Source organism: Leucopleurus acutus (genome assembly GCF_964270905.1).
Source record: "Leucopleurus acutus genome assembly, chromosome: 10".
Classification (NCBI taxonomy): domain Eukaryota; kingdom Metazoa; phylum Chordata; class Mammalia; order Artiodactyla; family Delphinidae; genus Leucopleurus; species Leucopleurus acutus.
Genome location: NC_139153.1, coordinates 38,663,553 through 38,935,091, shown reverse-complemented (window position 1 = coordinate 38,935,091; position 271,539 = coordinate 38,663,553). Strand labels below are relative to the sequence as shown.

The 271,539-nt window shown below is 48.6% G+C and overlaps 7 protein-coding genes across 11 annotated transcripts; 3 read left to right on the top strand and 4 right to left on the bottom strand.

Moving 5' to 3' along the window:
* Nucleotides 1–2,593: 2,593 nt before the first annotated feature.
* Nucleotides 2,594–10,076, bottom strand: CAMKV (CaM kinase like vesicle associated; the record flags this gene model as incomplete). The annotated part of the gene is made up of 11 exons (XM_082848070.1): nt 10,031–10,076; nt 5,612–5,720; nt 5,370–5,501; nt 5,113–5,187; nt 4,761–4,899; nt 4,497–4,617; nt 4,261–4,336; nt 4,026–4,162; nt 3,787–3,865; nt 3,463–3,550; nt 2,594–3,166 (listed from the first exon to the last, which is right to left on the bottom strand). Exons 1-11 carry the CDS (start codon nt 10,044–10,046, stop codon nt 2,594–2,596), a joined length of 1,545 nt encoding a protein of 514 aa, XP_082704196.1. The 5' UTR covers nt 10,047–10,076.
* Nucleotides 10,077–16,798: 6,722 nt separating this feature from the next.
* LOC309967595 (uncharacterized protein) lies at nt 16,799–20,493 on the bottom strand (the record flags this gene model as incomplete). The annotated part of the gene is made up of 3 exons (XM_082848376.1): nt 16,799–18,063; nt 18,853–19,797; nt 19,893–20,493. 3 exons carry the CDS (start codon nt 20,491–20,493, stop codon nt 16,799–16,801), a joined length of 2,811 nt encoding a protein of 936 aa, XP_082704502.1.
* A 9,592-nt stretch (nt 20,494–30,085) lies between these two features.
* MST1R (macrophage stimulating 1 receptor) lies at nt 30,086–42,358 on the bottom strand (the record flags this gene model as incomplete). Its single annotated transcript, XM_082847588.1, is given in 23 exon segments — nt 30,086–30,116; nt 30,118–30,155; nt 30,159–30,339; nt 32,097–32,233; nt 32,630–32,795; nt 33,058–33,167; nt 33,263–33,444; nt 33,596–33,676; nt 33,955–34,158; nt 34,237–34,393; nt 34,397–34,425; nt 34,508–34,670; nt 34,751–34,897; nt 34,999–35,208; nt 35,366–35,459; nt 35,555–35,716; nt 36,135–36,271; nt 36,385–36,550; nt 36,907–37,067; nt 37,750–37,920; nt 38,094–38,222; nt 38,297–38,485; nt 41,111–42,358. Coding segments are annotated over 23 exon segments (4,293 nt in total).
* Nucleotides 42,359–46,564: 4,206 nt separating this feature from the next.
* Nucleotides 46,565–60,802, bottom strand: MON1A (MON1 homolog A, secretory trafficking associated). 3 transcript variants are annotated; one of them, XM_082848540.1, is made up of 7 exons: nt 60,589–60,802; nt 55,169–55,255; nt 50,851–50,990; nt 49,136–49,621; nt 47,797–48,562; nt 46,936–47,083; nt 46,565–46,835 (listed from the first exon to the last, which is right to left on the bottom strand). In XM_082848540.1, the coding sequence occupies exons 2-7, from the start codon at nt 55,234–55,236 to the stop codon at nt 46,695–46,697; spliced, it is 1,749 nt and encodes a 582-aa protein (XP_082704666.1). In that variant the 5' UTR covers nt 55,237–55,255; nt 60,589–60,802; the 3' UTR covers nt 46,565–46,694. The 3 variants fall into 3 exon arrangements, with proteins under 3 accessions (XP_082704666.1, XP_082704667.1, XP_082704668.1); XM_082848541.1 differs by lacking the exon at nt 60,589–60,802 and adding an exon at nt 59,433–59,466; XM_082848542.1 differs by lacking the exon at nt 55,169–55,255.
* A 6,046-nt stretch (nt 60,803–66,848) lies between these two features.
* On the top strand, nt 66,849–172,412 carry RBM6 (RNA binding motif protein 6). Its single transcript, XM_082847684.1, is given in 23 exon segments — nt 66,849–66,996; nt 86,200–86,308; nt 90,386–91,664; nt 93,533–93,622; nt 94,909–94,978; nt 112,693–112,766; nt 149,513–149,587; nt 155,686–155,750; nt 157,684–157,745; nt 157,748–157,796; nt 157,798–157,865; nt 158,331–158,491; nt 159,515–159,612; nt 160,294–160,336; nt 160,477–160,558; nt 160,803–160,888; nt 161,424–161,570; nt 163,534–163,629; nt 164,847–165,107; nt 166,914–166,988; nt 167,682–167,779; nt 170,331–170,460; nt 172,166–172,412. Coding segments are annotated over 22 exon segments (3,279 nt in total). The 5' UTR covers nt 66,849–66,996; nt 86,200–86,264; the 3' UTR covers nt 172,292–172,412.
* A 5,897-nt stretch (nt 172,413–178,309) lies between these two features.
* RBM5 (RNA binding motif protein 5) lies at nt 178,310–202,943 on the top strand. Of its 2 annotated transcripts, XM_082847958.1 has the most exons (25): nt 178,310–178,410; nt 179,751–179,820; nt 181,969–182,134; nt 182,916–183,071; nt 186,825–186,894; nt 187,384–187,457; nt 189,912–189,995; nt 190,881–190,941; nt 191,412–191,477; nt 192,337–192,497; nt 192,945–193,042; nt 193,647–193,734; nt 193,886–193,963; nt 194,047–194,119; nt 194,792–194,877; nt 195,266–195,344; nt 195,557–195,648; nt 197,302–197,463; nt 198,303–198,452; nt 198,535–198,606; nt 199,184–199,363; nt 199,905–199,979; nt 200,999–201,096; nt 201,174–201,303; nt 202,166–202,943. In XM_082847958.1, exons 2-25 carry the CDS (start codon nt 179,804–179,806, stop codon nt 202,289–202,291), a joined length of 2,442 nt encoding a protein of 813 aa, XP_082704084.1. In that variant the 5' UTR covers nt 178,310–178,410; nt 179,751–179,803; the 3' UTR covers nt 202,292–202,943. The 2 variants fall into 2 exon arrangements, with proteins under 2 accessions (XP_082704084.1, XP_082704083.1); XM_082847957.1 differs by lacking the exon at nt 202,166–202,943 and having other exon boundaries at nt 201,174–201,684.
* Nucleotides 202,944–237,795: 34,852 nt separating this feature from the next.
* Nucleotides 237,796–262,092, top strand: SEMA3F (semaphorin 3F; the record flags this gene model as incomplete). 2 transcript variants are annotated; one of them, XM_082847673.1, is made up of 18 exons in its annotated part: nt 237,796–237,907; nt 252,159–252,319; nt 252,415–252,477; nt 252,600–252,719; nt 253,405–253,497; nt 255,064–255,157; nt 256,557–256,676; nt 256,892–257,031; nt 257,151–257,265; nt 257,425–257,494; nt 257,659–257,803; nt 258,665–258,887; nt 259,528–259,616; nt 259,749–259,790; nt 259,974–260,131; nt 260,322–260,389; nt 260,672–260,805; nt 261,682–262,092. In XM_082847673.1, the coding sequence occupies 18 exons, from the start codon at nt 237,796–237,798 to the stop codon at nt 262,090–262,092; spliced, it is 2,358 nt and encodes a 785-aa protein (XP_082703799.1). The 2 variants fall into 2 exon arrangements, with proteins under 2 accessions (XP_082703799.1, XP_082703800.1); XM_082847674.1 differs by lacking the exon at nt 253,405–253,497.
* Nucleotides 262,093–271,539: the final 9,447 nt, after the last annotated feature.

The window sequence follows — 271,539 nt, the reverse complement described above, 5'->3', positions numbered from 1 at the left end:
CGGTACCGCAGGAGCGCAGCGTTGGATTGGCACGAAGAGCAGCTGCGCCGCCGGCCGGGCCCCTTTCTGGGGCAAGACTGGGAGTTATGGTCCCAAGCCAGAGCTGGTGCCAGCTGCGCTGGGCACGGGCTTCTCAGCCTTGTTCTCTCGGCGTAGCCTCCTCTGCACTTCGGGGGAGTCGAGAAGACCACGGCCGTAGGGGAATGGGACGACGGTCCCGATGGAGAGCGGGTCCCCTGGCCTCTGGACAGTGCTCGACCATATGGTGGAAGCCCATAGTTCCCAGACCAAAAGAACGCTCCACCCTCTCAGCCTTCCGCTCTGAGTGGTCCTAGAAAGATGGACACAGGTCCAGACACCTCAAGCTCACTCTGGCTCTAAACAAGCAAAGCTTGATGATCCCTAAGTTTAGAGGTGGCAGGGTCAGTATCCTGACTTTAGTTCCTAGCTCTCAGGAGGATCAAGTTTTTCCTCGGGACTGCAGTAGGGTTGGAATTTTGGAGGCCCAGATGCTTCATAGATGCGTGGCTAACAAACCTTTTTCTTATTCCCACATCAGAGAAGTTATCTTTGGGGTCCTCTCTGAGAAAGAGCAGCATACCTGGTGAGTTCACCTGGGCTGATCTGGGCTGGAACAAGTATTCCTAGGAGTTTTCATGATTAATTATTTTTAGCAGTGTTACTCCCGTCTCCCCAGAAAAAAACCTTGTACAGAGCCCCATAATATAAAGCTGATCTGTTCCACCTGAAGTAGACCCACAGTAAAGTCCTTGGGGCCTATGTGGAAAGCAAAGGTGTTGTTTACAGGAAAGAGGAATCAACACAAAGGGCAGGCTAGAATCTTTGTGTAATGCCCACCCTGCATCCACTCCCCAACCCAGGGAAGCCCAAAGGTCTCTCCCTATGGTGGATGGCACTTGGTGGGTTCCAGGTCTACGCCTAAGTTAAGATAAGGGCTCCTTGTTCAACAGGACTTGTGAGAACATAGACCAGAGGTTATTCCTCGGCACACGCCCAGCACAGTACCCACCACCCACATGGATTTCTGGAGTCCAGAGGACCTTGCCACACCATCAAGGAACACCCTGTGGCAGGGATGAACTGTACTCTCAGCCCAAGCAATCCGCATGGCACTGAGCACAGACCACTCACTACCTGTGAACCTAACTCCCGGCCTCTCCCCTCCCCATTGCCTTCCAGGGGCCCTTCCCCAGTAATATAGAGGAAGCAAAGGCGAGAGGGTGGCCAGAGGCTTTGGCAGAGTGACATTTATTTGCCAGGTTCAGCAGGTACACAGCCCACCGACCTTCATACACCAGAGCAGACCCACAGGCATGCAGGGAGAAGGGCAGGACTACCCCCAAGTGCCAAGCGAGGGCCAGGACCAGTGCAGCTGCCTGCCCAGGCTGTAGTGGGGTCTGACAAAGGGCACCTGCCAGGAGCCTCCGTTAGGAAACTGGGGAGCTTTGTTCCACTCCCTCATTCCAGCAAAAGCAACTCAGCATGGCTCAGAGGCACCTGGGCCTCTCTCCAAGCCTTGATAGAAGGGAAAGTGGGTCATAGACATAGAGGGGGTTCCTCTCTATTTTGTTGTTGAATTGAGAGAGCAGAAAATCTGCCCCTGTGAAGGGCAAACCCCGAATCAGACTATGGGACACTGCCATACAGCAGGCCCCCAGGTATGGAGAGGACTGTGGACTGAGCCTGAGGGAGCCCATGTGGGAAGAGCCAGGGGCAGCACTCCTTGTTTGGCCCAGGGTAAGGACCCAGCTAGGCTGATACACTAGGTGCTGGGCCTGCACTCTGCCCTCCGAGATCTCATTGCCACATCCTCATTGCTCCTCCTTCCCCTTACAGGCTCAGGCAGTTCAGGGCACAGGGCAACCCACTACAGGACCCAGGAGGGCAGGAAATAGAACAAGAATCTTGGGAGAGACTTCCCAGGGACAAAGATGGAGGCTTCTAGCCTCCAACTCTTTCTCTTTCACTTCTGAGGACCCCCATGGCTACCAAGCAGTGCCCCCAGCCATGTGACCAGTCTTGTCTTAAAGCATACTGCCTGAGATTATAGCATTCTCTATACCAACCTGTTTCCACTCCTAGAGCAGCCCACACACCACAGGCACATACCTTCATGTGCAGGAGCCTAAGACCGCTGACAGGGCCTCGCTGGAGGACCAGCTCTCAGGGCAAGGCCACCCAATTTAGGGCCTGGGAGAGGATGGGACCTGCAGGGCCTGCCTGGGGGAATTGTGAGGCAAAAAGGGAAGGGGGAGGGGTGCAGGGACCTCCTGAGTATCCCTAGAGCAGCATCCCACAAGAAACAGAAACTGATGAAGCTAGCAAGACAGAAAAGCCACAAGGAATCCATGCAGGGGCTGGGGCTGGTCCTGCCTCTGGCCTGCCCACCACTCACACACATACACACAGGAGACGAAACTGCTCTCCTGTGGCCCCCAGACATGCCCCATGCTGGGAGGCAGGGGCAGGGGAGAGCGAGGGCATCATGCCAGTGACTCTCTGTACAGTGAGAAGCCCCTCATCCACTCTCCCACCCTCCTGCCCATCCCCCGCCCCCCCACAGCCTGCCCACTCAGCTGGTCTCCTCCCTCCGAGACTCCTGGGCAGAGCCAGCAGCCTCTTCCCCTTTACTAGAGGGTGGAGCCTGGCCTGTTGCGCCCCCTGGGGCTGTGCTGTCCGGCTGGGCCAAAGCCGGCTCAGGGGTGGCAGCAGCCTTGGTGGCCAGTGTGGCACTGCTTTGGGTAGTGGGCATGGTGCTCTCTTCCACGGCTGGTGTGGCTCTCCCATCAGTGGCTGGAGTAACACTTCTGTCAGTGGCTGGGGTGACACTCCCATCAGTGGCTGGGGTGATGCTCCCATCAGTGGCTGGGGTGATGCTCCCATCAGTGGCTGGAGTGGCACTGCCATCTGTGGCTGGGGTGGCACTACGGTCTGCAGGGGCTACATTATCACTCTTCGTAACACCACCCGCTGTGGCTGGGGTGGCACTGCCCCCAAGGGCTGGGGCAGCTCCACTTGCAGCTGTGGCCCCGCCTGCAGCCCCAGAGGTGGCAGTGTCTGTGGCTGGGGCAGACTGGGCTGCAGCCGTGCTGGACTGCTCCGGTGCCCTGAGCCGTTTCATGAGGGTGGTCACTCGGACAGCCTTCTGAAAGAAGGACAGTGGAGAGAGGCTCAGAGCGAGGCTTACAGAAGCTGGATCCATTCCTTTGCGAAGGCCAAACCCAGACCATTCCATCGTGCCCTGGCTGCCTCTGACCAACCCAGGGCCAGGGACCCAGCTGCTTAGCACACCTGCCTAAGGTAGTAGCAGTGGCTACAGCTACACCTGACGGTTGAAGAAAAGCCTGTGTGTGGCTGCAGGGGTGTGATGCAGGCAAGAAACTGTGGTGCCAGAAGGAGCACTTGGGATCAAGCCAGGAAAGGGAGCCATCCAAGCCTTACCTTCCACTTAGCCCTGGCAAAGTTCTTTTCAATCTGGGCACAGACACCATCCTTGATGTTCTTATCAGAAGCAGCATTGCCAGAAATCCTGGAAAGGGTGCAAGTGCGTCTGGATCTGAGGGGGTATGGCCTCCATGGAGACTGTGCCCAGCCCTTTCTTGTAAGACCCAAGGATTACCAGGCAGACCCTCTGGGTTGGCCTGAGCTCTGGGTGCCCCCTGAACCCCAATTTGAGGCCTCAAGGATAGAGGCTGCTAGGTGTGAGGAGGACAGAGGCCAAGGGACCCCTGGCCTCTCCTCCCATCCTCCCTGGGCCCTGCTCACCACTCATGGGAAATGGCCTCTTCCGCAGTGATCCGCTGGTCTTGCTCCACCTCCATCAGCCTTGTGACCAGGTCTTTGGCTGGGGACAAAGCCAGGGAGAGGCTAGGCTTGGGCACCCCATTTCACTGTCTAGAGGTGATGAATGGGCTCGGGGATAGGATCAGAGTCCAACAGAGAAGGCTGAGAGCAGTCCCCCACGCCAACCCTTCACTCTGCCCTCATGCTGGGCACCTCCTCACCCGCCTGCGAAATGTCATCCCAGTATGGAGAGTCAAACTCATAGTCGCCAGCCAGGATCTTGCGGAAGAGGTTCTTGTCGTGATTCTCATAGTCATCTTCCTCCACCTCCTCATAGAAAGGTGGATTCCCTGAAAGCCTACACAGGGTCCCAAGGACAGGGTTACTCAGGAAGGCCATGGACACAGACCCCCACCCCACCTGGCTGCCAGGCTGTTTGCCGGCTTATCCACTCACAGGATGTACATGATGACTCCAATGGCCCAGCAGTCCACAGGGCGTCCATACCGCTGCCGGCCTACCACCTCTGGGGCTGCAAACAGTGTCCACCTGCTGGTCAATATCAGGCCTGGCCAGGCCTTGTACCACTCACACCCATTTGCTGGGATAGGGACTTCCTTCCCCCACCCACCCACCCAGAGCCACTCCTTGAAGGCTGTGTCCCACCCTGCCCCACCCCACTCCCTGCTTGCCCAGGTACTCGGGGGTCCCACAGGGCTCCTTGATGAGGCCATTCTCTAGCTTAGCCAGGTGAAAGTCGCTGATGACAATCTTTGAGTTCTTCAACCGGTTGTAGTAAACCAGGTTCTCCAGCTGCTCCAGCCAGGAATGGCATGTGGGCGGGCAGAGGAAGAGACCATGGAACCCTCAGAGGCTGGACCACGACACTGAGGTGCTGCCCACCCCAGCCCCAGGCCGGCTGCCAGCTGACCCTTTGACCTGATTGCTGGCCTCACCTTGAGGTTCCTGTGCACGATCTTGAGTGAGTGCAGGTAGGCCACCGCCTCCAGGACCTGCCGCACCACGTTGCTCGTGTCTCGCTCCGAGTAGTAGCCCTGGTCCAGGATCCAGTCAAACACCTCCCTCCCCGTGGCCCTGAGGGACACCAGCCCCTGAGCCCGGCGTGGGCAGGATCGGGGGTGGGGCAGGAGCACGTGGGCAGGCTGCCTACACCAGGCAGCTGGCTGGGCAAGGCACAGGGACCTGGGACCCCAAGGGTCCAGAAGGGGGGCCTTCCCTGGCTGCAGAGAGCAGAGCAGGTAAAGACCTGGGGGACTGAGGAATCCTGGAACCCAGACCCACACTCACAGCTCCAGGAAGATAAAGTACTCCTTGCGGGTCACAAACACATCCACCAGTTGCAGGATGTTGGGATGCTTCACCCTGGCAACAGAGAGAAGAGCCAATAGATAGGGCTGGGTGAACCCCTAAGAGAGGCTCTGGTCGCCACTGTGAGCCACAGCAGACTAACTGGCCAGAGGCTGGTACTGCTTGAGGCCTCCGGACCTCGAAGCCCTTCCCGGCTACCTCCCCTACCCCACCCCACCCCTGGGCCTCATACTCACATCTTGAGGATGCCTATCTCGTTCTTGGCTGCCTTCCGCACCTTGCGGCCATCCCGCTTCTGGAATTTCTTGCAGGTGTGCAGCTTGCCTGTTGTCTTGTCCTTGGCCCGGAAGATCTCACAGAACTCCTCACTGCAGCCAGCAGGCACTCCACTCAGCCCTGGCTTCAGCGTGGGCTGTACTCCGCTCCCCTTTCCCCAGCCCTTGCCCACCCACCCTTGCCCAACAGACCCGGCACTCACGTCTTGATGACCTGTCCCAAATCATATCTGTCAGTCACCTCCGATGGCTGGTTATAGTTCTTCTTGTCACCCAGAGTCACACACCCAAACGGCATTGCCGGGCTCTGAGCTGTGGGCAGGATGCGGTCTGGTTCAGCTGTACCACAGCCCACTTCTCCCCACAATGTAAAGGTTGCGTTTGGGAAACCCCAACCTGTCTCAGACCAAGTCAGAGGCAGAGTCTACACCAGGAAGGGCTAGAGGGTGATCAGGCTCAGATCCAGTGCCTGCTTTTCTGGCTGTACCTCCAACCACTCAGCTTGGCTGCCCGAACTACAACAAGCCCCTGCGCTTATGAAAAATATAGTAAACTGACATATCCGTGAATCACTTCGCATTATATACAATCTAAAGAAGATTTATCAAATGATTTATTTAAATTTCAGTAATTCCACAGATGAAAGGGGCTGTATCTACCCACCCATCAGAGAATCATCTCCACGAGTCTGAAGATGCCAAGAGTTGGCAAAGATGTGGAGAACACGAGCACTGCTGGTGGAGGGCAAGTCTCCCCTTTGCTAAACAGTTTGGTAAAACTACTGAAGTCGAACATATCCTGTGCACCAACAATTGCACTACTGACTATGTACATTTGTGCAGCAGGACACTGGTACAAGAGTGCTCATGGCTGCAATATTCAGAATTGCCCCAAACTGGAAACAGCCCACATATCCATCAAGAGCAAGATGTATTGTGGTAGAGTCAGTCACACAATGGAATATTGTTACAAAACAATGGAAATGAGGAGCTACAGCTCTACGCAAGCACATGGTCAATCTCACCAATACAGTGTTGAGTGAAAAAAATACCAAATACATATAGTGGGATTCTACTGATACAGAGTTCAAAACAGGCAGAACTAACCTATACTGTTTAAGGATACAGACATACTGGTAAAATTATAAAGAAACACTAAGAAATAAACACCATGAGTCTTTCTAAGAGAAACAAAGAGGTTGTGATTGGGGGCGGGGGGATTCTGGAGGACCTATTTCTGAACCTGAGAACCACCTGAGTCGTGGTTTAACAGGTGTTCAACTTTATAATAATTTGTAAAAATGTACATACACATATTGGGCACATTCCTAGATCTTATATTTCACAATAAAAAATGTTAATAAAAATTATGGCTATCCATACTGAAGAATACTTGATAGCTATTAAAAAGCATAAAATAGATCAAAATGTGCTACTGTAGGACAGTCTCTGAAAAAAAGCAGGGGACAGAATGGTGGGTAAAGCGTGCTACACTGAGAAAAATTTTTTAAAGTTTATATACCTGTGTACACTCACAGACTCTTTTCTGGGAGAAAATAAGAGTTCTCTTTGGGGGAAAGAATTGGGTGTCAGAGGGGCAGATTTATACCTATTGTTTATTCATTTTCTGTTAGGATTTGTACTGTGATTACTTTTACTGATTTAATAAATACTGCAGGACTTCCCTGGTGGCGCAGTGTATAAGACTCCACGCCCCCAGTGCAGGCGGCCCGGGTTTGATCCCTGGTCAGGGAACTAGATCCCACATGCATGCCGCAACTAAGAGTTTGCATGCCACAACTAAGGAGCCCGCCTGCCGCAACAAAGACCCGATGCAAATAAATAAATAAATAAATAAATAAATAAATGTTGCTTGGGGATTCTTCAGAGGGAGAACTCCCATCTGGGTGGAGAAATGAGGAAAGGCTTTGAGGAAGAAGCAGCATTAGGGCTGGGCCTTAGAGGGAAAGGATTTGCCAGGAGGCAGGAAGGGGTAATGGTCCAGAAAAGCAAGACAAGCCTGCCTAGTGCCTCACTGCCAGGGCCCGCAGGAGACCTGGACCATCAGGTCCAGGGGAGAGGCCCCTGGCCAGGGGTGGCTATTCCAGGCACAAGGATGACCACATGCAGCTGACTCCAGTAGGTTCCAGGCACTCTGGCACCCGGAGCATGGCACCCCCCGGGTCTGCAACCCTGCCAGCCCAATCCTCACCTGAGGTGCTGAGTGAACTGGCTCCAGCACCCACAGGAAAAGGCACTCACGGCCCTTGCTCAGAGGTAAACTTCAGGAGGTGAATTGGTGACAGTGTCTGGACCTTTCCAGACCTGACCCAGAGTCAGCCTCCTTAATGCCTGGTTGGTGTGACACTGGGATGATAACACACTTCATGCTGAGGCTGCATTGAAACTGCTCTGCTGACTGTGCATAGTCTCCCTCCACCCCGATTAGCACTTGCTATGCTAAGGGGCTGGGCTGGGGCCTTGGCTACCTAGATGCCCCCCTACCTGAAGTGACTCATAGCCACAGGGTAGTGAAGGAGAGAGGAAGCCACCACCAGAGGAAGCAGCTTGGTCAGAGGGACTCTGCCAGCCAGGGTCAAAGGCCAGGACCCACACAAGCCCCCTGGTCAGCGCTGGCTGCTGCTTGTTTCCTCCCGGGCGGAGGCTACCCACTTCCTAGGGCACCCAGTCCTGAAAGTTCTCCCTCAAATTTGCCCTCCGCTTTAGGGAACAAATTCCATCCAGGTTCTTTGGACTCAGGGAACACAAACGCATTTCGTCAGTGTGATTCAAGCTAGGGCTTAAGCCATCTTGTGAGGCACTGCAGAGACAAACAAGAGAAGCTTTGAAGATCGTCCCTGACTGCGTATCTTTGCCGCCATGGTCACAGCCCTGCTCCTGCATCTGCCGGGAAGGAGCCTGTGGCTAGAATCCCACTCTCACAGCTGAGAGCAGAGGCATGGCCACCCACCACTGCCGGCCACCCATCTCTATGCCCAAACAATCCGGGGGAGGGGGCTTGCATCAGTCCCCTCATTGGTCTTATGTGCAGCGATTCCCTTCCCAGGCTGCAATCCAAGGGCCCTGTACTGGGTGGGAGGGTTGTACCTCAGCCTACAGGTCCCCCAGGAGGGCTGGGAGGGACCTGTGTCCCAGCTCTGCCGCTCTGCTTACACCATTCCCTCTGGCAGGAATGCCCTTCCCCCAAAGCCTCCCATCAGTATCCTATTTGTCACGGCAGAGTTATTTTTAACATTAAAAAAATCAGCAACTACCTAAACAACCAACAACAGGTGACTCGCCAGCTCAACTGTGTCCATCCAATGGCAGGAATTGTGGGCACTGGCAAGGGCACTGCCCATCCTGGCCTCTCTGTGGAGCAGCCTCCACATGAGCTAGGTGCTGAGACCAGGGCTAAATCTCTTCTTTCATTGTGATTTCTGACATTATAAGGCTATTTGTGCCACAGATTGGCTGCAACGATCCTGAAGCTCCAGGCTCAAAACCACCCTTCGCTGAGGTAACTTCCACAAACTCCACCTCCACCCACCCCACACCAAGAGCTCCCTGCTCAGCCGCATGGCGTGGGAGGTTTTGTACGTGCCTGTCCCTGATCTTGGCCCAGCTTTTGGCCGTGCACAGGCACTCGTACCCGCAGGGACCCAGGGCTGGTCATGGGGGTCTGTCTCCACCACGGAAATCCGGACCTCTGCTCAGTCACATCAGCCTGGAGCCATGTCCTGAAGCCTCATGGCAGGGGCAGGGACAGATCTGTCTCCTCCCTCCCACAGCGGCCCTGATCTCAGCCAGTCACTGCCTCTCCTCACTAACCTAACTGCACTCACTTGCCTCCAACCGCAACCTGGCCCCAGGGCAAAGAGAGGAGAAAAGGGGGCCCTGCTTCAGATTAGCATCTTGGTCCCCTCCACCCCCACCCACTCTACCATCTGCTATCCACTGCTGCTGCCTAGGAGGCTGCCGGTGTGCGTACCAAGCCCCTGGCACCTGCTTGCAACAAGGGGGCCCTGGCCCCAAAGCAGGGAGGAGAAACTGAGGGACGGCTTCAAGAACAGTAGAAGGCCAGGCAGAAAGAGGGCGTGCATTTCTAACCCCCATGGCCTGGACAGCCCAGACTCAACATCCAACAATAGAGGGCTTCCCCCGCAACGACAAGGGACCTGGGCTCGGCCTTAAGTCCACACTGGGACATGGGAGGGCACAGAGGTCCCATAGCTGCCGTTTCCCTAAAGACGTGGTTCCTTCCATTCTCTGCAGAGAAACTGACTGGTGTGCACAGGGGGCGGTCCAAAGGGAGCTTGGGGGAAGTGCAGAGCCTGGGGGAGCCTCTAAGGGAGCCTGAGGGCCAAGCATTCCCTAGCTACTGCCTGCTCCTCAGGTCTGGCCCCTCGGGCAATGCTGATGGAGCCTCTGCCTTGGTAATAAAGGGTCCCCTAGGGACCCTACTGTAGCCTAAGACAAGTCTGGCCCAGGGGAGGCCCGAATAGGACAAAGGCCAGCTCCAGAGGCCCAGGGGTCCCACAGAGAGTCCTGGCCCCTCCTCTACTGGGGTCAGCCTGATTCAAGCCCCACATTTCGTAGCCATAAACAGGAGTTACCTGGCACCCTGGTCCTCTGCCATGTGGGGCTTCAGACCTTGCAGTAAAACTAGGGAGGCCAGGGGGGGCCCAGGAGGCCTCCAGCTGCCTCCCAACAACTGTGGGCAACACCTCCCAATTTAGTGGCAGCTGTGAACACCAGCCTGCAGGCAACCCCTCCCCTTCCCTGCTCTCCTCTCTCAGGGACTGGAGCTGGGTTTCCTGCTGTAATAGACATGCCTAGGCCCAAGCTCTGCCCAGCCTGCCGCAGAGACCTCACCCACAGGATGCAGGACCAGCAGAAATAGAGACCTCACTCTCAGGTCTGTGTCAGGAGGCAGAGTCAAGTTTCTCGCCCACTATCCAACTGCTCTAGGTAACTGGGCAGGGGGCTGCCCTGGCTGGGCCTCAGGCTCTAGCTAAATCATGGTCCGTAGTTCCTGCTGCTGACTCTCTCCCATCTAATGAGGGCGCAGGCAGAGGGCGGGGGTGCTCTCCAGTCTCAGGGGTGGGCATAGGATCAGGTGCTGCCTCCAGAAAGTTCAGCCTTCAATAAGCAGGCAGAGCCGAGAGCCAGCTGGCCCCTTCCAGGCAGCTGGGGTCCCAGTCTTTGAGCCCCTGAAGGAAAATTCACTGGGGGCCCTGCTTCCCTGTGAGCGGAGGAGGGGAAATTCAGGGAAGGCCCCAGAGTAAAGGGTTGCTATGGTGATGGAAGTTTTTTAAAAAGGAGAGGGGAGGGGAGGGGAGAAGAGAGGTGTTATTCAAATTCTCCAAGAATTCCCTGAGACTTTGGCCTGATTCCTTCCCCATGGGTTCTGTGACCCTGGTCCCCATCAAGGAAGGGGAGGTGGGGAACTGAGAGACTTTAGAAAAGAGAGGGGCAGGGACACAGAGAGACAAAGGCAGAACCTGTGATGGAAGGGGAGTAAAGAATTGACACAGTAAAAAGGATGCAGGCACAAGGACACAGGAGGGAAGGTGGGCAGGGGGTTTCAAAGGGGCCTGTGGATGCCCAGCAGAGCCCTAAGGCCTCCATGACCATGTGCTCTGCACACCTGGACCAGGAGCTGCCCCTGATGCCTGGACCTCTGAGACTGACCCCTCCTGTATTCCCCTAGACATGCACTGAACTTGGTGTGGGACAGCCGTAGCTCTGGGAAAGAGGCCAGCTGTTGCGGTCCCCTCAGAACAGTTCCTCAGCCTCTCTCCCTGTCATCACAGCAGCTTAGGTGAGGAAGGTCCAACATGTTGAAGGCACAGGCTTGGGGGATGGAAATGAAGCTTGGAGACCTGGCTGCTTCCCTTTACAGCCCCTCCTCTCAGCTGACCCAGCTCTGCCTAGACTCCCCAGCCACCCCCACCCCCATCTGCTGTCCTCTAGAGGCCTTGGGTCCCCAGGGCCTCTCTTGCAGCTCAGCCTAATTCCCTGCCACCACCGTCCCCCTCCCTGATAGTGGATCCTGTCTGAGGGCCAGAAACAGCACCCCAAGCAACCTAGAAACAGGATAACAACTGCACAGCATCCCTCCACTATGCCTCAGTTTCCCTGGATGGATATCACTGACTCTGTAGTCTTCTCCCAGGGCAAGGACTGCCCACCTGCCAGGACAAGGGCTGGAGAGGAGGGCCAAAAGCTGATATGGGAAAGGCAGCCTATGGCACCTGGGGGCCCACACCAAATGCTGTAAAAGAAAGGGAGAGAGACCTCTTCTCCACCACAGGGCCCAGCGCCTGACACCGAGGGGAGTAGAGTCACCAATTGCCCAGCTGAGGAAACTGGGGCCCAGCAGGTGCCTAAAGCTGGCAGGAATCAACTGGGAGTTGGGGGGGCAGGAAGGGCACCAGGTCTCCACGCGCGGTCCTGGGCGGGGGTCGGGGGGTGTTGCTCAAAGCCTGGGCCTTGGAGGAGGGTGGCAGGACAGGGGCTGGACTGCTGCAGACTGAGCTTTTGGTGAGGGACAGAGAGCCCTGCTCCCTGGGAGGGAACCTGGTGAAGCAGGCTCTGCCTAGCGGTGCGGACAAAAGCAGTTTGGCAGAGCTATGGGGGGCTGGGAGAGCCTAGGGTCTCTGCCAGACACTACAGGATGGGGAAAGCAGAAACTCACTCGCTCATTGTTCACCCTGCCAGCCGGGGGCCCTGCTCCCCACCGTGCTGCCACCCTGACCCCCTTCCCCAGTGCTGCTGACTCGCCCCCGCTGGCACAGCAACACACATGCGGGAGGCACACGTGTGAGCACCCAGCCCCGCACCTCCCAGCAGAAACATGTGCGTCCCCCAGCCCCACCGCGCAGCGCTGGGTCGGTGTCCTGGACCCCCGGCGGGCCCTCGAGTTCAGGCTTGGAAGATGGATCTTGGCTAGGGGGCTGCTGGTCCCCAAGGGCTTGAGCCTCCTCCCCCACCCCGCGGCAGCCCCGCCCAGCCCCCTTCAGGTTGTCGCCCATAAAGAACTCTCGTTGTCATGGAAATTAGTGACTGCTTAGCGGGAGGGAGGGGGCCCGGGGGCAGTTGGGAGGGGCCAGAGGCAGCTCTGGGAGTCCAGAGGTACAGCTGAGCCCTCGGCCCCTACCCCCACGGGGCGCCACGAATGTTGGAGGGTTAATGTTCCCACAATTAGGAGCCCAGCGAGACGGAGGTGGGATGGGGGACAAGGAGGGGAGATTGGCCTGGACTTGAGTCTCAGAGGCTTCCCTTGGGACCCCCGACCCGTCTGAGGCGATGGGGAACTTTAGCCCAACCCCGCACGCCGAGCCCTGGATCTGCAGAGCCCGCGTGCTCTGCCCCCGCCGGGACCCCAAGCCCTTGCAGCGCCCCGGCGCACTCGGCTACCCGAACCTCGAGCCAGAGACTCAATCCCCTAAGACCCCACAACGTACGTTCCGGGGGCGCCACCCCCTCCCGGGTCACCCCGCACCTGCAGCGCTGGTCGGTCACAGGGAGGAAGCAATCGCGGGTTCAGTGGGGCGCCGAGGGCTCCGGGGGCGGCGGGCAGAATCCGCTCCGGGCACGCGGGGCAGACGCGGCGCCAGCTGCAGCCACTTCGGCTCGCGAACCTCCAGCATCTCCCGCCGCTCGCCGCCCCGGATTCGCACCCCGGGCCGGGGGCGGGCTGGGGGCGGGGCCTCCCTCAGCCGGCTCCGCCCCGACCCTGGAGAAGCCTGAGCCCGGAATCTCACTCGAAGGAGGGCTGAGGATGGGGTGGCAGCAGAGAAGGTGAGCACTGGCCTTCCCGGCCCCGGCCAGGCTTTCAAAGGCTCCCTTAGGCCCTTGGACTGACCGGGCAACAAGGACCGGAGGGGCCTTCCTATGCCCATTGTAGAGGGTGCGGAGTAGAAGGTGTGGGGAAAGCCTGAGTCCTGGAGCTGCACAGGAGTGTCTTGGCAGGTAGTAGTCCCCAGGGGACTGGCGTTCTGCCCAGCTCCCAAAACCTGACCCAAAGAGCGGAACCCACTTAGAACCAAGTGGGCAGTTGCTAGGGCAAGCTGTGCTACAGACAGGCCTCCCCTAGCTAGTAAACACACCGGGGTGTGTGTGTGCAAGTGAGGGCTCCAGACCTTGGTGGCAGAGTCTTCTACCCATCCTCCCCTCCCCTCCTGCAAGGTCCCATCCCGGGTGGCTGGCTCAGCCTGCCCCCTCCCGTGTGGCACTGAATTTCTCAAGCTCTAAAAGTTACCTATGACATGGCATAGACTCTGCTTTCTTGACAGTTTAATCACCCTCGAACCCTTCCTGAACAGCATCACTACTGGTGGCCTGGGCTGGGATATGGGGATACAAGAGAACTACAGCACCATGGTGCCCCACCAGACATGGCCCCTGACTGGAGGAGGCTGAGAACTGCCGGGAAGAGCCTCTGAAGGAAGTCCTTGGCCATTTCTCTGTCCCTTGTCACAGAGGCACATGGACCAAATGCTTGCCCCGCCCCACCACAAGCCTTGAGGCCAGTATCTGAAGGCCAGACTTAGGCTTCTCTGTGCCTGAAACTGGGCTCCACCCAACCAGAACCCTCTCAGTGAGCCTTCTGACCCCATCCTGGGTGGGGTCATCTCCAAACCCCTGGCCATGTTGAGTGAGTCTCTCCTGGATGGTTCCCCACAGCTGCTGACAGGAGTGACTGCCCAAGTGAGTAAGTTGGAGCTCATGCTGGGGCTGGAAGTCTAGCCTGGGAAATGACTGCTCGAACAGGACCCCTCGATATCTTTCTCCAGAGGGGGTGTCGAGGAGCCCTTCACATCCTTCCCTGGTTTGGTCATTGCTTCCAGGCCAGGTGGGTGTCACCTCTGGGCTCCCTGGGCTCTGGGTGGTCTCATTCATGGCACCAACTCTACCACTGGGTAGGAATCTCCTGGTAAGCTGGGCATCTGCAGGGCAGAGCTCTGAGTCTCATCTCAGTATGCTAAGTTCATGTCTGCAGAATTAATGAATGGCCTGGCACTCAGTCTTTCCTGCTGTCTGCCCACTGTCATTGAAACAATGGTTCCCTGTGTTGTATGGTGCATCTGATCCTTGGCTTGCTGACCCCACACGTGGTACACACATTTTCTGCCTTTCCTGAAGATCATGGCTATCCAGGCACAGAAAAGCTGGGCCAAGGAGAAGCTGGAATGTGGGGGATTTAGAGGCAGGGGAAGAGGTGGCTCGCTAGAGCCCTGCCTGCTGCTGGCAGTGCTCCACGTCTTCTTGGTCCCGTGCACACTCCATGTGCCTGTGGGTGAGCACGTGGCAGGGTGTATGTGCACACGTGTGATTATGTCTGTGTGTGTGTGCTCTTATGCCAAAGGAGATGGCAACAGCACAGTGTGTGCAGCGGTGCCCAGGGGCACATGTGTTTGCATTCTGTGTCCACCCAGGCATGCTTGCTTGCATGTGCACATGGACGCTGTAGCTAGCTAGTCCCTAGAGCCACTGGTCCTCTTCCTACCTGGCACAGGCCTCAGGATCGTGGGGGCTGACTTACAGTGTGAAAGCTGGACATGGGAAGAGGGTGGACCATGGACCATGCCCAGGGGTGGGTGGGGGCTGTGATGACCTTATATCATTGGCCATTTATAGTCTCTCCACGAAGGGCAGCCCCTCACTCTCAGGTGTGTGTGGGGATAGCCAGGTCTTTGCCCTTTGTGGAGAGGACAACCTAAGATGAGAACCCAGGGTTGGGACAGGGGCATGGCTTGTCCCTCAGCTCCCAGCCAGAGGGGCACCAGCAGGGTAGGGCTTCAGTGTCTTTTTTTTTAAAGAATTTATTTATTTATTTTGGCTGCGTTGGGTCTTCATTGCTGCAGGTGGGCTTTCTCTAGTTGCGGCAAGCAGGGGCTACTCTTTGTTGCGGTGCATGTGCTTCTTGTTGCGGTGGCTTCTCTTGTTGCAGAGCACGGGCTCTAGAGTGCAGGCTCAGTAGTTGTGGCACATGGGCTTATTGGCTCCGCGGCATGTGGGATCTTCCCAGACCAGGTATCGAATCCGTGTCCCCTGCATTGGCAGGCGGATTTTAACCACTGCACCACCAGGGAAGTCCTGGCTTCAGTGTCTTGGCTTCAACCTCCAGCTGCCCTCCAGGCAGGAAGTAGCAACACCAGGTGAATTCTTCTTCTCAGCTCTTCCAGGCCATGGAAGACATGGACCTTTATTCCTACCCCCACTATTCAGAGCCAGACAAGGTCAGGGGCCGTGGCTTCTAGCCACTCCCCTGGCCAGAGGGACAGCGGGAGGCCCTTTAAAACAGAGTGGAGTTTGGGACAAGAGCAGGGCAGTTGGCACTGGCATTGCCCCATAGCCTCTATGAAGATCTCCTGACGAGACCTTTACCCTGGCCACCCTGTGGGCAGAGGCTGCCCATTTTGGGAGGCACAGGAGGCGAAGGGAGCCCAAAGTTGACAGTTCTGGCTCCCACCAAAACTAGATAGTCAGAGAGGCAGGATAAGGTGTGAGTCTCCATGTCCTCAGAGACTACAAAGCAGGCCAGAGCCTCATCCCCCAGCTCAGGTTGTATCTCCCAACCAGGATTCAGGATTTATCAGCCCCCCACCCTGATTTCCTGCCCCAGGGAACCAAAGGCCAGCACTCCTATACCTTCATATTCTGACTGGCTGACAGAAGCAACTGCCAAACCAGCATAGAGCTCCAGCCAAGGTTCTGACTTTAGGAGGTATCTGCATTATCAGGCCAGCTCCCCCAAGAAGCCCAGACTCTGACAGGGACCCTCCTTGGGGGTAACAAGTGCTCCAGGGCCCCAGCCATCTGTAGAATTGTTTGGCTGTTGTCAATGTTGCTGGCCTCAGCGCCGCGTAGAGGGCCCAACATGGGGGAAGGCAAGCAGTCTTTTCCTCTGGAGCTAGGGGAGGGGGCTGCCCGCCCCCATGACTCACTCCAAGCTGTGTGGGTTATTACATTATGTTTGAAATTGCCATGGCAACGAGCTGGCAATCAAGGGTAATTGAGCTTGTCGCCAGGGCAACAGGGCAAAACCCACAGCCGCCACTCTCTGTGGTTGCCCTTGGGGTGCAATAAAGGTCAGGCTAGACCAGGGCCAATGTCAGCTGTGGGGCTGTGGGGCTCTCTGGAAAGGATAGGATTGCCAAGGCCCATGGAATTCCAGTGTGTAGAGGCAGGGTATGCCTTGGCAGTGCCAAGGGCCCCATCCCTGACCACATGTCTGGATCCCTGCCCTTCCCTCCACCACCCTGTGCCTAAAATATGCCACAGTGGTCAAAAGAAGCAGAACCAGAAAGAACTTTTATGTGCTCACAGATGGTACTTATAGATGGCCCATGGGCCCTCCTCCTCGTACTCACGGTGGCTGAGCTACAGGCTCTGGAAGGAGTCCCGGGACGCCATGATGGAGCCTCCAAGCCAAGCAGCAGCAGCACGGTGCAGAGAGCCCAGCACAGTGGCACCGGGGCCCAGCTCCTGTCTCAGGCACTCAGGAAAGCCACTCAACAGGGTGCCGCCACCGTCCAGCACCACACTGGCCAGCAGCTGCTCCTGCTGCTTGGCCTCCAGCCGGCTGATACTTAGGAGGGCTAGTTGTGGAAGGCCTGGCTGATTGAGGCCTAGCATATTGGGCTGGAAGAGGGCCTCGGGGCAGCAGAAACACTCAGAGCCCAGTGTGATAACCTGCTTGTCTGCAAGCAAAAAGTCCACCTGGGCCAGGGCCTGGGCACGGGCCATCTCAGCTGTCATGTCCATGGGCACATAGCAGCAGCCCTCTTCAATCTGGTTGACCAGCCATGCCTTGAACAGTGACTGGCCACCTGCCGGCAACAGCTGAGCCAGGTATTCAGTGAGGTCAGCACCCGCCACATCCAGCCGGTAGGTGTCAAGTGGGGCCAGATCCCCGGTGATGATGGGTGCCACAGAGGAGGTGCCATGGCCACTGCCCAGCACCAGCCCAGTGGTCCGCCCATAAGCATAGAGTGCCAGCAGGGCCTGATGCACTGTCTGCATGGCTGGCACATGGAAATGCTCAAAGAGTATTTCAGCCACCTTTTCTCGGTTGGTGCATGGTGAGGTGGGTGAGTCCGCCACAAGCACAGCCAGCTCCTCGGGCTGCACACCCAGGCTGCAATAGAACAGGTGCTGCCACAGCACCTCCAGTGCATCCCAGTCAGAGACCACTCCTCGATTCAGCACCGAGTAGGAACCCTCTCGGTTCTCAGGCACTGCATACCTGGGCTGGCCGTGGACTGGATGCTGGAGCAGCTGGATGCGTGAGCGCAGCACACTGAGGACGTGGTCCTCTCCAGCCAGTCCACATTTGGTGAAGCCTGTGCCTGTGTCGATCACCACAGCTGCCATGTCCTGGTAGGGGTCCCATGAATGGCGGCAGAGCACTGGGGACCGTACTGGCAGAACATCCATGGTGGGCACCAGCTCATAGCAGGCCCCTCGGAGAAGGCCAAACTGCGCCACCACTGGCGAGTGTGTAATGTCCTCAGCTGTCAGCTTGAACCGGGGACCGTGGGCCTCAGTGCCCACCGTGGCCGTGGACAAGACCTTGCAGCCAGGACCAGGTGTGGTGAATGTGAGCAGGGAAGGCTGCTCCTCCCGCTCCCTGGGGCAGCTGCCAGCTTGCCAGGATGAGAGCCGATGTGAGCTGAAGCTTTGACCAGCACTGACACCAACATTTTCTCTGTTTACATAGACACAGGTCTCCTCAGGGGCCGGGGTCACCCGAAGTACCCCCACATGGGTAGGCGGGCCCAATGGCTCACCTTCCTGGCACAGGGTGGAGGCCTGACCAGGGTCCCTAGTGGTGGGGGGACCTCTTGAGAGAGTGGGCTTATTGGAGATGGGGGTTCTTGGGAAAAGGGAGGCTGCCTAGTGAGAGAAAGCTGCCTGGCAATAGGGGCTCCAGTGAGAGGGGCCCGACCAGGAAGTGGGAGCTGCTTGGTGGAGGGGGCCTGCTCAGCTAGGGGAGGCTATCCAGAAAGGTGGGTCTGCCTGGGAAGGGGACGCTGCTCTGCAGAGGGAGGCTGACCGGCCGAAGGGGGCTGCCAGGAAAGGGGATGCTGCTCAGCTAGTGGGGGCTGACCACAGAGTGGGGCGTGCCCAGCACCTTTGACCTGAGGGCTGTCAGGGTGAGCAATAATGACCTCTTTCTGATTGTGGTTGCCTACATCCTCCTGGAGCAGGGGTCTGGGCACCTGCTGGTTTTGGGCTGGTGGTACAGGCTCTGGGGTCTGCTCTGAGTTCATCCACTGCAGTTTCTTGGCCTGGACCATAGAGGTGTCCTGCATCCCGGAGGCATCCTGCATCCAGATGGTGTGACTAGTTTCGGTTTTTTTCAGCGTCAGGTTTGGACCAGCCAGGATCATAGGCATGGCTCAGTATCCTCTCTCCAAATTGGAGGGGCATACCCAGTGGAACATGCCCAGTGAGCATCCCCATCCTGATGGGTGTCTCAGTATCAGGGGAGCCTTGTGACTCCAGGTTGAGCCTGGCCTCTTTGGGAACCAGGGCCACCTCTCGGTATCTTCCAGATGAAAGGCTGGAGGGCACAGGGCTGGACACCATGGGTGTGGTGGACCAGAAGCTGGAGCCATCACTGTCAGGGGAGAAGATGGGCATGGTCAATGGCCGGGTGGACAACGTATTTTCAGAGGCACAGATGGATGGGTGGCTGGGCATGAGGCCCACCAGCACTGCCCTTGAGCCCATGGGGTCATGGCACAGCAGCCCCATTCTGGTGTTGCCCGTGGCCATATCAAACACCAGCACACGGTCTTCCACAGCATCCCGGAGCTGGCAGGTAGGGGCACTGGAGGGGGGTATCTGCATGGCTTCCTTGGGAGGCTGTACTGTGGGGGAGTTGCGGCAGGTTACTTGGTAGGCAGACGGCGGCACACCTGAGCAGGTGTTGCTGCAAGCATTGAGGGGCTGCTGACCTGGCTGAGAGCTGCAGATCTCCTGGTTACCCCGCTTGGACTTGGGGGTTTCTGGGGGCCCTGAGCCCGGTTTGGGGCTGCCTGGCCTGGAGGTACAGACCATGGGTTTCTCCACTTGGTTCTCAGGCTGCCTTGGTAACACCGGCCTTTGGGCAACCTCGAGCTCCTGGGCCTGGTCTGGGGACTCTTTTGGAGTGTGTGCTGGGGTGGCAGGCTCATCCTGAGAATGGAAATTCACTTTGTCCTGGCAGGATGTGACCCCTTTGGGAGACTCCAACTGGATAGACCATTGGTTGCCACATTTCCTGGGCAAGAGGTCTTGGGACAGGCCCTTGGTGATGGCATTGGTATCCATCAGGTGGTCAAGGTTGCAGGTGTAAGATTCAACTGCTGCTGACATTGAGATTGTATCCAGAGCTGGAGTATTTGCCTGAGTTGGAGTTGGAGTTGGAGGAGCCTGAGCACTGAGCACTGGCCCTGGCCCTGAGCTTGGGCCGGAGCCAGAAGAGGACCTTGGGCTGCAGCTGAGCCATCCTCCCCTGAAAGAAAATACGGTAGCCACCGGCTCTTCCTAATGCCCAATGGGGCTATCTGTTTGGGGCTGCAGGGGCCTTTGCCCCAGCCTACTAGGACTTTAGCTGGAGCCTTGCCCTCCCCCGCCATCTGCACCTGAAGCCGGGAACAGCAGAGTCCGAGCTGGGCCACATCACTGGTGCGGTCACCGTGCCTGCACACCGGTAGGGCCAGGGTCCTGTTCTCTGTGACGAGATGTGTTTGGGCTCCCACGATAGAGCCTGGAAACGAGCTAGTGGAGGAGAGTCTCAGGGAATCCTCAGAGGCCCGCTCACAGCCACATTGGGAGCTAACCTCAGCAGGGTCCCAGAGTTGCTGGTGACTGGGCTCGTGGGTATGGGCCTGGGAGGCTGAGCCATAGGACCTATCAAGGATGGCCTCGGTGGACAGTGACAACCCCTGCCTCAAGTATACAGATCCTGAGCTTATCCATGGTCCCTGGGACCCTCTAGGGCCACCGCCCAGCTGCTGGCTGCCAGCTGAGGGGTGGCCCTGGGAGCCCGATGGATCAGGGCCCCCCACTTTCTTGGTGACTTCCATAGTCCTGCTCCATGCCCTAGGTGCCCTGCCCCCACTTCGTTGCCATGTGTGGCAACCCCACACATCACAGCCCCCAGTGACCTGGGGGAGGGTGAGAGAGTGTGGGAAACCAGGGGCCCCACCCTCCTGAGGAATGGGGGCCTGCCCAGGGAATCTTGAGAGGTAGAAAGGCCAAGGGACCCCAGTGAATTCTGCCAACCCTAGACTGGCCTCCTATCTCCTTGCCAGCCAGGTGGCCACTCTGCCCAGGCCAGCCCTAGAGGGAGGGCAGTGCTCCTAGAGGCGAGAGCGTGTATAAGGCCAAGGGAAAAAGGTAGGCAGGGGAGATACTGAGGAAGCCCCTGGGTTCCCAGTTTACCTCAGATGCCAGACTTGCCTCTTTCTCCCCATTTCCCACGTGGCAACTTGAGACGTAAACCCTGACCCAGGGATGCAGTTCCAAGTGTGTGACCCGAGGCCCCTGTGGGGGGCAAAGCCCCTTCACCACTCAGTCCTGAGAGGCAGAAGTGGGTGAGGGGCCCAGGCTCAGGCTCTAACTCCCCTCCCCCATGTTCCCCAGCTCCCGCTCCAGGGACAGCAGCTCCTTGGCAGTCTCTCTGCTCCAGATGGCTTTCCCCTGCCTGTGCCTCACAGAGCCCCCTCCCCAGAGTCACATGTCCTTGAGGCCCAGGACCAGTATTCCACAGAGGTGGGGATGGGGATGACACGGGTGGGAGTGGGGCCTCTGCTCAGAACCCTCAAGTCAGAATGTTCTAGCCCTTGTCATATTGTGTCAACTTCACCTTGGCCAGAAGGGGGGCAGAACACTGGGCATAGGGCTAGGCCACCAGTGGAAATTACAGGATGGGGCACAGTGGGGACACAGTGGTTAGGGGGCTGTCCACACAGTGGGCACAGGGCTGGCTACACAGTGCGGGTGTGGTGGGTGCAGAACTGGGTACACATTGGGTACAACTGCGTACGCAGTGAGGACAAGTTGGACAAAGGACTGGACTTGGGTAGCACACAGAAAAGAAAGCTATTAGACGAGGTGGGCAGTCCTACCCTCCATTTTGTAGATGGGCAGAGGGTCAGGGAGGAGTGGGACCTGCCTGGACAACCAGCCGAGGCCCAGATGTGCCCTGCAGCCACAGAGGACAGGCCTAGTTTGGGGAACTGACCAGTGCTACAGGCCTGAGTCTGGAGGTTCTGACTGGGGCGGTGTCAGACCTTCCTCCTTCCCCCAGCTATGAGCTCTGGGCCTCCTCCCTCTGTCCTCCAGGGCTATCCCTTCAGGCCTCAGTCTTTCTACCCAGGAAACAGGTTTGTGGAGAACGAAGCTGTAGTCTCGTCCTCTGAAGCGGTGTGTTTTCACAGAAGTTAAAAATAGTGCTTACGGTTGGCCATGGGGTGTGAAGCGATGTGACCAAGGACCAAGGCTAGCTCTGTGCTTCATCTGCACCTTCCTGACTCGGCACTGGGCAAAGCCTGACTCAGCCATGTCTCAGGCCCCCGGACCCCCTCCCCCTTCCCCAGATGCTGCCTTCAGTTAAGAATGGGGATAGATGTGGCTGGACACTGCTGCTCACCACACACTATGGCCCAGGAAGGTGACAGAGCCCAAGGGTCTGTGGTCTGCACATGTGTGCATTCACACACACATACTTGCTGAACACTATTAACTTCATTAATCTCTGGCCCCAAGCAAACTGTTTTTTAATTTTGTTTTGTTTTTCCCCATGACAGAGGTGCTAGTAGCAGCCTCCTGTGGTTGTGGGAGGGCTGGAGAAGCATGGAGGGAGGCCCTGAGTCCCTGCCTGTCTGACCACTGAGCCATCCCCCCACTCCTGAGAAAGTGAGGCATAATTCTCCCTTTCAGGGCTGGAGTCCTCATGAACAACTGATCTGAGAAGGGTGTGCCCCACTAAGGAAAGACCAAAGAAGGCAGCCCGGAGAGAGGAGAAAGCTTTTCCCACCTGGGAAGCAAACACCCCTTATAGCAATAAGAACAGTGACTGCTATTGACTGGGCCCTTCCTCTGTGCCAGGCAGTGCTGAGCACTGTAACCCAGCCTCACAGCAATTCAACAAGAGCCGGGTGCTGTCACCCTTATTTTATAAATGATGAAATCAAGGCACAGGGAAGAAAGAGAATTCACAGAGGTTGCAGCTAGTGAGTTGTAGAGCCAGAATCCGAAGCCAGGCCACCAGGCTCTGGACCCACACTTCAGGAAACTACAATGCCATCACAGGTGTCATGCGCAGGGCCACGTTGGCATGGACCCTGCTGGAGGGGAGCCAACATGCCTCCCTTCCGAGTGCTGCAGCCCCAAGCCCCCACCCAAGCTGTAACCCACATGGCCCTGTTCCTCCTCCCAATAGCTTAGCAGGTGGCTCAGGCATGGGAGGGGGCATTTTCCTGGGGGGCACTAAGCCAGTGCCTCCCAGGAAGCTGTCAGTACTGAGTAGGGGCTAGTTACATACCCTGTGGGACCTGGCTGAGTCTCTTGTACTCAGAATTCTTGGCTGGCTGAAGCCCCTCTGCTTTATCCAGCTGAGGGGAGGGGCAGCAGGCAGTTAGAGAGGATCCCAGGCTGGGCCCCTTCTACCTAGCCCCCTTCTGCACCCACCTCTCATCCCCCCCATCCCCTCCCCCCTCATCAGGCAGGGACATTGCCCCTGTACCCCTCCCCCAAACATGTTTTTAAATAGTCTCTCACCAGGAAGAAGGGCATCCAATTCTATTTCTGATTCTGGAAAGTGAGGAGGGCCAACATGTTACCATGGCAACCTAGAGAGCCCCTCCCCCAGGCTGAGCCCATTCCCCAGGCTGAGGGCTGTCTGGGATGGAGGGGCCAGGAAGCAACAGGAAGGAGCTCAGTCTGAGGGCGAGGCCATACAGAGGCTCCTCTATGAGGGCGGGTTCCAGCACTGCCTCCCTTCACACTTCACCTGACCCGCTCCCAGCAGGCTTGGGGGAAGGCCCCAAACCCTGTGGAGAGGGTCAGACTTCAGAAGATGGGGACAGTCACCTCACTCTGAGAAACCCTCCTTCCCAGTGGATCAGGCTGGCATCCTCCTACCTAGGAGAACTTGAGGGTGGTGGGCAGGAAGGGCATCAAGAGGAGAGGCACAGAAGGCCCCATTCTACCTCATGACCAGCCAAGTCTCCCAGACTTGCTTCTCCAACACAGACATATTTTGGGCTCTGTTGTGCTCTCAGGTGTCAGCTCTGTCAAGTCCCTGGCCCTGCACTCTTCCAGTCTACCTGCCTTCCCCTCCCTGTACTCTGGGAAGACTCGACATCCCCAAAAATCTAGGATCAAAAGGAGCCTTAGGGACTTCCCTGGTGGCGCAGTGGTTAAGGAATCCGCCTGCCAACGCAGGGGATATGGGTTCGAGCTCTGGTCCAGGAAGGTCCCACATGCTGCAGAGCAACTAAGCCCGTGCGCCACAACTACTGAGCCTGCACTCTAGAGCCCGCGAGCCACAGCTACTGAAGCCTGCGCGCCTAGAGCCTGTGCTCCGCAACAAAGAGAAGCCACCGCAATGAGAGGCCTGTGCACCGCAACAAAGAGTAGCCCCCGCCCGTCGCAACTAGAGAAAGCCCACGTGCAGCAACGAAGACCCAACGCAGCCAAAAATAAATAAAATAAATAAATAATTAATTAAAAAGGAGCCTTAAAGGGCTCCCAGTGCAGCTAACCACTTGATAATGGAGTGAAAAGCAATGCCTGTTTCCCCAGAGGTTCATCTCTGCCTACTGTCCAAGGGCTCAGACACCAGCCCTCTGTCCCAGAGGCTGCACGTGGGTAGCACTTAGGTCTGTGGAGGGAGGGCACTGCAGGTAGGAGCACAGCCCAAGCAGAGGCAGGCTTCTGAAGAGACCCACAAGGACCTTGTGATCAACACTCTCTGGGTCCTGATGGGAAACCAAAGCCCCCCAGGAGGAAGGCTGTACCCTCTGTCTGTCTCAGCTCTACACCCAGCACTCTGTCTGTGTTTTCCTCTCCACCCTGTGAACTCTAACTTCCTGCTTCCCTGGAAGTCTCTCCTGTTCAGGGTGCACCCATTCCACGGAGGCAGCACCATGTTTGAAGGAGCTGGCACCTTCTCCCTGCCCCGCTGCTGCACCCCAAAGAAAGGCAGTCACGGTGCAGAAAACCCCAGTCCTAGAGGAAACTATGGCAGGGTGAGGGGTGATAATCCACTCCTCATCTGGGATGTGAAATGCAGAACCTGAGAGTGCAGGAGGACATGGCTTTTGAGCTTTAAGGCACAGGGAAATTTAAATAACAGATGTTTAAACAACCTTCCCTGCAAGCCATGGTGCAGTGACCCCTCTGCTGTGATGTGTTACAGCTTAAAAATAGCCCACAATGAACTGCTCTGAGCTCCAATTGACTCAAGCTTACGTAACTCTGCGTGAAAGATGGCCAGCCGCACCAGCCAGGAGGGAGGACAAGAGCACTGGCACCCCCATGACTGCTGTCCACAGCTGGCTTAGGGGCTGCGGCCAGCTCCTCACCCTCCCTGGGAGCAGCCTCCCATCCAGAAGCCAGCAGCGGGGAGTGGGGGGAGGAGGCAGGACTTCATGCCCGGCAAGAAAAGACCTCCAACCACACCTGTGAAGGGGATGCAAGGAAAGCTGCCCTCCCTCAGGGTCTCTGAGGAACCCGGGCCCAGTGGAGGGTGGGGGCGACTTTACGAACAGATGGCTGGGGCTTCCCTGGTGGCACAGTGGTTGAGAGTCCGCCTGCAGATGCAGGGGACACGGGTTTGTGCCCCAGTCCGGGAGGATTCCCACATGCCGTGGAGTGGCTGGGTCCGTGAGCCATGGCCGCTGAGCCGGCGCGTCCAGAGCCTGTGCTCCGCAACGGGAGAGGCCACAACAGTGAGAAGCCCGCGTACCGCAAAAAAAAAAAGAACAGATGGCTGGACTTCCCTCTTCCCTGGTGGTGCAGTGGTTAAGAATCCGCCTGCCAATGCATGGGACACGGGTTCGATCCCTGGTCCGGGAAGATCCCACATGCTACGGAGCAAGTAAGTCCGTGCGCCACAACTACTAAGCCTGCATTCTAGGGCCCACATGCCGCAACTACTGAGCCTGTGTGCTGCAACTACTGAAGCCCGTGCACCTAGAGCCCGTGCTCCGCAACAATAGAAGCCACTGTGACGAGAAGCACGCGCACACGCACCACAATGAAGAGTAGCCCTCCCTCGCCACAACTAGAGAAAGCCCACACGCAGCAACAAAGACCCAATGCAGCCAAAAATAAATAAATTAAATAAATTAATTTAAAAAAAAAAAAGGAACAGACGGTTGGGTCAGAGAGACCAGGGCAGGAGCCCACGTGGGCAAAGTGACTGGGGCAGCCCAAACAATTCCTTTCACCCTTTGAAGAGGGGCCTCCCCAGCTTGGAGAGACATGTCAGCAGGACCGATGCCTGGCTGAAGCTGTCACTACGGTGGAGCCCAGGGGTGGAGCTGACTCTTTGGGGGTCTCTAAGTCTCCATGGTCCAGGCCGCATGGAGCCGGTCAGGGGGGTGGACTTGTAGCATGAGAGAGGGAGCTCTGGCTTCAAAGCTGATCAAATCCTGTGATCTTGGCCACCAGCTGCTGCTTTTGAGTCCCCTGCCTTCCCTGATGCATTCCCAGATCCCAACTGCCCAGTCCAAGACTGACCACAAGTGTGCAAGTGGCTAAACCAACAAGAAAAGCAACAGATTGGAGAGAAGGCAAGGATGCCTCTGGCTCTCGCGCTCCCTCTGCCTCTGCCCATGCTGAGCCCCAGGGATTCAGCAACTTCCCTCAGCTCCTACCACCTGAGCTCAGAATAAGAACCATCATGGGCCTGGCCCTCAAGCTCCCACAGAGCAACAGTGAGACAGGCGAGGGCCAAATACAAGGGCCCTCCTGCCACCTGTCCAGCAAAGGCTGGCTCTCAGGACCACTAGTGCGTCTGCTTCCCTTCCAAGGTTTGGGCTGCAGGATGGGTGGAGCAGAAATTGTGGGGGAATGGGTAGCTGTGGAGGGACAGGAGCTGGTCCTGGGCTCTCTTGGCATCTAGGCTCATTGGGTTAAAAAACCCAACTGGAACAAACCCCAAAAGAATGGAGGGAGAGACTGAGGCTCAACTGGCCCCCCTGTGCCAGTTGATGGGGAATGCTGGGGGTGGTTCATCAAGTCATCCCCCCTCCTCCAGGCCAGAGTAGCTCCACCTCCAAGCTGGTTGGACCCTCACACGGGCAGAACAGAGGCTCTGAGTGAAGAGATGCTTGGTTCCTGGGGTCTTCATGGAGGAGAGTTCTCCAGCCCAGCATGGAGTAAACGGTGTTTTTCATCAGGGCCTGGCAGATACTGGATCAGTGCTCAGCTACCGATTCCTGGGGCTGCTTCTCTCTGGGCAGAGGCAATAAGTGTGAGAGGTGCATCCCAGGCCTTCCTGAGCCTCAGACACTCCCAGCCCACGTCCCCCAACCCCACCCAGCACTGGAGGGTCCTGCTCTCTCCTACAGGTGCAGGGAGTTAGTTCATGAAATGGCACCAGAGGTGGACCCGGGATCTCATGGGCTGCACCAAGGGAGTGGCGGATGAAGCCACTGTCCCAGAAAGTTCTCAAGATTTGAAATGGGCTGTGTCTAGAGCCCTCAGGTGTGACCCCCTAGAGAACCTTTGGATCCCTGAGGAAATTCTCTGATAGGCTGGGGCTTTGGCATAAGGGGAATCTCAGACCAGACTCATGGTCCCCTATCAAAGCAGGTCGGTCTACCCCATGCTTGCCCTCCAGGTGCCAGACAACAGCGACACCAGTGGGCAATCAGGAGGATGTGAGTCATCTGCTGCTTCCTCAGCCCCAGCTTCCATCCTGGCCTTCCTCCAGCCTTTATTGGCACCTGCTGGGCCCCAGCCCCACTGGAGATGAGGAGAGGAACTGACACCAGCTCTCCACAGCTCATGATGGCAATGCTGGACTCCCAAAGCCCTGGGAGAAACCCGTGCTCACGCCATCCCACCCTAGTGGCAGGCCCAGGCCCACCAGGGCCACCAGCAACCTTCTCCTTGGACCAACCATTATTCTGGCCTCCCCCAAGGCAAAGGCAGTCCAGCCTTCATTAGCCCTGGAAACCACTCAGAAAACTCCTGGTCCCCCAGCCCATCACGGGGCCTAGAACCTATCCTCCCTTTCTCTCCTTCCTGGCGGCCCAGTCAGGAATTGGAACCCTGAAGTAGTTCCAGCTCCCGACACTGCAGATGGACTTAGGACTATCAAGTGGCTCTGAGAAAAGAGTTCAGAGCTTGGGGGCTGCAGCATCAGGGACAGCGGGTGCAGCTGTGGCAAGCACCTGCTTAACTGTGTCCCCTCCCTGGAGAATCCTGGCCCTGGAGGCCCTTGGCCCAGAAACAGGCCCAAAGCCCCACATTCTGGCTACACAGGAAACCTGACATCCCCTGAGCTTCTTCCGTCTCCATTCTCCGGGACTCCTCTCCTCGCTAAGCTTCCCTCCCATCCAGAGACCCCCTTCTCTCTGAGTCCCTCTCTTATGAACAGAGAAGCCCATGGTCCATACGCTGCAGAGGCCCAGTGGGGAAGGAGCCTCAGTCCAGCTTCAGTGAAGCCTCTGAGCCTTCTTCTCACTCCCCACCCAGCTCCAAGCCCCGGGCGACCCTTAGATCCCCAAGATGAGGTTAGGGCACAAGGACTACTAGTTGGAGGGATGGAGACAGTCCTTTCCAACTGGTACGGGGACCACAGCTGTGGGAGTGCTCCAGGACATTCCACTCACCTCTCTCCCAGCCTCAGGGGTGACACAATGGGGGAGAGAGAGCCCAAGGGTCCCTGGCAGAGCATGCAAGGCTACAACCTCCTCTGTGCCTGCACTCATGGGCATCAGAGGTGTTGGGGTAAACAGGCAGACGGAGTCCATCTCTTCCCCTCTCCAGCTCATAGGCCCCTGATCTTCAGACCCTTGCACTTGAGCGTGAGAGTCTCCTTTTAAGCTTTACCCCTGTCCTCAGAGTCCTTTGGGTCCCCATATTTGGGCCTCCCTCTGGCCTGAGATGACAGAGTAGGCAACAGATGGGTAGAAAACAGCTAGGCAGCTCCAGTCCCAAGGAGACCCCCACTCTGCTTACCAGGGAGCTCTTGCCTAAACCCAGGGTTCCATGCGTGGCAGGGCAAAGAGCTGGGGACTCAAAGGGAAGGGAGCCTACGCCCTTCAGCGTGAGCCAGGGTTCCCCAACTAATGAGATAGAGGCCATGGGGGACCCGAGCAAGAGAGAGGAACCAGGACTTCCCTGGTAGCACAGTGGTTAAGACTCCATGCTCCCAATGCAGCAGGCCCAGGTTCGATCCCTGGTCAGGGAACTAGATCCCACGTGCATGCCACAACTAAGAGTTTGCATGCCACAACTAAAGAGCCTGCATGCCGCAACTAAGGAGCCTGCCTGCTGCAACTAAGACCCGGCACAACCAAACAAATAAATAAATAAATATTTTTTTAAAAAAGGGAGAGAGAGAGGAACCGCCATAGTGCATGTCCTGGGCTCAGTCACCCTGATACTCCAGTCATCCACACCAGCAGAGGCCAGCGACCCCCTCAGCACTGAGGGCACGGGGGAGGGATAGTACAAGGAGGAAGCTGTTCTCCTTCTCTGGTGGAGCCTGCCCCTCTAGTGGGTATTGTACAGTGGCCTTGACGAGTATAAATAGCCTAAGCAGTCTGCACCTTGAAGCTGGTGCCTTGAAAGTGTGGAGCTGAGGCCTTGCTGCTGGCTCATCTCTTTCAAGGCTGCAAGAGCAATGCTGGCAGGATTGGGGGGAAGGGGAGCAAGTCTCCATGACTTATCAGTGGCGGGGGGGTGGCGGGGGGAGTTGGGGGAAGGCCGCAGGTAGAGCAGGGAGCCCTGGAGTGGGGTTAGGGCCTGGGGAATGGGACAGGCAGACTGGGCAATAGGAGAAGCCAACCTGGCTGCTGCATATCTGGGTATTCAACCCACCCCTCTCGGTTCCATCCAAAAGCCCCCAGGACCCTGTAACCTGGATTTGGGCCTGGCCTCCCCTTCCTGTTCTCTGGAGCCTTCTTGCTGACTCAACCCCTTTCCAGCCTCAGGGTATTTGCATGTGCTGTTCACTCTGCCAAAAACTCTCTTCCCCCCCCCCGACCGCTTCTGGCACAGTTCCCACCTGACAAAGTCTCAGCAAAAATGTCACCTCCTGGGGTGGTTTCCCTTACCTCTCTATTCATCTATCTAAGGCTGTCCTCCATTCCCTCAAAGCAGCCTGTCTTTTTCTTCCATAGCACTTACCACAATTTGTAATTAAATATTTATTTGTTCATTTAATGATCTAAGGGCCAGTGGTCACCACTGAGTCCCCTGTGCCCAGCAGCCAGTTACACAGCAGACACTCCATAAATACTCACTGCATCAAGGATCCCATCACTGGCCCCCACTGGGGAGTGAGAGACCAATGTGCCTTGTAGCCCTCCTGTGCCCCTGAAGGTTAAGAGGCAGGGACAGGGACAGGGCAGAGGCCAGCCCAGAGGCAGCTTGGGGTTAACTCCCACCGCTATGCAGGTCCAACCCCCCAATGCCTTCCTGGGGCTGAGGTCACGTGGACTTTGGTGGCTCTGAGAGGGGCCGGGCCACCTATACTCCTGTGCACTGGTGGGGATGGTGACTATTCTGAGGGCATTTCTGCCTTGTCCGGGGCACCAGGGCCCACGTTCACGTAGGCCACAGGCAGCTGCACGTAGTGGTCCCCTTGCAACGCGGCCACCAAGCGTTCCACGTCCCCTGCCAGTGCTCCAAAGGTGGGTCGTGCTGCAGGGTCTGCAGCCCAGCAGTGCTGCATTACTGCGTACCTAGCGGGTAGAGGAAAACATGAGGGGCACGGTGCACCCCTACCCAGAGATTCTGCGTTATCCACCTGCTGTTAGCCCCCTGGCAGGCCACATGGGATGGAGAGCGGGTGACAGGGCCTGGTGCCTTGCATCAGCCAATTAGGGGCAGCTCTTCTCGACTGCCTTCCACCCTGGCAGAGGTCAAATTGCCTCAGGGCTGAGAGGCTGGACTCCTGTGTCCTGTGACCTGGGTTATGTGATCTTGAGCAAGTTCCTTAACCTGTGTGTGCCTCTGGAGTCTTCTCTGATCACAGAGCTATTGGGGCATAAAGTGAGAGGATTCCTGTGAAATTCTTAGCTTAGGCCCCGGCTCACAAGCTATCATGGTTATCATCACGTCTTCCAGGAAGGAAGCCCAGGTCCAGTGAAATGGGGATTAAAAGCCCTGAGATGTGTGGGGCAGCTCATTGCACCATGGATTCCAAGCAGAGTTTCTCTAGGTTTGTCTGTTGGATCCTAATACGTGACCCTTTATCTTGGAAATGTCATCCGTGCCTTAAATGATACTAAAAGTGACCTACACACAATAATCTCATATAATTCTCAGACCTCTGAGGGTGGTACTGTTATCATTCCAACTTCGCAGATGAGGAAACTGAAGCCCAGAGAGAAGGGACTTCCCCTGGTATGGAGGATGCCATGGTATGCCACCCAGTTTCCCCCCTTCATTCCCCCTGTGACTTCTGATGGCTCTTGGCTGAGGCCCCCTCTAGGAACTGGCCTAGGCAGAAAAGAAATGCCTCCTCCAAGCTCACACTCCTTCCTCAGGGACATCTGTAAGCAGTGACTAATGGATGTCTGGAGCAAAGACCTGGGCCCCTTGGTCTCAATTTCAGAAAACTCTGAAGGGCCATCCCAATTACAGAGGTCCCCAGGGGATGGACTGCAGCCTCTGCTGCATCTGCATCATAGCCCAACTTCTCCCCCTACCTAGTCCTGCTTCCCTCGCCCCTAACCTACCAATAAACCCCCTGCATGTAAACCTCCATCTCAGAATCTGTTTCAGGGAGCCTGACCTGGAGGCTGATAGGCAGTGAAGTTAATTTCCCTTACTTTGAACCAGGTTCATTAGTGAAATAAATAATAAAAAGCAAAATCAAGGCAGGCAGGGCTGTGAGGAAGGGTGACTCATACCCTTCTGGAGCACGAGCTGAGTGAGACAGTAATCATCAACCACCTTTACCTATGACCTGGCTTTTCCTGTTCTAACCTCAAAGACCTCAGCACAGCTAAGGCATGCATGCTGCTTATGAAGCTGAACCACGCGACAGGCACTGATGAAACACAGCTGCTGCCATGCCTCTGGGAACAGGGAATCTGAAACTATATCCAATGAAGAAAACATTCTGATCTGGAGACGTGGAGGGGGCTAGTGTGAGAGCTAATGGAACCTTTCCTTGAGGTTAAGTAAGTGGAATAAATGGAAAACAGCCCCTCTTGGCGTGGTGAGGGGAGAAGAGTGCTGGGAAATCAAATCACTGGCCTCAACCCAGACTCTGAGTTGGGAATGGTGTTACCATGGCAACCATGATATCCCTCCAGCACCAAGCCTCGAACGTGGTGGAACCACAGATGAGGAAACTGAGGTCCAGAGAGGGTCCCTTTCTAGGTCAACCAGAGAATCAGAGAGCCAGGCAAGAACTCCGTCTCTGGCCCCCTCCTCCCCTCCTTGTCTCTGGGGCCCAGCTCCCTCCCCATCACCATTTCCACATACTCACAGAGAATCAGGGCAATACTCAGGCTGGGGCAGGCGCCGACCCTGGGCCAGGAAGTGCATGAGGTCAAAAGGGTCGATGTGGGGGTACGGTGGGGCACCCCGTGTCAGCAGTTCCCATAAGAGGACACCAAACGACCACTGTGGGAGGGGACAGGTGAAGGGACTCAGCTCTCGCCCTGGGGGGGACAGGTGGGCCCCCCCCAGGTCCTCTACCTCCTAGAGCCCTCTAGCTGGAAATGAGGGGCTCAACACCCCCAGTCAGAGCCCATTCCTCAATACCTCACAAGCATTTCCCTCTGTCCCCGCCCACCACCAGAGCCATCCAGAGCTGGGGCTGGGCAGGGCCTGGATTGTCTGTGAGAAGCCAATGAGTTCACAGCCTCCTCTTGCCCTGACACCTGCCCAGAGGTGGACGAATGGGCTGTGGGGCTGCCCAGCGTGGGGATTCCCTGGGCTCATCACCATCCGGAGATCAATGGGCAAGGCCAAGTGTTCTCTGAGGCCGTGTGGACTCTGGGGCAGGTGGGGCCTAACCACGTCGGACTTGGTGGTGAATCTGTAGGTCTGCAGGCTCTCTAGCGCCATCCATTTGACAGGTAGGCGAGCATGGTGGCGCTGTTGGACACTGTAGTACTCCTTGTCCAGGACATCGCGGGCCAGACCAAAGTCAGCCACCTTGACTGTGAATGACTCATCCAGCCTGGGAGGGGAGAATCACACTCAGGACGGGCCCCCACCAGGCCCTGAACCCACCTGTTTCAGGCCCTTACAAGGTTTCTGAGCCACAGTGTCCGACTCAAGCCTGCATTGGGCAGACAGGAAAACTGAAGCCCAGAGAGGGAAGGACATGCCCAGGGCTGCACAGCAAGGACTGGAGCATGGGCCTTCCCTGAGGCACCTTTAGCTGCACGCCCTGGTGCTCTGCCCCTTGGCTTCACCCCAACCTCACTCTGGCTGCTCACATGCAGTTCCGAGCAGCCAGGTCCCGGTGCACAAACTTCTGCTCTGCCAGGTACGCCATGCCACGGGCCACCTGCAGGCCGAAGCTGATGAGGTCCTTCACTGTGGGGCTCTGGGGGGCACAGGTCGGTCAGTAGGCGAGGACGGAGCAGCTCCATCCCCAGCTGTTGCCCAAGCCCCCCAATCCAGGGCCAGCTGAGCACTGACCCGCTGGGGTGAGCGGATGAATTGGAGCAGGTCTCCGTGGCGCATATAGGGCAGCAGCACGCGGGGCAGCCCTTCAGGCGGCAGCACGATACCAATAAGAGCCATCACATTTGGGTGGTGCAGACTGCGCATGAGCAGCCCCTCACGCAGGAAGGCCTCCACCTCCTGCACCTCCGTGATGCCTGCAGAGAGGCTGGAGTCAGGCCCAGGGCAGGGAGGCCCTTTCCAAGGGTCAGATGGGGAAACAGAGAAGAAAGGTCTCCTGCTCAAGGTCACTCAGAGCAGTGGTAGCACAGCAGGGACGAGTATCCTCCCAGCCTCTGCTCCACTTACGACTCAGCGACTTGATGGCACAGTGGATTTGATTCTGGGCCTCGTCTGTGTATTCTCCATGGTAAACAACTCCAAAGTGACCTGATGAGGGAGAGACAGTGAGAGGGGGCCCAGTGCCCAGGGCTCGCACCACACCCTCCCACTGGCAACCAGACCTCAGAGCCCCAACTGGCCAACCTGACATTAAAGACAAGCAGCAGCTTCATGATGGCAGAGCCTGCAGCCCTCCCACACCCACGTAATCTGCACCAGAACCCACGGAAGACAGAATTCCTATTTCACAGATGAGCAAATGGAGGCTCAGTGTCCTGCCCAACTATCCCTTGAGCCCCAAACCCCACCTGGCCTGGCCCCCATACCTTTACCAATGACTCGGTCAGTGTGGGTGACTACCCACTCGTGGGGAATCAGTACATCCTTGACCTCGGCCAGGAGTGCAGAGTTCAGGTCCCCAAGCTGGATGGACTCTTTCCGCAGCAGTGGGACATGGGACCCATCCCCGTTGCCTGAGAAGGATGTTCTGTGGACCTGAGTGGTGGAATCCTGGCCATCAATGGCAGGGGCTGCTGAGAAAGAGAGGGAATGAGGGGCTGGTGGACCAGAGAGTATGGTCCCAGCTTCTAGCACCTCCACCCTCTCACCAAGGCCATTTCTATAGTCAGAGCTTGAGCGGAGCAGAGGCAGAGACATGGCTCCAGTGGTCCGGTCCAGGGATGCCAAGTCATCCAGGTTCGGAGAAAGGACTGTGGAAAAATGGCTCCTGGTAGCCAGCCACTCCAAGCTCCTAGAGGCTGACCCCTACCCAGGAGGTGTGGGCAGACCCCTAAGGCCTGGGCAGAGAGAGGATATAGGGACTTGGAGATGTCAGAGGTTGGGGGTGGGGTTGGGTCAGGATGGGAGTGGAGAGCTCACCTAGCTGTTTTCTCTGGTGGTAACTGAAGACCAGTATGGTGGCCAGTACAGCCACAAGCAGGAGCAGGGCCAGTAGGACACCGAGGAGTGTGCTCTGTGGGACCCCTTCCAGACCTGGCCGCACTACCTTGCCCAGGATGTGACACCCACCATCCACGCAGACCTGGAGGCAGGTGGCAGCTCAGGCCCAGCCTGTAGGTCCTCAACCCATGTTTCCCATAGAGGGCCAGCTGAGCTGCCTACCTGCAGTGGAGCACCATCCTTGCCAAGTTGCAGGGAGGGGGGAAGGGGGCAGACAATCACATCCCCCCGCAGCTCATGCTGGCAGCTCTCACCACCCACGGTCACGTTCACATCCACACAATCAGCCACAGCGCCCAGCCCAATGTACTGCAGAGACAGTCATGAGGGCTGGCCATTGCCCCCATCTCTTCCGGGCAGGCTGCAGCCTTAACGCTCCACTGTCTCCACCCCCTATCCTCCCCACTTACCTCAAACTTAACGGCATGCTCCTCAGGCTTCAGTGCGACCAGGTCCATGCTGGGTGGGTGGGGTGGGGCCAGGAAGCGAAAGCCAGGCAGCGTGAAGCCAGCAGCTCCATCCCCCTGGGCACTCAGGTTCCCCGTCACCCACCCCTGTGGTCCTCGGACCACGTATTCGGGCAGGCGGCACCAGTGCTGCTCCGGGAGCTGCCCCTCACACTGCTGGGTCCATGCGAGAGTGGTTAGCCCGGTATCCCACCTACAGCCACCCCAGACCCCTCAGCCCAGCATGGGCTGGGGCTGGAACTCAGGGGACTGGTGTGGCCTTCCTCCCTCCTGGCCAGTGCCCACTCGGCAGCTACCAGTGCCCACTCACCCTGTTCTCCACTGCCCTGCGCCCATCATGGAATGACAGCACGAGGTGCCACACTGAAGTCAGATGCTGGCCATGGATGGTGACGTGGGAACCACTGTGGAGGAGAGCAGGGTGGTGGACTTGGGGTGCTCTCCGAGGCTGGATCCCTCATTCTTAGGAGACCAGAGCGGGCAAGGAGGTGGCACTTACGTGTAGCCACAGTTGGGGCTGATACCCAGCATGATGGGGTCTTCCTGATAGTGGAAGTTCCAGGAGCCAGGCACTTCGGCGCCCCCCACCTGCAGGCGAATGGGAACGCGGGCGGTAGCAGCCCCGGGGGGTGTGGTACATAAAAGTTGCCCCTCGCTGACCCTGCAGAACAGGGGGATTAGGCTCAGGGGCACCCTCCATGTGATGGCTAGGCCCGACTCCTCCAGGAGCCTGCTGACCCCTCCCAATTCCTCTGTTGGTCATCTCCTCAACTTGCCCATACTCCATGGGTCTGTCTGAAGATAGGGTGGTCCCAGAAAGGCCTCCAAGAAGTCAGGGAGGGAACAGGTTCCCCCCACAGCCTTGGCTGCAGCCAGTGGACTCTGTAATGGGCTCTCTTGCCATCCCAAACCACCTCTGGGCTGGAGGGAGCAGAAGACACTTCTTCCTAGACCTGTTCCCTACACTGAGTGACTGAACCCTCCTCCCCCTGCCCTGTCGGGGATTCAAGCCCCACCTGGTGAGGGCTCCCCTACGTGGGACCCTGTGGCCTCCCATCCCCTTTCCCACTGGCACTTACCGTTTCAGCAGGCACTCAGTCCCATTGACCAGCACAGCCCGGCTGGTGCCAACAGACAGGCCTTGGCCTTCAAGGGTGAGGCAGGTACCCCCTGCCCGTGGACCAAAGAGGGGTTGTACTGCTGTCAGCACGGGTTCCTAAGAGGGCATGGAGGTGGCTTAGCTTGGAGCAGGAGGCACTCCACTCTAAACTCTTCCCCGCCCGAACTGCCCAGTTGGCCAAGGGCACAAACAAGGAAAAGTGGCCTCACCATGAAAGAGAAGCCTTGCAGCATGGAGGTGCCATCTACCCGGAAGTGCTTGCCCAGTGGCATGTTGGTCACAGTGAGGCTGACGTTGGCAGGCCCGGCTTCCTGCGTGCCCAAGGGCTCCAGTTCACACTCAAGCTCCTCTACAAAGTCCTTCCGGGGTACTTGGCTGGGACATCAGGGGAACTCAAGGTCAGCCAGGGGTCACACAGGCCTGGTTGCATGCCCACCACAAATCACAGGTCTCATCTGAGCTTGAAGATAGCATCTCTCTAGCCATGGCTTCATCCAGGGTCGGCAGGATCTGACGGGGAAGGGACTAGCTTTGCCATGACTCAACAGACAGGTAGGGCATATGTAGGCTCAAGAAGGGAGAGAGATGTCCCCCCAGACAGAAAGCAACCAGAGCTACTACAGCTTGCCTCATACCTCCTTGCCCCATACAAGCAGAGGACAGGGTCTCACAGGGAAGGGGCTGCTTGGTTATCCCCATCAGGGATAGAAAGGGCAGGGACCAAGTCGTACCTGAAGTTTGAGTTGCCTTTGAGCAGCAGTCGGCAGGGACTTTGACCCACAGTGACCTGATGGGTGCCCTCAGGCACCAGACCAGGAGGATGCAGGTAGAAGTTGGAGCCACACAGGGTCAGTCTTGTGCTGCCCCTTAGGGGTCCACTGTGGGGGCTGAACTGAGAGGGGAAGAGAAGATAGCCTGAGTCCCTTTATGGGTCAGGACTCTCAGCCCTGTCTGCTTTCCCCTAAGTTTTCTGCCACACTCCTTGCCTGCCCCACACTCCAGTCACTCTAGGTCACTTGCTTGTCCTCACTCAATACTTTTCTGCCTCTAAGTCTTTGCATGTGCCATCCCCTCTGCCAAGAATACCCTCCTTGGGACTTCCCTGGTGGCACAGTGGTTAAGAATCCGTCTGCCAATTCAGGAGACACGGGTTCAATCTCTGGTCCGGGAAGATCCCACACGCCGCGGAGCAACTAAGCCCATGCGCCACAACTCCTGAGCCTGCACTCTAGAGCCCGTGAGCCACAACTACTGAAGCCTGCGCGCCTAGAGCCCATGCTCCGTGACAAGAGAAACTACCGCAATGAGAAGCACATGCACCGAAATGAAGAGTAGCCCCCGCTCACCGCAACAAGAGAAAGCCCGTGCGCAGCAACGAAGACCCAAGCCAACGCAGCCAAAATAAATAAATTAATTAATTAATTAATTTATTAAAAATTAAAAAAAAAGAATGTTCTCCTTGTAAACACTGAAGACATCCCAGGCCTGAGGAAGATCATGGTTAAGACCTGCTGACCTCCACCCCAGGCCCGGTTTGTCCCACACTTACCTGTGCCCTGCCAGGTAAGCCATACCTTAGTAAGCTCGGGTGGGCAATGGTCCTGTTGCCAGGAGCCAGGACAATCCTTCTGCCGGCCACACATGCCCCCACACCATCCACAGCCCATGAAACGCTGTGCCCGCAGGCAACGCCCACAGGTGAGGAAGTGGCGGCAGCCAGGGCCCTGGATAGGTACCTGGAAGACCTTGGACAAACAGGTGGCTCAGGGGTGGCTGAAGGGGGAGACTAAGCCCCTTAGACCCCCTGGTCCTACTGTAGATCAGGGTGGGGGGACCTGTGTGTCAATGCCTCCTTGGATCTGATGGAGAAGCTGTGCTCCCAACAGCCCGGCCCCGGGCCCTACCCTGCCCACCTTACCTGGTCCCCAGAGGCAAAGAGCAGGTGGTCCCCAAGGCGACTGACATCCCGATGCACAGGCTGCCCATTGCTGCCCAGTGAGAAGTTGGACACGTACAGCAAGTAGTTGAGAGACCTGGCCAGCTCCACCTGGGACAGGTCGGCTGTGAGCAAAATGGGGACAGGGATCCCGGGACAAGGGGCCGTGGAGATGAGGGACCTACCTGCAGGATGCGCCCATCGGCTGTGCCCATGTGGGCCACTGTGACATTGTCGAGACGTGTCACGTGCAATGCAGTGACCTGCGCTGGTCCTAACAGCCCGTTGAATAGGTCCACCCGTAAGAGGCTGCTGCTGACCAGCAGAGGGAAGTGGCGGCAGCTGGTTTTGGGGCTGGGAGCCACCAGGCCAGGCTGGGGAGGGTCAGGGAAGGATTCAGGGCTCATCTCCATGAACTGACCCCTTGGGGCTTCTGTCAGTGACCACAGCAGCCTAAACTCCCACCCCTCACCTGGCCTGGCTGGAGAAGGCCCCAGTCCTGCCAGTTACTCCACTGCTTCCATGGGGCTCTCAGATGTAGCAAGGCCAGGGAAGGCCAAGGCTGGAACGCTGGCTCCCCCTACGCCTTGCCCTACCCTGCCATGGCCATTCTCATAATGAGTTACTGAGTTTTACAGAGCCAACCCCATTCTGTCCTCACAGCCACGCTGTAGAGTGGGTTCTCTCATCACCCCCGTTTTATAGATAAGGAAACTGGCTCAGAGAGGTTTGCTCACATGTCAAAGGCCTTATCGCCTCTCAGAAGACGAACCAGGTCGGAAGTCTGAGCTCCTGACCAGAGTCCTCTCCTGCCCCCTGCTGGTCCTGCCCTGCACTTCAACAAACCCTGTCCCCTCTTCAGCCTTCAGTCTCTCCACCTGCTTAAGGGGCTGAACTCTGAGGTTAACTGGCCAGCGCAGGGTTAGTAACGTCGTCCTTCTCCCTGAGATGCCAAAGGTCTTTCTGTACCTCCAGCTTCTACCTGTACTTCCTTCAGGGTACAGGAGGGATAAACCAAGGCCTGAAGGCCCGGGTAAGAGGAGACACTAATTTCTCCCCTGCTCTTAGCAGGTGGGTGTTTGGGGGACACTCAGTGCCCCAGTGCAGAGCTGTGGAAACTTCTAGGAAACCAGGCAGTGAGGGCATGGATGCAGGGTATTGGAGCTGGGTGCAAGGTGGAGGCAGGGCTCTGTAGCCCAGTAGCTTGGGACCCTCCCTTGCCAACCCTAAGGGTACTCCTCAAGGCTGATGGAAGGCCCCTATCAGACTAAGTATGCTTAACTCAGTCCTGAGACCTCAGTGCTGATTATAAGTCTTGGGAACAAGACCTCAGCATAGAGCTGGGCTCTGAAACTCCACACACTGGGTCTATAGGGTGGGTGGGTGGGGACTGGGACTCTGTCCTCACTGGAGGTGAGTAAAAGTCCTGGCCCTAGCAGGAAGCCAGCCAGGTGTTTTCAGTATGACTCAGGGACAGGTGGGGCTGTGGGGTGGAATAGAGGCCCTACCCTGGTCAGAGCTGCACCGCTGCCTGTTTGCCCCTGGGCTCCAGGGCTTGAGATTAGTCCTTTTGGAGCCTTGCACTGCCAAGTCGTGCTGGGTGTCTTCTGATCCCCTGACCACTAGCCAAGTCAGGGAGAGGTTCTGACTCCCCAGAGAGAAGGAGAGGAGGGCAGTCAGGGCTGCCCAGACCCAGACTAGGGATCTCAACCCCTAGGGCCTCCTCAACCCAGAGGGAGTCAGTTGAAGGAGGGAGGCAGAAGATCCCCCCACCCCTCATTGTGTGTAAATTCTCTCCCACCTCTGGGGCATCAATCAGAGCAAAGGAGTCAGTGAAGAATATCACAGAAGGGCCAGAGCCCCAGGGCAGCCAAAGACTCAGAGAGCAGTGACTGTGGGTTAGCTCCGTGAAAGGCCACTTGTCCAATGCCATTTGTTTGTTCGTTCACCCCATTTCCTTGGCGTAATCTCTTGTACTGTAGGGTGGAACTGTTTCAATGGCTTCAAGGGATAAGTTTTGGGTTTGTCATCAGGGAAGCATTTTAAGGAATGTCCTCTTACTCTCTGCTCTAGCTCCCTGACACCATGGCTGAAGAGAACCTGGGTAGGGTCTGCAGGAAGGAGCACCTAGTTCAACATAGGCTGGGAGACCTCCTGCCTGGGGTGAGAAGGGCCCCATCTATGGTGAAAGTCTGGGACTCCTACATGGTGAACCAAATCCAACCAGCCCCTCCTAGGCCTTTACTCATCCCCAGATGTTTAGTTGCCTGCACAAGACCGGGGTGAACCTCCTGGAATTTACTAGAGCCAAGCCACCCTCTCACTATGTCCTGAATGCTCCCCCAGTCACCCCATGGAGAACAATCAGGGGTGAGTGGGTCCAGAAAGCCCAAGGCATGCAGGCTCTCTGACAAGCCCCCATCTTCCAAGGCCCGGAAGGCTCTCTGGAACAGGGGTGGAGGGGAGCATTCTCTGACAACTCCTGCCCCACCCTCTTGAGAAAGCAGAGCAAAACAAGTATTCCCGCAGGGAAAGCGAAAACGTGTTGGTGAGTAGATGTGAGTCTGGGTGAATTTGTGAGTATCTGCCTGTGGGGGGGAGGGTGCTGTTTTTTCGTGTGTCCCTAACGGTATATGTGGTGGGCAGGTAGGAAGGGACAAGCATCGTTGTACCCAGAGTTTGGAAGTGTGCCTGGTAGAGAGACAGTTATGACGTAATCCAATTTTCACATAACAAGAGAAATTACCTAAAAAAAGCAAGGGGCCACGGTAAGTGAGAGGGTGAAAGAGCAAAATGGTGTAGCAACAGGGTCTAGCCTGGCTGGGAGATGAGCTTCCGGTGTGGCCTTTGTTTGGCTGATTCCCTCACACCACCCCCTAAGAAACTGGGTGGAAGAGAAAACTCCTCCCTGCCTGCCCTCCCCGTCCCAGATCCTCTCAGTGCTGGAAGAGAAGCATGTGCACACTGCTCACAAGTGAGGGCCCTTTCTTTCTGCTCACCGGGTCCGGGCAAAAACTGGGCAACTGGAAGAAGTCGAGGCCTCGCCGGAGGCCAGGGCGGACAGGAGGCTCACAACAGCGCTCCACACCCTGCTCGATGAGAGTGTCCAGCAAGTCTACAGGGAACGCACAGACGACAGAGTTGGGATCCACACCTGGGCCGCTGTCTCTGCTAGCCGAGAAGACCCCGAATAGCACTTCCTGGCCCTCAGCGATGCTCAGCTCAGTGGCCAGTCGCCCGCCCGCTGGAGCAGCGTGGGCCGCCTGCAACACCGGGTAGGGCTGTGCGCCCTCATGGGCCGCGCGTCGCCGGCGTTTAGGTGCAAAACGGCAGTCGAGGACCAGCTCGCGGTAGTCGCCCAGGTCAGTCTCGACAGCGCTGAGCCGTACCAGGCGCGTGTGTAAGGCGCCAGGAGCATCTACCACGTTGGCTGGCTGCACAGTCAGGAAATAGACGAAGGCTCCTGCACGGAAACTGTACACGTATTCGATGCGGTAGGAAGCCAGGTGCTCAGGCATCACTGACAGTGCTGCAAAGCCTGGTGCAAATCCTGAGGCGTCGGCCTTGAGGCGCCGGATGGACACTGATCGTGGGCTGAAGCTGGCGGCCGCCGCCGAGTCCAGTGAGGATGCCACGTAGAAGTAGGAGGCATGACCCTGCTCAACCACGGTCACGAGGGTGCCCAGCGGGCTGGCTACACAGTCGGGACAGTCCTCCGGATGATTGTGGTGCGCCGAGAAAAGGCAGACTGGTGGCGCCAGGTGCAGGGCTGTCCCGCGGGGCTCTAGCTCATGCAGGAAGCAGCGTCCCCGAAGGCTGGAGCCACAACTGATCAGTGCAGGCAGCACCGGCTCCAGCACCAGAACCTGCGCATCTGTGTCTCCCGGTGGGCCGTGGGGGCCTGGGCCACAGGCCGCACACGTCTGGCAGCCAGGGGCCCCAGCAGGGCCGGTGGCCAGGCTCTCAACTGGCTGCAGATCAGGCCCAAGCACATGCAGGCGATTACGTGTGGCCACGAACACGGCACTCCCTTCCCTGCCGCCCTCGTAGGTTGCCACAGCCTGTACCGGCCGGCCAGCCGAGAAGCTGGGCACCAAGTACTCCACGTCAAAGTCGCAGGAGGCAGCATAGGGGATGCGCGGGCACTGCCAGGACCCTCCCGTCTCGGGCACCGCCGGCAGAAGCAGCAGCAGCAGTAGCAGCAGTAGTAACAGGAAGGGCTGCAATGGCGGCGGGTGGAGCTCCATCGAGGCCCAGATGGCGGCCCGCGGAGGTTCCTGCAGGCCCGGGCCTGGCTGGGAGCCAACGAGAAGTCTGGGTTTGGACAAGCGTCGAGCGCCGGTCCTGGGAGCCCTGGGGCACCGACCCCACCGGGACTTCTGAGATGCCCGCCGCCTTCTCCTGCCCTCGGGTCTGAGCACCTGGCGCGGGCGTACACACACGCAGAGAGGCCGCCGCACCTGTTGCCCCAGCTGCCGGTCCCAGCCGGTGCTTGGAGCAAAGTCTGAGTGCCAGGGGCGGGGCGGACGGGGCCAGGGTGTGGGGGCGGGGATGTGGGCGGGGCCTGCTCTATGCCTGGCCTAGCCCAGCCCTTCTGCCTGTTCGACTTTCCTGGCCCTCGGAAGCCTGGGTCCTACACCTACACTTGGTCCCCTTTTTCTCAGTGGCCTGTGGGTGGGTGTGCGTAGAGTGGCCTGGAGAGAGGTTAAGTAGATCTGAGCTGTCCCGTCCCGCCCCCCACGACCGACTGGGCGAAGTGAGGGGGCGTGTTGCCCCAGCGCATTTGAGGACCACCTGGCCTAGTTCTTCTCTTAGCGCCAGGATACAGCAACATCCTCAGACACTCGTTCCAGGCAGGACCTGGGGGACCCACCGTGTGGGAAACAGAGGCCAGGAATGTGTGGAGAACCAGAGGGGAGGTGTAGAGAGACCTCAGGAGTGGCACTAGCCTCTGTGGGCAGAGACTATCCCTCTGTGGGCCTGCCCTGGGTTGACAGCGACAGGATGGTGTCAGCATGGTGCATTGCATCCCGCCTGCCCAGGGCAGGTGGGATTTATAAGATGGGGCCAGCCCTGTTGGCTGGACATTAGAGTCAGAGGAGAAGCAACTTATGTGGAGGCCCAACCCTAGCTCTGGTCTGTCCACTGCTGCCTCAGTAGGTGGAAGCTGTAGGATGGGGACAATAAAACACAAAATGTTGGCCTTCATTCCTGGCTCTGCTCCAGGGCCTCCCTGATATGAGGGAAACATGGGCTTTGGCTCTCAGGGCACCTCTAACCTGCTCTGTAAGCCATGCTGGGCCTCAGCCTCTCAGTCTCTGAAATGAGGGTGCAGTTCTCGCTAGGTGGTTACCCAGAGTTCTCTCTCCAGGCTGTGATATATGCGGGGCAGGGATAGGGGAGTCAACTCAGTTCTGCTCTTGCCATCTCTCAGCATCTGCTCCTTGGTAACTTGGCTCCCCGCAACACTGGAGGGGGGCCCTGGGGTACATCCTTAGCCTGACATCCCCTTCAGCCAGGTGGGCCTGGACCCTGGAGGGAGGGAAAGCATCACAGGGTGGCCCATGGCTGAGGTCTGAGGGACCTGTGAACTGTGAGTCCCAGAGCTTTGGAGGGTAACGGGTGGGGGTGGGGAGAGGAGCCCTCAGCCCAACAGGATTCAGCCTGACCCTACAAGTATCTCCTCTACTCACCATCCAGCCCATACTCCTTGTTCTTCCTTCCAGGAGCACCCTTTTCCCTTCCTTCTCTTGTAACTTAGGTGGCATCTCCTCCGGGAAGCCTACCTGATCCAGGCGGTGACAAGTCCATCTTGTGGGTCCCACAGACCCTGTGCTACACCTACCCCAGCACAGTTTACTCTGGATACCTGACTCCCCCCAACTCCCATTCCTAATGCTGGACTCCCCTACCCATCCAGGCTGGAGCTTAATGAGCATCTGGTGACAGGGTGGAAACAGCACGGGGGCGGCCACACCCAGTGCTGGGAGGATACCGTGCCTGAGGCAACATAAAAGGCACTCCCTTCGCTAACCAGAATTGGCCCGGAAATGAATAAACACACATCAGAAATTATGGCACCATTCCTGTGTTCCACAGTCAACTGTCTAAAGATAGTCATGCAGGGCAAAACTGATATGAAACATTCCCTGCCCGGCACTGAGACATGGGTTCTTGTGACCCCTATTCTGCCTCAGGACATTGGGAGAGACTTATAGAGGTTGGGAGGAAACCTGAGGGGTCCTCCCCGTTCACCTGTTTTGGGGGTGGATGTGCAGCAGTCAACAGTTGGTTCTCTGCTGCCATCATGTGGCCAAGTTGTTGGCTGCCCCCAGGCTGGCATCTCCTCTGAGGTAGCCTTGGTCTTTGACAGCAGGCATCCACAGAGTGCCCCTTCCTCCCTCCTCATCCACTTGGTCTGTGGGAGGGGGGCAGGCAAGCCATGTGGGGGAAGTCAGCTAATGGAGCCTTGCAGTGCTGAATACAAGCACTTTCTCAAGGTGAGTTCACAAGGCCTGGCCCACGTTCAGCTAAGGACTGCCCTTGCATTTGTCACTTTGAAGGAGTGCTAGCCACTTTGCCCTCTTTGGGCTCTCACTCCCCTCTGAACACTACTCCAGAGAACTAGTGCCAGCCTCTTTCTCCAACGCAAAGAGATCATCCTAATGACAGCAGGGGGACCTCTGTAACCACAATATGACCATGTCACTCTGCAGCTTTAAAACATTCTGTGGCTCCCCACTGCCAGACTTTTACCTGGAGTTTGAGAACCCTAGGCTTTAAAGACTCCTCCAGCTTCACTGTTACCCAGTCGGACAAGGTTCTTTACCATACCCGGTTTCATACCAGGTTCATCCCTTTGCACATGCTCGTTGCTCCACTAGGAACACCTTTCCTGTTTGTCTGTTGTCCCTTCCTTGCTCCCCAAACAGGTAAACCCTGCACTCTTAGGTGCCTACTGTCCTAGGTATACACACTTATCTAATTGTGACTATCTCTTCCCACCCCCACCCAGAATAGGTGCTGAACAGCAAGAAGCTGGAAGCCCTGCAAGGATCAGGGTAGCCAGCAGGGACACCTGGAGGCTGACCGCTGACCAGAAGAACACCGGTAGCAGTCAGAGACAGCTAGCCTGGCATCACCCTGGCCCCAGAGGCAGTGGTTTGGTGCCCTTTCCAGGATTCAGGGAAGGAACAGACACAGCAAGCAGACAGAAAAGAGACCCAGGGCATGTGGGCAGTGTGAGCAGCACCCACCAAGCCTGTGGCTGCTCCAGAGGGGCTTTGGGGTCTGGGCAGGTGGCCTGCTGCCATACCCATTCTAATGTGATCTGGGGTGGGGCCAAGGGCAGGGGCTGTGCTGCCATTTCCTGGGACAGTAAGTGACTCATTCCAGTGCACCCTTGGCCTATGCCACCTACAAAGACATATTTTCCAGCATGGGTTGGTTTTAGTGGCACAGTATCTTGCTCCAGCACTCAGAGACTGCATGAAGGTGATTCACTCTATAGTCTGAAGAGCATATTCCATGGACACTATTCTCCCAAACACTTCCTAGTCTTCTGTTTCCCTGGCCAGTGAGATGGGTCAGTTGTGGCATAACTGGGAGAGTCCCCAGCAGGAAGGTAGAAGCTTTCTGCACTGTGCCTTGGGCTCTGTCCTAAGAAGGTCTCATGGTAGAGTGAATGGGGCTGGGCCTTCACTGCTGAGCCTCCTGGGATGTTCCTGGTGACCCACGTAGGCTGGGCCATGCCAGGGAACAGGGTGACTGAAAAGGGCATCAGCCCTTCTTAGGGCAGGGTCCACTCCAGCCCCAGAGGTCAGCTGGGTCTTCTTTCAGGTCCTCTGGCTCACTCCTGGGGGCCATCCTGAGGAATGTGCTGGCTAGAGGTAGGGGAGCTGAGGTGGACAGCCTTCATGAGGAACCCTAAGCTGGAATAGTTTCCCCAGAGGCCTACAGCTATAGTGAGGCTGGACTCTGAATTTGTGCTGAACACTGGGCCACCTCACCAAGGGCTCCCACCCATGCCCGGGCTCAGACTCTCTCCACTTGACTGTCCCTGTCTTACTCAGCTCAGCCCCTGCTGAAATACAGCAGTCCATTAAGCAGAGCCACAGTCAGGGCTCCCAGGTGGTTGGGTGGTCCTTCAGGCCATGCAGCTGGGAATCCCACCTAGGAGTGACAGGGGAGGCACCAGGGGCTCAGACTGAGTGTGGGGTGGGGCATCGCGGGAGGTTGGTCGTGGTGGGGAAGGCCAGTGGGGTCCTAGAGAACACTTTACATGTGGCAGGACTTCAGCTGAATGAAAACAGCCCCAGCCCAGGGGCCAACTCTGAGCACATGTGATGCTGTGCATGGGGAAGCATGGGCAGGGCCTAGGGAGGAGGATCCAGCGTCTGTGTGTGAGTGAGAGTGAAGGAACCAGTGACAAGGCCCACAAGTGTCTTCCCCAAAGCACTTTAATGCACACACCAACCCACAGTCCCTGCCTGCTGCCTGGGCCAGAGGCCAGCCCCACCTGGAAGCTCCCACGGCTTCCACAGCCTGGTGTGCCTAGGAGGGCCGAGCCCACACACATTCTCATCAGTATGTGAGGGGCGTGAGGATGAAGAGGCGGTCTTCTTCTTTGCGGATCCAGCGCATCAGTTTATGGATGGCACTGACGGCCGACGCCTTGGTCCCCAGGGGGCTGTAGCACATGTAGAGCTCAAAGGCGCCTGTCACCTGGAGGAAGGGGGCACAGGGTGGTCATCCAGATTAGACAACCCTTGTGGCCCTTGCCCCGGACCCCGATGAAGCCCAGCCCATCCCAGGGCTGCCTTACCCAAGCCAGGAGGTTCTCGTTGGGGCCCGTGTAGTAGATAGTCTTGAGTGGGCGGGAGGCATTGTGGGCGCGGCTGTGCAGGTACTGGTAGAGGCCCAGCAGCCGCTCCTGCTCCTCTTCACTGGTGTACGGGGCCTCGATCTCAGGGCTGGAGATGGGGGAGTAGGTTCGCAAAGGAATGACTTCCACTGGCTTCTCTGGAGATCCAGAAACACCTATTCCTGGCCAGGGAGACTCCACCATGGGTCCTACCCTCCAAATGCCCCCCCCAACCCCAGGACAAGGCATTGTCTCCTCACCACTGAAGACTCCCCAGGACAAAGCTGGGCCCACCCAGACTGGAGCCCTGTTCTCCCCTCTCCCCCAAGTTCATGGCATCTTTGGTGACCCTCCCTTGGAGAAACCAATCTGGGTTTAGGTGTCCTAGACAGAGTGACAGGTCTGAGATGAAGGAAAAGTGAGCCAGGAACCTTCTGGACCAAAAAGGGGTAAGAGGAGGATAGAAGATGCCTCATCTGGCCCCAGCCCCTCTGCTGGAGGAGGAAGTGGAGGAGTTGTGCATCCTGGGCTGGACCAAACTGACCAAACAGAGGAGACCTCTGTTCCAGCTTCCTTCCCTGGGTGTATTGGGTATTTCAAGGCCTTATGGGAAATGACTGAAGTAGAGAGGTGTATGCTGATGGGGAGTAGGGTGATAGGGGGTTTGGGCCCCTGGTATCAGAGTCAAACAGACACAGCAGGTCGGTCCATTCCCAGAGGGGTCATCAGCTTCAGGACTGCATCAGAGCTCAGGCCCAACAAGCCGCCCCCCCCCCCACGCCCTTGTCTCCCTCAAGCAGTCTCCCCAAGGCCCTCCCTCACCTGGTGAAGAGTCCCGAGCTCTTTGACTTATAGAGGAAGTGGCGCAGGTCAGGGATGCCCACTTGGGAAACACTGTAGTAAGGTGTGCGCAGTGCCTCCCGCAGCGCCAGGTGCGCTCCGCGCTTCCGCAGGCGCTCCTGAAAGCGGCGGCGGCAGTCAGACACTGCAAAGAAGTCCTCACGGTCGGTGGAGACGAGCAGCAGGCAGAGATCCGTGTCAGGCTCCAGGTAAGAGATGTGTGCGTGGAAGAAGCCGGCTGCGTTGAATTTGGGCAGGCACACGGGCGTCCAGGCCTCGCCCTCGCGGAAGGACGAGGAGGAACTTATGAGGTTGAAGAGCAGGTGCAGGTCGATGGGGTGCAGGAATTGGTCCTTGCGGCGCACAAGCGCCACGAGCTGGTTGCGCGCCAGCAGGATGGAGAAGACGAGGCTGCGGGCGCGCGCCTGCTGCAGGCTGGCACTCACGACGTCGCGCACGGCCGCCGCCAAGGGCAGGCAGCGCGCCGCCCCCATCAGGAAACTGGGGTCTCGCGCCATGAGCTGCAGCAGGTTGTCCGTGATGCGCTCAGAGCCCGAGAGCAGGCGCCGCAGGTCATAGTTCTGCTTCTGCTGGAAGATGTGGCTCAGCTGCGCGCCGGTAAGAAGGCTCAGGATCTGGTAGTAGATGTAGAGCAACTCTTGCGCCAGTTCCTGTGCCGACTGCCGCGTGCGGGCCACCGCCACCAGCACCAGTGGGCTCCGGCGCACGAATACTACCTTGTAGCCATCTGATGGGACCGATGGATAGGGGTGGTGTCAGCTTCAGCCCTTCTCCGGAAAGCCCTCCCTGAATGGCCTGCCCTAGCACCCTCAGAGCCCCGCTTTCCACAATCTCTCCACCTCCCCTCAGAACTGTGCACACAGAGGGGGCTTCAGGATGAAAGAAAAACAGATGCCCATGGGCCCCCCTGTCCCCCCCTTTCCCCTTTCCTGCCACTTGTTTCACAGACTGGGACCAGCTAAAATGCAGGAAGCACTTCAGAAAGACACACATTCTTGGGCTAAGTGGCAAGAGCTGGGTGGGGCTCAAGACCTGGGATTATTTTGGTCACCTCCCCCGGCTTCTCACCTTCTCCAAGGGCAAAGCCCATGTGCGAGCCACCTTTGGCCCCCACAACAGCCCTATGAGGCAGTCAGTGTTGTTTTCCCGTGTTCAGATGAGGACCTGGGGCTCGGTGAGGTGGAGGGACTACCCTTGGCCACACAGCACATCCCAGCCCTCTAGTCCCTGGGAGTCCGAAACCTGGTATGGTCTGTCCTGGCCAGGGAGACCTCCTGGCACGCCCCTCCTGGTGGCTCACCTGCATGGATGGAACGGATGGCATTCTTGTCAGCCTCCAGGAAGGACACCAGGGCCACCATGACACCCATGGTGCTGGAAAGTGCCTCCTCTGACCCATAGCGGGAGTACACAGGCTTCCCCGCCTCGCTCAGCACGAAGACATGCTTCTGGTGCAGGCGCCATGCCTCAGCAGTCTCCTCCTCATCCCCTTCACCAGTGCCCTCTCTTGGGGGCTCTGTGGCTGGTCGCCCAGCTGCCCCTGGGGACTCCGGCCAGTCCTCAGAGCTTCCTGGAAGCATCTCCTCCTGCAGGTCTCGGGCGACACCTGTCAGCTGGGTGCTCAGCTCACTGAAGTCCTGGCTGATCTGGCGCATGTCTGTAGGCAGAGGTGGAGGACCACCAGCACCCTCCTTGGGGCTCTCCCCAGAAGCCACCCCATTCTCTGATTCTGTCAGGTCCTCATAGGAACGGGCATGGACGAACATGGCACCCTCCTGTCCGGCACCTGCCAGCCAAAAGCACTGGTGTTTAGAGCAGTAGCTTCTGGCAGACCACCTCACCAGCAAGGTGCCCAATACAGTACTCTGCCTGTCCTGATGAGGTAAGCCACTGTTCCTTCTGGCTACAAGTCATGCTTTGCTGTGACTTACAGCCCACCAGCCTCCTCCCCTCACCCTGGGAATAAGACCCCAACCCCTCAAGGCTGCGGTGGTAGCCAGTATCTGCCTGCCCCTCTCACTCTCATCTCACAGCCCTTCGTGCATCTGCTCTTTGGATATCCCCACCTACCTCAGGGCCTCTGCATCTCCTGTTCCCTCTGCATGGAAGGCACTCCCACCTCCTTGCATGCCAGCTCCCTGTCACACTTCAGCTCACAGCAAATATGTTAGTTGTCCCTGTCACCTGACCCCCAAACCCAGGCACTCTATCATATCCCCCTCCTTGACTTCTCTTGGGGCACTTATCAGTTATTGCCCTTCTCCCCAACTGCAGTGGGGTTCCCCCTCACGGGCAGGAACCTGGTTTTTCGCTGCTGTGTTCCCAGCACCTCGCCCTGTGCCTGGAATACCTCCTGTGCTCAGCAAATCTCTCTCCCTGGGAGAAGGCTCCCTGACCCTGCACAGGGACCCATGGTTCCTAACCCCCTCCACTGGAATGCTCTCACTAGCCTGTGGCTCCCCCAAGGCAGGGACCATGTCAGTTTTCCTTTACTGATTTTTTTTTGGACAGAAGAGTTCAAGAGATATGTTTTGAGTCTCTATTATGAGTTCAACACTGTACCAGGCATTGGGGATACAACAGCTCTGTGCTCAAAGAGCTCACAATCTTGTGGACAAGAAAGATGGGCAATACATACACACACAAATAAGACTACAAAATAACTAGTGTTCTGTGCAGAGCATGGTCAGAGCAGGCCTCTCTTGTGAGGAGGTGACATTTAAGTTGAGAGCTGAGGGAGAGAGAAGGAGCCAGGGAGGTACCTGTAGACACAGGAAATAGGAGAAGAGCCCACACTGGTGGCAAGACAGCACAGGGCAAGTGGCACAACATGAAGTGGAGAGGAAGGCCAGATGCACACTGAGCCTGGATCCTTGCAGTATCCCCAGCACATGACAAATAGCTAACAAGTGAGCATGCATGAATGAGTGACAGTGAAAGAGTGGTTGGGAATCCCGATTGCCCTGGAGGCTGCTCTAGCTGTAAGCTGGCTGGGGCTGCACACCCTGCCCATACCTGGCTCCATTCCCTGGGCCAGTCCTGGTGTGGGGCTCTCAGCTCTCTCCACACTCTGCCCATGAGAAGGAGCCAAAGTGCCATCAGGGCCTTCGCTGCTTCTCTTCCTCTGCATGTCAGCAGCCATCCCTTGGGCTCTCCTGTGGGGCAAACAAAGGCATCATTGAGGGTAAGCGGGAAGGTGCTAGTGGCAGGAGTCACTGGCATAATTAAGAGTGGTTAAGTACAGGAAAGTATCCCTCACCAGGACCCAGCTAACTCAAACCTCTGGGGAATGGGTTCTGAATATTCCCTTCTAAAGAAGCGTGCTGTTCTCTTTCTGATTATAAAAGAATGCATGGGGGACTTGCCTGGTGGTCCAGTGGTTAAGACTCTGTGCTCCCAATACAGGGGGCCCGGCTCAATCCCTGGTCAGGGAACTAGTTCCCGCATGCTGAAACTAAGAGCAGCATGCTGCAACTAAAAGATCCCTCATGCCACAACTAAAGATCCTGCATGCTGCAATGAAGATCCTGCCTGATGCAACTAAGACCCGGTGCAGCCAAAATAAATAAATAAATATACTTTTTTTTTTTTTGGCCGTGTTGGGTCTTCGTCGCTGCTTGTGGGCTTTCTCTAGTTGCGGTGAGCAGGGGTTAAGCTTCGTTGTGGTGTGCGGGCTTCTCATTGCGGTGGCTTCTCGTTGCGGAGCACGGGCTCTAGAGCGCAGGCTCAGTAGTTGTGGCGCATGGGCTTAGTTGCTCTGTGATCTTCAGGATCTTCCTGGACCAGGGATCAAACCCATGCCCCTGCATTGGCAGGCGGATTCTTAACCACCGCGCCACCAGGGAAGTCCCTGTGTCGGGTCTTAGTTGCAGCACTCAAGCTTCTCTCTAGTTGTGGTGTGCAGTGTTTCTTTCTCTCTCTAGTTATGGCACGTGGGCTTAGTTGCCCCGTGGCATGTGGGATCTTAGTTCCCTGACCAGGGATCGAACCTGCATCCCCTGCATTGGAAGGCGGATTCTTTACCCCTAGAAGTTCCAGGGAAGTTCCAGTCCCTATGTGGATTTTTATGTAATCCTGATCACTCTTCTCTGAGGCAGGCACTCTTGTCAGACAAGCTTTATATATGAAGAAACTGAAGCTGAGAGAGTGTAAGTACATTGTCCAATGTCACGACAGGAAAGAAGCGCTGGAGCTGGTAATTGAAACCATTCTGTATCCTGATATCTTCCACCGTACATCCTACCATGAACATTTCTCCATTCAAAACTGAGTTGACAAATCAGTTCTTTTTGATATTTAGACATTTACTATGAACAAAGTGAGTCAGAGTAAACAGGCCTAAGCCTTGCTTTTCTCCTTGCATTCTGTACCTTTTGAATTTGGCACCAGGGCTCACCTCTCCAGTTAAAAACAACTATGGACATGTTAGTTCTCAGTGCCCATTTGATGGACACTAAGGACAAACTCAGCCTGATCTCCCAGTCCTTCTGCAGCCTCAGGGCCAGGTGGAGGTGGCCAAGAGTGGATGTCAGGGATAACGAAGTTGGGTGGCTCTCTTGGGATCAGCCTCTAAGGTCCCTTAATGTCAGGCTGAAGGGTCTTCATTTGGCAGGCAACAAACAATCCATAGGAGAGGGGTTCCATCTGAGGCACTAACCCTTTAGGGAATAGAAATTTGGCTGGATGGGCTAGAAGGGCAGCGAAGACTAGTCAGAGACTCATGAGGAAGGCACTGCAGGCAGGCCAGGGGCCTGGGGGGGACTGGTGTTAGTGTGAGCAAAGCAGACTCCGTCCCTGCCCTCCTGGAGCAGAGTCCATAGGGAATAATTGAGGCTTGTCCCTTACTAGCTCTGTAACCTTGGGCAAATGACTCCACCCTGAGCCTGGCATGAAGTAGGTGCTCAAAAACGTTCATGAGAAGAGTGATTTCAAAACAGTGTCACCAGCACTAGCATTTGTGTGGCCCCTGCTTACCTGTGTCTAAGAACTCTCTCCGACCACAAGTTCCTAGCGGGCAGCTCCTGCAAGTGTACCCAAAGAGTTGATTTTCAAGCTCTTCTGTCATCTTTGTTGTAAGCTATGGAATCCTTTCTTCAAATTAATCTTGTAAAGCAGTTCAATGTGCAAAACAGACAGAGAGGGAGGCAGGGCCAGAGACTGGCCTGATGGCCACGCCCCCACTGGTCCCCGAGCACCACAGAGTTAAGTGGGGGTTGGGTACCACTGGTCAACAGCATCACCCCACACAGAGTGCCCTTTGAATAATCTTCAAAGGAAGATTATTTGGGAGAACATCTACCTTTTGGGATTTTCTAGGCCACCAGTCCTGTCCATCAAGACAATCAAGAGTGATGGTTCCCAGCGAGGGTCAGAGCCCAGAAGACCAAGGTATGGTCCACCTTTTCTGATGAAGAGTAATTAAGAAGCTGCATGCCCTCAACAGGAACCTGGGGAGGCATCCAGAAAGGTCTCCTCTGAGACTGAGACCAAGAGGAGCAATCCAAAACAGGCCAAAACAGCCACCGCAACACCACGGAGCCCAGGGCAGTGGGTGCTAAGGAAACTAGGGCATGTCCAGATCTTGAGCAAGAAGACACAGGCCACACGAGAACCTTGGAGACCATTATTTTACAAGCTAACCTAAAAGCCCGGTTGGGGTCTGCATTGCTGTGTAAAGAGAGAGCGACCCCAGAGAGATGAGTCTGTCCATATATAGGCAGAGGGCAAGCTGCTACTGCCAGTCCTGGGGTTGTGGCCAGGGCTTCTGGACCTGGCTCCTTGGATGGAGGCCTGGATTGGTATGTGCTTTTTTCTGAGGAGAGGGTCCAGAACAACTACTTTAAATGGGAATGCCCTACATTTCTATGTGTACTCACTTTCCCACTCCCCTAGTGGAGAGCTTCACATCTTCTCTCTTCTCAAGCTTCCATCATCTTCTCCAATGCTCACCCTCAGCACATCAGTGATAACCTTACCTTCTATTTCACTGAGGACATGGAAGTCAGCAAAAGAGAACTTCCAAGATTCCCACTACCACCTCACCTCACCTGCCAGACTCTGCCTTCCTCCTTCTTACTAAAGATGAGCTGTCTGGGCTCCACTAACACCTCCACTCCAGCCCCTCTCACCCATCCAAGCATATGGCTTCAGCAGCTGTCCCTCCCTCTCTCAGATCATCAGTGTCCCCTTCTCCCCTATTCATCACCAATATATTGATGTTTCTTCCATTTTCCAAACACCTTCCCTTAGATGTGTTTACTCTGTTATAATTCATTGAGCTGTACTTATGATTTGTGAACTTTATGTTTGTTTTATTTCAATTAAAACCTTAAAACAAACCTCCCCTTAACTCTACATTCCCCTCTAGGTACCACCCTATTTTTTTTTTTTTTTTGCTGTCCTTTATAAAACAAACAAACAAACCTCAAAACAGTAAACAGTACTTGGAGTTTAATTAGTCACGTAAGCTAGGCTATGCTGTGTAACAAATGAGTGCCAAAATGGTAGAGGCTTTACACATAAAGGCTTTTTTTGTTTGTTTTGGCCATATCACATGGCTTGTGGGATTGAACTTGGGCTGCAGGCAATGGAAGTGCAGAGTCCTAACCACTGGACTGCCAGGGAATTCCCTAAAGGCTTTTTCTTTTTTTTTTTATTGCAAGCATTTTTTATTGAGAAATAATCTATGTATAACATTATATTAGTTCCAGGTCTACAACATAATGATTCAATATTTGTATATATTGCAAAATGGTCACCACCATGTCTCGTTAACATCCATCACCACACATAGTTACAAAATTTTTTTCTTGTGATGAGAACTTTTAATACCTACTCCCTTAGCAACTTTCAAATATACAAGCATTATTAATTATAGTCACTATGCTGTACATTACATCCTCAGGATTTATTTATTTTATAACTGGAAGTTTGTACCTTTTGACCACCTTCACAGATTTTGCAACCATTTTTTAATAATCTCTAAAGGATAATAGGTATTAAAATATTTACAAGTTCCTAATTTGACAGGCTAACTCCATTATATACAGCAGGGGTCCCCAACTCCCAGGCTGCGGACCTCTATCTGGGACGTGGGCTGTTAGGAAGTGGGCCGCACAGCAGGAGGTGAGCAGCGGGAGAGCCGAAGCTTCATCTGCCACCCCGCACCGCTCCCCATCACTCGCATTACCGCCTGAACCAAAAAATATGGAACACTTCAGGAATTTGCATGTCATCCTTGCACAGGGGCCACGCTAATCTTCTCTGTATCGTTCCAATTTTAGTATATGTGCTGCCGAAGCGAGCGCTAAAGGCTTATTTTTTGCTCACGTACTGTGGGTTTGGTAGCAACTCAGAGCAGCTCCCTCCGGGCAGTGATTCAGGAATCCAGGCTACTAGCATCTTATAGCTCTGCTGTCACCTGGCAATGGAAGACAGGGCTGGAGGGTCATGTCAGAACTCTTAAATACTTCAAAGTCCAGATTGGCCAGAACTAGTCATGTGGCCAGAGGGACGGGGAAATGTGGAGCGCTCAGGTGTCTCTCCACTTTTCCCATTCACACTTGAATCCATTCCAACTATTACTCCAGTAACACTGCTCCCTCAAGGTCTCCAGTGACCTCCAGGATCATCTCACTTCACTCAGCAGCCACAATGATTATTTCCTCTCTCTCAAAACACTTTCTTCTCTTGGTTTCTGGCACATCACTCTCCTTTCATGGTTCTCCTACCTCATGGACCACTCCTTCTAAGTTCTCTTTACAGTTCTTCTTACTGTTGAGGGACCAAGATTTCAGGTCTTGGATCTCTTTTCTGTCTTCATTCGATCCCTTGGTGACCTTATTCAGTCTCATGGTTTTAAATTTCACTGATAAATTAATGATTCCAAATTTTATTCACAGCCCTAATCTCTCTTCTGACTTCCAGAGGCACACACATTTAACTGTTTACTTGATGTCTGCCCTTGGATATCTTATAGTATCTCAAAGTTATATGTCCAAAACTGAGTTCCTGATCATCCCCTTAAAAAGTTGTTCCTCTCAGAGTTTTCTCCATCTCAGTGAAAGACAATTTGATACTTCCAGTTATTTAGCAAAAAATCTTGGAGGCATCCTTTATGCCTCTCTTTTTCCCATACCTCATATACCAAACCACCAGCAAATCTTGTCAGCTTTACTTCAGAATACAGGTACACCCAGCAAAATGTCTCTCATTAACCTTTGCCACATAGAATGCCTCTTGGTTTTTAATACACAGCTGTGGTAGCCAGCCTTCCAAATGGTCCCCAGTGATTCTCAACTCCCAGCATTCAAGTCTATATACTCCCATCCCACACTGAGCAGAACTAATCTATGTCACCAACAGGATAATGTGAAAATGACAATGTGTGACTTCTGAGGCTAGGTCATAAAAGACATTGTGGCTTCTGCTTTGTTCTCTTGGATCACTCTCTCTAGGTGCAGCCATCAGTTGTGAGGACACTCAAGCAGCCGTAAAGAGAGGAGCTCGTGGTAAGAAACTGAAACCTAAGAACAGCCAGTACCAATGTGCTAGTCATGTGAGCAAGCAGTCTTGGAAGCAAATCATCTAACCCCAGTCATGCCTTTGAATGACTGCAACCTCATGAGAGACCCTGGGCCTGAATCATCCAGCTAAGATGCTCCCAAATTCCTGAACCTCAGCAACTGTATGAGATAATAAATATTTATTATTGGTTTGAGCTGCTAAGTTTTGGGATAACTTGTTACACAGCAATAGATAACTAATACAACAAACTTGTACTGATTGAGCTTATGTTTACATAGAAAAAAACTATTATCAACACTTGATCAATATTTTTTAATAAAGGAATGTGCATTTAAAGCCTCAAATTACATTTCAAATAGAACTGATAGATCATTGAGTGCCAACAAAAGGGGTTTTTACATCATGGCTATTTGCAGGTACTGAAAGAGGCCATGATGCTGTATCAAAGCAACACTGTTTGATCAGGAAGAAGTGTTTTAAGCATTTTGTATCCTAACATTATAATTTGTTTGGCATATATTAGGTATGTATTTTCCTTGTGTTTTAGTGCCATTTTAGAAAATTGGGGATTTGGGGTTGATGAAGGAAGAATTATACTTTTTCCCATTTGAAATAATGGGGAAACACATAAATCAACTATACTTCAATAAAATGTTAAAAAAAAAAGTGGGAAACAGATACTAAGTTAGTGATTCCAGACAGAATGTCCAACTTTCATGGAACAGATTATTGATGTTCCATGGGAAAATGCCCATATTCAGAATCTGACCACTTCTCATCACCTCCACCACTATCACATTGGTCCCAGTCAACATTATCTCTCTAGCAGATTGCTGCAAGTCTTTTTTTTTTTTTTTAACATCTTTATTGGAGTATAATTGCTTTTCAATGTCGTGTTAGTTTCTGCTGCGTAACAAAGTGAATCAGCTATACATATACAAATATCCCCATATCCCCTCCTTCTTGCGTCTCCCTCCCACCCTCCCTATCCCACCCCTCTAGGTGGTCACAAAGCAGCAAGCTGATCTCCCTGTGCCATGCGGCTGCTTCCCACTAGCTATCTATTTTACATTTGGTAGTGTATCTATGTCAATGCCACTCTCTCACTTCATCCTAGCTTACCCTTCCCCATACCCGTGTCCTCAAGTCCATTCTCTACGTCTGTGTCTTTATTCCTGTCCTGCCCCTAGGTTCATCAGAACCATTTTTTTTTTAGATTCCATATGTATGTGTTAGCATATGGTATCTGTTTTTCTCTTTCTGACTTACTTCACTCTGTTTGACAGACTCTAGGTCCATCCACCTCACTACAAATAACTCAATTTTGTTTCTTTTTATGACTGAGTAATATTCCATTGTATATATGTGCCACATCTTTATCCATTCATCAGTCGATGAACACTTAGGTCCTGGCTATTGTAAATGTCCTGGCTATTGTAAATAGTGCTGCAATGAACACTGTGGTACATGACTCTTTTTGAATTATGGTTTTCTCAGGGTGTATGCCCAGTAGTGGGACTGCTGGGTCGTATGGTAGTTCTACTTTTTGGTTTCTTAAGGAACCTCCATACTGTTCTCCATAGTGGCTGTATCAATTTACATTCCCACCAACAGTATAAGAGGGTTCCCTTTTCTCCACACCCTCTCCAGCATTGCAACAGTCTTTTAACCAGTCTCCCCACTTCTGTCCTTGTCCCTGTACAGTCTATCCTTCTCACAGCACTCAAAGTGATCTGCTTGAGACAGAAGTCAAGTCACGTAGCTCCTTTGCTCACTAGTCTGTAACGGTCACACCTAACCCAGTGAGAAAGCCAATTTCCTCACAGTGGTGCACAAGAACCTCTCTGTCTACACGCACTGCACCCCACCCCCCAAATTACTTCTTCAACCTCATCTCCTGTTCTTTCCCCTACTTGCTTTGCTTCAACCCAGCCACACTGACATTATGGCTTTCCTTGAGTATACTGTAAATGTAAATCCTGAGTATTCCTTCACTTCAGAACTTTGCTCTTGCTGAATTTTCTGCCTGGACCACACCTCCCTACTTTTCCCCCTGCCCCCCACCTCACCTATTCCACTACTTGGCCAAATATCTACATGACTCACTCTGTCACTTCCTTCAGGTTGCTGCTCAAGTGTTACCTTATCAGAGAGGCCTTCCTGGAATATCCTGGATTCTTATCTCCCTTGCCCTGCTTTATTTTTCTACATTGAAGGTAACCCTGTGAGCTGTCGCAAATTTCAGAATGTCAGCTCCATAAGCAGGACTTTAATTAACATTTGTCAGATAAATAACTTTGGAAGGGAGAAGATGAAAGATCCTCAGAGAACACCCAGCTCCAATGTAGCCTTGGGAGACTCCTGCCTGTAGGGAAGACTTAGTCCTTGGTAGTAGTTAAGTGTTCAGTAACAATGGCTCTGGAGTCAGAGGGACCTGTATTAACCTGGCTTGGTTTTATAAATCTCAGCTTTCTCACCTATGAAATGAGGATGATGACAGCACTGATTCATTGGGTTGTGGAAGGATTAAATGAGATAATCCATGTAATTTGGTTACCCTGGCACAGAGTAGGTACATATACACTCAGCTGTCTTTAGCACATCATGATTATTCTTATTCAGACCATGTGTACCTGCACTTATACACAGATCCAGTAATCTCTGCCATGTAAATCAGTCCTTTGCGAGTTTGCTCATCCTGAGCCAGGCCCTTAGTGAGCAGGACGTGCTTCTGACCTCATGAAGCCAGGTGGGCTCTGGCCTGAAATGACCCATCTGTGATGCTGGGACAAAGAGATGCCTTTGGGCCTAGGGCTGGGAGTTCCTCCAGGCTAACTGGCTATTCATCCTGAAGTTGCAGGACAGACCTGTAACTTCCCTGCTGCTCCCAGAAGTCTCTCCCAAGCTGAACTCCTTTCTACCACATGTCCCTACTCTGTGGCCTTGTGCCTCTGGCTCAAAGACCAAAACAAGGTCTACAGCAGCTTACCCCTGAGGGCCCACTATCCACTGATCCCAGTGGGATTTAGGTAACTGCGCCCAGCATGGCTGAGTACTACCCAACATGGTACCTGCATGTTGTGAGGGCAGGGTCAGCTGGCTGGGGCTAGTGGACATCTCCTTCCGAACAGTTCTCCAACCACCTGAAATCATGTAGTACCTCAATATCTCCAAGGCAAGTATCGGGGTCCAGCCAAAAGCCCTGGTGAAGCAAACAGTTCTCTGGACATTTACACTGGAAACTAGGCAGGGAGGGTGAATGACTCATAGCAAAACCCACCCCAAACCCCATTGGAGCCATAACCTGTGTGGCTGAAGCTCTTGGGTGGCTGGGCCTGAAGCAGTTAAGCAAGAGAGGTCTCTTAGAAACAGTCCCAGATACTCCCTTGGGGCCCCTTCTCAGGCAGCCTCTCTAGAAGCCCCCAGGGCTTGCTATTTGCCCTAGAAGTGCTCTGCTGTGCCTTTGAGCAATGTCACCAAACAAGTTAGCTCAATCAGCCCTTCTGGTATGCCTCCCTCCTCTAGGTGCCTGGCCTGGAGAGAGGAAGGGCCTTGCAAGAACCCCTCCCTACTGGGTCCCTACCACTCTTGCTCCCTCTTCCTGCTTAGATTGTGCCCTATCCTGCCTTGACCCTTTGGGGAGTGGGCTATCTGGGAGGATGGTGCCAGGATGCATGGATGTGTGGCAGACAGGGTCCAGGTGCGACTGTGCTGTAACTGCTTCAGCAGGATGCCTACTCCACGCTGAGAGTATAGCTTGGTACTTGTCACTGCTAATGGTCACTCCCCTTTCTGACAAAGGCTGCTCGCCCTCCCCAGCAAACTCGAGCCCAGAAAGTGTGGCTCAACAGGTGCAAGAGGCAGCTTGGTTATCTGAGCCAGGGCACCCTTGAAGGCAAAGTCCCAAGCCTCAACACACTTTCAGGAGCTTCCTGCTCACCCCACAGTCAACCTCTGCCAGTCTCTGAGAGCACTCTGCTGGGCCGAATGTGTGTGCGTTGGGGCTACAGGACTTTGCCCTTCCAGCCGAAGGAAGAGTTCCAGGCCTCGCCTTTTGTATTCCCCAGCTGGGAACCGGCGAAGGGACCCCAGAGAGACCCAGTCCTTCTACCGCAAATAGCAGCGTAGACTGCAGGGGCCCCCAGTCTTCAAGCCCCTCCCTTCAAAGATGACAGCTCTCCAGTCTCTCGGCGCCCCCAAGCCACGTGGGTTGGCAGTCGGACTCACCTGTTTCTCGGGGAGGGGGAAGGGGTCAGGAAGCACAGAGATTGCCGGTCACTGCCCTCTGCCGGACCCCCGGGAGGTCACGGGTGTCCGGCCGGGCCCGGACTGATGGTTCAGGTTCGCGGGACCACGGCCCCCTGCAGACGCAGACATGGCCACAGCGCAGGCCACCGCTCCCTCTCACGGCCCCTTGCCCGGCTGCCGGCTCAAGAAGACAGCACTCGCCGGCCTTTGGCGGCGGAGGCCCGGCTCCAGTCGCTGGGCCTGGCCCTGCCCGCCCCGGTGTGCATTATGGGAAATGTAGTTCGCAGTGCACGGCCGCCGCGAGGTGGGGCGGGGCGCCAGGTCCCGGCAGAGACCTGGGCGGGGCCTGACCCGGGTCAGCGGTGGCATCATCCCGCACCGCCTTTTACAGGGTCCCGGCCAAACTCAGGCACCTCCCCAAACCCAAAGACTGGGGTGGACCGCAGGCCCAGACTTCCTAGCTCCTCCGCCCGAGCCAACAAGAGGTTTATTTAAAGCGAAAGAAAGAGACTATGGCATTGTTTCCTCCACTAATTGTGGAAGGACAGTGCAAGTTTGGGGGCTGGATTAATGTCATTAGTGGACCCGGCCACACTGACTGTAAAGGATGTAGGCACACCAACTGCTGCTAAAGGAACACCCTTTTATTTCTTTTACTTTTTTTTAAAATAAATTTATTTATTTTTGGCTGCATTGGGTCTTCGTTGCTGTGCGCGGGCTTTCTCTAGTTGCGGTGAGTGGGCTTCTCATTGCAGTGGCTTCTCTTGTTGCGGAGCACAGGCTCTAGGCACACGGATTTCAGGGGTTGTGGCTCACTGGCTCTAGAGCACAGGCTCAGGAGTTGTGGTGCACAGGCTTAATTGCTCCACGGCATGTGGGATCTTCCCGGACCAGGGCTCGAACCCGTGTCCCCTGCATTGGCAGGTGGATTCTTAACCACTGTGCCACCAGGGAAGTCCCAGAACATCCTTTTAGCCACGTTTTCATATATCAGTATGAATCTCTAGAATGTAGCTCTCAACTCTGCACATAGAATGACCTGGGGAACTTTTAAAAAAAGATGAATGCCTGGATACCACCTCTAGAAAAAAACAGGAAAACATAAAATCAACAAGTTTACTTTTGGAGAGTAGTTTAAAGAAATAAAATTAGGGATTAACAACAATACTGCTCATGTTTTCTCTGAAGCAATTAAATCACTTAATAGCCTCATGGTTAATTCACCCAACAGTTCAGGGATGAAGGAAAAAGTATGAAGTCACTCCTTTGATTCTCTCTGCTGCTCCAAACACCCCAATGCAGTGTTCTGTCTCCATCTCAGTCCTACACTGGAATTGAGGGAGAGCTCTGCCCCTGGGCTTTTCTCATAGTCTCAGACAGCTGCCACTTGGAGCCTACCTCCACAACACTGGACTGTGACTGACATTGTGACAAAGCTGTGGCCTTTTACCGGAGATGGCTTTGCACAGGGCTTAGACCTTCGCACATAGTTTAAGGGGAGCTTTCTCCTCCCTTTTATTGATAGTTAAGAACGTGTGAGAAAATGCCCAATTCCTTAACTATCTTTTCCCCTGGGAAGGAGAGAGGAGTCTCTCCCTGTCTCCACAGGTCACTCAGTATTTTCTCTCCTTACTAGCTCAGCAGGACAGGCTCCCACCCTTAGAGTAAATATCATTTATATAGTTTTACTCTCATTAATCCTGCCATATTACATTATGAGAGTTCAAGCCAAGAAGGTCTCATATTCTCTGGTTGATACAGAAATATCCTGGCTACATTCCATTAACCAGAAGCTGCAGCCCATAGAATTGATCCCTATAGAAGACAAATTTAAAGTTTTTTTAAACATACCTAACCAATCTCCTCAACAGTCTCCATGTGACCTCAGGGCTTATCTGAGTCCCACTCTTGCTTTCAAGCACATCAGCTCAACCAGATAGCACCACTGTCATTTGGAAGTATTGCATCTCCTTAGCCAAGCAAGTGGCCATTTACCCCATGGGCTTCTGGCTAACTCTTGAACCTAGGAAACTCAGAGCAAACCGTTGTGGCTACTTACGAAAAGTTTTAAGGTTGTGATTTAAAACTCTGTTTAAATCAACCTATTGACCTATATTTGAATATTGGGACAACCCTTCCTAGACGTCACTTTTTTTTTTTTTGTGGTGCGCGGGCCTCTCACTGTTGTGGCATCTCCTGTTGCGGAGCACAGGCTCCGGACATGCAGGCTCAGCGGCCATGGCTCACGGGCCTAGCTGCTCCACGGCATGTGGGATCCTCCCGGACTGGGGCACAAACCCGTGTCCCCTGCATCGGCAGGCGGACTCTCAACCACTGCACCACCAGGGAAGCCCTAAAGGTCACTTTTTACTGATAAATTACCAGGAAATAAATCTAGGTCTTTTGGAATAATAATACATGTCAATTCTGTGCCCTGTATGATGCTGCTTCAAGCCTTGGGCTTTGAGTGAGGATTAGCCTTGGGCAGTGGTGAGGACTAGCTAGAACTGGAGCAAAGGTAATAAGACCTCTGTTCTTCCCCAGATGTCTTTTCTTTCATAGCTTGAGTGGACATTTCAGAACCTGAGGTGCTGTGAAAATGTTGTAGCTGAAGTGAAAAGACCCGATTGTATCCTGAGGCTGGGATCTGTTACCAGCCCTGTTGCTATCTTGCTGGTGTGACTCAGGGCAAATTTTTAAATGACTCTTTCAGCATCTTCAGCAGTTTCTCCCTCCTACAAATACAAGATTATATAATATGAAGTATTCTGAGCTAATAATAAGAATAGTCGGGCTTCCCTGGTGGCGCAGGGGTTAAGAATCCGCCTGCCAATGCAGGGGACACGGATTCGAGCCCGGTCCGGGAAGATCCCACATGCCGCAGAGCAACTAAGCCCGTGCGCCACAACTACTGAGCCTGAGCTCTAGAGCCCACAAGCCACAACTACTGAGCCCACGTGCCACAACTACTGAAGCCTGTGCGCCTAGAGCCCATGCTCCACAACAAGAGAAGCCACGACAATGAGAAGCCCACGCGCCCCAGTGAAGAGTAGCCCCCGTTCACCACAACTAGAGAAAGCCCGCGCATAGCAACGAAGACCCAGCGCAGCCAAAAATAAATAAATAAAATAAATTAATTTAAAAAAAAAGAATAGTCAGTTCTTCCCTGGAAATTTTGAAGAGGTTTTCCTTCCTGTTTTTATTACTTTGCAGTTCCTGGTAAGGCAGCTGGTTTTCCTGCTCTGCTGGAAAATTTCCTCTGTGGCCCTTGTATTATCTGTATCTCTCCTGGTTCCTGTCTCTCATTTTGATGAGTCCCATTTGATCAAGTCCCTACTTTCGATGCTGAAGAGTCATGGCCCCAAGTGTGACCAAGGCAACAAAGAACAACAGGCAGCACAACAGTCTTCCTCTTTGCTGGGTTCTTCCATGTGAGAATTTAGGGGCTGAAAGTGAGTCAAGCTACCTCTGCAGCTGGACGTTGTGCTCCCCATTCCGGGCGAGGGCGCTGTTCTGGGTCAGCTATTCTAAATATTCATATTCCTGGTCTTAGGCAATATAAACAACCTTACAAGTACTATGGGCCAATGTAAGTTAAAAAAAAAAATTCTAGATGCTTCCTCTGAAAACTCAATAATCACCATAAGGAAAAGGGGAAAGTAGGCAGGAACATGAGCCTTGGAGTAGGACTGACCTGGGTTGGAATCCCCCCACCCTCTACTTTCCAGCTTCAGCAAGTTAATCTTTCTGGGCTTTGGTTTTCATAACTACAAAAGGGGATATCATACAGTTATTGTGAAGATTAAATGAGATAATGAAATGTCAGCACAAGGCCAGGCAAAGAGTTGTGAACAAGGGTAGCAATTATTATTGCCCAAGGAGCTTGGGCATAAGGCAAAAATAATTAGTTCTTTCATATGTTTACCTCCTCAGAGGACAAAGTACTATCCGATAAGGGAAAGAACCACCAACAATGGTCCAGTTTGGGAAGCAAAGTCAAAGTACCCACAGCTCTGTGTAGGTGTTCCTCCTCTTCCCTGAAACCTCTTAGTGCTGGTGTGCCCCAGGCCTCAGGGCTGCAACTCTGCTCTCCGGTTATTCTCACTCCTTCATTCCCTAGGTCATCTCATCCAGGTCCATGTCTTTAAATATCAGCACCAGCGATAAGTTGATACCTCCCAGATTTGCATCTCTATCCCTGACCTTTACCTTGAACTCCAGATTCATGTAGCCAACTGCCAACTCCACATCTTGTCTACTAGGCATCAAAAACAACCTACCCAGGGCTTCCCTGGTGGCGCAGTGGTTGAGAGTCCACCTGCCAATGCAGGGGACGCGGGTTCGTGCCCTGGTCCAGGAAGATCCCACATGCCGCGGAGCGGCTGGGCCCGTGGGCCATGGCCGCTGAGCCTGTGCGTCTGGAGCCTGTGCTCTGCAATGAGGGAGGCCACAATGGTGAGAGGCCCGCGTACCTCACACAAAAAAAACAAAAAAACCCACAACCTACCCAAAACTGAGCTCCTGCTCTTCCTACCAAAATTGCTCCTCTGACATTCTTCCCTCTTTCCCCTCATCCCAGACCATGTTTCCTGTTTCCACTGTGGCCACATAGGTACAAGTATTATCCTTCTGTGGTTTTATTACTGCAACAGTCTCTTAATCAGCTGGCATGCTTCTGCCCTGCCCACCTTCAGTTTATTCTCTACACAGCAGCCAGAGGGATCCCGGTTACATGGAAGCCATGATATTATTCTGTTTAGAGCCCTCTGACAGCTTTCCATCTCCCTCCTTACAGAAACCAAACTCATTTCAGCAGAGATTGTATATCTTGTTTAGTTTGTTGTCTGTCTTCAGTAACCACCCCCACTCCCATCTCCACCAGAGCAGCAAAGTTTTGCTTTTTTTTTTTTTAAGTATTTATTTTGCTGTGTCAGGTCTTAGTTGTGGCACATGGGATCTTTGTTGTGGCATGCGGGATCTTTTTAGTTGCGACACGCAAACTCTTAGTTGTGGCATGCATGTGGGGTCTAGTTCCCCGACCAGGGATCAAACCCGGGCCCTCTGCATTGCTAGGGCAGAGTCTTAGCCATTGGACCACCAGGTAAGTCCCCAGAGCAGCAAAGTTTATCAGCTTTGTTCAGGTTCCTGTGGCCCCAGCACCTGATACAGTGCCTGGCACACAGCAAGAGCTTCATGCAGTTCTTGAATGACTTCCAGCCAAGATGTTTGAAAAGTGGGAAGGTAACTTTAAAGACTACTTAACTCAACAATCTCTTTTCTCTACAGATAAGTCTTGCTTTATTTTAGAATGATTTATAGGCTTTTCTTGCAGCAGACTTCTTCGATTCCATGATGTTGAATTCAGGCTATAAAATCAGGTTACCTTCCCTGAAGAGCCACTACCTGGCGATACCAGGTAGCTGGAACCAGCAAGCATTTCAACAATGTAGATGATCCACCTGGAAGCTTGGAGCTGGCCATTTGAAGAACATTAGCTGTAAGGAGATTCCGGACATGAGCTGCAAACTGAAAGTTGTGCTGCCCCGTTTTCCACTAGATTGCTGATTTGCAGATACTTTCCAGTTCCTCTGTGACCTCGCACAAGTCACTCTTGGCCAGATGTATTGCCCGAGCTAGCAAGGCTCTGTGTAAACTGAGTAGATTTTCCTTCGTAGGTAGGGCTATTAAACCTTTAACACAGATGACACCCACCTGGTATTCCTGAGTCGGTAATACCTAACTTGGAAACCCATCAGAAGGAAAAGGAGACGAGCCTCTGTGACTACTGCTTCCCTATCCTATGGGAGGGTCGGAAAACATGCTCTTGTGTGGGCCAGAAGCCTCTGCCTCGGAAGTCTTAGGCTGGAGACGCCTCCCTTCCATTTCCTTCATATTAACGGAAAATAAGTCGTTTTCAAGCTACGCAGGCCGGGGCCATATGTGCGCTCTGGCGGGGAGCAAAACTCGAGAAGGCCAAGCCACCAAGAAAATGCACGCCTCGCTCAACTCCAAAGACCGAAAAAGAACTAGAACCCGTGGGCCAGAGGCCAAACCACAACCCCCAGCAGCCCCGGCGGACGGAGTTGGGGGGGGAGGGAAGGGCGCCCTCCCATTGGACGCCGACGAGAGCGTGCTCTTACGTCCCACCCGCGCAGGCAAGCACCCCCCTCCCGCCCCGCCCTCCGCCCCCCGCGCGGGGTACGCCGGGAGTGGATTCGGTGCGACCGGCCGCGGTACTCCATCTCCCGGCGGGCAGAGCGCTAAAGGCGGCGGCGCCTTTGTGAAGGCAGCGGCTCGGCGCGGAGGAAGTTCCGGTCTCCGCGGCGCTGGGTCGGTGGCAGCGGACGAGGATTAGGAGGAGCGGGCCGCGGAGGCCGCGCTGCCTCGGTAAGGGCTTGGGGCCGTAGAGAGGGCGTGCCGGAGCCTGGGGGAAAGGAGCCGGCCTGCCAGGCCGCTCTGGACGTCGCGGGCCCGCGCGGGCTAGAAGCTGCAGCTTCGGTGTCGCGGGGCGGCCGCGGCCTCGCTCAGGAAGAGAGCCAAGTGGCGGTGTGGTGAGGGAGGCGCCGCCCACGGGAGGAACGCCCCAGAATGGTCGCGGGCCCGGGGCGGGGCCCGGCGCGGCGGTGGAATTACCGGTCCAGTCTCGGGGCGGCCGGCTGCGGTGTTTTGTAGCTGGCGCGTGGTTGCGGTTCGGTGCTCCTGGTCTGAGGAGCTCCAAGCAGGCGGCCCTTTCTTCCTCCTTTTTTCCTGCTTTTTAAAGATTCTGATACAGTTCTGAGGCATCGTTCAAGAGGGAGCTTTTTTTGTGCTTAGCATGTAGCCTCACTCTCAGACCTGGACAGACCCGAGTGGGCTCAGCCGGACCACAGGGCGCGAGAGTTCGGAGCCCGGCACTCGGGGCTGTAGAATCTGGAGCCAGGGGAGTGGTCTGGTGGGTCCTGCACCCGTTGGGCGCAGGTAGGAGGAGAGGGAAGTTTCCTCGTATTCGCTTTTTAGATTCCTTTTGGCGTTGTAAATCTGTGTTTTTCTCTTAATTTTAGAATTGATGTTGTGCTTATGGGCTCAACTCTGGGCGTGCATTTTTTAATAAAACAAAGGGCCTTGTTTTGTAGGGTACATAAACTGTAAGAGTACTTGTATTTTTTGCACATTCCAGGTTTGCTTGTGAAGGTCAGAATTGCGGGGATCTAGGTGGAGTTCAGTAGACTTAGATGCGCCTGGTCACCTGATTCATTTCTGAACTCTGGATTGTGCCCTAGGTTTGTTAGTTTTCAACTTCCTGTTGAGTAGTGCCACCAATGTGAATGGTTTAATAATGTCAACATCAGCAAACTTGTGAGGACTATAGGAGAGGTATCAAGAACTGATAAGTGAGGGTAGGACTGACAATGGTATGTTAGCATTCTGGTGAAACACACAAAAGTTGGACCTGAACCTTGCCTGGTTAACAGGCATCTAACTAGGTACCTAACCTATAGAATAGGTACTAGGTCTCTGTTTCTGGACATTTGTAGCACTCTTCTTTATAGAATTCTGTTACCAGAATTGGGTTTACTTTTGTTGCCTTTAGGAGCCTAGTTGTTTGTAGCCTTTCAGAGGAGAATTGTCAATGGAGAGGTTACTAAGTGAACTCTCCAGTCTTATTGAAGATACATGGGCAAGGTTATACTCTTCTGCCCGTGTTTAAATGTATGAAATGGTGTGTTAATAATCTAACTCAGAGTTGTATTAACATTAAAGACTATTGGAAAATTCTTTTTTTGAAAAAAAATTTAAATTTTATTTATTTATTTTAGGCTGCATTGGGTCTTCGTTGCTGCGTGCAGGCTTTCTTTAGTTGCGGCGAGTGGGGGCTACTCTGTTGTGGTGTGCGGGCTTCTCATTGCAGTCCCTTCTCTTGTTGCAGAGCACAGGCTCTGGGCGCGGGCTCAGTAGTTGTGGTGCAGGGGCTTAGTTGCTCCGTGGCATGTAGGATCTTCCCAAACCAGGGCTTGAACCCGTGTTCCCTGCATCGGCAGGCAGATTCTTAACCACTGCACCACCAGGAAATTCCCGCTATTGGAAAGTTCTGAAATTTTAAAGATGATAAATCATGGACTCTTCTGGCTACATTCCAAGTGCTTAGAATTTATTTTCCTGCTAGAATTCCACAGTAGTTGTTCATCTCATTCACTTAGTTAACGGGGCATCTATTGGGTGCCTTTAATAACCTTCCTATCACACTGTGGGACTCAGTAGAGCAGGGTAACTGTAGGAGCTCTAAAATCTGGTAGGGTTTGAACCCCTGACTCTTCCACTACCTGAGTGACATTGGACAAATTACTTAACTTCAATTTCCTCATATGTGAAATGAGGTTAAGAAATGTAGCCACCTCGGTAGGTTGTTTTGAGGTTTATGTAATCCTTTTAGAACAGTGCCTGGTGTGTGGAAAGTGTTCACTAAATGTTAGCCATGGTTACCTTTTTAAGAAATAGCTTTGTTGAGATATAATTCACATACCATACAGTTCACCCGTTTAAGGTGCTTAATTCAGTGTTTTTTCATATATTACGTTACTTTTTTTTTTACAAAGTTGTGATGAATATATTTTGTTACATACATTGTAACAAAATTTGCCATTTAAGCCATTTTTATGTGTAAACTTCACATAAAATTCATTGCATGAATTACATTCACAATGTAATGAAACCATAACCATTATCTATTTCTAAAACTTTTTCATCACCTCAAACAGAAACCCTAACCATTAAGCAAGTAACTCCTATTGCCCCCTCCCTCTAGCCCCTGGTAACATCTAATCTGTATTCTGTCTCTGTTTATTTACCTGTTCTGGGTCACCCATATAAGTGGAATCGTACAATATTTGTCCTTTCATGTCTGACTTATTTCAGGTAAAAATGTTTTCATGTCATAGCGTGTGTCCAAACTTCATTCTTCTTCTTTTTTTTTTTTTTTTTAAATTTATTTATTTATTTTTGGCTGCATTGGGTCTTCATTGCTGCGCGCGAGCTCTCTCTAGTTGCGGCGAGCGGGGGCAACTCTTCGTTGTGCTGCGCTGGCTTCTCATCACGATGGCCTCTCCTGCCACAGAGCACGGGCTTTAGGCGCGCAGGCTCAGCAGCTGTGGCACGGTGGCTCAGTAGTTGTGGCTCACAGGCTCTAGAACACAGGCTCAGTAGTTGTGGTGCATGGGCTTGCTCCGCGGCATGTGGGATCTTCCCGGATCGGGGCACGAACCCATGTCCCCTGCATCGGCAGGTGGACTCTCAACCACTACGCCACCAGGGAAGCCCTCTTCCCTCTTTTGAATCCTTTTTTTGAGATAACTTTTGTATATGGTGTTGGGTAAGGGCCCCACCTGATTCTTTTGCGTGTGGGTATCCAGTTTCCCTATGACCATTTGTTGCAAAGACTGTCTTTTTCCCATTGAATGGTCTTGGCACCCTTGTTGAAAATAACTTGACCATGTATGTGAGGGTTTATTTCTGGGTTCTCTATTCCATTGTTCTGTATGTCTGTCCTTATACCAATACCACACTGTTTTGATTACTGTAACTTTATAGTAAGTTTTGAAATCGGGAAGTGAGAGTCCTCCAGCTATGTTCTTTTTCAAGGCTATTCAGAGACCTATGAAATTCTATACGAATTTTAGGATGGGCTTTGGAATCAGATGGTCTTGAGTTTGCATTTTGACTTTTCCTCATATTAGTTATATTGTTTTGGGGCAAGTCTCTCAACCTATTTGAGCCTCAGTTTCATAGTCTGTAAAGTGGGGATTGTAACAGAACTTACCCCATGGAGGACCTGTGATGATTAAGTGAGAGAACCCATGTAAAATGCGCAACTGTGGCAGAGTCAGTACTCAGCTGTGCCTGCCTTTATTACTCTTGTTTCAGAGAGTAGGAATAGACATACTCAGAAAGGTCCTTTCCAGCTTAATGTTATTGTCATTTTAAACACCTGACCATAGTAGCAGTAGTAATAATATTTAATACATTGTTGCTTTAAAATTTTTCAAAACTTTTTTTTGGAGGCATAATTTACATATCATAAAATTCACTTACTGTAACAGTTCAGTTTGATGCAGTCATCACCACTATTCAGATTTAGAATATTTCCAACACCTCAAAACATTCCCTAGTTCCTGTTTGTTGTTAATCTACACTTCCCACTCTTAACTGCAAGTCCTAGCATCCACTGATCTGCTTTCTGCCTCTGTAGTTTTATGTTTTCTAGAAATTTCATATAATTGGAATGTCTGGCTTCTTTCACTTGTAATCTTTTTTGAGATTTATCCATGTTGCATTCCTTTTTACGAGTATATCACATTTGTTTTATCCATCTACCTGTGGATTGACATTTGGATTCTTTTCAGTTTTTGGCTGTCATGAATAATGTTGCTATCAATGCAATTGCTTCTAATGCATGATCTCATTTACTCCTTACAGTAATCATATGAGGTAGGTACCATTATTATTCCCCTTGTGTAGGAGGAGAGCTTTGAGGCATATAGAAGTTAAATATAACTTACCAAGGGTACATAGAAAGCTAAAGTTTTGGGCTTCCCTGGTGGTGCAGTGCTTAAGAATCCTCCTGCCAATGCAAGGGACACGGGTTCGAGCCCTGGTCTGGGAAGATCCCACATGCTGTGGAGCACCTAAGCCCATGCACCACAACTACTGAGCCTGCGCTCTAGAGCCCTCAAGCCACAACTACTGAAGCTCGTGTGCCTAGAGCCTGCACTCTGCCACAAGAGAAGCCACCGCAATGAGAAACCTGCGCGCTGCAACAAAGAGTAGCCCCCACACACCACAACTAGAGAAAGCCCGTGCGTAGCAATGAAGACCCAATGCAGCCAAAAATAAATTAAAAAAAAAAAGAAAGAAAGCTAAAGTTTTGTCTTCCTTTTTTTTTTTTTCTTTTCTCTTGGCCATGCTGCGTGGCATGCGGGATCTTAGTTCCCCAACCGGGGATGGAACCCATGCCCCGTGCAGTGGAAGCTTGGAGTCCTAACCACTGGACCACCAGGGAATTACCAGAAGCTGGAGTTTTGATTCAAACTCAGGCAGTCTGACTCTAAAACATATTCACTAGGCCAATGGTCTTGAAACCCTTTTACTCTTGAACCACCTAAAAGGATTAAAAAAAATTTTAACCCCTAAAATTTCGAAAAACTTTTTTACCACCTTGTACATTTCTATGTTGGCATCTTAACACTTCTGTCATAAATGGCTGCAAAGGATGTATTTTCTGGTATAATATATATGCTGCATATATGCTTTAAATATGTAGTTGACAAAACCTTGGAACTGCAGATTTAATTTATGGAAAATGTCTGCCATTTAATTTAATTGGCAAATCAAACTTTAATGTCAATCATTTAGCCAAACCAGACTGCATCAATGGGAACATTCCAAATCCCAATGATTTTTGAAATAAACTGTTAAAAAGAGTAATAACATTTACTGAGCATTTATTTATGAGGCACCGTTCTAGTGAATTTACATTGTCATTTTATCCTGATAACTATGAAGTAGACATCTTTATCCTGATTTTTAGAGAGAAGTAAACTGAGGCATTAAGTTAAATAACTTGCTTAAGGAGCTACATTGTGCAGAGCCAAGATTTGCCTCCAGGCAATCTAACTGTGAACCCCAGCAGAGTATGTCCAGAGACTGCACTCTTGTCCCTTCTCCACCACACTGTGCTTTCTTATAAAACTCACTTTTAAACTAGGAACCTGACTGTAATTTGCTGGTGTAAGGGACCAGGATATAATATTTAAAATCTGGGAAATTTCTATTCACAAGAAAAAGCAGCTCTAATGAAGTATTTAAATGTCTCCCTATAGTAGTAAAGTCTTATTTGTACATGAGCTTGAGATTCCTATGGGATAGCTAAGTGGCCATTTCTGGCAGGCATTTGGACTTTATACAGAAGTCTAAGCTGGGGATGGAGATGTGGAAATTATCATCATAGAGATGGTAGAGATAGTGGTTAAATTGGGAATGGGTAAGATTGCCCAGTGTCTTAGCTTGGGCTGCTCTAACAAAATACCCTAGACTGGGTGACTTAAACAATACAAATTTCTCATAGTTCTGGAGCCAGGGAAGTTTTTTTTGTTGTTTTTTTTTTTTTGGCTGCGTTGGGTCTTCGTTGCTGTGCGTGGGCTTTCTCTAGTTGTGGCGAGTGGGGGTTACTCTTTGTTGATGTGCATGGGCTTCTTATTTGTGGTGGCTTCTCTTGTTGTGGAGCGTGGGCTTTAGGCGTGAGGGCTTCAGTAGTTGTGGCTTGCAGACTCTAGATCGCAGACTCAGTAGTTGTGGCGCATGGGCTTAGTTGCTCCGTGGCATGTGGGATCTTTCTGGACCGGGGCTCTTTCCCGTGTCCCCTGCATTGGTGGGTGGATTCTTAACCACTGAGCCACCAGGGAAGTGCCGGCGGGGAAGTTTAAGATTAAGGTGCCAGACAGTATGGTTCCTGGTGAGATCCTCTTGATTTGCAGACAGCTGCCTTCCCGCTGTATGCTCACATGGCAGGGAGAGAGAGAGAGCATCTCTCTTTTGTCCCTTTTTAAAAAAAATAAAATTATTTATTTATTTTTGGCTGTTTTGGGTCTTCGTTGCTGCGTGTGGGCTTTTCTCTAGTTGCAGCAAGTGGGAGCTACTCTTTGTTGCGGTGCATGGGCTTCTCATTTCAGTGGCTTCTCTTGTTGCGGAGCACAAACCCTAGGCGTGCAGGCTTTAGTAGTTGTGGCTTGCGGGCTCTAGAGCGCAGGCTCAGGAGTTGTGGCGCACGGGCCTAGTTGCTCTGCAGCGTGTGGAATCGACCAGGGCTCGAACGCGTGTCCCCTGCGTTGGCAGGTGGATTCTTAACCACTGCACCACCAGAGAAGTCCTCTTTTGTCCCTTCTTATAAGAGCATCAACCCCATTCCTAAGGGCTCTACCCTCATGACCTAATTACCTCCTAAAGGCCCCATCTTCAAATACCGTCACATTGGAGATTAGGACTTCAACACATGAATTTTGAGGTAACACATTCAGTTTAGTCTATAGCACCAAGAGACGGCATCAAGAACCATGCTGGGGAACAGAATAGAGGCTAGGGGATTAGCAGTATTTGGTGGACGTTCATTTATATATTGAACTAATATTTAAAGGTTTTGTATTGGGTGTGTGGGTGTGTGTTTTGCATGAGGGAGACTTGAGTATGTTTACAAACAAAAAGGAAGTAGTCAGCAGAGTGGTAATATAGGTCAAAAAATGAGTTAAGTGATGGAGCAAGGTAAGGGTACGTTCTTCAGACTACAGTCTTTAATTAATGGGTACACAAAAACATCCCAGAGAGACTATGGCCATGTATATTTTTAAAGGAATCAATATGCAGAACTTGCCTTCCATAAATACTTTTCTTAAGAATGATCTGGGGACTTCTCTGGTGGTCCACTGGGTAAGACTCCACGCTCCCAATGTGGGGGGCCCAGATTTGATCCTTGCATGCCTGCCGCAACTAAGGAGTCTGTGTGCCACAACTGAAAGATGCCACATGCTGCAACTAAGACCTGGTGCAGCTTAAATAAATATTAAAACAAACAAAAAAAGAATGAATCTTGCTCCTGGGTGTAAGAATGAAAACTCTTAGAAGAAAACATAGGGGGAAAGCTTTATGCGTTGGGTTTGGCAATGATCGTTTAGAGGATATGACACCAAGGGCACAGTCAACAAAAGGAAAAATAGACAAATTGGACTTCATCAAAATTAAAAACTTCTGTGGTCAGTGAACACTATGAACAGAGTAAAAAGGCAACTCACAAAATGGGAGAAAATATTTTCAAATCACACGTCTGACAAGGGATTAATATCCAGAATATATAGAAAACTTCTAAACTCAACAACAACAACAAAAAACCTGAATCAAAAAATGGGCAAAGGGGGCTTCCCTGGTGGCGCAGTGGTTGAGAGTCCACCTGCCGATGCAGGGGACGCGGGTTCGTGCCCTGGTCCGGGAGGATCCCGCATGCCGCGGAGCGGCTGGGCCCGTGAGCCATGGCTGCTGGGCCTGCGCGTCCAGAGCCTGTGCTCCGCAGCGGTGAGAGGCCCGCGTACTGCCAAAAAAAAAAAATAAAAGGGCAAAGGACTTGAATAGACATTTCTCCCAAAAAGGATATACAGATGGCCAATAAGCACATGAAAAGATTCTCAGCATCATTATTGATTAGGGAAATGCAAATCAAAACCACAATAAGATACCACTTCATACCCATTAGGAAGGCTGTTATTAAAAAACAAAACAAAACAAAAACAGTATAACAAGTGTCGGTGAGGATGTGGATAAATTGGAACTTGTATTCTGCTAGGGCTGCCATAGCAGAATACTGCAGACTAGGTGGCTTAAACAACAGAAAATTATTTTCTCACAGTTTGGAGGCTGAAGTCTAAGATCAAGGTGTCAGCAGTTTTGGGTTTTGATGAGGCCTCTCTCCTTGGCTTGCAGAAGGCCATCTTCTGTCCATGTCCTCACATGGCCTTTTCCCTGTGCATGCATTCCTGGTGTCTCTTCCACTGATGCCAGTCCTGTTGGATTGGGGCCCCGCCCTTATGGCCTCTTTCAACCTTAATTACTTCTTCAAAGGCCCTATTTCCAAATACAGTCACATTGGGAGTTAGGGCCTCAGCATATGTATTGGAGGGGGCACAGTTCAGTTCATAACAAAACCATTGTACACTATTTGTGGGAATGTAAAATGGTGTAGCTGCTGTGGAAAACAGTATGGTGGTTCCTCAAAAAATTAAAAATAGAATTACCATATGATCCAGCAATTCTACTTCTGGGTATATATATCCAAAAGAACTGATCTCAAAGAGATATTTGTATACCCTTGTTCATTATTCACATTATCCAAATGATGGGAGTAACCAAGTGTCCATAAGTGGATGAATAGATAAAATATACACACAATAGAATATTATTCAGCCTTAAAAAGACATGAAATTCTGATAGCTGTTGGAATATGTATGAACCTTGAAGACATTATGGTAAATGAAATAAGCCAGAAAGAACAAATATTGTATGATTCCACTAGTATTGAGGTACTTAGAGTAGTCAAAATCATAAAGACAAAGTGGAACGGTGGTTGCCAAGGACTAGGTTAAGAGGGGAGTGGGGAGTACTGTTTAGTGGGTACAGAGTTTCTGTTTTGCAAGATGAAAAAAGTTTTGTGGGTGGATGGGGATGTTATTTGCAAAACACTGTGGATGTACTTAATCCCTTGTAACTGTATACTTAAAGATGGTTAAAGTGGTAAACTTAAATTATTTTTAAAAAATGGCTCTTGTTGATTCTCCTTTTCCACTTCCTCTTTCTTACTAACCCTTCTCCCACTTTACCAAAAAGTCACCTTTGCATTTGCAATCTAACTGAAGTACACTGTGCCAGGGAGGATACCCTTTAGGACACCAAATAATGTTTATATCTCATCCCACATTGAAGGATATTTGGGTTGTTTCCATTTTTTTTTAAAGCTATTATGAATAAAGCTGTTGTGAACATTTTTGTAGAGGTCTTTTATTTTCATTTATCTTAGGCAAATACTTTAGAAGTGGAATTGCTGGGTCATAGGGTAGTGTTCCTCAGGCCAGTTTCTAAAGTGATTGTACAATTTTGCATTCTTTGTGTGTGTGTGTGTGTGTGAACTTTTTTTTTTTGATTTATTTATCTTATTTTATTTTTGACTGCATTGGGTCTTCATTGCTGCACGCGGGGCTTTCTCTAGTTGCAGTGAGAGGGGGCTACTCTTCCTTGCCATGCCCGGGCGGCTTCTCTTGTTGCGGAGCACAGACTCTAGGTGCACAGACTTCAGTAGTTGTGGCTTGCGGGTTCTAGAGCGCAGACTCAGTAGTTGTGGCACGCGGGCTCAGTAGTTGTGGCTCACGGGCTCTAGAGCGCAGGCTCAGTAGTGGTGGCACATGGGCTTAGTTGCTCCGCGGCATGTGGGATCTTCCCAGGCCAGGGCTTGAACCTGTGTCCCCTGCATTGGCAGGCGGATTCTCAACCACTGCGCCACCAGTGAAGCCCTACAATTTTGCATTCTTTCGAGTAGTGTATGAGTTCTGATTGCTGGAAATCTTTGTGTATCTGATTTTGTGAATCTTTTTAATTTTAGCAATTCTAGTGAGTGTGTATTGGTATCTCATTGTGGTTTTAATCTTTTCCTTCTGACTAATAATAGGGAGCATTTGTCAGACATGTGTCACAAATATTTACTTGCTGTTCTGTAGTTTACCTATTCCCTCTCCCGCTGCGGAGCACAGGCTCCGGACGCGCAGGCTCAGCAGCCATGGCCCACGGGCCCAGCCGCTCCGCCGCATGCGGGATCCTCCCGGACCGGGGCACGAACCCGCGTCCCCCGCATCGGCAGGCGGGCTCTCAACCACTGCGCCACCAGGGAAGCCTAACAGTGTCTTTTGAAGAACAGATTTTGATTTTAATATTTTTCTTTATGGCTAATGCTTTCTAGGTCCTTGACAAAAGTCTTTGCTGATACCAAGCTCAAAAATATTTTTCCTGTGTTTTATTTTTTTGCTATGCCTCTTGGCTTGTGGCATCTTAGTTCCCTGACCAGGGATTGAACCCGGACCACCGCAGTGAAAGCGTAAAGTCTTAACCACTGGACCGCCAGGGAATTCCCTGTGTTTTCTTTTAGAAACGTTATAGTTTTAGCTTCTGCATTTATGTAGATCCACTTTTAATGTGGTATGATAGTAGGCAAAGCAAATGCCATCAATGGGGATTTAGGATATGATTCTGGCAAGGAAGCCTGAAAAATCGCTATTACATTTGAGGAGGAATCTTTTTTTTTTAATTTATTTTATTTTATTTATTTATTTTTGCCTGTGTTGGGTCTTCATTGCTGCTCACGGGCTTTCTCTAGTTGCAGTGAGCGGAGGCTGCTCTTAACTGTGGTGCATGTGCTTCTCATTGCGGTGGTTTCTCTTGTTGCTGAACACAGTCTCCAGGGCACGTGGGCTTCAGTAGTTGTGGCTTGCGGGCTCTAGAGCACAGGCTCAGGAGTTGTGGTGCACGGGCTTAGTTGCTCCGTGGCATGTGGGATCTTACCAGACCAGGCATCGAACCTGGTTCCCCTGCATTGGCAGGTGGATTCTTAACCACTGTGCCACCAGGGAAGTCCCGAGGACAAATCTTTTTAAGTGTAATTGAAATGAATACACTTAAATTTTTTTAATGGGAATTTGCAGGGGTTGGGGGAGCAATGGTGCTTCCAGCAGTCACTAATTCTAGGTCCAATAGTGCATATTAAAATTACTGCTGTTTAAAAACTCATAGTTGGATCATAGTTGGGTAGGTGCTCACACCAGTCCTTGCCTGTTGGTGCCCCCTTGATCCTCTTAGCTGAGTGTCCTGTTTGGCTCAAAGCATTTACTTTGGAAAAAATTAGAATGTTTAAAGCAGGAACAGGCTGCTATATACCACAGCTAAAACTAACGGAATAGTACCCCTGGTTCTGCTTTGTTGGCTTTTGGAACTGAAGTCATGAGTAAGAGGGGTGGCCCTGGGTATTGGTTTTATTTTGCTGGAGGTAAATTTCTTGGACATGTGCAGAATGGACCAAAGTGAAAGGATTTGCCGAGAATTTTTTTTAATTAATTAATTTAATTTATTTTTGTCTGTGTTGTGTCGTCATTGCTGCGCGCGGGCTTTCTCTAGTTGCGGCGAGCGGGGGCTACTCTTCGTTGCGACAGGTGGGTTTTTCATTGCGGTGGCTTGTCTTGTTGCGGAGCATGGGCTCTAGGCATGCGGGCTTCAGTAGTTGTGGCACGTGGGCTCAATAGTTGTGGCTCGCAGGCTCTGGAGTGTAGGCTCAGTAGTTGTGGCGCACGGGCTTAGTTGCTCCGCGGCATGTGGGATCTTCCCGGAGCAGGGCTTGAACCTGTGTCCCCTAGCATTGGCAGGAGGATTCTTAGCCACTGCGCCACCAGGGAAGTCCCGCCAATAATGTTTTTATTAATCAAGAGTCAAAGGCAGAGGAGGCTTAGAAACAATCAGCTAACATCATCATTCTAACCTTAAAGGCTGCTGACCCTATACAATGGGGAGGCTTTATTCCCATACCCACTGGTTGGTTTCCAGGAAACCAGTCTTTATCTTCTGGGGGAGTATAATTGTAAAGCTGAAAATTAAAGGAATTGATGAGAAGGGCATCACTAGGAGTTCAATCCATGGTTTAATGTGATGCTTGCCATCTCTCAGGATTAAATGACTCCTGTTCAACCAGTATTCACGTGAAATTACTTTTCAATTCAGCATTCAGAACTCTCATTTGAGTGTCATACAGAGTGCAGTAAGTCAAAGGAAAACAAATATCTTATATTAACGCATATGTGTGAAATGTAGAAAAATGGTACAGATGAACCTGTTTGCAGGGCAGGAATAGAAACTCAGATGTAGAGAACTGATGTGTGGACGTGGGGGGGAAGGGGAGGGTGGAATGAATTGGGAGATTAGGTTTGACATAAATACACTACCATATGTAAAATAGATAGCTAGTGGGAACCTGCTGTATAGCACAGGGAGCTCAGCTCAGTGCTCTGTGATGAGCTAGATGGGTGGGATGAGGGGGTAGGAAGGTCCAAGAGGGAGGGGATATATGTATACATATAGCTGATTCACTTCACTGTACAGCAGAAACTAACACAACATTGTAAAGCAATTATACTACAATAAAAACAAACAAACAAAAGCCTCTCATTTGACTATTTACTACTACCACCAAGATCTACACCTGCAGCAGCTTCACCTGGACTTACATCTCAGCCTTACCACAGGGGCCCTCTTACTCATTGCTATGTTGCATCTGTTAGGGGTGGGATCTGGGCATTTGAGGTGGCAGGCCTTCCGTTCCCACTTGCATGTTCACCGCCAGGTACAGTTGTGTAATTAGTGTTATAGTGCCACTTATTTTCAGAGTTAGGTGGTATGGCAGGTGACTTGTTATACATTCCTTAGTGGATTCTGACTTTCTTGGCTCCTGTCTTGCTGTGTATATCAACCAGTATCCCTGCTGGGTTCTGATGAGCTTCAGAATTTAAAGCCTTAACCTGGCATTCAGTTCATCCCGCAGTGCCAGTTCTGTTTACCAAAAGTAGCCCTGGCTCCATGCCAGTAACTCAAGAGTTTTTGTTTGGTTTTTTGTTTGTTTTTTTTGCGGTATGTGGGCCTCTCACTGTTGTGGCCTCTCCCGTTGCGGAGCACAGGCTCTGGACACGCAGGCTCAGCGGCCATGGCTCACGGGCCCAGCCGCTCCGCGGCATGTGGGATCTTCCCGGACCGGGTCACGAACCCATGTCCCCTGCATCGGCAGGCGGACTCTCAACCACTGCGCCACCAGGGAAGCCCAACTCAAGAGTTTTTACCCATTTAAAGTTTAAGGATAGTTTAACATCATTTCAGCCCCAAGACCTGTAATCATTTGCTTTGCTGGATTAAACTGTCCGAAGAATTCCAGCTATTCTGAGGAAAATTTTGGAGGGAACCACTAGATGTTTGTACATATCTTTGGCCCCATTCACACCAGTAGTATATGAGGGTTCTAATTTCTCCAGATTCTTGTCAACTTATCTTTTTATTAGAGACACCCTAGTGGATATGAAGTGGTATCTTACTGTGGTTTTTTTGTTTGTTTTGTTTTGTTTTGTTTTTTGGCTTATGGGATCTTAGTTCCCCGACCAGGGATTGAACCTGGGCCACGGCATTGAAAGTGCTGAGTCCTAACCACTGGACCACCAGGGAACCCCCTTATTATGGTTTTGATGTGCATTTCCCTTATGGGTAATGTTGAGCATTTTTCTTGTGCTTATTGGCCTTTTAAAAGTATCATCTTTGGAGAAATGTCTATTCATAGCCTTTGCCCATTTTAAAAATTGGGTTATTTTGCTACTGAGTTATAAAATAGTTCTTTATGTATTCTAGATACAGGTCCCTTATCAAATATGATTTACACAAGTTTTCTCCCATTCTGTGGGCTGTCTTCACTTTCTTGATGGTGTCCTTTAAAGCACAAAATTTAAAATTTTGATGATATCCAATTGATCTATTTTATTTTTCCTTTTGTTGCTTGTGCTTTTGGTATTCATCTTATCCAAAAAGCCATTTCTTAATCTAAGGTCATGAAGATTTATGCCTGTTCTAAGAATTTTATAGTTTTACCTCTTAAAACATTTAGGTCTTTGATCCATTTGTATTAATTTTTATACATGACATGAAGTAGGGGTTCAACTTTATGCTTCTGCATGGGGACATCCACTTGTCCCAGTACCATTTGTTGAAAAGACTGTTCTTTCTTCATTGAATTGTCTTAGAACTCTTGTCTAATACACTTGATCCTAAATGTGAGGGTTTATTTCTGGACTCTCAATTCTGTTTTATTGATCTTTGTTTATCCTTATGTCAGTGCCACACTGTCTCGATAACTGTAGCTTTGTTTTCTTTTTTTTTAATTGAAGTATAGTTGATTTGCGATATCGTGTTCATTTCAGGTATACAGCACAGTGATTCAGTTTTTTCGTATACACACACACACACACACACACACACACACACACACACACACACACATATTCCTTTTCAGATTCTTTTCCCTTATAGGTTATTAAAAAATACCGAGTATAGTTCCCTGTGCTATGCAGTAGGTCCTTGTTGGTCATCTATTTTATATATAGTATTGTGTATATGTTAATCCCAACCTCCCAATTTATCCCTCCCTGCATCCCCCCTTCCCCATTGGTAACAACAAGTTTGTTTTCTATGTCTGTGAGTCGCTTTCTGTTTTGTAAATAAGTTCATTTATATCATTTATATCATTTTTTTAAGATTCCACATAGTAGCGATATCATATGATATTTGTCTTTCTCTTTCTGGCTTACTTAGAATGATAATCTAAATGTTGCCGCAAATGGCATTATTTTGTTCTTTTTTATAGCTGAGTAATATTCCATTGTATATGTATATACTACATCTTCTTTATCCATTCATGTGTCAATGGACATTTAGGTTGCTTGTAGTTAAGTTTTAGAATCAGGAAATGTGAGTCCCCTAACTTTGTGGTATGTGTTCTTTTCTATTTTGCACAGATGATACCATATTACAAATAATATTTTGCACATATTTTTAAACTTAATATGTAATAGTTTATCCTATATAAATTAACATAGCTATTTCATTTTTTGAGAGTTGCATAGTATTTCAGTAGTACAAATATATTCTGTTGATGTAATATAGATTTTATAATCTTTTGCTATTACAAACAGTGCTGCACTATGTACCTTTGTAAACATGTCACCTCACATTGTAAGTTTCTAGAGAATGAATTCCTAGAAGAGGAACTAGAAAGTCAGAAGTAATATGCATTTAAAATTTTGTGAATTCTAGTTTATGTAGAAGGAAAACTATGGAAAACTGTAGAATTTTTCCTTATGTTATTGATGTCTAACTTTATCCTGTTTGGGTTAGAGAGGATACTTTGTACGGTTATTTATCTTATAAAATCTGTTGAGGCTTGTTTGTGGCCCAGCAAATGGTCCATCCTGAAGAATATCCCATGTGCACTTGACAAGATGTGATTCTACTGTTGTTGGGTGGAGTGTTCTGTGTCAATTAGATGTGTTTGGTTTATTGTGCTAAGTTCTCTGTTTTCTTACTTATATACTGTCTGGTTGATCAATTCATTATTCAAAGTGAGGTTTGAAGTTTCCAACTGTTATAGAACTGTCTACTTCTCCCTTCAGTTTCTTTCAGTTTTTGCTTCATATATTTTGAGGGTCTGTTATTAGGTGTGTAATGTTTATGATTTATCTTCTTGTGTTTTTTTAACCTTTAAATTAATATATAATGTCCTTTGTCTTTTGTACCTTTTTTGATTTAAAGTCTGTTTTGTCTGATACTAGTATAGCCACCACAGATCTCATTTGGTTACTATTTGCATGGAATATTTTTTTCTGTCTTTTCCCTTTCAACCTATTTGTGTCTTTGGATCTACAGCGAGTCTGTTGTAGACAGCGTATAGTTGGATTATGTTTTTTAATCTATTATGCCAATCTTGTCTTTTGAGAAGAAGATTTTAAACTGTTTACATTTAAAGTGATTACTAATAAGGAGGAACTTCTGCCATTTTGCTATTTGTAATCTATATTCCTTATAGCTTTTTTCCCTTCATTTCTTCCATTATTACCTTATTTAGTGTTTAGTTGATTTTTTTATAGTGAAATGTTTTGATTGCCTTCTCATTTTCTTATGTGTATATTCTAAAGATATTTTCTTTGTGGTTACCATGGGAATTACATTTAACATCGTATAGTTATAACAATTTAATTTGAATTTATACCAACTTAAGTTCAATAGCATAGAAAAACTGCTTCTATACTGTTCCTTTCCTTCCCTCTGTCTTTTTGTTTTTTAATATATTATCCCATTGCTTCTATTTATGTATGTATGTATGTATGTATGTTTGGCTGCATTGGGTCTTTGTTGCTGCACGCGGGCTTTCTCTAGTTGCAGTGAGCGGGGGCTACTCCTCGTTGCGGTGCGCAGGCCTCTCACTGCGGTGGCCTCTCTTGCTGTGGAGCACGGTCTCCAGGCGCATGGGCTTCAATAGTTGTGGCTCGCGGGCTCCAGAGTGCAGGGTCAGTAGCTGTGGTGCACGGGGTCAGTTGCTCCGCGGCATGTGGGATCTTCCCGGACCAGGGCTCGAACCCTTGTCCCCTGCACTGGCAGGTGGATTCTTAACCACTGCACCACCAGTGAAGTCCCCCTTCCCTCTGTTATTGATGTCACAGATAACATCTTTAAAAATTGTGTCCCATTAACCTAGATTAATAATTTTTTTAAATAAATTTTTTCATTTATTTATTTATTTTTGGCTGCGTTGGGTCTTCGTTGCTGCACGTGGGCTTTCTGTAGTTGCAGCGAGTGGGGACTACTCTTGGTTGCGGTGAGCAGCCTTCTTATTGTGGTGGCTTCTCTTGTTGCGCAGTGCAGGCTCTAGGTGCGTGGGCTCAGTAGTTGTGGCGCACGGGCTTAGTTGCTCCGCGGCATGTGGGATCTTCCCGGACCAGGCTCGAACCCGTCACCCCTGCATTGGCAGGCAGATTCTTAACCACTGCACCACCAGGGAAGTCCCCCTTCCCTCTGTTACTGATGTCACAGATAACGTCTTTATAAATTGTGTCCCATTAACCTAGGTTAATAATTGTTTTTTATGCGTTTGTCTTTTAAATCATGTAGAAAGTAAAAACTGGAGTTAAAAATTGAAGTCACAATAATACTAGCTTTTATAATTGCTCTTGCTTTTTAAATCTTTACTGAAGCTTTACTTCTTCATATGGCTTCAAGTTACTTTTGACTTTCTTTCATTTCTTGCAGGGCCCATCTACTGGTAACAGATTCCTTCAGCTTTTGCTTATCAGGAAATGTATTAATTTCTTACTCTTTTTTTTTTTTTCCACGCCAAGTGGCATGCGGGACCTTAGTTCCCTGACCAGGGATTGAACCCGTGCCCCCTGCAGTGGAAACACAGAGGCTTAACCACTGGACCACCAGGGAAGTCCCTCTTTCTCATTTTTGAAGGAGAGTTTTGCTAGATATAGAATTCTTTTCCTGTACCACTTTTGCAAAGGCTGTATTCCTTAGGTGTGATCACTGACACCTGTTCTCTTAGCCTTTGTTCATCTAATGTGTTAACCAAGATTTCCTTGAATTCTAGGAGCTCAAACAGATAAAACAAAAATGGACAAAAAACACACCAACAAAAATAAGAGAAAGATAAACCCACCTCTCTTTGTTTTTGCAGATTGGTTCTGTGCTGGAGCCATTCCTTCAACACTTAGCTAGGCTTGCTCTGAACCTAGAGATCAGCCTGAGGTGAAAGCTTAGAGTCTTCTCAGGTTTTGTCTGATCATGTGTCTGGGTATGCTTGTGGTGTTCTAAATTTTCTCATATACATGGTGCCTTGGAATGTCCTAACTCCCCAAAGTGTTTTCACCCCAACCTCTCCATATCTGTGAGTCTGTAGTCTGCTTTGCAGCTTTTATTAGCAGTGCCTGCGCTTTTCCCCCCAGAGTTCTGAGTTAGGTAAAACAGAGGCAAGTACCTTGCATCAGTCCTTCAGATAGCCCCCATACAGATTAGAACAGATGTACACAATAATTTACAAATCAGGTTTCCCTTGGGTTTAGGGAGGGAGCTGAAAACTGGGCTGCCTTCAAGACAAGAACCACTGCCATGCTGGGGTGGGGGTGGGGCAAGGATCAGTAAAAACACCAAAAAACTTTCCTATTATTTTGAAGATGACTTTTTCATTTTTTATTCTTTTTAAAAAATATTTATTTATTTGTCTGCGCCTGGTCTTAGTTGCGGCTCGTGGGATCTTTATTATGGCACGTGGGATCTTTGTTGCGGCATTCGGCATCTAGTGCCGCTGACCAGGGATCGAACCCAGGCCCCCTGCATTGGGAGCGCCGGATCTTAACCACTGGACCACCAGGGAAGTCCCGAGGATGACTTTTTCTTGACTGAGTGTTCAGTTGGTTGTTGTAAAGCTTTGACTGTTTTCTAAAGCTACAACAAAGTTGGTTCAGACTGCTTGTTTTTTGATGTTTCTGTTGAGGAATGAGGCTTTGGAATTTCATAGTCTGCTGTTTCGCTGACATGTGGGTTGTGTTTTCACTCTCTTGATAGTGTACTTGGATTCACAAAAGTTTTCAATTTTGATGAAGTCTACTTTATTTTTTCTTTTGTTGTCATAGTAAGAAACCATTGCCAAATCCAAGGTCATAAAAGTTTGCCTCTTTTTGGGAATTCCCTGGTGGTCCAGTGGTTAGGACTTGGCTCTTTCACTGCCTGGGCCCAGGTTCAGTCGGGGAACTAGGCTCCCACAGGCCTCGTGGTATGGCCAAAAAAAAAAAAAAAGTTTGCCACTTTTTTAGTAGCTGGAGCACAGGTCCTGTGATGACTTCTCAGCCTTAGGTTACATGCCCATCTTCAAAGCAATCACTGTGGTGAGGTAATAGACTATTCTTGCTTTTTTTTTTTTTTAATTTTTATTTATTTTTTGGCTGCTCTGCTTGGCATGTGGGATCTTAGTTCCCCCACCAGGGATTGAACTTGTGCCCCCTGCATTGGAAGCTTGGAGTCTTAACCACTGGGCAGCCAGGGAAGTCCCAGTAATAGACTATTCTGATTGGCCAGGCTGAATAGAGTAGGATCAGCCGCACAGACTGGAAGTGGTGTTTATGCTAAGGTGCTATTTCCGAAAAGGAAGATAGAATGGGTGCCAGAAAAATTAGTAAATACATTATGAAGCATTCTTAGTACATTGAGAAGTTGATGGTGCCCTAGAGTGCACATTTTAAATTTAAAGTGTATTTTTCTTGCTATAAATTAGCATGTAAATGTTTAAAAGTGACTTCCAAAAGTATACCTGCTGATGTTGTCCCTGATAAGCCAAACAAGAGGAAATTGGTTTATTCTTTACTTCATGTTCCAATGTACTCATTTTTTGTGGTTTGTTTTGTATAGGTACTGTGATAACCAGAGTTTGGTAGCAAGGATCTACTTATTGGACCCTCTTGACATAGAAAGAGATGTGGGGGGATTCTCGATCTGCTAACAGAACAGGACCTTTTCGGTAAGTCTTTAAATTTGAATATTGAAATGTCAGTATTTTAATGATACAATATAATATTTTTGGCCTACCATAAGGAGGGATATTTTCTAGAAATAGCTCTGATTTTTTAAAAATAGAAACTATTTAAAATTTTTCTAGTCATTTCTAAAGTGATTGTGAGACTAAATACCCAGTGTGCCAAGTGTTTTGTGTTTTAGCATTTTTAAAAGCATTAACAAAATCCCCCAATTTCTAAAAATATTTTTTGTCTCTTTTAGCAAAGTAATACATATTTGATTAATAAGGAAAGCTAGTAAAAAATGTACATAAATGTATGTAAATGTTTCATTAAATTCAGTAATTTATGTCTAGAATCCAGAGCTCTGTCTTTCCTGTGACATATTGTGTTTCAGCTTCCAAAAATAGTTCTGAGAAAGAAAAATTACTCGATGCAATTTTCTAAGCTACATTTCAATTTTAAGGATTACTAGGTACAAAGATAAGTGGAGAAGGTGGTACCATTCAGTTGTAAATGGATTATATTTTAGAATTGTGGGAAGTTAATTTCTTATAGCCAGTATAATAAACACTGATGATGGTATTTTAAAACTTTTGCATTGTGTTTACAATTGGAATATGATTGTTATGGCTTTAGTTGGTATATGGCAAAGAAATCTGACCTTTAAAGCTATACATTAAAAAATATTTATGCTCCAGGGAGTTCCCTGGCGGTCCAGTGGTTAGGACTCCATACTCTCACTGCCAAGGGCCTGGGTTCAGTCCCTGGTGGGGGAACTAAAATCCCACAAGCCACGTGGTGTGGCCAAAAAACAAAATTTATGTTCTAATTGAAACTTCTGTTACTAGTAAATTTTCTTTTTGATTGGCAGTCTGCAGGATCTTCTTGTGCAAATTCAACAGATGTTTTATTATTTTGAAGCTTGGGGTTCCAATGAAAAATTAAGGGAGAGAACTAAGTTTTAAAAAAATCCGTATAGGGCTTCCCTTGTGGCGCAGTGGTTGAGAGTTCGCCTGCCGATGCAGGGGACGCAGGTTCGTGCCCCGGTCCGGGAAGATCCCACATGCCATGAAGCGGCTGGGCCCGTGAGCTATGGCCGCTGAGCCTGCGCGTCCGGAGACTGTGCTCCGCAACGGGAGAAGCCACAGCAGTGAGAGGCCCACGTACCACAAAAAAAAAAAAAAAAAAAAAATCCGTATAATATTTAGTAAAACTAGTTTCATGAATAAAGGGGTCTTTACTTTCTGCTTAGCAGTCTTTAAATTAAAGCAGTGGTGGTGATGCTGGTTATGTTTTTCCTTTCACAATATTAAGGTCTGGATCAGTGGTCAACAACAACAAGCTGTACAGCCTGCAGCTTGTTTTTGTTTTATTGGAACATAGCCCTGATCATTCATTTACAGATTGTCTATGGTTGCTTTCATGCTGCAATGGCAGAGTTGAATAGTTCTGACAGAAACTGCAAAGCCTAATGTAATTACTGTCTGACTCTTTATGGGAAAAGTTTGCAGATCCCTAGTCTAGATTAGTGAGTTTGTACTTTAACATTTAAAAATCTCTCCTTTTTACTTATATTTATGGATAATTATTTGTAAGTAAGGCTGTTTCCTATAAGCCTTCAGGAATTAGGTAACTTTAGCTCTATTGCATCACTTAAAAATTTTTTTCAGAACATTTTCTCTTTGAATTTATTATTTAAAGTTGTATTTCCCCACCTTAATTTTAGTTTAAATATAAGTCATTACATGCTATTTTTTAAGATCTTTGACCAGAAAGAGACATAGTTTATATAGCATAACTTTTGGGGGGACTAATTTGGGTGAAAAAGTTATCTTGCAGGAAAATAATTTTGTATTCATCTTCTTAAAATTTTTAAAAATTTGGTTGAAAATGATTTTCATAGCCACTGCTATTTTATACTAATAGAAGTGTTTCTTGAATAGTCTACATAAAATACAGTTCTAAGAACCCTAGTACAGTGGTTACTCTAGATCTCTTTGATCTTCTCCACTGAAGAGGGTAAGGTAATCCTTAGGGTAGTATTCAAAGACACTGTTGGATGTGTTCTGGTCAGAGAACATGTAGATTTAGATACCTCAGCACTCAGCCTGTGAGTGTCTGCTGAGGCTTAAGTCTTCCTTCAAGCTAACTATTGGGATTTTTTTTTCGTTAATTTTTAAATTTTTTGTCTGTGTTGGGTCTTTGTTGCTGTGCACAGGCTTTCTCTAGTTGTGGCGAGTGGGGCTACTCTTTGTTGCAGTGCACAGGCTTCTCATTGCAGTGGCGTCTATTGTTGCAGAGCACGGGCTTTAGGCGCGTGAGCTTCAGTAGTTGCGGCGCGTGGGCTTCAGTAGTTGCGGCGTGTGGGCTCAATTTTTGTGGCACACAGGCTCAATAGTTATGGCGCACAGGCTTAGTTGCTCCATGGCATGTGGGACCTTCCTGGAAGAGGGCTCGAACCCGTGTCCCCTGCATTGGCAGGTGGATTCTTAACCACTGCGCCACCAGTGAAGTCCCTAACTATTGGGATTTGAATGATTTTAAATATGGGTGACACCAGAATTAGTGGTAATGTCTTAATTTTAGTGTTATATTGTATTACTTATGAAGAACATTTAAAGTTACTTCTCTTATGATGAACCCCATAGATATAACTAATGTTAATAGGAGCTATTGGAAGTTACCATGTTCTGAAAATCCATTAAATATGCATCATTCAACTGTTTAGGTTACTATTGTTAAATTCCTATTACTTTTTGGAAAGGGTTTGGCATTGTAACTGTTTCGCTTGCACTGAGTAACCCAGAAGCAGTTGTCTGTTGAATCTTTCTATAGCAGTGTAGTCTGAGTTCAGAAGGGTCATGTAATAGAACCTGTATATTCTGGAAGGAGAGAACTGAGTTGGACTTGATCTCTTAATACTTTTGTTTTACTGCTAAAAAGCAGGTAACCATTCAGATCATTTCATGTTTTCCTTTTTCATGCCCTTCTCTCCCCTCCCCTTCAAGCTCAGTATCCTAGGTACCTAATTGCCTATTTAAATTCCCTAATCTTTTACCAAAGTCAAAACGTATAAAATGGTCTGGAGCTTAAGACAAAGGGAGGAAGTTAGGTAGTATGAAAGATTGGGCCAATTCTCATTTATCTCTTGAGTTCTGTAAACTGAGAATGTGAATACTATGCTTATTTTAAAATATATTGTATTACCATGAAAAATTAGATGAGGCATTAGAATCTAGAAAATCAGCTTCTTTTTTGGGGACCTGGTGATAATGCTTGAAGGCCTAATGCTCTCTCTAGGTCCCTTTCAGTATTAAGCTCCTGGATGCTGTTGCTTGGTTTAGTCGACTTAACACATGCTTTGTGGCATGATTCATGCTGCCTTCTGAGATACCCTTGAGTAGTTACAATAATAGGACCCAGGTGAGAGCAGTTCTAGGCAGAGCCACTGTAGAACTAGGATTTAGATGCAGCCAGGGCTGATGCTCAGCTGGTGAACACTGGTATACTCCTAGTGATTTACAGCCAGTGATTCTTCATTTTGGGCCTGCATCCATTCTGACTGGGTGGTGTCCATACTGTGGCTGTAATCAAATATTTTGGAATGTTACTCCTGTATGCACCAATGAGAAAGACACCTCCTGAAACCTACTGTATAAAATTTACAGTGCATTGATTTTTCTGATGTATAGGAATCATCATGCTGATCTTGGAATTCTAAGTTCCCTGGCTATAGGAAATGGAAATTTTTGTAGAGTGTCACCATTGCTAGCTTATCTGGTGTTGCGGATTTTCCCTGTTGCAGGACTGGGTGAAAGCTTTTTCTGCAGCAGTCATGTTGAAAACCTTGTGTTGACTTTCCTCGTGTTCTGAAATGGGAATATAAAAGTTTACTACGCCACTTCGTCTTAAAATAGCAAAACATTGCTGTTTTCTGCAGATCTAGGACCTTGTTACAGAACTCTGCCAAAAAAAAAAAATGTTTACAGAAGAATGTGCTGTGATTAGAGAAGAATATGCTGGTGTGTAGATTTCAAACTCTCTGGACAATATGAATAACACTGTCTTTGTTTCTACAGTGGGAGCCAAGAAGAAAGGTTTGCTCCCGGGTGGAACAGGGATTATCCTCCTCCTCCCCTTAAGAGTCATGCTCAAGAGAGACACTCTGGCAACTTTCCTGGCAGAGATTCACTTCCCTTTGATTTCCAGGGGCATTCGGGGCCTCCCTTTGCAAATGTAGAGGAGCATTCTTTCAGCTATGGAGCTAGAGACGGACAGCATGGTGACTATCGAGGAGGGGAGGGACCTGGACATGATTTCAGGGGGGGAGATTTTTCATCTTCTGATTTCCAGAGCAGAGATTCATCACAGTTGGACTTCAGAAGTAGGGACATACATTCTGGGGATTTTCGCGATAGAGAAGGACCACCTATGGACTATAGGGGTGGGGATGGTACTTCTATGGATTATAGAGGTAGGGAGACATCTCACATGAACTACAGAGACAGGGATGCTCATACTGTTGACTTTAGAGGTAGGGATGCTCCTCCACCTGACTTCAGGGGCCGGGGCACTTATGATTTAGATTTTAGAGGCCGGGATGGATCCCATGCAGATTTTAGGGGAAGGGATTTATCAGATTTGGATTTCAGGGCCAGAGATCAGTCCCGTTCTGATTTTAGGAATAGAGATGTATCTGATTTGGACTTCAGGGACAAAGACGGAACACAGATGGACTTTAGAGGCCGAGGTTCAGGTACTAGTGATCTAGACTTCAGGGACAGGGATACACCACATTCAGATTTCAGAGGTAGACACCGGTCCAGGACTGATCAGGATTTTAGGGGCAGAGAGGTGGGACCTTGTATGGAATTTAAAGATAGGGAGATGCCCTCTGTGGATCCAAATATTTTGGATTACATTCAGCCCTCTACACAAGATAGAGAACATTCTGGTATGAATGTGAACAAGAGAGAAGAATCTGCACATGACCATACAACAGAAAGGCCTGCTTTTGGCATTCAGAAGGGAGAATTTGAGCATTCAGAAACAAGAGAAGGAGAAACACAAGGTGTAGCTTTTGAACATGAGTCTCCACCAGACTTTCAGACCAGCCAAAGTCCACTTCAAGACCAGGACAAGTCACAGCTTTCTGGAGGTGAACAACAGAGTTCAGATGCTGGTATGTTTAAAGAAGAAGGTGGTCTGGACTTCCTTGGCCGGCAAGACACTGATTACAGAAGCATGGAGTACCGTGATGTGGATCACAGGCTTCCAGGAAGCCAGATATTTGGCTATGGCCAAAGCAAGTCTTTTCCAGAGGGCAAAACTTCCCAAGATGCCCAACGGGACCTTCAGGTATGTTAATGGAGTGGATTGCTTTTTTGAATTTTGCTTTTTCGTAAAACTTTTCTGAAGGGTGAAGTGTAGAGTCCAGGACCATTAGTCCGAGGTCTTAACTTTGTACATCCATTAAAAAGCAAGATTTGTATTCAGTGTACATCTCTAGAGAAAGGGCCCTCAGTTCAGATCATATTTTTGATGTGTGTCTCTTCATTATTTTGCTTGACGGTACTGATCGAAATGCTTTGGGATAATTTAGTTTGAAAGTATTTGTCTTTGCGAGTTGGTTCTCTCAACTCTTACACGGTCAGGCCTGTGGCTGTTTAGGGCTCATTTTCTTATTTAAACTCATTTAGAGAATACCTAGGATATAGAGATAGAGAATACCTAGTTATGAGGCGGTGATATTAATGTTGCAAGTATTCTATTGAAACTAACTTAATTGACTTAAATGTTGAATTTCTGTATGTATAATGTATAATCTAATGTATATATAATCTAAGCGAGGAGAATTATGTTTGCAGTTGGACATTGAAAATATTATCTTTTAAAATAGGTATTACCCATCTCTATTGAAGTTTCTGTTATTTTGGACAGTAATTCTAAGACATGCTAACCAAATAATGGATTTTGAGAATGTTAGAGGCGGATGGCCATATAATTTATTGTTCAAGTCAGGACACTTTCAAGAGTAAAAGAGGGGGCTTCCCTGGTGGCGCAGTGGTTGAGAGTCCGCCTGCCGATGCAGGGGACACGGGTTCGTGCCCCGGTCCGGGAAGATCCCACATGCCGCGGAGCGACTGGGCCCGTGAGCCGTGGCCGCTGAGCCTGCGCGTCCGGAGCCTGTGCTCCGCAATGGGAGAGGCCACAACAGTGAGAGGCCCATGTACCGCAAAAAAAAAAAAAAAAAAAAAAAAAAAGAGTAAAAGAGGACACTATTTGTAATTGTGCCAGGAGAGTAGGGATAACTGGGAGGTGTGGTCACATAGTTATAGGAGACTTTTTTTTCCCAAAAGTTAAACCCTTTTTTATAACTGTTGAAATGAAAGAGGATCAGTTAGATCTGAGACTTTTTGTGTGTGTGTTGTATGCGGGCCTCTCACTGTTATGGCCTCTCCCGTTGCGGAGCACAGGCTCCGGATGCTCAGGCTAAGCGGCCATGGCTCACGGGCCCAGCCACTCTGCGGCATGTGGGATCTTCCCGGACCGGGGCATGAACCCGCCTCCCCTGCGTCGGCAGGCAGACTCTCAACCACTGCGCCACAAGGGAAGCCCTGAGAGCTGAGACTTTTGTGAATATGGAAAATGCAGATTTCTCTGAATTGTACTGTTAAGTTATATTGTCAGATGACACCTTTTGACTGTTCTGGAATTTGTTTATAGATGACATCTTTGATAAGTGACATCTGGTTTTATTTATTTATTTGCTGTTTTCTCATTCAGGAAAAGAAAATTTTAGTTTTGAGAATCTAGGTGATTTTTTTTTCCTGTTTATAAAAGTCATATTCAGTGTTGTTTCTCTTAATTTTCTGCTTTACTATTTTAAAATTCCCTCAATGACCATGTGTCTTAGCACACTTGTATTCTAATGATTTGAAATCAAATTTTGGGGGAATTCCTTAGCAGTCCAGTGGTTAGTGCTTTCACTGCTGGGGCCCGGCCTCAATCCCTGGTCGGGGAACTAAGATCCCACGAAAAAAAAAAAAAAGAAAGAAAGAAATCAAATTTTGGAACTCAGAAAAATAGACAATTATAATTTTTCATATCTTCATATGATGTAAGTCATTTTGATTTTTGATCCTGAGTACCTGTATTTCATGTTGTTTCATTTTGCGCATTAACATGTATTTGTTTCTAAAATAATTTTTTATTCTGGATTCAAGGATCAAGATTATAGGACTGGCCCAAGTGAGGAGAAACCAAGCAAACTTATTCGATTAAATGGGGTGCCTGAAAATGCATCAAAAGAAGAGGTAAGGCTTATTTTCTTTTTTCCTTTTCCTTTCTTTTCATCAATTAAAATTGTTTTTTTAACTTTTTATTTTGAAAAATTGTAGATTCCCAGGAAAGCGTAAAGAAATATTCAGGGAAATCTTGATTATCCTTCACCCAGCTTTCTCCTGCCCGTCCCCCAGTGTCAACATCTTGTATTACTGTAGTACAGTAGCTAAACCAGGAAATTGGCTTTGGTGTAATCCATAGAGCTCATTCATTTTTCACCAGTTACACATGTACTCAACTGAGGTGAGGTTTGTTAAAAAAAAAAAAATTATGACAAATGATTGCTGTCCTTAGGCCTGATAATCGTCCTTTAGGGGATGATCCAAGATGCAGTTACATAAAGATACATAAAGATGCAGTTTATTGACAGTAGTAAAAACTGGGATCTGCCTAACTCCTCAGTGGTAAAGGACTTGGTGACTAAACTATGGATGACCTTAAGGAAGAGTTTGGTCAGAATATACAACACAGAGCAGACAGTGCCTTACTCTGTATTAGGCAGTGTGTGATGTTTACAAGCATTAGTTCATTTAATTATCACAACATCCTATGAAACACATACTCTTTATTCATTCATTCCAAATATGAAGCACTATTTTATTCCAGGCAGTGTTCTAGGCACTGAGTGATATAGCAGTGAACATTATGAAGTCACTGCTTCCATGGATAATAAAAAATAAGCAAAAAAAAAAAAACAAAATCAAGCAGTGATAAATGCCCTGAAGGAAACTAAAGTAAGGGTTTAGAGCATCATTGGGGTATAGGCTATTTTAGATTGGGTAGTTCGGGAAGACATCACTGAGGAAGTGACATTTGAGCCCAGGCCTGAATGCAAGTGAGAGAACAGTCCATTTGAAAATGGGGAGAAGAACTGACCAGGCTGAGGGAGTTCAGGTGCCATGGCCCTGGACTGGAAAGAGCTCAGTGCATCATCTTATGTTTAAAAGATGAGAATCCGGATGCTGAAAGGTTACACAGCACATGAGCAGGAGACGCTTGGAATACAGGCAGTCTGATTTCAGAGCTTGAGTTCTTGAGGTTATGCTCTTCTGCTTTTTTTATGTACTTGAGAATTTTTAAATAATTATGTTCTACTTATTCAGCAGTTTTTGAATGCCTGGAGTGTGTATGGCTCAATTTTGCCTTTGTAAAGTAATCATAGCTTTAAATTATGTAGAATAAAAGCCACTAGGGGAAATATAATATTCAGTATTTGATTATGATGTGTATCATTACTGTACATACCATATTCTTGCAGATTCTTAATGCCTTTCGGACTCCTGATGGCACGCCTGTAAAGGACTTGCAGTTGAAGGAGTATAACACAGGTGAGTTTCATGACTTGCATGCAGCCTTGGGTTAGGAAGAGTCTTTGTCAGATCTCTGCATCTTGTGCTACTCAAAATTTTTTTAAGAAACCATAGTTAAGATTTTCGGAAGTCTCCTGTTGATGCCTTCAAATAACAGCCAGCTTTAGTGTTAGCTGTGGTTCTTTGTGGATGTTCTTCCACACATGGGCAATAAGGATGCATGTTCCAGTTCTTCTGAGTGCCTGTGAGATATAAAGTGAGTGTTGTAGCATTTGTCCCCAAATATATTTTATATAATTGAATCATTAAACTTACTGCTTATGTTCTTCATGGTGGTGGGATGTTTACGTTTGAGCCTGGTAAGATTTTAATTATCTTACTATATGTAAACTTTTACATTTCATTTCTTCAGCGTGGAATTGTCAACTTTCCAGAGAAATTGTACAAATTAGTGGTTTCTTGAAATTTTAGTCTTATTCTGCGAACAGACTCCTGCAACAGCTATTTTGTTGAAACCCATGAATAGATCCAGAAGAGCTTTCTTTTTGACCTCTGTTCTGTGGTCTGAACTGCTGATTAGACTTTCAGAATATCCTCCTAGTATTTTAGAGTACCAGGTTTGGTCAGTTTCTTCAAATCTTATTACAGAAAAAGTAATCAAAAGTGAAATGCCATGCACTCAAGGTATTGGACCAATATTTTTAGGACTACACATATGAAATGGTTTAAAAAGGTAATATTTAAGTGATCTATTTTGCAGAATTTTAAATTGAAGAAGTAGAGCATTAGTCTTTTCACAAAACTTAGAATTTCAGTAATTCATGTTAAAGAACTCTTCAAGTAAGAGTAAGCCATATTTTTGAGTAGTTTACTTTTAAACAGTTTACCATGGAATAAAATTTTTTCATTAACTAGATAGCTTCTTTCGATTGATTTTTCGATAGATTCTTTCGATTGATTTTTCGATAGATTCTTTCGAAATTTTTGTGCTTGAAATAATCTGGTGTTTGAGTTAAGTACAGAATTTTTTTTTCTGTAATTTGACAACAAACTCAGAAGCATTATTTCTCAGAAAGCTATTGTTCCTTTGTTTTAAATATGTCAACTCTAAATTTTTGGAAACATGACTAAGAGTAGTTAAGTTGTTCTTGCACACCACTTTTTTGGCAGGGAGGGGCATGTGTCTCATACATACTTTCTTGATTTACTATTAACTTTGGGAATTAAAAATAGAATTTATAGGCTGCCGTTGCTTTTTGACTCATAGGGCAATAATTTCAGCTTTTATGTTGTTTCATGAACTGTGCTTTCGTTAAGTATTGGTATTTTTAGGAAAAAGACATGTCTTGATGTTTAAATAGCAGCAATTGCAGTTCTTCCATTTCTGTAGTAGTCATTGACTTTCTATGTGTATTGTCAGATTTATTAGCAGAGTAAAACCTACATTAACTTACATGGTTCACAGAGGGAGTTCTTAAATTTCCTGGCTGTGGTAGCTATTAAAATTGTAGCTGGCACACCAGAGATATTGATACGAATGTGAAATCATTCAAGACAGGACAGTGGTTTAAAAAAAAAAATCAGCTTTCAGGAAATGCACTTTTCTTGGCATTTTAATATATGAAGTGATAGTGTAATAAAAAAATATATATGCACATACATATATGTGTATATATATATATATACCTTCTGAAATGAATGGATTGGATTACCAGTCCCATGTTATCCATATTACATCACTGTGTGGCAAGTAGAATGAACTTTTTAAATTATCAGTCAGATCATGTTATTCCCCTGCCTAACACCCTTTAACACCTTTCCATCTCAGTTGGAAGAAATTCCCAACTTCTTGTTTTGACTTACACAGTCTTGCATGAGTTTGCCCTTGGCTGTTTGTCTGACCTCATCCCATACTGCTCTCCACCTTTCTTATTATACTGTAGCCACACTGAGCCTTTCTGTAGTCCTTGGCGAATAAAGACTTCTTTCTCTGTCAAGGCCTTTGCACTGCTCTTCCCACTGATCCTCACTTGTCTTTTGGGGTTTAGCTCTTGACTTCAGTTTCAACTCTCAGAGGCCTTGCCTCACCATCCAATCTAAAATCACTCCTCAGTCATTTTTTATTGTATCTTGGTTTGTCATCATAGGATTTATCACTTTGATATTTTTCTCAGCGGTTTTGTGTGTCTTATTCCTCTCACTAGAGAGTTAGCTCCATGATAGCAGGAGCCTCGTCTGTCTTGTTCCCTCCTGTTTACCCAGTTCTTGACACTCTGCCAGGCCCTGATGGGTTCCCAGCATGCCTGGAATGATTAACGTGGTGTATGTGGAGTAATGTATATGGAGAGCAGCTGTGGGCTCCTTTCAGGTGAGGTGCATTAAAGGGTAGTTTAGGTTTCACAGCCGTGCACTCTTATATATCTGCTGAAGAACATACCTTGAAACAATCAGATGTTCTGAGAACTTTAACATTTACTTGTTCAAAGGTTTTGTGTGAATTTTAGTAGAAATGGTGTCTTTTATAAATGGCAGTCAATTTTTTAGGCTAGGATAACCTGCAGAGACCATGTAGGATGGATGTTGATCATAAGAGGGGGATTGTGGGGTAGAGTTCATCCTTTTAGTTGATGTATTGGGGAGCTAGTCTGTAACAGAGAAAACATTAATGCCTCTTCACTGACTCAAGTAATATCAGTTTAATTTTTGTCTCATTTAGAGCTGTGTAAGTACAGGGCCACAACTTCTATCCAAAATCTGTGGGATCAGATGAATTTATGAATTTTTTTGAATATAGAAAGGTAATGTGGTACATAGCTCATACATGAATTATTTCTCCCAGTGGGATGTGTATCAGACGTAATACTTCTGCAGCAAAATGAATATTCTTACTAAGAAGATGACTATAAAGAGACTAAGTGTAGTATATAGATCAAGATTTGTCTCCAAATGACTTCACTGAAAATTTACCAAAAACTTGGTATTTAGGAGATATTTAGATTTTGGAATTGCAGATAAGGGACTGTGAACCTACACATATTGTGTACGTTTGAGTTTTTCTATTGCCATGTGCAAATATATAATAACCCTATTAGTTGTAAAAGTACCTTGACTTACATGATTATATTCCTGGGGAAAGTACCAGGAATGAAATGTCTTTTGGTGACTGAGCAAATAAACTCTGATATACACATACAATGGAATACTACTCAGCAGCAAAAATGATGAGACTATGTGTGCATGTAATAACATGGATGAATCTCAAAGGCATTATGCTAAGTGAAAGAAACTAGACTCAAAAGGCTACATACTGCCCTGAAAAGAAATAAAGTACTGATACATGCTACAACTTGAATGAACCTTGAAAACATTATGCTCAGTGAAAGAACCAGGCACAAAAGACCACATATTGTCTGATTGCATTTATGTGAAATATCCAGAATAGGCATATCTGTAGAGACAGAAAATGGATTGGGTAGTTTGGTGGTTGTTAGGGGCTGGAGAAGAGGGAAAAGGGGAGTGACTGCTTAATGGGTATGGGGTTTCCTTTTGGGGTGATAAAAATGTTCTTCTGGAACTAGATAGTGCTGATGGTTGCATAACACGGTGAATGTACTTAATGTCACTGAATTGTACACTTTAAAATGGTACATTTTATGTTCTCTGTACTTGATTATAATTTTAAAAAATACTGCATACTGTATGATCCTATTTATATGACATTCTGGAAAAAGAAAAATTATAGTAATAGAAGATAGTGGTTGCCAAGGTATTGGGGGAGGAGTTGACTGTAAAATGGAAGCATAAGGGAATTGGGGGGCATAATGGAACTGTTTTATATATTGATTGTGGCAGTGGTATATCAATGTTAAATTCACTGAAGTTGATAACTACTGTGGTTATGTAAGAGAACATCCTTATTCTTAGGAAATACACAGTGAAGTTTTTAGAAGTAAAGGACCATGATGTATGCAGTTTTCTCTCATGGGGTTTAGAAAAAAAATTTGATGAATATGGAGAAGCAAGGGAGTAGATATGACAACATGTATCAATAGATGAAACTGGTAATGGGCATATGAGTGTGTTCTTTGTACTGTTCTTGCAACTTTTTTTGTAACTTGGAAATTATTTCCAATAAAAATGTGAAAAACTGACATAAATCTGATGTATCCTATTTTAAAACAATCAGCAGAAATCTCGCAAGATAAAGACTACAATGAACTATTTCTGTCAACTATTTCTGTCAACTATAGAGCAGTGGTCCTCAGAGTGGATCCTGGACCAGCAGTGTCAGTACTACCTCTCACTTGTTAGAAATACATATTTTCAGATTCCTTTCTAGTCCTTCTGAATCAGGAACTCTGGGGGTGGGGCCTACCAATCTCTGCTTTAACAAGCCCTCCATGCGATTTTTTTTTAATGCTTATTTTATGTATTTATTTGGTCGTGCCAGGTCTTAGATGCGGCAGGCAGGCTCCTTAGTTGTGGCATGTGAACTCCTAGTTGCAGCATGCATGTGGGATCTAGTTCCCCGATCAGGGATCAGACTGGGGCCCCCTGCATTGGGAGTGTGGAGTCTTAACCACTGTGCCACCAGGGAAGTCCCTCCATGCGATTTTTTTTTTTTTTTTTTGCGGTACACGGGCCTCTCACTGTTGTGGCCTCTCCCGTTGCGGAGCACAGGCTCCGGACGCGCAGGCTCAGTGGCCATGGCTCACGGGCCCAGCCGCTCCGCGGCATGTGGGATCTTCCCGGACCGGGTCACAATCCTGTGTCCCCTGCATCGGCAGGCGGACTCTCAACGACTGCGCCACCAGGGAAGCCCCCTTCCATGTGATTTTTGATGCACCCTGAATTGTGAGAATGATTGCATTCGATTATTTGTTTATAGTCTTTATTCTAGAACTTTTTTGCACCATTTAAAATAGACAGTAAGCAAGTGGACCTTCAGTAAGTAGAAAAACCTAATGCATATGTGCCTTAGGAGCCCATGGCAGGGCCTTGCCTACCTGATATCAGTTCTCCTGTACAGAGCTGGGGCAGGAACTGGAGTAGTGTTGATGTTATTTTATGTTCTTAGTTGTTCTTTCTGTTTATGTAGCATACTTCCTCCAGAGGTCTTGGAATGGTTGTAGATGTTCTCATTCTCACAGTGTTTTTCTGATATTTGAATGCAGACAGAACTGCTGTTGATTTTTAGATGGACTTGAATACTGACAGTATAAAGCTTGCTGTGATTTTTTTTCCCAAAGGAATTTGTATCATTTAAGTAAAAACAATATAGCTTATGGATTATGTTTCCTAATAAGTCTCAGACATAGAAAGTAACTCTCTTACAGTAAACTGCAGTACTACAGAATTGTTTTAGTACTGCTTCATTAAGTAGTGTCAGAAAGTTAGAAGGTTAATAGGGTGGTGTTAGTAGGAAGAAGCAATATCTTGCTTTGATTCTGTCAGTGTACATATAGTGAGTGGACACAGTTTTTGTGACCCTGTGAAGGAAATTTCTTAGGAAGTAAGCATTTGCAGCAACCGAGTCACTTGGTCTCGTACCCTAGCATTTTGGGTATATTTAAAGTGTCAGAGGCTCTCTGCATTTATTAAGGGAATAGGCTCACATCCTTTCATTTTTCACAATTGAAATGGTTTGAGTTTTTACGTCTGTGTTGATGAAACAGAAGTGCCTTCCTTAAGAAAAGAAAAAACTCTAAGAGAATCTTTCAGTTTAGGGCAGAAATCCATTGTGAAATGGGTTGACATGGATGATACAAAACATGCATAGTTTATGGTATTCCAGATGGAGTAGCTCAACATCATTTAGAAAAAATAAATTATAGTTGGAAAATGCAAATACACATTTTTGGTTTTTTTTCCTGGCACTTACAGAATAGACAAGTAAAACTTTTAGTTCTTAGGGGAAAACTGACAAATCAGAAAATATCACACTTACTTGTCACATCTCTAAAACTACAGAAGATCTTTTCAGCCAGGAGACTTACTGGGTTTGGTACCACATTTGGGGAGGGTGTTTACAGATGAGCCTTAAGGAAAGGTGGCTGAGCTTTAAAAATAAGAATGTCTGGAAAGCCAAGAGGCACTTTTTAGGGCTGGGTGGGTCTTGTGGAGGCAGTGGATGGACTCTATGGCTGAATGGAGAACAGTACACCTGGAGAAGAATCCTGTGATGCGGTCCTAGAGGGATCAGGTGAACTGGGGAGAGGTGCTGGAACTAGGGTTAATTTTAGTCATCCTTGGCATTACCTGGGGATTGGTCTTGTTTATTTCATTTTTAACGTTTCCCACCCCAAAGACTTTGAGTAGAAGGTCCTGTTAGAGAATATGGATGTTTTGTGACTCTTACCCTCACTTTAAGGGATTACCTCTCCTGAGAGATTACCTTGGTGTAGACTCTGGAAATGGACAACTTGGCTAAGTACCATGAGCAGAGACATGAGCGAGTTGTCTCTGATGATGATGTATTCTGAACCTCATTAGGTGGTGTGGTACTTACTGCAGAATAGGGGCTCACTGGACTATTGGGAACGATAGCTTGAGGTCCCTGTAGAATTTATAGGAGCAGTAAGGCACTAAGGTTTAGTGACTAAGGGAAGTTTGAGTTTAGGTCTGTCAGCTAGTAAGGGGAGGGGTAGCCTAAGAGGATATAAGTATGTTTTCAGGGCTTGGTCAGGGCTGGGTACTTTTGAGGGTTTGTTGCTGACTTTAAAGTAGAATCCCAGTACTGTTTTGGAAAGCAAGACTTTATAATTTCTGGTTTTACTTAATCTTTTTCTTTGGGGTAGTTAACTTTCCTAACACTTAAGATGAAACTCATTTTGTATTCTGGGAGCTGGCTTATTCTTCAATTTAAGCTTCCTTATTAAAACCCCTTAAGTTAGCAAGGATGCTTAGTGGTAGTTTGCAGCCCTGGTAGGGAAGTTTTAATATTTTTATTGACTTTTTTATTGGGCTCCCTGCATGCTACCTTTCCTTGGGGCTTTTGGGTGTCGAGTCTTTTTTTTTTAATATGGTATTAATTAATTGATTGATTGATTATTTATTTATGGCTGTGTTGGGTCTCCGTTGCTGCGCGCGGGCTTTCTGTAGTTGCGGCGAGCAGGGGCTACTCTTTGTTGTGGTGCGCGGGCTTCTCATTGCAGTGGCTTCTCTTGTTGCGGAGCACGGGCTCTAGGCACGCAGGTCAGTAGTTGTGGCTCATGGGCTCTAGAGCTTCTCACTGCAGTGGCTTCTCTTGTTGCGGAACACGGGCTCTAGGCACACAGGTCAGTAGTTGTGGCTCACAGGCTCTAGAGCGCAGGCTCAGTAGTTGTGGTGCACGGGCTTAGTTGCTCTGCAGCATGTGGAATCTTCCTGTACCAGGACTCAAACCTGTGTCTCCTGCGTTGGCAGACAGATTCTTAACCACTGCGCCACGAGGAAGTCCTGGGTGTAGAGTCTTAATCTGGATCTGAGAATGGGACATCTTTCGCAACCCAAGGCATCACTTTATTCATAAGCAGGGACCACCAGCTTGGCAGTTTTTGGTTGGTAGACTATGTAGCATTGGAGGTCTCTATCTAAACCACACAGGACATCTGTAGGTAGAACAGACAGGTGACAGTATAGCATGACAGTGATGAGCAGATGCCTTAATTGGCAAGTTATATTCTCTTCCCTAGAACTATTTGGCTGAGATGGAATTTGCCTCTCTGAAATGCAGAAGGTGTTTGAACTCTGTTTATAGCCCTGTGTCAGTTCACTGCCTTTCTGAGTTCCTCACTCTTCTTTACGTAGAATTGCTATAGTCCTCACTTGTCTTTTTGGTCAAATGCTTAGGTGGCTTTGGCCGAATCTTAGTTTGTATAAGGCTGTATGGGGTTTCCTGTGCCTTTTGGTAGTTAGAAGAATTCACTGAAGAGTTCCCTCTGATGGGGTAGCAAGAAGAAAAGAGTCGTTAATCAGCCTGCATAGTGCAGGAGCCTGCTTGAGTCCCAGCTTCAGTCCAGGGAGGAAAAGTCATTTATACAGTTACCTTCAATGGGAAGTAGATAGAGGCCATCCATAAAAACTATTTATGGGATTTAAAGTACATTGGCTTCTTCCTTTAACTTTCCCCTTGCAGAACATCTGATTTGTACTCGCCCTTTCTAGCTTACATTCTCTACCCTCAGAATGTAAATTAAAGCAATTTTCCCCTACTTCCATGTTTCTTACTTAGGTTATCACTTAGGTCTTCTATCAAATTTAAATACAAGCCTCTTAGGAACTATTTGGTGGTAATGGTTACACTACTTTGTGAATACACTACTGAATTGTACACTACTGAATTACACTACTTTGTGAATATACCACTGCATTTTATGGTATGTGAATTACATCTCAATTTTAAAAAATAAGCCTTCTTGAAAACTGGTTGACAACTTTTAGAGGCAACAGGATTAAAAGAGAATAACACCTAAGTGAATGCTTGAAGGTAATCACTGGTCAAAGAGATCAGCAAATAAAGTGATGTCCCCTGAGTTTCAGAGAAGTAAAATAAATCAAGACTTTTCATGGGTATTATAGGAAATGATCAGACAAGAAGTAGAGAAAAATGCATACAGATGGACCTTTTTTGTGTGCTTTCTGGAAGGCTCATTGTACCTCTGTTCCAATGCATTTTTTTTTAAATAAACATGATCCAACTATATGCTGTCTATGAAAGACTCACTTTATTTTATTTTTATTTTTTATTATATTTTTTTATTTTTGGTTGTGTTGGGTCTTCGTTGCTGTCCACGGGATTTCTCTGGTTACGGCGAGCGGGGGCCACTCTTCGTTGCGGTGCAAGGGCTTCCCATTGCAGTGACTTCTCCCGTTGGGAGCACGGGCTCTAGGCATGTGGGCTCAGTAGTTGTGGCGCACAGGTTTAGTTACGCTGCGGCATGTGGGATCTTCCTGGGCCAGGGCTCGAACCCATGTCGCCTGCATTGGACGGCAGATTCTTAACCACTCCGCCACCAGGGAAGCCCCCAATGCATATTTTTTAAAAAGAATATTTTCAACCTCTAAAAATGTAGTTGGGTTGTAAGAATTTGTAAATTCTCAGAGAGAAGCTGTTTTCTACATAGGAGACCTTTGGAGGCCTTGAAGGTCTTGGTTATTTCAGTCTCAGTATTGGGGTAGTTTCTCTACTATTTCTCCTTACTAAAAGAGGGCTGCTTTGCCTTCAGGGGAGTTTTTAAATGATCTGGAGCACTTTGAGATGTTTAGAGTGGTCTGAAATGTGACTTCCAAACCACCTCAAAATGTACCTTAGGAACCAGGATAGGGGAAATGGTAATATTTCATTTGTAGAACTTAGTCCTGGCTCTGTTGAAAGAATGTTAGTTTTGTTGTGGTATTGCCTCTTTTGGTTTTGTGGGGCCTACTGTTTTTTGTTTCTGTTTTATTTGCGGTATGCAGGCCTTTCACCGTTGTGGCCTCTCCCGTTGCGGAGCACAGGCTCTGGACGCGCAGGCTCAGCGGCCATGGCTCACGGGCCCAGCCGCTCCGCGGCATGCGGGATCTTCCCAGACCGGGTCACAAACCCGTGTCCCCTGCATCGGCAGGCGGACTCTCAACCACTGCGCCACCAGGGAAGCCCTTGTTTTTGTTTTGACCACGATTTTAAAAACTAGATTTGGACTGGAAAGAGAAAAGAAAAGATATTTATTGGCTTGGTTTATATCTTTCATGGTTCATTCAGTTGTTTTAGGGGCAGGGGGAACAGGAAAAACAAAGTAAAACAAAACAAAAAATTCCTTTCATGTTTATTTGAATGCCCACCAGTGCTTTTGCGTTTATCAGAAATGAATGTTGGTTGTCACAGTCGTCAGATACATGTTAGAAAATCCCATGGTACAGGAGTTGGGGTGGGAGCTGCTGAATAGTACTTCATAGCTCTCTGGTGAGGGAAAGTGACTAGATAAGATGATTTTAATTTTATTTATTTATTTTTTAACTGAAGTATAGTTGATTTACAATGTTGTGCCAGTCTCTGCTGTACAGCACAGTGACTCAGTTATATACATATAGACATTCTTTTTTAATATTCTTTTCCATGATGGTTTATCAGAAGTATTGAATATAGTCCCCTGTGCTATACAGTAGGACCTTGTTGTTTAGATAACATCATTTTCAAAAATGAATCAAATGTCCCTGACAGGGTAGGAAAATCATTGTTTAATAAATGAAGCTTAAGCTTCATTAGTTTTTTCCTAATAACCGAGCAATTGAATTTGTGTCACAAATTAAATGATTTCCTGCCTTTGCTTGTCTTCAAATCAAAGAAGAAAATATTAGCCAAGCTACAAAAATTCCTGGTAGCAATGTGTGAGGTTATATGTGAATTGGTGGTTAAATAATATTTGTGTAAGTATTGGAATATGTTTCTTCAACCTGAAAGTATTAGTTAACATTAGTTAACATGTATGTGCTAACTTTGGAAATAAAATATTGGATGAGTAGATCCTCTCAAGAAATTTTTGTCAAAAATTCTGACATACTTAATTTTAATTTCTAAAACTATGCAATGGTGTTATGTTGAGGGAGTAGAGTGTTCTGTTTGTATAATTGTAAGTAATTTAAAATTCTATATTTTTTAGAAAATTTTTCATTTTAGCTTTCACATTAATATCAAGTCCTAGAAAGTGCTCACCTTGTTTATCAGACAATGAGTATGTTTGACAATGTACAAGCATATCTGATGAAAGGTTTTGGTAAATCTTAATCAAGAATAGTCCTGTATTTTATTTATTTATTTTTAAAATTATTATTATTATTTTTTTGCGGTACGCGGACCTCTCACTGTTGTGGCCTCTCCCGTTGCGGAGCACAGGCTCCGGACGTGCAGGCTCAGCGGCCATGGCTCACGGGCCTAGCCGCTCCGCAGCATGTGGGATCTTCCCGGACCGGGGCATGAACCCGTGTCGCCTGCATCGGCAGGCGGACTCTCAACCACTGAGCCACCAGGGAAGCCCAGTCCTGTATTTTAAAATGGCTGCATGGAGGACAAGTGCTGTCAGTAAGTTAGCAGCAATACAGGGGCAGCTGTCTCATCTTTAGTCCCTGAGAGTGCTTTGTAATAGAAGCACAGGGGTACTGAAATGTATTATCTCATGCACCCCTGAAACCACCCTGCAAAGGAGTTACCATCATTGCTACTTGGCATATGAGATAACCCAAGCCCAGAGAGAAGTGCCTTGCCTGAGGGCACATGATGAATTAGCTGTAGCTTCTTGCCTATGTACATAACTGTAGAAGTTACTTTGTGTGTTGCTCCAGTGAAGATACTCATTACAAGTGATGTGGCATTGACTGAGCGCCACCGCGTGCCGGGTATTATGCTAGTGCTGGTGTACAGAAATGAAAATATCCCCCTCCCCCACTTAGTCTGGGACCTCTATTGTTCTGGCATCATCTCTCTGCATGGGCAGTTTGCTTCAGCATTGATGCTACTCCTCTCTTGGGTGATCCTTTTGCCACTCCTGTACCATCTTTCCTGTCAGGTTGGAGTGTTCTTAGCTGGGGGGAGAAACTCAGATCTTACTCCTGATGGTTGCTCTGTAGGTTTTTTTGTTTGTTTTCAAGTGAACAAAAATTGAACTAGATCATTGGCTCTAAAAAGAGTAGTTGTTCCCAGATTTTTTAAAAGTCCTGGGTATTTAATATACAGGGTTGTGACTATAGTTAACAGTACTGTATTGGATATTTGAAGGTTGCAGTAAGAGTTGATCTTTAAAGTTCCCATCACAAGGAAAACAAATCGTAACTGTGTATGGTGATGGATGTTAACTAAACTTATTGTGGTTATCATTTTGCCGTATATACATATATCAAATCATCATGTTGTATCCTAAAAGTAATACAATATTATTTGTCAATTATAGTTCAGAAAAAAAAAGTTCCCTTTTTTGACTTACATAGCATTTTGAGATGGTCTATGCTTATCTACTTGTCATAACTCTTCCATTAGGCTAAGCTCTCTGAGGGCTAGGACACTCCCCTCCTCTGTGCTCACATAGCGTTGTAAATGTCAGTGGAAACTAATGAGTTGAATAAGGGTGAGAATTTCCTAACAAATGTTAATCTGGGCCCGAGAACCATCATCAGGATGAAGTGACCCTAAGATTAATTTTGGATTTTGAAAACTACTTGAAAATACAAACCAATAAAAAATATTAAAAAAAAATAACCATCTGGTGCAGATGGAAAGCTAGATAAAATAGAACCATATGCAGTTTTCAAAAATTTAGCAAGTAATCATCAGTGCATATCTTCGTAGTTTCATCTCTCTTATTATAAACCAGCAATCCTTATATGCATAGTTGAAGGAGAGAGAATTGAAAGTGCTTATAAGATGTCAAAGTGATGATTTCATATAGGCCAATTTCATTCTTCCCAGATGGTATTTTGACATGTAAGTCAGATATTTTCCTAATTTTCCTAATGAAAGCTGCAGGTACATACTCATTTGAGGTTTTAACATAACAAAGTACCTGTTGGAAATCTTTCACACAGGCCTCCTTTGTCATGTTATTTCCATTGATGGGAATTCAGATACCTGGATCATTTCTGTTTGACTTTTGTTAAAATCTCTAACCTGATAATATTTTACTTTTCTTCTAAACACCTATATTCCCAGTGAAATGGAATTAGGAAAACAAGACCGATAGAACTAAGCCCTCTTGAATCTCTATTAATATTTTGCATGGTGCTTTTTATATTCATAATGCTTTGTTTCCACAGAAATATTACTCCTTGTTTAAAGGGGGAAATCCCTGTGTTTACTTTTTCCTCAAAGATACCCAATAACATTTAAATTAATTTTTCCCTCTGCCTGTGTCCTTTAAAATCCTGATTCTTTTTTACATTTCATAGTTGGTATGTATATTCTGGCCTTTTTCAAAGTCAACCAGTACTCTCCTAATGGGAAATTCAACTGGACTTGTTTATGTTTAGTTGGATTTTTCTTGGTCAGTTTGAATATAGGGCTGCTCATCTCATTTGCCTAAATAAAAATCTTGGTGGATAATGGTTACGAAAACAGGGCTTGGTATAGACTAACAGTTGGCTTGAATGATCAAGGGCCATGTTTGTCAGCATCACTGAGTCAGCTTTTCTAGGGACAGAGACTAAAGAATTAGTTCTGGGATTGGATATTATTTATCAGGGCTTTGTTTTCTGTACCTTGTTTTCCCCTAAGCACCTGGTTAGCTATTATCACAGATACTTTTTTGGGGAACAGGCAACCACATGGTTAATGAAGATGGAGAAGAATTGAAAATTTAATATTACCTTTATAGATTTCCTTCCTTTGCCTTGTTCTCATCCTTCTCAACTGCAAAAAAAAGTATAAGGAGCATTCACATTTCTATGAGAAATCTATACATTTAGGTTAGGAAATGGAGAAAGATATGCTTTTTAATAGTCATACAAATAAGCCACAAAGACCCATCAGCCCACCAGGTTTCTTCCCAACATGTGATGATGGAAGATAAAGGTAATAAAAGAGGTTTTTTTATTACTCTTTTTAGGTGAGAATTTGTCTGTGGGACTGTTAACACTGAGTTTACCATCTTGATGATTCCAGATGGTTCCTAGCAATTCTGAATGCAAGGTTGGTTGGTAGTCTTCAGAACATTTAGGTCTCTGAGTGGAACATCTTCTGTGTCTACTAGAACTTTTTCTGTGAATTATAAAATTACATTTGAGAACTAAAGGAAAAAAATCACAATTAGCTCAATACAACCACTGTAATCATTTTTGTTTACAGTTGTGTCACATTACATCATTTTCAGATTTCTATATATTCACCTGTGCTTGCTCAACTCCTCTCCCCTACCCCACACCCCATTTTCCCTCTCATGGAGTGAGCATGAGAGGTGGGGTGTGACTCGGCTATGACTTCAGGTGGTCTCTCCAGTTTTCTCTGAGTATGAGCGTTCACTATGCTGGCTGTGATTCTGTCATTTAAAGTGATATATTTTTCATACATTATGGCCCTTAAATGCAAGCCAACCTCTTCATCTGGTGTCAGCCAAAAGAAAAGTGATCTGTTGCGACGCTGGAGGAAAAACTGGCAGTGTTGGACTTAACCTATATTGAGAGATGGTATGTTGTTCTTCACCTTGGGGTGTTCAAGTATGATATTGAAAATGCATGGTTTTCATCTCATATGCTGACTTTTGTCTCTGACCTCTGAATTAGATGCAACTTCATTGTATTTAATTCTAGTTCTTTTTCCTATACACATTTTATATAATTGTTTTCAATTTTAAAGTTTTTAAAATATACTATATTCAATATATCAAGTATCTTATCATATTGTAATTTTTATAGCCGTCATTTACAACAAGACTTTTGGGGTTTTGTCTTTTCAGAAGAATTTTGATAGCCAGTATATTCAGTCCATGAAAGTGAATGCTTTCTAACTTGCACAGTCAGGCCCACTCACAATGGTTCTGCCATAGATATTTTAGAATAAAAATAACTGTTGTGCTCAAATTTCAATATTTCTTAACTGTAGACATAGTCTTATCTGTGCTTAGGCATGTGGGATCCTTTCTGTGATTGGGCTCCGTGGAGGTTGGAAATCAGATTAACTTATACAGTGTAGTGGTTAATAGCATCAGTTTGAATCTGGACTGACTGGGTTTGAAGCCAGGTATTGCTCCTTACCATTGAGGTGATTTTGAACAAATTACTTGTTCCTTCTTTGACTGCTTCCCCATGATGGGTAAAATGAGGTTAATAATATTTACCTTATAGGATAGTCATGTGAGGATTAACTATATGTAAAATATTTAGAATACAGTCTTGCACCTACAAGTGCTTTGTAAATATTACTTGATATCATCACCCGTTTTGGCAATTTATGAAAATCCTTATAGTACAACTCTGAGTCTTGGACACACAAAATGCTTTGGATCAAGATTGGGTCCTTTTTAATTTTTATTTATTTATTTTTAAAGTTTTAGGTATTATAGTTAAACTTTTTTGCTTTTTCTGGCCACACTGCATGGTTTGCAGCACCTTAGTTCCCTGACCAGGGATCAAACCTGGACGCCAGCAGTGAGAGCACCAAGTCATAACCACTGGACCGCCAGGGAATTCCCTAAACTTTAAATTTCTGTTTTTGTTTCATAAAGTTTCAGGCAGAAGAAGTTGAATGTTGGGCTTATAAATTTAAAAATTATATCTGAAGTACATTGTCAACATATAATATCTCAGGAATGTATAGAGATGCTATTAGATGCTCATTATGTCTCCTCTAGTATCTTTTCCTTTGCAGTGACATTAGTATCAAAGTCTATTTGTTCTTTAGCAAAGTATGAATGTTGCCATGAATCCTTTCTTTTTCTGCACATAGATTCTGTGTGCTCCTCTGGGCCACAATAGTTACTTCTTTAAGAACAGAAAGGAAACTCAGGGCTTTGCCAATTTGGTGTTGGTGTTCTGTGTTTTTCATTTTGGCAGCTATGGAGAGGGTTTGCTTTCCACACACCTGGATGCTTCTTTGACAATGTTCTGTAGAGGTAATCAACACACTTGAGAGTATATCTGCTTGTTCTGTGGCTGCCCCTTTCTGATTGTGGACATACATTTGAATGTTTACAGTAGATACTTGGTGATAAAAGGCACTTTAGTTGCTTCTGCTCTTCTGCAGTGTTTCCCAAGAACACTCAGAGCCCTTTACAAAATGCAGAATGTTTTATGTATGAGATGTTCACTGAGTTGAATCAAGAAACCCACTTGAAAGGAAATATGTAACAAAACAATTTCTCCTGTTAATAGGGTATATACAAATTCATATACTGTTTCTCTAAAGTAGTTTTATTTCTCTAAATAGTTACTAATTAGAGAAGACTGATTTTGTTGTGGTAAGTTTAAATAGAGATTCCAGGGGTTAGTTCTAATCTGTGTTGGTCAAAGCTGTGAAATCAGGTAGAAAGTCTGTCCACCTAAGGGGGTGCTGAGATTTCTAGTAGCTTTCTTTTCTTCCTGGTCATTTCCTAAAATTCAAAGGAAGAATCAAATTATACCATTGTAACATTTCATAATGAACTTGGAGTATGTAACAGATCTAAAGCCTTACCTATATCATAATAAAACATTTCAGGCCATTCATTCCATGTGACAAGGGATCCAACCCATTTCACCAAGTTTGGTCTGTTTTTAAGTTATATTTTCTCTTGCCCTAGCTTTTTTGTTGTTGTTTTCCTTTTCCCTTTTTTTTTTTTCTTTTTTTGCCTTTATTACCTTGATTCAATGATACCAGTTTTCTATTATTATATATACTTTGTGCTCAAAATTGACCTAGGTTTTGTGTGGTTTCTCTTTCCCTGAGTTTTATTTCTTTTTTAAAAAAAAATATATTTGTGTCTTTTAAAAAATTTTTGGCTGTGTTGGGTCTTTATTGCTGCACGCGGGGCTTTCTCTAGTTGTGGCGAGCGGGGGCTACTCTTCATTGCGGTTCGCAGGCTTCTCATTGTCGTGGCTTCTCTTGTTGCAGAGCACGGGCTCTAGAGCTCAGGCTCAGTAGTTCTGGCACATGGGCTTAGCTGCTCCGCGGCATGTGGGATCTTCCCGGGCCAGGGATCGAACCCGTGTCCCCTGTATTGGCAGGCGGATTCTTAACCACTGCACCACCAGGGAAGCCCCTGAGTTTTATTTCTTATTTGAGCAAATCACATCTTTTTCTTGGTGTTCCATCTGCACAGTGTCACTCCTAAAGATGAACTTCTTTATCCTGTGAGGCAGTAGAGTGGCGGAAACATGGAAGCCACTTGTGTAGCATTGCTTTAATAAGTATATTTTTGTAGTCATATGGTGGCAGTATCAAGGAAATTATAGGATGGGGTTAGTGTTAGAGTTTGTCAGCTTGTAAATCCCATGACTTCCCATCTCATGGGTCACGAGAGTCACAAATGACACTTGCTCAGGAAAATGGTGAAGGGTGTTTTGTGCTCTGATGGTACATACAATTCTTGAACATGTACTGATTGCTAACAATTCCTGTCTCTCCCCCAGCCTACCCCAACTTTGTGCATAAGCACAGTTTTGGACCCAGCCATTTGTACTTACTTATGCTTTTACACCTTCTTCCTTTCATAAAGATTTTAGCTGGCTTATGACTTGAGTTGAAACAAGGAAAAAAAGAGGAGACCTGATATGGTCTGTCCCCTGCCAACCAGAAGCTTCCTGTGGTATATAGTTGCCTCAGTCTGTCAGCACTTCTGTCTTTGAAGGTGGTTTCTGCTTGATAAGTGGTGACTATTAGTATAGCTTTGAGATAATTGCTTCTCCTCCTTCTCTCGGTATACATTTTTTTTTCCAGATACTTTCCTGTTCTTGTTGACCTTGTTTTTCCAGAAGACTCAGCCTGTGGTTAAAATGTTTCGGGTCCCCCTTTGAACTTTCTGTGGGATTACCCAATTCTGGGGCACCCTCACCAGATTAACAGTGCTAAAGAGGGCAAAGAATCTTCTTGGTTAATAGAAAAGGCCATTTTGGAATGACTTTCTAAGTCCAGAAACATCCACTTTCCTTCAGTACTTTTTTCTGTTTGGGGTAGCAGCTTTACCTAGTACAGGGGAGGGGGGGGGCTATGGGGAGGGCTTGTGTTTAAGGGGTTCAGAAACAGGGGATTTAAGTGTGTCTTTTGTGTTTTCAAGGCACTAACACCACTCCCGTCTGTATTTAAATGCTGTCCCCAGGTTACGACTATGGCTATGTCTGCGTGGAGTTTTCACTCTTGGAAGATGCCATCGGATGCATGGAGGCCAACCAGGTTGCTTTATACTTCGGTCAAATGATGCTGGAAGGATATATTTTTTATGTATGGGGAGGGAGGGCTTCAAATGATTAAACTTTGGGAAGGCACCAGAAATATGTATTTGGAGCATACCACATTCCAACCAGGAGAAACTTTAAAAGAAGCTGGGAAGGTTTCTCTAGAAGAGTTAATGGGCACAGAGTGTATTTTAAAAAATAGCATTCAGTTGTAGTTGCACCATATTCCAAGGACAGTAGATGGAAAAAAATGACAGGTCTGGAGTGCTTCCCTTTGGGATGTGACTGAGCTTGGGATCCATATGCAAAGAATGATCCTTGCCTGTCTGTGATCTGAAGGAACTTCCTGGCACAGGAATTCTAGGTTAGTACTTAACACCCAGATCTAGGGTGAAGACCACTGATGGCAACTCCTGTGGCACTCAGGTCCTGCCTGCAAGTGCTACTTTTGGAAGAGGGCCAATGGGGAGAAGAGAGTTAGTTGTTGATTGTTGGGGTCTTTTGCATTCATCATTGTTCTTTGCAAATTGGGGTTTCGTACTCAAGTTCTTAGCTGCATATAGTCAGAGCTGGTGAATCTGAATCTGTACTTACCTTATGTTTTAAACACCTAGATGTATTTAGCTTGCCACCTAGAACTGTCATCTGGATCTTTAATTGAACGCTGCCTGGTAGTTTTGGGAGGAATTATGAAATGGATAGAATCCTTGTCATCGTGTTTCCTTGGGGAAAGTTGTTTTCTCTGTGGTGTGTTAGTTCCTCCATCTGTAAAGTGGGAGAAAGAAGCTTAGTGATACAGTTTGATTTTTATGTACCCACTGCCTGTGCTTAACGTTGTGATTGCGATGCACCCAGAATCTTAAAAGAAGGCTCTGCCAGAGAAGAGTAGTATTGCATGAGAACTGTTTCTCTTTCATAGCCGAATACCCTTTCATAGCTTTGTTCCATTCAGCATGGCTCATCACACTTAACTTTTTCCCTTCTTTGACCATGTTCCCCCTTTATGGCAATGGAGATGACATGCTCTAAATCCTCTGGGATCAAGAAGTAATTAGAGGAAACTTGACGTATCCATTCCTATTGTTAGTAGTATAAATACTGTTAGATCCTCAGAAAATGACTGCAATAGGACTATATCCCCTTCACAGAGTTCTCGTTGCCTGATTTGTTCAGTGTCCATCATTGAGTCAGTCATTTAACAGATACTAATTATGTGTCAGAAAATGCTATCTGCCAATATTTGGGGAGAGGAATAAAAGTCCTAGTCTGTATGCTTATGGTTGATTCCATTCTAGCAATCTGTCCTAATTTGAGAACATTCATTTAATTCATAAGCATCTTGTCTTTATCAGTGAGTAATCTTTAAATCCTTTGCCACTGTACTAAAGAATATTGTGAGTGGTAGAAACATAAATGGGGAGCCATGGCAGATGCCATTTCTTTAGTATCATTCTCCCAACTGTGTGTTTCTCCTAGAGGGATGTTGCTTTTTATCAGAGCTATATAATCTTAAAAATAACCATATTGTGTCTTAACTGCCTCTTCCTTCTATCCCCCAAAAAATCCTATCTAAAGTATCCAGCCTCCTAAAGAGTAATGTCAAATAGAACTAGGGCAGCCTTCTTTAAAAATAAGGATTATCATAATGCTGGATTTCTGTTAGAGGTACATCTAGAAAAATGTTCATTTACACAAGCAGTGTCAAGGGGGTGTGGCCTATAGACATATCTCCCCCCACCCTTCCCACCCATTCTTTGAACACTCTCCCAGATCCCTCATGAATGACCTTTGCCCAGTGAATGGGACACCAGAATAAAGCAGGAGCAAGGCCAGAATTTTTCTAGACGGGTAACCATGCTCTTGCATATGTCACTCTGTGCAGGAGAGCAAATAAGAGACAGCCTCTGTCTTCTAGGACCTTATAATCTCATACTAAGAAAGGTGACAGAGATTATGTGGTACTCATGGATTCCATAGAGTGTTCTCTCAGATAAACTCCAAATTCTGTCCGATAACATTTTCAGTATTCACTGGAGTTATTTCTTTTTGTTTTTTTTTTTTTGTTTTTTTTGCGGGACGCAGGCCTCTCACTGCTGTGGCCTCTCCCGTTGCGGAGCACAGGCTCCGGATGCGCAGGCTCAGCGGCCATGGCTTACGGGCCCAGCCGCTCCGCGGCATGTGGGATCTTCCCGAACCGGGTCACGAACCTGTGTCCCCTGCATCGGCAGGCAGACTCTCAACCACTGCGCCACCAGGGAAGCCCTGGAGTTATTTCTTAATAAGATATCACCATATCCTTATTCAGTCAACCCGATTTCCTAGATTTTTATTCTTCCCCTAGCCATGGGACAGAGGTCACACTGCTAACACTGCCATGCAATAGAATCCTCTCGCTGAACTGCATAGACTTCATGACCCAGTCAGTATTCTTCTAACAACCTTTACCACAGCTCAGATGTATACAAATCATTCTGATGAGAAAAATTTTGAGAATGGAATATTCAGGGGGATTTTTGTAGTTAGGTAGTATAGCATAGAAAAGAGGAGTGTAGGTTCTATAGTCAGATGTTACTTCCTAGCTGGGTTGTCTCTGGCAAATTTCTTAACCTCCCTTGGCCTCAGTTCCCTCTGTTACCAGTACCTCATGGGACCCTGGAGTGGATTAAACGAGATCATGCATTCACGAGTGCCTGCTGTGTACTAGGCACCTTTCTGGATGCTGGAGATGCTGCAGTAAACGAGACAGATTATATAACTTCTGTTTTAGTGATAGAAGTCAGAGCATAAGCAAGTAGACAAATTTAAAATAATATATGATAATGCTAAGTGCTATAAAGATAATGAAGCAGGGTATTGAGAGAATGCATATGAGGGCAGTTTTAGATGAGGTGGTTAGGGAAACTTCTTGAGGAATAACATAGAATTTGAGTAGTGACTCTTGGTGCATAATGTATACAGAACACTTAGCATAGCATCTGATACCTAGTAAGCATTTGAAATTAGACAGTCTCCTCCTCCTCCTCCTCTTCTTCTTCATGTCAAGTAATTTCCAATCATAATTCTGGGAAAAAAAATTTTATATCTGGATTTTCCTTAAGGAAATGGATGTGGATCAAGCTCCCAATAACACAGCAGTTTAAAATCTTATGAGAGACATAAGAATGTGAGGGACGAAGTCCTTACTCCTTGGAGTAAGGTGCAAGTGTTTGTGGAAGATGTCTATTCATCCATTCTCCTTCCGTCCAAGTTTTACTTATAGAAAAATTAGTATGAATTCTGAGTCACCATCTACAGGGCACCTTTGAGTAGTCTGTGTATATGCTTCTGAGGAGGGTTCTATGAAATGCTTTGGGTTGAGATTTTTATAACTCTTCACTATCCTGACTCTTGATGTGAAATGTCTTTTATTTATCATTGACTGATACTTATAAGTCTGGGGAAGGGGATAAAGGAGGCTTCTGTCAGCTTGGTTTGTCAGATACTGTGGGGTATGTGTGCATAATGAGGTTGTTCAGGATGATAACTAAGGCCCCTCTAGCCCTTTCCCAGTGCCTTAATGGAGACATCAAACTAGTAGGATGCTCTGCAGCAGTACTGAGGATGGTGGCCAAGGGGACTCATCAGGGCATCACTTAGCCAGCAGCTGTCTGTCTGGGAAAGTAATTTCCTACAGAGGTCTGTCAGCTCATACCTTCACCATCTCTGTCTAGGAGAAGTATAAAGCCAGCAAACACTGTGAGATGCAGAACCTTTTATTCTATCCCTTCCTGGGAAAGGTATTTCTAGCAGTGTCATATACCCTTGGCTTTCTTTATTGTCCAAGTCCCTGAGGATTGAGAGTGACTATTATCTCCTTTCTCTTTGTCCCATTGCACTGGGACTTGGGGAGGGGAGTAAGAAGCATTGTGTTAGAATCTCTCTCAATGGTTGCCCAGTTGTGCTAGTTCTCTCAAACCGTTGTCATTTGGTCTGCAGCATTTTATTTTCTCAAATTTGCAGGTATGATGTTTGTTGCCTATTTCTGTTTGACCAAATAGTCACTAAAGTGCCCTTATAAAAGGGCTCTGGGAGAATAATTCATTTCTCTGCAGTTTTTACTCAACCTTATTAGCATCAGTGACCTTCTTTACTAAAGATGACTTGGCTACATGACAGAATCAGCCTGACTTTATAAAGTGCAAGGGAAAAGGATGCTGTTATCACCTAACATGAAAATTCCTTCAGACACTGGCTTTTTCTAGTATGTGGAATGAAGACTGTAGAATACATGAAGTTTTATGAAATAGTGTTTTTTTGTGTCAACAAACTTAAGAGAGTTTGAGTTTTTGAAGATACCAGGACGGCCAGGGTATTTCTGAAGGTATGTGAAGGAAGCCAAATCTTAAATAGGATCCGTCCTTGTGATTAAAATGAGATGAATAGGGAACGCTTATGTTTTGGGGGATGGGAAAGACTTTGTTGAGGCCATGATGGAAAAAATGAGCTGAGACTCAGTTTGTTGGAATCTTATTTAAGTTGTTAGCAATATTGTATGAAACATTTCAGTACTTGAATTGTGTGCTTTCCAGGTAACAAAAAAAAATAATCTTTATAAATACCTGCAAGGCTTGTGGCATTGCCTAAACCTGCAAGGCTTGTGGCGTTGCCTAAACCCTCACCCTAAAACTACTTCACTGAAGAGAATGTGGCATCCTGGCCAGAGCTCAGCTGTATAACTTGTGGCTTGAGTCATGCCATTCTTTCTGGAAATCTCAATTTCAGTACCCTCTCTTGAGTGCCCTCAGTAGAGGTATTGGTGGGAAACAGAAAGGAAAATGAATTCTAAAATGTGTGTAAATCAACAATTGAAGATTCTCACTCACCGGAGAGTTGGGGAATTCTGGAGAATTAAAAATGATTTTAAGGGGGACTTCCCTTGTGTCGCAGTGGTTGAGACTGAGCTCCCAATGCTGGGGGCCCAGGTTCAATACTGGGTCAGGGTACTAGATCCCACATGCATGCTGTAACTAAGAGTTTGCATGCCACAACTAAGGAGCCCGCCTGCTGCAACTAAGACCCGGCACAACCAACCAAATAAATAAATAAATAAAATATTTTAAAAAAATGATTGTAAGGACTGATGATCTGATTATGCAGTTTGGTTACCTGTCCAGTGATTGAATCTTGGCTGGGCACCAGGCAATATATCATAGTAGTTAAATATATGGACTCTGATCTCCATCCAACTAGCTCAGTAGGTAAATACATGGACTCTGGAGGCAGACTGCTCAGGGTTGCTTCTCAGCTCTGTCACCTTCTACTATGTAACTTGGGCAAGTGGCATAACATAACATCTCTGTGTCTCAATGTCTTCTCATACTTCTAGGGATTAAATGAGTTAATGCATGTAAGGTGATTCGAACTGGGCCTGGCACGCAGTGAACATTGAGTGTTTATTTGTTATTAGCACACAACTTCTTATCTGACTGGACAAGAAAGTCCTAAATTATAGCAGCTCCAGTTTTGGCTTCATGGAGTATATGGTTAAAAAGAGGATTTGGTGGCAGTGTCCAGGGGATTATTTTTACATCAACAATACTTCTTATTTAGCCTGCTGATTGGGACTGATTATCAGGTCTTTCTAGGTGTTTCTCCTGCCTCAGTGATCAAATCTTAAATTTTCTCAAGAGGAAGTGCAAGAGACATACCACATGTGGGGCATGGAGTATGGTTAGACCACACTGGGAATCTAGCCTATGACCTTAAAACCCTAAACTCTGGTAACTAGCCACTGGCATTGCCTATCTCAGATTTTTTCCAATAATTGTAAAAGGTACTCTAAATTGGAGTCAGTTTAGTTTTCTTGAATTTGAAAAGTAAATATTTATCATTTGGCAGTTTTAAGGGAAATTTCCAATGTGTCTCCTATAATGAGATTTATGATTATTTTTGTTACACATGGTTCATTTCTGTGGTTGGAAGAAATTTAGTTCCTAATTTGTTCTAAATTGGGCATGTGCCTGTATATTTTAACCTTGTGCTTTGTTGTTGCCATATTTCTTTCAGCTTGTATTTTTTTTTAATTAATTAATTTATTTATTTATTTTTGGCTGCGTTGGGTCTTCGTTGCTACACGTGGGCTTTCTTTAGTTGCAGCGAGCCGGGGCTACTCTTCGTTGCGGTGCGCGGGCTTCTCATCGTGGTGGCTTCTCTTGTTGCGGAGCACGGGCTCTAGGCATGCATGCTTCAGTAGTTGCAGCACTCGGGCTCAGTAGTTGTGGCTTGCGAGCTCTAGAGCGCAGGCTCAGTAGTTGTGGTGCACGGATTTAGTTGCTCTGCGACATGTGCGATCTTCCCAGACCAGGGCTCGAACCCGTGTCCTCTGCATTGGCAGGTGGATTCTTAACGAGTGCGCCACCAGGGAGGCCCCCAGCTTGTATTTTTAGTTAATGTTTGACTTTTTATAAAAATTGGGATTGTGCAAAGTGCTAATTTTGGAACTTGATTACAGACAGTTATTGAAAAAAAAAAGCAGAATTTGTATAATTCTAACTAACTAGTACAGGGGTTATACAAAGGCACAGTTCCCTTTGTGGTCTTGGTTATAGCTTTGGTTTATGACTTTGTATACCTCCAGACAGTATAGTGTTAAGAGCACAGACAGGTTTAAGATTCCAGCTTCATCAGTTCCTAGCTCTTGTAACTTCTGAAGCTCAGTTTCCTCATCTATAAAATGGAGGGATAATCACAGTACCTACCTAAGAGCAGTTGTGAGATTAAAGTATGTAATGTATGTGAAGTGCTTGGTATGGCAGCTAGCATATGGTATATACTCAGTAGTACAGGGTGATTCTATAACACTGGACTCTACTTGGTTGCCTTCCTTTTTCTTGGCTGCTTATCTACCTCTTGGGACGCAGAGATGCCTGAAAAGTGGAGGCAGTGCTTTGGGTGGCAGCTAGATCTTTTGACAGCCAGTTCTGTGTTGCTGCACAGTGTCTCTCCCATGAAACTTGGGGTGTCTGGACTGAAAGTGAAAGAGGCTGGGTAGCACCTGTCTTGACAGTGTCTGAGGGATGAGTGCACAGGCATCCAGGCATGTGAGGGCAGACGATCATGGCCATTCCAGCACTCATATGGTGGAGAGCCTTGTTTCTGAATCTAGCATTGCTGGTAGTTTTGTCAGAGAATTCACTTAGGCCACAGGTGGCGTTGAATGTTTATTGGGTGTCTTCTCCATTCAAGTTGAACTTGGAGGTTATCATGTGTCTTTGTGTCTCCGTTCTCCACAGGCCTACTTGTTCAGACATTGTCATTCCGCCCTCTAGCTCATTTGTATGTGAGCTAGATACATAAATATGTGTCTATGTAATATGTATTATATATAATATGTACATATTTCTTGTTAAGAGTATTGATGGTATGACTTTGATAATCATGGATAAGCTTATCTAGATTAATAATTATCTTTGGGACTTCCCTGGTGGCTCAGTGGTTAAGAATCCGCCTGCCAATGCAGGGGAAAACGAGTTCAAACCCTGATCCGGGAAGATCCCACATGCCATGGAGCAACTAAGCCCGTGCGCCACAGCTACTGAGCCTGCACTCTAGAGCCCGCGAGCCACAACTACCAAGCCCACGTGCCACAGCTACTGAAGCCCGTGCGCCTAGAGTCTGTGCTCCGCAACAAGAGAAGCAACCGCAATGAGAAGCCGGCACCACAACGAAGGATAGCCCCTGCTCGCCACAGCTAGAGAAAGCCCATGCGTGGCAATGAACACCCGATGCAGCCAAAAATAAATAAATAAATGTATTAAAAAATAATTATCTTTAATCTCTCATGGTGAGATTTAGTAATGCTGATGTTGTATACTAATGATACATATTTTACCAAAATCTATGACCAAGTGAAATTTGTATTTAATCTGTATGAACACCATTTCCAAAGGAAAATATAAAGAGAAAAAGAGGTCTATCACAGAAAGTAGATAATTGGTTACCAGGTTCTTATAGAGAGGGGGAAAGCAAGAAGGAATAGTGAGTGACTGCTAATGGGTAATAGGGGCTCTTTCTGAGGTGGTAAAAATGTTCTAGTATTAGTTGGTGGTGATGGTTGACCAACCTTGTGAATATACTAAAACCCACTGAATTGTACAAAGTACCAAAGAAGAGTGAATTTTATGGTATGCGAACCATATCTCAAGTTTTAAAGTCTTTAAACTTAGCATGGAATTTAGTTCAGGATCCCAGCCTGATGGGAATGAATCCGGGTCTAAAATAAAATACAGATTCACTTACAGAAAAAAAGGTGGTATGTCAGTTTGTCTGGAAGCTAGAGATTTAAAGCTTTGATCGTAAAATGTCTGAAGAATTTCTTTGTTAATGGTATCTACATGCCACAGAAGAACATTTAAACTAAATGTCTGAAAGGGGATGGATGGAATTGGTAACAAGCCACATCTGAAGTGGCCACATAGCTTGTGCACAGTAGTTGCTCAACACAGTAGTTGCACAGTAGTTGCTCAGTACAGAGTGGGCTTTCTGTTTTAGTATCCATACAGTTAGAAATAAAGGAAAGGGGAATTCCCTGGCCGTCTAGTGGTTAGGACTCAGCGATTTCACTGCTGAGGACCTGGGTTCAATCCCTGGTCGGGGAACTAAGATCCCACAAGCCTCGCGGCACAGCCCAAAAAAAGAAAAAAAAGAAGGAAAAAAAGAAAGAAAGGAAAGGACTATTTTGAAGTATTGATAGATTTGAAATGAAAGTGCTGCTGGGAAATCCTTGGGCTTTTTTTTTTTTACAGAGACAACATTCCTGTAACCGAATGCTTTGTAGGTACCAACATGGATCTTTCCTGGTTTCCTGGAATTGTTAACCAAAGCTCAAAACTGGAATGTGGGTAGAGAAGAACAAATCACTGCTGAGGGAGGTTCCCTCCCTGTATCTTTCTCAGAGGCTTCTTTTCGGCAGGTTTTTTTTTTTTTTAATTCTTTTTTTGGGGGGAGGCTGCGTTGGGTCTTCGTTGCTGCGCGAGTGGGGCTACTCTTTGTTGCGGTGCGCTGGCTTCTCGTTGCGGTGGCTTCTCTTGTTACAGAGCACAGACTCTTAAGAGTGAGGGCTTCAGTAGTTGTGGCATGTGGGCTCTAGAGCGCAGGCTCAGTAGTTCTGGCGCATGGGCTTATTAGTTGCTCCACGGTATGTGGGACCTTCCCAGACCAGGGATCGAACCCATGTCCTCTGCATTGACAGGCAGATTCTCAACCACTGTGACACCAGGGAAGTCCCTTTTCAGCAGTATTGACACTGTAGCTGTCATCTTTTACCTCTAGTACCAGAGGGTCACAGAGGTTCTTCTTTTTTAAAGAAAAAAATTATTACGATAATTTAAGTATCATAAAATTCACCCATTTTAAGTATGTAATTCAGTGATTTTTAGTAAATTTACCAAGTCGTGCAACCATAAAGTGATTTCAGACTTAAAAGTTGTAAAAACAGTACAAAGACTTTCTATGTGCTTTGCACACACAGTCCCCAAATGTTAACATTTTACCACATTTGGGTTTTTTTGTTTTTTTTTAAATTTGTTTATTTTAAAACATGAAACCCAAGCTGAATAGAAACCACAGAAATTACATTGACGAGATTTTTAGTATTTGCCAAGAAAAATAAAGCCCCCAGAGAAATAAAAATCAAACCCCAAACCCAGTTAAAAAAACCCAGAAACACAGCGGCAGCACATATAGCCATGGCCCTACGGAAGCTGGAGAATGCCAAGCGATTCAGGCCTCATTTCCTCGCTCAGGATGCTAAATCACTTTGTGGAGGGATGCAAGGGCCAGGAGAGAAACCCGGGAGGGGGAGTCTTAACAAATGCAGAGATTTTTGAATGATCCCTTCTCTTGAAGAGGCATCATTTAACTTGTCTTCCCATCACACCTCCTCCCTTGGTGGTTTGAGGTACTCTTTCGTTGGGGAAAGTAAGTAAATTTCTGGTGGGTTGAGTGGATGCTTTGGAAAGTGATGAGGGCTTAAGCTATCTTGTCAGCGCTCCCAAGAGGGTCGGTCCCCTGCTGGGCAGAGCTGAGGTTGGGGGTTGGGGTTGGAGGATGGGAAATAGGACCAGATTCAAATCTCCCACTCCTGCACACTGTAAGGTTTTTGTGGGGCTTAAAAAAAACCCAACAAATGTTTTCCCCCGTGAGAGAGCTGGCATTTGGATGCCTGATACACAAAGAAGGACTTGTGTGCTAGCTAGCATTAGACCAAGAAGCAACAGCAGCCAGGGGAAAGGCAAAGCAAACTTACATCCATTGGCCTGATGTTTTTTTGTAATACAGTGGTTCTTAACAGTGGGGAGAGGGCGGGGGGAAGGCAATTTGGATATCCTTTTCTCCCCTCCCCAGCCACTGGACATTTGGCAATATCCAGAGACATTTTCGGTTGTCACTACTGGCACTAGTGAGTAGAGGCCAGGTATGCTGCTAAACATTGTACAACACACAGGACAGCCCCCGTAGTGAATTATCTGGCCCAAAATTTAAACAGTGCCAAGTTTGAGAAACCCTGGTATAAGGGGACGGGAGTTATGGTTAGCCATAGAGAGGATGACCCAACTTGCCATGGGTTGACTTTTTTTTTTTTTTTTTTTTTGGCGGTACGCGGGCCTTTCACTGCCGTGGCCTCTCCCTCTGCGGAGCACAGGCTCCGGACGCACAGGTCCAGCGGCCATGGCTTACGGGCCCAGCCACTCCGCGGCACGCGGGATCCTCCCAGACCGGGGCACGAACCCGTGTCCGCCGCATCGGCAGGCGGACTCTCAACCACTGCACCACCAGGGAAGCCCCATGGGTTGACTTTTAATGAATCACCTTTCTCTTTACCTTCCTCCTGGTCCTAACAGAATGGGGAGTGGTCGGTGGGGTTAAGAGTGTAGTGATAGAGTGCAGACATGGCTCCTGCCCACCTTCCAGACTGCCAGTCACAAGCCTAGCCTGTGCCCTTGGGGTAGGAGCTTCAGAATGAGACCTACTTGATATATTGCCCAGAATAAGTTCTTTAAAGAACCAAAGGGTTTTATGGGGTTTTTTTTTTTTTTTTTTGGTTTTTTGTTTTGGCCATGCTGCACACCTTGCAGGGTCTTAGTTCCCCTACCAGGGATTAAACCTGGGCTTGGCAGTGAAAGCTCCAACTCCTAACCACTAGGCCACCAGAGAACTCCCCCCCAAAGGTGATTTTTAGAATCAGTCTGAGAAATGACTAAGATATTCTGTTATCCAGCAGACATACCAGCTGGATATGGGGCTTGAGGGTCAGCAGATCACACACATTTGATAGCAGTTGCTAGAAAAACAAGTTGAGAATTCCCTAAACAGATTGTATTTCACTTGTCAGTTTTCCAGGGAGTATTTAAAATATGGGTGCTGATTTTCATAGCCCTTGGTTATAGTGTATCAAATATTGGAAGCCAAATGAATATCTTTTCATTTGGCTTTATTTTGGAAGAAGGTTTCACAGAGCCTTATAACTGGAGCCAGCATGTTGAACTAGTTATAGAGACTCAACTCAAAGTAAAAGATGAATATATTTTATCTTAATATAATAGCATTTTACTGTAAATGGGACATACCCTCCTGTGCAAAACTGGTTGGTCTGTCTGGAATCATGTTGGATATATCAGAAACAACTCATTTTAACTTTTGTTAACATGGTGAATACTGAGCTCTTCTATGTGTAAGACCTTGGACTAAGTAGTATACATTTATTAATGAAAAAATGGACATGTCTCCTTATGGTCTAGTGGGGTGACACTGTTTAAAATTTTTTAATTTTTAAAACTTTTCATTTTGAAATAATCTCAGTCTTTCAAGGTGGTACAAAGTAGTGGAAAGAATACCAATACTCTTCAACATTTCATAATCATTAAGTTAACATAGATATAATATTATCTAATATACATAACTTTTCAGATTTTGCCAGTTGTCCGCTAATGTCGTTTCTCTGGTTTAGTATGCAAGCCAGGATCATATGTTGTATTGAGTTGTGATATCTCCTTTTATTCTCTCTGTGACACTTCTCAGTCTTTCTTTGTCTTTCATGGCCTCGACACTTTAGAAAAGTACTGGCAGTTATTTTGTAGGACATTTCTCTGTTTGGATTTGTCTGTTTCCTTGTGATTAAATTCAGGTTATGCATTTTTTGGCAAGAATACCCCAGGAGTGATGTGTGTCTTTTCTTATATATCATCAGGTAGCACATGGTTTTGTCCTATTACTAGTGATATTAAGTTAGACCACTTGGTTAAGGTGGTGTTTGTCAGATTTTACCACTGTAAAGTTACTATTTTAGGTATAATTAACTTACTATTATAAGTTATAATTAATTAATTATAATTATTATAATTAATAAGTATTTTGTGGGGGCATACTTTGAGATTATAAATATCCTATTTCTCAGCATGCCTTTTTCACTTAATAATTTTAGCATCCATTGATAGCTTTTGCACATAAAGTTACTACTGTGGGTTTTTGTCTAAGGGCAATTTTCTATTTCCATCATTTCTTACACATTTGTTAGAATTCTACTATAAGGTTGAACCATCCCATCTCCCTTATTTTATGTAGTGAATAGAACTAAAAAATATGGTGTATACACACATATGCATTTTTATATCTATCTGTGTATATATATTAAAAACCATGATTTCATGATGTTATAAATTCCAATTCTAATCCAATATCACAGAGTTCATTCTAGCTTTACCTCATTCCTTATTTGTAATTCTTTTTGCTAATAGTAAAAATCCTGGCTTTCATTCTCCACAATATGTTTACTTATTTGCTCAATCCCAGAGTATACATAAAGTAGTTTCAGATTGTTAATTCATCCCCCTGTGAAAAACTAGAATCCAGTATTTGGGTACAGTTCTTTTTGTCTTTAGCCTGAGAGTATATAGTCAAAATACTGTTTCCCAAAGTTAGTTAGGGTGGTTCTTCACCACCTCACCCACTCTTCTATGTGGTTGTTACTCATTTTACTGTAGAAAAAGTAGAAAACACAGGTTAAGAGAAAAGGGTTAGTATCTCCAGTGATCTCTATATTGCTTTTTATTTATTTATTTTTGGCTGCATTGGGTCTTCGTTGCTGCACGCAGGCTTTCTTTAGTTGTGGCGAGTAGGGGCCACTTTTCTTTGCGGTTTGCAGGCTTCTTATTGTGGTGGCTTCTCTTGTTGGGGAGCACGGGCTCTAGGCACGCAGGCTCAGTAGTTGTGGTGCATGGGCTTAGTTGCTCTGCGGCATGTGGGATCTTCCTGGACCAGGGCTCGAACCTGTGTCCCCTGCATTGGCAGGCGGATTCTTAACCACTGTGCCACTAGGGGAGCCCTATATTGCTTTTTTTAAAAAAATAAATTAATGGACTTTTTCTTTTCTCCTTTTAAATAGACTTTGTTTTTTAGAGCAGTTTTAGGCTCGCAAAAATATTGAGCATCCCACCTCCAACACCACACCCACAGCCTTCTTCACCATCCACTGTGGTACACTTATTACAATCAGTGAAACAACATTGATACATCATTGTCAACTCAAAGTCCATAGTTTACATGAGGGTTCACTCTTGGTGTTGTAGATTTGTGAGTTTGGACAAATTGATAATGACATATATCAACCATTATAGTACATGCAGAGTTGTTTCATTGCCCTAAAAATCCTCTGTGCTTTACCTGTTCATCCTTTCCTCAATGGTTGCTGGGTTGCAAACCCCTAGCGACCATTTTCTTTTTACTGTCTCCATAGTTTGTTCCAGAATCCCATGTAGTTGGAATCATACAATATGTAGCTTTTTGCAGATTGGTTTCTTTCACATAGTAATATGCACTTGCTAGTAATTGTCTTCTTTCACTTAGTAATATGGATTTAAGTTTCCTCCATGTCTTTTTGTGTTTTGATAGCTCTTTTTTTTTTTTGAAGCTCTGAATAATACTTTATTGTCTGAATGTACCACAGTTTGTTTATTCATTCACCTAAAGGGCAACTTAGTTGCTTCTGAGTTTTGGCAGTTATGAATAAAGCTGCTATAGGATACATCCATATGTAGGGTTTTGTATGGGCATAAGTTTTCCATTTATTTGGGTAATACTAAGGAGTGTAGTTCCTGGATTTCACGGTAAGAGTATGTTTAGTTTTGTAAGAAACTGCCAAACTGTCTTCCAGAGTGGCTGTAGCATTTTGCATTCCCACCAGCAGTGAATGAGAATTCCTGTTGCTCCACATCCTCACCAGCATTTGATGTCAGTATTCAGGACATTCTAATAGCTATGTAATGGTGTCTCATTTTAATTTGTACTTCCCTGATGACATAGAATGTGAGCATCTTTTCATAAGCTTATTTGCCAGCTCTAGGGTTCTGCCCCACCCCTCTCCACCCGCATTGTTCTTTAGCAAGTAGAAGAGGTTCCCATCTATTCTAGTTTGCTGAGAGTTTTTATCATGAATGGCTGTTGGATTTTGTAAATGCTTTTTCTGCTTCTATTGATATGACCTTGTAATTCTTTTTTTTTTTTAGCCTGTTGATGTGATGGATTATATTAATTGATTTTTCAAAGTTGAACCAACCTTGCATTGCATATCTGGAATAAATTCCAGTTGTTTATGGCATATAATTCTTTACATACATTGTTGGATTTGCTTTGCTAATACTTTGTTGAGGATTTTTACATCTATCCTCATGGGAGATATTGGTTTTTTTCTTGTAATATCTTTGTCTGGTTTTAGTATTAGGGTGATGTCTGCCTCATAGAATGAGTTAGAAAATGTGTCCTCTACTTCTGTCTTCTGGAAGAGACGTAGAAAATTAGTATAAATTCCTTAAATGTTTGGTAGCCTTCATCAGTGAACTCATCGAGGCCTGGTGCTTTCAGTTTTGGAAGATTATTATTGATCCAATTTCATTAGTAGATATAGACCTATACAGATTGTCTTTTTCTTCTTGTGTGAGTTTTAACAGGTTGTGTTTTTCTAAGAATTGCTCCTATTCACCAGGGTTATCAAATTTGTGGGCATGGAGTTGTTCATAATATTCCTTTGTTATCCTTTTATTGTCCATGAAATCAGTACTGATGGCCCCTATTTCATTTTTGCTATTAGTAATTTGTATCTTTCTTTTTTTTAGTTAGCCTGGTTAGGTGTTTATCCATTTTATTGATATTTTTAAAAAACTAACTTTTAGTTTCATTGATATTTCTCTATGAATTCTCTGTTTTCAGTATAATTGATTTCTGTGCTTATTTTTATCATTTCTTTTGCTCTTTTTGGATTTAACTTGCTCTTCTTTTTTTTCTAAGGTGGAGGTTTAGATTATTGAGTTTAGATCTTCATTTTTTCTATTATGTGCATTCAGTGCTATAAATTTCCTTCTGAGCACTGCTTTCCCTGCATCCCACAAATTTCAACAAGTTGTGTTTTCAGCTTCGTTTAGTTTCAAATTTTAAAAAAAAGTTCTCTTGAGAGATTTCTTCTTTGATCCATGTGTTATTTAGGAATGTGTTGTTTAATCTCCAGGTATTTGGAGATTTTACAACTATCTTTCTGTTATTGATTTCTAGTTTTATTATGTTGTGGTCTGAGAACATACATTTATAATTTCTATTTTAAATGTGATAAGGTGTGTTTTTTGGCCCAGAATGTTGTCTGTGTTAGTGAATGTTCCATCTAAGCTTGAGAAGAATGTGTATTCCTCTATTTTTGGATGAAATAGTCTATAAACATTGAATAGATTATTGCTGTTATTTTGATGTGTACTCTTTCAAATTTTCCTATGTACTTATCATCCATAACCTTTGTATTTACAAAGTAGGATAATCTTGTACACATGATTTTATAACCTTTTCTTTTCAAGTATTGTGGGCATATTTCCTTGTCATTAAATACATTTTTATCATACCACTTTTAATGGCTCTGTAATGCTCCATAGTATAGATTACCATGATTTAACGAGTTCTTCATTTGATATTTTGAGATTATTTCTTTATTTTATTAAAGAATGCTATGATGAATCTCCTTGTAGCTCAATAGTCATACATCCTTAATTACTTCTTTAAGTTAATTCCTCCAGGTAGACTTGCCAGATTAAGAGGTAAGCATATTTTATGACTTAATAAATATAGTCAAATTGCCATCCAGAAATTTCCTGATTTATTTTTTACCAACAGTGTTTGAGAGTACCTGTCTTCCCTGCATCCCAATGGGTGCCAAGTGTTAATAACAAAATATTTTTATTGAGTGGTGGTACATGGATATGTGTTATTGTGTTCTCAAACTTGCTGTATGTTTGAAATATTTCATAATTTTAAAAAAAAATGTTGCCCGTGTAGCAAAGAAGGGAGTGATTTAATCTTCTGTCTTAGGTTATTAGTGAAATAGAATGTTTTTACATTTGATTACTAGTTATTTGTATTTCTTTTGTAAATTGTTGGTTCCTGATGAATATTTAGCTAAAAGTGAAAAAAAGAGGACATCTTAGTTACCCTGTCTAGTCTTAAGGGATATCTATTAGACTTTTTGAAATGTTGAAAATAGGTATATCACCTGAATATGACATGGGGTTTCTCAAAACTTTATCCCTCAGAAAAGAGAATCCTTTTTTTTTTTTAAGCAGGCAAAGAAATTTAACACAGTTTTGGTGATTATTCCAGGGTTATAATCTCAAAAATAAAAAGTTGGATAACATGTTTAATAAAACAAGTATTCAAATTCACTTACAGGACCATTGAAAGAATTGACTATTGTAGTTTCATGCCAAAAAATACTCGGGTTTACGATAAACTTCCCCACAATAACATTATTCACAGATTCAAAATGTGGTATATCTTCTTAAAATTTATTTTATTGAAGTTTAATTGATTTACAATGTTGTGTTAATTTCTGCTGTACAGCAAAGTGATTCCATTATACATATATATACATTCTTTTTCATATTCTTTTCCATTATGGTTTATCACAGGATATTGAATAGAGTTCCCTGTGCTATAAAGTAGGACCTTGTCGTTTATCCATTCTATATATAATAGTTTGCATCTGCTAATCCCAAACTCCTAATCCGTCCCTCCCCCACCCCTCTTCCCCCTTGTCAACCACAAGTCTGTTCTCTATGTCTGTGAGTCGGTTTCTGTTTCTCTCTTTTTTTAATTTGGTTGTGCTGGGTCTTAGTTACGGCAGGTGGGCTCCTTAGTTGTGGCATGCGAACTATTAGTTACAGCACGCATGCAGGATCTAGTTCCCCAACCAGGGATCGAACCTGGGCCCCCTGCGTTGGGAGCGCAGAGTCTTACCCACTGGACCACCAGGGAAGTCTCCCAACATGTTTTGATTGAAATGAAGACTTGCTACATAAAGCATTTATTAGCATTATCAGCAGCTCCAAATAGCATGATCTGTATGTCTTGGGCTTCGGTTGTACAAATGGTTCCCTTTTTAGAGCACATCATTTTAATTGCCATCAAATTTGCTTAAGATATACCACATTTTGTGGGCAGAAGACCTAAATAGACATTTCTCCAAAAAAGACATACAGATGACTAACAGGCACATGAAAAGATGCTCAACATCACTAATTATTAGAGAAATGAAAATCAAAACTACAATGAGGTACTACCTCACACTGGTCAGAATGGCCATCATTAAAAAATCTACAAATAACAAATGCTGGAGAGGGTGTGGAGAAAGGGAAACCCTCCTACACAGTTGGTGGGAACGTAAATTGATGTAGCCACTGTGGAAAACAGTATACAGGTTCCTCAAAACCTAGAGTTGTTATATGATCCAGTAATCCCACACCCGGGCATATATCTGGATAAAACTATAACTCAAAAAGATACATGCACCGCTATGTTCATAGCACTGTTCACAATAGTCAAGACATGGAAACAACCTAAATAAGTGTCCATTGACAGAAGAATGGATAAAGAAGATGTGGTACATATATATAATGAAATACTACTCAGCCATAAAAAAGAATGAAATAATGCCATTTGCAGCTACATGGATGGACCTAGAGATTATCATACTAAGTCAGAATCTAAAATATGACACAAATGAACTTTTTTTTTTTGTGGTACGCGGGCCTCTCACTGTTGTGGCCTCTCCCGTTGCGGAGCACAGGCTCCCGACGCGCAGGCTCAATGGCCATGGCTCACGGGCCTAGCTGCTCCGCGGCATCTGGGATCTTCCCAGACCGGGGCATGAACCCGTGTCCCCTGCATCGGCAGGCGGACTCTCAACCACTGTGCCACCAGGGAAGCCCAAATGAACTTATTTTTGAAACAGAAACCGACTCACAGACATAGAGGAAACTTGTGGTTTCCAAGGGGGAAGGGGAGTGGGAGAGGGAGGGATGGACTGAGAGTTTGGGATTAGCAAATGCAAACTATTACGTATAGAATGGATAAACAACAAGGTCCTACTGTATAGCACAGGGAACTCAGTATTCAATATCCTTGATAAATCATAATGTCAAAGAATATGAAAAAGAATGTATATATATGTATAATGGAATCACTTTGCTGTACAGCAGAAATTAACACAGCATTGTAAATCAACTAAACTTCAATAAAATAAATTTTTAAAAAATGATGTGTTTGGACTTCCCTGGTGGTGCAGTGGTTAAGAATCCGCCTGCCAATGCAGGGGATACGGGTTCAAGCCCTGGTCTGGGAAGATCCCACATGCCGCGGAGCAGCTAAGCCTGTGCACCACAACTACTGAGCCTGCGCTCTAGAGCCCGCGAGCCACAACTACTGAGCCTGTGTGCCACAACTACTGAAACCCATGTGCCTAGAGCCCTGCTCCACAACAAAAAGAAGCCACCGCGATGAGAAGCCCATGCACTGCATCGAAGAGTAGCCCCCACTTGCCACGACTAGAGAATGCCAGCATGCAACAACGAAGACCCAACGCAGCCATAAATAAATGAATGAATGATGTGCTCTAGAGAACTGCTAGATGACCTAAAATGGCTCTGTTGGTGATTAAAAATGCAGCATGTAAAAAGCTTGAATAAAATAGAAGTGTACAAATGGAAGGGGTACTGTCTCTAAATCATTATTTCTTCTCTCTCTTCTTTGCTTTTTGAAGTATCACGTACTTACAGTAAAGAGCAGAGATCATAAGCATACTATTCAGTGAATTGTCACAAGTTGAATACACCTATTGTCTTAGTTTGGGTGCTATAACAAAATATCATAGACTGGTTACAGTACTTAAATAGTAGAAATTTGTCACAGTTTTAGAGGCTGAAAAGTCCAAGATCATGGTGCCAGCCAGTATGTTTCCCTGTGGGGGCCCTTTTCCTGGTTTGCAGATTGCTGCCTTGTTGTGTATCCTCACATGGTAGAGAGAAAGATTCTCTCTTGTTTGTCTCTTAGAGTACTAATCTCATTCATGAAGGCTCTACCCTCATGACCTAATTACATCCTACCTCCAGATACCATCACATTGGGGTTTAGGGCTTCAACATATGAATTGGGGTAGGGGGGTGGACACAAACGTTCTGTCCAAGGACCTATGTAACTGCAGCCGAGGTTAATAAACAGGATGCTGCTCCATGTGAAGAAGCCTCTCCTGGTCATTAATCTTTCTCCCCTTCCCAGAGGTAGTCACTGTCCTAAGTTGTCATTCTGTAGAGTCCTTTGACTTGCTTTTGATCCTTATGTATATGGAATCACACATGATGTGTTCTTCTACCTGACTTTTATACTGAGTATTGTTTTTAAAATTCATTTTGTGTTTAAGTGGGATGTGTTCATTTTCATTGTTGTACGGTCTTTCAGTATAAGAACATACCACAGGGATTTCCCTGGCAGTCCAGTGGTTAAGAATCCCCCTTCGAATGCAGGGGACATGGTTTCAACCTCTGGTCAGGGAACTAAGATCCCACATGCCACAAGGCAACTAAGCTCATGTGCCACAACTACTGAGCACTCGGGCCACAACTACAGAGCCCACGTGCTCTGGAGCCTGCGTGTCACAACTAGAGAGCCCTTAAACTGCACCTGTTGAGCCCACGTGCCACAGCGGAGAATCCTGCATGCCACAACAAAGATCCTGCCTGCCGCGACTAAGACCCAATGTAGCCAAAAATTAAATAAATAAATAAACAAACAAATATTTAAAGAAAGAAAAAGAACATACCACAATTTATTCATTGGTTCCACTGTCAAAGAACATGGAGGGTTGGGTTTTGTTTGGTTTTTTTTCCATTTGGGGCTATTTCATAGTTATTACTTCTCTTGGTGAATAGGTACACTCATTCCTGTTAACATATACCCATCGGTGGACTTGGATTTTGAGTGTATCCTCAGTCTGTCACCTAGTAGTTTAAACTTCATTGATTGCTGCCTAGATACAGTCATTCAGTAGCTGCTGAGCTCCTTGCTGTGTTTATATGCCTGCCAGTGTATAGGTATTGGGGGTACAGTTGTAATTCAGACCATGTTGTTTTATAATTTAAACATATAAAACTAATTAATAAATTAAGTAGACATTTGGCTATTTCATATCCCTAAAGTTTATTCATTCAAGATTGGTCAAATTGGGCTTCCCTGGTGGCGCAGTGGTTGGGAACCTGCCTGGCAACACAGGGGACACGGGTTCAAGCCCTGGTCCGGGAAGATCCCACATGCCACGGAGCAACTAAGCCCATGCGCCACAACTACTGAGCCTGCACTCTAGAACCCGCGAGCCACAACTACTGAGCCCACGTGCCACAACTACTGAAGCCCGTGCACCTGGGGCCTGTGCTCCACAACAAGAGAAGCCACCACGACAAAAAGCCAGCATACCGCAACCAAGAGTAGACCCCGCTTGCCGCAACTAGAGAAAGCCCACACGCAGCAATGAAGACCCAATGCAGCCAAAAATAAATTTATTTTTTAAAAAAAAAGGTTGGTCAAATTGCCTTTTGCAGCCAAAAATAAAGACCCAATGCAGCCAAAAATAAATAAATAAAATAAATAAATTTTTTAAAAAAAGGTTGGTCAAGTTGCCTTTTGGCCATCTTTTTGTTGGGAAAATGGATGTTCCCTTCTAGTTAGAGTTCTCTAATTTTCAGTTATATATGGTCATTGGGAACCAGAGCTTTGGGCAAGAATTGAGGTGTGCTAAGGAGGATGAGTGTGGCAGTGGTATGCACAGTTAGAGGAGAAAAGGCTGGGGGCAGAGTACTCACTGAGAGGCTGTGGGGTGGGGACAGGTTAAGTGGGCCAGGGTATGGCAAAGAGAGAGGAATGAAATAACTGAATGTCTTTGTTCTGGCAATAGTCTTGCAGCCCTGAAAGCTTTTTTTGTTTTGGTTTGTTTTAATTAAGATATAGTCCACATATCTTAAAATTCACCGTTTTAAAGTGTACAGTTTAAGTGGCATTTAGTATAATATATTCACAGAATTATGCAGCCATCACCACTATCTAACTCGTGAACATTTTCATCACCCCAAAAGAAACCTGCACCCATTAGCAGTTGCTCCCATTTCCCTTCACCTTTCCCTGTTTCACGCTTTTACCGTCCACTAATCTACTTTCTTTTTTTCTTTTTTCGGCCGTGCTGTGCATGGCATGCGGGATTTTAGTTCCCAGACCAGGGGTCGTACCCATGCCCCGTGAAGTGGAAGCATGGAGTCTTAAACACTGGACTGCCAGGGAAGTCCCCTAATCTACTTTCTGTCTCTATAGATTTGCCTGTTTGAGATGTTTCATATAAATGGGATCATACACTTTTTTGTGACTGACTTCTTTCACTTAGCATAAAGCTTTCAAAGTTCATTCATGTTGTAGTATGAATTAGTACTTCATTTCTTTTTATAGTTGAATATTCCATTGTATGGTTGTAATACATTTTCTTTATCCGTTAGTTAGTTGATAGACATTTGGGTTGTTTCCACTTTTGGCTATTATGAATAATGCTACTATGAATATTCATGTACAAATTTTTGTGTAAACATACATTTTCAGTTCTCTTGGATGTATGTCTAGGAGTGGAAATGCTAAAGTTTTCAGGTATTTTTTTCAAGAGCTTTCTCCAAATGGATTAGGCCCCATATTGGAGTGGTGTGTTATTGAAAACATGGAATACTCACAGTTCCAATGGCCAGGTTTCAGTTCTGTTTTGGATGCCTTTGGGCATTCATGCTGCCATTTTGAATTCTCCCTTGGACTATGGATTGTTTTTTTGTTGTTGTTGGGTTTTTTGTCTTGCTTCATGTTGTTTTGTTTTGTTATTTTCAGCCAGATGCCTCAGGGCACTTGTTGCCCTGGACATAGATCAGCCTTTGTTATTTGGGTTTTGAGCATATCCAGGATTTGCAGTTGATGGTTGAACAGCTAGTTTTCTTCTTTCCATTCCTTATAGGTTCTCCTTCTCATAGTCAACTGTTAAATGGCACATTTATTATTTCTGCCTATGCATCTGATAATGCTCAGGTTGTCTAATTCCTGAGGTTTTTTTTTTTTTAATAAATCTATTTATTTTATTTATTTATTTTTGGCTGTGCTGGGTCTTTGTAGCTGCGCGGTCTGGGCTACTCTTCGTTGCGGTGCACGGTCTTCTAATTGCAGTGGCTTCTCTTGTTGCAGAGCATATGCTCTAGGCACACGAGCTTCAGTAGTTGTGGCACATGGGCTCAGTAGTTGTGGCTCACAGGCTCCAGAGCGCAGGCTCAGTAGTTGTGGCGCACGGGCTTAGTTGCTCCGTGGCATGTGGGATCTTTCTGGACCAGGGCCTGAACCCTTGTCCCCTGCATTGGCAAACGGATTCCCAACCACTGCGCCACCAGGGAAGCCCCGCCTGAGGTATTTTAAAGATATAAAGGTCTTTTTCTTTCTTCTTCTTCGATGTGATTCTTGTGCACTGTGAATCCAGAGCAATGCAGGATATGTTCGGTTCCCTATAAACTGGAGGAGTGCCAGCTCAGAGAAATGTTTGTGTTTGTTCCTATCTGGTTTCTAAGCTCAGCTGGACCTCTTTAAGGTCAGAGAACATTAGTTTGGGCGCCTTGCCTAGGAAAATTCTTCTTGTGGCTCATTTGAGTGATTGGGAGGAACGGGACTCTGTGTTGTCAAGCGTTTGCTTAGGTAGTTTCAAGATAGCACTGGAACCCTGAGAAATACGGAATAAAGGTGTAAATAGCTAAACCAGACAAAGTGCCCAGGTCATGACTAACAAAGATCTATGTACAGTAAAGCAGGTGTTACCAGAAATAGACGTCTCTGGATTTAAAGATCCAAGAGGGCAGGGACTGTTTCTTTTTTTCACTTTTATTTCCTTCACTGCCTAAATGGTTTAGACCTATAACTGGCAACACATGATGTGCTAAATAAATATTTGTTTCTGGATATTAATACAACTTAAAAGTAGTTTCTGACTCTGTATTCCTTCTTCATAAGCCTTTAGTGATCTTTTTAGTTTCTGCATAATGTAGAAGTCTCTTGTTCTCCCAACCTGAGTAGCCTCTTGACTTGCCAGATTCTGGTACTTCTATTAGGCTTCTACCTTGTTATCTTTGATAGCAGATAGTAATATACTGTTTCTATTCTAACAGAGGTTGCCACATCTTGTTTGTTCTAATTTCCAAGTTTCTGTTTGATTCTTGTCCTCATACTCCAGGAATTAGTGAAAAGAATAGCTTGGAAAGTGCAAGTAGGTTGTCAAGGGCCTTACATTTAGTCTTTAATTTAAAAACATGAGGGAACCACAAGAATGTAACAAAGTCAAAATGACACTATAGGGAAACTCTTCTTGTGGTAGTATATAGACTTGACTAGAGGGGTGAAACTGAAGAGGAAAAGGTCTTTTAGAATCTGGAGCAGAAATTGAGATGTGAGGAGATGATGGCTTCCACTAGGGGCTGGGAGCAGGTATGTAATGAAGAAGTCAGGTTTGAAAGAAGACTCTCTGAGGTTTGGTAACACTGGATATTGGACAGAGGGGCAAGATATTGGACAGAGGATATTGGCTCAGAGGCCACTCAGAGGTTAGAAGAACGGTAGTACCTTGAACAGAAATAAAACATCTGGAAAAGGAAGGCATTTGGAAGGGAGGGACGAAGATGGTTGTTGAGTGTGAAGTGACAGCAGGACCTTTAGGTAACTGATAGAGATACAAGATTGATGCCTGGCAGAATAAACATGCAGTTTTTTCACTGTCATTTTTTGTATCTTTCGTTTCACTATTTAACTAATTTACAGCTTTCTTTTTATTTCATAGTCTTTACGGCAAAATACCTACCTCTGCCTATCACCAATAATTTCCAAAAGCATCTCTATCAGTTAGGATTAGATTTGGTGAGTGACAAAACACTAGAAATAACGGTGGCTTAAAATGAGGTGATTTATTTCTCTTTACCGTAAATGAAGTCTAAGCCATCCAGGTTTTCTTATGGTGGTATGGTCATCAGGGACCCAGTCTCTTTTAGTTGTGTAACCCTATCATCCTCAACCTGTGACTTCTACCTGCTTGAGTGTCAGCCATCACTTTGACTTGCTGACCAGTGGAAAAGAAGAAGGGATGAAAATGGACATGGTTCTCCCTTCAAGAATAGTTCCTGAACTTTGCAAGTACTATTTCTGCTTATGTCCAGTGTATTAGAATTTATGGCTTCACTTAACTGCAGGGAGGGCTGGAAAACTTCTTTATTTCAGGCAGCCATGTACCCAGTTAAAAATCAAGGGTTTGCTTCCAAGAAAAAGAAAGCAAATAGGCATTGGGAGACTACTTGTAGTCTCTTAATTTTCCAGGCTAAGAACCAGATTCCAAATTCTTTTAGGTTATGGAACTTATTTCTTCAAACTTTAGTTATCCTGATAATAATAATAAATATACTAAACAATAATAAACTATATAAATAAAATATAATTAAAATGTATGCTTCTGTTTTTATATTTTTTAAAATGTCACATAGACTTACGACTAGTAGCTAAAGCTTATGATGTGGAATAGACCAGTGTTGATGTCAGTGTCTAAAATTTGAATATAAGATCAATAGATTCAGAAGCTAGAGAAGTTATAGTATGATAAAGACCATATTTTACCTAGGCAGCTTTGGATGTAGTTTTTCTGTATGAGTTATTCTACAACTTATTATATGTAAACTGTAAGATTTATAGAGGGCAGAAGTAGAATGCCCCATTCCTGAAGGCACTAGCATTTCTGCCAGGCCCATCTTAGCAAGAAAAAGAATATATCTTGATCTTATTTATTTCTGGCTCTCTTACTCTTCTTTCTTTCTTTTTTAAGATTTATGTATTATTTATTTATTTTATTATTTATTTTTGGCTGTGTCGGGTCTTAGTTGAGGCATGTGGGATCTTTTGTTGCAGTGCGCGGGCCTCTTTCTAGCTGTGGCATGCGGGTTTTCTCTTCTCTAGTTGTGGCGCGGAGGCTCCAGGGTGCGTGGGCTCCAGAGCAATGTGGGCTCTGTAGTTTGCGGCACGCAGGCTCTCTTGTTGACGCGCATGAGCTCAGTAGTTGTGGCGTGCGGGCCTAGTTGCCCCGCGGCATGTGGGATCTTAGTTTCCTGACCAAGGATCTAACCCGCGTCCCCTGTGTTGGAAGGTGGATTCTTTACCACTGGACCACCAGGGAAGTCCCTCTCTCACTTTTTTTTTTTTCAATATAAATTATTTTATTTTATTTTTGGCTGTGTTGGGTCTTCATTGCTGCTTGCGGGCTTTCTCTAGTTGCAGCGAGCGGGGGCTACTCTTCGTTGCAGTGCACGGACTTCTCATTGTGGTGGCTTCTCTTGTTGCGGAGCACGGGCTCTAGGCACGCGGGCTTCAGTAGTTGCAGCACAAGGGCTCAGTAGTTGTGGCTCACAGACTCTAGAGTTCAGGCTCAGTAGTTGTGGCACACAGGCTTAGTTGCTCTGCGGCATGTGGAATCTTCCCGGACCAGGGCTTGAACCCGTTTCCCCTGCATTGGCAGGCGGACTCCTGACCACTGAGCCGCCAGGGAAGCCAGCCTCTCTCACTTTTCTTAAGTGTGGTTTATCATTTTCTCCTCTCTGGGTCACATCCAGCTTTGTCCATTGTATGTGCTGCTCACAGTGCACTTTATACCTGGTGAACTGTGTCACACAGTTGACCTCTTAGCATAAACTTTCTCACTCTCCTTTTGTCCCTCTTCACTTCTGGCAATATTAAAGAACACTTTCCATTCTGTATTTCTCCTGATAAGAATTTCAGATAGAGATATGTGCTGTTTATTTGTTTAAAACTGTACTTGTTTGTTGTCCTAGTGCTTTAAAAAATAATCTTCATGAGAGCCTTGCTAGGTTTTGTTCACCACTGAACCCACCCATGCCTAGTCTGCTGTGAGAAAACAGTTGTTCTTGAATAATGAATACATAGCCTGTTCTGGCTACTGATTTTGGGGGATGAGGAGTTGGTAGGGAAAGGGTAAAGGCATTTTTTAATCTATAAAACTCTAGAAGTCTTTCCACAAGAAGAAATAATCTTAGTGTATTGAACTGAAATCTTCTGGAGAGGAGCCAGCTGTGTTGTAACGTTAACCATCTTCAAATGTCAAATTGGTTTGCGTTGCCTGACACATAGCCTTTTTTTTTTTTTTTGCGGTACGCAGGCCTCTCACTGTTGTGGCCTCTCCCATTGCGGAGCACAGGCTCTGGACGCGCAGGCTTAGCGGCCATGGCTCACTAGCCCAGCCAGTCCGCGACATGTGGGATCTTCCTGGACCGGGGCACGAACCCATGTCCCCTGCATCGGCAGGTGGACTCTCAACCACTGCGCCACCAGGGAAGCCCCACATAGCCTTTTGATAGGACAAAACATGAAGTTGGAACTTTCTTAAAAAATCTAGACATGCCTGCTATTCTGTGTGCTAGAAACCTCAAGATGCTTCCTGACACTGCTCAAGGCTCTCCCCTTTTTAATGTGTTTTTTTCCCCAGTTTTTCTTATAAAGAGGAGAAATTTTCAATTATATGATCACTTATCTTGGTTATTTTGGTGGTCTTCAAACAAATATAAGGGATGCCTTTTAATACATTGGATGGTGTATCTTAGGTCTTGAGAGTGTTTCAAGGCATCCAAGGGTTAAGTCTCTGTTATATTTCCAGGGCACACAGGTCTGACCAGGAGGGTTTCTTCATGGCCAGAGGCTGTGCCTTTGTAGCACTTGATAGTACCTCTAGCTGGGATAGTGTTAGAGACCCGCTGGCTTTGTCTTCTCCCAAACTCCTGGATTACCAGAGATTTCTGCACTGTGCAGAGATCATTCCCTCATTCTCTATATGTATCTGTTGCAATGGCAGCCATGATATTACAGCTCAGCAGATGTTGCTTCCTCAGTATGGACTAATTTAATATGGGCACATCTTCCATGTGAAAAGCCATCCCTTGTTTTTATTAGGGGCTGAAGTTTGATAATTCTGTTATTTGCATGTGAGAATGAGTAGATCTAAGAGTTAGGAGGACTTCCCTGGTGGCGCAGTGGTTAAGAATCCACCTGCCAATGCAGGGGACACGAGTTCAAACCCTGGTCCGGGAATATCCCACATGCCGTGGAGCAACTAAGCCCATGTGCCACAACTACTGAAGCCTGTGCGCCTAGAGCCCGTGCTCTGCAACAGGAGAAACCACCGCAGTGAGAAGCCCACGCACCGCAACGAAGAGTAGCCCCTGCTCACCGCAACTAGAGAAAGCCTGGGCGCAGCAATGAAGACCCAACACAACCAAAAATTAATTAATTAATTAATTAAAAGAGTTAGGGATCCAACTTGTTCTAGTGGACCTTTTCTGACTTGAAACTTCCATTGTTAGTCTTGTAGCTTCTGTCAGAGTGGCAGTGGGTCTATAGCTTTTTGACTAAGAAATAAAGAATGGTGGGTGGTTACTTCTGCTAAAATGGCAGTTGAACAGTGAGTGTTCAGAAGTCTGGCAGCTTTGTATTTTATTCATCTTTTCAAGGCCCTGTTTCTGCAGAAAGTATGTTAGCAGGATTCTCTGAAGTGTCTGAGCCCAGAACACTGAAGCCAGAGAGGCTAATAGAGACCACCTTCAAGAGAGCTAAGATTCTTGGGTGGGAGGTAGTAGGTAGAGAGCCAGGAGAAATAATCTCTTTTCAATGGTGAGGCCAGAAGAATAGCTGCTGGTTCTTTGGGGGATGCCTGGGGAATATTGTGCAGCCTTTGTGGTAGGCTCAGTAGTGTGGCCTACGTGTGGGCCTCATCTGCTCTCTTGGCTGTTCCTGCTACCTCCAGTCGTCAGCTCTGTAAGAAAAAGAAATGAGAGAGAAATGGTTTGAACATTATTCAGCAAACAAAGCAAAATAAGAAGCTGTATATTCTCCACATTGATTTTAGCAACTTGCTTTTTCTTCCCCTACGGTGACTCAGTTTAGAGACCTAGACAATGAAGCATGAGTATATGTTGAATTTAGGGTCCACTTTTCCCAGAAGAAAAGAGCCAGGGGATCTAGAACAATAGTCATCTTAGAATATGAAAGAATAAAATGGAGGTTATAGAAACCGGAATTCTGAAAGGAATTCTGAGGATATCAGTAAGATATGTTCAAACCTAATTTTCTAATTCCACTAAGAACTAGATGGTATCTTTATTTGGAAATAAGTAATTGAATAATCAGGGAAATCTTAACTAAACTGAGGTGTCTATAAACATTGGCTGAAACATTGTTCTAAAACATACAAAATTATAACAGACTGAAAGTTTCAAAAATATTTGCATTTTAGTGGTTCACAGTTGTTTGATTATTCTAAGCACTGTTAACTGGAGCTTGTAAATTGTTTCTTTATGGTAAGATATTTGTGGTGAGGGACTTTGCTGAGTGCCCCATCTGCCTGGCAGTCTCAGTCTTTGTAATAGGACCTCATCTTCTCACAAGGAACGAAAAGACTTTTGGCTGTTTTGATTATTTATTTGTTTGTTTGTTTATGTTTTCCCTCTTTGTTTTTGACTCAAATGACTCTTAGAATAGAAGTCTCTCATAGATCCCCTGGTAGATGAGTCTATCCATCCTAAGTCTTCCAGGACCTAAGTTAATGAAATCATCTCCAAGACTGCAGATCACTGATTTTCTTTCACAATGATAGAGGCATTTTATGGGATCTTACTTTAAAATACACAAAAGAATGGCAGGGAATGGTGGTGGAGTGGGTGGAATATATTCTCAGCACCAGATGCCTGTGTCGTCAGCGCCTGTGTTGTGTTTCTGGAACAGAGACCTTACTTCCACCAACTCTGAGCCTGGTGAGTAGGGCCCAGTGAAACACAGGTCAGCCATACTGCTTCAAAGAGCACAAATAAGGTTTTAGTTTTAGCAAGAGGTAGGTTGTGTCCTCTTAGGAAATGACAGTTAAACTGGTCAGGCAGTAAACAGTGTTATTAAGTAGCATTTTAGAAAACATGTTTGTTGTGCTTTTGTCTGGAGAAGAAAAGATATCCAGATAAGTAGCCGCCCAGAGGGCAGTGTCTCCTTGCTCCTCAATCTTTTTTTTTTTTTTTTTTTTTTGGTATGAGGCCCAGCCGCTCCGCGGCATGTGGGATCTTCCCGGACCGGGGCACGAACCCGTGTCCCCTGCATTGGCAGGCGAACTCTCAACCACTGCACCACCAGGGAAGCCCTTTTTTTTTTTTTTTAACATCTTTATTGGAGTGTAATTGCTTTACAAGTGAATCAGCTATACATATACATATATCCTCATATCTCCTCCCTCTTGCGTCTCCCTCCCACCCTCCCTATCCCACCCCTCTAGGTGGTCACAGAGCAGCGAGCTGATCTCCCTGTGCTATGCGGCAGCTTCCCACTAGCTATTTTACATCTGGTAGTGTATATATGTCCATGCCACTCTCTCACTTTGTCCCAGCTTACCCTTCCCCCTCCCCATATCCTCAAGTCCATTCTCTACATCTGCGTCTTTATTCCTGTCCTGCCCCTAGGTTCTTCATAACCAATTTTTTTCTTTTTGGTTCCATATGTACGTGTTAGCATACAGTATTTGTTTTTCTCTTTCTGACTTACTTCACTCTGTATGACAGACTCTAGGTCCATCCACCTCCCTACAAATAACTCAATTTCATTTCTTTTTATGGCTGAGTAATATTCCATTGTATATATGTGTCACATCTTCTTTATCCATTCATCTGTCAGTGGACACTTAGGTTGCTTCCATGTCCTGGCTATTGTAAATAGAGCTGCAGTGAACATTGTGGTACGTGACTCTTTTTGAATTGTGGTTTTCTCAGGGTATATGCCCAGTAGTGGGATTGCTGGGTCGTATGTTAGTTCTATTTTTGCTCCTCAGTATTAATTGGACCCTCAAGTGCTATTTTGTTTCTGGTGGAGTTTCCATCAGGTGGCTGCCCTCCTGGTGGCTCAGAGGGCAACTCAGCTTCTGTTGGGTGAAAGGCCATTCTAAGCAGAGGGTACATGGCAGTCAGTGGACCAAGCTAGAGTTGTTGTCAGTGGACCAAGCTAGAGGTGTCACAGAGCCTTCTGTGTACTTCCTTCAGGATTTTTGGCCACTACTTCCCTCCTTCCTTCCTTTCCTTTTCTCTTTCTGTCTCATTCTGGTTTTGGCCTTTGGGGATACTGAGTTTTACAAGATGTTTGAACTGTAACTTATCCTTGTACCAGAAGGAATGAGCCTAGCTGCTATGCAAAAGAGTTCTATAAAAACTACCCTTTTATACTGAGGGGAATGACATATGGTCAGCCCTCCATATGCACAGGTTCTGCATCTGCAGATACAGAAGGCCAGCTATACTACACCATTTTATTTTGTTTTATTTTTTGTATAAATTTATTTATTTTATTTATTTTTGGCTGCATTGCGTCTTTGTTGCTGCACACGGGCTTTTCTCTAGTTGCAGTGAGCGGGGGCTACTCTTCCTTGTGGTGCACGGGCTTATTGCTGTGGCTTCTCTTGTGGAGAATGGGCTCTAGGCACACGGGCTTCAGTAGTTTTGGTTCGCGGGCTCTAGAGCACAAGCTCAGTAGTTGTGGCTCACGGACTTAGTTGCTCTGCGGCATGTGGGATCTTCCCAGACCAGGTCCCGAACCCCTGTCTCCTGCATTGGCAGGCGGATTCTTAACCACTGCGCCACCAGGGAAGCCCTACTAGAGGCTTTTAGATGAGACTTCAGCATCCTTGGATTTTGGTATCCGTGGGGGTCCTGGAACCAATCTCCCACAGTTACCAAGAGATACATCTGTTTTAAACCTGTTATTTTGTTCCTCTTGCTTTACTCTTTCAGCAGGTCCATTTGATTGTTGTTGGTGTTGAAATTCCTGGTAATGTACTTACTAGCAGCCCTCTTTGTCTTAGACACAGCACCTAAAGTAATTGTAGGTACTTTAAGAACATAAAGAGCACCTTGAGCAGGCCAGTTGGAGGATTGGCAGTGCTATCAAGAAACAGAGTCTTTATGGCAGTCTCTCTAAAAACTCCCTGTGGGGCTATTGCCTGTAAATTTCTTTAGACTTGCCTTGTGCACCTTTTCATCAGAAACCACCTGTTTTTTTTTTTTTTTTTTGGCTGTGTTGGGTCTTTGTTGCTGCACGCAGACTTTCTCTACTTGTGGCAAGCGGGGCCTACTCTTCACTGTGGTGCACAGGCTTCTCATTGCGGTGGCTTCTCTTGTGTAGCATGGGCTCTAGGCGCACGTGCTTCAGTAGTTGCAGCACGTGGGCTTACTAGTTGCGGCACGCGGGCTTCAGTAGAGAAGCCACCTCTTTGGTGTGGCAAGTATTATGAGTTGACTGACACCTTGGAAGTTTAAAAACAAAGAAAAGCAATATGATGAAAAGAAAACCTGACATTCAGTCCCATATAAGTTGCTAACTAGCTCTATAATCTTGGGCAGGGTGCTCCATGTATCTCAGCCATACTTTCCCATGTGGAAGTAGGTATTATTTATGTCCTATTGTGAGGATTTATCAAGATGACATTTGTGAAGAATGCCTTTATAAACTGTAATTGCTTTGTGAATAAAGATTACTATCTCTGATAGACAGTACCAGTTCTCAGCCACCAGTAACTTGATTCTCCCATCCTGTGTTTGGAAGAAGCACAAATCTGCAAAGAGGGCTTGCTCATTTTTCAGCGTGAGTTGTATTCACAAGGCTCACATACTTTCCCCCTGCCTTTGATCCTGTCTGTCTCCCTCTCTCTCCATATTTGAATGGGGTGATCTTTTATGCCACACAGCAATCATATTCTCAATACAGAGTATAACTATGACTCTGCTTGTGGGAGATCTTCAGAAAAGATGCAAAGCTGCTGGCCAGAAACGTTCTTTCCTTTCCATTTTCTCTTGTACCTCCCCAGTACCTTAAGAATCCTTGGGCTTGGTTATAAACCAGCTGGAAGTTACGATAGAGTCTCAATTCTCTGACCCAAGTCCTTTTCACAGGTTAACAGTCACAAAATGGAGTTATGAAGTCTCCAAGAGCAGCAGATGAAAAGGGAAATGGAAATGTGAATGTTGAATTTAGCAGCCCTCAGACCCAGAATATGCTACTCTCTAGTGTCCCTGAGGTGGAGAGTAAGGACTCGCTTTGCTCTTCAGGAGTGTGATTATCTCTCGCTGCTTGCAGCTTTTTCACATTAAGACCCTTTGAAATATACTTAGGGACACATATATGTGACTTTGTCAAGTGAGAGCTTTGGGCTTGGGAGGATTCTAGCAGGTTTTAATCTAATTTACGCCTAATCTAACACGACTGAGAAAGGGGGTGTCTTTGGTTTTACTTTCAAATATATGGTGGTACATCTTTAGAAGCCAGATGTGGTTAATCAGACTTGTCTTCATGGTACCTTTGCTTCAAGCGGCTTAATAAATAACCCAATAATTCAAATGATGAATAAAAATTCTAGTGTGTGAAGGTGGTGGGTAATAGACAATTAAAAGTGGTCATCCGGGCTTCCCTGGTGGCGCAGTGGTTAAGAGTCCGCCTGCTGATGCAGGGGACACGGGTTCGTGCCCCGGTCTGGGAAGATCCCACATGCCGCGGAGCGGCTAGGCCTGTGAGCCACTGAGCCTGCGCGTCCAGAGACTGTGCTCCGCAACGGGAGAGGCCACAACAGTGAGAGGCCCGCGTACCGCAAAAAAAAAAAAAGTGGTCAATCAAAAAGTTACAAAATCATCCTACCCACTTATTAATCCAACTCCCCACAGGTTGTTTCCTTAGGAGACACTGGCATATCTTTATGAAATCTGAACAAAAGACCTGACAGGAATGGGGAGGAGTACAGTATAAGTCACGCCTGTGCTTGGTACATCTGGGCAGCCGCTGTATAACACCTGGGGAATCAAATCATAAATGAACCTGATTGTTCTTATTCGAGTTTTTTGTGTCTGTTTATTCTTTTTTTCTTAGAATTTTTTAAAAAACATATTTATTTATTGATTTGTTTTGGGCTGCATCGGGTCTTAGTTGTAGTACGTGGGATTCTCCACTGCAACACACAGGCTCCTCATTGCGGGGCATGGGCTTCTCTCTAGTTGTGGTGCATGGGCTCAGTAGTTGTGGGGCGTGGGCTTAGTTGCCCCGAGGCAGTGGGATTTTAGTTCCCCCACCAGGGATCAAACCTGTGTCCCCTGAATTGGAAGGCAGATTCTTAACCATTGGACCACCAGGGAAGTCCCGTGTCTGTTTATTCTTATTAAAACAGTTGGCTCCTGGGCTTCCCTGGTGGCACAGTGGTTAAGAATCTGCCTGCCAATGCAGGACACATGGGTTCGAGCCCTTGTCTGGGAGGATCCCACATGCCGCGGAGCAAATAAGCCCGTGCGCCACAACTACTGAGCCTGCACTCTAGAGCCTTCGAGCCACAGCTACTGAAGCCCGCGTGCCTAGAGCCCGTGCTCCACAACAAGAGAGGCCACCGCAATGAGAAGACCCCATGCAGCCATAAATAAATTTATAAAAAATCAATTCGCTCTGTTCTTCAATAGTGATGGGTTTAACAGCCATTTTGTATTCTTTAGCAGTGGTGTCTGGTAGCCTCATGTCTAACCATGTGCAGATTGAAAAGAAAGGGCCGCCTTAGTTGTAGGGGGCTCTGAGGAATAAGAAATCAGTGGTTAGGACTCTGCACTTCCGTTGCAGGGGGTACGGGTTCAATCCCTGGTCCGAGAACTAGGATCCTGAAAGCCTCGTGGTGCTGCCAAAAAAAAAAAAGAAATCATGCATGCCATTGTAACACATGAATTGAAGGTAATCTTCTCAAATTGATATGCTGTGAGTATTCCTAGCGGGGCGAGTTCCCTAGCTTCGACAGAAAGTCATCAACAGCTTCTGGAACATCATATTTGTTATCTGATAAGTATAACTTGCTCCTTGCCTTAGGAATTCCTGAGTCTACTGATGCCTCCAAGTGGTACAATCAGAATTTGCAATTGACTGCAATTCACAGTAGTGCCTTGTTCTGATGGCACTGTTCAAATGGCAACCCCCATGTTTTATGGACCGGGTGTACAGGTGTACACAACAGCAGTACCTTCCTCTAGAGCCACTGTGTGCTAAAGCACTCCAGTCTTCCAGGGATAGTTGGATCCATTCAGTCTTTTTTTCGTTCCATAACTGCTTATTAAGCTCCTTTTCTGTACCAAGTACTGAGCTTGGTACTGATAATAAAAGACCAGCAAGATTTAGCCTGGTTGATCAGATTTGGCCCAGCATTTGAAAACTAACACTAAGCGCTGTCATAAAGATACAGGTTCTGACATGCAGTGACCATTCCCTTATGAAAGCTTAGTCTTTCAGTAGATTGAAATGGAGTGTGAAGTATTATCACCTGACAAGCAAGTAAGATGAAGTGAGTAGCTAATCTGATGAATGAGTGACTAGTCCTTTTCTAGCACTTAGGGCTCGAAATACAGGTATTGAGCCCTAACTATATCCCATGCTAAGCACTTGACATGTATTAATTTACTTAATCTTCATAACCACCTTATGAAGTAGGTACTGTTATTCCTACTTTACAAATGAGGAAACTGAAGCGCAGAGAAGTTAAGGACCTTGCTGATGAAGGTCATGGAGTGGAGTCAGGATGCAAGTTTAGGGAACCTGACCCAGAGTCCATATTCTTAAATGACATGATATACTGCCTCTGGGTGGAAGGGTATCATCTTGACCAACCTCCTGTATAGGTAGAGCTTGGCAGAGTGATAATCCCCCGACCCTCCCTGTCTGCAGAGCTTTTTCTCTTTCCTGGATTGGCTCCTAGAGCAGATTACCTATCCCTAAGAGTGAGCAGGAGTTGCCAAATGCAGCAGGCAGTCCCTTATCTACAGCCCCAGAAGTGAATCTGCCTCTCCCTTTCACCAGCTGGGTAACCTTACCTCTCTGAGCATGTTTTGTCATCTGTAAAATGGAGATAATGATCATGGGATCATTTAGGGGTTAAATGAGATAACATACTTAACAGTTTCTGGCTCTGAGTAAGCACTTAAAAAATGTTAGCAAATTTTTATTATCATTGTCCTCTAGCCTTGAGAACAAACCATGAAACAGTTTCTCAGAGACCAGATTCTAGGACTTAGGTAGGTGGGCAGGTTTTTTTTTGTTTTGTTTTGTTTTCACAAGACAATAATTTTATTCTATGTATTTCTCTTGACTCTTTTGGTGTGAAAAGCAGAGAGGTAAAGCATTATTTGACAGATGTATGGATTCAAGCAAGAAACTGAGGTCCAATTGCAAAGAAATGCCTTGTATAACTCAGAGCCCTGTCTGAGGAGACACAGAGGACCCTAGAGGGCGGAGAATGAACACAGCGCAGGGGCTAGTTCCAGAGTCGCATCCTCGGTTAGTTCACTTGCAAGTGTGGGTGAGGGTCCCTTGTCAGTAGGCAGAGATTTTTTTTTCCTCTGCTCTAACACATATCTGCTGTCTAGTGTTTATTAAACAAAATTTATTTTTTTCTTGATGTGAAAGAATTCGTGTCTTGTCCAAAATGCAGAGGCAAAGGAGCTCTGTAACTGCAGGCTTGTTGAACCCCTTTTCCCACCTGTTCTGGTGCCAGGCTTTCCCAAAGTGCTTATTTGCCAATGGTTGCTCCTCAGTTCTCATGGCCAGCTCACTCTGAAGGCTCCAAGCCACAGTGATGCTGCTGCCACCACCGCCACTACCACCACTGCTGCCACCACCAGCCATTCAGTTTCCTGCTCTAAGGATGTGACCTGCCGTGAAGCTTTCACATTCCTCTTTTCTTCCTGTCTTCGGTGTTGTACCTCTTTCTTTTGGTGCTTTTGCCATGCAGCAGTATTCCAAAAACGTTTTCAGGCACCAAAGTTAAGAGCCCTTACTACCTCACCAAGGGGATTTGAGTTAGCCATGGAAAAGAAGATAATTGAGAGGGCTCCTGTGCCTCTGTGCTTCAGAAGGAAAGAGTTTGCTTCTTGACAGTGTGCCAGCTCCCTGGCCAGGTGGGGGACGTGCTGGGACTACATGACCTCTGGAGGAGTAGACTGGGCCTAACCTGCCCAAAGACAGCGCCCCAACCCACAGGAGCCAAGGCTGAAGACTGATTTCACCTTCTCCCATTCCCTTTCCCTAAGCTTAAGCTTGCTCTGCCACACTGTCCCAAGTCTGTGGCTTATAACAGCCATTTCCTTTTGCTGATGAATAAGCCCACTCTTTGTAAAATGTTTCAACTTAGGGACTGGAAAGGCTCTCTGTGCTTTCCTGTCTCTTTGTTTCTCCAAAGGTTAATGTTAATGGCTTCTGTCTTTGTCTTTACAGGGAACTCTAATGATCCATGACAAAGAGGTCACCCTTGAGTATGTACCAAGCCTGGATTTTTGGTACTGCAAACGGGTAAGTGCCAAGAATTCCTCTCCTTAGAAGTAAGGATCCAGCATCACAGCTCCTCCATGTCTACAGGAATGCTGCCTGGTGTAGTATGCATTGCCAAGGGCAAAGCTCTTCTTCCTTGGTTCACTTCAGATGAACTGGAGGTCAGGGCAAGATCATCTATAATTTCTGCTTCCCAGCTACTGCCTGTGTCTGTAGTTGGAGACCTTTTCCCAAGGACATATGCCATGCTTTCTGTTGATTACAAACTGAAAGAAAAACAGTCCCTTGACTTATAACCTCTCCCCAGTTACCCTTCCTGGGGTAAAGAGGATTTATTAGTGTTTGGAATGATGTATATAAAGAGGCTGGTTCTGTGAGAGATACACATTTTTTTTGGATATTCAGGGGTTTCCAAGGATATAGAACTTTAGGTACCATGGTATTTTTCCTCTCTTCAACTTCATATTGTTCTTGAATGGCATATATAAAGATTTTAGGCTCTACTCTTTTTTTTTTTTTTTTTTTTTTTTTGCGATACGTAGGCCTCTCACGTTGCGGAGCACAGGCTCCGGACGCGCAGGCTCAGCGGCCATGGCTCACGGGCCCAGCCGCTCCGCAGCATGTGGGATCTTCCCGGACTGGGGCACGAACCCGTGTCCCCTGCATTGGCAGGCGGACGGACTCTCAACCACTGCGCCACCAGGGAAGCCCCAGGCTATACTCTTTTTAGAAGTCCAGTTTGATTGCAAATGAGCATGAAAATATATTTTGTCATTTTTCATTGCTACTGTTTAGTTTCAAAAATAAATTTGAAAAATCTATATAAAGTTTCTGAACCAAGATTCATTAAAAGTGTTGTAGAACTTGATAAAATTAAGTAAAAGTTTTAGCTTTACATTTTTGAATACAATTTGAATAGCTGTGATTGTCATTGACCAAAGTATTCATAGTTCATGGATGTAGTACCTTAAGCTGTCAATTTAGGAAAACATTTAACTATTTTTTAAAAGGTGGTGAAATACACATAACATTAAATTTACCATTTTAACCATTTTAAAGCATATAATTCAGTAGCCTTAAGTACATTCACAATGAAGTGCAATCATCAACACTGTCTAATTCTAGAACTTTTTCATCATCCTAAAAGGAAACCCCATATCTATTAAACAGTCTCTCCCCATTCCCCTTTCCCTCAGTTTCTGGAAACCACTATTACTATTCTGTTTTTTATCTCTATGAATGTGCCTATTCTGAACGTTTCATGTAAGTAGAACCATATATTATGTGACGTTTTGTGTCTGCCTTCTTTCACTTAGCATGTTTTCAAGGTTCATCCATGTTATAGTGTGTATCAGTACTGCATTTATTTTTATGGCTGAATAATATTATATGGATATACCACATCTTGTTTATCTGTTCATCAGTTGATGGACATTTGAGTTGTTTCTACTTCTTGGCTATTGAGAATAAGACTGCTATGAATATTCATGTGCAAATTTTTGTTTGAAAACCTGTTTTCAGTTCTTTTGGAAGTGCCCAGGAGTAGAATTGTTGGGTCATATGGTACTTTTCATTTTTTAACTCTTTGAGGAACCAATAAACTGTTTCCCACAGACAGCAGCTGCACCATTTTGCATTCCCTCCAGCAGTGTCTGAGGGTTCCAATTTCTCCACATCCTTGCCAACATTTGTTATATTCCTTTTTTTTTTTGATAGTAGCCATCAAACTATTTCACAACCACCAGTGGGTATGAAATAGTATCTCATCATCATGATTATGATGATGATTTGCATTCCCCTAATGACTAATGATGTTGAGCATCTTTTCTTGTGTTGGTAGCCACTAGTATATCTTCTTTGGAAAAACGTTTATTCAAGTCCATTTTTGATTAGGTTGTCTTTTTTTTTTTTTTGGAGTGTAGTTGATTTACAATGTTGTGTTAGTTTCAGGTGTACAGGAAAGTGAATCAGTTATACATATATTTATATCCACTCTTTTTTAGATTCTTTTCCCATATAGGCCATTACAGAGTATTGAGTAGAGTTCCCTGTGCTATACAGTGTAGGTCCTTATTAGTTAATCTATTTTATATATAGTAGTGTGTGTATGTCAATCCCAATCTTCCAATATATCCCTCCCCTCTGTCTTCTTGTTAATTTGTAAGAGTTCTTGGGAATTCCCTGGTGGTCCAGTGGTTAGGACTTGGTGCTTTGACTGCAGTGGCAATCCTTGGTCGGGGAACTAAGATCCCAGAAGCTGTGCAGTGTGGCCAAAAAAAAAAAAAAAGAAAAAGTTGTAAGAGTTCTTTATATTTTCTGGATGTTTATCCCTTATCAGATACGTGATTTGCAAATATTTTCTCCCATTCTGTGTGTTGTCTTTCACTTGCTTGATAGTGTCCTTTGATACACAAGGTTTTAATTTTGATAAAGTCCAATTCATCTATTTTTTTTTTCTTTTTTTAAAAAAATTTATTTATATATTTATTTATTTTGGGCTGTGTTGGGTCTTTGTTGCTGTGCACGGTCTTTCTCTAGTTGCAGTGAACGGGGGCTGCTCTTCATTGGGATGCGCGGACTTCTCATTGCAGTGGCTTCTCTTGTTACAGAGCGCGGGCTTCAGTAGTTGTGTCTCATGGGCTCTAGAGTGCAGGCTCAGTAGTTGTGGTGCACGGGCTTAGGTGCTCCACGGCATGTGGGATCTTCCTGGACCAGGGCTCAAACCTGTGTCTCCTGCATTGGCAGGCGGATTCTTAACCACTGCACCACCAGGGAAGCCCCTATTTTTTTTTCTTTTATTGCTTGTCCTTTGGTGTCATGAAACCATTGCCAAAGCCAAGGTCTTGAAGACTTATCCGTATGTTTTCTTCTAAGAAATTTATAGTTTTGGCTTTTATATTTAGATCTTTGGTCTATTTTGAGTTAATTTTTGTTCCAGGTATGAGGTAAGGGTCCAGTTTCATTCTTTGGAATGTGGATATTCAGTTTTCCCAGCACCATTTGTTGAATTAACTATTATTTCCCCGTTGAATGGTTTTGGTACTCTTGTTGGAAATCATTTGACCATAGATGTATAGGTTTATTTCTGTAGACTCTCAGTTTTATTCTGTTGATCTATATTTTTATCCTTATGCCAGTACCACACTGTTTTTGTGTTTTTGGCTGCGTTGGGTCGTCGTTGCTGCGCATGGGCCCTCTCCAGTTGCAGCGAGCAGGGGCACTCTTGGCTGTGGTGCGGTGGCTTTGCCTGTTGTGGCACACAGGCTCTAGGCACGCGGTCCTCAGCAGTTGCAGCATGTGGGCTCAGTAGTTGTGGCTCATGAGGGCTCAGTAGTTGTGGCTCGTGAGAGCTCAGTAGTTGTGGCACACAGGCCCAGCTGCTCCACGGCATGTGGGATCTTCCCAGACCAGGGCTCGAACCCGCATCCCCCGCATTGGCAGGCATATTCTTAACCACTGCGCCACCAGGGAAACCCACCACACTGTTTTGATTACTGTAACTCTTTAGTAAGTTTTGCAGTCGGGAAGTGTGAGTCCTTCGATTTTGTTCTTCTTTTTCAAAATTGTTTTGGCTACTCAGGGTCCCTTGCAATTTCATATACATTTGAGGATCTGCTTTTCCATTTCTGCAAAAAAGGCCATTAGAATTTTGAGAACATTTTGCATTTTAATAGTGACTGCCTCTACGTCTTAGAATTATGAGTGATTTTCCCCTGTCTCTTAAACTTTCCATTATTAGCTATAATGCACACATATTGTTTATTTTATAATCAAGAGATGGAGGGAGCTAGCATTAAAGGGAAAGTTTTGAACTCTATTTTCTGTTAACCAGCAGACAAAAATGTTAATATCTGACATCAGAATTATGTAGCTGTTGCCAAGGCTGTTGCTTGAAAGAACAGAATAGCTTGGTTAAATTGTTCCCTAAAATGGCAGGCCACTTGTTCAGCTGTTTCAGAGATACTTTGTAATTTTTGTGCTTTTCTGGAAGAGTTGAGGTGCCAACCCTGCATATGTGATCTTTGGCCTGATGTGAAATGCACTGACTTTTAAAAAAATTCATAGCAGTATTACTCATAATAACCAAAAAGTAGAAGCAACCCAAATGCCCATCAACTGATGAATGGATAAACAAAATGTGGTATAGCCATACAGTGGAATGCTATTTAGCAGTAAAAAGGAATGAAGTACTGATGGGTGCTACAACATGAATGAACTGGGAAAAGACTATGCCAGACGCAAAAGATTAATTCTATAGGACTGGGGGTGAGAATGGGAGATGACTCCACCAGGTTTCTTTTGGGGATGAAGAAAATGTTCTAAAGTTAGATTATGGTGATGATTGTATTATAGATATGCTAGAAATCATTGAATTGGACACTTAAAACTGATGGATTTTATGGTATTTAAATTATACCTACTCAGGTTAGGATCCTGATTCCCCCACTTACAGCTCTGCTGTACAGTCATCCAATGGTATCTGTGGGGGATTGAGTCCAAGACACCCTGCTGATATCAAAATCCACAGATGCTCAAGTCTCTTGTATAGAATGATGTAGTATTTGCACATAACCTAGGCACATCCTCTCGTGTACTTTAAATCATCTCTAGATTACTTATAGTAGATAATACAATGTAAATGCTATGTGAATAGCTGCCGGCATGTGGCAAATTCAAGTTTTGCTTTTTGGGACTTTCTGGAATTTTTTTCCCCCAAATATATTTGATCTGTAGTTGGTTAATCTGCAGATGTGGAACCTGTGGATATGGAGGGCCAACTGTAATAACAAATAGCCCTCAAATCCTAGTGATTTACATTGACAAACATATTCTTCACTCACATTACATGTCCAGGGGCTGTGGGCAGTTGCTGCAGTTCGGCTTGGCTGCTCAGTCTGGGACCCAGGTGGAAGGAGTTAGTCCCGCATCGGGACTCCTGGCCAAGGGAAAGAACAGGACGCTCATCTACACAAGCATTGGCTCTTAAAGCTTCTACCAGACCTGTGTAGATCACGTTCACTCATGCTCCATTGACCAAAGCAAGACATGTGGCAAGGCTGACAGTGAAGTCACTCACCCTACAGGGAGGCACCACAGTCACTTGACAGTGGGCAGGGCTGTGTGTATGATCTGCTTACAGAGAAGGGAACAATAAAGTAATTGACTTTAATCACCTTGCTCAAGTGACTTAACCTCTCCAGGCCTCAGTTTCATTATCTACAAATTGGGGAGATAATAGTTGTTTGGATCAGCAAGTGACCACATGTAAAGTAAGCCCAGTACATGCTGTGTGCTGTTTAATCATTAGCTGCTGCTGCTTTTATTATTATTCTCTCCTCCTCCATTTGGTATTCTTTTACTCAACCTACAAGACCCTACTCATAGAATCCTTTTCATGGTTCCTGCTCTTTTGGTTTCTTACCAGTCAGCTCTGCCCTTCTAACACTCTGAGCTCAGTGGCAAAAGTTCAGGTTTGGGGCTGTGTTTGGGGTTGGGCAATGATAGACTTGCCTATTTGTTCATAGGTTCAGATAAGAAGAACTACACTCACAATGCAAAGTGTCTCTTCCCTTGTTCTAGGGTAGTGAATGTAACTTTTCCTTTTAACATCCTCAGAATAGCTGCCAGAGACACTACTTATGGATCATCCTCCTCCTTCTGTGCCCTTTTTAAAATCAGTGTTTGAGAAAGGAATTGATCACTGGATTCTTCTCAGTTCCAGCCAAGCCTGAATAGGGTTGTCATAACCAGTTCAGGATCAAATTTTGGATGCAGACTGAGTGGTAACAGCTTTAGGGCAGTATATCCTATAAACCACTTAATAGTCCAGTCTTCTTAGTCAAGTTTACTTCCTGTAGAAATCCTTGTCCAGAGCAAAAGCATTTGGGGCTGCTCCAAGGTCCATATACCCTGTTAGAGGCAGCTCTCAAACACCAGCTCATCAGAGTCCACGTCAGCTCTGATGAGTGGAAGACATCAGACTGATAAGGTTTTAAGGTGATCTGGGATATGGCTTATTTCTTTCATTTTTTGGCAGTTGTTGCTGTGTTGGATATAAGTAAGATTTAAAAAAAAAATTTTTTTTTGGTCAATTTGAATTCTTTTCCTTTCCCTTGTAGTGTAAGACCAGCACTGGTGGACACCGATCTTCATGTTCATTCTGCAAGTGCCCAAGGGAAGGTGAGTGGTGGTAGAGATGGAGGTGGTAGTTTTTATTTTGTGCACTGAGCAAAACAAATTTCATGCTTTCCTTGGCTTCAAAGAGTGATCATCCCTAAATACAAGATGATCTGTAAAGCTCTTAAAAGTGCAGTGTGATAGCTAACTTCGTGTGACCTGTTAGTAAATCGTTTTGGATCTCAGAGTTCTGCCAGGGGAATGAGATGGGTTATGGGCTCCTTATCCATAACACAGCTGACCAGATGTCAGTAGTATTGTTACTCAGAATACATTTTAAGGATATTAGACTGAGAAGGAGTCTACATGGCATTAGTCCATGTGGACACCCCACCCACCCTACCCCAGCTTCTTTGAAGTTATTGGGAATAATTTGCTATTGTTATTATTTTCTCATTTACGTTCTAAACATTTGAGGATCTTCAACACAAAAACATTTGTTAAAGTAACAGTAAAAATATAAACAAGAGACAATAATCAGGATTGAGGGTTTGTGTTATTTTTATAGAGTAATAAACCTAACAGCTTCTCAGTAACTTGGTTTTAAAGTTAATTTCTCCTGAGAACCTGTAGGTAAACAACCTTGAAGAGTGTGTCAAAGGCATCTGTAACAATAGTCCTATAACAATGACTGTTATGTGCCTCTTTCTGATATTATTCTGTAAGGAAAGCTAGTGCATGACCATAAAATACAGTTCAGTGCTGGGATCCTGTTAGTCTTCTGAAAGATCTGTTTGTTCCAAGGTTAGAACTTAGCATGCCTACAAAGAATTCCTTAGCTGGGCTTTTGGCCTATAGTGGAGATTCTACTCTCTAGTGAGGGCTGTGAAGCAGGTGTTCTGAAAATCTTTGGGGAAGGCTCTACATGCTCTAGAGACCAAACCAGCATATGGGAAGGTGAGTAAATAACTTCCCCATGGACAGGTTGGAGATTTTTAGCTTGTTGTATTACTTCAATTAGGCAAAATTGTACTTTTTCCCTCAAGAAAGACTTCTTTCTCAGTCTACTCTAACAAATGAACAGATGGTTTATAAAAACCCTTGAGCACCATACCACTAAGATGGCTGAAACAACTTTAACATGGAAACATACATAGCAAGTATTCATTGGTTGCCTGTCACTGCTGTTAAGTAATCTCTACACTGCTCCCATAGAATGTCTTTTTGAGCCTCATGACTTCCTCTAAGAATGAATTAATTGCAGAAATACCTCCAATTAACTGGACAAATTATCCTGCTTTAGAAAGAGATTTGAAATGAGTCATTTATATTTTGAAGGACATTTGCCCATTGTAATTATTTGCATATAAATGAGCTGTGTGCAGGTAGGTCTCTTCTTATCTTCGCCGGAGAATAGGGTGTCTGGTTCTACAGAATTTGAGCAGCTATCTTAGTACCGTAACACTGGAAGAAGCAAGGCCCCTAGCCATACACGTTTGAGATAAGTGTTTCTAGCAAACTTCTAGCAAGGGCCATATCTTTGGTAATTTTGTCCCCAGATCTGTTCTATCATTGGTTATAATGATAAAGATCAGGGTCTCATGAAAGATTTAAATGTTGGGGAAGTGATAGAAAACTCGTAAGATTAAATTTTTTAAATACTGGGTAGTTTCTTCTGTTAACTATTTTATATGCTGTCTTATTAGCCATGCTTAAAGTCTGTCAGAGGACTTTTTTGTAGGTATTTCTTTGACTTTTAAAACTATTCCAGGGAATTCCCTGGTGGTCCAGTGGTTAGGACTTGGTGCTTTCACTGCTGTGGCCCAGGTTCAGTCCCTCGTCGGGGAACTAAGATCTCTCATGCCACGTGGTGCAGCCAAACAAAACAAAATAAAAGCATTCCAGTATAAGTATTTGGTGGCAGGTAAGGAGGAATCACAGTGTTTGGGGGGATAAAACCTGTTGGAGATTCTCTTTCTGTTCTGTTCCTCTAGCGACAGAGTCCAAGCAAGAATAATAACCTACCCTCAGCCTCAGAAAACATCCATACCAGTACCGTCAGAAAACACCCAGAGGAAGCAGAAAGGTATCTCCCTCCTTCGCGGAGGAAGGGCTCACCTCCGAAGAGACCGAGAGAAGGAGCCATGGTCTGGGGAGACACGCCAGGATGGGGAAAGCAAAAGTAAGTGGTTTGTTGGGGCATGTACCAGACCGTGACCACTGTGGTTGGAACATAGATTGCTTGTGTTGTGGCTCTGGACCAGCAGCTTCCTACACCCTAGTAAAACTGCTCGGCCTGATTGAAGAGGCTCTTGCTTTTCCCGGCCTCTCTGAAGTAATCTATATCTTCCAAATAGCAAGTTGCTATTCAGATGCAGCAAAGCATAACTTTAGATATCTAAGTATTGGGGAAGAAAAATATGAAGTATTTGACTAGCATTTTGTTATAGCACCAGCCTTGGTAGAGCAGGGTAACATCTGCAGTCATCTGCAGTAAAAAAAAATACACACACACACACACACACACACACACACACACACACACACACACACACACACACACACACTCAGGCTCTGAGGACTTCAAAAATGTAAACCTTTCTCTCTCTCTCCTTTCTCCTCTCCCATTTGTGCTTGGTTTGTTCAGCAATCATGCTAAAACGCATCTATCGTTCCACTCCACCTGAGGTGATAGTGGAAGTGCTGGAGCCCTACGTCCGCCTTACTACTGCTAACGTCCGTATCATCAAGAACAGAACAGGCCCCATGGGCCACACCTATGGCTTTATTGACCTTGACTCCCATGCGGTGAGTCGTAGTTATCCGTCACCACCACCCCCACCCCCTGGATCCCTCACCTCCTACTACCTCAGCCAGGGATGGCTGGCTATAGAAACCTCCAGAAGGTTTGAAGGACTTTAATCTTGGAATTCTCATTTGCTACTTGGTACCATAACCCCTCTTACTCTTTTCTTGGGGTTCATTCAGGTGAAATGACTGCCCTTGAAAGTTGGAACTCTGAGTGGTTTTCCAGATCCATTTTTGTCTTGTGGCATTTACAGTTTCCAGTTAAAATAAAGTGACAGCTTAGTCACTTGTGGAAAATCTGAGGACTAAACCTTTTCAAGATTTTAGTGAATTTTCTGATTTCTTAAAATCATTTTGCCTGGCCACAGACAGTTTAATGTTTGATGGAAACAGAGCATTTCCTCTTTTTCCTCAAAGTGTTGCTTTAATAGATTTCTTGTGGCTTGAAGTTTTAGTTGTGGGGCCCTTTTCTATGGAAGTAATGTGAGGATAGCAATGAAAATCATTGATATTTCTTAGATTTCATGCTCAGAAATCACAAGAGACTTTGTAAACTGAATCTGATGCAATGACAGTTGCAGACTAGAAGAGGATTTGAATTTCTGAAATTTATACCAAGAACTGATGTCTCCTCTGACCATTATTCTGATCAACCCTTCATTAAGAGTTGCCTGTTTTTGCCAGTGTGCTCTTAGTATTACAGTTATGACCAGAACATAATGTTTAGAAATTTTTTTTTTTTTTTTGCGGTATGCGGGCCTCTCATTGTTGTGGCCTCTCCCGTTGCGGAGCACAGGCTCAGCGGCCATGGCTCACGGGCCCAGCCGCTCCGCGGCATGAGGGATCTTCCCGGACCGGGGCACAAACCTGTGTCCCCTGCATCGGCAGGTGGACTCTCAACCACTGCGCCACCAGGGAAGCCCTAGAAATTTTTCTTTTGAGAAGGAAAATCCATGTTCAGTTTTCTTTCAAGGGACATGTCCTTTTCCCTCTTTGGGTTCAAATGAGTCTTTGCTTCCCCAGGAAGCTCTTCGCGTAGTGAAGATCTTGCAGAACCTTGATCCACCATTTAGCATTGATGGGAAGATGGTAGCTGTAAACCTGGCCACTGGAAAACGAAGGTAAAGCAGAGGGGTGCTACCCCCACTCAGGTTTTTGGGAGGAAACTCTTATTCCTGGCTGGAGAGACAGGTAGTAAAACGTGGTGCTTTCCCAGTATGAGTTGCTTCAGGTACGTGTGTATGTTTTCTTTTTCTGAAGCTTGCCTTGTTCTGACTCTAGGTTTTTGTTTTTCTCTTTAAATAGCAGTACTAGGTACTTCTGTTTTTTCCCTCTTGATTCTCTGGTATCTTTGGGTCCCAGGTGATGGTACAGTCTTGGATGTGCAGGGAAAAAATTGCAATATATGCTTGCCCTTTGGAATCCTAAGAAAATGCTGTCTTGACTTTGTTCATACCCCCATAGTGCTGGGAAATCTTATTCTTCTTTACTCCTTCATTCATCTTGACCCAGGAGTGGTAACTGGGAAATGGCTGCATCAGAGAGGCAAGCTTACAGGGATGGGGCAGATCTTGCTCTGGCACCCTCAACTCAGTTGCTGTTTTGCTTCAGCCGATAGCTTTGTAGGAGTCCCACTGCCCCTCCCCTCGGGAGTCTCTGCATCACCAGACTTGCTTACTGTCTGGGTTGGTTCCTTTCCATACAAAAGAGGGAAAAGAGTTTCTCAGCAAATCTGTAGGGTTGGGCACTCCTCAAGTGGCTTTTGGTAGCAGGCTCAAGACATGTTGTATTGTTTGTTGCAGAAATGATTCTGGGGACCATTCTGACCACATGCACTACTATCAGGTAGGCTTCAGCAGTTGGGGGGTGCTCTATTAAAATCCTCAAGTGACTGAAAGAGTGATCTTAAATTTTCTCTAGTGGGTAATTGTTAAGGTAAATGGCTATCAGAAGTTCCATAATTTTAACTTGTCTTTCTGTGATAGGGTAAAAAATATTTCCGAGATAGGCGGGGAGGTGGCAGAAATTCAGACTGGTCTTCAGATACAAATCGACAAGGACAACAGTGTGAGTGACCTTTGTCTTATTTCTATTGTTCTTTTTGGCTTGACTACTCATTCATTGAAATCTTCATGGTCACAAAGTTGGCAAGAGATGCAGTTGACTAGGGGTTATGTCTCAGAGAGCATCGTCTACAGGTTCTGTACTGTTTTGGGTTGGCCAGCCTCGTTCTTAGATTGTTCTTGATGAGTCCCCAGCAAGGGCTTCATTGGACAGGGACTAACACTGGCTCTGGTTTTATTCCCTCTAGCTTCATCTGACTGCTACATATATGATTCTGCTACTGGCTACTATTATGACCCCTTGGCAGGAACTTATTATGACCCCAATACCCAGGTGAGTTTTTGGCTTTGTTATTTTGTCAGTGATTCTTTTGAGAAAAGTACCTGTGATTTGTTACTTTGAAGGTTTTATTCCCTGTATTCTCTGGTTGCTCATTACATGAAAAGTATAAAAGTTTAAATCTATATAAGCTGAATATTTCTCCATTCAAGGCAGCTGCTCCACTGTTGTACTATGTGTACCTCATGTCTACTTCTTGTTTTAAAAAGTCCAGGTTTTATATTGAGTTATATTTATTTAGGTGGATTTTAAAGATGATAATCTTCATGTTAACTATTGTACATATAGAAAATCAATGCGTTGTGGCATTACAGGCAAGAACAGTGCTGTTCTTGGAAAAATGGACAGTGAGTGGTCTGGCTACATCCTGGCCCCTGAAGTGGAGTTTTCGATTGTTTGATATGGTCTCTTCTTAGGCTTGAGGGAGAGAGCTGTTCTTTCCCTCAGAAGGGAACTGTGCTCCTTAGATCTGGAATTACTGGGAAAGTAAAACGTTCTGTAGACTTAACTGTTTCCAACTGTATTGCAGCAAGAAGTCTATGTGCCCCAGGACCCTGGGTCACCTGAGGAAGAAGACATCAAGGAAAAGAAACCCACCAGTCAAGGAAAGTCAAGCAGCAGGAAGGAAACGTCTAAAAGAGATAGCAAGGAGAAAAAAGACCGAGGAGTGACAAGGGTAAGATGACTTGTGAATCTGCTCCCTTTTCACCACATAATTACAGATTAAAAGAAAAGAGTCATAGACAGACGAGGTCTGGGTTTGAGGTGTAGAGTTACTAAAAAAGCAGGCAGTCCACTAGCCTCTTACAGCCTGTCGTCACTCTCTTTTCTAAATACAGAAACTGTGGATGGTGGAACAAAGTGGCTCAGCTCAAACCCCAATACCTCAGCTCCACACAGTTTCACTTTCCTACATCCCTTTTCAGTGCTTGACTCCGTATACACACTTCTATAGGCAGGGGATACCATTTTCTATTCTTTATTCACTTTATATTTGATCATAAGTATTTTTTCATGTTTGTATAATACTCTTTATTACTTCCATGCCTGTATGGTAAAAATTCATAGTAAAACTGTGACCTTGTTTTCTTCATCATTCCTACATTGTTTGTCTCTTCTTTCTAATCTTATTCTGTTATAATATACAGCATTTAACATTTTATTTTTTCTTTTTTAAATTACTTCCTTAGGATAAATTTTCAAGAACAAAGATGATGAACATTTTTACATTTCCTGACATAAAATCAAATTGTTTTCCAAAGAATTATATTGATTCACCCTGACACCAGTTATGCATTAATGCAAATGGATGAATTAGCCTGTGGCTTAATTCATAACTTGTCTTTCCCCCCCCCCCCTTCTAATACTACTAGTGTTTATGCAGATACATATATATAGAGAAAGAATCTGTCTGAGAACTTTTTTCTTCTAATTTTGTTGAGATATAATTAATATACAGCACTGTATAAGTTTAAGGTATACAGCATAATGATTTGACTTATATACATGATGAAATGATTACCACAGTAAGTTTAGTGAACATCCATTGTCTCATAAAGAAACAAAATAAAAGGAAAAAAATGTTTTTTTCTTGTGATGAGAACTCTTCAGATTTATCCTCTTAACAGCTTTCATATATAACATACAGCACTGTTCATGTCTAGTATTTATGTATATTATAATTGGAAGTTCTTACCTTTTGACCACCTTCATCCAATTTCCCCACCCCCTACTCCCACCCTGCCTCTGGTAACTACAAATCTGATCTCTTTTTCTTTGAGTTTGTTTGTTTGTTTGGGTGTTTTGTTATGTTTTTCTTTTGTTTCCCTACAACACTATGTTAGTTTTGGTTCACAACATAGTGATTCAAAATTTCTATACATTACAAAATGATCACCACTGAAAACTTAGACTTTAAAGTTATACTGGCTTAATATGTGGGGGTTTTTTTGTTTTCTTTATAAATTTATTTATTTTCATCTGTGTTGGGTCTTCATTGCTGCGTGCGGGCTTTCTCTAGTTGCGGCGAGTGGGGGCTACTCTTCATTGCAGTGTGCAGGCTTCTTATTGCGGTGGCTTCTCTCGTTGTGGAGCATGGGCACGCAGGCTTCAGTAGTTGTGGCACATGGGCTCAATAGTTATGGCTCATGGGCTCTAGAGCATGGGCTCAGTAGTTGTGGTGCACGGACTTAGTTGCTCTGCGGCATGTGGGATCTTCCCAGACCAGGGATCAAACCCATGTACCCTGCATTGGCAGGCGGATTCTCGACCACTGTGCCACCAGGGAAGCCCCTGGCTTAATACTTGGATTCTGCTTTTGCCCCTTATTCTTTCTAACCATATTCTCAATCATTTGTAAAATGAGCATATTAATGCCTATTTAGAAGGATTATAGTAAAGGCTGAAGGAGATAATGTATATAAATGCATCATCTGGTGCCTGACATATAGTAATCACTCAATATATACTAAATGTGATGTTTTTAAAGTTTTTTTTTTTTTAATTTTGGAATCATTATAGTAACATTACAGATATTTCACAAATTAAGAGGTTTGGAAAATCAGACTCATTTCAACAGGGTTAACTCTAAACCCAGCTTTTATAAGTATCATATAAAAATTATCTGGGATTTTGATCAGTTTCAGGAAAATGCCAGTGAGGGGACAGCTCCCCCAGAAGATGTCTTTAAGAAGCCTCTGCCTCCCACTGTGAAGAAGGAAGAGAGTCCTCCACCAGTAAGGCTAAGCTGATGCACTGGGCTAGGGCTGGGGCTGGTTCCGAATGGGAAGGGAAGTTCAAAGGTTGATGCCTCACTTTGGTGTTGGTCCTTTAGCTCTCTGTGTCTCACAGACAAGACTCTTCTTGAGTATAAGCATGAGGTAAATTTTCCTGTCTCCTAATAGGGGTATTGATGGAGAATCAGAGGCAGTTATCTGTCCTCTTTCCCTCTGCCTTGTGACATTCCCACCAGACTGGCCCTTTTTAAGTTAGAATCTCGGTCTTGTTAATTCTTCTCTTCTAAATGACCAAGGAAACCCATTTTCCTGGCCCTGATGTTTCCTACCTTTTGGTGCTGCATGAGAATCTCTTAGATGTCGAGTGCATGCATGGTCATTTTTATAGTTTGCCTGCCAGAGTGAACAATGCACCTTTTGGTGCTGCATGAGAATCTCTTAGATGTCGAGTGCATGCATGGTCATTTTTATAGTTTGCCTGCCAGAGTGAACAATGCTAACATTCGTACCCATTTTTTAGATGCCTTTAAGTGATAGTGTCAATCTAATCACAAGTTATTTCGATTAAATACAAATATATAACAATAGAGACCCTCTGTTTTTATTTTGATTGATCATATGCCAGTGATCATGCATCATTATTTAACATTTCCTATAAGCTACTGATAAATACTTTTTGCCTGCTCTACATTATTGATTCAGTTCACTATAACATCTGTCCTAACCATGCCTTTGTCTTTACCTTACTCAGGAACTGAATCTGTCTACCTGAGTGTTTATCCTTCAGTTGCTTTTAGTCCATCTCCTAAATCTCTTTTGCTCTAGGAGTTACTGTAGCCTTGATGAAAGTTATCTTTCCTTTTCTCCATGGGTTACAGTGACTTGGAGGTGGTTGCTATCTCTGCCTCTTCAAAAGTAACTTTTAAACTCTCCCTGTGGTCTCTGTCAGTTTCCCTTTCTCTTCCTTCTCATCACTGTTCTGTTGCTAGAGTCACTCCTAAGGGAAACTTTCTGGCTTATCTCAGTAGACAAGGAGAACAGTCAAGCTCGAGCCATGTTGCTTCCATCTGGGAAATGAGCAACATGGTCAGTGGGCCTGTTTTGAACCCAGTTGATTATTCAGGCTAAAAGAAATGAGATGCCCATATCAGAATATCCAGAAAACAGGCCCCAAATATAGGTTGAGTTTGCGTTAATCCCTGGCCTTCTCCTACCAGCCTAAAGTGGTAAACCCACTGATCGGCCTCCTGGGTGAATATGGAGGAGACAGTGACTATGAGGAGGAAGAGGAGGAGGAGCAGACCCCTCCTCCACAGCCCCGCACAGCACAGCCCCAGCAGCGGGAGGAGCTGACCAAGAAGGAGAATGAAGAAGACAAACTCACTGACTGGAATAAACTGGCTTGTCTGCTCTGCAGAAGGCAGTTTCCCAATAAAGAAGTTCTGAGCAAACACCAGCAGCTTTCAGACCTGCACAAGGTATTAAGGGAAGGGCCCTGACCTTTCGAACTTTTGACTCTTTATCACTGTTGAGCATTACAGTGACTAAAGAAGCTTATGCTGTCCTCCTCAGCCTGTATCTTCCCCAACTCCTCTAATTAAATCAATTTAATTCAAAAATGAGTTGCTGGGACTTCCCTGTGGTCCAGTGGTTAAGACTTCGCCTTCCACTGCAGGGGCCGCAGGTTCGATCCCTGGTTGGGCAACTAAGATCCCACATGCCATAAAGCGCGGCCAAAAAAAAAAAAAAGACAAAAATGAGTTGTTCCTCCACCTTTTGTTCATGAGTTGCTCTACATTAAGATGGTGCCTACCTTCAAAAAACTTCAGGGTGTAGACCCAAGGCAAGCATCATGGCTGTGGCTGGGGCACCAAACATGGAAGCTGTGCTGAAGACAGGAGGAGAAGGGGTCGTGGAAAAGGAAACTCACCTGCTGGGTTTCTCATCTTAGCTCTACCATTAACCTAAGAGTTGGACTTCAGATAAGGCCCTTTTCTTCTTTGATACTTGGTGGCTTCACCTGGTTCCATCTAGCTCTGACAGTGTGTGGTTTTCCCCAAGGGTGAGTCACATTCTGCCATCTCTTCATGTAGTGAGTTATTGCTATAAGCCATGGCACAAAAACTATTCTTGGGGTGTTAAACTGACATACATTGGTCCTCCCTTGCAGTCTTCTCATTTATATGTACTGGCCAAGGAGCCAAATTCTGGACAAGTAAAGCCCCTAGATGGACTCGTGTTCTCAGTATAAAGTAATTTCTTTCACACTCCTTTTCCAGCAGATGTTGCTAGAGCACGTGAGGGGATAAGATTTAGACTTTCTCTCAATATAAAACCCAAAGTCCTATGTAGCTAAAAGCTGAAAAGCTCTGCTTTGATGATAGGCACACCTCTTCTTCCAGCTGCCTCTGTTGAGGCTCTGCAAAGTTTCTAGGATTCTGAGAGGCTCCTTCTGACAACCCCTGCAACAGACTACCTCCAAGTTCCTTTGACCTTCTGGAATTCTGAGTCATCAGACAAAACATTTAAAATTCAGCTCTCTTATGAAAGTGCTAATAAATTGCTAAAGAGATTAAAAAGTTGTTGTCAGGAAAGAGGAGCCAGAGGTCTGATGAATCCACAAACTGAACTAGCCCTGGGACAGTGGAACGTGGACTATAGCACTTTTCCTTTCCTTGCAGTAATCCAATGCAAAGAATCCCCTTTCTGTACAAGAGCTGCTCTGGACACCTTAAGTTTCTTATATATGCCAGAAGGAGCCACGCTTCAGGAGTGTAGGACCCTCAAGGAGTACAGGACTCTCAGAGAAATCTGTTCATTTGTGACCTTGGAGTTCCTTTTCCTGTTTCTCTGTGGGCTTGAATAGTGCCCACAGAGAATAGTGTCTGAGGATGGCAGGTGGTAGTGGTGGTAGGCAGAGCATGTGGGCATTTGGTTTTCTTCACTGGTGTAGTCAGATTCCCCTCTCCCATTTTTACCTTAGGTAAAGAGATATAAACCAGATTTGTGTCTTCTACACTTTGGAGAGAAGTAGGATAAAATTCTGTCTTGTGTCACAACATGTAACTAATCTATGTGACAAGCCAGTGTTAGAACCTGGGTTCCCATTGGTGAGCCTAACGCAAGACCAGTTAGGGATTGATGCTTGCATGGTGCCGTGATCACTTGGGAGGGTTAGTCAGTGAAAGGAGCTACAGTCCTAGAGCAGCTATCAGGAAAGGCCTAGAGCATTTCTAGGACCACTTTTTTTAGACCTACACTCATAGAACTCCCTCTCTTCTCAGCAAAACCTGGAAATCCATCGGAAGATAAAACAGTCTGAGCAGGAGCTAGCCTATCTGGAGAGGAGAGAACGGGAGGTAAGATTTGGTGACTTGTTACTCCCTTGACCCCCAACTCTTTTTGCTTTCTGGTATAGCATTTGTAGGCTGTGCTGAAGATAAAGAACAAAGAAGCCCCAAAAGATGGTGTATATATTTCTCAAAACTCATCAAACTACATTAAAGTGGGTACATTTTATAGTTTATAAATTATACCTTAGTAAAGTTGCTTTTTTTAAAGGTGATGTTAGGGTCTTTGGGTAGGTGAAATAACATTCCTCTTTCCTGCCCAGCTTTTAAAATCAATGAAGGAGTGTTGGATAGGGCTGCTGAAATAGCATCTTTTACTGTTAAAGGCCAAGTTGGAGGAAGTAGCTTAGAGTGAGAGCCAAATGGACTTGCTATCTAGACCAATTAGGCAGACTCACTTACCCAGCTACAGGCTTCACTGGCCCATGACAGGTCTTATGTGACGGTCAAGAATCCACCTGTGGAGGCGTATTGGAGAGCACCTCCTCCTCAGAAGAGGAAAAGATAGCCTATTCTTCCCAAATTTACCAGTTAGAGAAGCCACTACTTTCTCAAGAAGAATGTTTGAAGGAATGAGAGATTCCAGGAGTTACCAGTTGAATCCCTTCACATTAGAAGAAATATCGGGAATAAAGTGAAACTTTCGCACTCTCCCACCCCCTCAGATGGGAGTCTCAGATCTGTTCTTCTGCTTACCAACAGGGAAGGTTTAAAGAAAGAGGAAATGATCGCAGGGAAAAGCTCCAATCTTTTGATTCTCCAGAAAGGAAACGAATTAAATACTCCAGGGAAACTGACAGGTAAGCTAGAAACTCTTCACTCAGCCTAGGTCTCAAGCCTAATGATGAAACCATCACTTTCTTTAACATGCTGCCTTTTTCTCTCTCGGGGAGTGAGGTTATCGGGAGTAGGTTCTGTCTGAACTCTTGAGCATGAAGTTCACCCCAGCCTTTTTACCACCTGTCTTAACACAGGAAATATGTATGTTTGCATGTAAGAATCACTGGCTGCTTAGCTGCTCAAAACCAGGGCTGGAGTGGCTATAGTTGGGAACCCTTTCTCTCCTCATCAGTAACACTGTACCTCCGTATTAGCCTGATAAGAATGTCACACTCTTGGACTTTTTTCTCTAGGGAACCTCCATTCTCACACATTAGGTGCTGAATAAATGGTTGGCTGCTGATAGAAATATATGATCTCTAGCTTCCTGTGCTTGTTTCTGGTCAGAGAGCTCCAAAGTTGTGAGTCCAGAGTTATACAGAATTTGCTGATAGCCCACTGTGTACAGGTACTGCACCAAGGGCAAGGAATATTCATGTGGACAAGACACGTATTATCCTTGACTGTCTGAACAGAGAATAGGAAGGCTTAGGTGATACTTTGTCTTGTAGGGCAGACACAGAAATCCGGTGGAGAAGGGGAGGGCATTTCAATTGGAGGGAACTGCATGCTTCATGGATGAAAGAGAGAGAGGTCATGATGCATTTGAGAAGCTGTAAGTAGCTTGATGGGCTGAACACTGAAGATAAGTGGTTGAGTGACAAGGAGATGAGGCTGGCTCAACAGACACAGTCCAGTTCTTGAAGTTCATGCTCCTTTAACACCTTGCTAAGACTTTGTCTTAGGGCAGTGGGAGGTTATGAAATGGTTTTAGGCAGGGTATTGATCTAGTGAAACTTGAACAAGTCTCTACATTGGTAAGCAAAAGAACTAGTAGCGAGGGTAGAGTATGCCTGTGGGGAAAGGGGAGATAATTGATGGAGAAAGTCCCCTAAGAAGTCTAGGTGGGGTCTGGGGCTCTGGCATTCCAACTTATTTGTTCACAGCCCTCAATAAGAGATTATTTTGAATCATGGCCCAGAATATATGTATGTGTGTAAATAACTGAAAAAGAAATCTTCATGAAAAATACTTCCTTACTGTGCAATAAACACTGACATTTTTATTTTAGTCTATTCTATTCGCATTTGTAAGAAGTGCTAAGTTGGGACCACTTAATCAATGTAGCATCCCATTGGGTCATTCTCTGCAATTTGAAATACACTGAACGATGACAAAACTGAAGGAGTCAGCCAGGAGGAGGAAGAGCACCTTAGCCCTGAGTCAGTTGGGTGTAGCTGGGTCTAGAAAGAGATGCCTTTTTATTCTCAGCACCCATCACATCACATTCTACTGGCTCTCCTCCTTCTAAGTCTTCTCTCCTGCTCCTCTTCCTTTTCTGGGTTATTCCAGATATTCTCCAGGACTCTGCCCTCAGTTTTCCTTTATTCTTGCTCCTCCATCCTCTTGACTTGGACTGCCTACGGTACCCAAGGCTTTAGCCACCACTCACAGGCTAACAAGTCCTATGGCTCCATCTCAAGTCATTTCTTTTTTCTGAGCTCAAAATCATTATTTCTGTTTACCTTCTGGGCATATCCTCTTGGCCACTCCTCAGCCTCCTCACACTAAACAATTACTCAATATTATATTCCACATTATTTTCTAGTCCAGTCCTGCTAAACCTGCTGTATTCCTATTTCAGAGTAGTAACATCATCGCATCATGGTCTACCTGGTCTGTCCCAATCTTCCTCCTTTATCCTCTGTATCGTTAGTGGCCACATCCATAATTAAGCCTTGTCCCAATTCCTAGCTCACCTCCAAACTGGACTGCTTACTCCCCATCTTTGCTCTTCAGTCTTTCTACCCTACCATCAAAATGACCTTTATAAACAGAAATCTCCTAAAACTAGCCTTTTTGTGAACATATACCTTGCCTAAAGGGAGGCCTGGGTTCTAGAGATTCTTTGCCTGAAGTATGAAGTACAGAGTCATGATTTAGCATGATGTTCAAGGCTTTTCACAATCTGGCTCAAGCAGCCTTTTATCAATTCCTGCCACTCTTCCTCTGGACAAATTGTATTCTTTCACTTCTCCTTGCTTGTGTCCTCCTTTCCTCCCATGCTTTTTCTAGCTCACAACCTCCTCATTTGTTAAGACCCAGTTCAGGTATACCCTCCTGTTAGAATTCCTCATTTTTGGTGATGCCCCTTCAGGTTTGTGTTCCCTGTTTGTATTTCCATAGTAGGTATATACTGTTGCTACATCCATGGCTGAGCTCTTCAATGTGCTGTAAGCATCTATTCACATATTATCCTTCTCACATCCTTCCCCATGAACAGAGTCAGGTCTTGGTCATCTCTGTATCCTCAGGACAAAGCCAGTTTCATAGATAGCAGGCACTCAAAGATACTGTTTAATATTCTTAAGAGGAGGCAAATCTGAATCAAGAGGACAGAGGTTTTTATTGGGCTCACAAGCATGTCACTTTGAAAGTGCTGGTGTCTAAGTATGTATGCTTCTTTTGCAGTGATCGTAAGCCTGTTGGTAAAGAAGGCATCGACAATAGCAGCAAAGGAGGCTGTGTCCAACAGGCCACTGGCTGGAGGAAGGGGGCAGGCCTCGGATATGGCCATCCTGGATTGGCTTCAGCAGAGGAGGTGAAATGGTTTCCATCTTGTTAGGGGTGGCATGAACCTGGCATATACTTAGTTTCCTCTCATTCTGTGGCCCAGAGCTATGTCCTTGCCTATTAGCTGGGCTTTCACCACTGCTGGCAAAGAACGTGAGAGCTGAGAAGCCTGTCAGTCTTTTTTTTTTTTTTTTTAAAAGAAGATGTCGGGGGTAGGAGTTTATTAATTTATTTTATTTATTTTTACTGTGTTGGGTCTTCGTTTCTGTGCGAGGGCTTTCGCTAGTTGTGGTAAGCGGGGGCCACTCTTCATCACAGTGCACGGGCCTCTCTTGTTGCGGAGCACAGGCTCCAGACACGCAGGCTCAGTATTGTGGCTCACGGGCCTAGTTGCTCCGCGGCATGTGGGATCCTCCCAGACCAGGGCTCGAACCCATGTCCCCTGCATTAGCAGGCAGATTCTCAACCACTGCGCCACCAGGAAAGCCCCGAAGGCTGTCAGTCTTTTTTTTTCTTTTTTTTACATCTTTATTGGAATATAATTGCTTTACAATGGTGTGTTAGTTTCTGTTTTATAACAAAGTGAATCAGTTATACATATACATATGTTCCCATATCTCTTCCCTCTTGCATCTCCCTCCCTCCCACTCTCCCTATCCCACCCCTCCAGGGGGTCACAAAGCACTGAGCTGATCTCCCTGTGCTATGCGGCTGCTTCCCACTAGCTATATATTTTACGTTTGGTAGTGTATATATGTCCATGCCATTCTCTCACTTTGTCCCAGCTTACCCTTCCCCCTCCCCATATCCTCAAGTCCGTTCTCTAGTAGGTCTGTGTCTTTATTCCTGTCTTACTCCTAGGTTCTTCATGACATTTTTTTTTCTTAAATTCCATATATATGTGTTAGCGTACGGTATTTGTCTTACTCTTTCTTTTTTTTTTTTTAACATATTTATTGGGGTATAATTGCTTTACAATGGTGTGTTAGTTTCTGCTTTATAACAAAGTGAATCAGTTATACATATACATATGTTCCCATATCTCTTCCGTCTTGCATCTCCCTCCCTCCCACCCTCCCTATCCCACCCCTCCAGGCTGTCACAAAGCACCGAGCCGATATCCCTGTGCCATGCGGCTGCTTCCCACTAGCTATCTACCTTACGTTTGTTAGTGTGTATATGTCCATGACTCTCTCTCGCCCTGTCACAGCTCACCCTTCTCCCTCCCCATATCCTCAAGTTCGTTCTCCAGTAGGTCTGTGTCTTTATTCCTGTCTTACCCGAAGGTTCTTCATGACATTTTTTTTTTCTTAAATTCCATATATATGTGTTAGCATATGGTATTTGTCTTTCTCTTTCTGACTTACTTCACTCTGTATGACAGACTAGTCCTGGGTCCCATGAAGGGCCTCACCCCTCATGTTTAAGGAAAAGAAGAGAAGATAGAAAAGGTGATAAGAGGGAACCCTCTCCATTTTGTGTTGTCTTAGTCCCTGTCTGAAAATGCCACATATATGAGATGGGCTTCTCACATTTCTGGTGTTGAATCCTGTATCCTGAAATCATGGCATCGCCACCCTCCTTATTCATCTTGAGTGTTTGTTTATTAAGCATTCTTTAAAAATTCTCCTATATCCTGCTCCTTACTAGTCCAGAAATGCTTATAGTCAAAGACCAGCCCTGAGGCTAATTAATTCATAGAGCTCACTTCATTGTTTGTCTTTGTTTTACAGACTGAAAGCCGGATGAGGGGTCCCAATGTGGGAGCTCCAGGAAGAACCAGCAAGAGACAGTCCAATGAGACTTACCGAGACGCTGTGCGAAGAGTCATGTTTGCTCGGTATAAAGAACTCGATTAAAGAGTGGAGACAAGTCCCACAGGACACAGCCTCCTTCTTGTTTTGTTTGTCCGTCTCTCCTTTTGTTTTGTTACTGTTCTTGCTGCTAGAACTTTTTTAAATAAACTTTTTTTCAATGTGACTTCTTTTGGTGGTTAAATTTTTCTCCCATGGGTGGGGGGGTGGGGCTAATGGTAGGAGGAAGAGAGTCCCTTGGTGTGGGTCCATTTGAGGTGACGCTGAAATGGCAACAAGGGCTGTAGTGAGCCCTGGAACAGTGCCTGCTATCAGTGTGAGTGGACTGCTTGCAGTGACCGTTGAACTCTGGCTTGTACGAATACTGTCAGATTTTTAAAAATTATTTTCCTAATCTAATTAGTGAAAATAGCATCACACATTATTGTAACTGCTAAGGCTGAACATATTTCCATATGTTGGTTTACTAGTCATTAGACCTTCAGAAGTCCTCTTCTGACTTTGTTGGGGGACGGGGGGAGGCAGTGTTGTGACAGCTCTTTTTCTGAGTGTCTGCTGGATGTTCGCTGCTTCACACATTGTGGTCACCACAGCAAGTTGGCATAATAAGAATTACCACTTCTCTCCAGCCACTGCCCCAGCTTTTCCTTTCCTCCATGGCTAGAACTCTCCAAAGAGATGTCTGCCCTCTTTCAAATCTTTATTGCCCACCATATCACTCATACCATTTCACAGAATTTGCTTCAAAAGTGAGTTTTTTGTGTGTTTTTAATTCTTCATAGTTAAAAAGACTGCTATATCCTAGGCACCTATTAAAACTTTAAAAAATAATTTCTCAAGGGAACATATGGTACTAAGAATTGCACTTTTCAGGTATCTCAGGGGAAGAATGTTTCTTAGAACTGCATGTTTTGAAGAACATCTTGATTGTATAAGGTAGGGGTTTGTGAACTTTTCTGTAAAGAGCCAGAGAGTCAATATTTTAGACTTCATATTATAGGTCATATGATCTCTGTTGCAACTACTCAGCTCTTTTGTAGTAAGAAAGCAGCCACAGGCAATACACAAACAAGTGATTCTGGCTGTGGTCCAATAAAACTTTATTTACAAAAACAGGTCACAGGCCAGAATTGGCCCAGGGGTTGTGGCTTTTCCCAACCCTTGGTCTAACGACATAGTCTGGATGCATAAGGCAGGACCAAGGAGGGTTTTGTAAAAATTGAGTGGGAGTATTGGCATTTTGGAGAGGATGAGCAGTGAGGGGTGGGAGAGGTAAGGAGAGGTGGGAGTATACCAAGGAGAAAACATTTCTAGCAACAGGAATGGTAAATGTGAATTTAAATTGTTTGCCATGCTGTGTCCAAATATCCCTTTCTCTTAATCTTTAATATATCTTTTTACCCCTCCAAAAAAGGAAAACAAACAGGAGTACATTGGCTTAGGGATCAAAAGCCCCTAGTTCTGGGCCTTGCTACCACTAGTGTAGCATTTTAGAAGATGGGCTATTTGGATCTTTCAGCCCCAGACAGATGTACTCCAAGAGCCCTTCTGGTCTAACTGTTGGTCTGCAGGTGCATCTATGGTGTGTCCCGTTACTCTCTGTCTGACCTTCACTGAATAGGTCAAAACATTTTTTGGAAGTTTCCAAATTTGTCCTGAACTGGTCAGACTAGGTTTTCCTCCTAACTTTGTGTCACCCTGTTTGGCTGTGAAACACATCCAATGCTTCAGTATTGAAGATCCTGTAGAGGCTACTTGGTTGACCCAGGTTATTGGCTGCCCAGCAGTAGCATCATCAAGTTATTAAGTGGTCATTGAATGTTTTGAAAGCCTACTTGTTACTGGGCTTATAGCAAGATCAGTGTGGGTCTCTGTGACCATGGGACTCAGTCCTCTGGGGAAGATGGACGTTGCACAATTTCTGATGTGATGAGAGATGCAAGGGAGAAGTATAGCAAGCTACTGGGATGGTATGACACGGACTTAATTCTCATTTGATGGCAGCAGCATCTTCTCTGATGTGTTTAAACTCAGACCTCCGGACTAGTTTAGGCCACTGCCTAGTTTTGTTTTGGTTTGTCTTCTGGTTTTATTTTGCCACTTTCGTGGAGATTTTATGGTTGGAAATAAGGTCTAAAGTATTTCATACATTTTTAAAGCAGTACTTTGGGTATTGTATGAAACTCGGAATGGGTGTGAAAAGTATGTCACCCTAAGATGTCCCTAGGAGGTTCCCTGAGTCCTCTGATCAGAATGCCAGCTACATAAGGGCAGAGATCTTGGGTAATTTTCTTCACTACTATATCCCTAGGGCCTGGCCCAGGGCCTAACACAGTTGGCACCCAATAAATGAGTGAATAATGCTGAACTCATAGGTCTATGGTAAATACTTGTTGAATTAAATTTTGATTGCATATCTCTCAGTTTAAGCCCATCTCTGACAAAATTAAATATTTTGGTTTCTTGGTATAGGCAAGAGTTCTCACGTTGTCTTTTTTTTTTTTTGCTTCCCCACATGAGCCTTTTTACTAATTCTAAAGCAGTAGTTCCCAGCCTGGGACCAAAACATGTGAACTAGTTTTTTTTCTTTTGTCAAGTGGTGAGAAATTAAGAAAAAGACCTAAGATCGTTTCATTAAGAGTACTTTTTTTTTTTCCATCAAAAAAGTAGTAAAGGCAGGGCTTTCCTGGTGGTGCAGTGGTTGAGAGTCCGCCTGCCGATGCAGGGCACATGGGTTCGTGCCCTGGTCCAGGAAGATCCCACATGCCGCGGAGCAGTTGGGCCCGTGAGCCATGGCTGCTGAGCCTGCGCATCCGGAGCCTGTGCTCCGCAACGGGAGAGGCCACAACAGTGAGAGGCCCGCGTACCGCAAAAAAAAAAAAAAAAAAAGTAGTAAAGGCAAACTTAAAGGACTGTCTTCTATTCTATATTGAACATCTGTGGCTTTCTTTAAAACAAAAAAACAACTCATTCTGTTGTCTTTGTTTTCCTTAATTGGCCAGGAACTTGTTAAACTTTTCCAGACTCACATCAGCTGCCAGACAGGCCTTTGGGGGCACAGCTCTGGAACTCAACAGGGCAGTGTCCACAAGGAAGGTCAGCTACCAGAGAATTTTGAGGATGGCATTTTGCTCTGGTGGAATCCATCTTTTTTTCTAGACACCTCCTTCAAGTATTTAAGAATGATTTTGTACCATTTATGAACAGCTATATAGCTTTTATGGCTGGTGACAAGCCCAGCCCAGCAGGGAGCAACCTCAGGGATGCTCAGAAGTGCTTGTTTAACTGCTTTGGAAATGAGCAGACTTCTAGTGACCATTAAGTCTAGCAAGTTCTGGGTTCTCGGCATCTGCATTATCCATTGCAGGGTTTGCAATGACCCATCTATATTTAAGTTTTAAATATCATTAAGCTAATATTGGAGTTCCGAGGGTCACATACATTTACTTTATTCTGATGATAAAAGTTTTACATATATATGTGTGTGTATATATATATACATATATACACTCCCCCATAAGTTGGATATTATATACAGATACATACATACATACATACATATGAAAATGTAGAAAAATATGTGTGTGTAGGTAGTCTATGGTTGTCTTCCCCCACAACCAACACCAACACCTAATCCCCAAAGGTGATGATATTAGTAGGTGAAGTCTTTGGGAAGTCTTTGGGTCATGAAGACAGAGCTGTCATAACTGGGATTAGTGCTCTTGTAAAAGAGATCCCACAGAGCTCCCTAGACCCTTTCACCATGTGAATATACAATAAGAAGTTTGCAGCCCGGAAGAGGGCTCTCACCCAACCATGCTGGCACCTTGATCTTGGACTTCGCAGCCTCCGGGGCTGTAAGAAAAACTTTTCTGTTGTTTACAAGCTACCCAGTCCGTGGTATTTTGTTATAGCAGCCTGAACAGACATAGGTAGGTAGGTAGGTGGATAGATAGGAAGATAGAAATAGAGATGAGGAGAAAGAGAAAAGTTACCCATTATTCTAAAATCCAGAAATTCCTACCTTTCCATCTATTGTCATGTTTTTAATTATCCAAAGAGTTTCCAGTGTCAGTCACTTAATGCCCTCGACATAGAAGGATAAGCCATAGTTAGAACATGTTTAAAGATGCTTTTCCAAGGAAAAGATTTTCCAGTATATCTGGAGCTTCTGGTTTGAAATCTCTTTGACGTCCTTCTACTTATTCTTTTTTTTCTTTATTTTTATTTTATTAATTTAATTTTTGGCTGCCATTGGGTCTTAGTTTCGGCACGTGGGATCTTTTGTTGCGGCACATGGGTTTTCTCTCTCTAGTTCTGGCGTGCGGGCTCCAGGGCACGTGGGCTCTGTAGTTCGCGGCACGCGGGCTCTAGTTGAGGCGCGCTAGCTCAATAGTCGCAGCGTGCGGGCTTAGTTACCCTGTGGCATGTGGGATCTTAGTTCCCTGACCAGGGAACGAACCCACATCCCCTGCACTGGAGGTGGATTCTTTACCACTGGACCACCAGGGAAGTCCCCCTTCTACTTATTCTTAAAAGATTTCTTTTTATCCAGAAAGAAAAGAGTATTAAGTGTGGTTTTCCACATCTAATATCTTCCTCTGCCTTGTCATGGTCTAATTATTCAATCTGTATATGTGACCTGAAAAATCAGTTCCACTAAATCTATATCTATAAATAATGCCAGTGGGCAAGTTATGCTAACTGGATAGATAGAAATACCACCATATGACTGATGAGTGAGGGTCCAAAATATCTCTCTGAATTGCTGAAGGATCCCTGGTTCTTTCTGCCACAAATGTTGCACTTTTAGCTTTGGTAGTGGATTCATTTGTTCATTCAACAAATATTTACTGAGTGCATACCATGTGCCTGGCAGCAGTAGAGGCACTGGGGATATAGTAGTGAACTAAACAGATAAAAGTCTCTCTCCTTCTGGAGTTTACATTCTAGTGAATGAGGGCGTGGACTCAAATTAAACTTAACTAGTTCAAATCCCAGTTCCACCACTATAGTTTGGAATCTATAGTGCGACATTTTAGTGTGACCTACTCTCTAAAACAAGGACAGTGATAATAGCTTTAACTAAGTGAACGGCAGTTGAGCCAGCTAGAAGTGGTCAGATCCAAGATATAGTTTAAAGGTAGAGTCAACAGGATTTGCTGATAGATTGAGTGCGAGGAAAAAGGAGTCATGGATGACTCCAAGTTTTTTGTCCTGAGTAACTGGAAGCAGGGGGTTGCTAACTATGGGGTGGGGAAGGCTGTGAAGGAGACAAGGTTGGTTTTTGGCTGTGTTAATTTTGAGATTCTATTAGACGGCCAAGTAGTAACTGTTAAATTAACCCTGGAAGGACTTCCTGGTGGCATTAAGACTCCACTCCACAGTCCCAATGCAGGGGGCCCGTGTTCAATCCCTGGTCAGGAAAGTAGATCTCACATGCGTGCCGCAACTAAGAGTTCGCATGCCACAACTAAGGAGTCCTGGAGCCGCAACTAAGGGGCCTGTGTGCCACAACTATGGAGCCTGCCTGCCACAACTAAGAACCAATGCAACCAAATATTTTTTTAAAATCCTCTTAATTTCCATAAACCTCAATTTCCTTACTTGAAAAATGGATTTAATAACCACCTCATAGGTTATGAAATGAAAATAGAAATTTGTAAAGCATGTAGCCCAATCTAATCTAGCATTCAATAAGGCAATAGGCGATCGACCTACATTCCTTCTCTTAAAGCCAGATTAAACGTGATGGTTTACACCGCGTCGGTGAAAGAAAACTGTACTCTCTAAGGCCCTTGTAGCAAAGCAAATAATTACTATTCCTAATAAAGGTAAAAGCTCTGATCCCTATCTGCAAAAGGCAGACTGGAGATTAGGCCTGGGTTTTGAAGAAAGGGAAATACGCAGGAAATTGACACAGGGCGTAGTTAAGTGACAGGTTGCCCTAGCGACCACACTCCCCAGCAGCCCTCGCGCAGCCAGACCCCTTCGCGGATTGGACACCTCCATAGGAAGCGTGTGGCGGGGGGAGGGGAATAGGCGCGAGGTACTGTGGGTAGGAGACGGCCGTCGACGGAGGCGCCATTTTGTGAGGCGGCCGTACCCTGTTGGAATCCCTTGGCGCAAAACCGCTACTGCTGCTGCTTCCGTCCTTCCTGGGGGTGAGTGCGGCGGCCGCCCGTAATGACCCGCGGTTCTTTCTGTTGCAGCAGGCCCTGTAGAGCCTCCCTGTCAGCCGCGGGCGGCGGTCGATCAGCTCCAGCCGGATCTCTCGAAGGGTTACCGGAGGCATTGGAGAGCCGCGCCCCTCCTCGCCGCTAGCGCTGTCAGCTTTCAGAGAGCGTTCTCCCGCCCAGCCCGAGACCCGCTTCTTTCGGGCTCTGAGTGTGCCCCTGTCGGGACGTGTTTCCGACTACCCAGCCCAGCTGAGCATGAAGCCGTCGTTTGTCCCTCGGGTACTTCTCAGGGGCGCCCTGACAGTCTCCAGCCGCCATCGCCCCGCAGCTTGACCTGAATCAGCCCTCTCTGGAAAGCTGTTCGGTGAAGGCTGATCTGCGGGCTGGGAAACTCTTGGGGGTCGGGAGGCGGGTGTGCAGGCAGGAAGAGAAAGCCGGACTCCTGAGTTGGTCGCGCAGGCCGTGGCGCCGCCATCTCGGCCGCGACACCCCGCGGAGGTGGGTCCGGGCACTGCCCAGGCGAAGAGGGGAGGCATCAGAGATTCTGCCTAGGGCCTGGTTTCTCCTGGATGGTTCTCTTCCATTTATTAATTCAGCAAATGTTCGTTCAGCGCCTGCCTAGAACAGGCGCCAGGGACTGCTGTAAGTAGTTTCTCGGACCGCGCACGCATCGAACGCAGTCTAGCTCTGTGATGTTTTATCACCGCCGGTGCGCAGCTGAGCCAGGCTGGCCACCTCAAGAACCTGTGATGATCATTGTTACCTAGGAATTAAGTCGTGTGGAGGTTTACCCTTGTTTGAGATAGCTTTGGATCAGCCGTTGCATTTTAAATGGAGTAGATTTTCAATCAACTCAGCATCGGGCTTCTGAAAGGTTTTAAGTTTTTCCTAAGTAATTTTTGAATTTCGTTTCGCTCTTTGTATTAATACACTTTGATTAATGTTTTAACGGTCAACTATCGCAATGGAGTTGCTTTGATTCAGAACACAGGGAGCTGATTGCAGCTGTGCCCTTTTTGCTTTGTAATCCTACAGCAGGAGCAGGGAAGGAACCTTCTGCTCGTATCCTTTTATGGGTTTGTTATTGAAGTGGAATCTAATATTTTTCACTGTGCTTCGCCTTCCTGCTATGCCCACTGTTAACAAAATGTTAGCTTGATTTTAATGTTGACAGTTGGTCCCCACTTCCCTCCCCACCCCCCCAACCTTAGATAATCACTGTTAATGGTTTAATGAAATTCCAATCTCAGTAGTGTTCCAGCTGTGGAACAGTTGACTTACGTGATCTCTCAGACTTGCAGCAACCTATCTCTTTTGTCTCCTAGGAAAAACAAAATTTGAACCGTTTGGAGCAGTGTGCTAGATCTTCAGCAGGACAATGGGTTCAGACAAACGGTAAGTTATTACTGTTACATGCCTTTGATCTCAGCATTTCAATGGGGACTGAGCTATTTGTTAAAAATTGTTTATCAAACAAATATTTGAGTGTCTGTTTTGTATCCGGCGTTGCTGTGAGCACTTTCATGATACTTGCTCTCACAAGCACACAGTTTAATGAGATAATTAAAGTACTGTGTGAACTGTGCTATGGTAAAAGAAGTTGAGGGTGCTGTTAGAACACTTAGGAACATGTGTTTTCTTGGAAACGGCCAGGAAAGCTTCCTGGAGAAAGTATTCTCTAAGGTGAAGCCTGAAGGGTAAGAAAGAATTAGGCAAAGGAGGGCTGGGTGGAATAGTAAGTCATGAGGGTTCCTGGTGTGGATAACAAACAGCCTCTGGAAGAAGCTAGGAGATCATACTGTCTGTCACTTTGCACAGTACCTGGGCTGTAGAAAGCAATCAGTGAATGCCAGTTCTCGTTATTGTCCCCTCCATGACAAGATGATCCAGATTTATAGAGCTGAGAAGCTTTGGACCATGGGTTACATTTTTAAGAAAAAAAGAAGAAGAAAGAAAAACTGCTAAAGAATTAGTAAAGAATTAAGATGAGAGCATTTGACTCCTGTGTCATCTGTGGATTCTCCGACTCAAACCATTTGATTTAAACACACAACCTTTGTTTATACATCCAGCTGCCTCCTTAATATTGAGTCCAGTCCCAGTGATAGATCAAATTGATGGCGCACTGGGACTCATGAAGTGTTCATGTCACATGATATCATTGTTTTAATGCTTTGTCAGTACTCTGGTTCCAAACAAATTAACATTTACCGTTTTGGGGTCTCTCATCTACGTACTTAACATTTCAAAATAGTCCTAGGCTACTTGTTTCATTTGTTTCTTTTTATGAAATTTGTATACTCTAAATGAGGCCCTTATAAGCCTTCTCTTTGTCTTGTCCTTACATAGTAGTTTTATGAACCTGGTAAACAATTTATGAAAGAACTATTTATATCTGTGGTCAAATGGGTTTAAGCCTTTTGTTATTAGGTTTTCCTGTGAGGCCCAGTGCTGCTCAGTAATCAAAAATAAATCAGGGGCTTCCCTGGTGGTGCAGCGGTTAGGAGTCTGCCTGCCAATGCAGGGGACACGGGTTCAAGCCCTGGTCCGGGAAGATCCCACATGCTGCAGAGCAACTAGCCCCATGTACAGCTGCTGAGCCTGTGCTCTAGAGCCCATGAGCCACAACTACTGAAGCCCATGCACCTGGAGCCCGTGCTCTGCAACAAGATAAGCCACTGCAGTGAAAGGCCCTCGCACCGCAGCAAGAAGTGGCCTCCGCGCACAGCAATGAAGACCCAACGCAGCCAATCAATCAATCAATCAGATGTTATAGGAAATAATGTTCTCTGATGGTGCTAGTTATATCTAACAAATGAACTTGGTTAACTGCCTAATGGGGAAAAAAGACAGGTTATCCAGTTTGTTGGTCCATTTCTTAGTAGTGAGATACCCTTCAGAGTGGATGAGTCAGGACATGTCCTCCTTTGTAATTGAGTGAAATGCTAATACAGTTGACCCCTGAACAACATGGATTTGAATTTTGCAGGTCCACTTATAGGCAGGTTTTCTTCAATAAATACAGTACTACATGATCCGTGGTTGGTTGAATCTGCAGATGCAGAACTGTGTATACCAGAGGGCTAACTGTGGGACTTGAGCATCCATGGGTTTTGGTATCTACAGCAGGTCCTGGAACCAGTCCCTGGCGGGAACAACTATAATTACATTCTTCCCGTCTAGATTGATCACTAAGATCTGAAATCAGGGATGAAAGGAGTGATGTGTAGGCCACAGGCTTGGGAAAATGCAGGATGAACTTGGGCAGCTTGACTCTCTCAAAAATATTAAACCCATACATTTGATAGCTATATTTTTACATTTAGTATGAATTCCTGAAAACTACCTTTGTACTTAGGGATATAGGTGTTTTCCCAGTCATTGTCTTTGTAAATTGGAATTTGGTGATAAATTTTAAGGGATACACTGAACTAGTTGGATGTCTTGTAAACTGAGATGTGGGTTTTGTTTTTTCAACCATGTTTTCTAAAGGGACAAAATATGATTTACTGAAGAGTAAATGAAAATTATTTTCCGTGGCAGAGTGAGTAGAACAGAACGCAGTGGAAGATACGGGTCCATCATAGACAGGGATGATCGTGATGAGCGTGAATCCAGAAGCAGGAGGAGGGACTCAGATTACAAAAGATCTAGTGATGATCGGAGGGGTGATAGATATGATGACTACCGAGACTATGACAGTCCAGAGGTGAGTGACCAACAACTGTTTATAGAGTTGTTAGAATTATGAATTATATGCACAGAACCTCCAAGATTCTTGAAATAAGTATACCAAGTGTGGAAATCTCTCAAGAGGAGTATTATATTCAAACTCTTTATTATTCTGAAATCTGAGTCGACTATAACCCTCAAAGACAGACTGTGCCCTGTAGTCATAGAAATACTGGCCAGGGTTTACTTAGGGCTCACTATGCTCCAGGCACTCTTTTGAGCACTTGACTTACATGAACTCATTCAGGTCTCACTATAACCCTATAAGGTAGGTGTTATTCTCATTTTAAAGATGAGACAATTGGGGCATAATTATATACCATCCCTTTGCCTCAGATGGTGTTTCTAAAAGTTGTAGTTTAACATTGTAGCATAGCTTTTTTCACATTTCTTTCCATATGCATTAGCTTTGTTTAGCAGTAATTGTGCAACCAGCATAATTTTGCACTGTTTTTTTTTTTCTTATGCATATAATCATCTTATTTTAACAGGTAATAGTGTTTCATTGTGTGTTGTTATACTGTTTGGTGAGTTGTTAAACCATTCTTCCTGAACTAAATGATTGTTGCCAGGTTTGGGGGTTTCTGTTCTTGTTTTTTTTGTTTTATGCTGTTTTAGAAGACACTGCAGTGAACATCATCACGGAGTTCTTGTATTATCTCTATTCCTAAAGATAAATTACAAGTGGAGAGACTGGATCAAAGGGTATAAATAAGTCCAGTGTGATTTGAATTACAATTTTCTTTATTGTAAATCAGAGAGAACGTGAAAGAAGGAACAGTGACCGATCCGAAGATGGCTACCATTCAGATGGTGACTATGGCGAGCATGACTATAGGCATGACATCAGTGATGAGAGGGAGAGCAAGACCATCATGCTTCGCGGCCTTCCCATCACCATCACAGAGAGCGATGTAAGGGGAACCAACAGTTCTAATGAGCAATCCAATAGGCACAATGAACTTTGAGCTTCTACCATTATTTTCTTGTGTTACTATATCTCAAGCTAATATCTAGTGAAATACATTTCTGTAATTAGGGTGGAGTTCTCTCAACTTGGTTCACAGATAGAATCATTTGTATTTAGGCTTTGAAGCTCAATGTAGAGTTTTCAGAAGAACTACAGGGAGCAGTTCTTATTCCTTCAATAATAGCTATTAGAAGGTAGCCAGTACGTTTTTATTGAATTGGTTACTTACTCAGTGAGGATGTATCTGTAAGAACATTTTATGATTTGGCCATCCTTTGATTTAATGGAAATTATATTATCCATTTGAAACTTCTTAAAAGCCTGTAGAAAAGCCTGGCTCCCCACTTCTCAGACTGGTCAACTACGGCCTTGTACTGGGCACTGCCTGATTTCCAGTGGTATCTGACCCTCATGCATTCCTTCCAGCCACATCCACCACTTGCTTCTGCTGCAGGCCACTTTGGACATGTCCACTGTTCTACCAGTGTGCCTTTTTTTTCTTCTTGAAGCCCTCTTCCCTTCCCTTCTTCCTTCCCTTCTTCCTTCCCTTCTTCCTTTTCTTCCTTCCTCCCTCCCTTCCTCCCTCCCTCCCTCCCTTCCTCCCTCCCTCCCTCCCTCCCTCCCTCCCTCCCTTCCTCCCTTCCTTTTCTTCCTTCCTCCCTCCCTCCCTTCCTTCCTCTTTCTCTCTCCCCTCCCTCTCCCCCTCTGTCTCTCTCTCTCCCTCCCTCCCTTCCTTCCATCTTTCATTTGGGAGGGCAGCTCTGTGCGGCATGCAGGACTTTAGTTCCCCAACCAGGGATCAAATCCATGCTCCCTACAGTGGAAACACGGACTCTTAACCACTGAACCGCCAGGGAAGTCCCTGAAGCCTTTCTTGACCTACCAGGTAGAATTTCTTGAGTGTATCCCCAACCCTTGAATGCAGGAGGCTGCTCAGCCAATGTTGTTTGTGAAATGAATGATGTTTTGAAATACATTTATAAAACATGCATTATGCCAGTATCTATTGTCTTGGAGTATTCAGAGTAATATTCTGACTAATGTTTAGTGAATTTTAGAGCTAAAGATAAGTACTGAGTTCACACAGCCTTGGTCTTCTAAACATTGGAAGTGACAAATGTGAGATGGGATATTAGAATTAATAGTGGGTATTTGTGATCCACAGCACACTTGCTACACTGTGTACTGCTATGCTATAGTGATGCAGAACCATGGATCCTGCCTCATAAAAGCTTAAGGATGAATAGCTAAGGTCAGCAGATAATGAAGACAATGCAGAGTAGAAAGGGGTAGGTGTTGGAAGAGGTCCTGTTGAAAGTGGTTCTGTGGAGTAACTCTGGAGGATTCTTTAAGGGAGCTGAGTTAACTGGTCGAGAGCAAGGAAGAGCTCCAGGGAGGTTTTAGTTGAGTTGATTCTTGGGGGATAGAAATGTTTTGGTCTGGTGGAGAACTGAGGATAAGATGTGGACTGGCCCAAATCAGCTTGGTTTGACTGAAATCAAAAGCTTTTGGCAGGAGAGAGGTGGATGAGAAGGTGCTTTGGGGGCCAGTGATGGAGTCTTTGAAAGCCCAGCTAAGTATAAAAGAAAGCTACTGAGGTTTTTACCTGGTAACAAAAGCTATGTAGGTTAGAATGGTAGGGGGTGGAAAGAAGGCAGAGCTGAGCTCAGGTAGCAGCAGCCATGAGCATGTGGAGTAGGGGATACCAGAAATCTTGCAGGAGTCAGTTGAGGAAAGTTTACTTGTTGATCATACTGTTCCCTTGAGTCTTTTAGGCCTGTGGCCCTGGGAGCGTGCAGAAGAAGTGGGTGGCATGGGGAGAGCAATGCCTTAGCTGACTCTGGGGGCACTCCCTTCTGGTAATGAAACAAGATTGAAATGCTTATTTATTTCAGGCTTCTCAGAGAACTAGAAGTGCTTACCTTAAGAAGGCAGGTTTTCAAAGTAGACTTTCTGAGGTTGCCAAATTTTGTGCAGTATTTGTAGAAAATTTGCTTATTGAGATCTTTAAAACCTTTTAAAATTATAGTATTTAATCTTCTCCTGAATTTCAGTTTATCACTTTCAGTATTGTCATTTTATTTTAGTCCCCCACTGACATGTGAACTCTTAGAGTAACAGTCTTTAGTTAATTATGTTACTATGTACGTTACTGTATCACTACTTTTTAGAAGCTGTTTTTAGTTACTCTGGTAACTGATTTTTTACTTACTGTGTTACCAAGCATGAACTTGAGTCAGGTGGTTGGCTCTGGCTCAGTGTAGTGCTTCTCATACATACTCTTTGTGAAAAAATAGTCGATTTTCCTTATATTTATGGTAGTTGCAGTCTATAAAGGCACTGGGGGTATGGAACCATGCTCTTAGGGGAAATACAAAGTTAGGTTCCTGTGAGCCTCTGGTCACAACATTTACATTAACTGATCAATATATGACCTTGTTTCGTGTGTATTTCTGTTTAGAGGTGCCTTATTTAATATATACTGTTGATTCATTAGCATTGAACTCACAGCCAATAGCACTGTAACTTATGTCTGAATGAAGCTTTTCTAATATATTTTCCCTGTAAGGGACATCACAGCCTTCCTTCTTGCATTAGGAACACTAGACAGCACTTCAGCACTGCACTTGGAGAGCCATTTTAAACAGTGAAATCACCAACAAAAAGTACAAAAATGTGAAAAACTTGGCACTAAACAGACTATGAGTAGGACACTTGTTTACAATATGAAAGCTGAAACAAGGCAGAGCATCACCTCTGCCGGGAACACATACATCAGGTGACTCAAATTTTTTACTACTCTGCACGTGTCTGCAAATGGCCATGAAAGCACTTACAAGTATTGATTTGGAGTTAACGAATTTTAATGCGTAGGCAAATCCACAAGCGCAGAATCCCCAAATAATGAGGATTGACTGTATATAATCCTGCAGCCTTTACACGTAATTATGGAAAGTGGAGGCCACGAAGAATCTCTGTTTCACAAATTTGGCCCTGGTTTTCTCCCTGGGAGTATCGCTGCCTGGTATGATTGATAAAGAGACTAATGTATTTATTAATGTATTTTGCCTTTTGCAGTAAGGGTTTGATCTGACATCAGTAACAAACCTACCAGCCAGAAGTCTTTCTTCAGGCCCAATTAATGTTTACTTTGATTTACTAGGAACCAAAGAACGTTATGAGCTTTGTTAATTTTCACCATTAATGTAAATGTAAGGAAGCTATTTCTTTAAGATATTGTGCAAAAAATATTTATCTTAAGGGAGTTCCTCATTTTTTGGCATTGATACTTGGTTGCGTACTTCAGAAGACAGTGACATATCTTCTGCATTTTTTAAATCTCATCTTTCTTTCTGGTCCTTTAGTACAAAGAACAACAAGATTAGACTAAAGGAGGGAGGCTTGAGGGACAGCATACCATGAGCAAGACTGTATATCACAAAATAAATAATTGTGCTTGAGGAAATTCCCAGTCAGCATATAAAGAATGCCTTCAAAGCTGTTACAGTACATCAGTTTCTATGAGAAGTGTTCCTTCTTTTATTCTATTTTTAGAATAATTACATTTTGATGATAGAAGTTAAAAGCTTGGCTAATTAAGCAGTTAATGTAATCCCTAGTCTTTGACCTCTCTTTAGCGTGGAATAGTTTGTGGCTAAAGCTTTAACTATAAATGTGTAAATCCCTGTCTGTGCAGATTCGAGAAATGATGGAATCCTTTGAAGGCCCTCAGCCTGCGGACGTGAGGCTGATGAAGAGGAAAACAGGTGAGAGCTTGCTTAGTTCCTGCTGTTCTGGTTCTCTTCCCCATTCCCACCTCAGTCCCTAAAGAACATCCTGATATCCCCAGTCTTCAAGCACATGAATTCAGAATGAAAGGTTTGCCATGGCTAAGGAATGTGACTGTTTGAAAACGATGTTAGAAAGCATCTGAGGACCTTTTTAAAAACTTTGTTTTTAGGGGCTTTTTTTTCCCTTCGGTAAGTAGTGATTTATAAACTCCTTGTTTGACTGTTTGTAGTCGGTTGCATGGTTACTTTTTAAGCGTGGAATCAAATCGAGTGGCATTTAGTTCAGGCGGCTTGGTTCCTTGCCATGGCAAAGTATCAAGAAGATCCCCAAGTCAAGTCACATTTGTAAAGCTGCTTCCCAATTGGCTTTGTCACGCAGTGTTGAAGCAGTGGGAGAGAGATTCACCTGTTATAAAGGAACTGACTAACACGAGTATCCCGTCTATATCTGAATGCTGTCTCTAGGTGTAAGCCGTGGTTTCGCCTTCGTGGAGTTTTATCACTTGCAAGATGCTACCAGCTGGATGGAAGCCAATCAGGTTGCTTCACTCACCAAGTCTAGATATTCATGAAAATGGAACAAGTCTGTACAATTAAAAAAAAAAAGGTTGAAGGAGTGGTTTGTTCCAAAGGAGTGACTTTAAAAAAAGAAAAGCTTTGTATATATTAAAATTGCTGTTACTAGAATAAATACAGTACCAAGCACTACGTTGCAGAATTTGCTCTGCCTTTAAACATGGCTACCTGGCAGGGCCTTGTTAACCACTGAATATTTGTCTGGTAGTTATCAAGACATCTTTAATATTCCCCTTTTCCTTACCTGATTATATTCCTATTATGTCCATTGAGAGTAATCTTAGATTATCCAACTCTCGATTTGGCAGTTAAGAGAATATAATTGAAGTCTGCTACAGGCATTTTGTAAGTAATTTTTTATTTTGCTTGGAGACTGCAAGCCTCCTGGAGGCGTAACTGCTCAGTGGGTCTTCAAGGACTATATAAGGACCTAGTGGAATTTCTGAACAATAAGTCTGATGAGATTAGCCTGGGAGCTGGTGTCCTGCTGCTGTCTGATCTAGTTAGAGTGGCATTAACATTCTAATCTCCCTGAGAATGCCTTTTATAGTCTGTTCAAAGCAAATCATTGATGATTCTTTAAGAAGCATTAACTGAAGTGTTCTACAGTTTGTCAAGATAATGTTCAGTGCTTGGCACTTAAATAACGTTTTTTGCCAGAACTCCAAAGCACAGTATTGAATGCCTTAACCAAGTGCATTCTGGGAAGTCTGCTTAACTCATTATGTTGCTTCTCTGCAGCATTTTATGATTTGTCACTCATAAATAAGAGTTATATTCTTTGATGATTTATTATCATTTATAACAAGACTCACTAATGAGGGTATCATTTTGATTGACTTGTTAGATTTTTAAGCCTCTCATTTCCTTAACCCAGAGGTGACAGCCTGATCTTATAATGGTAGCTCTTCATTCATTTCATACCATGGACACCATCCTAATAAAACTCAGGACATACACAAGCTTCATGTGAATCTGCTTTCTTTACATGACAGCATTTTTAATATGGTGGATGTATCAGAATGACTTGCTTGGGAGTTTAAAACTCCTAGGAAATTAAAACTTGTAAGACACTTAAAAATCTCCACAATTTTAATGTATACAAAGCTATGTTAATGTGTAATATTTCATTACAGTTCAAATTCACTCCAGAAATAAAAGGCCAGTAGGATTAGGGACTCAGTGATAGTTTGGAGTCTCCCCCAGCACACATCCCTCCTAGTGGGATGATCTGTTGACATATCTGCCAGCTTCTTTATTTTTGCTTCTTTACAACACAGTGAGTGGATGGCCTTCAGCTCTTTCCCTCTTGGCCAGACATGCAGTCTTGTCTTTAGATATTGCAGAGACAACATTCACAGCATGTCTTAACTCTTCCAGGATTTGCAAGAACCAAATTACTCAACAGTATGTATGTTTAGAGGGGTTAGACTCCTTTAAAAAAATTTGGATATCTAACCTCCGACTTAAGTCTGTTCTGACAGTGTCAGAACATCCTGCTCCCTTCCCCTCCCCCCCCCAAAACAAAGAAAAGATGTGCCTGTTAAATGAAGGCTCTTTGGGGGCAGGTGCTGGGTATACTCTTGGTAGAGTGATTCAGCTCGGAGTTTTTGACCTTTGAAAATTAAGTCCTTTTTAGTCACATGGTTGACTTGAAGGATGAGGTGGTATATGAACATTTACAAACTTTTCCTAACCCCCTGAAGAAACTTCATTGGCCTCCTGGTTACTCATCTTGAAGGAGAGTACCATCTATTTCAGTGAAAAACACATCTGTCACTCAGGACATCACGTGGTTGCACTTGGCAGGAAGAAATCTCATTTAGCTGTTTTACAGTCGATGGCATTCAGACTAGTTCCTCCTGAGAAAATTGTAACCAGATTCCCTTTAAAAATGAGTTCCCCTCCCATTGTCCCCCAAAGGACACATCCTGAAGCAGGAATTTGAGGGAAGGGGAAATGTAAAGGCTTTCACTTTGCATAAGGATGGGGGACTGGGGAAAAAGTGAAGCGAAGCCCAAGGACACCATGCTAAGGGCTAAAGTAGGAGACAACCTCAGAACTGGGAGAGTTGTGTCTTCTGCTTTTTGAAATAGACTGTCACTCTCAGGCAGCCTGTCAATGATGAATGTTAGGACTTCTGTCTCTGCTGGAGACACGGCCTGGTGCATGTCAGCGTTTAGTGTGTGGCAGCTTTCTCAGCACTCCCTGACTCCGTTTACCTTTACTCCGCATCCCATTCTCTTACTGCCTATCTGAAGGATTGGATGGGCAGAGTATAGGTGGCGGTGGTTGGTCCTCCCCGTATGTTGTCCATTTAATTCCAGAGCACTGATTTTTCCGAAGTGTGCTCTGCCCTGGGAAAATGGACACATGTTCCTCACAATGGGAATAACTAATTACTTCTTTTTTTACAGAAAAAGCTGGTGATTCAAGGAAAGCATATTGCAATGCATTATAGCAATCCCAGACCTAAGTTTGAAGATTGGCTTTGTAACAAGGTAAGCATGCGTCCTTCCCAAATAGACAAAACTCTTTTGGGGTTTTGTTGTTTTCTATTTGTTTGTTTGATTGTCCAAACAAGGACATGAGTAAGTACACAATCACCAGCTTTTATCATAAGGTGATTTTGTACTTTCTGACTTTCTTGGGTCCTCCTGAGTAGGTACTAAAGGACAGAATCCCTCAAACATGAGAGATTTTGTTTAAGATCCTGGTTCTAAGCCCAGTGTTTCAATTAAGATTTTAAGTTTATTTCACTTTATGGTTTCTTGAATTCTAGAGCTCTCAACTTTTGGCAATTTCTCTCTCTTTTTTTTTTTTTTCTATTATTATTTGGCTGCATTGGGTCTTTGTTGCTGTGCATGGGGGCTGTTCTTCATTGCAGTGCGCGGGCTTCTCATTGTGGTGCCTTCTCTTGTTGCAGAGCATGGGCTCTAGACGCATGGGCTTCAGTAGTTGTGGCTCACGAGCTCTACAGCGCAGGCTCAGTAGTTGTGGCGCACGGGCTTAGTTGCTGATTCTTAACCACTGCACCACCAGGGAAGTCCTTATGGTGCTCTTCTGATATAAGGGAGAACTTTGCCAGTGGCTTGCTATAGGATTTTGGGGTGAACTAAAACTTTTCCCCAGCTTGGTAAAAATGGAATTCTACTTCAGAATACATCAAAATTTGTTTTTCTTGGGAGAATTCACATAGTAAAAGCATTCTAAATTTTTAGGTTAATATCCCTTTATCTTGGATACATGGTATCACTTTCTGCTTTTTTTTTTGGTTGTTCCTCACTGGGACTTGCCCGTGGCCCTCTTGCTCTAACTTACCACATTGTTACTAGTAAGCCCGGCCTACTGTGAGAAATAACTAAGATAAAACTTTTTTTTTCCAGTGCTGCCTTAACAATTTCAGGAAAAGACTAAAATGCTTCCGATGTGGAGCAGACAAGTTTGGTAAGCACAGATTCAGCTGTTTGGGAATATGTATTAAACCCTGACTAATTGGATTGTCTGTGAACCTAAGGAAAAGTACAGGTTGTAGGGCATTTAAACAAGTAACCTATATATTTTCCTTAAACCTTCTTACCTTAGGTTAGGTAGATCCTGCTGATGATTGTGAGAGTACAAATAGTTCTTTTATGTTCCAAAATTAAGTCTGCTCGCCTTGTTTACATTCTGCATCTGCTTTTCTTTAGTATAGAGGTAATGTCAGTCCTCCACTGGCCCAATTTTTGCATTCCCCATTTAAAATTCATGTCAAAATTAATGAGGTTTTACTATAGCCACAAATGGTTAAAAAAGAAAAAACAACTGCTACATTTACTTAAAATTAAAACTTCGGTATTTCAATGTATTTTTTATATTGGTTTGTTGTTTGTTTGTCTTCAGTTACTGATTCTTCCTCTTTCTTTCCTTTCTTGTAGACTCTGAACAGGAAGTGCCCCCTGGAACCACAGAATCAGTTCAGTCTGTGGATTACTACTGTGATAGTAAGTTCAAATGTAATCTCTTGGCCTTTATGTTGGAAATTAACCTCCATTTGATGTTTTTGTTCTCCTACCCTTTTTTATTTTATTTATTTATTTTGCATTTATTTTATTTATTTATTTTTGGCTGGCGCTGGGTCTTCGTTGCTGCGCACGGGCTTTCTCTAGTTGCGGTGAGCGGGCTTCTCATTGCGGTGGCCTCTCCTGCTGCACAACACGGGCTCTAGGCATGCAGGCTTCAGTAGTTTGGGCATGCAGGCTCAGCAGTTGTGGCTCGTGGGCTCTAGAGTGGAGGCTCAGTAGTTGTGGTGCACGGGCTTAGTTGCTCCGCAGCATGTGGGATCTTCCCGGACCAGGGCTCGAACCCGTGTGCCCTGCATTGGCAGACGGATTCTTAACCACTGCGCCACCAGGGAAGTCCCATCCTGCCGTTTTTTTTGTTTTGTTTTTTTTCATCCTGCCGTTTTTTAATGAGGAGCAGTAGCTTCAGGTTGCCTCATAAAAGATTGGTTTTTAGAATCTTCTCCATGTCAAAGTGTGAAAGATATGCAGTCAGCTCTTGAACAACATGGGTTTAACGAACAATGTGGGTTTTTTCAATGAATGCTATAGTAGTACAGTATCCTCTGGTTGAATCTGGGGTTGTGGAACTACCAGTACAGAGGGCTGACTATAAAGTTATATACAGATTTTTGACTGCGTGGCTGGGATGAGGGTGGGGTCAGCACCCCTCATCCCCCTGCATTCAAGGGTCAAATATGCTAGAAACCTCCCAAAATGGATTTGTTTGTACTTGAACCTGCCTTGAAAAGCATTGGTTGTGGGAATGCATGTATCTGTCATCTGTCTCATTCACCTGCAGCAATCATACTTCGAAACATAGCTCCACACACTGTGGTGGATTCCATCATGACAGCGCTGTCTCCCTACGCATCCTTAGCTGTCAATAACATTCGCCTCATAAAAGACAAACAGACTCAGCAGAACAGAGGCTTCGCGTTTGTGCAGCTGTCTTCTGCAATGGTGAGATGTTCATTGAATCTTTCCTTTTAAAAGAAACTGAGATTTAAGAGGCAAATGTGGTTCATCCAATTGTGATACTGTGTGTAAGGCTCCTGGAGCCCAAAGTTCAAGACTTAAGAAATGACAGTTATTACAGTGCTAAATTATAGGCTGATGACTTCAGTAAGTGGTAAAAATACCATATATACCTGTAGATAACTGAAGTTGAGCCATAGTTTTGTCATTTCATCATGCTTTGTTTTAGACTGTTTCAGCATTTACTCTTTTAATAATACGGGATACCTTCATGTCCTGGAGGAAAGAGGGCTAATTTTTTTCTCATGATTTCATATCCGCAAATAAGAATGAATTGCTATTCTTTTTTTAATATTTCTTTGACTGGGCTAGGTAGTAGCGAGAGATTGTCAGTTACGTGACAAAATTGTTTTTCTTCACATTCTCCTTCAGGACGCTTCTCAGCTGCTTCAGATACTACAGAGTCTCCATCCTCCTTTGAAAATTGATGGCAAAACTATTGGGGTTGATTTTGCAAAAAGTGCCAGAAAGTGAGTGGCTTCATTGTCCTTACTTCAAACCGCTGCATCTGCGTGCTTGTCCAGGGATGCTTTGCTAACTGCACTCAAAGCCCATGTTCTCTACATTGAGACACTATCCTTCCTGGTTGGCTGGGAAGGATACAGTTGTCTTCTTAGAGCTTATTCCCTCCTGTCTCAATAACCAGTTGCCAGAAAACTTCAGAGCAGGACAAAGAGAGACATGGCAGATGGGTTGAGAATAAGTGCTATGCAAACTGCTTCAAGATGGTGCAAACCCATCTGGATATAATTCTTTACTTCCAGAACAACATGCAGTTTCATGTATATAGAGCTTCATTCTAGCGACGTAAATTTCCCCTTTCTGGTGTCATTGCTCATCCAGCAGACACCTTATTAGATGGAAGGGTACAAAGGAGAATAGAAATACTACAGGGACACTTGCCCACTTAGGGCTTTGCCCATGGGAACCCTTCCTCATCTGAAATGTGGCCTTGTTGGCATTAGAGACCTTCCAACAAAGGCTGGAGTGAATTGCTGTTTTCTGGGTAGTGTGGCATTAGTGATTGGAAGCATACTGAGATAGAATCACATGATTGGATCATTGTGGTTTCAGAGACTTGGTCCTCCCAGATGGTAACCGGGTCAGTGCTTTCTCCGTGGCTAGTACAGCCATTGCTGCCGCTCAGTGGTCTTCCACCCAGGTAAGATGGAGGATCTTTTTGCTCAATGTAGTGTGGTGGCGTTGCCCGGATTCACAGAAGTAACCTCTCCAGCGGTGCTTGCCTTAGAAGCTCTCCAAGGACATTTTAAAAACTTGATGTCTGTGTTTCCTCTTCTTTTGATATTTTGTAGTCTCAGAGTGGCGAAGGAGGCAATGTTGACTACAGTTACCTGCAGCCAGGCCAAGATGGCTACGCCCAGTATGCTCAGGTAGGTAGATATGACCAGCATCCAACTTCTGGTCTCCAGAGTGTGTCTGAGAATAGCAGCTTTAATGGTGGACTCTTCTACAGTACTCACAGGATTACCAACAGTTTTATCAGCAACAGGCTGGAGGATTGGAATCTGATGCATCATCTGCATCAGGTAATAAACTTCATATTCCCTTTATTTTTGTTTAAGCAATACAATTGAGGAGATAGAACTAGATGTTCTCACTAGACCCAAATAAATCTATGAGGGCCATTTCCCTGCAAAACTTGGGGATAGGACACATTCAGCGTTGTCACCATGTGCCTAAGGTCCTAGGGGAATATTGGGATTGCTCGTGTACATCAGGAGCTGATAAGAAGCTCTTAGAGACCATGTGATGAGTGTTCATTCTTGGAATTCAGTATTTTCCCTGTCTGTGTTGTTAGGAATCATGGGTGACCATGTAGGTTCAGGTAAGCAGAGACGGTGTGGCCCTGCAGTCTGGTGTCCAGTCATTAATCAGAAGGGTCACTCTAAAAGCTTATGCTTCAGTTGTTGTTCTAGAATTATAAAGGTGTGGCAGTTAAATCTATTCACAACCCCAGAGCAGATATGGAGACTTTCTTCTCTTCCTTCTTCTTAACCATCATACAGAATGTTTGACTTTGTGTGTCACATTCTAATAGGATTATAAAAATGAAAATATCGTAGGTTCAAGAGTACTTATTGGGAATTAGGTTGTTAAGAACTGACATATACAAAGATGCTAGATTGGGCATTACAGATAAGGATGTTTGGCTTAGAGTTCAGTGCGTTGGCTCTTCTAACTCCTATGTTTATTATCAGGCACAGCAGTGACCACCACCTCAGCGGCTGTAGTATCTCAGAGTCCCCAGCTATATAATCAGACCTCCAATCCACCCGGCTCTCCGGTAATCTTGTCATTTTAGATACAGAACTGGTGACTGTCGGGGAAGCTTTGTGTTGCCATACTAGTATTGTCTTTGCCTGCTGTATGAGCTAGGATTGAATAATACACACACATTCCAGTCTCACTTCTCTGTCAAATATTATTAGATAATAAAATAATTTTGTGTATGTATTTTAAGTGCAAGATTCCAAACGGTGTATTTATACTATGCATGTTTCGACTTGACCTTTAGGAAGAAAGTTGTCAACATGTGTTTTGATCAAGGATTGCCTTAGATCGTTGCTACAGTGGGTCTGTCAGGGGGCCCTTCCTGCTGGATGATTGCAGTGATTTAGTTCTCTTGAGAGACTTTACAGTTGAAATTATATTGAAGCTGCTGTTCTTTCCAGACTGAGGAAGCACAGCCTAGCACTAGTACACAGGCCCCAGCCGCTTCCCCCACTGGTGTAGTTCCTGGTACCAAATATGGTAAGCCAAACCTCATGGGGCTGTTGATAGTTGGAAGGTCCTAGTTGTTGTCTTTGTTTAATAAGAGTTCCTCTCCCTTTGTGGGTGTCAGAGGGACACTTGGGGATGTGAGAGAAGACCATTAAGGCCTGCTGCATCTCAGTGGCTTAGAATTTAAAGTAAAGCCAGTTTCTTACCTGGAATGACTGTATGCTGGATTTTGTTTTTTGCAGCAGTGCCTGACACGTCCACTTACCAGTATGATGAATCTTCAGGATATTACTATGATCCGACAACAGGGCTGTACTATGACCCCAACTCGCAGGTAATTTAAGGGTTAAAATGCATGTTTTGAGGTATAATGTACATACGGAAAAATGCATGAAACTGACGTGCAGTTCTTGCAGTTCTTTGAATGTTTGCATGTATATGCGTTCATACATACACCAGCACTGAGATAAGAACGAGAGCATTCCTAGCACACTGGACATTCTCTGGTGCCTGTTGCTGTTTGGTCAGTAACCCCACCCGTAGCCACTATTCTTACTCCTAAACCATGGATTATTTTGTCAAGTTAAAATTTATAGGTGACTGTTAACCTTCATGTAAAGACCTAGATAAAAATTTTAATTGTGATTTTTTTTTCTTACTATATATTCTTTTTTTTAATTGAGATAAAATTCACAAAACATAAAATTCACCATTTTAACCATTTAGAGTGTTCAGTTCAGTGGTATATTCACAGTGTTGTGCAGCCATCATCACTATCTAATTATAGAACCTTTTCATCAACCTGAAAAGAAACCCTATGCCCTATATATTAAGCAGTCACTTCCTAATCCCGTCCCACCCCAGCAAATGCTGTCTGCTTTCTGTCTCTATGGATTTGCCTATTCTAGACATTTTGTGTAAATGGAATCAGATATGTGACCTTTTGTGTCTGGCTTTTACTTAGCAACCCTTTGTATTTTTGAGAATAGAAATTAGCAGATGTGTGGAGTGATATTTTATTTTTGGTAGTGTGTATAACTTTTAAAGAGGAAAAGCAACATTAACACTCCAAAAATAAACAGCTATTTATGACCAGGAGCTGTATGTATATATAGAACAGTAAAAATAAGTGCTTTTAACAGGAACTTGGCATTGAGAGCTTGTGGTTTCTGAGAGTCAGGTGTGAAGCTGTGTGGGACCTGCCAGGGAGGCTGAGCCTGTGCATGGTTCTTCCACTGCTCTTGCTTGTGAAGTCTGACCTTTCCCAGGCCATTCTTCTTGGCGGCCATAGAAGTTGTGGCTCCTGTGCCTGACCCGCACAACCTTCCCTGGAAGAGATACAACAGGCAGTCTCTCCTGGGTCCCTGTTGAGCAGGTAGAGTGAGTGATTGAAGAATAGAGAAGAGGAGAGATAACTGCTACCTATTCCCTGTTGTGGTTCTCCCCACAAATTTCAGATCAAGTTCCTTCACATGTCACCTCCTTCCAGGCTCCCGAGCTAGCCTCTTACAAACCTGTTTGGTTGCCTGAATGTCCACAGGCCGTGTTCTGTATGGTTGAACCCAACAATGAGATGTTAACTGGTTGTCATAGAGGACGTATGAGAAAAAGCTCCTCCTGAACCACCTGTTCTGGCCACTTGGTTTGTGTAAATGGTCTGTCTATGGAAAGGAGTCAGACGCGTTTCTCTTAGGGTACCCTCCAGGCCCAGGGATTAAGTTAATAGGAACTAGACTCTTGAAAAGAAACCACACTCTACTTTTGCCCAAGAGGTTTCACACCTCTTGGCTGGTTCATCATCCTCACCTACACCAAGGTGTACAGCACCTCTTCTCTACGTAGAAAATATTACTAGTCTGCAACATGCTTTGTTTTTATGTTTAGTTTTTTTGACAAAACAACTTTGATGTGGGTTTTTGACAAAATACTCCTTTAAGTTAATGGTTCAACACAGCAGAAATCTGCATTAATGGTATTTTTTTCCCAGTACTACTACAATTCCTTAACCCAGCAGTACCTGTACTGGGATGGAGAGAAGGAGACTTACGTCCTGGCTGCGGAGTCTAACTCCCACCAGCAGACAGGCCTACCTCCTGCAAAAGAGGGGAAGGAAAAGAAGGAGAAGCCCAAGAGCAAAACAGCACAGCAGGTAAGGTCATGACCCAGCCAGCAGACCCATCTTTCTCTCTGGGATATTGGGCTTAATTTTTATGTTTTTTTGTGTGGGGGGCAGGGGGGCGAGGCATTTATATCTGCTTTATTTGGATTCTTTAAAATGGGGCCACACATTTATATCAAGTTTGTAGAGCATTTTGCAATTTTTTAGTGTTACATATGTTGTCTGTCAGTTGCCTATGTACTTAGGGGAAAAAAATCCTGAAAGACTCAAAGACTTTTTTAATATTTATTTATTTGGCTGCATCGTGTCTTAGTTGCGGTACACGGGATCTTCGTTGCCGCGTGCAGGGTCTTTAGTTGCGGCATGAGGGATCTAGTTCCCTGACCAGGGATAGAACCCGAGCCCCCTGCATTGTGAGCACAGAGTCTTAGCCACTGGACCACCAGGGAAGTCCCTGAGATTTAGGTTGTATAAGGCTGTATGGGGTTTCCTGTGCCTTTCGGCGGTTAGAAGAATTCACTGAAGAGTTCCCTGTGATGGAGCAGCAAGAAGAAAAGAGTCATTAATCAGCCTGCATAGTGCAGGAGCCTGCATGAGTCCCAACTTCAGTCCAGGGAGGAAAAGTCGTTTATACAGGTAACTTCAATGGGAAGCTGATAGAGGCCATCCATAAAAACTATTTATGGAATTTAAAATACATTGACTTTTGAGACCTTTAATGACTTTGGTTGTATGTACCTCATAAAGGTAAGGGCAAAAGGGGTTTTGTTACAGTTTGTTACCATAATGCCTTGTTTTCATGGCATAGGAGACTATTTTCTAAGTTCCTCTACCTAAGTGTATTTTTTGTGATTGTTGTTTGACTTTAGATTGCCAAAGACATGGAACGCTGGGCTAAGAGTTTAAACAAGCAGAAAGAAAATTTTAAAAACAGCTTTCAACCTGTCAATTCTTTGAGGGAAGAAGAAAGGAGAGAATCTGCTGCAGCAGATGCTGGCTTTGCTCTCTTTGAGAAGAAGGTAACAGTAGCAGGAATGGCCTTACTTTATGAGGGGAACTTAGGTAAAATTTGACGCTTATGGTGTGTTCTCTGTTTCCCAGGGAGCCTTAGCAGAAAGGCAGCAGCTCATCCCCGAATTGGTACGAAATGGAGACGAGGAGAATCCCCTCAAAGTAAGGAAGTACCACCAGTTTAAAGACCATATCTGTGCTTTGTGTCTCACTTTGAAACTCAGCTGCATCGTGGCTAATGTGATTTCTACTTAATTGGTCCCTGTCAGTGGGTATTTGGAGCAGCTTCTGCACATAGAATCCATGTTCAGGGCCTTGCTTTCCCTGTGTGAGAGCTGGAGAGATGGGGCAGGGAATGAAGCCCGAATTCCTGAGCTCAGTTAATTGAGTTTTATTGCATTTGTAAATAGAGAGTTTTAACAGACTGGAAAGAGAAAATTAAGACAAGAAAAAAACGGATTTTATTGGTAGATACTAATGTGGGTAGGCTGTTACTCTGATCTGTTGTATTTGGGGTTTTCAAATATGGTCAGCAGTTTGAGAACAGCCATCCAGGAACTCTTCTTGGGGCCCCAAGAGGGTTGGTGCCAGGAGGCTCTCGAGCCCAGCACTGGAGGACCTGGCTGCTCCACTCAGTACGGGTAATGCGTACTCTCACAGTTTGGATTAGGCATTACTTTTAGCCATTGCTATCTTCCTGTTGTACATTTCCAATGACCCACCCTCCTTTTGTCCCTAGAGGGGTCTGGTTGCTGCTTACAGTGGTGACAGTGACAATGAAGAGGAGCTGGTGGAGAGACTTGAGAGTGAAGAAGAAAAGCTGGCCGACTGGAAGAAGATGGCCTGCCTGCTCTGCCGGCGCCAGTTCCCAAACAGAGACGCCCTGGTCAGGCACCAGCAGCTCTCAGACCTACACAAGGTGGCCATGCTTCTCTGAGCTGATCTGAGGCAGGGAGGGGAGGCAGCAAGATGCTGTGAGTGCCCTGACGGTAGTGAAGTTTCAGTAAATACCTGTATTAAATGATTGCCTTTTAGAAGGCTGCTCCTGATTATAGTATGTTCTAGATTATAGAGTGGAAAGGACCGTGGCAGCTCCATATGCACCAGGCTCTGGCTTTCATGCTGTAGTGTAGTGAATTAGACTTTGACTCTTAGAATATAATAGATACTGGGGCTTCCCTGGTGGCGCAGTGGTTGAGAGTCCACCTGCCGATGCAGGGGACACGGGTTCGTGCCCCGGTCCGGGAAGATCCCACATGCCGCAGAGCGGCTGGGCGCGTGAGCCATGGCTACTGAGCCTGGGCGTCCGGAGCCTGTGCTCCACAACGGGAGAGGCCACAACAGTGAGAGGCCCGCGTACCGCAAAACAAACAAAAAAAAAGAATATAATAGATACTGATAATGTTGTGATATCTCAAATTAGGTGTGAATTCTTACTGTCTGTAAAATCTCTCGTATAGCAAAACATGGACATCTACCGACGATCCAGGCTGAGCGAGCAGGAGCTGGAAGCCTTGGAGCTGAGGGAGAGAGAGGTGAATGGGGGTCAATGTGCCGCTAGAGTGTCTTGGGGTAACTGCCTTTGGCTTTTATTTGTAGCACTTGTTTCAGGTCCCAGGGACAGGGTAGGATTTGCCACATACCTGTCACCTGGCCATTGTGGCTCATGTAGATTGGACCCAACTCTGTGCGCTTTGTGAGCCCTGTACTGACGCTTAATGAGGGTGCTCGAGGCTGCTCACAAGTCCTGAGTGCCAAATACTTGCTGGTGAAGTATGCTGGATTTTAGCAAGGAGAGAGTGAGCTCATTTGGCCTGGCCAGGGAAGCCTTTGTGAACAATGAGAGAAGCTTCAAATGAGGCCCAGGGAACAGCAGGACACAAGATGATTGCAGGTGATGTGGAAGGAAGCAGTGGGCAGGAGAAACTTGTGGGGCCACTAATGGGCAGTCATTTGGTAGTTGACGAGGCAGGTTGAGAGCCAGCTGGGCAGGGTTTTAAATACAAATAGAGGCCTGTGGGTTAGAGATGAACCAGTGAGCAAGTTACTTGAAATTTCTCACCCCAAGATAGTATCTGTAGTTAGGGCTTTTGCTTTCCTGTTTTTTTCCACTGTTTATGGTGCCGTCTCCCCAGGGACTGTAGAACAGGTCTCTGGAAGTCTCCTTGGCTCTGTCTCCCTGGAGGTGGGCCTGTCCAAATGCTGAGGGGTACAGCAGCTCTGCCCTCCTCTCTCTCGAGGACCTTGGCAAGCTGTGCCCACGCCCAGCAGGCTGGTTGAAGAGCTTGACAAGAGGTGACTCGTTAAATAAAACTGGTTGTTGGAAACATAGTTTTACCCCAGGTTCCACACACAGTTCATCTCTACAAACCTGCCGTTTTGGGTATGACTGAGTGCAGCGAGGGAGACAGGGCATGTGGTATTTGAGAGCACTCTAAAAGGCCAAGCTCCAGATGAAGAAAGCACTTGAGGTGATAATCTTGAAGTGTGGGTGCATGAGACTGCTACAGATTGAAGTCTGAATATCTCTAACCATGTTTGTTTTCTCACATAGATGAAATACCGGGATCGAGCTGCAGAAAGACGGGAGAAGTACGGCATTCCAGAACCTCCAGAACCTAAGCGCAAGAAGCAGTTTGATGCTGGCACTGTGTATGTGTTGTGCACATTTTCCACTTTGTGAGCCGGGGCTCTGGCTTTTTAAGTAACTGTGTGTTTGCCACTGGCAGGAATTACGAGCAGCCCACCAAAGATGGCATTGACCACAGTAACATTGGCAACAAGATGCTGCAGGCCATGGGTTGGCGGGAAGGCTCAGGTTTGGGAAGAAAGTGTCAAGGCATCACAGCCCCCATTGAGGTAAGCAGTGGCTTGCAGGCTTATCCCAGAGATGAGATGCGATTGAAGAACCCAGAGGACCTAGGACCCAGTGGGAGTTGTCTTCTCTGCAGCCCTCCCATATTTCACGCTCCTTTTAAGGTGTCAGTTGGAAGGAATGGGTGTGGCACCCTACTTGATTTTTCTGGTCTTTTGGTATCTTTGGGTAAAACCTACCTTCTCCTAAGGGCTGTGTCTTTCCATGTCCTTTGTTATAAACAAACCCTAATTTAATACCAATTCAGACCCGTGTAGCTTAGATTGGATTTTTAGAAAGGTACTGTGCTTTAATTTCTAAGTGATTTTGCTTATGTATAAAACAAATTATAATTTAGTAGGATTTCCATCCATGATAAGAAATCTTTTACTCAGATCTCAGGAGCAGAGGCCCTCAACCACTGGCCTTCTAGACAAAAGCACCGCCAGTGATTGCTCCCTCTCTGACCCGGTAACATAGCTTAAGTCAGACTCTTACTGTTGATTTGTGCAAGTGAGTTCTGCTGACTTCAAGCTGTCCTGCTGTGATCTGTGCCCAAAATTACCAGAGCTTCCCTGGGCTTCAGTGCAATGCTTTGTGCTTTGGGGCCCTTACAATGCTTGCTGAACAGGCATAGGAGTAGGGGAGGGTGTGGTTCTATCTGCCTGTCTCCCTTACCTATTTGATCCCTTCAGTCCTTAAACCTACTCCAGGTCTCCAATATAGAAATCCATATCTTCATTTAAAACTTCCTCTCCTGTCTTCCAGAGGGTGGTCCAGCTCAGTAGGGGGTGGGTTAGATAAGGGAGAGAGGGAGCCGTCCACACCCTACCTGCCAGCTGCTGACAGCAGTTTTATCCCCCCCAGGCTCAAGTCCGGCTAAAAGGAGCTGGCCTAGGAGCCAAAGGCAGCGCATACGGACTGTCTGGTGCAGATTCCTACAAAGATGCTGTCCGGAAGGCCATGTTTGCCCGGTTCACTGAGATGGAGTGAGACTCAGAGAGGATGAGAGAGAGAGAGAGAGAGAGAGAGAGTGAGAGAGAGAGAAAGAGAGAGAGAGAGAGAGAGAGATATGACAAGGAGCTCCAGAGAGCACAAGGAGTGCTCCATCTCTTGAATTCACTCTGACCACCTTTCTGTTTAAGGGCATGCCTTGTGCTGTTAATAGTTTTTAGGGCAAACCACTTCATTCTGCAAGGTTCTCCCACTTAAAGGAGTTCCCCTCATATGGATTATCTGGTGAATGGCCTGCCTTCCTGCCAGAGGGCTCGTGAGCTGGCCAAGGGGACAGTGGGTCTTTTATACTTCAGTGTACATAGTGTAATTGTAGTGTGTTTTACATGTGTAGCCTATGTAGTGGTCCATCAGCCCCTTGCATTCCTAGGGGGTGTTGAGATGCCCTAGGGTGGTATGTAACACCAAAGCCGCCTCTGTCATTTGTTGTGCTGTCTTTTCTCGGCAAAAGCCTTGTGTATATTTGTATATTACACATTTGTACAGAATTTTGGAAGATTTTCAGTCTAGTTGCCAAATCTGGCTCCTTTACAAAAGAAATACCTTGAAAAATGTGTGTCTGTGTCTCTTTATTCTTGGGGTGATGAAGGAAGTGTGTGAAAATTCATCATGAAAACTCCATCATAACTGAGTCGGCTTTTCCACTTCCTTACTTTGTATAGGCCTAAGTGAGTGCGAGAACTTGGGCTTCTTCACTTTTCACAGACTATATCCTAGACCTGCGGGGGGTAGGCATGTTACTGCTCTGTGAGGAAGAGCCTCCCTGCTTTTGGCCACAATACAGGCGACCTCTGCTGAGGTGGAGGAGCTGAGAGGCCATCTCTCTCCCCCGAAGCACTCTACTTCTCCGCTGTCATCTCAGCTGCTGAGGAGGTAAGGTGGTCAGGGACGTTGCAGGGTTTTCCATTCAGGGTGGTGTCATCCAGTCCTTGTCATCATTTGGCCAGCAACACCATGCTTGACAAGAGCAGGAAGTGTGTCTGAGTCTGAGGCTATTCCCGGGACCAGATGTGGTGATGGGGTACCTATGCTGCCCATCTAGCTGAACTGAGTGCTTGGGCTCCCTGTTTGGCATTTAGTCAGGGAAGGGGAACTTGTTGTTAAAGTTAGACCTCCATGGCTTTTGTGAATGGTCATATTTTTCTGTTTTCAGGCAGGCCTGGCCCTTATAAAATCAGGATGAAAAATGCTCAGGAGGAGCTTTCAGGGCACGGGCCCTCACCCCAGCTTCCTAGGGGGTGCCTCAGAGAGGTTGAGCCTGGCTTTGCTAGGGAGATGTGGAGGCAAATGCAGAAACCTCAGGCTTGGGCTTCTGTGGGCTAAGGCTTGGGAACCTCACAAATGAGGGCCCAACTGATATGCCCATTTTCCAGGGACAGCCGTGGGGAGATACCATCCCCAACTCCAGAGTCCTTGCAGATGCTGGTTCTCTTAGCATTTGAGCAGCAGTTGCAAGCAGCTTAGACACATCTGACAGCCAGCCTGGAAGGCTGCAGCCACACAGGTGAGGCCACATGTTATGAAATCTGGGAAGCTCTTAATTACGTATAGCCAGTTCATCAAAGGGCAAGTGAGTGTAAGCCTCTTCCCTGGGAAGCTACAGCTGAGCCCTGGCAGGAGAGCCAGGCCTCCATCAGCCATCTTGAGCCTCTCACTTCCCCACACCAGGAATCGGTCCCAGCCCTACTTGGTGCTGATAGTTGCTGTACTCTGCTGCTCAAGGCTCCCATGAAGACAGCTCTGGACCACAGCATCTGCTGTCTGCACTGGCATGGGCTTTCCTATAAACATGAATTTAGTGTCCATCTTCTGATCAGATCCTCGGAGAAGCTGGCGGCTCCCTCTCCCATTTTCAGCCTTTTCCACAGCTATACCTGTCACCAGCATACCTAGCCAGGTGACTTCAGCCCTCATCTTGCATCTGAACCCATGGACCAATTTCTTAAAGTTTGACAGGCTGTACCTTTGGCTCAGATCTCTCATAGAAGACCATAGTTGGGAGATCCTGCCAGTAGTGCTAAATGACTCTTAACCCCTGAGGACCTGAGGCTGAAGCCCAAGGGCCCAGGCATCCCCCGCTGGCCTGTCAGGTTCTACTCCATCCCCAAGCCCAGGGATGAGTGTTCCATGTCCTGCCCTGCCCTACCCTGACCATAGGACCGCTGTTACAGCCATGGCCGACGGGGGTGCTGTGAGAGCAGTGCAAAGTTCCCAATCAGGGAAACCCAAATTCTGAATTTGGAAGGGTCTCTTGCTGACCTAGAGGGAACCTCCAGGGATCCCAAGTCCAGCCTGCCCTTTGCTGGGACAGCTGCTGCAATGTGCAGGGCTTTGAGGGCCATCCAGGAGCAGATGTCGTGGCCATGCATCAAAAGAGTTTCAAAGCCCAGATGAGCAGTCAGGCCTGAGCTAAGCTCCCCAGGCATGCACAGTTTGGCTGGAGGTCTCAAGGGCGCCTGGAGTCCCTCCATCGGACATCCTGATTTCCGAAGGATGAATGCCCTCAGGGACAGGTGGGATGGGGGGATGGGGGGGAGATTGGCCTGGAGACTGGACCCTGGAGAAGGGCTGTGTTACTGGTGGCCACCAGGTGGCAGCACTTCATCATTTATGGGCTGGACTCGTTTAGGTGCTCTCGTTGGGAGCATATCTCACCAAGTCCTGGGGTGCTGGAGGATCCTAGGACCTCTTCCAGGTCTCTGAGATTCAAGGGGACCTGGCTAGAACTCGGGCCTCAGAGGCCCTGCAGGTTTTTTTTTTTTTTAAGATTTATTTACTTAGTTTTGGCTGCGACGGTGCTTAGTTGCAGCACGCAGGATCTTCGCTGAGGCACGCGGGCTTCTCTCTAGTTGTGGTGTGCGGGTTTTCTCTTGTTGTGACGCGCGCAGGCTCCAAAGCGTATGGGCTCTGTAGTTGAGGCATGCGGGCTCTCTTGTTGAGGCGCACAAGCTCAGTAGTTATGGTGCACGGGCTTAGTTGCCCCGTGGCATGTGGGATCTTAGTTCCCTGACCAGGGATCAAACCCGTGTCCCCTGCATTGTAAGGCAGATTCTTTACCACTGGGCCACCAGGGAAGTTCCCCTGCAGGTTCTTGCCAGGTCCCTTACCCCCAGGGATCACCACTGGCTAGAAAGGGAAGTTGTTGCCCAGCTGTGGGACAAAGGGTCAGGCTAGCCCTGTGCACAGTAAGTGCTTCAGTCTCTTAGCAATTCTTTTCAACCCAGGTAAATAATTTCTGTGGTCGATAAAATGCATTTCTGCATTTCTGCCTCTCACACTCTCTTTACCCATTTGCCTGATTATTGACTCACAAAAATACTCCCTTGGCAGAGCCCACATTGGATCCAGAGCCTCTGTCTCTACAGCCAGAGGAAGTTTGGGCTGAGCTTGCCCAGGGCTCTCAGGTGGAGGCAGGGGATGCCCACATGCCCTCAACCAGCCTCCCAAAAGCTGGAAGGAAGGGGGAACTTTCCAGCAGGGGGCATAGCCAGGGGCAGGGCCCTTGCATCCGATTAGTCTCTGAACCACTTTTAGTCCCTGAATCATTTTCATCCAGTTTAAAGAGGAAACAGGCTCAAAGCAGAGCAGTTGCTGGAAATTACCAGGCTAGCAAGTGCTGAGCCTAGGTTCTGACTCAGGTACCTCTGCCCAACTGACATCTGGGCCAGCCAAAGGGACCGGTAGAGATGGAGAAGCTCGGCCTTGGGGATGACCACCACCCTCACCCGCCCACCACTACCCTGGAGAGAGAAGACAGACAGGGAGAGGCAGGAAAAAAGGCGACTGCAGACAAAGCAAGGCCTAGAGGATGCCAGGAAGAGGAGCAGGAAAGGTCTGCAGCGGCTGCAAGGGGTGGGAGGAGGCTGTGGGGCAAGATAACGTGGAGTGGGAGCGGCCCACCAGGTCTGGGGGAGTTGGTTCCGCTCCACCCCCCTGGCCGCCGAGGAGATAAGACAGCCAAGGAGCAGCCGGTGAATTCTGCATGCTGAGCGGGGAGGCCAGGCGCAGCAGGCCAGGGAAGGAGGAGGGGCCAGGAGGCCTGGCCCGGAACCCCTGCCGGCTTTCCTGCCAGACTGAGCAGCCCCACAGACCCTCGCCCACCAGGCCTGGCTCCCACTCCAGGCAGGCACCAGCACCCTGAGTTCGGCTGCTGGACAGGAGCTCTTTGAGAATGATTCATGGATGCAATTAAGTGTCCCCATACCATCCCCTTGCTCAGGCAGGATTGGGGGAAAGGGAATTGGAAGAGGATGAAGATACGGGAGCCCCGGCCTGCTGTGCAAGGGTGGGGTTAAGCACAGCCAAGTGCCTCAGGTCACCCACTCCAGAACTCCAGCCTGGAGCAAGGCAAGGCTGGGCCCAAATCCTGGGGGGCACCCGGGCAAGGGCTTCTCCTTTCTCCCTAAATCCTAGGCTGGGCTGAGGGGTGGCCCACTGCATGAACAAGCATGAGAGAGTACACATGCACATGCATGCACAGGCCTGGATAGTCATCCAGCAGAGTCAGGAGTGCTTCTCCAGCACCCTTGACATGCGTGGGGGTAGGACACGCAGATGCCTGCAGACCCCAACCTCCCGCGCCCACCCCACCCGTGCGTGAAGCATGCAAGCTCACACACACCTCTTCCCAACCACCTGTACATGGGCAGGCCAGGTCCAGTCATGAAAGCTCACCCCTGCACACACTTATAACCTGCTCTGGCTCAAGGGGGTGGGAATCAGACTCTTGCTACCCTTGAAGAAAGGAAGCTTGGTCTGGCAGCTGGGAAGGAGGTGGGAGCTCACAGGCCTCAGTGGGGCAGGGCTCGGACTGGCAGAACAGAGGTACCCCCCGTGCGCGTGCACACGCGCGCACACACACGCACGCAGTCACTCTGCGGCTTCCCCTTCACAGGTAGGTGGATCTTGGGGGTTTCCACCCTAAACAGGTTCCCGAGCTTACTGAACAGAGTCCTCCGCTCAGCTCTAGTGTCGAAATGCAGAGCTGAAGGGGGAGAGGAGACTGAGGAAGGGGACGTAGTGCTCCTGAAAAAACTCAAAGCTCAAAACCTTCCCTTCTATTACTTACAGCCACACTTAGTGGGGATGGGACTGAGCGGCCTTCTCCAACAGACTGGCAAACTGAGGCTCAGAGAAGGGCTGCCGCAAACCCTGACTGATAGGGTTCATCCACAGCTCGTGGAAGCCCAGGGCTCTGTCTGTCCCTGCCCCTAGGCATCTCCGTGGGTTGGTGTCCTCTCCCACCCAAGACTGGGCTCTGCCATCCCCTCAGGCCGGCAGACCCTAGGATCACCTCCTCAGGCTAGGAGTGCCCAGAATCGGCTGGGCTCTGCCTCCTCCCTCAGACTGGGATCTCCTAGGACTGGATGGCTTCTCCGTTAGGACTGGGTACCCCAGCAATGACTGGGCTGGGCCTCTCCTCTAAGACTAGGAGCCCCAGCCTGAGCCCCTCAGGCTCTACCAGACTCAGATACAGAACGTGAGCAGCAACCACACACTGCTGTCCTCCCCCCTCTCAGATTTTTCTGGTTCTTATTAATGTAAATGAAATCTGCTCAGCGTTCTTAATGGAAAGCGTTCCTGGAATTTGTGCACACGTGGTGGGAGGGGGTGGCACCCTGAGATTAACCCTTGTGCAGTCAGATGGAGATTCATGACTGTATAAGGACCCCTCGGGCTTCAGGCTGGGGTGGGGCTTGGCAGAACCAGGACAGTCACTCAGCCCCTCCCAGAACTGTGTCCCGGCAACATCAAAGGTGGCTGACAGAGCACCACACATACCCTCTGCCCTGAGACCAGCTGGGCGGTCCAGAGGTTTCTCAGAGCCTGAAGTAGGTGGCCTTGACAAGAAATAGGAAGCCCTAGAAGGTCCCTGATCAGGGAGGGGCCCAGCCAAAGGCTGGAGAGGCAGGGGGGCTGGGGGTGGGGGTGGGCAACCGCCAGCCAGGCTGCCCATCCTGTGCTCATCTGGCTCTATCCTGTGTTGGGAGAGGGGAGCCAGGCAACAGACCCTGTCTCTTTGAACCTCCCCACCCTACAGGGAGAAGACCCTGCCTCTGTGGTACACCCCCATCCATCCCTCCTCCGCCCACCTTACTCCTGTGATAGATCTGCCAGGACAATTATCTTCATAACTGAAGCGGGGGCAAAGAGGGAAGCTGGAGATACAAGGGGAAGTGCCTAGGGACAACTAGCTGAGGGGGTAGGGGGGCAGCGAAGCCCTGGCCTGGAGCCCACACCTCACCCTATCTGGCTCCCACCCCAAAATCTGGATGCTTGTTCTGGCACAGCCCTCTGCCCGCCGGCCCCAGTAGAGCCGTGTTTTACTGCCTTTCGTGTCCAGGACAGGGATGTCTGCTTCATCGGTGGGGGTAGGGGAAGAGTCTAAGATTTCAATTTCTCCCAGGTGTGGCTCAGTCTGGAGGATGCCTTGGGGAGGCTGACTGAGAGGCCAGCACCTGGTGCGGGGGAAGGGCAGTGCAGAGAAGGGGAGGGGCTCCGGAAGGGGAGGAGGCCACCTGGGGGTCTCAGAGAGGGAAAGTGGGCTCTGGGAGGTGGGTTGGAGGGGCAGGGGCTCAGGGAGGGGGTTGAAGGGAAAGGGGACTCAGAGTGGGACCGACTTCAATGGGGTACAATGGGCTGACGGTTCTCCCTCCCACCCACACCTGTCAGGCAGGCTGGGGGAGGGAGACTGACCCACTTAGCTGCCTCCCCTCCCAGGCTTCCACTAATGAGCGCACTGAGCTTTGGGAGGCAGCCTTCCCCCCACAGGCTGTGCCTGAGGCTGTCCCTTCCCCCCAGCCGCTCATTATCTACTGGGGGTGCTCACTGGCTCAGGCTGCCCCCCTTATCTGCAGCTGTGCCTGCCTGTGGCAGTGAGGAGGAGGCTCTGGACCCCAAAATGTGTCCTCTCGGCCCCAGCTCCCCTCCTCCCCCAGGGCTGGGGAGACAAAGGGTCCCACTCCCCGCTGTGCAGCTCGGCTCTGAGCAGAGCGCTTTGATTCCACCTGTGGGCCCCACCAGCATGCCAATGAGGGAGGCGGGGTGGGATGGGGGTTGTGCCCGTGGCTCACGGGAGAGCTGGAATTTAGGCGCTGCCAGGAACCCCGGGGATGGGGTCTGCACTGCTCGCCAGAGGGCTTCCCAGCAGCTGTGGTCAGGAGTCCCTCTTGACCAGGAGTGGGGGCTCGTGGTGGGTGACGGGGGGCTCCTGAATGTGTGGAGAGCACAGCTCTGGAGGCCGGAGAGTATGGAGTAGCGTTTGGGGCACAGCTCTAGGAGGACAGTGTGGGGTCAGGAGGGATGGTGGGGAGAGGTTTACATGGGGGCACAGCTCCTTGTGGACAGTGTGTGGGAAGGAGCACAGCTCTGGAAGGACCATTTGGCTGGGAGCACGGACCGGGAAGGGGCACAGTTCTGGGAGGACTGTGTGGGGAGCATAGTCTGGGGGGCTGATGTGTGTGGGGAACGCAGCTCTCAAGGATATTCTGCCAGAGGACAGTCCAGGAAGAATGCTGCCATGTTTCTGGTAGCCTTGGCTTCTTCTGACTCCTCCTCTCCCACATTCCTGGGGTGCAAGGGGAGGTCTGGTTGCTGGAGCATGCCCAAGTCCCCCCAGGCTCCCTCTGACTCTGTCCCGCTGTCCATCTGTCCACCCCCTCCCCCAGGAGCCCAAGGCCCAGGTGGCACTCTCCCCTCCCAGCACCCTCATTAGGAAAGGGCTTTGAGATCCTCCTGAAGCATCTGCCCAGAGCCCCCCACCTCCAAGTCAGCTGCAGGCTCTGGCCCCTAGAGCCTGATAAATATTTATGACAAGATAAGTAGGATCTGCCACCTCCCAGCCCAAACCTTTGTCGTGGGAGCTAGAGGGAGAGGCAGGGTCAAAATCTCAGGACTTGAGTGTCTGGGGGCAGAGCTAGGAGTCCGGTTCTGGGTGGGGGCAGGCCTGACTGGGTAGGCCTCCTGAGCTCCATACTAATGAGGGGGCTGGGCTGGGCTGTGGCTGGAGCAGGGGGTGCCGGAGGGGAGTTTCCTCCAAGGTGTCACACTAAACAAGGTTGCTCTCCCCAACCCTGGCCGGTCTAATGTGGGGGGAGGTGGGGGAGGGTACACGCTGTACTTGGAACCCATTTAATTCCTTCCTCAGTGTGGACAACTGCTGTAGCCAGGGTAGGGTTAAAGCCATACTTAGGGGCAATCTGAGTTCAGGTATTCAAAGAAGCCGTGAAGTTGAAGAGGGAATGAGTGAACGCCATTAATGGTAAGTCCAGTAGACTCTGGGCATCCCTGGCTAAAGGGGTGGGGCCCAGGTGATCCAAGGGGTCACCCATTAATTCCAAACCTGCCTACAGTGTGTAACCCTCACAAGGCTGCCAAGCGGGGCTCAGGGCTGGCGATGAGGGGTCGGGGCCGCCTAAGGAAGCCTGGGGGAGGAGTCCCTATCTCCCTCACTCTATGGCTCCTGCCCAGTGGGCCCCAGATCTCCGTCCCTCCTGGGAGCTGGGTGCCGCCTGGCTGAGCCCTCTGAGAGAAAGGCCAGGCTCCTTTTGGTGCGGGGCAGAGTCCCAGGTGAACCAGCAGGGTTTGGCCTCTTGCACGTGGCTCCAGGAGCTCCTGGGACATCAGATACTGGCCTGGGGCTGCAGCGACTGCACCCCACTTGGCGGGCGGGGGGTGGGGGGGAGCGGGGCGAGGAGGGGGATGGAGCCTGGAGCAGGCTGCCCCACACACACACACACCTGGGGGCAGCCTGAGGGTCCCTACTCTGAAGAGAGGACAGCTACCTCGGGGAAAGTGTATGGCGGCAAGAGGTCCGAAAGTCCCCACCAGCCAGCTCCATTGTTCCTGTGGTCCCTGTGTGTGTGCCCAACGTGTGTGTAAGTGAGAGGTGTGGCCTGGTTGCACCAAAGCTGCCGCCCCCCTCAGGATTCTGGGTCGGTGCCCTCTCCCCACCAGTCATAACTCCTGCCATGGCGGTTCTAGCCGCCTTCTCAGTGCTGAGTGATAATCGCCCCATCTGACCCCCAGTCAGGCGCTTCCTTCCGGCAGACTGGCTGAGCAGGGTGGATGTGGGTGGCGGGGTGCCTGGAGCCTTCGCCAGGGTGGTTTTGTGTTTAGCGTCGACCGTCCAGACCTCGGAATTCCTTAACCTGGGCCAGCTGGGCTAGTGGGGAGGCAGGATCTTGAGGGGGCAGCCCTGGGCTGGATCTCCCCTCCCAGGGCTGGGTGGAGCAGCTTCTGCAGATGTAGGTCCTTTCTAGGCTCAGCTTTCCTACGTGTGAGAGGGGCAGTTGGGCTCGGGGAGCGAGGGAAGGCATGCCTCTCTTTCACCCAGTAGTACCCAGCCTCCCAGAAGACCAGACCAAGGCAGCTGTGAGGAGGGGCTAGAGTCATCAGAGTGCCTTGGGTTCTTGCTTCTCCAGCGGTGGGAGGCATTTCTTACCTGCCTGAGAGGTGCTTTTCCCCTAGACAGACTCACTCCTCTCTCCACCCATCCCACATAGTCACATGGGGCTACACAGCCTCCCTGGTGCTCCCGTGTCTCCTCAGAACTCTTGTGCCATGCTCTCGGCAGAAGGGAATTCTGGGCGTGGGTCTGGGAATCTAGAATGTAACAAGCCTGCTCGAGGCTGACAGACTGGGATGGTAGACACCCCCGCCTCCTCTGCTGATCTGCACGCGCGCGCGCGCGCACACACACACACACACACACACACACACACACACAGAGCCAGGTCTCCAAGGTCACTGGCAGCCCATATAATCTCTGAACTTGGCTACACTAATGCATTAATGGAAAAGCCTGAGACTCCAGGAGCCAAGATGCTCCCAGGTGTATCTAACAAGCATCTTCTGGTGTCACTGGGAACCCCAGAGACCGACTCTGATGGTAGGATGTCAGGCCATGGGGCCAGTAAACCTGAATACCCAGCCCCTTGCATAGAGCCTGTGGTGTGAGAGGGTCAGTTGGGACCCAATGGCTGCACAGGTCAGTCCTGAGCCCACACCAGGACGCGACTTGTGCTTCTGGTTGCCAGGCTGTCCTGGGGTTTCTGAGAGTGTCCTCAGTGGTGACAGAACAGGAGCCTTTCTGTCCCTCCCTGAACCCTTACATTAAACCAAGTTTCTGGTGATAGGGCTGGAGTCCTGGAGGCTATAGGCTGTTGGAGGAGAGGACTGTCACCTTGAGAAGCCATCCTCCACATATGTTTGGTCATCTTCCAGGTGTACCTAGCAACCCTCCAGGTGTGTATAGCTGTCCTCAGGGTATACTACATAGTTGTCCTCCAGGCCTCATGGAACTAATTCCTGGCCATACACTTTTCTTTCTTGGGGACCAGTGACTGTGATGGTGATTCCCAGACTGCCACTCCCTGAGGTCAGGCGCAGACTTGGATGGTCTCCAAGCCCAAGGCATTGGGTCTCCAAACCCAGAGCTGGAAGCCCAGTTAAGAGCTCGGTTAAGCAGGCTCAAGATCCCACTCAGGGCTCCTATAGGCCGGAGACATTTGAGAAAGGAGTGGGTGGTAGGGGTTAGGGGATTATTCCTGACAATATTTTCTCCTCTGACCCCACTGCCAGGAGAAGGCACCCAGCCTGGCCTTCTGGAAGTGTGGGGGTAGGTGATCCCAGGCTGGATAGCAACCCCCCTCCTCCAAATTGCTCCAGCCCAGGCTCAGCCTCCTCCACCTACCCCCTCCGGCCACCTCCCAAATCCCCAATCCCAGCAGCAAACCTCGGTGTTTGCCTGTTGCCATGGCAATGGGATGCACCTTTTTTGTTACCATGGCAACCAGCCAGGGGTTTTTAAAATTCAGTTGAGGTAATTTCCACCCCTGAATCCTCATCCTCAGACACCTCATTCTTCTCTTTTCTTTTCTGAGTCTTAGAAGGGAGGGGGGCCCACAGCCACCAGTCAGAGGTGGAGGGTCAGAGGGGCTGGTGGGAAGACTTGGGCCCCATTCCTCACTGATTCCTCCATGCAGACTAGACCCCAGAGAATAGGGCAGCCTCTTCCCCATTTCCTGTCCAGATCCAGGTCCATGGTGGGAATATGAGGGCTTTGCATGGCTGGGCAGGCAGAGGCCAGCACACCTGGGAGGCCTAATTGAGGGTACAGCCTGTATGGCTATGCAGGAGCAGAGAGAGTCAGCAGGGACCCTCCCAGACCTCCCTGCTGTGTCTCCAGGGCTCATGTGAGGATCTCAAGGTACCAGGGCCCAGACCCCAGGACAATAGGGGACAGATGTTGTTTATGCTGTGACCTGGTGCTAAGGAGCTTAGCTTAGTGGAGCCCCGTGCTGGCCAGATTTGGGCAGAGGGCATCTGAGAAGGATGGAGGGAGAGGGATGCAGACACTGTCCAGTGCCTCCCCCTCCCCCTCCCCACTAGTGTCCTCTTTCCCCAGGAACCCGCTTCATTAGTCTGGTCATTGTAAATTCATGAGGCCCAGCATCCCCTCCCTGCCCTGGCCTGCCTCCTGGCTGGGAGAAGAGGAGTCAACAGCCCAGGACAGACAGGTGGATGCCCCCCTGATCAGAGTAGACTGGATATAGGGGATGATGGGACCCCAAGCCCCACGCACTGCCCCATCATGACTCGTGTGCATGTAATTCCTTCATTCTTTGACTTGTCTCTGTAGCAGGTTTGTGCCCCACAGGCAGAGCTTCCCCCAAAGAAGAGGTTTCGAGGAAGGAGAAGTTGGGGAGAGTCCTGTAGCAAGGGCACCCTCCCCACCTCCCCTGTTCTCTCCCTATGCCTGTTCTCCTACTCCATCAGTCAGTTGGGTAGAGGGGCCCTTCTCCCCCAGGACGGATGTGGAGTGCCAAAGCCAAGCACTGCAGGGCCAGCAGGTGGGTGCCAGGGCCAAAGGGAAGTCACTTCCAGCTTACCTGTCCCTTGAGCTCAAGGGCCAAGACCCTATGGCAACAGCTCTTCTGAGGCCATAGATGGGCAGTCCAACCTTGGGAGACTACAGAGAACCCCCCCAGGTTGAGGCTCACGCTGCCTGAGGGCCTGCTCCCTCCTGCTCCTCCCTCACCCCAGGCAGGGAAGGTTTGTCTGGGTTAGCATTGCCCTTCCCAATCTCCTCTATTATATAGTAGCCCCAGCCCCAGGGTCCATGCCACCTGTGGGTGGGGGTCACTCATGCCCTTCCCACCAAGGACCCACAAGACCCTACAGAGTCCACAAGCGCCTGAACACCTGGGTCTGTGGCCCCCCACGTGCAGGATAATAAAGTCTGTGTTTGACACTTTTCATGACTTACTATTCCCACCAGCCCTGTAGACTCCATTGGCCTAGACAAAGCCACAGGGTTCTCCATAGCAAGTATGGTTAACACTTTTCTGTTCTCCTGTCAGCTGATGGGAGAGCGGGGGGAGGAGAGGTTAAACCAGAGACTTCTGGGAAGGAGGTGATGGGGCAGGGGTTGGGGAGGAAGAGGATAGAGGAGTGTTGTGGCCACCCTACCCCCACCTGCCCACTTTTCTTTCAGTCTCTGCTCCTTCCAGGCTGCCAGACCAGGGAAGCCCCAGGCTAGGCTGGGGAGGAGGGAACCCAGCCCAAGCCCTAGGTGAGAGTGGGAATGTCACAGGTGGGGCACCCTGCTCCATGCTCAGCTGGTGGACACCTGCAGCCTCTCTGCTTATCACCAAGGCACCTCCTCTCTACAGCCTGTGACCCCCTCCCAGGGTTATGGGACCCAGAGAAGGCTAGACCCCTCTCTCTCCCAGCCATCTGTGGCTCCTAGGCTCCTGAAGAGCTTCCTAGTATTAGGGAACTGATACTGAACCACACTACAGCTCCGTCAGGGCCTCCACACTTGAGAGCCTGCAGCTGAAGTACTGAGGAGCAGCGCTGCCCGAGGTTTCTCTTGTGAGCAGCACGCGTCCAGCGAGCCACACTCAGTGCGAGCTGCTGATGGGGGTTTGGCATCAGCTAAAGGACTGTCCAGCTGGGCAGACCCTCCAAGAAGGCCTGCTGGCCCTGGCAGGCTTGTGCAGCACTGGAGCCCCCATCTGGAGTCAGAGGAGGGGTGCAGGTGAGAGGGGGAACAGCAGGGCAGGGCAGGATGGGTGTCCGTGGCATGGGAATAGAGACCACCCCATCCTGGGACACCTGATGGCCTAGTTTCTGGGCACCTTCTCTAGGGTCAGAGACAGCACCCTCTCCCCCACATCCTGTGTACTCACATCAGGCAGGGAACAGGCCTCACACTCCATGGGTGGTATCCCTGGACCATCCCGATGCCTGAATATGAAGAGACGCCAAATTGCCCTGCCTCAGTGGAAAGGGGTCCCTGGGGCTTTAGAACCAGGAATCGGGGCCTAGAAGCCTGACTCCCCAGGGGGCATTTAAGAGAAGCTGAGGAAATGCCAGCAACTATTTATAGCCTGTGGGATATGCCAGCCCCAACCCAGGATGCATGCCCTCGTTCTCCTGCCAGCCACCTGCCAGCCATGGAGTAAGCATCCCTGAGCTAGAGCAGGAGACCCCAAAGCTTCAGAGAGCAGACCTATCTGAAATCCCACAGCTCACGATCTGCACAGCCCTGGGAGCTGGACGGTGAGGACGGGGGCAATGCCTAACTCAGGGCACAGCATAGCTGGGGAGGGGCACTGGGATAGGAACATATACTCGGAAGGCCAGGGCAGGGCTCTCAGCCCAGGCCAGGCTGGGCAGGCCTGGTCAACAGCAAAGGGTGGTTGAATAGGCCTCCTGTGAGGGGAGTGGAGTCCAGTTCCCTCTGCGTGGAGCTAAGGCTGTCTGGCTATCTATAGGGGTGGTTGCTAAGAAGTGGAGGATATGAATTGTCCTGTCAGCTGCTTAGGCGACCCAGCCACAGGGGCAGGGAGCAGATCAGAGCTGGAAGTATGGGGGGCACTGGGTGTCATGGAGGCTGGTCCCCACTGCTGGCTGAGCAAGCTGGAGATTAGAAGCTCAGGAAGCCCTCCCAACCCACCCACCTGAGACCCAACTTCCCAGCCCACCTGGTCTCCTGATGCTCTGACAGCCCATTCATCTTAGGATTCTGTGGGGCCCAGGGGCATGGCTCCTATTTCCTCAGTCCCAGCCCTGTCCTCCAAGAAGAGTGAGCTCTGGGCAGGCAGAAACCATACTAATGCTAACGCTCATCCACCCTGCCACATTGGGGCCTGGGAAAGAGAGGGGCACATGGAGTTGTGTGTGTGAGGCAATGAATGATTTTGCCTTAAAGCATTGGAAATGTACCTGTGCTTTGTGGTCAGTCGGTTGACTGAGCTGTTACCCAGTGCTTCCAGGATCTGGGGACCAAGTGTGACTGAGACAGATGTGATCTTCATCCTCCCAGAGCTCACAGTCCCATGGGTAAGGAGGACAAAGCCGATCCAGTGGTTGGACCTGTGATAAGGGATGCAGGACACATGGGATCCCAAGGAGGAGGGACTAGGCTATCTTCTTTGAGGAGAGATTCCTGGGCTGAGCTGGCTGGGTCCCAGGGCCTCCAAACTGCAGGCCAGAGGAGGAGGCACATCAGGACCTGGGAAGAACCCCTCAGAGCTGGAGCTGTCTGGACTGGCTTTCCCTGAGAGAGGTCTCAGGGGAGGGTGTTGAGATCAGAGGGGAGTGCAGGGGCCACCTCTTGTTCATGATGGATAGCCTGGGGACGTGAAGACAGGATGAGGCAGTGGCAGGGCCTCGGGTCACTGCCTGTCACTGACTTGAAGGACAGGCCAACTCAGATCTCCCGGGCAGCTGGCTCCACTGATCTGACTGGAGACTGAAAACCCAACCAGGAAGTGACCAGGGACATCCTGGCCAGGAACACTGGGGAGCAGGCTGGTGTAGGGGGGTTACTTGTCCCCTTGGCCTTATCTGGGCTCAGCTGTCTTCCTTCCCAGCAGGCACCCCATTCCCAGGGACTGGTTTGCCTCCCCCGGGGCCTGCCAGGGTGACCCCTGAGGCACTAGCTAGGCATACACCTGCCCCACCTCCCAGGGACACAGGGATCAGTTCCCCCACATCTGGACAGGTGAAGCCCATTTTTCACCAGCCGCCAGAATGGAGCCAGGAGCCAGCCTCCTTCCTGGGAAACCATCTGCCCAGCTCAGGTTGCCTGAAATGGGCACCAACATCTGAACAAACAGCCCTGAGTGGGGTGGGGCTGGGGGGGTGGTGTTGGGGAGGCAGTGCCCCCAGCCCTGCTCTGGAGCTCACAAGAGTCCCACAGCTGCCTTTGTCCCAGTCCTGCTTGACGACCACATGAACCTCCCACCCCTCAGCCCCATGGCTAACCACTGCCTGCCCATATTCAGCCAGGCTGAAGCTCTCCTGGGCCCTCCCCAGACAACCTGTCTTCTCTTCCTGGTACACGAAGGGCCTCTGCCCATGGCCCTCCATTCCCTGCCACCACGCCAGTAGAGCTGGGCTGTCCTTCCCAGTGTCCACCACTGTCCCGATGCCAAGGACAGGCTGGCACACAGTGGGTGCTCAGTAAGTATTGCTGCCCGTGGTCATGACTGTGGGGTGAGTGGTCCCAGGGTTAATGCCTGACCTGTTTGGACCAGCTGTTCTTCCCACTCCTCCAGCTCACGTGGCTTGATCAGGCACTGAAGGCGTGACACAGATGCAGAGCTGGGCTGGGCTGGGCTGGGCCCCCAGGGGGGAGCTGCCCATGTGAGGCCCACACTCGGTCCAGCTGTCCCTATCCCTGCCTACCTGGGGAAAGAGGGGACTGGCATGGCTCCTCCCCCATGCCCCTCTTATCTGGCATTGGCCTTGGTGGGCGGAGCCCTGTGACCTGGGAGGAGCAGGCTCTCTGGGCCTCCGAGCTCTCACCTGAGAAATGGGGATTATAGTGCCCCATCTACGGGGTGTGGGGCTGCTGCAGACATAGGATCTGGGCACTCTGTGCCTGGCATCCCTCAGAAGGCTTCAGCCCCTCCACTTCCCCTGCTACCTAGGGGTGGGGGCAGGGGACACATCAACCTTCATGCATCTTTCCCGTGTTGCACTGTCAGTGCTCTCTGCCTCCTGATGGGGGACTTCCAGACAGTGCAGGGGCAGGGGCTGTGGGGTCCTGCGTGCCTGTAGGACTGTCGCTCCCCGGCGACCCGAGGGTACACAGGGGTCCCTAACCGGCCTGACTGTATCCTTGCTATGACATCTTGGGCCAGGGGGAGGGTGACCCTCCCTCTGGGTAAAGCAGTAAGAGCATCCCCCAAGGTTCATTTTCCATTTCCTGTAGGTCGGATCTCAACCTGACAGGCATCCCCTCTCACCTCGCAATCACCATGCCTCCCACCCCTCCCCCTGCCCCTGTTCTATTACCCACCCCTTCCCCCTACCTAATCGGGACGTGGCCCTACCCCCCCAGAGTGGCTTCCTCTCTCCACGTGGTCTCATTCCCACCGCCGCGGGGAGAGGCCAGCACCCCGGCCCCCTGCCTCCCTGCAGTCCCTGTCCTCTCCCCTCTGCCCTTCAGGAAGCCCCCACCCCATCCTGAAATACCCCCACCCTTTTGGATCCCCATCCCAACCTGGGATTCGGTGTCCTGGGGCGCCCACCCCCCAGCAAACTTGGCTCCTTTCAGCTCCCCTCCTGCTCGGGCAGAGGCAGGGCGTTCAAGTCCATTTAATCTTGGCAGAATGCAATTTCCTGCTTCAGGGAGCTGGCGGGTTTAGGAGGCTTAATGAAGGGGGAGGGGGGAGACGGGGAAGAAGAGAAGCTGAGTGGGGCTGGGAGATGGAGACAAGAGTCCCTGAGAGGGTGGTCCAGGAAGCTCAGGGATGTGTATGTGTCTGGGGGTTGCCTGGGGGTCTTTGGGATCACACAGGGGTCAGCTCTTCAGCTTCAGGCTCCCGCTCGTAGGTCAGGGGCTCCTCCGCAAGCAAACCTCTACACCCCCAGCTATGAAGGGTGGAAATGGGGGAAGGGGAGGGGCCTCAAAGTGGCCCACAGTGAGTGTGTGTGGGGGGGCACGGATCCACACGGCCAAGTGGTGTGGGTGCAGGTCCAAGCGTGCAAGTGGGGGAGGGTGTCCTGGGGAAAATGTGCAGCTGGGGCATCCTGGGTAGACTGTACACTCTGGGTGGGTCCTGGGGAAAGTGTGCAGCTGGCAGGTCTCAGACCCCCAGGTGGGGAAGTGGGCAGCCGGGCTGGAATTTCAGCTCCGAATGGGATGCTTATCTGGATACTGCCACCTAGGAGGCAGAAAAGATAAGGGACAAAGGGACCTCTGAGCTGCCGGACGCCCCACACCTGGTGGGGGCCGGGCAGCCGAGAGCCTTGTCTGACACCCAGAACACAGGCAACCCCTGGGGGAGACTGAGGCCGGGCGTCTGTCTTCTTGCGATTCCTGCCCTGCAACCGCACTGGGCCCCCTCTCCCCACACTTCCCTGTCTCTCGTTGGGCCTGGTTCAGCACATTTACTTCCTAGAAAAGCCCTTGGAGGAGCCACAACCCATCAGACCCCATCCCTGGAGTCCCCAGGCAGGGCTGGCAGAGCGGTGGTCAGGGACTGGCGCCCACAGGAAGCAGGCAAGGGGGCAGGGTGGAGGGTCTTTACAGGGAAAAGCAGGCAGCCTGGAACCCTCCAGGAGCAGCGCCCTGGATAGGGAAGCTCCGCTAAGCTTGGGGCCCCCGAGGAAGGGACAAAGCAAGGAGGGTGGAGAGGGTTTGAGGGCTCTGGAAGGCAGTCTGAGCTCACTCTCTGCTGGGAATTCTCATTTATGGGGACCTGGGAGGAAGGCTGATGGACACCATGGAGGGCTGAAGCCCTCAGCCCCTTGGCATGCTGGGCAAGGCACTCTTCCTCTGGGCTTCAGTTTCACCATTTATGAACAAGAGTACCAGGACAGGAGTAGCCCAGACCGCCTTGGAAACAGGTGGACCCTGCCCCAGCCCAAGCGACATCTGGGGGTGTGCTTGAATGGCAGTCAGGTGTATAGAGATGGACACTAGGAAGCTGAGGAGTGTGGAAGGTATGATAGGGACACAACCTACGGCCTTGTGCCCTCCTGGAAATCTCAAAACCTCCCAGCTGCCCATCCCTGATGAAAGCAGCATCTTCTCCAGAGGAGGCATCCTAGCTCTCTGGGGAGGATAACTCGCAATCTACCAATAGACTATGCTCAGGGGCAGAAAGGTCTGCAGGCTGGGAGTCAACAGGAGCCCCCAGGGCTTCCCTGGTGGCAGAGTGGTTGACAGTCTGCCTGCCAATGCAGGGGACACAGGTTCGAGCCCTGGTCCAGGAAGATCCCATGTGCCACGGAGTGATTAAGCTCGTGCACCACAACTACTGAGCCTGCGCTCTAGAGCCCGTGAGCCACAACTACTGAGCCCACGTGCCACAACTATTGAAACCCACGCGCCTAGAGCCTGTGCTCCACAACAAGAGAAGCCACCACAGCGAGAAGCCCGCGCACTGCAACGAAGAGTAGCCCCTGCTCGCCGCAACTCGAGAAAGCCCACGCGCAACAACGAAGACCCAACACAGCCACAAAATAATTAATTAATTAAAAAAAAAAAATAGGAGCCCCCAAGCCCAGCTCCTTGGGAAGGGTTGACCTGGTTCCTTGCAGCTTCCCCTTCTGACTAGCTCACCAGCTGTCTGGGCCACCTGCTGTCCCCTCACTGGGCCTTTTCCTCTGACTGACACCTCCCCAAGGACTGTTCCGGGGTCCACATCTGCCCTCACTCTGCCTCTGCTGAGCTCAGCTCGGGCCCTCTTGGCTCTTGTGTCAGTCAAAACGGAATTCCTGTGCCACTTCTCCTACCCTCTACCCCTGGGCCTGGCCCCTGCCCCTGTCCCATGCATACCTCTAGTAGACTCTGACACTGAGTCCCGCTCAAAACAGCCCCATGATCTGGCCTCTAGGACACACCTTGACAGGTTATGCCTCCAGGCTCTTGCCCAAGTTGTTCCTTCAACCATCAAGCTGGGAGGTCTCTGATTGGTTATTTAAGACCCAGCGACAGTGTCGCCTCCTCTGTGCAGCCTTCCCTGAGTCACCCTCCTAGCCCTCTGAGTACACACACTTGCTAGAGTACCCCCTGGCTGACCTAGGAGCTGATCTGGGGCCTCATCACCTTGCCATCTCCAATAGCTCCTGGCTCATAAATGTTGGGAGGAACTGTGGGTTGGACATTGGGGTCAGGCCCAGAGTGGGGCTGGCCGGTATAAGGAGGGAAGCAGGTGTGTGGCCTGGGAGTCCCAGGTGGCCTGCTTTGCTAGCACCACATTCCCATGACAACTTGCATGCTGGCCTCTCCCAGGGAGGACAGTAAGGTTGTCTTTACTGGTAGAGGCTCCAGTGGGGGCAATCCTGTGTGCTGCCCTACGGGTCCTGGATGCCTGAGGAGCTGAGGCAGTGGCTGGATATGGGGGTCAAGGCTGCCCCATCCTGAGTGGACCCTTCTGCTAGGTGAGGAGGGTGCCTACTTTCTCCTGGGGCCCCAGCCTGTGGCAGAGCAATTCAGGTAAGCCCTCACGCCCCTGCGTTTCTCTGTCATCCACTGGGGAGAAACAACGAGTCATAACAAAGGTGACATGGGCAGAGTGTGTCCTATATACCAGATGCTGCTCCCAGCAATCTGCTCTTAGTGGCTTATTTCATCCTCCCAGCACCCTGAGATGAGGGACTTGCTCTCATTTTACAGATGAGGAAACTGGTCTCCAGAGAATAAGCAAATGAATGCACATGGGCCATGGGTGGGTAAGACCCTCAGGACGCTAGGCTTGGAGTCAGGGGGTCCTTGATGGGGCCAGTGGGGACCTGCCCACACATGTGTGCACTCATACTGCAGCCCCAGCCTTGCTGGCCCTGATGGTTGGGTAGGTAGAGTGAGGCACAGTGAGATCAAAGAGCTCAGTGGCCCTGCCTGCATCTGCCCATGTTCCCATGTCCACAGGAGCTCTAGTGGCTGCTTAGAGAGCAAGGCCAGAGCTGCAGGGCTTCTGTCACTGCCCAGGCTGCACACTGGTCTCCACACTTCTGTGGGACTCATGCTTCTCTAGTCCATCTGCCAGCCCTCATGGGGCCTCTCCAAGGTGTAGGGTCCAGGGTGGGCCTGGGCCCTGCAGGGACTTGATCCCCCAGACTCTGTGCCATTAAGGTCTTCTGAGGTGACCCCTTTCCCTCAGCCCCAGGCCTATAAGCTTAGCCTACCACTCCTTAGAGACAATTTTGTTAAAATTTCAGGCCACACCGGGGTGTCGAATCAGCATGGGGGGTGGGATTGAGGGCTTACTCACCCAGTAAGCAGGGGCTCAGTGGCAGTCTGGTCCATTTTGCCCATCCTCCCAGAACCAGCTCTGCACCCTTTGCTCAGAGGAGACTCCACCAGGCCCTCTGAAGTTCACGGTCCAGAATGAGTGTGAGATGTGTGGAGATGTCAGCCTCTGTGGCCTAACGATTGGCACAGGGCTGGGCACACATGATGTCTGCAGAATGAATGAATAAATGACATTTGACCAAGACACAGGTAGAGAGGTTCTTTCCTAGAAGCTCAGAGGACAGAGACTAGCTGGGCAATCAGGGGAGGCTTCTGGGGAGGGACAACGTTGGAATCAGGCCAGAAGGACCAGGAGAACCTCCCTGGGGAGATGGGAAAGACATTCCTGGTGGGAGAACAGCCTGGGCAAGGGCTTGAGAGCAACGTGGTACTAGGTGTGATGGGGCAGTGGCCCTCCAGGAACCTTGGAGTGACCCGAGGAGTTACCTGGCTAGGGCTTAGGGACCTGGCTTCCAGACACTGAGGTTTGCCTGGGAGACCCCTCCCCGTAGAGACCCCTCTGACTGACTGAGCAGCGCAGGCAAACTGGGCTCTGCTGCTTCTGACTCAGACTTTCCATGGGACCCTCTCAGGGCCCTCATTCTCCCCATTTGCCAAGTGGCACGTTTATCTGAGATCTGGCCTGGTAGGGGGCGAGGGGTCACTGGCATGGGACGTTGTGGAGATCTCGTCCGGCGGACCCGTGGGAAGAGCAGATGGGTAGGAGTGAGTTTTCCAGAGCCCAGGACTCACAGGGTGTGCAGTCTTATCTGATGAGGAAGGGGGGGGGGGTAGGGGTTGTGCCTTTGATCAACAAGTGACACAGGGAGCGGGAACTGACCCTGCCTGAACAGCTGGAAGCCCCAAGGTATCCTCCACAACCAGCCCCATTGTGAGGAAACACCCGGTCCAGGGCAGCAGATGAGGAGGGGCATTGCTTGGGGGAATTCAACACAGAATTAACCCCAAACTCTGGCTTGGGTCGGGGGGGGGCTCTCATGCTTTGTGTCACCACACCGAACTCAGCCCTTACCTCCTCCTCCAGGAAGCCTTCCCCAACTGAAGGCCCCAGGATGATGGAGGCCTGGACTGGACAACCTTGTGTCCCCAAGACCGCAGAGCCTGAGACATGAGCAAGCCAACACCCAGGACTGGGTCCCCCCTCTGCGTGACTAAACCTGCAGCAAGGGACACCATGTTAACCAGAGGCTGGGCCCCAGCAGTCCTGCCTGGCCCCTTCCTGGGGAATGGGGCCCCATAGCCTAGCCTGGGCCCAGCCAGACCCTGGCTGGGAAATGTGGGCTTCCTGAGGCTCGGTGTTGACTCAGGGCTTTGAGTTGCTGCCCAAGATGCCATATTTGGGCCACCCCAAGGGTAAGATTCCTCTCAGGCTGGGGTACAGATATTCTTGGCTGGGAGGATAGTTGGGGCTACTCAGCTGGTGGGGAAGCTGCAGTGAGTCCAGAGTGGTGGGCGCCCTGGGCAGGGGCTAGGTGCACAGAGAGAAGAGTGAGGAGAAGGCGGCCTCGTGGTGGAGGGTGGTGTGGGAGGGCTGCAGTGAGGAGTGGGGTGGAAAGAAGTTGGGGCAACTTGGGCTAGATGACAGGAAAAGGGGTACTCCATGAGAGGACAAGGGGCCAGGGCATGCTGCAGGCTGCAGGTTCCCCTCAGGGATTGTGAGGAGACCAGAAACTGGGGAGGGGGGATGGCAACGGCCTCCTTTTGAGGAGGTAGTGCCCCTCTGTGCCCCTGACCAGTGTCCTGGGGAGTCAGGACCTGTCCAGGGCTGGGCTGGCCAAGGGGTGCAGCTTGGGGTCCCAGAGACCCTTCCTTGTGAGCTGAGTGGATGTGACTGATAGAGGTGGCACACAGTAGGTACTCAGGCATGCTGTGGACACATGAATGCATCCCTCTGGGTGGCAAGAACAAGGCCCCTCCAAGTTAGTCTGGAGGAGCAGGAGACAGGCAGGGCAGAGGGTGGAGTGTGGATTTCTGATATCTCCCTGCCCCCTCCCTTCCTCCAAATCCCCCTCCCACCTTATCCCTCCATCTCAGCTGGTCCCTGCTCCTTCCGGCAGCAAACATGAGCTTTGCAGAAACTTGTCCTCGGATTAAAGCTTAAACCACTGTTTCAGGGGAGCAGGGGCAGGGAGGCTGGCCAGCCAGACCACATGTGGAGGGTGTATGAGGCCAGGAAGGAAGTCTCTTTCCCCATTCCCAAATCCTGGGTCAGATCTGATACATAGGCTCAAGGGAAAGGTGAGGGGACCCTGGCTGAGTTGAGAATACCCAGCAGCACCCCTAGTGATCTAGCCAGGTCCCTGTCCCCTCTCTCTTGGAGGCTCATAGCTTCCTTTCTGGCCCCCTAGGAGCCAGAGGAATCCTTTAAAATCTTAAATCAGACTATACTGGCCTCATTACCCTCAGGCCAGTCCTAGTCCTTCCTCAATCAGAGGCTACACGCCAATATTCAAGGCAGCCCTAGTCTGGAATCCCCAGAAAAGGTTGCCCAGGCTCCTGCTCCTCGAGGTCTCAGTATTCCCTTCTATGAAATGGGTACACAGTAGTGTTCTGGCCAAGGTGAGCCAGAGGCTGTCATCCTCCCTAAGACTCCACAGATAGCACAAGTGGAGCCCCCAGTTCCTGGATGCAGGTCCAGAAACCAGGTAAGGCCAAGGTGTCCACCCTACCCAATTATGTTTGGAAATCAAACCCTCACAGGACAGGATGGCACCCTATCCCAGGGTAGGGAGTGTGAGCTCAGCATCATTGCCCTGCCAACCACATACATGGAGCAAAGAGGCTCATTATTCTGGATGGAGCGCTTAGGACACCAGGTTGGCCAGGGCAGGCCCAGCTCCCCACTGCCTGGCGTTAGCCCTGCTACCCGACACTCCCCTAAGGCACGAGGCTATGAGCTGTAAAGGAGAGATTCTCTGCAAGGAGCATTCCTCCTTGGCCAGTCCCAGTGCTGCTGTGCCACAGATGCCTTACAGCCCGGAATAGGCAATGGTGCTGGCCAAGATCCTCCATTTCCTGGCTCACGGGGGATGGAGACCGAGATGGGATGCTCTGGCCTTAGACCTCTGGTCTGAGGGTATGGACAGTGACCTCATATTGTAGGCCTTCCTCAGGGAAGACCTGAAGCCAGGCTTAGGGAAGAGGGCCAGGATGGCAGGGTACCCACGGTCTGCCCACCTGCCCCTCCCCCTTCCGGGGGGCTGCCTTCATCTGGGCCCCACTTCCCTGCTGGGAATGAGGGACCAGGGGAGGCCATGCTGCGGCTGTCACGGAAGAGACATTCCCCAGTCATTTGGAACTAAGTAAGTCCAGATCCCAGCTTGCAGGCCTGGCTGCAGGACCCTCCTTGGGCCCCCCTCTCCCAGGACTGTGGCCACACAGACACATGGAAGGGGTGTGTGCAGCAGATGTGGGCCTGGGAGGCAGCCAGAAACCCCACAGGATCAGAGCCCGGCGCAGTCAGCTTTGTTGGGGGGCTGCCTGGGTCTCCCCTAGCTCTGAGACACACCTCTGCCTAAGGGACTATGCCTGCCCCTGGGGGGCTCACAGCTGGAGCTTCCCTGCCTTTCAAGTCAAGGCAGAGTCTACCTTGAGTCTCTGGGGCTGTAGCTTGAGACACTGTCTACTCAGGCCAGCTCTTCCATAGAGGAGGAAACAGCACACGGATACCCATCCCTGCCCTGTCCTCAGCTCCAGGGAGTGTGAGCAGAGACCCAAAGACCAGGGTAGAAAGCAGCTCCTGGTCCCTGATCAGAGTACAGAGAGGCCCTGGGTTGAGCCCCTCTCTCATTCAGTGAGACTGGTATATACGAGTCTCCATTCTGGGTGCTGGGGAAGCAGCAAACAGACAAAACAGTTCCTGCCCTCTTGATGCTGATAGTCTAGCAGGGGTAGGGAAATGGACAATAAATAACAAGCATAAAAAGAAGCAAAAGGGCTTCCCTGGTGGCGCAGTGGTTGAGAGTCCGCCTGCTGATGCAGGGGACACAGGTTCGTGCCTCGGTCCACGAGGATCCCACATGCCACGGAGCGGCTGGGCCCGTGAGCCATGGCCGCTGAGACTGCACGTCCGGAGCTGCCTGTGCTCCGCAACAGGAGAGGCCGCAACAGTGAGAGGCCCACGTACCACAAAAAAAAAAAAAAAAAGAAGCAAAAAATGTCGTATAGAAAGAGAGGAAGGGAAGGGAAAGTCAAGAGTGCTGGGGTAGTGGTTGTAGATATTACTGAGAAGGTACTATCTGAGCAAAAACCAGAAGGAGGTGAAGGAGAAGTCATAGAGGTGCCTATGGGAAGGGCATCCAGGCAAAGGGAACAGTCATTTTAGGGGCCCTGAGGCTGAAGTGCCTCATGTGGGAGGAAGAGGGAGGAGGCTGTGGCCAAGAACAGGAGGACATGAGTCAGAGATGGGAGCAGGCTAGGGAGACAGCCACTGCAGGGACTTGGCTTTGACTCTCAATGAAGTCGGAGTCACTGAGAACTTTGAACAAGAAAGAGACGTGGGGCTTCCCTGGTGGGGCAGTGGTTAAGAATCCGCCTGCCAATGCAGGGGACATGGGTTCGATCCCTGGTCCGGGAAGATCCCACACACCGCGGAGTAACTAAGCCCGTGCACCGCAACTACTGAGCCTGCGCTCTAGAGCCCACGAGCCACAACTACTGAGCCTGGGCGCTGCAACTACTGAAGCCCGCGCGCCTAGAGCCCGTGCTCCGCAGCAAGAGAAGCCACTGCACTGAGAAGTCCGCGCACCGCAACGAACAGTAGCCCCTGCTCGCTGCAACTAGAGAAAGCCCGTGCGCAGCAATGAAGACCCAATGCAGCCAAAAATAAATGATAATAAATAAAAATAAATATTTTTAAAAATCTTATATAAGAAAGAGACATGCCCTGGCTTCCATCTTAACAGGGTCCCTCTGGATCCTGGCTGGCTAGCAGGAGGCAAGAGCAGAAGCTGGGAGCCCAGTAAGGAGTCTCCCATACTTGTCAGGTGAGAGATGAGGTTGGCTGTGGAGGTGGAAGCTGCAGAGGCAGTGGCTGCAAAGCTGGTGGCCAGGGAGAAGGTAGGAAGTTGTTACCTGATATTTTGCATATTTTGAAGGTGAAGTTGAAAGTATTTACTGATGGCTTAGATGTAGATGTGTGAGAGAGTCCAGGCTTATTCAAAGACTTTTTGGCCCGAGCAGCTGGAAGGATGGGGCTGTCCCAACTGAGCTGAGCAAAGCCAAAGAGTGACTGGTGGTCCCTCCCAGGTGGGCTCCAGATCCAAGGTCTTTTCAGCCAAGCTCCACATCCCCCACCCCTAGCCAGTGGCTGGGGCTGCCCAACCATAAATGACCCAGGGCCCAGGCACCCAGAAAAAAGATCTGTACCATGGGGGCAGAGGAAATGCAAAATCCCCATCCCAATTCTTAGTAAGGAGGCCTCTCTGGAGCAGATAAGGTTTGAGCTCTAGGCCCAAGACCTGGGCTCCCCAGCAGGGGCAGGACAGTCCCAAGTGAGTGAGGGCTGGCTGTCTGGCCTCTATCTAAACAGGATATGCTCAGGCTGGCTGACGGTCATGGGTCACTTGGCAGCCAGCCAAGCTTGGGCCCACCCAACCCCCACCTCCCTCAACATATACAAACATACACACACACACACACAGTAATACAAATATGGGATGAGGGAGTATGTGGCAACTCAGAGCCCGTGGCTCCCTCTCTTATTCAGTCTGAATGCACACGAGAAGCAGTTGCTGATGGGTCTACGTGGGACCCAGCCAGGAGAACGCAGAGAGGCCTGGGTCTGTTAATGTCTGGATGGGGATGCAGGACCCGCAGGGGCCCAAGGACGCTCCTGACCCAGCCATTAGGATTGGCTTTCTGGGAGGTAATATCTTCCTAGAAGCCTGCAGAATCTAGAAGGAAATAGGAAAGGCATTCCAGGCACAGGGGAACAGCATGTGCAAAGACCCAGAGATGAAAGAGAGGGCAGAGCTCCTCAAAGAGGCTTGGGATGCCTGCAGGGCTCTGGTGTGGAAAGGAAGGATGAAGCAGCCTCAAGAAGGGACACCAGCCCTTTGTGCAGAAAGGGACAGTGTTTGGGGTTGGAGGAGGTGGCCGAGGGCTCTGGGCTAGAGGAAACACAGGGTTTACACTGGCACTGAAGTCGGGAAGAGCATTCCCGGTAGAGGGGACAACAGCAGAAAAGGCCTAGAGGCAGCTTTGGGGAGCAGCCAGGGAGGCGGGTCACTCCAGCTTTTGATGGGCTCAGAGCCAGCTCCTGGGGCAGGCTGGGCAGGGGAAGGTTGAGCTGAACCCCATCCTGCACCCTGGCCATGGGCGACTCCTCACGGCCCGCCCCTTCCTGGTATGGCCAAGCACCTCCGTGCGCCCCCTCCCGGGCCCCCTTTCCGACACCCCCTCTGTGGGATCCAGTTCCGGATGGGTGGGGGCTGGGCCAGAAAGCAGGCAGCGCCTGGGGCAGAGGAGATGAGAAAACCAGAAAGCGAGGAAATCTGAGCCAGCAGCGCTGGGGCTGGGCGGGCCGAGGCTTGCTTAGCCTGCTAGGCCCGGGAAACAGGTTCCCCAGAGACCGGGCCAGAGGAGAGAGTGCTGGTTTAGTCGCCACCTTCATCAAGGGGGCATGGCCAGTCCCTGAGCCCAGGCCTTCCTCATTCAGCCTTCCAGATGCAGAGGCCAGGAGGGCAAGTTTTCTCTCAAGGTTACCCAGTACAGCGGCTGCCCTGTCCCCACAGGGGAGGCCAGATAGAGACAAATAGTGTAGACAGACAGAGGATCGACAGGCAGCAGGAGGCCCAGGGCTGCACTTCAGTCCCCAGCAGCACAGGCTGGAAGAGCCAGAAGGAAGTGAAACAGGCATGAGCACTGCCAGAAACAAAGTCTGGGCCAGGTGGAAGGGCTGGAGGTGTTTGGGGGAGAAGACCTTCAAAGCTCTCCTGCCCACTGCAGCACCATCACCCAGGGCAGGGGCTGGGACAAAGGGGGCCAATTCCTTCCCAGGTGTAACCCCCATTGTTGGGCTTTGTGCCACCTCAGAAGCTCTGGGAAGCTGAGCCATAAGCCCAGGGCTACACAGGCAGGATATCACCCCAAGGGCCTATCCCCATGTGGGAAGAGAGAGGGGGCTGCTCCGGAGGCTGGGTCAGTGGGGGAACCTGACCTGGCGTAACCATCTCTGAACTCCCTACCACCTCGTGTGTCCAGGCTGGTACTAGGGTGGGCCATGGGGGAGCTGGAAAAGAAAAGAATGCGTGGGGTCCAAGTGTCTGTAGAGGAGGGAGGGATGGAGGCCAGGCAGGTGTTAGCCTGGCCTGGTCTCTGTTCAGGCAACCCCACAGGGCATCCTGGGTGGTTCTCAGGTGGAGCTAGCACAGCAGAGTGGCTTTTAGAGGGAAAGACTGAAGGACTCTGGGTGGCAGGGAGAGTGTCGGGCGGGGGCAGCCAGTCCAGAGGAGCTAGGTAGTAGGCATGGAGTTGGCTCCTGTGCTCCTGTGCTCCTGTGCTCTTGGCTCACGCGCCCTCTTGGATCTGGTATTGCAGGGATTTGCCCTTTTATTCATTCAGTAAAGATTTATTGAACTCCCTAAGTGCCGCGTGTGGCTCTAGCACTCATTGCCAGCCCCCCAGCACCGGTCTGAGTTGCAGGCCCTTGGCTTCATGTGGGCCCTGTGGCCTGGCCCTTCCCTCCTGGAGCCTTCCCATAGCTCCTGAAAATGCCACCTTTCCCACACCACAGCCTGGTGCTTATAGGCCTCACCCCACTTCTCCCAGTCTTCTCTTCCTCATCTGTACAATGGGGACAGCAGGACTTGCTTCTCAATGGGATTGTGAAGTGCTGGGGAGGGGGCAAAAGACCATAAACCCTGCTGCATGCAGGGCCTCCCAACCCCGCATCAGGGGCTGGTTTCAAGGGGTCTTTGGACCCCTGCAATTGAAGGCAAAATCACAGGAGGCTCTACAGTATTCCTCCCAATGATACATGTTATATATAAAATGACAAATAGTGTCACAAAATGCTCATCCCAGCATGACACACACAGGGCAAGGGTGCAGTGTGGATTCACTGTGGCAATAATAAAATTATTTGGATTTTTATTGATTACTCAGCCTTCTCACACTGATTAGAAGAGAAGTGGCATCACTCCACTGTGTGCAGCCAAGCCCAGCTCTAGCTCTCCTCCCTTTCCTTGTCCCCTTCCTCCCACCCCCCTGCCACCAAAGAACTCTGTGTGCTGGGCCTAATCTGTGTGTCTGAGAGGTGCTCCATGGACAAATCAATTGAGTCTCTTTCCTTCCTAACCCAGAACCCTGGAGTTGTCTTTGGCAAGTCCTCACAGTTCTGCTTTAGTGAGCAGGATAATGATCATGCTGGTGGTGGTGACAGAGGAGGCCAGGCTCTGAGGAAGCCAGGGAGGTTGTGGGGTGGTGTTGGAATTGATGGCTTTGGAAACCACAGTAATGGTGTCATATGCTGCACTGGTAATGGTGGTGCAGTGGTGGTGACCTCAGGGGTGACCCTGGTACAGAGGAGTGGGGATGAGGAGGAATGACTGACAGAGTGATTTTATTTTTATTTTTTTATTTTTTCAATTTTTTGGCAGCGTTGGGTCTTCGTTGTTGCGCGTGGGCTTTCTCTAGGGGTAGCAAGCTGGGGCTACTCTTCATTGTGGTGCACGGGCTTCTCATTGTGGTGGCTTCTCTTGTTGTGGAGCACAGGCTCCAGGTGTGTGGGCTACAGTAGTTGCAGCACACGAGCTCAGTAGTTGTGGCTCACGGGCTCTAGAGCGCAGGCTCAGTGGTTGTGGCGCACGAGCTTATTTGCTCCGCGGCATATGGGATCTTCCCAGACCAAGGATCGAACCCGTGTCTCCTGCATTGGCAGGCGGATTCTTAGCCACTGCACCACCAGGGAAGTCCCGACACAGTGTTTTTTGTTTTTTGCGGTACGCGGGCCTCTCACTGCTGTGGCCTCTCCCGTTGCAGAGCACAGGCTCTGGACGTGCAGGCCCAGCGGCCATGGCTCACGGGCCCAGCTGCTCCGCGGCATGTGGGATCCTCCCGGACCGGGGCATGAACCCATGTCCCCCGCATCGGCAGGCAGACTCCCAACCACTGCGCCACCAGGGAAACCCGATACAGTGTTTTTAAATGAGACATGACAGTGAGAGACATGCAAGCACTGTCACTGCAGCCACCATTACTGCAGGCTGCAACCAAAAAAAAAAAAAAAAAAAAAAAGCAAAGGGACTTCCCTGGTGGTCCAGTGGCTAAGACTCTGCACTCCGAATGCGGGGGGCACGGGTTCAATCCCTAGTCAGTGAACTAAGATCCCGCATGCCACATGGTGCGGCCAAAAAACAAAAAAACCCTGCAGGCTGGTGTTTCCTTAGATCCAGTGGCCAGCCTCTGCTTGGAGCATGTGCGCCAGCACTCCAAGTCCAAGTCCGGGTCAGGAGACCCTCAGCAGGATCCCTAACATCCCACCCCAACCTACATTTGCAGTCAACCAGCCAATAGGTCAGAGTGAGAGATGTCTTGTTAGCCAGGAAGAGAAGAGGGAGAAGGAAGAGAGAGGAGAGGGGGAACAAGGGAGGAAGAGAGAAAGGAGGAGTGTAGAGGAAGAGGAGGAAAGGAGGAGAAAGGAGAGAAGGAGGAAGCAGACAAGGAAAAATAGGGGGAGAGGAAAGAGGGGGAAGAGAAGGGGAGGGCAGAGGAGGAGAGAGGAAAGAATAGAAAGGAGAGAGGAGGAAGGGGAGGGAATAGAAGAAGAGGGAGGAGAAGGAGGACAAAGAGGTCCTATGCCCACTGGGACCTTGGCAAAGTGCATGGGGCCAGGCTGAGGCTGTGGTCCTGGCTGGTGAGGCTACGGCCTTGGGAGTAGGGTTAGGTTGGCTGGAGGGTCCCTTCCTCGGATCAGTTGCAGGGTCCTCAGTTCATCAGGAGGCCATTTGAAAGCCAATGTCCCTTTTAGGAACCCCTATCCGGCTCCTCTGGGGTATGGAACTGTAAGGGGGTGGGTCCGTGGGGCTACTGGCTGGAAATAGGACTGGCTGCTGAGGGCGTCTCAGGGAGCTCTACAGCGGTTGAACGGAGCTGTAAGGCTGACCTGGCTTGGGCTGGAGGCGGCGGGCAGGTCCCGCCATGCCAGCCGTCCCAGGGGCTGCACTGCCACCTGCTGAGCGGCCCGGGCAGTCCCGGGCCCTGAGCTGCGGGTCTCACGCTGGGCCAGGCATGGCGGGCAGCGAGTGGGAAGGAGGGACACGGCAGGGGGTGCGCAGGTGAGCGCAGGCTCGTTGCTCCCGGGCGCGCCTGCCCTTCCCGCCAGGGAGTTGAGTGCTCGGGTAAACACCAGGCGCGGTGTGCGCGGTGTATCCACGGATAGACAAAGCCAGGGCGGGGCGGGGGCGCCGCCTGCGAAGCCAGGGCGGGGGCGCGGGGTGCCGATTAGCCTCCCTGGGCGCAGGCTGCCCCACCGCCTGGGAGCATCGAGCCCAGCCCGCGGACAGGTGGAGAGGGGGCGGGACGGCGGCCGGGCGGGTCCCGCCCTGGGGGTGGGGCCGGGCGGGGCGGACGGGGCGGGGCCGCGCTATGCAAATGTCGCCCACGGGCGGCCAATTGCCGGCTCTCCCCGCGCGGCTCCGAGCGCCCCGTCCCGCCGGCGGCCGCGAGACCAGAGCAAGCGAGCGAGCGAGGGTACGGCCGCGGTCCGGTGACCCCCGAGCGCAGCCCAGCGCGGCCGGCCGGCCCCAGTCCAGAGACCAGGCGAGCACAGCGCCACCGAGCCAAGCCGAGCGTAGCTCCCCGAAGCCCAGCGCGCGCCGTCGCCCGCGCCCCGCTCCGGGGAATGCGCCCTCGGCGCGCCGGCCAGGGGGCGCCCGCAGCCCACCCGGGGGGAGGCGGCCCCGAGCGCCCCTGAGCCTTCCCATGGCCCGGGATGGGGCCCGGGGCCTCGACTGCTGACGCGCCCGAAGCCCGCAGAACCCGTTAAGCCGGGGCCGCGGCCCCGACCCGGGCTCAGGCACAGCGGCGAGAGGGCGCGGGCAGGGCCATGGCCCCGGGGGGCCGCTAGCGCGGACCGGCTCAACCGTGAGCCCCTCTGCTGCCGCCGCCGCCGCTGCTCGGGAGCCCAGGCCCCTCCGCCGTGGAAGAGGTGAGTGCGGCGGGAACCGGGAGGGAGCGGTCAGGCAGCCGGGCCACCCCGCGATCCCTCTGGGACCCGCGGCACTGCAACTCTGCGCAAGTGTCCGGGGCTTGGGGCTCAGAGAGCCAGGGGGCTTTCCGCGGACGCAGGGGTGACCAGACTGGAGTGGGTGCCTATACCTGGCCGGGCTGCCCCGACCCTCAGCATCGAAGCGATGTGAAGATGTGTGGAGGATGTGGCCTGCGGGGTCACCAGTGTGCAAAGCAACTTTTTCTGTGAAAGGTTCTGGGTGGGTGGGTGTTCCCATACACCTCCACCGCCTGTTCCTGGAGCGGGAGGCCTCATGCCCTTTCTCCTGGCTGAGCTCTCCCACTAATGCCTCAGGCAGCGTTCTTCCCCAGTAGGTACGCCTGCCCTGCCTCAGTGTCCGGATCTGGGGATCGTCTGCTGGAAGGGAAGCGCTATACTGGCAGCCCCCACGTGGAGGGTCTCCAAGATCAACAGGGCAGGACTGCCAGCCCCAAGGCTTTTCTCCCAGCTCTGTGCCAGCCCCCTAACCCCATGCTGCTAGTTTGGGTTTGCTTTCCAGCAGGGAGTCTTGCTTGGATTAGGGGCCCTGCTGTATGTGGGGAGTAAGTGAGCTGGGAGGGCCTGCAGTCAAGCCCCCGATCTGGGCAGGCTGGGGCCCCAGTGGTTAAGTGGGCAGGGGACACTAGGAGCTAGGTGGACTTGCTTAGAGCAGGTGGGACCAGAGCGTGTCAAGGTGGCCCAGGAATGAGGCAGGACTGGCAGGAGGGGTCAGCTGGAGCTAGGTCTGGAGGCCTGGCTGGATAAATAACTTCTAATTCTTGAGATAACTGTGTTGTGAACACCAGCCCATGAACACCTGGGGGAGGCGGGAGGGGGGGAATGAAGGCACCGATGTGTCTGCTCTGGAGGTTGGGGGTTCCTGTCCTGAATTCATACAGATTGTCTCCCAGAAGCCCCTGTCCTAGTTGGAGAGATAGGGAAACTGCACCCAGAGGTTGGTAGGCTCATTCCAGTCCAGGGGGTTGGATGGAGCTGGAGCCTTTTCCCAGGCTGCATAGGGAGTGTGCCTGGACCCTTGGGGTAAGGTGTCCTGGAAGGTGAGGACACTGGGCATGCCTACCCCTGTTGCTGCCCCTCAGTTCTGAAGGAGCCAGGCCCAGAAGTGCAGGGGGTTGGGGAGAGGAGGCCAGGAACCCAGCCCTCAGACCCCTGCCGCTCCAGGAATACCTTGAAGGGGAAGATGGAGCGAAGCCAGGTGACCTTGACTGGGAAACCCTGGCCATGAAAGGGGGGGTTTCAATCCTAGCTATGCTGGTGTGTCTCCGCTTCCTGGTCCATAGGGTGTTGGGGGAGGGGGAAGCCAAGGAGTCAGGAAGGAGCTCTGGCCTGCTGGGGGGCGTATGAGAGCAGCTAGGTGGGGGGTGGGGTGCTGTTAATAATTTCTTCACCATGTTCCCCCGCAGCCCCTGCTCCTGCCTCCCTTCCATCCAGGCTGTTCTCAGTTCGAAGGAGCCAACCTTCCTTCCCTGAGGCAGGCTGTCCCCCACAACCCCCCCAAGCCTGAGAAGTCTGGATCAGTCTGGACAATTCGACCTCCTAGCCCCCTGCCTCACCCCCAGGTGCCTCCAGACCCCCTCGTCTGACCGCCCCTTCCCTGCACCCCTTGCCAGCCCCAGCTCCTCGGTTCTTTGTTCGAACGTCTCTCCTCTGTCCCTCCCTCTCTCCTCCCTCTCTCCTCCTCCCTCCCGCCTGCCTCCCTCCCTTGCTCCCTCCCGCCAGCCTTCTTTCCTTCCTTCCTTCCTTCTCTGCTCTCCTCCTGGTGGGCTCCCAGGTGGCGGTGGCTGTTCCTTCTCTGTCCACCCACCTGGGCTGGGCCAGACTGGGGGCTTCTCCGGGGCTGGGGCTGGGTGGAATGTATCTAGGGGCTGGCAGAGGGTAAGCAACTGTGGAAATGCCCTCCCCTTTCCTCTCTCTGTCTTTCTCTTCCTCTTTTTCCTTCCCTCTCCTTCTCTCCTCCACCCCCCAGGCTGCCAAGGAGGGGGCCTAGACTTGGGCCTGAGGCCCCAACAGATTTGAACATCCCCTATTCACCCTTTTAAAGGGCCAAAGCATTGTGGGAGGTCCCTGTAGGGGCCCAGTGGAGCAAAGCCCTCCTCGTTTCTGGACACCTTGGGGGACTCCACCACTGTCCTTGGTGACCCTGACCTTGTCACCATGAAAATGGCTGTAGGAGAAATGAGGTCACAGGGAGGACAGGAGGCAAGTCACCCTGAGCCCCCTGATACAGAGGAACAAAGCTCTCTAAGGGACCCAGCCTGCATCTTGTCCTTCCCAAGCCAGGACAGTGTCTCCCAGCTTCCTTGAGCCCCACCCCACTAGCAGGTCAAGTTCTTGAACAAACATATGCTTGTAAGGACGAGTGTGGGCATGTAAGTGTGGACGTGTGTATATCCGCAACTGTTAGTGGGGGCCTCCCAGGTGAACCCCAGGGTGCTGGTAGCTGCACAGCCCTTTCTTCCGCCTGCCCGCCTCATCAGGGCCTGCCATTCAGTCAGCACCAGCTTTGTGCCCCAGCAGACTGGCGGAAGGGCTGGTTCTAATTCTCCCCTCCCTCCTTCAGCCATCCTCCCTAGGAGGGAGCACCTGTGATGGGGGATTTGGAAGGAACATGAGAGGTGTGTCAGGCACTCAGGAGAGGGTGTTCCCACAGAGGGCACCACATGGGGAATGGGTCAGTCAGCCTGAAGCTGCACTTCCTGTCTGAGGAACCACCAGTGGTTTGCTTGGCAGGAGAGGCAAGGTCTCGGGGGAGGTGGGCTAGGGAGGGCATCAGGGTCTGTCGAGTGGGGTTGGACAGTCAGATGTGGAGCCTGGGCCTTGCCTCAGGATGTGTTAGCCAGTGCAGGGGATTAACAGGCCACGTTACCTCTTACACCCCACCCCCACCTCAGGGTCCTAGAAGTGGGCCTGGGGTCCTGTCTCCCATGGGAGAAGGAAGTAGGCCAGACAGATCTGGGGGATGGGGCTCACATTGTCATTCTTGGTGCCCCCACCCCCAGTGCATCTGGTTGGGGGGCGCGGTTGGGAAGCTGGCACTGGTTTTTGCCTGGAGGGAGCAATATGTTCAGACACCTGGTGCTGGGCTGCGTTTACCCAACAGCCAGTCTGCCTGGGGAGACAATATTTGAAAAACATTGTATGGAAACTTGGGCCTGCTGGGGGTATGGGAGTTCTGCAGGGGACACTGAGGCTGGCTCAGACCCTGCCCCAAGCCTGCTGGCCGTCCTCGCTCCCCTTCTTTGCCCTCTGTAGGCAGAGCTGGAAATTTTCCTGGCAGGAAGTCCTTCTGTATGTCTGACCTGGATCCCTCCTGCTGTGATTTCAGTAAAAGTAGACCCTACGGTTCTTTGACTCTCCTTTTCTGGCTGCTGTCTCTCTCTCACTCTAGGCCATCTATGTGTGTCTCACTCATCCTCCACTCCCTCATGCTCCCAACCCCAATAATCAGGTTCAGATTTCCCTATACTAGAAGGAGAGATTTGGCTGGAGCCAGCAGGGCCGGACCCATCTCTTCCCTCATTCCTTGAAGTGGGAGAGGGAAGGAACAGCCCATTGGGTTGGGGGTGGATGCAGGGGAACTAGAGAGGGCTGTAAGATCACCTGCTTGAGCTGAGCACTGTGAATGGAAGTCAGGAAGCTGTGATGCGGGGAGGGTTTGAGTCTCCCATGGCGCCTATTAGTCCTGGTGACCCTACGCTGCACTCAGTGGCTGGTCTTTAGACCCATTGTTTGGGACAAGAAAGAATATGAGGTTTTCACACTGAGCCATTCATGGGCCCAGTCTGAGGGTGTGAGCAAGGAGACACCCATCGCCCTATTTATTCAGATAGGGAAACTGAGGCACCTTGGGCAGAATTACACAGGGAAATGTTGGTAGGGCAGGATACCCCACTCTGCCTCACACATTGCAATCTTGCTCCCCCTCCCAGGTGTCTAGCCGGCTGCCTGATTTCTGGGCCCTAGGCCCCTCCCACAATGCCTGTCGCTGGCCTCCTCCTCTGGGCTTCCCTACTGACTGGGGCCTGGCCAGCCACCCCAACCCAGGACTACCTCCCGGCCACGCCCCGGGTCCGGCTCTCATTTAAAGGTAAGAGGCTGCCTTGCTGTTCCCCAGTATCCTCCTCTGTCCAGAGCACTTGGCCCTGTTGCACAGGAGAGAGAAGAGAGATCAGAGCAAAAAAGGACAAATTGTGCAGCCACATGGGTCACACTGGGTGTGTTGGGGCTGACAAAGGAGGTGGTGACTTGCTGGGAAAGGCTAGAGACTGGACTACTTAGATATTTGGAGAAGGGTCCTGAGTCTGGGCTGCTTCTTTTTTTGTTTTTTTTTGTTTTGGCTTCATGGCATGAGGGATCTCAGTTCCCCGACCAGGGATTGAACCTGCAGTGGAAGCATGGAGTCTCAACCACTATACCACCAGGGAAGTCCCCAGACCGCTTGTAGAGCCAGAATGTGTGGCCTCTGGGTTTGAGTCTGCAGAGCATCTCCCTCTGTGTGATAACTGGGGTGACAGAGGTGTCTTGCCTTTCAAACTTGTGTTTGCAGAAGCCCTTCCCAGGGTTTCCCTGGTGGCGCAGTGGTTAAGAGTCTGCCTGCCGATGCAGGGGACACGGGTTCGTGCCCCGGTCCGGGAAGATCCCACATGCCGCGGAGCGGCTGGGCCCGTGAGCCATGGCCGCTGAGCCTGCGCGTCTGGAGCCTGTGCTCCGCAAAGGGAGAGGCCACAACAGTGAGAGGCCTGCATACCACAAAAAAAACAAAACAAAACAAACAGAAGCCCTTCCCTGCCACTGGTCCTGCCCTGCCTGGTGAGACAATCAGGGCAGACACTGAGGCCTCCGAAAGCTAGAGGAGCAGGACCTGCTCTGCTGGGCTGTGGGTGCTTGAGGAACCTTCCTATGGGTCTCCGTGTGAAAGGGGTTCCCAGGAATTGGGGAGGGGGCTCTTGGCTGTGACTAGAGACTAGACCACCCGGTGAGTTCAGGGAGAGCACGTGCTGTTCTGACAGGCCTGACATCCCCAGTGAGCACTTTGCTTGAAGTCACTGAAATGTTATAATGATGAGTTGGGGTCTGCAGAATGAGATGCTAGTCCCCTGGCTCCATCACCTTTGCAGCTAACCCACTAGGCAGGTGAACACGCGTGCCACACATACTCTCCAGGCATACCGATGGCTCACTCACTAGCCACTTCCTCGAAGGTGTGCATGATCCAAGAGTCTACCCTCGGCCTGGGATAAGGGACAGCAGCCATGCTTGGGGGACCTGGGGTCACCGCTGAGTTCTCAGCCTTGGCCCTCCTCTGGCCCAGGGTCACTTGGTCCAGCTGCCTGCCCTGGGTGGGGCCGACTCAGCCCTGGCTGACCAGATTTCCGGATGCACTTATAAGGGTGAAAGGCTGGGCCAACCTTTCCTTCCTCAGGCTTGGCTGAGGCCCAGCCCCCACCTCATCATGTTCCCATGTCCCCCAGCAGAGCCCCTCTCCTGGCCCCATATTACCTGTGCAACTTGATGGGGGAGTGGGGAGTGAATTTCTGAGGATGTGCCTGGAAGGAGTCCTGCACAGGGCCTGAGAAATGGGCAGAAGAGTTGATTGGTTTGGGTTGTAAAAGACAACTCCTCTCCTAGGCCTAAGAAGGTGAGATACTTATTCTGCTGATATCTCTACCCTTTCCTGGTGGAAGTCCTCGGAGCTGATTAATAAATATTGAAGGGGCCTGGTCCCCCTCTCACCCCATTCCAAGCCCATGGTGCCAGCAGGGAGAATAGAGCATCCCCTCCCCCCACAGGGGCAGGGCAGGTGACTTGGTTTCCACACCCCTGGGATCCTGGAACCAAGACGTCCACTCTGGGTATTACTTTTGTCATCACCCTGGAGACCCATGAGAGGAAGCAGGAGAAACAAGATGTTGGGAGGGTCTCTGTACACTCCTTTTAAACCTTCTTGGACCTGCAGGGGCAAAGGGGCAAAGGCTTTTGTTCCTTTTTTCCAGAGAGGGAAACCGAGTATCAGGCAAGGGCAGGGCCACGGTCAGGCAGGAGGCAGAGGAGAGGCCAGAAATAGTGCTGGTGCTCTGGCCTTGCCGACGCCTGAAGCCCACATCGGTCAGGTCGATTCCTCCTCAGTTAGCTCTGAAGCTGACACCCACAGTGACTAAAAGCCCCTCACTGGCAGCCAGCCTGTGGCGCTGACTCTTGTGGCAGCCTGGGGTGGGGCTGTTGGCTGCCTGGGGCCACCCCATCCCCAGGCCTCTGTGCTTTTGCACAGGCAGGTTTCCCTGTCCTGAATGACCTTTCTGTTTCCTACTTGATCTCCTGTCCTACTTTTATGCTTAGATGTCACTTAGTTTAGCAGATTCTTGAGTACCTGCCATGTGCCAGGCCCTGTGCTGAGCACTGGGGACTGTGCAGTGAACAAGATGGGGTGCTCACAGACAAAGTGGCTGAAAAGACAATGGACACCCAGCTGGCCGGTGCCTCCTGGGAGCTCAGCACTTACTGTGCACCAGGCCCTGTGCACCCCTATCCCCCCTCATGCTGTATGGTCTCAGGCAGCTCATGCCTACGATGCGGCCCTCAGTGAGGAGTAGGCCCTCACTGATCATTTGTGGAGTGAGAATGGAGACCAACACCTACAGAACCTGGACCCTGGCCTGGCTATGACCAGGGCTTGGGGGAGCTTCTCCTCCTGTATATACAAGAGGGGCACAGAGAGGGCTGCTCTTGGGAACACTGGTGGTCACTGTGGCTTCATGCCTCAGTTTCTCCATCTGTGCCTTGGATGGATATAGCGGCTGCCATACCAGGCCTCAGGGCCTCCCTTACCCTAGGCACATCCCCTCCCTTGCCTGGGTCCTGCTGCAGTTGGGAGGTGCTAGTTCCGGCCTAGACGGGTCAGACCCTCTAAGCCGGAGGTTCTGGTATGAGGGGCCGCACTGCCCAGGGCAGATAAAGGAACAAAGGCAGGAACTGGGCCAGGCTTGGGCTTGCTGCCTGCCCATCCGCCTGGGCACCCCAGCCAGGCCTAAAGCTGAGAGAGGGTTTAAGGGAGAAGGGACCTAGGGTTCAGTCAGAGTGGGGAGACTCCTATGGCCCATCTGCTGAGCTTCCATCAGCAGCACAGCCAAGGTCATGCAGAAATGAGGGGTCAAGTGAGGAGGATTTTCAGGAGCAGGAGAGCTATTTTTTGAGAGCTCGTGGATGCTTACAACTAGAGAGCCTGGGCAGCAGGGCCCTCTTTTCACCACCTATCCTTGCCTGGACCTGGAGTCCCCTTAACCCCAGAGTCACTGGCCAAGCCTGGGAGAAAAAAACCTCTCCCTTCCCCCACCCTGAGATGGTCCAAGCCCTGGGGTACCACCTCCCACTGCAGAGGGAGGTGTGAGGGCCCTGCCAGGTCCTTTGTTTAGCTTGGGGAATGTTTACTTTTTCCCAGGAAGCCACCCCCACAATACACTGCTGCTGCCTGGGCTGGCTTTAGCCAGGACTTGAGGCCAAGAGGTGTTTGGAGGGGGAAAGCGGTCTTGTGATGACATGAGGTGGCTGGGCTACTGGGGAAACTGAGGCCAGAGTAAGGAGATGGAATGGAAGGTCACCTTGCCAGGGGAGGTCAGGAAAGATGAAAATAATAGAAATAACAGTAGGTACCCATGATGATAACCAAGTGGTAGTCCCTCCAAGGCCTGGGGAGGGGGACTGCCTGGGTATCCTGTGAGGAATCAGAGCCAGAGGCTTTCCCGGGTCACTCAGGAGCAGGACTAAGATGGAGCCTGGCTCTGCCTGATGTCTGAACCTGTCCCAGGACTGGGGGTGGAGGGCAGGTTGGGGATGCAGGCGCAGCCCTCTTCCATGGGCTCGGGCTCGGGCTTGGGCTCGAGCTCTAGGACCCTGCAGTGCCGGCTTTAGCCTGCCCAGCCTCACTTCCCAAGGAAAGGGCTGGGTTCGCACTGGTCAGTCTTCTTGTGCTCTCTACCACTGGAGAAACAGCACTTGGGTTTGCTTATTTCCCATGAATCCAGTTGTCCATCACCCCAGCCCCTCCACTGATCAGAGTCCTCTAGGAAGCTCTCTCCCTTCAGAGAAGGAAAACCAGGGTCCAGGAGTGAAAAGGGCTTCTATGACCAGAGCAGCCCTGGGGTTCAACCTTCTCAAGAGTCTGGGTGTATCTGGCTTGCTCTTTGGGAAGGACGTTTTGCAGGTGGAGGGTGAACGGGTTGGTGCTGGTCAGTGCCCACCAGCCCTCCTCAGCCCAGCTCCTGAGCCTCTGGGGCTATTGGGCCCATAACAGTGCCACCACTTACATCATTTGCGTGTGGCATTCGAGAACCAAAGTCGCCAGGTCTCCTTATTAGGAAATGAGGAGATTGGAGGTTAGGAAGGGTCACAGTCTATTTACTTCACCCAAGGGGGAGTGAGTATGGGGTGAATACGGATTGAATTGGAAGGGCCTTTAGCAAGCCTCGACTTAGCTGGCCTGACTGCATGGTGTGAGGAGCGGGGCTTGCCCACCAGGGGGGCTCCCTGGCCAGCCAAACAGGCTTGGAGCTTCAGATTGCGAGGGACAGGTGAGAAGGCCCAGGAGCTTGGAGGCCAGGGGTGGCACCAGGGAGCTGGGTAGGTGGCTTTGACAGCTACAGGGGGACTTGGAGCTAGCAAACTGGGGAGGTGTGGGTATTCCAGGATGAGCCTGATGAGGGAGGAAGGAAGACCCAAAGCATGAACTTGAGCCGAGATCCCTGCGTTTCGGATCTCAGTTTTCCTGGAAATGGGAGCCGCCTCACTCCTGAGAGGGGACTTGGAAATGGCCGCTTTGGGAGTTGGGAGGTCCTGGGTGCTGGTTGGCTGCCCCTCAGCTGGCCAGGGATCAGCCCTCGAAGAGAGCGGGGCAGGTCCTTGTGCTTGCGGAGAGCCTGCCTGAGGCCCAGCCTGGGTCAGCCAGGCCAGGGCCTGAGGCTCTCAGCTGTGGTCCTTCCAGGTCCAGCCAAGCTTCAGATGGGACCGCCACTGGCTGGGCCTTCTTAGCACAGGCCTTGTCTCTGGTTCCCTGGCACGACGCCCACCCCTCCCTCCCTGGCTCCAGCTTCCCTTGGCATGGAGTGAGGAGCTGGTGCATGCTCAAGGAGTAAATCATGTTCCTTGGCAGCCCCCACTGCTTCGTAATCGTAAAGCATTTAAAGAGAAACCACCAAGATAAAAATCTCATCCTGGCCCATAAAGGCATCTTTCACCCTGTGGCTTGGGAGGTGGCGGCCTCAGAGTGGGCTCCTGGCTCTCTGCACCTGTGTGTGTGCACCTCCAACCCTGTGACCTCTCCAGAGGTGGTGGGGAGCCCAGAGGGTGTCTTCAGAGCCGTGGGTACTTGGCTTCTGACTCCAGGGAGACCTCCCGCTCCTCCCCCAGGGCAGGCGGTGGGACACTTAATTTGGTAGAATGAAGAGGTGGTGCTGTGGTGGTTGAGAGAGCTGGCCCTGAAGGCAGGCAAACCTCTATCCTACCTTGTCAGCTGTGTGATCTTAAGACAAGTAGCTTAGGCTCTCCCACCCCCGGTTTCTCCATGTAAGGTAGGGATGGCAGTGGCCCCATGGAAACGGCATCCTGAGGTCTCAAATTGCCTAGCTTGCATCCTGGCCATGGGTAGGCCTTGCGTAGTGAAGTCCCTCTGTGTCCCTGCTGCCTCATCTGTAAAATGGGGGCAAAAATGGTGCTGACTTCATTGTGTTTTGTGCATTAACTTTTTTTTTTTTTAATGCTTGGCTTTTTTGTTTGTTTGTTTTGTTTTGTTTATTTATTTATTTTTGGCTGTGTTGGGTCTTCATTTCTGTGCGAGGGCTTTCTCTAGTTGTGGCAAGTGGGGGGCCACTCTTCATTGCGGTGCGTGGGCCTCTCACTGTCGTGGCCTCTCTTGTTGCGGAGCACAGGCTCCAGACGTGCAGGCTCAGTAGTTGTGGCTCACGGTCCCAGCCGCTCCGTGGCATGTGGGATCTTCCCAGACCAGGGCTCGAACCCGTGTCCCCTGCATTAGCAGGCAGATTCTCAACCCCTGCGCCACCAGGGAAGCCCTGTGCGTTAACTTTTTGTGAATACAGTTATGGCTCTGGCAAAGGAAGTCTCAGAAACTAAGAGCTACTCTGAGGGTGGCAGACACCTTCAGAGGGCTGTTCCTGGGGGTGCCCCAGGAGTCCGTACTGCCTCACCTCTCCCTCTAGATTTCTAACCTTTGGTAAAGCAGATGGTGTTTGGAAAGGACTGCAAGAGGGACCCTGAGCCCTGTGGATGGAGTGGGGTCAGGAGGAGGAGGATGCCTACCATGGGTGTCTGGACAGGATTTGTGGAGGAGGCTACATCACAAACGGGAAGGGAGATTTTGGGAGCGGGAAGAGCAGGAGCAGAGGTGGGGTGTGTGCGGTGCAGCAGTTGGGGAAGGGCGAGACGCTAGATGGAGTCTTGCTCTTGGTGCTAGGATATAGAGTTTGCACTTTCTCCTTGTGGTTTTTGAGCTCTTTTTTTCATGGCAGAGGTACCAAATACATACTGGGAAAAAGATAATGCATTTGGGGAAGGGATGCCATGGAGGGGGCTCTCCCAGAGATGAGTGTCCCAGTCTGCTTGGGGCCCACGATCTGCTGCAGTGACACAGCCCGCAACCCCGCCGACCCCACACCCTGCACTGTTCTAGCTCCTACAGCTTGTGCTAGGGGTGACCAGGCCTGGGTTGCTCACTTGGGCATCTACATGACTGGCCCGAGAGTATGTTTTCTTGGCCTGACCTGGCGCTGTCCTGGGAATCTGAGCCCTGCCTCAAGGGAGCCCTTAGAGCTCTGGAGAAGCAGAGAAGATTCCTGCTGCATTTTTCTTAGAAATAGCAAGAGGGCCTTTGCCAGAGGCCTGGATGCCAGAAGGCTCCGATCTGAATCCAAAGCCCAGCTCACGTGGGTGCCTGAGCTTGGCAGGCCTGCAGGCCCCTGCCCCCCAGGCTGCTGAGCAGCCCCTGGGAGAGGGTGGAGGCCTCCTGGGGTTGCTTACTGATCCTGACCTGGCAAAGAATGGGGTCTGGGCGGTGGCTGCTGGCCTAGGTTCCAGGAGGCCAGCCCGTGGTGGAGGGAGGCTCAGCTAGGCTGACCTGTGGCATTCTCACAGGGGCTGCTGGCAAGTATTGCCTATCTGCTATATCTCTGCAGGGCAGAGACAGCCCCAAAGCAACAGGCCCCTCCAGGGACCAGGAGACCTTTGGGGCGTGAGGCCTCAGCTCCACCCCCCTTCCCCCAATCTTCGTCCTTCCTTCCTTCCCCTGATCCCCCCTTGTCTGCATCTCCTCCCATCACTACCATGATCACTCCGTGGCTTCCTACCCGGACATGCTCTTTCCTCTAAGGTCTCTGCACCCAGCCAAGAGCCTTGTTTCTTCCCATTTAGGGCTCAGTGCTGATGCCCTCATTTCCTTCCAGGGGCAGAGTCCACTGTGTGGACCTGCTGGTCCACCAGCCTGGGTGGCTCCTGTCAGTCCTACACTACAAGTGGAGAGCAACAGCTAGAATGTGGGGGCCTCCTGGGCTCCTGCAGCACCTGAGGTGCAATGGGTGGCACTCTAGGCTCCTCTGCTCAAGGCTGCTCACGCTGTCATTTTGCTTAGCACTCTCCAGTCCTAGCACCAGGCCTGTGTGGAGTACTTGCTGCCTTTCTGGACTGGCGACCAGCTAAGTCATGCCTGGAGTCCTGACACAGCCTCACCACATCCCTCAAGGCTGACCCTGAGCACACATCTGTCTGTGCGGTGCCTCAGTTTCCCCATCTGAATATTGCGGGGGGGGCGCTAAGACTGTCTGGGACATCCTGGGAATCTCTGGGTGGGTGATGTGAAGGGGCTGCAGGGACCCCAGGAGTCTGAGGAGGGCAGAGATGGGGGCTGGGCCCAGGGCAGGGGGAGGGTCTTGACACCCACCAGCCTGTTGGTCCCATCCTGGCCTGTCTGTCTGGTTGATTTATCAGAGTAAATGAGCCATGGAGAGTTTGTTGTCTTTTGCAGTCACAGGGAGGAGGAGGTGGTGGAGGAAGGAGTGAGGGGTTTCCGGGCCAGGTCTGGAATGTGGGAGGAGGGGTGGGCTCCCCGAGGCCTGTGGAACTGGAGGCTCTGATACACTCGCCCACCTGAGAAATGGATTGGTGCCACCCTCCCCTCAGGACGAGCCCCTCTTCCCACCCCCTTCCGACTTCTTGGGGCGCATTCCAGTGTGAACTGCTTGCCTAGCCCAGGCCCCCTCCTCCCACCCCAGGCTCAGGGACCGCCTTGACCCTTCAAGCCAGCCTCCTTGACCACACTGTGTCTTTTCCAAGCTGGGCAAGAGCTCTGAACTTTGCCTGGACTGCGGATGCCCAAAGGTGTCCTCCTAGGCAGCCGTGCATGCCATTTGGGTCCAGGTGGGACATCCTGGCCCCCTGAGCCACCAGCCCAGACCTAGAACAATCAGGCAGCATGTGGTCCTGGGGTTGGGCAGGGATCAATGGAAGCACCGAGGCTGGAGGGCTCCCTACCTGCTGGGACACAATGGTCTAAAGTCACTGGACATCCTTAGTGGGGAGAGATGTAGAACCTTTGCTGTCCACCAGGTTTGTGTGCCAGGGAGTGACTCTGCTGCCCCTTCCCACCTGGCTTTTTCCCGGTTCAGGATGAGCTGTGCCCCCAGCCTGTCTTCTCCTGGGCGGAGCAGGTGGGCGCTGGGGCGGAACGGGCGTGGGAACAGCACGCCTGGGCCTGCCGGTCCCAGGCCCCAGGCCCCAACCCCCAACCCCCAACCCCCTCCAACCCCCAACCTCCCCAACCCCCAGCCCTTAGCCCCCAAAATGGGAGGGAAGCCTGCAGCAGAGCTTAGCCCAGCTGGGCTGCTCCAGCTCGGCTCCAGCTTGGTGTTTACTGAACAGCTGCGATGTTTACAGTAGCCCTATAGAAGGGGCCCCTTGTTCCAGAGGATTTCCCATCTTGTGGGTCCCACTGGGGGCTCTTCTGACCTCACCACCTCCCCGCACCCCTGGGATAGGCATGTCAGGGTGGCAGGGACTACAATCATCTCTACCCTCTCCAGCGCTGGGCCAGTGTCTTGGCACCTGCCCCTCCACCATTCACTCTGGCCTTGGGTCCCTCTCCCCTGGAGGAGCCGACATTCCCAGGAAGTGGCAGCTTTAAGTGATGAAATACGGTAACTGGGTCCCCAGTTCAGACTTTTAAATTAAATTCAATCAGAGCCGTTATTGAATATAAACACGTGGAGTCATTTACATGTTAATTATGTTGAATGGACTATGAGGCCATAATTAGTTGCTAATTGGGTGAGAGCGGCTGTAATTGGTTTTGTTGGCACTGACCTGGCTCACCTGCCTGGGGGAAGAGGGGCGAGTATGGATGCCTCCTAGGGAGGCTTCTGGGTCTCCGATCTGGACAGCTTGATCCAGAGATGGGATTGAAGAGGACAGATTTTGAGGGGCTTGGGGCCAGAGGAACCTGGAGCCTACCCCCCAGCGAAGAGGCAGCTTAAGCCCCAGGCAAAACCCTGGGTCTGGCTTCTAGGGGTTCCCATCTAGAACATCCCTAGGGATGGGGTGGGAGGTGGGACTGGGAGAGCCAGCCTCTGAATCAAAGGTGACAGCCTCGGGCTTCCCTGGTGGCGCAGTGGTTGAGAGTCCGCCTGCCGATGCAGGGGACATGGGTTCGTGCCCCGGTCTGGGAGGATCCCACGTGCCGTGGAGCGGCTGGGCCCGTGGGCCATGGCCGCTGAGCCTGCGCGTCCGGAGCTTGTGCTCCGCAACGGGAGAGGCCACAGCGGTGAGAGGCCCGTGTACCGCAAAAAAAAAAAAAAAAAAAAGGTGACAGCCTCTTCTGCCCAGCCCCATGTGGGACCTGGACCTGAACAAATGGTAAATGCCTAGGAGAGGGTCCATGGGAGCACAAGGCAGATGCCACCCTGGTATGTCAAGGCAGATGCTGGGGCCCTGGATTGGCCTGGCCAGGGTTGGAGTCTTGGCATTGAGGTACGAGTAAGGTGGATGTGCTGAGCAGGGAGAAAGGTGCATGCAAAGGCTTTAGGGAGGCCCTGCCCCCAGCTCGCCTGGCTGGGGCTCCAGGGTTACAAGGCTGTGGCCAGGGGCTGAGGCCTTCCGGCTGGCCGCTCATTAAAAGAGGATTAGGCCGAGAGCCAGTGGGTCAGCCCAGCCCCTGGGCCTTCCCTCTGGGGCCCCTCACAGCTTGAGGGAGTGGTAAAGGGGCCGGGGGCCAACCCTCCCTAGAGCCCATGGGAGTGTCCAGGAGGGACCCTGCCATTCCTGCTGCTGCCACTGCTACCATCTCCTTATCCACCTCAGTTTCCCTCCTCAGAAGGGCAGGGGGATAAAGTACTGACCAGAGACCCCGGACAGCACCCCCACCCCTCACCCCCAGCCTCATTTCTCTTCATCTTAGGGATTAAGGCTGGACCAGCCCACATGAAGTCAGAGGTCAGGGCTGAGCTGCCGGGACCTGTCTATCACCTCCCAGTACCCAAGCACAGCCCAGGGAGGTGACCCTGTCCGTCAGGGCCTGCTGCTTTGTAGGGCTGTAACCAAGGGGGCGGGGTACCCATCTCTGATCCAAGACCCCCCTTTTGCAGCAGCCACTGCCTCACTGGCAAGCAGACCTGGTGTCCTAGAGACAGGCAGCAGGGGTCGGGGGCCGCCCACTCGGGGTCTGCGGGTGAGGGCTGCAGACACGCCTCCTCAGTGCTGTCCTTGCCCACCACCTCCTTTAAAGTAAGGAATCATCAGCTGCTTCCCAGAGAGGAGGAAACAGAGACCCCCAGGATTAAGCCTCCTTTACACTGAGAAAATTCCTGCCTCTGGACCTTTGCCAGGCCGTTCTGGGCCAGGACCCCTAGTGTCTAATGGCCATGGGAGAGTGCTAGAGGCTGGAAACGACTGCGGAAATGAGGTGTCTGATGCCAGAAAAGGCTCTTCCTTCCCCATGACGGGAAAAGCCTTCCCGGATGTCACCCCACCCAACCTGTGCCCAGCCTGGATGAGGGCATGGGGGTGGGGAGCTCTTCCCTGGAGCATCACTCAGGCACACCACCCTCCCTCCCCAAGGTCAGAGCTTATACAAACTTGAATCCCTGACACCCACAGAGCCTTTGGTTGTGCCCCAGCCCCTCCCTCTGTATTGTCCTGGGGGTGGGGGAGGTGCGACACTCCTGCTATCAGAGCTGGGCCTGGGGCAAGTGGAGCAGAGGTGGGGACTGGCCTGAGGACAGGAGCAACCTCAGTCCGTGTCAGCTCCCCCACGTCCATGCCCCCTCAGGCCCCCAGGTCCCCTTGGCCCAAGTCCCTGCTCCTCAGTGGGGCTGAGGGCCAGTAAGCTCTAGCCCTGCTGACACTGCAGGTGTCAGAGCAGGATGCCCAGGGCTACTCAACCACCATCTGCCCTGACCCGGGCTTCTTGGAGGAGTGAAGGCCCCCTGTTCCTCTACCCTGCGGCAGAGTGAGGAGGTGGGACAGCACACCAGTTTCACTCCTCACCCTGTGACCTAAGGTGAGCACCACTCTCCCCTGGGCCTCAGTCTTCGTGTCTGGAGCTGGGGGTGCAGGGCTGTCATGGGGACCCTTATTTGAATTCTTTACTACAATCTGGCATGAGGGAAATGAGTGCTCCGAGACCGCAACTGGGGTCATGAAGCCCATGCCAGAGCCAGAGATTCCTCCCCCTTGCTCCCACCCATTTCCTACCCCACACAGCCTTATGGGGGCTCCCCACACCCACCTTAGTTTCCACAGAGACCAAAACATCACATCCTGTGACAACAGAGCCATTGACGCCATATCCCGTGGCCACTGGGAGGGGTCCCGAGGGTCCTGAGTCATGTGCCCTGTCAATGGAGGACGAGTCACCTTCCGGCCCTGGCCCTCCCGACAGGCAGTCCCCACCACCAGGACTGGCTCTGCCGGCACCTGACCCTCCTTTAGCCCAAAAGGCCATGGACCTGGGTGGGAATATCACGCTCCATGCACACTGACATGTCACTTCCCTGCTCTGTGCCTCTCATCTGTAATTTGGATGTTAATGAGCACAGGGCTTTGCACATAATAAGTACTGGATGGCTAAGTAAGAGGCTCCCTCCATTCCCACCTCTGCCAAAGGGCTCAGGCACAGAGAGTTGAGAGGGAGGATGTCAGATCAAGGCTGGTCTCCTGCTCCTCACATAGGTCTCAGTTGCCTCATCTGCTGAATGGTGTCTCCTCTGTCTGTACTTGGGAGGGGGACTTGGACTTGGGGGTCGTGGCACTGTAGAGGGGGAGGGTCTGGATTATAGGGACCCAAGGCTAGGCGGAGATGGGAGGGTAGGCATTATGGCTGGTTGCATCCCTGGGGCTAGATATTTGGAGCTCCCCGCACCTTAGGTGTCTGTGTCTGAAGGTGCCCACTTCAGCCTCGCCTCCCTTCCCCCCATTGCCCCCCAAATGCCCCCTAGCCCAGCAGGACGGGTAAGGGCACAGTCAAGGCCATGCCCCCAGCCAGGGTATAAATAACCCCTGGCGGGCTGTCCCAGCCTGGGGGGGCTCTGCTGGCAGCTCCACTTCCTCTCTGGCCACTTCCTGGCCCTGGGTTGGTGAGGGGGGGGAGTGTTTACTTTCCTGTTGTCACTATGGCCGGGTGGCCAGGCGGGGGACTCCGAGTGGCCCAACAACAGGTGCTGGACAGGTGCTCAGGCTGCCCTGCCTAGGACTTCAGAGGCACCGCTGATGAGGCTGTAGCCAGGCAGGGATCGGCCCTTTGATCCCTTGGCGTCCCTGTGTCCCAGTGGTGGGCCAAGGTCATCACCTGTATTCTCCTGCTGCCATAGTCAGGGCTGGGCAAGGCAAGGCCTTTGCCCTGCCCAGCCCTCAGATGTGGGCTCTGGGTCTGCTGTGGGACTCCCCTGGCTCCCAGCCCACCTCACACACCCATCTCAGCACATCCTGAAGCTCCCATTCAGAGCTGCTCTCAGGCACAGCCCCTCCAGCTCCATTCCTGGGTCTCCAGCACACAGCAGGCAGGGGTCAAGGTCAGCCAGGTCAGTCAGAGACAGCGGCCGTGACTAAATGGGATGGGGCCACCTGCTGGTTCCACCTTCAGGCAGCATCTATGGCTCTCAGTGACCTCAGATCCCAGGGCTCAGATTCTCCCTCTCCAGACCTCCCCCTTGATAGCCCCACCTGTGAAATGGGTTACCAGATGTGGGGCAGGGAGATGCGATTGGTGGATGTGTCATCTGATATAGGACACATATGTGCGTGTGTGTATACCTGGGCCATGTGCATGCATACATACTCCTCTGTGTGCTGCCATCTCAAGCCTCCTGTGCTGGTGAACATTCATCACCCTCACTGCAATCTCTTCTCTCCTGCAGAGCTAAAACTAGCTGGGGGTGGGTGGAGGAGGGACTTGCCAAGGGGACCCCTCGGAACTCCCTCTCCCAGAGGAAGGTTCCCAAGTTTCCTGGAGTCTTCTGTCATTGGCCTATCATTAGCCAAGTTTCCTCCTGTCTTTCATCCCCAGAAAGGAGGACTTTCCCTCAGCAACCTGAGGGTGAGAGGGCCAGGGCTGCCAGACTCACAGAAGGGAAACTGAGGACTCAGCTGGACCCTGTCGCCAGCCCTGGGGATGCTGCAGCACTAGGGGGAGGTCCTCTTTCCTGGGAAAGACTTCCTGGATGGTTCAGAGTGGCCTGAGGATTCCACCATCAGCAACCCTGTGGGATCTGGGGGAAGCCCAAGGGTCTGTTGGGCAGTTTGGCTCCAGCAGGGCTTTCCGGTGTCCTGGCTAACCTGCTTCAGGCAAGGTGGGGACCTTGCTGTGTGCCAGCTTTGCCCTCTGTCTTGTTGGTAGCTGGGGTGAGGACAGGGCTCCCTGGCTCTGTGCCAGCATTTGTGAGCTGTCCTGGTTGCACCTGCCCCCCACCCCCCTGTTCATTAACCCTTTTAGGCCCCTGTGGGAAGCTGGCCCCACCCTGAGCATGGGAACATTAACTCCCCACCTGAGCAGAGAGTCTGATGCCATCACACACCCTGGCCCACGCCCGCTGCCCTTTCATTAGGACCCAGAGACTGGCTGGGCTGCTGATGAATCAGGGCCCCGGCTTTGGGTGTGGCCCCTTCCCTGGCCTGCCCAACTGTCCCACGTTCTCCTCCCAGAATGTCAGGGACTAGAGAGGGAACCCAGCAGGCCCTGGAGGGGAAGCTGGGGGTTTAAGATGACCTTGTGGTGGGGCTACCCCCTCTGTCAAAGCGGGTATGGGTGGATGGTCTCCAAGAGCCCTCACTGCTGCTCTGCCCTCTGCCCACAGAGCTTAAGGCCACGGGCACGGCCCACTTCTTCAACTTCCTGCTCAACACAACTGATTACCGAATCCTGCTCAAGGACGAGGACCACGACCGCATGTATGTGGGCAGCAAGGACTACGTGCTGTCTCTGGACCTGCATGACATCAACCGCGAGCCCCTCATTGTAAGGGCCAGCCCAGATGTGGTGGGGAGATGAGGGACGCGCGCCCCAGGGCTGGGGGCCCTTCCAGCGGGCCCTCTGACCTCCATCTCTGGCAGATCCACTGGGCAGCCTCCCCACAGCGCATTGAGGAGTGTGTGCTCTCAGGCAAGGATGGCAACGTGAGTGCTGTGGGGTCACAGGTGGGGTGGGGGAAGGTGGCGGCGGGGGACAGGGGACTCCAGGAAGGCACTGGGGCCAGGCAGGCATCTGGGCACTTCCTTGGCTTTCCCTCTGGCCCCAGGGTGAGTGCGGGAACTTCGTCAGGCTCATCCAGCCCTGGAACCGAACACACCTGTATGTGTGCGGGACCGGCGCCTACAACCCCATGTGCACCTATGTAAACCGCGGCCGCCGCGCCCAGGTAAGCCTCGCCCACCCTGGCCCTGTGCTGCCTCCACTGATAGCTACCTTCCAGGGTTCTGATGGGAGGATGGGCTTGAGCCCCAGCCCTGCCACTTCCCGGCCCTGTGACCTTGGGTGAGTGATTTCTTCCACCTCTCAGAGCCTCAGTTTCCTCTCCTGAAAATGGGGCTAATAGCTGCCTTTCTCACAGGTCGGTGTGAGGAGGAGGCAGTGAGCTAACGCTCTCAGAGGTCTTAGCACTGTGCCTGGCATGCAGTGAGCGCTTCCTCCATATGTGGACGGTGCCCCTGCAGCCAAGCCAGAGGGCCTGGCGGGGGCCTCAGCATCAGGAGGCTGGACTCCTGGGTCAGCTTCTGCCATACGGCCTGGGGGAGAGCTGCCCCTTCCTCAGCTCTGCCCCACCCTGCCTGCTTTTGCCCTCCTCCATTTCCATGTGGGCATGCGTGTGAGCTGGTGTGACCTTGTAGGGAGTGTGTGAGAACGATTGGACCTAAGGGGCACAGGTGTGTGCAGGTGTGCCCCAGCTGTGTGTATGTGTTCACACAGGGGTGCATATATGTGCTCTGGGGGCTCAGGTGCTCCCATGTGTTCCTGGCATGTGTGGTGTGAGAAGCTGGCAGCCCGAGCCCGCTCCCCCAGCCCCTGCCACCCCTGGCTCTAACCCGTATTCCTCGTCTTCTCAGGCCACACCCTGGACCCAGATGCAGGTGGTCAGAGGCCGAGGCAGCAGAGCCACCGATGGTGCCCTCCACCCGACGCCCACAGCCCCACGCCAGGTGGGCCTCATCCCTTCAGGCTCTTGCCAGGCAGCACTGCCTCTGAACCGAACTCATCCTGGGCCTGGCCTTCCAGCCAGGAGCCTGCACCCCAGGCCAGCCTCCCCCGGGTCTTCCGTCCACCTCTGTGCCCCCCTCCCACTCCTTCCCCTGCAGTGCCCTCAGCCTCTGAAGGCATTCCCAGTTGGACTCATGTCAGCCTCAGTGTGACAAGAAATCATGAAGCCATCAGGTGGGAAAGACAGGAGCCCTGGGGACAGCCATGCCTCCGCCCTCAGAACACGTGTGTAGACATGCGTGGGCACGCGTTGGGCACTCTCCTACCCACACCTTACTTAGCACCCGGCGTGGGAAAATGGCACATGTGTGCAGCCTGACACATAGCTCTTAGGTGTCCATGCCCCATGCCTCACTTGGGGCACGGGTTAACCCCTGGGGTGGGAGGGGCAGAGCTGTGTGTCTACTAGACTTGACCCAGGACAGGGCTGAGGGACTGGGCCGGGGCTGGGGGGCGCTGGGGCTGGGCAGGGGCGGGCAGGGGGGCAGGGGCTGCCGGTGAGTGATAGAGCAAGTGGTCACTTGAGCTCGCGTGTCTGTGGCAGGGAGTGCTGAGAAGTGGGGCCGCTCAGACTCTGCGTGTGTGTGCCCAGGGTGTGAACAGTGGGTTCCGTGTGTTGGCAGTGATGCGTGCCGAGCTGTGTGTGCAGCCCCATGTGTGCAGGAAGTCATGTGTGCAGAGTGTAACTGGAAGCAGGCCTGTGTACACCTTCCCATCACCATCCCTGCCACCTGTTGCCACCTCCTTCCTGCCTCTGTGCCTCTCTCCTCTTCCTCCCTTAACCTCCTCATGAGCTCGTCCTGCCCAGTGCCTTCACCAGCCTTCCTCCTAGCATCTTCAGGGATGGGCTGGGAGGCATGGGGTGGGGGGGCTTTGTGAATTCCATGTGGTCTGGGCTGGACCCCTCAGCTCTTGGCTCCCTGCGGAGACATGTGGAGCTGGGGGCTCTGCTGAGGGGCAGGGAAAAGGCCCTGGCCTATTAGTCTATCCTGAGGACCACAGGTAGGGCACAAAACCCGGCGACACGATAACCTCAGAGCCCTCTGGCCTGGTGGGACCTGATGGCAAAGGACAGGATCCCAGGCCTTTGGCCAGTAACCCTGCCCTTCATGGCCCAAGACAGGCAGCCACAGCTCAAAGAGTTGTACCTCTGTGGCCCAAGGGGGCCCTGGCCAGAATCTTCCTGAACGAGTTGGCATGGAGGGGCTTCAGCCCCTGTAAGCCCACTTGATGCCCCTCTCATGGTCCCCGAAGCAGAGTCCTCCAAGACATGATTCCCAGGTCTTATCTGAGATCTAGACCAGGAAGCACCTCCCTGGGAACCCTCAGCACCGCACTGCCCTGGGAGACCTGGCAAGATAGAGTTAAAACCCAATGAGATCTGGGGAGTGAAGCAGGGTGGCTTCAGGCTTTCCCTGGGGGCTTGCTCTCACCCTGGGAGCCTGATGACCCTTGCCTTTCGTGTGCGGGATGGCTTGGATGATGCCGGGCCCCTCTCTGCCTTGCAGGATTACATCTTCTACCTGGAGCCTGAGAAACTCGAGTCAGGAAAGGGCAAGTGTCCCTATGACCCCAAGCTGGACACAGCCTCAGCCCTCATCAGTGAGTGCTCCCACCCCACCCTGGTTCTAAAGCCTAAAGGTGTGACCTCTGCCTCTGGAGCAGGGAGCATGGCACCAACACTTTACCCCAGGGAAGAGACCATGAAATTGCTGTGTCTGAAACCTGCCCCCCCATCACCCCCGCAATGTGGCCCCACTTGGCAAGGGGAAGGGTACAGACCAGACCCCAGTGTGCGCAGAGGGGCAGAGACTAGGTGGTATGAGCCTCCATCCATCCCCTCGAATGGGGGTGCGGTGGGCGCAGGGGGCAGATTCTACCCTGAAATCCACAGTGTGGTCCATGCAAAGGCCAGAACCCTCCTGGCCACAGGCTTCCTGGAAGAGAAGACAAGCGGAGTCTGTACTGAGGGTGGTATGAGGCGGTGGTCCCATAGCGTGTTCTCGGATTGTCTGGCAGGCTGGGAGAGGCCCACAAGGCAGCACCAATGGAGAGTCCTGGCCCAGAGACCAGCTTGGGGAGTTTGTTTCTGGTCTGGCCGTGTTTCTGGTCTGGCCAAGTGTCTGGGAGAGTTGGGAGAATGTTCTCTGGGGAGGAGTCCTGCCTGGGGCCTCAGAAGCAGCTGCTGCCCCTACCCCCAGGTTGGGTGAGGCCACTGCTGACCCAGGTCCCTGCAGTCTGCCTGCTTTCTGGCTGCCCAACTGAGTCTGCCTCTCAGCAGCTGCTGGGCAGTGTGCCACCTCCAAGCCTGGGAAAGGCAGAGGGTGGGCATTATCCTCTCCCTCTTGGTGAGTAAGAAGGTCCTAGCCGGATGGCAGGGTCCAGACCAGGGAGTCCGTTGGGGGAAGACAGGGCCTGCCCTGGGCGAGTCTAGAGGGAAGACTTGGAGTGGTGTGCTTTAGCCAGTGTGTTTGTCAAATTTTCTGTTCAAATTTTCAGGTATTCTGTGAGCCAGCTACTAAACACAGCTATTGTTAGAAAGTAAATTATATACACTTACAGTTAAATAAATTACTTTAAAAACAAAGGTAAAAATACTCAAAACTCACTACTTGCTAATTATTTCACTATATTTGATTATTATCTGTGTTCTTGAGATTATTTACATTTCTCGTATCTACGGGGTGGAAACACTAGACAATGGTTTTGGCAGGTCTTCCCAACTCTACTTTCAGTGAGTGACCTCAGGTTAGCAGCTTGAGATCAGCCATGGTGGGAGTATTTACACCACAGAAATTGGCTCTGGCTGCTAATCAGAGCCAACTGCTGCTAATCCCAGTCCTCCCAGAGCCAGTTGTTAAAACATTCACCAACGCCCCACTGATACAATCGCCCTGGAGAACCTGAGGGGGAGATGGGACCCTGCCCTGGAGGTCATGTGTGCTGTGCACCGGCCTTAGCCAAGGGCGTCCCCATGACTGACCCACTGGCCCACCCACAGACGAGGAGCTCTATGCAGGTGTGTACATCGACTTCATGGGCACCGACGCGGCCATCTTCCGCACGCTTGGAAAGCAGACGGCCATGCGCACGGATCAGTACAACTCCCGGTGGCTCAATGGTGAGCAGAGCCCACAACACCTCCAGTGGGCAGCATGTCTGGGGTGCGGCACAGAGATCATAAAGAAACACTCGTGGGAGAATTTTTGGCCCTTGACTGGCTGGAGCAGGGGTAGTTTCTTATCCCGGGAAGACTCGGGGGTCTTCTTGTACCTGGCCCGGGAAAGAGGCTTTGTCCAAGGAGGGTGCGGTTCACTGACGCCTGCACACCTGCAGACCCTTCGTTCATCCACGCTGAGCTCATCCCTGACAGCGCCGAGCGCAACGACGACAAGCTCTACTTCTTCTTCCGTGAGCGGTCTGCGGAGGCACCACAGAGCCCCGCCGTGTATGCCCGCATCGGGCGGATCTGCCTGGTATGAGGCCCCTTGCTGCCCCCTCCCCAGGCCGAGTCCTGGTTCCATCAGCCCTGCTCTGGCAGGGTCTTTGAGGTGAGTGAGCTGATCTGACCCAGCCCCTGCCCCCTGCCCCCCAGAACGATGACGGCGGCCACTGCTGCCTGGTCAACAAGTGGAGCACATTCCTGAAGGCAAGGCTGGTCTGCTCTGTGCCAGGCGAGGATGGCATCGAGACCCACTTTGACGAGCTCCGTGAGCACCCGGCAGGCGGGCGGGGGCCTATGGCTACTGCAGGGGATGGCGGCCGGATGGGTGGTCAGGGGAAGCCTGGTGCCCCCCACCCAGGAGTGGGCAGGGCCTTGGGGCTCGTGGCCAAGGTACCCTCCCAGCTCCCTCTCCTTCTGTCCCCAGAGGATGTGTTTGTCCAGCAGACCCAGGATGTGAGGAACCCAGTCATTTACGCTGTCTTTACCTCCTCGGGGTGAGACTGGGGCTGGGGCCGGCAGTGGCAGGGTGTGGCTGAGTAGGGGGCTGTGATTTGTGGAGGACCCCATCCTGGTGGGGAGCTGTGGGTGAGGGCAGGCTGGGGAGGGCCCTGGGCCAAGGGTCTGCCCCACCCGCAGCAGCAGCCTGCCTTGCCCGCAGCTCTGTGTTCCGAGGCTCTGCCGTGTGTGTCTACTCCATGGCTGACATTCGCATGGTCTTCAATGGGCCCTTTGCCCACAAGGAGGGCCCCAACTACCAATGGATGCCCTTCTCAGGGAAGATGCCCTACCCACGGCCCGGCACGGTGAGGACCCCACTCACTCCACCTTTCCCTTTCCTCTCTTTCCACGAGAACTGTGCTGGGTCAGGCCCTTTGCAGACATGGGCCGCACCATCGTGGCACTCACAGCCAAGTTGACGGGGGCGGGGGCGGAGGTGGACCATACACACATATAAACTCACCATTCATCCTCAATAAAGCTGAAGTTAAAACAAAACACACCGTAAGGAAGACTCCACCGTTTACACACAGTGTCGGGCTGTGAAAGAATCCAGCTAGGATCCTGAAACAAAGATGGTGGCTGGGTGTGGCAGGCTGCTCCCTCTGGGAGGCTGTTTGGAAGCTGAAAGTTGTAGGGAAGTCTTCAAGGCAGGCTGGAGGTGGGGGTGAGCAGGAGCCCCCGCAGTAGTGGGAGGCGATTCACCTGATCTTGGTGTGACATGGACCACTGCGGGAGTCTAAGCAGGAGAGCTTCGTGATCTGATCACATGCCTAGGGTGTTAAAGGAGCTCCGGGCCTGCGGTCCTGCTGAGCAGGGGTGGAGCTGGGGAAGTGGTGCACTGGAAGAACAGTCAGAGGAAGGAGACAAGTGGGTGGGGATGAGGACCTAGAAAGGCCATTGTCAGCTCTGCCAAACGCTGCCACAAAGTCATGGCACATGAAGCTGGGGAGATGGCCATGGGATTTGACCATGTGAGACCTTGGGACCTCAGCTGGTGCAGGACCTGCAGAGAGGTTGGGTATTGGGCAAAAGCCCAGATGGGTGTTCTGAGAAGCGGAGCAGGTGGAGCTGGTGGGGACAGACAGAGCGGAGACCTCTTCTGAAGCTAATGGGTCCAGGGTGCCCTGGGCAGCCTGGGCCTGACACTCATCACCTGCCTGCAGTGCCCTGGTGGAACCTTCACGCCATCCATGAAGTCCACCAAGGACTATCCTGATGAAGTGATCAACTTCATGCGCACCCACCCACTCATGTACCAGGCCGTTTACCCTCTGCAGCGGCGGCCCCTAGTGGTCCGCACAGGCTCTCCTTACCGTCTCACCACTGTTGCCGTGGACCAGGTGGATGCAGCCGACGGGCGCTATGAGGTGCTTTTCCTGGGCACAGGTACCCACTGCTGCTCCTGGCCCCTCCCACACTGGGCCCACTGGGTGGAGGGTACTGATCCATAGGGCTGGGCCCTGCCCTGCTAGGGGGTTACTACAGGGTTGTCAATGTCAGCTCTGCCACCTTCATCCTTTGGAGGCTTCTCTCTATTACCAGGATAACTGAGAATGGGGATGGCGAAACCCCATTTTCATCCCTATCCCTGGTGGCCGGGAGAGCAGGGACACTGGGTGCCTGGGGACCCATGTTTGGGCGGAAAGAGGGAGGACAGAGCCAGACACCTCCAGGATACCTGGGTCCAAATACTGACACACATGCTCTCGTGTGCACATGCAAACTGCACCCACCGCTGTTCCAGTAGCCCTCAACATAAGGGAACACTTCCTGCAGCCTGTTCGCAGCTTCCCAAAATGAGGGTCTGGGGTCAGAGGAGCAGACTCTAGCTGTGACTCCCCCTTATCCAGGGCCAGTCTCCTTAGACCTCTTCCCCTCATCTGGGGGCAACTCTTCAACCTTGGCACAGAGCTCTCCCACTCCACTGCCCTTGGGGGGTTTGGACCCTGGTGGGGGAAGGGGCTGAGGCTGGTGCCCCTTTCCCAGCGTCCTCAGCCCCACTGAGGCCCTGCCCGGCCCGTTCCAGACCGCGGGACAGTGCAGAAGGTCATTGTGCTGCCTAAGGATGACCAGGAGATGGAGGAGCTCATGCTAGAGGAGGTGGAGGTCTTCAAGGTGGGTGTGACACCACCCAGTCCTGTCCTCCTCACCATGGCTCTCCTCAGTACCACCTCCTGACCTCAGACCTCCAGGTCAGGACAGGAAGGGGGTGTCCAGGGTCATAAGCTAATCCCTCTCTTCTTCTAGGACCCAGCATCTGTTAAGACCATGACCATCTCTTCCAAGAGGGTGAGTTCTGGCAAGGTGGGCTGAGGGTAGGGATGGAGGCTGCTTCACTTTGGGGTCAAGCCCTTGGCAAAGAGATGGGGACACTGAGGCACAGAACAAGAAGGGGAGGAGCCTGGCCCAACTGGCTCCTAAGGAAGGTTGGCTATGGGGAGGGAACTGACAAGCTCCTACCCCTGCCCACAGCAACAACTGTACGTGGCCTCAGCCGTGGGCGTCACACACCTGAGCCTGCACCGCTGCCAGGCATATGGGGCCGCCTGTGCCGACTGCTGCCTTGCCCGGGACCCCTACTGTGCCTGGGATGGCCAAGCCTGTTCCCGCTACACAGCGTCCTCTAAGAGGTGTGAACCCCGAGACCCTTGGAATTTTGGTCACCAGACCCAGGGCTCTGTCCTGGAGGTCTAGAGGTGGATGTGATATTACCCTGGGGGACTTTATGGGTGAGACATCCTACCCTGGAGTTTTGGGGCTATAGAGACTTGGGGGGCAAGTTTTCTTGGGAATACTCCTTCAGGAGCTATCTTCCTCCAGGCGGAGCCGCCGGCAGGACGTCCGGCACGGGAACCCCATCAGGCAGTGCCGTGGGTTCAATTCCAATGGTGAGTGCTCTATGTCTCACCACTGGGTGCTCCTCGGTGTGGAGCTGTGCAGCCTACAGAGCTGCTCATGGGGCCCCCACTGGAAGGATTCTCACATGGTCCGTGGGGGTGAGGGGGTGAGGGGTTTTGGAGAAGGGATGTCCTCGGCCACCCCCTCAAGGAGTGGATGCCTGATGGCACAGCCCTGCCTGTATGGGTGGGTATCCCTGTATATGCCCCTCGCCAGCCTGCAGTCTGCCAAGAGGTAGTGCTGCTTTCACGTGGCACCCTCTTGTTCTACAGCCAATAAGAATGCCGTGGAGTCTGTGCAGTATGGCGTGGCAGGGAGCGCAGCCTTCCTTGAGTGCCAGCCCCGCTCGCCCCAGGCTACCGTTAAGTGGCTGTTCCAGCGAGATCCGAGTGACCGGCGCCGAGAGGTGATTTCCTGTGCCCCACAGTCCTCACCATGGTTGGGAGAGTCCCTTGTACAGTCGAAATTCTACGTGGGTGAAATGTGGTATAGGAGCCAAACTGGGGCAGCCCTCATTCTAAGAAAGTCCTTCCAAGCTCCCTTCCCTATGTGGAGATCATTTGGGTGAATCCAGTTTTATGGAAACTCTGTGGGGTGTCCATATTACGTGGAAACTACTTGTAGGCATGCCTTTTTTTTTTTTTTTTTTTGCGGTACGCGGGCCTCTCACTGTTGCGGCCTCTCCAGTGTGGAGCACAGGCTCTGGACGTGCAGGCTCAGCGGCCATGGCTCACGGGCCCAGCCGCTCCGCAGCATGTGGGATCTTCCCGGACCGGGGCACGAACCCATGTCCCCTGCATCAGCAGGCGGACTCTCAACCACTGCGCCACCAGGGAAGCCCCCAGGCGTGCCTTTTTATATGAGAATTCCATATGTGTACTTTATTGGCAGTATACCTCATTCTATGGAAATGTCACGTGGATGAGTTCCAGCATATGGAAATTCTGTGGGGTAGCCTTCCTATTGTGGAAATACCTTCCAGGCAATCCCTTCTACATGGAAATTCTCTGAGGGTGCCCCAACATCTGTTTATTCTCATTAAATAGAAATTGTGTGTATGCTCCAGAATTCTCTCATTGTACAGAATCCCCTTATGGTCATTCCTCCTGAAATGGAAGTGTTTATTATTCAGAGGTTATATGGAAACTTGTTTTTCTTGGTATATGGAAATTCCACACGGGTGCCCCTGCATGGGGTGGCCCCAGAGGTGGTCTGATCGGGGAGCTGGCCGGGGCAACAGGGTGGTCCTGCAGCCCCTGAGCCCCAGCCCCTGCCCCCACAGATGCGTGCAGACGACCGCTTCCTGCGCACGGAACAGGGCTTGCTGCTTCGCGCCCTGCAGCTTGGTGATCGCGGCCTCTACTCCTGTACAGCCACCGAGAACAACTTCAAGCATGTCATCACACGAGTGCAGCTGCATGTACTGGGCCAGGACGCCGTCCATGCTGCCCTCTTCCCACCCCCAGCTGTGAGCGTCCCACCGCCCCCAGGTGCCGGGTCCCCCACACCCCCTTACCAGGAGTTGGCGCAGCTCCTGGCCCAGCCAGAAGTGGGCCTCATCCACCAGTACTGCCAGGGTTACTGGCGCCATGTGCCCCCCAGTCCCAGGGAGGCCCCAGGGGCACCCAGGCCTCCTGAACCCCAGGACCAGAAAAAACCCCGGAACCGCCGCCACCACCCGCCGGACACATGAGGCCTGCTGTCCGAGCCCTGCGATGGGCCGGCCTAGTCCTCGTCCCTTTTAATATAAAAGATAAATATATATATATATAAAATATCTATATTCTATATACACCCTGCCCCTGCAAAGACGGTATTTATTGGTGGGTTGTAAATAGCCTGCCTCAGCGGCAGCATCATCCAAAACTTAGACCCATGCTGGTCAGAGACGGCAGAAAACGGAGCCCACCTAACCAGGCCCGGCCAGTTGGCCGGGCCAAGCCAGGACCACACAGTCCCCAGGCTCAGCTGGGAGTCTACCTGCTCGACAGCCACCGCCAGGATCTACAGGACACAGGGAAGGAGCAAGCTCTACCTGGATCGGGCACGGACTGTACACCTTCGCCCATGTTTGCTGGTGGCATACATGTGGATACGAGGACTGCTTGGAGACCGGGGGTGGGAGTGAGGGCTCAGATGCGCTCAGAGAAGGGAAGAAGGGGCTGGCACAGGATGCCGGCCCCTGCCTGGGAGAGGGGCACTCAGTCAAGGCCAGCCCTTTCCTGGGTATTTATTCTCTATTTATTGGGGACAGGAGAAGAGGAGCCCTGCCTGGGTGGGGCAGCCCCTCCAGCCCCTCCTTCCCTCCCTGCCTGGCCACTCTACCTCCTCTTTGCTTTCTGCATACCGCTGTGATGCAGGGGCTGGGAGAAAAGCAGAGGGGCCAGGCTCAGGCAGCGCTGAGGGGAGAGGGGGTCATGGTGGAGGCCTGGGGCCTGCAGGGGCTCCCCAGGGCTCCCTTCTGCCCACCACTTCAGATGATGGGTGTAAATAGCTCTGGGGGGCAGTTGGGTAGGTGGATGGGGGCTCCTGGCAGCCCTCGGCTGTCCAGGCCACACCTGCCCTTGGGTTCCATCTTGCTAATAAACACTGGCTCTGGGACTGGACTTTGGCTTTCTCCTTGGCAAAGGAGGGAGGATGGGGGTTCAGCCCACACCCAGATTCTGTCCCTCCTGCCCCACCCCCCCACCAATGTGGCTTGACCACCAGTTCCCGCACGGTCTCTTTTGCAAGCCCAGCGTCCATTCATTTACTCAGTTGTTTGATCATTCGTTCACGTTGCTTTCTCACCTGGCTTTGTGTCTTGCCAGGAACTCAGGACTCAGAACTGGCAAGACAAATCCACAGCCCTTACAGTTCAGCTGCCCCTGCCCTGGGAATCAACAAAATTCCCATTCTTCTGCATCCTTCCAGCCAGATCTCAGCAGAGGGTCCAGCGCAAGCAAATGTCCAGAGGCGGGGAAGACCAGGATATGTGGGGAGCTGCTGGAGAGGAGGAAGTGAGGCTGGGGGCCCCAGGCCAAATTTAACGAGTCAAGCTCTGGCAGGGGAAGCCAATAGCTATGGAGGCACACGGATCCAGCAGGGCTTAGGGCCATACCTGGCAGGCAAGGGGAGCCAGGTGGCGACGGGGAGGCAGTGGAATGGTCCCACTTTAAGTAGACCCAATATGTAGAAAGGTTCTTGTTGGTTTAGCAAACCTGGGCTCCTGCACCACCCCAACCCCCTGGGCAGTGTGTAGGGGCTGCAGAGACTCCCAGGGCCCACTTACAGCATGGTGGTGGGGTAGAGGACGAATGGGGCCTAAAGTTTGAAAGTGGCACGAATGAATGATCTGTTGCTCCTGGACAGATCTCCCCTCACCCAACAGGGTAGATGTTGAAGCCACCAGCTTACAGAGCCAGTATCCACTTCCCACACGTTTAGGGACAGCCTTTGTGTGTGTGTGTGTGTGTGTGTGTGTGTGTGTGTGTGTGTGTGTGAATTTTTTTATTGAAGTATAGTTGATTTACAATGTGTTCATTTCTGCTGAAGAGCAAAGTAATTCAGTTATACAAATATATACATTCTTTTTTTTTAATATTCGTTTCCATTATGGTTTATCACAGAATATTGAATATATTTCCCTGTGCTATACAGTAGGACCTTGTTGTTTATCCATTCTGTATATAATAGTTTGCATCTGCTAACCCCAACCTCTCACTCCATCCCTTTCCCGCTCCACTCCCTCTTGGCAACCACAAGTCTGTTCTGTGTCTGTGAGTCTGTTTCTGTTTCATGAAAGTTCATTTGTGTCGTATTTTAGATTCCACATATAAGTGGAATATGTCTCTTTCTGACTTACTTAGTATTATAATCTCTAGTTCCATCCATGTTGCTGCAAATGGCATCATTTTGTTCCTTTTTATGGCTGAGTAGTATTCCAGTGTATATATGTACCCCATCTTTATCCATTCGTCTGTTGATGGACATTTAGGTTATTTCCATGTCTTGGCTATTGTGAATAGTGCTGCTATGAACATAGGGGCGCATGTATCTTTTTGAATTATAGTTTTGTCCGGATATATGCCCAGGAATGGGATTGCTGGATCATATGGCAACTCTATTTTCAGTTTTTTGAGGAACCTCCATACTGTTTTCCATAGTGGCTGCACCAACTTACATTCCCCCCAACAGTGTAGGAGGGTTCCCTTTTCTCCACACCCTCTCCAGCATTTGTTATTTGAGGACTTCTTAGTGATGGCCATTCGACCAATGTGAGGTGGTACCTCATTGCAGTTTTGATTTTCATTTCTCTAATAATTAGCAACGTTAAGCGTCTTTTCATGTGCCTGTTGGCCATCGGTATGTCTTATCTGAAGAAATGTCTATTTAGTTCCTCTGCCCATTTTTCAACTGGATTACTGTTTTTTTTGTTGTTGTTGTTGAACTGCATGAGCTGTTTGTATATTTTGGAAGTTAAGCCCTTGCTGGTCTCATCGTTTGCAAATATCTTCTCCCATTCTGTAGGTTGTCTTTTTGTTTTGTTTATGGTTTCCTTTGTTGTGCAAAAGCTTTTATTTTTTAATTTTAATTTTATTTATTTTTTTATACAGCACGTTCTTATTAGTTATCTATTTTATACATATTAGTGTATACATAGCAATCCCAATCTCCCAATTCATCCCACCACCCCCCGCCACTTTCCCCCTTGGTGTCCATATGTTTGTTCTCTACATCTTGTCTCTATTTCTGCCCTGTATACCAGTTCACCTGTACCATTTTTCTAGGTTCCACATATATGCGTTAATATACGATATTTTTCTCTTTCTGACTTACTTCACTCTGTATGACAGTCTCTAGATCCATCCATGTCTCTACAAATGACCCAATTTCGTTCATTTTTATGGCTGAGTAATATTCCATTGTATGTATGTACCACATCTTCTTTATCCATTTGTCTGTCGATGGGCATTTAGGTTGCTTCCATGACCTGGCTATTGTAAATAGTGCTGCAATGAACACTGGGGTGCATGTGTCTTTCCGAATTATGGTTTTCTCTGGGTATATGCCCAGTAGTCGGATTGCTGGATCATATGGTAGTTTTATTTTTAGTTTTTTAAGTAACCTCCATACTGTTCTCCATAGTGGCTGTATCAATTTACATCCCCACCAACAGTGCAAGACGGTCCCCTTTTCTCCACACCCTCTCCAGCATTTGTTGTTTGTAGATTTTCTGATGATACCCATTCTGACTGGTGTGAGGTGATACCTCGTTGTAGTTTTGATTTGCATTTCCCTAATAATTAGTGATGTTGAGCAGCTTTTCATGTGCTTCTTGGCCATCTGTATGTCTTCTTTGGAGAAATGTCTATTTAGGTCTTCTGCCCATTTTTTGATTGGGTTGTTTGTTTTTTTAATATTGAGCTGCATGAGCTGTTTTGAAGATTAATCCTTTGTCCGTGATTCATTTGCAAATATTTTCTCCCATTCTGAGGGTTGTCTTTTCATCTTGTTTGTAGTCTCCTTTGCTGTGCAAGAGCTTTTAGGTTTCATTAGGTCCCATTTGTTTATTTTTGTTTGTATTTCCATTACTGTAGGAGGTGGATCAAAAAAAGATCTTGCTGTGATTTATGTCAAAGAGTGTTCTTCCTATGTTTTCCTCTAAGAGTTTTATAGTGTCTGGTCTTACATTTAGGTCTCTAATCCATTTTGAGTTTATTTTTGTGTAGGGTGTTAGGGAGTGTTCTAATTTCATTCTTTTACATGTAGCTGTCCAGTTTTCCCAGCACCGCTTATTGAAGAGACTGTCTTTTCTCCATTCTATATCCTTGCCTCCTTTGTCATAGATTAGTTGACCATAGGTGCGTGGGTTTATTTCTGGGCTTTCTATCCTGTTCCATTAATCTATACTTCTGTTTTTGTGCCAGTACCATATTGTCTTGATTACTGTAGCTTTGTAGTATAGTCTGAAGTCAGGGAGTCTGATTCCTCCAGCTCCGTTTTTTTCCCTCAAGACTGCTTTGGCTATTCGGGGTCTTTTGTGTCTCCATACAAATTTTAAGATTTTTTTGTTCTAGTTCTGTAAAGAATGCCACTGGTAATTTGATAGGGATTGCATTGAATCTGTAGATTGCTTTGGGTAGTATAGTCATTTTTACAATATTGATTCTTCCAATCCAAGAACATGGTATATCTCCCTATCTGTTTGTGTCATCTTTGATTTCTTTCATCAGTGTCTTATAGTTTTCTGAGTACAGGTCTTTTACCTCCTTAGGTAGGTTTATTCCTAGGTATTTTATTCTTTTTGTTGCAACGGTGAATAGGATTGTTTCCTTAATTTCTTTAGATTTTTCATCATTAGTGTATAGGAATGCAAGAGTATAGTGTATAGGAATGCATTAATTTTGTATCCTGCAACTTTACCAAATTCATTGATTAGCTCTAGTAGTTTTCTGGTGACATCTTTAGGATTCTCTATGTATAGTATCATGTCACCTGCAAACAGTGACAGTTTTACTTCTTCTTTTCCAATTTGTATTCCTTTTGTTTCTTTTTCTTCTCTGATTGCCATGGCTAGGACTTCCAAAGCTATGTTGAATAATAGTGGTGAGAGTCGATATCCTTGTCTTGTTCCTGATCTTAGAGGAAATGCTTTCAGTTTTTCACCATTGAGAATGATGTTTGCTGTGGGTTTGTCATATATGGCCTTTATTATGTTGAGGTAGGTTCCCTCTATGCCCACTTTCTGGAGAGTTTTTATCATAAATGGGTGTTGAATTTTGTCAAAAGCTTTTTCTGCATCTATTGAGATGATCATATGGTTTTTCCTCCTTCAGTTTGTTAATATGGTGTATCACATTGATTGATTTGTGTATATTGAAGAATCCTTGCATCCCTGGGATAAATCCCACTTGATCATGGTGTATGATCCTTTTAATGTGTGGCTGGATTCTGTTTGCTAGTATTTTGTTGAGGAGTTTTGCATCTATATTCATCAGTGATATTGGTCTGTAATTTTGTTTTTTTGTAGTATCTTTGTCTGGTAGTACCTTTGTCTGGTTTTGGTATCAGGGTGATGGTGGCCTCATAGAATGAGTTTGGGAGTGTTCCTTCCTCTGAAATTTTTTGGAAGAGTTTGAGAAGGATGGGTGTTAGCTCTTCTCTAAATGAGCTGTGAAGGATTCACCTGTGAAGCCATCTGGTCCTGGACTTTTGTTTGCTGGAAGATTTTTAATCACAGTTTCAATTTCATTACTTGTGACTGTTCTGTTCATATTTTCTATTTCTTCCTGGTTCAGTCTTGGAAGGTTATACCTTTCTAAGAATTCGTCCATTTCTTCCAGGTTGTTCATTTTATTGGCATGGAGTTGCTTGTAGTAGTCTCTTAGGATGCTTTGTATTTCTGCGGTGTCTGTTGTAACTTCTCCTTTTTCATTCCTAATTTTATTGATTTGAGTCCTCTCCCTCTTTTTCTTGATGAGTCTGGCTAAAGGTTTACCAATTTTGTTTATCTTCTCAAAGAACCAGCTTTTAGTTTTATTGATCTTTGCTATCGTTTTCTTTGTTTCTTTTTTTAAAAAAATTATTTATTTACTTTTGGCTACTTTGGGTCTTTGTTGCTGTGCGTGGGCTTTCTCTAGCTGCGGTGAGCGGTGTCCACTCTTTTTTTTGTTGTGGTGTGTGGGCTTCTCATTGCGGTGGCCTCTCTTTGTTGCAGAACACAGGCTCCAGGCACGTGGGCTTCAGCAGTTGTGGCATGCGGGCTCAGCATTTGTGGCCCAGGGGCTCCAGAGCACAGGCTCAGCAGCTGTGGCGCACGGGCCCAGTTGCTCCGCAGCATGTGAGATCATCCCAGTCCAGGGCTCGAACCCATGTCCCCTGTGTTGGCAGGCGGATTCTTAACCACTGCGCCACCAGGGAAGTCCCTCTTTGTTTCTATTTCATTTATTTCTGCTCTGATCTTTATGATTTCTTTCCTTCTACTAACTTTGGGTTTTGTTTGTTCTTCTTTCTCTAGTTCCTTTAGGTGTAAAGTTAGATTGTTTATTTGAGATTTTTCTTGTTTCTTGAGGTAGGCTTGTACTGCTATAAACTTCCCCTTAGAACTGCTTTTTCTGCATCCCATAGGTTTTGGATCGTCATGTTTTCATTGTCATTTGTCTTAGGTATCTTTTGATTTCCTCTTTGATTTCTTCAGTGATCTCTTGGTTATTTAGTAACCTATTGTTTAGCCTCCATGTGTTTGTGTTTTTTATGTTTTTTTTCCCTGTAGTTGATTTCTAATCTCATAGCATTGTGGCTGGAAAAGATGCTTGATATGATTTCAGTTTTCTTAAATTTACTGAGGCTTGATTTGTGGCCCAAGATGTGGTCTATCCTGGAGAATGTTCTGTGTGCACTTGAGAAGAAAGTAATCTGCTGTTTTGGGATGGAATGTCCTATGAATATCAATTAAATCTATCTGGTCTATTGTGTCATTTAAAGCTTGTGGTTCCTTGTTAATTTTCTGTCTGGATGACCTGTCCATTGGTGTAAGTGAGGTGTTAAAGTCTCCCACTATTATTGTGTTACTGTCGATTTCCTCTTTTATAGCTGTTAGCAGTTGCCTTATGTATTGAGGTGCTCCTATGTTGGGTGCATATATAATTATTATATCTTCTTGGATTGATCCCTTGATCATTATGTAGTGTCCTTCCTTGTCTCTTGTAACATTCTTTATTTTAAAGTCTCTTTTATCTGATATGCGTATTGCTACTCCAGCTTTCTTTTGATTTCCATTTGCATGGAATATCTTTTTCCATCCCCTCACTTTCAGTCTGTGTGTGTCCCTAGGTGTGAAGTGGGTCTCTTGTAGACAGCATATATGTGGGTCTTGTTTTTGTGTCCATTCAGTGAGCCTATGTCTCTTAAACGTGAATTTAATCCATTCACGTTTAAGGTAATTATTGATATGTATGTTCCTATTACCATTTTCTTACTTGTTATGGGTTTGTTTTTGTAGGTCCTTTTCTTCTCTTGTGTTTCCCACTTAGAGAAGTTCCTTTAGCATTTGTTGTAGAGCTGGTTTGGTGGTGCTGAATTCTCTTAGCTTTTGCTTGTCTGTAAATCTTTTTTTTTTTTTTTGTCTATAAATCTTTTGATTTCTCTGTCGAATCTGAATGAGATCCTTGCCAAGTAGAGTAATCTTGGTTGTAGGTTCTTCCCTTTCATCACTTTAAATATATCGTGCCACTCCCTCCTGGCTTGTAGAGTTTCTGCTGAGAAATCAGCTGTTAACCTTATGGGAGTTCCCTTGTATGTTATTTGTCGTTTTTCCCTTGCTGCTTTCAATAATTTTTCTTTGTCTTTAATTTTTATCAATTTGATTACTATGTGTTTCGCCGTGTTTCTCCTTGGGTTTATCCTGCCTGGGACTCTCTGCACTTCCTGGACTTGGGTGGCTCTTTCCTTTCCCATGTTAGGGAAGTTTTCGATTATAATCTCTTCAAATATTTTCTTGGGTCCTTTCTCTCTCTCTTCTCCTTCTGGGACCCCTGTAATGAGAATGTTGTTGCATTTAATGTTGTCCCAGAGGTCTCTTAGGCTGTCTTCGTTTCTTTTCATTCTTTTTTCTTTATTCTGTTACGCAGCAGTGAATTCCACCATTCTGTCCTCCAGGTCACTTATCCATTCTTCTGCCTCAATTATTCTGCTGTTGATTCCTTCTAGTGTATTTTTCATTTCAGTTATTGTATTGTTCATCTCTGTTTGTTTGTTCTTTAATTCTTCTAGGTGTTTGTTCTTTAATTCTTCTAGGTCTTTGTTAAACATTTCTTGCATCTTCTCGATCTTTGCCTCCATTCTTTTTTCGAGGTCCTGGATCATCTTCACTATCATTATTCTGAATTCTTTTTCTGGAAGGTTGCCTATCTCCACTTCATTTAGTTGTTTTTCTGGGTTTTTTTCTTGTTCCTTCATCTGGTACAAAGTCCTCTGCCTTTTCATTTTGTCTATCTTTCTGTGAATGTGGTTTTCCTTCCACAGGCTGCAGAATTGTAGTTCTTCTTCTGCTGTGCAAAAGCTTTTAAGTTTGATTAGGTCACCTTTGTTCATTTTTCCTTTTATTTCTATTCCTTTGGGAGACTGACCTGAGAAAATATTGGTACAATTTATGTCAGAATGTTTTGCCTATGTTCTATTCTAGGAGTTTTATGGTGTTATGTTTAAGTCTTTAAGCCATTTTGAGTTTATTTTTGTGTATAGTGTAAGGGTGTGTTCTAACTTCATTGATTTACATGCACCTGTCCAGCTTTCCCAACACTAGGGACAGTCTTCAATGCTCAGTATCTGGGGCCCTGGCACCCCGGGTCCGCAAGAGTTGAGTCCTAAGACAGCCAGGTTTCTGGGTAGTTCAGCCAGGAGGGGGCCTTGAGAGCCCAGGATTTGGGTCTTCTGATGGGACGTGGTAAATCTCCAGAGGCTGGAACTCAACATTACATGCTCAGTTGAACCACTTCCACTCAGCAGCACGTCCTGTCCCATCTAAACCCCCACAGAGACCTCTGACCCCTAAACTGAGGCAGGTGTGCCCTGGAGATACCCCTAGGCAGGTCCCAGATTACCGACAGGGGACAGAAGAAGAGTGAGGCTCATCTGCTCCTCCCCTGGGAACACCAGACCTGCTTCAGGACTCAGTTTTCCCATCTGATAACAGGCCTGCAAAACATTCCCTGGAAGAGCCTGGCCACCTCCGCAGGTCAGAGTGTTGCACCATGGGTACACGTAGACACAGGTATGTGCAAGTGTGCACACATACAGGCAGACACATGCATAAATGTACATGTACACAGGCAAGTGCACACACATGCACATATACATGCACTTATACATTCATACACACACATACACACATTAACCCAGTTTAGCACAATAAAGTACACATACAAACACATCTGCACATGAAGAGAAATGCACAAAAGCACATCCATGCACATGCACACACGGTACACAAACAGGCAAACATAGACACATGCATTCACAAAGGCATAAAAATGCATACATAAACACACAAGTATACATAGACAAACGTGTCATGTCATTGCCTTGCTTGGTGCCAGTAAAGTATACATGCACACACCCAGTACACGTAGCAGACCTGCACACCCACCCAAGTCCATTG

What these genes read in the sequence shown, in the direction of transcription:
- MON1A (XM_082848540.1), bottom strand. Translation starts at nt 55,236, where the DNA reads ATGCTAGTAGCCTGGATTCCTGAATCACTGCCCGGAGGGAGCTGCTCT. An exon ending in GAGTTGCTACCAAACCCACA is followed by an intron (nt 50,991 to 55,168) that starts GTACGTGAGCAA and finishes TTTGCCCCACAG; the next exon opens with GAGAGCCCAAGGGATGGCTG. An exon ending in CATCCGTTCCATCCATGCAG is followed by an intron (nt 48,563 to 49,135) that starts GTGAGCCACCAG and finishes CGGTCCCATCAG; the next exon opens with ATGGCTACAAGGTAGTATTC.
- RBM5 (XM_082847957.1), top strand. An exon ending in GCTGGATGGAAGCCAATCAG is followed by an intron (nt 187,458 to 189,911) that starts GTTGCTTCACTC and finishes CTTTTTTTACAG; the next exon opens with AAAAAGCTGGTGATTCAAGG. An exon ending in TTTGCAAAAAGTGCCAGAAA is followed by an intron (nt 193,043 to 193,646) that starts GTGAGTGGCTTC and finishes TTGTGGTTTCAG; the next exon opens with AGACTTGGTCCTCCCAGATG.